Source organism: Pyrus communis, chromosome 8, assembly GCF_963583255.1.
Source record: "Pyrus communis chromosome 8, drPyrComm1.1, whole genome shotgun sequence".
Taxonomy (NCBI): domain Eukaryota; kingdom Viridiplantae; phylum Streptophyta; class Magnoliopsida; order Rosales; family Rosaceae; genus Pyrus; species Pyrus communis.
This window is the reverse complement of record NC_084810.1, coordinates 24,393,403-24,661,730: the sequence shown is the minus strand read 5'-3', so window position 1 is coordinate 24,661,730 and position 268,328 is coordinate 24,393,403. Positions and strand designations below refer to the sequence as shown.

Sequence of the window (268,328 nt, the reverse complement as noted above, 5' to 3'; positions counted from 1 at the left end):
AAACCTGGTGGCTTCCAACAACCATACCCTCACGTCATGGCTAGCTTGAAAGCATGATCGATTAAACGCCTTATTATTAGAGCTAGGTCAGGCAAGCGAGTTGTATTTATTGTATTCATATTATATTTATTATTTTAAGAAATTATGTCCGATTAAACGCCTTATTATTAGAGCTAGGTCAGGCAAGCGAGTTGTATTTATTGTATTCATATTGTTTTCATATTATATTTATTATTTTAAGAAATTATGTCGTGTCAAACTTGTTATTTTAATTAATTCTTAACAGATGATCAAAAAATGACTCAAATAGTTAACGATTTGTGTCATTTCATGTCCGATTAATAGGTTATACAAGAATATTGTTATGCTTAATATTTAAGTCTGACAAACAATATTTTATCAGATTTTTAATAGATGATTCAATAACTACCCAACTCATTAATAGATTACTCAATAACAATCTGACTCATTACCTTCATGTCATTTGTGCCAAGTCCTAACAACCACACCCTCATGTCATAGGTTAAAAGCAAGATCGATTTTACCCATGACTTTTAGCGCCTTATTATTGGCGAACCCCCCACCACATGACAATCGTGGTAGCTTCTAACAACCATACTCTCACGTATACGCACCATTGCTAAAAGAAAATTGAATTAGGTAGTTGTCGTTTATCTTAATAGAATCCACGATATCATCGTCCAATGGCTGACAAATCTTACACTAATTTTTTTAGGATAAACTGTCATTTTAGTTATTAAATTATCACTTGAATGAAAATTAATTCTTTGAACTATCTTTTCAGAAAAATTTGTCATTGGATGATGATATCGTAGGGTCTATTAAGAACAACGACAACTACATAATAATTCAATGACCTAATTTTTACTAAAATGATAGTTCCAGAACTAAATCGACACTTCATACATTTTTTTATTCAGAGTTCACAATATACTTTTCAACCTATATATACCAACTTAGAATTCTTTTTTCAATTACACAAAATTGAACTGACTTGACTAAACTCAAATCTACATTTTAGCATTCTTGTTAGGACAATCATAATTTGTTTTTAAGGTTGTAGGCTTGCAATTCAAGTAATTAAGAGTGATGTGATATTACTAATCCATTTGTTATAATAAACAGAAAAACAAAATTCATATTTTACAATAAAATGATGACACTACAATACATGTGGTGTGACAATCTTACATAAAAACCCCATGGATAATAGCTATTCAAATGAAGAGAGGGGCATTTATACCTTTTGTGTGGAAGCTTGGATCTCGACATACTCCTACAAACACAAACCAAGGTGTAGAACCTCCTTGTTGGCATGTCTTCCTCATCTCAAAACCAAATAAAATGATTGAATTATGGAATCTAATGTTCAATGCTTACTAATTCATTGTATTAACAAGAGGTGACTTAATTTGTCTTATTAGATGTTCTAGCTCCTTGTATTAAACTTCGTATTAATTTTGTACAAAGTTATGAAAAAGTGAGTTATATTTTAATCAAACAGATAATGTTTTGAACATTTAGAGTTTGTTTGGATGTATTTTTAAAATGATTGAAAACGCTTTTAGAGAAGATGTTTTTGGGTTCCGAAAACATTTTAAGTAATTTATATGAGAAGCACCAGTTATGTGCTTCTTCTAGGAAGCACTTTAAGTGTTTTTTCAAGATTTATTAGCATTTTACTAATGATTGTTTCCAAAAATGTCTTCATCTATAACGCTTTCAGTCATTTTAAAAGTATATCCAAACGAGTTCTTAATCAACCCAAATTCAACTTATCTGCATTTAAATAAGACCTGACATGATGAGCGTAATTTGTATGGACTTGTAACACCAAGTGGTCGTACACATTACTTTATAAACCCTAGATAAAGAGTAAGAAATGGTTTAATGACATCAGAGTTGCGATTGCCTTATCCACACACACGCACGGGTAACCCCAGACAAAGAGTAAGACCATCTCCAACCAAAGGCTGGTCAGAGGGCTCGTTTTAGCCCTCTAGCCCACCAAGATTCTCCAATATATTAATATTTTAATGAACAGTACAGGGCTATATTTGCCTCCATCTCCAACCTAGAGCCAAAGGGCCATAAGGCCAAACATAATTTATTATTTAAATTTAAAAACTACAACAACTTAAATTCAAATCCAACAACTTAAATTTAAAAACTACAACGATAACTGGCCCAAAAAAACCAAAAAAATTAGAACTTAAATTTAATGAATGATTTAGGTATTTATAGGAAAAAAAAAATTGGCCCAAAAAACCAAAAAAAAAAAAAAAAAAATTGAATACAACGGCTAGCTGACTAGCCGTTGTATTCAAATTTTTTTTTAAGCAATCATGTCAATTATAAACGATAGGAATGCTATATTTTTTGGCCAGCCCCAAGCTGCAGCCAGCCCTCCAGCCCTCTAGCCTTCTTCGATTCTGTGGGGCCCTCTCAGATTCCACAACCCTCTGGCCTAGCCTTGGTTGGAGATAGTTTTCGGGCTATTTTCGGCCTTCTGGCCCTCTGGACCCTTCGGTTGGAGATGGTCTTAGCCCTCTGGCCCTCCAAGATATTAATATTTTAATGAACAGTACATGACCATATTTGCCTTCATCTCCAACCGATGGCCATAGGGCTCGTTTTAGCCATGTCACAAAAAATTATCTCCAACTGAGGGCTAAAGAGCCAAACATAATTTATTATTTAAATTTAAAAACTACGACTTAAATTTAAAAACTACAACTTATATTTAAAAACTACAACTTAAATTTAAAAACGACAAATTAAATTTAAAAACTACAAATTAAATTTAAAAACAACATTAACTTAAATTTAAAAACTACAACAACTTAAATTTAATATCCATAATCAACATCATCTTCATCATCTACCATTGTAGGAGAGTATAGTCAGAGGTAAACAACTATGGCCGGGTCATAATTAGAATTTAGTCAATGGTGAATGAATGGTTTAGGTATTTATAGGAAAAAAAATTAGAATTTTCAAGAATTTAAAATAAAAAAAAAATGAATCCAACGGTAACTGGCTTCAGCTAGCCGTTGGATTCAAAAATTTGTTTGAGCATTCCTGTCAGATATAGTTGACAAGATTAATAACAATGCTGTCGGTTATATTCGACAAGAATGCTCATATTTCTAGCTAGCCCAGGGCTGGCTAGATTGGGCCAGCCCTTTGGCCTTTTTTAATTCCATGGGGCCCACGAGTCATCTGGTCTAGCCCTCGGCTGGAAATGTTTTCCGAACTATTTTCGGCACTCTAACCCTTTAAATCCTTCAGTTAGAGATGGCCTAAGAAATGGTTTAATGTCATCAATACTTACCATCGCATGATTTGATGTCCAAAATACAAAAGCTAAGAGACCAATACCTACTGGTCAAAGTCATCATGTGGAAATTCACATTGCTTTAGCCATTCACACTACTTTTGCAGTGAGCATTCAGACTGCTTTTACAAGATGTGTGAGTTTTCAATTTATGAAATTTGCTTTAAAAATTTATCGACTGTACAGTGGTTGTTAAACTTTGGATTTGAAGTTGACGTAGAAATTCCAGTTGCACAGAACTGTGACTTGACAACCTTAAAATGAATTGGCCATTCTTGATTACCGTATATAACGATATGTAAGGCTAACTAGTCAAATTGCATCAATGGAGCTCCTCCAATTTGATTCAAAACTGTTGACGTCCCTTGTGTTGCTAGGGTTTATAGGATTGTTGGCACGATTCTACAATGGGCTTGTGGCGAAGCCGAAGAGGCTTCGTTCCTTGCTAACCAAGCAAGGAATCAATGGACCTCCACAAACTCTTCTGGTGGGAAATATTTTGGAGATAAAGAAGGCTCGAGGCTCCAGCAATTCTACCATTGAACCCCCGATCTCTCACAATTGTGCTGCTCTTCTCTTTCCATTTTTTGAGAAGTGGAGGAAACTATACGGTATACATAATATGCATATAATTATCCATTTAGTACTATGTTTATGATCATGATCCTCTCCTCATCACATACGAGGACAACTTTCATGGAAGGGGTCGGATATATATGTCTGTCATAGATAGCATATCAGTTTTTCCTTTATACTTTACTTAGCTCTGTTTTTATGCTATTAGCTACTCTGTTGATTCTTCTCCAAACAGGAACCACTGATTTACAAATATTATTGACCACAGAATTTAGTGAGCGGCGCTAAATCTTTCTATGGATTGCTTCTTTCACCTCTTTCGCCGTCAAAGTACCTATGGTACCGGTTCTTATTTGGTTACCCGAAGCTCATGTAGAGGCACCTACGGCAGGATCCATCATCTTGGCAGGAATTCCTTTAAAATTGGGAACCTACGGGTTTTTAAGATTTTCAATACCCATGCGGATACGAAACAGAGAGAGGAGGAGGGGGTGGGTGGGTATTTAGTACTACGTTTATGATCATGATCCTCACCTCATCGCATACGAGGACAACTTTCATGAAAGGGATCGGATACGAAACCCCGCCCCGGAAACTAAAGTTTATGCATATATAATCATATTCAAATTTTATGGCCATTAGAAAATTAAGTTGATTCTTTCTCAATGATATGAAATTCTGTCTACTGATTAACGGCTAGTGGGAAATATTTTGTACAGGTGAAGTATTTGTGTTTGCACTTGGAAACACACAAATATTATACGTGAACCAACCTGATGCAGTGAGGGAGATTACAACATGCACATCCTTGGACTTGGGGAAACCAACGTATCAATTTAAAGAACGCGGTCCTTTGCTCGGTCAAGGTATTTTAACCTCAAATGGTGCCTCATGGGTGCATCAGCGCAAAATCATTGCTCCTGAACTATACATGGACAAAGTTAAGGTATATATACTCTTAAGCAGTCGTTATTAAACGATCAAGGGTGTAGTAATCTTAGTAGTAGCGGTCCTTGGTGTAGTATTAGAAATAGAAAGATGGTTGAAAAAAAATCTCTAGGCCACCTTTGTTTTGATTGTAATTATATATGGTCACCCCACAGGGAATGATTAACTTAATCGCGGAGTCTACGGTTACACTGATAAATTCATGGAACAGTAGAATTGAGGCAGAGGGAGGAATTTCTGACATAAAAATAGACAGCTACATGGGAAGCTTCTCTGGCGATGCTATCTCAAGAGCTTGCTTTGGAAGCAACTATTCCAAAGGGGAGGAGATATTTCAGAAACTAAAGAAACTCCAGGAGGCTATGGGCAGGAAAGCTTTTCTGGCCGGAATTCCTGGAATGAGGTACTCACCATTGAGAAAACGTATATACATCTAGGATGCCGTTGTGGTGGTATCCCAAGCCAATCATGCACTACCACAGGTTTCAACATTTCCACATAACAACAGTTGATTGGCTTGAGATATCGTCATGGCATCCTTGTTGCAGAGTTCTTCTTCTCCACTATTAGGTCTTCCTTATATAAATCCATAACCAACTATACAAATTTGGCCAAATCTATGTTTGTCACATATATAAATATATATGCGGTAACATCTTTTGTAGGTATACAGGTACTCTCACATAATTGATTAATTTGGTCTGCTGATGTTGTACATTTAACACTATTCTAGAAATCAATACTTGTTTACCCATAAACTTATTAATTAATCGTAATCCTGTTGCAGACACCTTCCCACAAAGAGCAATACGGAAGTTTGGACCTTAGAAAAGGAGGCTAGCACTTTGATACAGCAGGTAGTGAAGGAAAGGCAGGCAGCAGTATATGAGAAAGACATATTGCAAATTATTCTTGAGGGTGCTAAAAACAGTAACCTTAGCCAGGAGGCAACAGACCGCTTCATTGTTGATAACTGCAAGAACATATACTTGGCCGGGTATGAAACCACAGCAGTTGCAGCCACATGGTGCCTCATGCTGTTGGCTTCGAACCAAGAATGGCAAGAACGTGTCAGAGCCGAGGCTCATCAAGTTTGCCAGGGCCGCATTCCAGATGCTGAAATGGTTCGTAACATGAAACAGGTATTTGATCTTACATGACTATGATATATATTTTATCATTATACTCCCTTATTAAGATGTATGTTTACATGATCAACGTTTGGAATTCTTCCATGTTTGAAAGATATATAGTTGAGATAATGCTATGAAATTAAAGTCTTGCATAGTAGTATACTGTATACGACGCCTTGAGATCCCTAATCTCAGCGCCCTTTAGAATTTTGGGTTTCATGCATCAGTTACCATAAACTTGACCTTTTGAATTATGTGTGCAGCTAACAATGGTGATTCATGAATCGTTGCGTCTATATCCCCCAGTTAGTGTGGTGTCAAGGGAGGCATTGAAGGACATGAAGTTCGGGGACATTCACGTCCCAAAAGGTGTTAATGTTTGGACCATGGTGGTGACACTGCACACTGATCCGGAAGTATGGGGACCAGATTCGTACGCGTTTAAACCCGATAGGTTTGTGAATGGGATCACAGGCTCTTGCAAGCTTCCGCACTTGTACATGCCATTCGGAGTTGGTCCTCGAATCTGTCTAGGACAGTACTTTGCCATGGTTGAGCTCAAGGTACTGATAGCTCTCATAGTATCCAACTTCTCCTTCTCACTTTCTCCCAAGTACCGCCATGCACCTACTCTTAGATTAGTTGTGGAGCCGGAACATGGTGTTGATCTCTTGGTGAAAAAGATATGACAAGAAGCAGTTAGATTATCATTGTGCTGAAAAATAAGAGAGGTTAGTTAGGTTCCCTGCTCTCCAGAGTTTAGTTTGTTCACTTGATGTTGCTGGTTTCAATTAGGCTTGTTTATTTGTACTGCGCTTGTAACTACATACTGAAAGTTCATAATAACGAGTTCGTTGTTCTTCTATCCCCCGTCAATTTAAGATCTATATTGGTCTTCTATTCCCATCAATTTAAAAGATGTATTGGACATCTCCCATTTCTTGTCCATCCACTAATGCACAACTAGTGATATTCCTCTTTTCTTGTAAGTGAAATGTTTTATGTTCGACTTTCATAAAAATGACGAGTTTATTACTACATTACTATGACAAGCACATTTTTAATGTAAAATATTGTCGTATAGCAAAAGGCAACTCATATGTTGCAAACACATGGACATGTCCAATTGCAATAAATAATTTAAAAAGAGGAGAACAAGCAGTATCTATAGTAGTCTACATTATTATTAGAAAAGTGAACAAGCAACACAAGCTAAAACAAGTGAACAACTAAAATGCACAGCAGGTAACTCAACTCTGTGTTTTCTTTTTCCATGAAAGGAAAATGATGAGTCATTATTCTCTTTACTATCATTCAATCCAAAAGAGAAGCTTTAAAGCTTCCTGACCAAAAGACGAACTCCATGTTCTGCCTCTATAAGCAATCTCAGAGAAGGTTTGTGTATGTAATTTGGAGAAAGCGAGAAGGAAAACTTGGACAATATGAGAGATATGAGAACCTTGAGTTCAGCCATAGCAAAGTTCTGTCTAATGCATACCCGTGGTCTGACCCCGAACGGTATGTACAACTGAGGAAGCTTGCAAGCACCTATAATTCCATTCGCAAATCTCTCCGGGTTGAATGTATACGAATCTGGTCCCCAAATTTCTGGATCTGTATGCACTGTCACCAGCACAGTCCAAACGATGACACCCTTTGGAACAATAATGTCCCCAAATTTCATGTCCGCGAAAACCTCCCTTGATACCACAGGAGTCGGGGGATAAAGGCGCATCGATTCATGAATCACCATTGTTAGCTGAACATTGCAAAAATTAGGCTAATGATTTAGACAGGATGAGCTGGTGAAAAGAACAACAATACTCACGGGGAAACCGTACTATTGCTCCCTTACTAATGGCAGACAAAAGTACCGTGCCTAATGTCGTTTCAACTGACTTTTTGACTGTTAGGCACGGTTTCCCGTCACTAATATCCAGTCACCGAAAAAATAGTAACAGTTTACTGTGGCTATTGCTGGGTTTTTTCCATAGTGGCTACAAAACTTCATATAATTGAAATGACATGATATGTTTAGAATTACAAGTAATAATTAGTTAATAAAAATATCTACCTGTTTCATCTTAAGAAGCATATCAGCATCCGGTGTGCGACCCTGGCAAACCTCAAGGACCTCTGCTCGAACACGTTCTTGCCATTGTAGATTTGAAGCCAACAACATGAGAGTCCATGTGGCGGAAATTGCTGTGGTCTCATAGCCCGGCCAAGTAGATGTTTTTGCGGTTAACAGAAATGAATTGGTCTGTCTTCTCGACCAAGCCCACTATTTTTTGCACCCTCAAGAATCATTTGCATTAGGTCTTTTTCGTGTCCAGCTGCTTGTCTCCCCTTTACAGTCTTCAGTATCAAATTGGCAATCTCCTTTTCTATTGCCCAAGCTTTTCTATTGCTGTTTGTAGGAAGGTAGCTACAGTAAATAAGATGGCAATTAACATTGTATATAGCTAGTAATATGTACTATATATATATTTATATTTATATAGTCATGTAATATGCAACACATTTATTGACGACGTCTTTACATATCAATCTTAAATATTGACGCGATACAAATATTTTTATGAGAAATTATAAGGGAACTCTCTCACAAGTGGGATTATTTGTCACTTCACAGTTTAACGTCAATTCATGTGTCAACATTATAAAACATTATACCAAAAACATAAGGTGACAAAGAATCCATAAAGAATCCCTTTTGAGAGAGTTCCCTTAGTGTTTTTCTATTTTTATTCACATTGTCCTTATATTTTGGTAACATGCAACACATTTACTTAATACAATATGCATAAATGTGACGTAAATAGTTTTATTTAGATTTAAAGCTCGTTTAGAAGTGCCTTTAAAATAGCTGAAAATGTTTTTAGTGAAAATGTTTTTGGACCTAATTCTTAGTAAAAATGCAAGTAAATTCTAGAAAAGCACTTAAAGTGCTTCCTGGAAGAAGAACATAATTGGTGCTTATTACAGAAAACACTTAAAGTTCTTTTGGAACTCAAAACATTTTCTCTAAAAGCACTTTCAATCATTTTAAAAGCACTTCCAAACGAGCTCATATTTTGGAAGCTCTGGTAAGTAGAAAATACCTCATTCCAGGAATTCTAGTAAAAAAAACTTTCTTGGACATAGCATGCTGGAGCTTGTCTAGTTTTTGAAATATTTGTTCTCCTTTGGCATAATTGCTCCCGAAACAAGCTCTTGATAGAGCATCACCAGAGAATCTTCTGATATAGTTGTCAATTTTTATGTCTGCAGTTCCTACTCCTTCCTCAATTCTACTATTCCGCGAGTTTAGCTGAATAACTGAACACTCTGTAATTGAGTTAAACATTCCCTACAAGGATTACAAACCTTGGCATTGCTTGATGGCATATATAGTTGACAATTTGACATATATTCCCCTTAAATAAATCCCCCTGCCCCTTCCATCCACTGCGCTATATGTATTTGAGTATCGTATGATTATCAATATAAAAGCATGTGAATTATTTTACACATTAAACTAAAAATTCATTGCTACGAAATTACAAATTTTATCTTTCCATGCTTATCCTAATAAAAATGAAAATAAAACAAAAATGGCAGAGCCACACCAACCCATCTCCTCTCTCACGCTTCTACAACTTCCTCCGTCTTACTGGATCTTCTCCAACCTCTTCGACTTCCTCCTAATCGTGTAGGGAAAATAGCAGAATTGGGTGGCTTTCGGGTCGCCGTATATGCCAACCACGCAGGGCTTTTCGTCATCATTATAATCGATTGAGCCACCATGAGTTTTGTTTAGTGACCGAGAAAACAGAGAATTCAAACTAGTTGGTGAATAGTATTTCATCTTCAAAAAAAGAAAAAGACAAAGACCAGTCAAATTCACTATTTTGTCGTGATATATTGTTGACCCTAAAAATTACTAAGCCTATATGGCGCGCAGACCGAGTAACTAATAAGCTAACTACGTCCTTCGGTTGAATGCAGGGCGTGCCAACTAGTCGGCTGAGCTCGGTCGAGGAGTAAAATTTGTTGATGTTGCGTTGAGCGCGTTGCTGACTTCTTTATCTTGTGACTGCGGCCGAGGAAGGAACAAATCTCGGCCTTTGGATTCTCGAGCCTGAAGACAAGGCTGCTAGTTCTGCGAAGTTCACAAATCGTCGGCGTCGGATTCGGTCACAGTGATTATATTCGTAAGAGTATAAACACGTTGAATCAACACCAGACTGTACAGACACAAGTATTCAAAGGTGATGTGTGTCTTGATGGTGAATGTGGTTCGATCGTCAGAATGCCGAACTCTGAAACTCACTTGTGAGTATCCAATCATAAAATCACTCGGCGTCTAGTACGCCGAATATCGTAACTTGTAACACCTTACTTTGCCGAGAAGGCTAATAAGATGACCTCTGCCGATAAGGATTCGAAAACCCTTGTCGACCGAGACTTGGATAGGTAACCAGTCGGCTTCGACGCAGTGCTGTTTATCCAAATTGAAGGTGTTCCTCGGTCGGCTGATTCTACGGTAACAATGCTGTTTATCCAAACTGAAGGTGTTCGCCGATTGCGTTCACAGTGCTATTTATCCAAACTGAAGATATGTCGGAGAGAAAAAGAAAATAAAAAATCTCAAGAGGTTTGAGAGGTTTTGCACAAGGCAATTGTGTGTTGAATTGAAGGTCCCGAATTGTTGCATGATGTCTTGTATTTATAACACCACCTCCTTCTTGAGATCGAATTAAACTCATATATGAATTGGAAGTTCTTGTTTCGTTCCAACTTTGCTTCGAACAACCCTACTCCCATTAGGAATTTGAACTCACCCCTTTTTGAGGCTTTATTCATTGTTGGTCGAGAATTCTCATTGCACTAGGACTTCCTTGACCCCTTTTCTTATCTGAACTACTCCTTTTTGCAATAGGACTTGACCATCCCTGCTGAATGGCCCAGAATCACCAGACAGCCCATAGTATTTTTGACACGGCTTTGGACCGAGCACAAACCTACACTCGGCCCAATAATATTATTTTGGGCCCAAACATTGCCCCTCGCTTTTGAGGTCATCAACTGCCAACCTTTGGTCGGATCTCGACCTTGAAGAAGTGAAAGCATCTTTTGCCTTTAGACTTAATTGTTCTCGATAACCATTACCATGTGCATTTATGGAATATGATTGCACGATCTTCGTTACTCCCGACGTCCTGCCACATGTTGATTCCCCGATAAACCTAACAACTCTTAATCATGGCCCTCGAAAACGTGTGCCCGTTGAAATGTCTCTTCCTCATCAATGCATTAAAACCGCCGCCGCACGCAATCGTGCATCCCAAATCCCTTAAAACCTCGATCCTACCCTTGATGATTCCCCAGATATCCGAAATGATTGGCCATTTCCCGGTTGATTTTCCCTCAAATTCAAAAATCTAGCGCTTCCGAATACCAAACATTTGATCTTCATTCTAAAATGCCTATAAATACCTGAATTTCTCTCATTCGCATCTCACGCCTTTAGAAACTTTGAAACTTCCCTTCGCCATTCTTGCTTTCTCAAACCATAAGATCTCAAGCTCATCTCTCACAAACCCCTTTTAAACCCACACGAACCTTTGAATCCTTACCAATGGCTTCCTTCATCTCAAAGCTCTCCGACGAGTGCAACAAATGCAAAGTTTTCATCGACCAGAGTGCTATCAAAACGCTACCCTTCGAGAGTGACCTAAACACCACTCATCAAATTCTGGGGCTACTTTTTAAAGATGCAGTGTCATCATTCATCACCAATCTCCTCAAGGAAAAGTGCCTAACACTCTTGTTGCAAGGGTTTGACTGGTTGAAATGGTGTTTGGCACGGCCCCAAGGAGCTTGGCCCTCAACCACCGCAGCCTGGGTCGAACGAATGGAAACATTCTTCGGCAAAGAATGGGAAATTCTTGACATTTACGACGTCATTAAGCTTTCGGCCATGGAGATCATCATAGATAAAGAGCTGCTCATGGCGGCTCTGAGTTTGTGGTGTTCGACCACCAACATCATGATCCTTCCTTTCGACCCTCTCAGCCCCACTATCTTTGATATTTCAGCTATCCTTGGGATTTCTCTATCTGGTATCCTAATAGATGCTACCCTTTTTGGGTGCCCGTCGAACCTCGACCTAAAAACACTGTTCGACGATCGGGCCGTCGAGACACTCAGCCGAAGAGGTCAGGAACCCTCGAAAGAAGAAGTTCAAAAATTGCATAAGAACTTTTTCAACTACAACACCCTCATCCTCCACTTTGCCTGCCGTAGGGATGCGAGCTTGAAGAAAAGCGAGCATGAAGCCTTCCTGTTCTACTGGTACAACAAGTTTATCTGTTGTACCAAGTCGAATAAGTGCTTGGTCGAGAACATGCTGGTAGCTCAAGCCTTGGCTAGCGGTCACTCCTTGGCGCTCAGTCCAGCCATCCTTGCCAATCTTCTCCGTTGTTTCGCCGAAACAACTATTAACAAAATCGACCCGCACCAGAACGGACCCCTCTGGGTATTCCAAATCTGGCTGCAGGTTTATTTTTCCACACTTCAGCCTGAAGTCCCCGTTTTTCAACCTACTGCAACGTTTGGTCCTCAATTGGCCTCTCGACTAGCGCCTCTTCATCGGGCCGATGAAGTCCTTAAGCACTTCTTCAGCTTGGACGTCCTTTCTGACGACGAGTTCTTAGTATGTTGACGTCAGGAATACCCTGCCTCGATCAGGCTTCCGAAGACAGCATGGGATGAGACTGAAGATGCTGATCTTTGTCAACACTAAGGGTTGTTCGTATTGACACGTGACCTTCCCCTCGGTTACGATGCTCGCCAAGCCAGTTGAGAGGTCTATCATCCCCATTTCGTTGCCCGACAGCTCGACTACCTCCAAGGTTGCCCAGTACCTCTGCTTGCTTTTCGCTTCCTCTTAAGTCGAGGACGCCTTTCTGGTTCCTCCGAGAGGGAGTGTAAAACGACGGAACAAGAGTTTCAGGATAAGTGTAAAAAATTTCGACTCCGACCGACATTTCCTGAATCTCTGGATACTGACACCTCTGGGGACTGGTAGGAAGAGTACACCCGTGACTTCTTTAGCGTCTCGGCTAAAATGTGGTCAATAAAATCTTCCCACATCTTCGGCAACCGACCCAAACAAGCTTCTACAGCCCAATCCAAAGAAACGACCTAAGGTATATTATCGTTCCTCATTTTGTACTTCAATTATTTGCTCAATGTTACTAACTTGACTTCACTCTCTCAAGTGGTCGTGTGTTGAAACGAGCAGATGTGGTTGCCGCGGCGATGGCCAAGAAAAAATTGGTCCCCTATTTGAAGAAGATTACAATTACCGGGCGAACTCCGCCGACCAAGCGACCCCATCAGGACGCCAAGACGGGAGATGACGCTCATCGACCTTCGAAACGCGTCAAGAAATTGGCGAAAAAGGGGAACGAAAAATTCACGTCATCTCTAGCCAGACCACGGGATCGACCGCTCCTATCGTCTCTCCTCCCGTCCTGGTTGTCCAGGCCTTGACGAACCTACTGCCATCACCATCTCATCACCCAGCCGTACCGACAACTGGGGTTATGGCCGAACCGACTGCTGCTCCAGCTGTGGCTTCGGAGCCGGTCGTTGCTCCTACTTTGGAGGAGACGGCCTTACCCGTTGAGGCATCCCCCATCTAACGACCGACGATCATTTTGGAAGAGGTATGATTCCATTGCTAATGATCTTCGTTTATCCGATTTTCAAGTCGTAAACGCTTTTTATTTCAGGATGATGAGAGCGATGAGGGTGATGAAATTCCGTTGGAGCGTCACCCTCGACCAGCCAACCTTTCTTCTGTCAATCTTCCTCCTATCGTCGAGGCGGCCGTCCAACCGGATCCTCCTTCGACCGATCGTAAGAAGGACCCCTAGTTGAGCCTGAGGCGACGGCCAAAACTCCGCTCCATCCACAAGATGAAGACCTCAACATTCCTCCACAAGAAGTTACCTCGGCTTTTGTAAGGCCCCCTCTCATTTCTTTATTAATTTTATTATGACGCGTCTGAACCCAGGAAAATATTAAATGTCAGGTGCTCGAATGTTCATTTCACCGACGATTTTATGTGCCGAAGGGTGTTGTCTATATTTCCTGGCCACCTCAGTGGCTATCAAATGTAGATAACCTTCATCGGCCGCGTGAATTGAGAAGCGGTCTTAGGTACTGGGCTCAGCCATTAAGTTCTCTCGGTTCGAGCAATGAACTAGAGGACATGTCCGAAGTTTCCTCCCGGCAGGTTTAGAAACACATCCCTTCTGTTATGCATTCCATATAACTTTCCTTCTGCTAACATTTTTCCTTTCTGTGCAGCCTTTATGGGAGGTTGAGCTCGACACCTTGATTGCGACTACTTCGGGGGCGGCTGGCTCTTCAGTGACCGCAACAAAAACTTTCGCGTCAACGATCGAACCAAATGCCCTCATCAAGCCGCAAGAATTGCTATCTCTTTCGGCATTACAAATCCTTGAGTGCTAGGGCCTTGACTCCGTAGGGACTTATCTCAAAGATCTTACGGTTGATGGTCAATTAAGCAACGAAGCCCTTACTCGAGCTTCTTCTGCTCTGGAACGAACTCGAGAGTATTTTGGTATTTTCGAGATAGTTCTCCGGGCCGAAGATGACTTGAAAGTTACGATGGTCGTTCAAGAAGCTTTGCGTCCACGGGTCGATATGCTGAAGATGAAAAAAGCAGCACTGGTCGACCTTGACCGTCAAATTGCGAAACTTCAAAACTGAAGGTCGACAGTAGCTTCCGAGCTAGCAAGAGATTTCGAGTCGAGCGGTAAATCCTGCCTGACCGAATATGCGGCTAATGTGCGGCATATCGAGCAGTTGAAGATAAATAAAAGGAATCGACAGGCCGAGGTCACGATGGGTGAAGTGAGGTGGTTAGAATTGAAGGCTGTTCTCGAAACTCTCATTCCCTCTTCACCTTAAGGGTATCTAGCTATAAATAAGTCAACCATATGTACTTGTAGACTCGTTTTTACGAGCTTATTAATGAAATAGACTACTCTTGCATTTCCCATGTGACCGGATAATACTTTTTTAAGAACTTCCCATTGATTGGTAATTCATGAATTAACCCGGTCCGGTCTTTGAGATGATATGCCCCCTTGCCGAGAACCTTGTGGACGATGAATAGTCCCTCCCAATTCGATGACCATTTGCCGAACCTGGGGTCTTTAATTCCTACAGGTAACACAGTTTGCCAACCAACTCTCTTTCGCCGAATGTTTTTTGTTTGACGCGTTGATTATAAGCTCGCTCGGCAATTTTCTTCCGTGCTATTAATAAATTACACGCGTTGATCCGAATTTCTTCTAAGTCTTCTAACTCTTGTCGCATAGCTTGACTATATTCGACACTAAACAAACTGCTATGCTCGATCATTCGTAATGAGTTTGTACTTAGCTCGACTGGTAACATAGCGTCGTGTCCATAAGTTAACGTGTAGGGAGTTATTCCGGTGGCGGACCGGGGTGAAGTTCGGTAGGCCCATAATGCTTCATTTAACTTTAAATGCCACATCCCAGACTTCTCTTTTACCATTTTTTCAAGAATGCCGATTAATACCTTATTGCTTGCTTCGGCCTGCCTGTTCGCTTGTGGATAATACGGTGTAGACTGCTCAAGTCGGATATTCAGACTCGTCGTGTATTCCCTAAACCTGTCGGTTGTGAAGATTGTGCCACTGTCGGTTATGATTGTTTCTGGCACGCCGAATCTGGTCACAATATTTTCCTCTACAAAACTGCAAACTTCTTTGGCTGTTAATTCGACATACGATTTTGCCTTGACCCATTTAGTGAAGTAATCGGTTGCTACTATTATCCATGTGTGTTTTGCTACTCCAGAAGATGGTGTGATTTTGCCGATTACGTCCATTGCCTATCCCCTGAACGGCCATGGTTTAGTAACTGAGTGGAGTAATTCGACCGGGGCTCTCTGCACTGGTCCATGAATCTGGCACAGTATGCATCCCCGTGCGTATTCGATGCAATCTTTTAATATACTTGGCCAGAAGTAGTTGTGTCGTCGGAGCAACCAGCGCATTTTGCATCCTGATTGGTGAGCTCCACAAATTCCTTTATGTACTTCGGCCATTGCTTGGACAGCCTCATGTGGGCCTAGGCACAGTAATAGTAACCCATCCTCACCCTTTCGGTATAACTCATTTTGGTATGATACGTAATTCGTGGCGTGGACCCTCGTTCTCCGGTCGTGGTTCCCGTTGGGGTTATCGAGATACCGTAAAATCGTCTGGTAGTGTCTCGACAGCACATACTTCTACGGGGTCTCCCCGCTCTAGTAATGATGGTAACGACATTACCCTCATGCATATCACGTGATTGTGTTGGATAATTTGCTGATTGACTAAGGCTAGGTATGATCGTAGGACTGTGGGTGTTACCCGGCCTAGCTTGCCCCCGTAAGTTGTGCTCCGGAGGCGATTTGGGCGAGTTCGTCGGCGTCAGTGTTCCGAATACGTGAAATGTACTTAAATGTAATCCGTTCAAACGACTCGGCCAAATAGGTGGCGACCATATGATAGGGTGTCAGAGTACAACTCATGCAACGAAAAACGCCGTTGAGTTGGTTAATCACCAATTCATAATCACCCAGGACGAGAACACAGGTTGCTCTTAAATCGTGCAGGACGTGGAGGCCGATGATAAGAGCTTCATACTCGGCTTGATTATTCGTACAGCCGAAATCTAACTTGAGAGAAAAATACTACCGGTAGTGGTCGGGCGATTGAATGGCAATACCAATACCAGCCGAGGTTGAGGTGCTAGAACCATCAAAATGCATCGTGAAGTGGGTGTCACGTGTTGTGATTAAGCCGATGTCGACGTCGTTGCCCCCAAAGCCATAAGGAGAAGGGTGTTAGGCCAAAAAATCGGCGAGAGCTTGGCCTTTGACGGCCTTTTGGGGTACGTACTGCAAACTTAACTTTGGTAAAGCCATTGTGCATTTCTCAATTCGGCCTTTGACGATAGGTCGAGTAAGCATGTAACGAATAACATATGTTTGGGCAATGACCTGCATAACTGATGGGAGCATATAGTGCCGAAGTTTTAATGCGGCAAAAAACAGAGCTAAGCAAAGTTTTTCGACGGGTAAATAATTGAGATCCGGTGAATTCAGATTGCGACTGAGATAAAAGATAACTTGTTCACGCCCAACATCGTTATCTTGCGCGATGAGACAACCGATGGATTCGACGGCTGCCAAAATGTACAGTTTGAGAGGTTTACCGTGATGAGGTGGAACTAGTACTGGTGGTGTGGTAAATGACACCTTGATTTGCATAAAAGCCGTTTTGTATTCTTCGCACCACTCAAACTTGTCGGAGTCCTTAAGTTTAAGGAGCGTAGAGAATGCTTTCATTTTGCCCACCAAATTAGCAATGAAACGGTGGAGAAAATTTATTTCCCGAGCAATGACTGGAGTTGCTTCTTGGTCATCGGGGGTGGAGAGCTAATGATTGCGCAAGCTTTATTTTCGTCGACCTCAATGCCACGATGGTGTACCAAAAAACCCAAAAAATTACCGACCAATACACCGAAGGCGCATTTGGCCGGGTTCATTTTGAGGTTATGCTGTCGCATGCGGAGGAATGCTTGCCGAAGATTATCCAGGTGTGTTCGGCGACTTTTCGATTTCACCACCACATCATCGATATAAACTTCTACGACTGTACCGATCAAGTCATGGAATATCTTATTCATGGCTCGCCGGTCTTATGGACGTCAGCCTCAACAATAAAGATATGGTTGTAACTGGCATGGCCGTCCGTGAAGAACATCATTTCATGATTGGCTGCGACATCAATTAGTAAATCTAAGATTGGCATTGTGTATTCATCCTTGGGAGTGGCCAGATTTAAGTTACAAAAATCGATGCAAATGCGAAGGGCTCCAATTTTCTTCAACACATGGACGATATTGGCCAACCATTCGACGTACCGAGCGATCTGAATAAACCCGGCTTTCAGAAGCCGAACTAGTTCGTCTTTTATGCCTAGTTGTACTTCTGTCGAGAACCGGTGTGGAGGTTGTCGGAAAGGCTTACACCCTTCTTTGATGCGTAACTCATGTTCGACGAGGTTTCAGTCGAGGCCTGGCATCTTATGATAATTCCATGCGAAACAATCTTTAAATTCATGAAGCAATTTACAAAGCTCGACCTTTATAGAGGGTGGTAATAACGCACTGATAAACAATGGTCGAGGCTCATCGGCTGTGCTAACGTTGATTTCTTCCAATAGGTTCTTAACCTGGGGCCGAATATCTTTGAGTTCGGCCAATGCAGCCTGAACTTTGTCGAACGATAGATCGGGGCAGTTATCCACTTCGGCCAAAAATTCGATTAAGTTTATGCCTGAATGTGGTTGCTTTGCAATGGCATACCAATGGGCCAGTAGATGTTCCATGGTCGACGAAACCGTGGCCCGACGCCTTTCTTATATGGTGGCGTCAATCATTGGCATTGGTAATGAGATATGCCAAGCCGAGTCTCGCCGAATCCTGTTGTATGGTCTCGGCGCCTACCTCAATAGCTTTCTAAACCGAAATTCTGGTCGGCCATCCATCCTCGTTAAAACCCTGAAGGGTGATGTAGCCGACGTGATCGTCATAATAGCGAGCTTGGATCATGTTGGTTTCAAACAGCTAATTATCGGCTAGGTGCACTATGACCGATTTGTCATCTCAAAAGATGAGAACTTGGTATAGTGATGAAGGAATGCAACTTGTTTGATGGATTCAATCGCGGCCGAGTAATGCATTATAGTCAGTCTTTGAATCAATTATAAAGAATGTCGTCATGTGGTTACGACCGGCAATGCTGACTTCTAATGGGAGCACTCATTTGGTTTGAGACTTGTCGTCGATGAAGCTGTTCATTGTTATCCCTGATGGGATAAGCTCATCAGTGGAATGGCGTAATGCCTTCATGACGGAAATCGACATGATGTTGACTGTGGCTCCACAGTCGACAAACACCTTGGAAATGAGATATCTTTCAATATGAGCCGTGACGTATAACGGCTTTAGATGTTGGAGATTAACAGATGAGGAGCAGGGAAATAATTCGGTCAGGGCTGCCTTAAGGTTGTCGCCTTTACTGACTTCCCCATCTTCGTTAGTAGCGACGAAATCCACTTGTGTTGCTTTTTCGGCAACCACGTCCCCATCCAAAAAATTTGATTGATGGGTACTTGGTTGAAACTCAGCTGGTAAGACATGAACCATATTGATCTCCATATGCTTGAGGACCGAGGGACCCATCGGGTCTTGGTCGTCGTCTTCTAGAGTAGTGGATGTAGTATCATTCGTTGGAATGTCTTCACTTGGTCTATTTAGCGCTTCGGTATAAACCTGCTCCTGAAACGTATGGACTAAATCTATTTTATTCTTGTTACCTACCTCGAGTGTGTTTACTATCAAAGATTGGTTTCGTTTTTGTAGTACTTTACGGGTTTGTTTTTCGTAGGCGATCCGGGCATTCCTTGTGTCCAGGTATGCGTCTAAACGTGCCACACGATTTTTCTCATCGGTCGTAAGGTCGAAAAGGGGTACGACCGAGAAAACTTCGAAATGATATTGCAAATGCTGAAGGTCTTCGAGTGAAAAGGGTAACTTGGCGGTGTCTATATCTGTGTATGGGTTGACCTCAAAGTCGAGAACCCGAACCTCACGTATATGCTGGAACCTAGCCTTCATTGCTGGATCGAAAGTTTTTTGGATAATTTGCTCAGTAGCAGGGTAAGTCAGTGATAGGTCGAGAGCTTCCTGACATGCCTTGGGTAGTCCGTATAAGTCATTGACGGAATGTTTCTTATGAAATTCTCGCATGTATTCCAAGGATTCATCGAGGAATAAAGGGTGCAGATTGTGCCGTACTTTGACTAACGATTCCTACGGTGGTAACGAAAGAAGTTTTCTTTCAGCCTCCTGTCTAAAATGCTTGAGACGGGCCCTTATCTCCCCAGGCCGAAGAAGGAGCTTGATGCGTTTCTCAGACTCTTTAATGGTGGTTTCAATGTTGCGAGCAACTGCCTTTTTCCCTTCAAGTAATTCGGTCATGATAGTCGGGGTAGGCCGATCGTCACCACTTTCTACTGCCTCTTTTGGCTGCCACCGAGTAGTCGAATTGGCCTGCGCATCTTGTCGTCGAGCCATGCAATCTATCCGTTGGTGACAACGTTTTTGAGACTTAGATAACGCCGTATACAGGCCAGTTGGGGAATTATAACTGTACCAACGTTGGTCTCTTGGCCTAGGCGATTTGAAGGTTTTGCGATCGACGGACGAACTCGAACTGCTTGAGTTGCACGAGTAATAATCCTTATTATAGAATGGTGCGTCAAAGTCAAGACGCCGTCTGACTGGGGCTGGGTCTTTTGCTTGTACCTGTGGACCGAGTCTCTCAAACACTTGGCGTCGTGGGCCAGCACCGAGTTTCTTTGGCAATTTTGTAGCGGTTGTGGATGGTAGGCCTGAAGTTGGTGCCGAATATGCCCTTTTTTTAGGTTCAACTCGTGTTTTACAATGTTCGCATAAAACCATTGATTCATGAGTTTCTTCGGAATTAGAACCTGACATGGGTTCATCGATGGCTGGCCCTGAAGGCTCCGTGGGTGGTACATTTGAAAATAAATCAATCTTCAGTCTTGGTTGACCATTTTGTTTATGGACATGCTGCACCGGGACGAATTTGGCATTTCCTTTGTTTTTAGGGAGGTGAACATCCACCATACCAATTATTGTTGAGGGGAAGGGATTGACGTCGACCGCTATCTGTTTCTCCGGGAATTTTAGCTTACCCTTCTCGATCCAATTTTGGATCGCGTCACGGAACACAACACAATTATTGGTAGCATGCTTGTTTGAATTATGGTACTTGCAATATGTCTTGCCTTTCAATTCTTCGGCCTTAGGGATGTTATGTCCTGGCCTAAGTTTGATGATCTTTGCTACCAACAACTGGTCAAAAATTGCATCGGCTTTGGTGATATCGAAAGTGTAAACTTTAATGTTTTACTCATCTCCTCGGTGGCCGAGCGGGTCTTGGCGTCTTTAGGACTTACTTGAGCTAATACCTTACAAACGTATGGTTTATCTATCACTATCTCAGCCGCGTCGACACTGGCATACTAGGGGTCCTCACCTTCGACCAATGCGTAGCTGACCATGGGATTCTTGTATAGTGTTCCCCGGGATGAGGACTTCGATATTTTTTTCCTCTCGGAGTAAATAATCATATTGCTCAACATGTTAAGCAAGTTCGTATATATCTCGAATATTTGCCCCCCAGGAATTTCTTTTTGTATTCCACGTCCAGGCCGTTTAGGGCAATTCTGACAAATTCAACTTCAGGAAGAGGTACTTGGCACCAATTCCTGGCCGACTTGAACCTTGTTAAGTATTCCATCGATGACTCGTTCGAAGCTTGAGCCATCCTAGCCAACGATGAAACGGACATTTCCATCTCTGGTCGATAAAATTGTTCATGGAATTTACCAATTCTTCCCAACTCTGGACGGAGTTTGGTGGAAGATTAATGTACCAAGCAAAAGCTGACCCTATCAGTGAAAAGTTAAATATTCGTAGTTTATGGAAGTCACTATTGACGTCCCCACATTGCGCCGTGAACCGAGCTACATGTTCTAACGAAGATAAGGACGACTATTCAACGAACAGACTGAAGTCAGGGATCTTGAAGCCTCTAGGGTATTCGAACCTTTCCACACAAGTCGGGTACGGGTGGATGAATTTTGGGAACTTCGGCCCTTTTTTTAGGGCCGAGTCAATCATTATTTGGACCTCGGTCATATTAACGGATGCTGCTTCTACTCCTTGGTCAGGTCCGTCAGATCTATTGCTTGATCCGCCTCTTTTTTCTAAGTCAATTGGTTGTAGACGAGCAGATCATTTCTAGGCTTGTAATGAGACATTCGCAAAAGAAGGTTGTCGGGGTTGGCCGACGTGGCCATCTCCGAAGGCTTTACTGACCAATAGTTCAAGCATCCTGGTTTGTGTATCACTGTTGCTTCATATTGCTTCTAGTAAATCATTCATTTACTGGCCAATTGACTGCTCGACCTGTTGATATTGTTCATCAAGTGGTCTTCAAAGAAACGACCTAGTTGGCGGATCAGAACCCTCCCCACCATCTTCGTCATAATCTTCCACTATTCCTTCAGCGAAAATACCAGCCGTTTGGTTGGGAATATCTGGATTGCAAGGCTGTCCGCTGTTACAAATTTCCTTATCTCGGCGTGTCGTACTTGTAGCCTCGGGTGATGCAATAATGATTAGATTTTGTGCCTGAGACAAATCTTGCCCAGGGCCTTGCACTGGTAAGTCAGTTGTTGACTTTCCCATGATTGTTTTCTTCTTTACAGACCATGTCTCAATGGTCATGAACTCCAAAGGTCTAGTACAATGTCCCACCGGGCGTGCCAAAATGTTGACCCTAAAAATTACGAAGCCTACGTCGCGCGCAGGTCGAGTAGCTAATAAGCTAACTACATTCTTCGGTTGAATGCGGAACGTGCCAACTCGTCGGCCGAGCTTGACCGAGGAGCAAAATTTGTTGATGTTGCATTGAGTGCGTTGCTGACTTCTTTATCTTGCGACTGCGGCTGATGAAGGAACAAATCTCGGCCTTTGGATTCTCGAGCCTGAAAACAAGGCTGTTAGTTCTGCGAAGTTCACAAATCGTCAGTGTCGAATTCGGTCACAGTGATTATATTTGTAAGAGTATAAGCACGTCGAATCGACATCAGACTGTACGGATACAAGTATTCAAAGGTGATGTATGTCTTGATGGTGAATGTGGTTCGGTCGTCAGAATGCCGAACTCTGAAACTCACTTGTGAGTATCCAATCATGAAATCACTCGGCGTTTAGTACGCCAAATGTCGTAACTCGTAACACCTTACTTCGTCGAAAAGGCTAATAAGATAACCTCTGCCGATAAGGATTCGAAAACCCTTGTCGACCGAGACTTGGATAGGTAACCAGTCGGCCTCAACACAGTGTTGTTTATCCAACCTGAAGGTGCTCCTCGGTCGGCTGATTCTACGGCAACAGTGCTGTTTATCCAAACTGAAGGTGTTCGCCGGTTGCCTTCACAGTGCTGTTTATCCAAACTGAAGATATGTCGGCGAGAAAAAGAAAATAAAAAATCTCAAGATGTTTGAGAGGTTTTGCGCAGGGCAATTGTGTGTTGAATTGAAGGTCCCGAATTGTTGCATGATGTCTTGTATTTATAGCACCACCTCCTTCTTGAGATCGAATTAAACTCATATCTGAATTGGAAGTTCTTGTTTCGTTCCAACTTTGCTTCGAATAACCCTACTCCCATTAGGACTTTGAACTCACCCCTTTTTGGGGCTTTATTCATTGTTGGTCGAGAATCCTCATTGCACTAGGATTTCCTCGACCCCTTTTCTTATCTGAACTACTTCTTCTTGCAATAGGACTCGAGCATCCCTGTTGAATGGCCCAGAATCACCAGACAGCCCATGACACGACTTTGAGCCGAGCACAAACCTACACTCGGCCCAACAATAGTATTTTGGGCCGAAACAATAACATAAGCACTATATATAGTCAACTAAACCTAATTCTAATAGGCAAGAAATCAGTACTCTAATTCCAATGCGCTTAACCTAAAATTCAAACAACAGAATAAAACTAAATACTATTCTTTTCCAACACAGGTTTCACTTCGCTGTACGGAATTGGGCAGTGCACCGTGCACGCAGGACCTGTCCTCTGGAGATTGCAATTGGTGTCTTCTGGGAGCTGCAACACAAATTCCTAAAAGAAATTTTGGGGGACGAGTTCTATATCTCAGCAAACGGTGAGATTAATTTATCATGAAATAAGAAGCAAAATGATAGCTGCACACTACTCCCCTACATGTACACATATTTTTGTTTACTTTATTCAATTATATGAGTGTGCGTAGTTATCATTGGTTCACTACGTTTATCTAGTCTTTTACAAATATTTTGACACTTACTTTCTTAGGTAGGGATGATACGAAAACTGCTGTGTTCTTGCAATTCGACTTGGGAACTATTTTGAATCTTGGTTCAATTTGTACAATTCTAAACATATATAAGATGCATATATGACAATCCAATTGATTGGATAAAATGCCTTGTGTGTCAGGGAACAGTTGCTAATGAACAAGAAATAGCAGTGAAGGGGTTGTCAACAAGAAATCTTGTTAGGCTTCTGGGATTTTGTTTGGAAGGAAAGGAAACCCTACTTGTTTATGAATATGTGCCAAGCAAAAGTCTTGATTTTTTATTTTTGGTAAGGGTACATTAGTCTGAATTTTTTTTAGCAATTTTGAACTTAAATACAATATTATTGTCTATATCTAATGAATTGACGTGAGTATATAGAATCCAAAAATCGTAAATAGCTAGATTGGTCAAGCCGTTGCATGATAATAGGAGGAATCGCCCAAGGAATTTTTTATCTTCATGAAGAGTCAAGGCTTAGAGTTATACATAGCGATTTAAAAGCAAACAATATCGTGTTAGATGGCAATATGAGTCCTATAATACCATATTTTGGCATGAATGTTTGGGGTTGATGATCAAATTCAAGGGAACACCATAGCAATTGTTGGCACCTAGTAAGTTTTCTTTATTATATGCATCCCTCTTATCTATGTAGTAGTTATATATTTTCACTTTTTAAACTCTTATGTCAATCATTTTGTGGTTACATGACTCTAAAGTATGCTATGGAGATATTGTATCAACTAAATCTGATGTATTTACTTCAAAGTATTGTTGCTTGAGATCGTAAGGGGGAGGAAGAACCTTTTAGACTTTCATCCGACAGATTGTGCATCGACTCTTATACTACGTAAGGTCTTTACTAGGGTTGCATTATAAAATTTTCTGTCGAACAAATTAATGTAGCTATATTGACCAAAAGAAAATTAGTGTGCTATCAAAAAATTAATGTGCTATCAAAACTGGGAGTACTTACATCAATGATCGATTCCAGGCTTGGCACTTGGAATGAAACAAAAGAGTTGGAGTTGATGGATTCGTTGATATAAGATTCGTGCAGTCCAAATGAATTTTTAAGGTATATCCACATTAATTGGATTATTGTGTGTTCAAGCAGATGCAAATAAGAGGCCGACCATGTCATCGATTGTTCATATGTTTAAAAAGTGAAACTATTTGTCTTTCCAGACCTGAGAAACCAGGCTTCTTTACAGGAAGATATATTGATCACAGATCAAGTGCAGGCCCTGAAAATTTGGGGGTTTTAGATGAGCTTTTGAAGTGGGGTCTTAAAGTTTTCTAATGCTCGATTTTTGTACATCGATATGTATAAAAAAGAATTCGCTAAATACATAAAAAAATTCATTTTCTATATCAAATATCTTAAAAATTAATATAAAAAAAGATAGATATATAAGTTATTTACTTTACTCTTTATTTTGTCCTTATCGTTAAAACTCAAAGTTTTCAAGCTATTTTCATTAGTTTTCCTATTATTTTTTCCTACATTGCAATTTTTATTTTTCACCGATATGAATTTGGCAAATAATATGTATGTTTATTTTAAAGTACAAACATGCAATGACATACTAATATGGAGTTATTGGCTGCTTATGATTCTAACAGCTTTAAAATATATATGTATATTTGACTGTATACTTTTATTTAATCCTTACAAACACTAAATTATAACTTTCTCCTACTAGTTTTGTTTGCATTTATCATCTATCTCTTCTTGTATGCGACTCTATGGTGCAAATCAAGTGCTTGATGAAATGTCTCAGTTGACAAGCCTTGACAATCTTCAACATTACTCGATAGCTTCCTACAGCTACCCTCGACAAGCTCTTTTGACTCATAGTAGTTGTCAACATACATTCGCATGAGCTTTTGGCTAATGTTGGTAGGAATCGACAAATGGTTATTAGGTGCTCGATAAAATGGTCCATTAAAGTTATTTTTTTCATTGAAATTAAGATTCTATTATTTGAAAATTCTAACTCCTCTTTGCAAATACATATATAATACAAACATCTAGAAATAACTTATTAATGAGGATCCTCTACATATCCTTTTTGTGAAGATTCTAGTGATCCTTAAATCGTGTATGTTCATCGTATATCGTCCCGTCAGTTTTCGTCAGGTATAGTTCACGATTTATTTTAAATAAAAATATTTAAAATAATTTATGATTACATGATATACGATAAACATATACAATTTGAGAATTCCTGAAATTTCACAAATAGGTGAATGTTCATTCATAACTTATCACTTATTAGACGTTGATGGCACTGTCTAAGACCCGGTTGTATGAGAGGAGGTCAACAATCAAAGCTGAAAAGTCTTGTTACCACTCCTGCATTGCCCTTGTTAATACTCGGTACAAAAGCATATGATGTTATGATAAATCACCAAAAACTGAAAAGCATGACTACCCTTCTTTTGATTTTCTCCATTTTTACTCTGCCCAGCTTTCTGACCAGTACGGAAGCAGAATATCTCTCCCACGCCTGCTCAAACACCACCACCTTCACCCCAAACTCCACCTTCCAGTCCAACCTCAACCGCCTCTTTTCCACCCTCTCCTCCAACGCCAACCGCTCCACCGGCTTCTACAACGCCACCGTCAAAACCCCAAACAACGCCGTCTACGGTCTCTTCCTCTGCAGCGGTAATGTCTTGGGCACCGACGCTTGCGAAACCTGCGTTGCCACTGCAACCGGCGAGATTCCCCGGCGATGCCCCATCGATAAGGAGGTTGTGATCTGGTACGACGACTGTATGCTGCGCTACTCGTACGTGTCATTCTTTTCCACCTCAGCCGAGAACCCTGCCGTGTTCCTGTTGAACTCGCAGGACGTAACGGAACCGACTCGGTTCAACCAGGTGCTGACGGCGAGTATGAACGAGGTGGCTACCGAGGCTGCCAACGACGCCGACAAGTTCGCCACAAAAAAAATGAAATTCAGTGATCTGATTACTCTGTACACCCTCGGGCAGTGCACGCAGGACCTGTCCGCGGCTACTTGCCACAAGTGCCTTAAGATTATCATAGCGCAATTGCCGTCTTGTTGTAGCAGAAAGCAAGGGGGACGAGTTCTGTTTCCGAGTTGTAACGTTAGGTATGAAATTTACCCCTTCTACCCCCAAGACGGCACAGCACCAGAGCCTGCACCAGGGGCTTCTCCTCCTCCGCCTAAAGGTAAAGTGCACAAACATAAACTTTTTAGAAGCCCCAATCAAGTCATTTCTGGTATTATCAGATTATTTTATTGGGTATTTTATTGGAACAAGGGAATATGGTGTTGTCCTGTGGCTGTTGATCTTACCAATTTCTCAATATTTTTTGTTTATTTTACAGGAAAAAGCAAAATCCCAACTCTTACAGTTGTTGCCATTGTTGTACCAATATCTGTATCTGTGCTACTTTTAGTTGTTGCTTACTGCTGCATAACTAGGAGAGCAAGAAAGAAGTACAATCAAGCAGCAGCAGACGAACCAAGCGGTGGACAAATATATTCTTCTGCAATTCTCCTCTTGTTTATTCTCGTTGATTCTCCTTTCATTTATTCCTCGTCTGTAAACATTATGCTTCCATGGTTTGGTTGGTTGTGCAGGTGAGAATGACATTACTTCCGTCAAGTCTTTGCAATTTGATTTTGCTGCCATCCAAGCAGCCACGAGCAATTTCTCCGATGATCACAAGTTAGGCGAAGGTGGTTTCGGTCAAGTTTACAAGGTATGTTAATCAATATATCATATGAGTTCTCCTTCAGGTCTAAAAGCTCCAATTTTTATGCATGCAAAATCTGAATAATTTTGGAGCCTCAAAAGCTTGCCCATGAATGCCATGAGTGGACATTCCATTGTTTGATCAAAGTTTTCTCGCAGGCTATACTTTCAAACGGTCAAGAAGTAGCTGTGAAGAGGCTATCAAGGAATTCTGGCCAAGGCACGGAAGAGTTTAAGAACGAGATGGTATTGGTAGCCAAGCTTCAACACCGAAATCTGGTTAGGCTATTGGGATCCTGCTTGGAAGGCCAAGAAAAGATTCTTATTTATGAATTTGTGCCCAACAAAAGCCTCGACTGTTTCCTATTTGGTTTGTACACTCGGACATCTGATAGTCTTTCCCTATTGCAATAGCAGTTTGTCGATGATAACTTGATTTTGATGATTTGCAGACCCTGAGAAACAAGGGCAATTGGATTGGTCAAGACGTTTCAAGATTATTTCAGGAATTGCCCGAGGAATCATGTACCTACATGAAGATTCCCGACTTAGAATTATACATCGTGATCTCAAAGCCAGCAATATATTGTTAGATGGGCAGATGCATCCAAAAATATCTGATTTTGGCATGGCCAAGATATTTGGGGTTGATCAAACTCAAGCAAACACAAATAGAATTGTCGGTACATTGTAAGTTACCTATTTCATTCTTTTCTCACGACCACTTCTGTTTTGCAATTTTCAAATTGAATCTGAAATGTTTTCTCGTTACATCTTTGTCATAATTTCTATGTTGATGGTTATGCTCCTTGTAGTGGTTATATGTCTCCCGAATATGCAATGCACGGACATTTTTCTGTCAAGTCCGATCTGTATAGTTTCGGTATTTTAGTGCTAGAAATCATTAGTGGCAAGAAGAACAGTAACTTCTTTCAGAGCAATGTAGCTAAGGACCTCATGAGCCATGTAAGCTTAAAATGAAAAGTGTAGTGTTCTGTTCTCCTGCCTTGACATAGCATCATGAATTAAACTTTTGAATTTTATGCAGGCTTGGAAGTTATGGAGAGATGGGGCACCTTTGGAATTGTTGGATCCGTGTCTAAGAGACTCTTATTCGAGGACCGAAGTAATTAGATGCATCCACATCGGCTTACTTTGTGTTCAGGAAGATCCAGCTGACAGGCCAACAATGCAATCAGTAGTTCTCATGCTCAATAGCTACTCTCTTACACTGCCATCACCTCAACAACAGGCATTTTCCCTCCAAAGTAGAGCAATGGGAAACATGTCAAAGGCAACACTGGACTCCGCTCAATCTATTAGCAAGTCATCTCTATCTGTTTACGAAGGATCTATCACTGAAATATACCCTAGATAGTGTGAATATATAAGTTGTTACTACTACGTATTGTAATATATGCTTATATATACAATCATCTCTAGACAATAACAAAATTTACCGACATGGTATCATCCGTCCTTAGAAAGATGAACGTTCTGCACATACAAGTTTTAGGCACAATTTTTGTTTGTTTATATGATAAAATTATGCTAGTGCTCGGACTCTAAATTTGTTTATATTTATTTGTTAGAAAACATGAAACTTGAATTTGGTTTCCAACGATGATCGACCACTGTTAAGATTGAAAACATCAAAGATGCAAATGTAATATGTATTCTGAGTTTCTTCAATATCTTGATTTTTCACATAACGTGATTGGCATGGTTTAGTGAGTCCTTTAATCGGTAATAACCCAATTAAACATTTTGATACTCACTATCGTAACGATCATTTTCCAACATCTTCCTCAAATTGTACGTTCTATTTTTTTTTCCATGTATTATTTACCAAGTATAGACGTACATAGAGCAGAAAACGAAGATTGTGTTCTTTTCTGCAAATCCATAATTATTTTTAGGGTGAATTACTAATTTAGTTCTTGAATTATCACCTGAGTGAAATTTAAGTCCCTAAGCTTTTTTTTTTTTTTTTATTTTTTATTCAGATAAATCAGTCATTGAATTATAAAAATTTGCCAATTACATCCCTAATATTATATTCGAAAACTACTATTTTCAATTTTTCATCAATTTAAGTCATATTACTTGCATGTGATACACATTGGAGGGTTGATTGGTAATTTTTCATAAAGAAATAGTGTATGGAGTTAACTTTTAAGGATAAATTATACGTTAGATTTGTAACCTATATGAAATGTTAAGGGCTTATGGGCGAAAAAATGATGGTATTACAATTCAAAGTGTCTCAAGTGACTTAAATTGACGAAAATTTGGATAAAATAACTTTAAATATAATAGTAGGGATGAAATTAGCAATTTTTAATGAATTTAACTGAGGACTTATTTTACTGAAAAAATAATTCAGAAACCTAATTTTCATAAAGGTGATAGTTCAGGGACTAAGTAGGCATTTCACCTTTGTTATTCTTAAGCTACTCTATCTGTCTGCCATTTTATATATATATATATATATATATATATATATATATGTGTGTGTGTGTGTGTGTGTGTGTGAGAGCAGCATCGAATTCAGGATTCATAATCAATGGGTTGGTAAAAAATTTTTTTTTTTTTTTTTTAACCTCAATATTCAATTTCATAAACCATAAATTTGGGCTTATAATTTAAAAGTTACTTGAAATTTGAGGGACGAAAATATGAGAGAGGAAAGAGTAGTGGCTCGGTGGCAAAATGGCCGCATGTGGTGGCGGGTTTGGGTGGCTGCTGTCCAATTTGGGAGATGATATGACAGTAATTTAGAATTTTTTTTTTTTGGAAGGTTTAATGAAACACTCCTGGTACTGTTTATTTTTAACGAAAAACTATATTTTTATTTTTTTCTGGTACTATTCATTACACCTTTATTTATCATTTTTTTATTAAAACTAAAGGTTTTTTTTTAGACCTTTCATTTTTTTTTGGTTTTTTTTTGGGGCGAGGGGGGGGGTGTGGATGTAAGGAGGTTTATTGTTATTTTTTTTTTCTTTTAAAACATTTGTGAAAAAAAAATTGAGAACTAAAGACCAGGTTCAAAACTATATTGTTTTAAAAGGAAAGCTCCAGTATGCAAAAACATCAACTTCAGGCAATTCATTCAGTCATTTCGTCAAAAGATGGTGGGCACCAAAGCTATCAACTAGACAATCAAAGGGGTCACTGGAGTTGATCCTAAACCCCTTTTTTTAGACTTCACGGGGTCAACTGACTACCTTTAAGTTTAACCCTTGGTGGACTCGCCACATGATATGAAGAATACCAAAGAAGCTTTTTCCCACATAACATGATTGACAAGGTTCAAGTTTTCACGCCTATGATCGGAAAAAGGTTCTTTTCTCTTTGTCAAAAAAAAATCAATGAGTTTCTCTTTCGTTGTCTGTTGAATCTTCCTCAGTGTGTTATTACCTAACATTGCACGTTCGGGTTGTGCTTTGCACTTTCTTTTCTTTTTCTCTCAGCTATGCATTTTTTATTGCTACTTTATTTATTTTATAAATTAAATGAATGAACAAATGAGCTTAGCTTTTCTTGTCATTGTATGAGAGCAAATTTTACGATATGAGTACATTGTTATTGTACCTTTTGTGCCAATTGTTAAATGCTATATGAAAATCAGTTTATACATATTAATGTTTTATTTAGTACGGTATATTCATATATGTAAATCTTTCTCAATTTACTTGCACAATTTGAAGTCAACAATTAATCAAATTTGATCCTATGGCTACTAAAATATAGACGCCAACCATTAAGCTAGTTAATGACACCAACCAAGTCTGAAGTGTTCTGCTCTCTCCCTTTTCCAACACAGGTTTCACTTCGCTGTACGGATCTGGGCAGTGCACGCAGGACCTGTCCTCTGGAGATTGCAATTGGTGTCTTCTGGGAGCTGCTACACAAATTCCTAAAAGAAATTCTGGGGGACAACACGTACGCTTATTTTTGTTTAATTTTTTCAATGTAGTTATCATTTGTTCATTACGTTTTTCTAGTCCTTTACATGTAATATTTTGAAACTTACTTTCTTAGGTAGGGATGATATGAAGACTGTTGTGTCCTTGCAATTCGACTTGGGAACTATTTTGAATATTGGTTCAATTTGTACAATTCTAAACATATAAAAGCTGCATATATGACAATGAAATTGATTGGATAAAATGCCTTGTATGTCAGGGAACACTCGCTAATGAACAAGAAATAGCAGTGAAGGGGTTGTCAACAAGAAATCTTGCTAGGCTTCTGTAATTTTGTTTGGAAGGAGAGGAAACCCTATTTGTTTATGAATATGTGCCAAACAAGTCTTGATTATTTTCTTTTTGGTAAGACTACATCTTTCTGAATTTTTTTTTTAGTAATTTCGAACATAAATACAATATTATTTTATATTTAAGAATTGACGTGAATATCTAGAATACATAAAACGTGAACAGATGGATTGGTCAAGCCGTTGCATGATAATAGGAGGAATCGCTCAAGAAATTTTATATCTTCATGAAGATTCAAGTCTTAGAGTTATACATAGTGATTTAAAAGCGAGCAATATCCTGTTAGATGGCAATACGAATCGTAAAATATCATATTTTGGCGTGACTATTTGGGTTGATAATCAGATTAGGAATTGTTATGTTTGGATGAGGGAAATAAATTTGGAATTTGGATAAAAGTCAGAATTTATAAATTGACATGTACCAATTCTCTTGTTTGAATTCATAAACATAGAAATTAGAATTTCCGCGTGGAAAAAAAAAACTTAGAATTTGGGACCTCCAATTCCCAAGTTTAAAATCCATGTAAATAGGTGTCATTTTCTAATTTCTATGATTGAGAGTTTAAAAATAAAATCATGTTATTTCAATTTCCGTCATTTTAAAATTTCTTAGTAATTTTAAATTTCTTCATTCAAACATAGTGTAAATTTTCTTTATTATATGCATCCATCTTATCTAATTTCTGTAATTAGTTATATATTTTCACCTTTTAAACTCTTATGTTAATTATTTTGTGCTTACAATTTAGTGGTTACGTAAGGTCTTTACTTGGTTTGCATTATAGAATTTTTGTCCAAACAAATTAATGCAGCTATATTGACCAAAAGAAAATTAACGTGCTATCAAAACTGGAGAAATTACATCCGTGATCGATTGCAAAACCTGTGTCGACAAAAGATTCGTGCAGTCCAAATGAATTTTTAAGGTATATCCACATTGGATTCTTGTTTTGTTCAAGAAGATGCAAACAATAGGCTGACTATATCATCGATTGCAAAACCAGCCTTCTTTACAGGAAGATATGTTGATCACCATGATCAAGTGCGTGCTCAAGATTGCTCGGCCAATGGTTTTGAAGAAAGGAAATGATCTTTATTATCAACAGACTTGAATGAATTACAATATGATTCATCACTCAGTTATATAGAGTACAAAGCTTAGCTCCAAAGCTAACAGATATAACCAACATAACAGAAATAACCAACTCTATCGATCTAACAACCTTTCAACAAACTCTTGATGACAATGCACTCTGATGTGGATATTGCCAACAGTTTTGACTTGGTCAAAACGTATGGCCAATCACTGGGTTGTTCATTGAGGGGTTTAAAATGGACATTTCAAAAATACTGTAATGAAAGGAACATAGGAGTTTGTCGCTAGGTATTTGACCAAATAGGATCGTGAAGGGTTTTCCATGAGATGGGAAATGAAAACTATTGGCCCCACAAGAGGTTTGTGAATAAGTGATTGTCTGATAATGAGCAAGGAATATCCGTCTTTCTGTTAAACAGAATGTATTGAACTCATAATTCATTAGATACTTTTTATAATCACAGATGCTTCCACCAAAGATACTCTTGCTCCACATAATGTAACTAAGCTAAAGAAGACTTTAGAAGTAAGGGAATTGCAAAATCTAGCCAATAAGTAATAAAAACGGTTTATGGATAGATTTAACGACTTTTGGATTGCTAAGGTGTTTTTTGTGTAAACTAAGGCATTTAGAGATGGTATATCTCTGGTGGAACATCTTGACTAGTACAAGTAAATCCCTTAGTGGTCAGGCAAGGAATCGGTCATGTTTTTAGACTTAGTTAAAAAGAAGATGGTCATTATCTACATTGGTAACAGTCAATTCTCCTAAGAAAAAAAGTCAGTAAAGATTGAATTTAAATGCAAAATATTAACAAAAGAAACCTAATAAATTTTGAATTTTTGATACATACCATTGAATTGACTGGAGTTTAGGGTAGAGGGCAGCCAAGGATGAATTGAAAATGGCAAATCAATGTAAGAATTTGTACGTTAATTGAATTCAGACCTTAATTTTCTTCTTGAAAAATGTTAACCTACAAAAGGAAATTAGATTTATGATTAAGAAGAAATGAATGTCGAGCAACTCAATACAATGTAGAAAAAAACTGATTTGATTCAGGCATAATTTTTGACGAAGTAGCATTTTGACCGTTTTCAATACAACTGATTCACATAGAAATGCATCAGTTTTAGACGAAGCAGCATTTTGACCATTTTCAATATAACTAATTCTACACACTTTTCTTAAGCACTTACTGTATTCATCATCGCTATCGTTTTCGTTTTCGTTCACAACATCTTTTTTCAATGTGTTTTTAGATCTTTTAGACATAATGGAAAATAACTATTATAACCAATTTAAAAACAAAGAGCTGCAGAGAAGAAGGAAAAAAATAACTGAAAAGAAGTGAAAAAAAAATTAATAAACATGTCAAAACAACATAATAAACACTCAACATAAGCAAACCAATCAAATCAACATTTCAATCCAAACAGAATTAAAGAAAAAGGTAATGTTAAAATCCATTCTATTCTTAAAAAACACAATCAAAATAGGCACATAAAATTTTAAGCTGACAATCTAAAAATTTTAAATCACTTTGGCACAAAAAATCTTGGAAGACAAAGCAGAACGTTTTCAAACCCTGTAAAAAACAAAACCATCGCTTAATATCAACTTAAAATTGTAATCCAATCTAATAAACAGAATCCCAAAACTCAGATACCTGAAGAAAAATTATATTAATCCTGTGATACACACACCAAAAGCAACAAGAACCATAAACAAAACATACTTAATCTCCACATAAACATTAATCTCCGATCAGCTGACTCAATCGTTCAATGTTCTTTAACACAACTATGTGTCAATCCAACACTAATTTTTTTTATTTATCATATTTACAGGAAGGAGCAAACATATACACATAACAGATGGTTAAGTTTTAGCTGATAATGGAGCAATGGTAACAAAACACTGCAGCTGTAACTCAAAGGTTAAACTGGTCTTGCAGTGTATGAAAAAATCTTTATTCGAGTGTGAGTTTGTCAATAATTGTTAACTTTGTGCATTGATAGTTAAAGACAAAAGAAGACTGAAGCCAATTAATATTCAAATGAAAATTTTATTTTTTTTTTATTTTTTATGAAAGTGGACGGAAGACAATGTGAGAACAGCATACCTTATAATGAACGATAATCAGACACAATGTTGTATGCGAAAATTCATTAGTCTGTTAAGTGAAGAGTAAATGTGTGAAAAAGCATGTTGCAAAAGAAGAGTAAATAAAGTATAAGTTAAAATATAGACTCAGAGTCGCAGTAAAAAATTTGGGAAATAAATGAGTAAGAATAAACTGAAAAAGTATGCTACAAAAGATCAACCACTATGAATCTTCTTGTACAACAGAAAAGCAAATTTTTTTTTTCCAAAAACATACAAACTCAGCTCATCTTTTGCATAGCAAAGATGGACACAAAGGGATAGAAAAAAGAAAAACACACAACGAAAAAAATAAAATAAAATAAAATAAAAACTCTAGAAAACAACATACTCTCAAAATGACCACCTCACAATTTAATTTTTTACTTTGACTTTTGCATCAACCAAACAAAGCTTATTTCATTTTCTTTCACTTTCCCATAAAACATATAGACTGGAGATTGCTCAAACATAAAACCAAAAAAAAAAAAAATTCGAATTCAGAACAAAGCATTAACAAATGCAATATACAATTGAAACATTGAAAAACCATAACTGATTAAAACAATGGGATTCCAAAAAAAGAGAACCCCAAAGGAGACACACTTCTGTTTCTGCCCGCCACAGAACTTAATCTCTGTCAACACTACACATACCCCTCAGTGAAGAAAAACCCTAAATCCAACTAATCAAAATTGAAAAACCATAACTGATTTAAACATTGGGATTCCAAAAAAGACAACCTTGAAGGAGACACACTTTAGTTTCTGCCCACCACAGAGCTTGATCTCTGTCCACACACTATCAGTACCCTTACTGAATCAAAACCCCTAAATCGAACTGATCACAAAACTGGATTACTGCTCTTACTCTCTTAGACATACCCACACTTATCAATTTACACAAAAATTTCAATCCGGAATCATTTGGGTTTCCAAAAAATTCAACAGAAATGCAAAAGTAGACAAATAAACTGAAACAAAGTTATATGCACTGGGGAATCAAGACTCACCCAAAATTGCTATCAGGGTCCGTTGCATGCAATGCCCTACAATTGAGAACACGTTTACAAAGCCCTTCAAAGGCTCATATCCAACTTTCAAATATGCAAAGACTCTAAGCTCCAATTGTTCTTTCTCAACTCTAGGTACTTCAGCTGCATAACAGAAAAAAAAAAATTAATTTAACTATAATTAACTAATTTGATTTAAGATTAATAAAAAAAGTTGGAAATTTCAGCTTTAAAATTACATCTTAGGCTGGAAGTCGAATCTAAAGCGTAGAATATCAAAACTCCTCACCTTAAACACAGAGGCCTTCCCAGGGTGCAAAGAAATGTCATAAACCCCATCTCCTGAAACCAAAAACAAAACCAAATTAAATCTGAAGCCAAATTTCCCAAAATCACAACCAAAAATTTAAATGAAAAACCCATTTATAAATCCAAATTTACCCTCCCAAGCACATAACATTCAAAGCAGAGAATTACCCACACCAAATTGGCAGCAGGAAACGCGATCCGCTCCAAATTTTCTGCAAATCGAGACTAACTATGTTCATCACATACATACATTTGTGATAACATCTTTTGAAGGTGTTGATCCTAAAAATTACAAAAACCTACGTGGCGCGCAGGCCGAGTAACTAATAAGCTAACTACGTCCTTCGGTCGAATGCGGGGCGTGCCAACTCGTCGGCCGAGCCTGGCCGAGGAGTAAAATCTGTTGATGTAGCTTTGAGCGCGTTGCTGACTTCTTTAATCTTGCGATTGCGACCAAGGAAGGAACACTCTCGGTCTCTGGGTTCTACAGCCTGAAGACAAGGCTGCTACTTCTGCGGAGTTCACAAATCGTCCGAGCCCGATTCGGTCACTGTGATTATATTCGTGAGAGTATAAGCACGTCGAATCGAGACCAAGGTGTATGGGCACAGGTACTCGAACGTGATATATGTCTTGATGGTAAACGTAGTTCGGCCGTCGGAATGCCGAACCCTGAAACTCACCTGTGAGTATCCAATCATAAAACCACTCGGCAACCAGTACGCCGAGCAATGTAATTTGTAACACCTAACTATGCCGAGAAAGCTTAGTAAGGTGACCTCTGCCAACAAAGGTTCGAAAACCTTCCTCGACCGAGACTTGGATAGATAATCGGTCGGCCTCGACGCAGTGCTGTTTATCCAAACTGAAGATGCTTCTTGGTCGGCTGATTCTGCGGCAGCAGTGCTGTTTATCCAAACTGAAGGTGCTCGCCGGTTGCTTCCACAGTGCTGTTTATCCAAACTGAAGGTGTGTCGGCAGGAAAAAGAAAAGGAAAAATCTCAAGGTGATTGAGAGGTTTTGCGCAGGGCAATTGTATGCTGAGTTGAAGGTCCCCTGAATGTTGCATGATCTCGTGTATTTATAGTACCCCATTCCTTGAAACCTCCTCTGATTTGGATTGGGAGTCCTTGTCCCATTTCGATTCTGGTTCGAACAAACCTACTCCCACTGGGATTCTGAATCTTCCTCCCTTTGAGGCTTTATTTCTTGCTGGTCGAGAATCCTGGTCGCACCAGGATTTCCTCAATCCTTCCTATTTATCTGGACCTCTTGAGATAGGATTCGGCTGACCCTGCCAGCTGGCCCGGGTTTTATTATCCGGCCCATAGCATCTGTTATTACCTTGGGCCGAACACATATGACTGCTCGGCCTGCCCAAGATATTTTGGGCCCAAACATTGCCCCCTCGCTTCTGAGGTCGCCGACTGTCACCTCTTAGTCGGGCCTCGACCTTGAAGAAGCGAAGACATTTATTGCTTTTTTAACTTTACTCCCTTAATGATCATTATTCCTGCATATTTATGAGACATGATTGCATTTTCCTCGTCGCCCCCAACGCGTGGCCACGTGTCGATTCTCCGCCGTTCTTAAAAGCTTCACTCATGGGCCTCGAAACCGTGAACTAATTGAACCGTCTCATCCTTATTAAATGCATTGAACCTGTCGCCACACGCCATCGTGCGTCCTGGATTTTCGACTCCTCGATCCCATTTTCGCAGGTTCCCAAAATATCCGAAATGATTGCAGACTTTCCCGGTTACATTTCCCCCCAATCTGAACCAGCGCTTTTGAATTCCAGACGTTTGATATTCATTCTGAAAAGCCTATAAATACCCACATTTCTGCCATTCGCCTCTTACGCCCTCAGAAACTCCAGAATCTCTAATTTCTCATCTTTGTTTGCTCAAATCAAACCTTCCAGACCTTCTGCAATTTTTTAGTTCTTCCTTCTGCAAATGGCCTCCTTTATTTCGAAGCTTTCCGATGAGATCAATAAGTGCAAGTCATTCATCGATCGCAGTGCCGTCAAGACGCTGCGATTTCAAGAGGATAAGAGTGGGTTCAAAAAACCGAAAACCGAAAAAAATCGAAAACCGAACCGGACCGAGACCGAAAAAAACCGAACCGAAAAAAAAACCGAACCGAAATTGTCAAACCGAACCGAACCGAATCTGACCGGTTCGGTTTCGGTTTTTGAGGCTCGGAAACCGAACCAAACCGAACCGAACCGATATATATATATATATATAATTTTTTTGAATATTTATAAATAGTTTAGTCATACAATCATAACAAAACAGAACCTGTTGCCAAGTTGGTTTCAGTGAAACTTTACAAGCATGGAGGCATGGGTTCGAACCCTCATGCCTCCAGGATTTGTGAGATTTTTTTTAATTTTTTAATCTTTTTAACAAAACAACCCTAACCCTCCTCCTTATTTTTCATTCCGCCTAGCCTATTAATATGAATGTGAACTTTTATATTTCCTTTTTTTTTTTTAATAATTTTGGAGGGAGAAAGAAAAAAAAAAAAAAAAAAAAAAAAAAAAACCGAAAAAAACCGAAACCGAACCGAAAAAAACCGAACCGAAAAAAAAACCGAACCGAAAAAAACCGAAAAAAATTTGAACCGAACCGAACCGAACCGAAAAAAACCGAACCCAGCCCTAGATATGGCCACCACCCACCAGATTCTGGGTCCCCTCTTCAAAGACGCAGTGTCGTCGTCTGTCACCAACTTGCTCAAGGAGCAATGTCTAACCCCCCTTCTTCAAGGGTTTGACTGGTCGAAATGGTGCTTGGCTCGTCCTCAAGGAGCTTGGCCCTCGACCACCACGGCCTGGGCCGCCTGGGTCGACCGAATGAGCTCCTTTTTCTCCAAGGAGTGGAAGGCTCTCGGCATCTACGATGCCATTATTCTGTCAACCATGGAGATTGCCATGGATAAGGAGCTGCTCATGGCGGCCCTGAGTTTATGGTGTTCGGCCACCAACACCATGGTCCTGCCTTTCGGCCCTCTCGGCCCCACCATCCTCGACGTCTCGGCCATCCTTGGGACTTCCTCGATCGGCCTTCCTATTGACGCCGCCCTTTCCGGATACCCTTCTCCTCTCGACCTGAAGGCACTATTCGACGAAAGGGCTGTCGAGACGCTAAGCCGGGGTGATCGGGAGCCCTCAAGGGAAGAAGTTCAAAAGCTCCACAAGAACTTCTTCAACTATAACACTCTCATTCTTCATTTCGCCGGCCGAGGCGAGGAAAGCCTTAGGAAGGGAGAGCACGAGGCCTTCCTCTTCTACTGGTACAACAAATTCATTTGTTGTACTCGGTCGAACAAATGCCTGGTGGAGAACATGCCGGTGGCCCAGGCACTGGCTAATGGTCGCTTGCTGGCGCTCAGTCCAGCCATACTCGCCAATCTCTACCGTTGCCTGGCCGAGGCGACCATTGGCAAGATCGACCCGCATCAGAACGGACCCCTCTGGGTGTTCCAACTCTGGTTGCAGGTTTACTTCTCTACTCTTCGACCGGAGGTCCCTGCCTTCCAGCGAACGGCCGCCCTCGGTCTTCAACTGGCATCTCGATCGGCACCACCTCACCGGGCCGACGAGGTTTTCAAACACTTCCTCGGCCTAGATGTCCTCTCGGATGACGAGTTCCTGGTGTGCCGGCGCCAGGAGTACCCTTCCTCGCTCAAGCTTCCTACGGCCGTGTGGGCCGCGTCCGAGGATGCGGACATTCGTCAGCGCTGGGGGTCGTTTGTTTTGGCTCGCGACCTTCCACTGGGTTGCGATGCCCGCCGAGCTGGCTGGGAGGTCTACCACCCCCATTTTGTCGCCCGGCAGCTCGGCTATATTCAAGGCAGCCCCGTCCCCCTGCTCGCTTCTCGGTCACTCCTAAGTCGGGGGCGTCTTACCGGTTCCTCTGAGAGGGAGTGCAAGACGTCCGACCAGGAGTTCCAAGAGAAGTGCAGGAAATTCAGGATTCGGCCGGCGGTCCCTGAATCTCTGGGAACTGATACCTTCGGGGACTGGTGGGAGGAGTACACCGGCAACTTCTTCGGCGCCCCGGCCGAAGAGCTGGCGATAAAGATCTTCGGCGACCGCCCTAGGTCAACATCTTCGACACAGCCTAAGGAGTCGACCCAAGGTAGTCTTTTCGTTCTTCTTTCCTCCTTTGTTTTACAACTTGATCCTCGTTGCTAATTACTTCTTTTCAGGGGTTCGCGTGCCGAGGACGGTGGAGGTGGTCGCCGCGGTGGCAAAGGCGAAGAAAGCGCCTATGAAGAGGACCCTTGTCACCGAGCGGTCGATCCCTGCCAAACGCCCCCACCAAGGGGCCGAGCCGGCGGAAGAGGCCCCTCGTCCTTCTAAGCGCGTCAAGAAATTGGCGAAGAAAGGCGACCGGGAGATTCATGTCGTCCCCAGTGACACTACTGGGACGCCCGCTCCTGCCGGCTCTCCATCTGTGCCGGCTGCCCAGGCACCTCCAACCTCGAATCCTCCAGCCGTCTCTCAGGCCGACCCAATCGTCGCACCCGCATCTGCTCATACTTCAGAGCCGGTCGTGGCGCCCAAAATGGGGAAATCGGCTGCTCCTGCCGAAACACCCCCGACTCCAACGGTCGTTTTGGAGGTATAATTCTGCTTCTACTCTTGTTCCTTCAGGTTTCTTGGTCGTAAAATAATCTCTTTTTGTCCAGGATGTCGAGAGCGAGAGCGAAGAGGTCCCCCTGGAACGCCGTCGCCGACCAGTCAGTTCTCCTCCCGTCTGTCCTTCTCCGGTTGTGGAGGCGGCCACTCGACCGACTCCTCTAGTGGCGGATCGTGGCAAGAGACCCATGGTCGACCCTGAGGCCACGGCCGAGTCGCCGATTCATCCGCAGGATGCAGATCTCCCCATTCCTCCGCAGGAAGTCTCTTCGGCCTTTGTAAGTCTTTCTTCTTTTGTGTTGATTCTCTTTTGATACATGTTTTTAAGACCATTACATGTCAGGTGCCCGAACATTCATTTCACCAGCAATTTTATGCGCCGAGGGGCGTTGTTTATATTTCCTGGCCGCCATCGTGGCCATCAAATGTAGATGACCTCCATCGGCCGCGTGAATTGCGTAGCGGTCTGAGGCACTGGGCTCGGCCATTAAGTTCCCTGGGTTCGAGCAATGACCCAGAGGGCATGGCCGAAGTCTCTTCTCGGCAGGTCTCAAACATTCTCCTTTTTCCTTTATGCACTACATCACGTCTTTACTGTTCTTCACCAAATTTTCCTCTTATGTGCAGCCGTCCTGGGAAATGGAGCTTGACGCTCTACTCCAGAGCACGACCGGTGAGGCCGGCTCTTCTGCTGCTCCGGCCGAATCGGTGGGAGCCACGCCCGCCGAAGTCTTCGTGAAGCTGCACGAAGTCTTGTCTCTGACTGCTTCTCAAGCTCTCCGGTGCAAAGGCCTCGACTCTGTTGGAGAGTGTCTCAATGACCTCGCCAGCGGTGGTCATCTGAGCCCGGAGGGTATCTCTTTCCTTACCGACCTCTTGGAGCGAACTCGGCAACACTTTCTTGTCTTCGAGCGAGCCTTGCAGGCCGAGGACGACTTGAAGGTGGCCAAGGTCGCGCATGAGGCCGGCCGAGTGGAGATGGAGGCACTCAAGGTGAAGAAAGCCAAGCTGTCCGAGTTCGATCGCCAGATCTCTGACCTCCAACGTCAGATTTCTGACCTTCAACGGCAAAGGTCGGCCGCTGCCTCTGAGCTTGAGAAGGACTTTGAGGCTAACAAGACTCGGCTAACGGCCTTCGCTGCCGGTGCACGGCGTATCCAGCAACTGCAATGCAACAAGAAGACCCGGCAGGCTGAGATAATTTTGAGCGAAGCCAAGTGGCTGGAGCTAAAAGCTGCCCTCGAGACCTTCCTCCCTTCGACCCCTTAGGAATTTAATCATTGTATTTGTTCTCTTGTAATGAATCTTTTGTTATCAATACAATGGTTATTTTGCCATTAATACAATGGTCGTTTTGCTGTCAGTATAATGGACTTACTCTTGCATTTCCCATGTAATTGGGTAGTACTTCTTTAAAAACTTTCCATTAATCGGCAATTTGTGAACTGAACCCGTCCGATCTCGTAAATGATATGCCCCCTTGCCGAGGACTTTGTGAACGATGAATGGCCCTTCCCAATTTGGCGACCACTTACCAAACCTGGGGTCTTTGATTCCAATAGGCAACACAGTTTGCCAAACCAATTCTCCTTCGCCGAACGTTTTTTGTCTTACACGCTGGTTATATGCTCGTTCGGCAATTTTCTTTTGCGCAATCAACAAGTTACCTGCGTCGATTCGACTTTCTTCTAAGTCTTCCAACTCTTGTCGCATCGCTTGACTGTATTCAATACTGCACAAATCATTCTGCTTGATTACTCGCAACGAGCTTATACTCAACTCGACCGGTAACATAGCATCGTGTCCATAAGTTAACGCATAAGGAGTGGTTCCAGTGGCCGACCGGGGTGAAGTTCGGTATGCCCATAATGCTTCATATAACTTTAAATGCCACAAACCAGGTTTCTCTTTTACCATTTTTTCAAGGATGCCGATCAACACTTTGTTGCTTGCCTCGGCCTGTCCGTTTGCCTGTGGGTAGTACGGCGTAGATTGCTCGAGTCGGATATTCAAACTTGCCGCGTATTCCCTAAATCTATCGGCCGTGAATATAGTGCCATTATCAGTTATGATTGTTTCTGGCACGCCGAATCTGGTCACAATATTCTCCTCTACGAAGTTGCATACCTCTTTAGCAGTTAATTCGGCGTATAACCTTGCCTCGACCCACTTAGTGAAATAGTCGGTTGCTACAATTATCCATGCGTGCTTCGCTGCCCCTGATGACGGCGTGATTTTGCCAATTACATCCATTGCCCAACCCCTGAACGGCCATGGTTTAGTAACCGAGTGTAGCAATACGGCCGGGGCTCTTTGCACGGGTCCATGAATTTGGCATGATACGCATCTCCGTGCATATTCGATGCAATCCTTTAATACATTGGGCCAAAAATAACCGTGTCGTCGGAGCAACCAGCGCATCTTTCGTCCAGATTGGTGTGCTCCGCAAATTCCTTCATGTACCTCGGCCATTACTTGGGCAGCCTCGTGTGGGCCGAGGCACAATAGTAGTAAACCATCCTCGCCCTTGCGATATAATTCATTTTGATACGACACATAATTCGTGGCGAGCACCTTCGTTCTTCGTTCGTGTTTCCCATTGGGGTTATCGAGGTACCGTAACATCGTCTTTCTCCAATCATCTGGTTCTACTTCGACGGCACATACTTCCATGGGATCTCCTCGTTCTAGTAGGGATGGGAGCGACATTACCCTTGTACGTATTACGTGCGCGCGTTGGAGAGTTTGCTGATTGATCAAGGCGGGGTACGATCGTTGACCCGTGGTCGCAATTCCCACAATTCGACCTAGTTTGCCCCCATGAGTTGTGCTCCGGAGGCGATCTGGGCGAGTTCGTCGGCGTCAGTATTGTGAATACGTGAAATGTGTTCAAATGTGATTCGTTCGAATGACTCGGCCAGGTAGGTGGCGACCATGTGATAGGGAGCTAAAGTACAACTCATGCAGCGAAACACGCCGTTCAGCTGGTTAATCACAAGTTCAGAATCACCAAGGACGAGAATGCGGGGGGCCCGCAGATCGTGTAAAACATGGAGGCCGATAATGAGGGCTTCATACTCGGCCTGATTATTGGTGCAGCTGAAATCTAACTTGAGAGAAAAATACCATCGGCAGTGGTCCGGCGACTGAATTGCGATACCGACCCCGGCCGAGGTCGAAGTACTGGAACCATCAAAATGCATAGTCCAATGGTTATCGCGTGTGGTGACGAAACCGATGTCGACGTCGCCCCCCTCAAAACCATAAGGGGATGGGTGTTGTGCCAGGAAGTCGGCGAGGGCTTGTCCCTTGACGGCCTTTTGTGGTACATACTGAAGGCTGAACTCGGATAAGGCGAGTGTCCATTTCCCGATTCGGCCTTTGACCATAGGCCGAGTCAGCATGTAACGAATTACGTCGGTTTGGGCGATGACCTGCGTAACTGTGGGGAGCATGTAATGCCGAAGTTTGGATGCGGCAAAAAACAGCGCTAAGCAAAGTTTTTCGACAGGTGCATAATTAATCTCTGGGGAATTCAGGTTTCGGCTAAGGTAAAAGATAGCTTGTTCACGCCCGACATTATTATCTTGCGCGAGGAGGCAACCAATGGATTCGTCGGCTGCCGAAATGTATAACTTAAGGGGTTTGTTGCGACAAGGTGGAACGAGCACTGGTGGAGTGGAAAGGGCCACCTTGATCTGCGTAAACGCAGTTTGATGCTCTTCGCGCCATTCAAATCGGTCGGTCTCCTTCAGTTTAAGGAGCGTAGAGAATGCCTTCATTTTACCGGCCGAATTGGCGATGAAACGCCGGAGGAAATTTATCTGCCCGAGTAACGACTGGAGCTGTTTCTTTGTCGTCGGAGGTGGGGCGCTGATGATGGCGCGGGCTTTATTTTCATCGACCTCGATGCCACGATGGTGTACCAAGAATCCTAGGAAATTACCGGCCGAAACACCGAAAGCACACTTGGCCGGGTTCATCTTGAGGTTGTTTTTGCGCATGCGAAGGAACGCTTGCCTTAGGTCGTCCAGGTGTGTTTGACGACGTTTGGATTTTACGACCACATCATCGATATAAACTTCGATGATTGTACCGATTAAGTCGTGGAAGATCATATTCATGGCTCGTTGGTATGTGGCGCCGGCATTCTTGAGGCCGAAAGGCATGACTACCCATTCGTAAGTACCAAGTGCCCCCGGGCAACGGAAAGCCGTCTTGTGGACGTCAGCTTCGGCGATGAAAATCTGGTTGTAACCCGCATGACCGTCCATAAAAGATAGCAGTTCATGATTAGCTGCGGCATCAATTAATAAATCTGAAATCGGCATCGTATATTCATCCTTGGGAGTAGCCAGATTTAGATTACGGAAATCGATGCAAATGCGAAGGGCACCGTTTTTCTTTAAAACGGGGACGATATTGGCCAACCATTCGACATACCGAGCGGTCCTAATAAACCCGGCTTTCAGAAGCCGAACTAATTCTTCCTTAATGCCGAGTTGTACTTCGTTTGAAAATCGGCGAGGAGGTTGTCGAAAAGGCTTACACCCTTCCTTGATGCGTAGCTCATGTTCTACAAGGTTTCGGTCGAGGCCAGGCATTTCATGATAACTCCACGCAAAGCAATCTTTAAACTCATGGAGTAGCTTACGGAGTTCGACCTTCATGGACGGTGGGAGTAACGCACTAATAAATAATGTTCGAGGATCCTCGGCCGTGCCTACGTTAACTTCCTCTAACGGGTCCTTGACTTGAGGTCGATGGTCTTCGAGTTCGGCCGGCGCAGCCTGAACTTTATCGAACGATAGAACGGGGCCGTTATCTGCTTCGGCCAGAAATTCGATCAAATTGATGCCAGAATGTGGTTGCTTGGTAATGGCGTACCAATGGGCCAGCAGACGTTCCATTGTAGACGAAACCGCGGCCTGACGCCGTTCTTGCGTGGTGTGCTCAATCATCGGCACTGATGACCAAGTTCGCCAAGCCAAGTCTCGCCGAATCCTGTTGGACAGTCTCGGCGCCGACCTCAATCACTTTTTGTACCGAAATTCTCGTCGGCCGCCCATCCTCGTTAAGGCCTTGGAGGGTGATGTAGCCGACGTGATCATCATAATAGCGAGCCTGAATCATGTTGGTTTCAAATGGTTGGTTATCGGCTGGGTGGACTACGACCGATTTGCCATCCCAAAAGATGAGGACTTGGTATAGTGAGGAAGGAATGCAACTGGTTTGGTGGATCCAGTCGCGGCCAAGTAATGCGTTATAATCGGTCTTGAAATCAATGATAAAGAATGCCGTCATGTGTTGACGGCCGGCAATGCTAACTTCCAACGGGAGCACCCCTTTGGTCTGAGATTTGTCACCAACAAAGCTGCTCATAGTGATTCCTGATGGAATGAGTTCATTATCAGAACGACGTAAGGCCTTCATGACGGATATCGGCATAATGTTGACTGTGGCTCCACAGTCGACAAACACTTTAGAAATGGGAAATCCTTCGATGTGAGCCGTGACGTACAACGGCTTCAGGTGTTGGAGATTAACCGAGGGGGAGCGGGGAAATAGCTCGGCCAAAACGGCTTTAAGGTTGTCCCCGCTCTGGTTTTCTCTATCGTCGTCGTTTGCGACGAAGTCTACTTGTGTTGCTTCCTCGGCAACTACGTCCCCGTCCAAGAAACTTGAATGGTGGGTACTCGGTTGGAATTCAGCCGGTAGGACGTGGACCATACTGATCTCCATATGTTCGAGGACCGAAGGGCCCATGGGGTCATGGTCGTCGTCTTCCGGAGAACTATCCTCTGTAGCAGTCGTCGGAAAATCTTCGATCAAACTTTTGAGTTCCTCGGTAAAAGCCGGTATCCGAGACGTGGGAACCAAATCGAGTGCGGGTGAGCCATTTTCTTCGGCGATGTGTACTGCCGAAGATTTTCGTTGGTCCTTTGTTACACGGGCTCGTTCTTCATATGCAATACGGGCGTTTCTTGTGTCTAAATAGGTATCCAATCGTGCTATCCGTTTTTCCTCGTCGGCCGTGAGGCCGAAGAGCGATACAGCCGAGAAGACTTCGAAATGATATCGTAAGTGCTGAAGGTCTTCGAGCGAAAAGGGTAATTCGGCGGCGTCGATATCTGTATAAGGATCGACCTCAAAACCAAGGACCCGAGCCTCCCGGATATGTTGAAACCTAGCTTTAATGGCTGGATCAGAAGTTTTCTGGATAATTTGCTCGGCATCAGGGCAAGTTAGCGCCAAGTCGAGGGCTTCCTGACATGCCTTGGGGAGTCCGTACAAGTCATTTGCGGAGTACTTCTTATGAAATTCTCGCATGTATTCCATGGATGCACCGAGGAACGGAGGGTGTAAGTTGCGCCGTATTTTGATCAGCGGCTCGCGCGGTGGTAACGGAGAAAGTTTCCTTTCGGCCTCTTTTGTAAAGTACTCTAGACGAGCTCTCGTTTCCCCAGGCCGGAGAAGGATCTTAATACGTTTCTCAGCCTCCTCAATGGTGGTTTCGAAATCAGCCTCCGCTACTTTCTTCCCTTCGGCTAACTCGGTCATGATAGTCGGGGTTGGCCGTTCGCTACTATCTTCCACGGCCTGTTTTGGTTGCCATTGATTGGCCGGGCTGGCCTGCGCTCCTCGTCGCCGAGCCATGCAATCTATCCGTTGACGACGACGTTTTTGGGATTTGGACAGTGCCGTATACAAACCAGTCGGAGAATTGTAACTGTACCAGCGTTGATCCGATGTCCTTGGTGGTTTGAAAGTTTTGCGATTGGCCGGTGAGGCCGAACTATTAGCATTGCGCGAGTAATAATCCTCATTGTAGAAAGGTGCGTCGAAATCCAGACGCCGCCTGACCGAGGTCTGGTCTTTCGGCCGTACTTGTGGGCCGAGTCGATCAAACACTTGATGCCGTGGACTTAACCCTGTCGACGATGTTGTAGGGGCCGCAGGTGGTGTTGAAGATATCTTCCTTCCAGGCTCCACTGGTGTTTTACAATGGTCACATAACACCTTCGATCCACAAGTTCCGTCGGATTTTGACCTTGTCATCGGCTCATCGGCGGGTTGCGCCGATTGTTCCGTTGGTGGTGCATTTGAAAAGATATCAAGCTTTAGTCTTGTTTGACCATTTGGTCGACGGATATGCTGCACCGGGACATATTCGGCCTTCCCTTTGTTTTTGGGGAGGTGAGCATCCACCATACCAATCGTTGTTGAAGGGAAAGGATTAACGTCGACCGCCATCTTTTCCGGAAATTTCAACTTTCCTTTTTCAATCCAGCTTTGAATTGTGTCCCGGAACACAACACAATTATTGGTTGCATGCTTATTAGAATTATGATATTTGCAGTATATCTTTCCTTTTAATTCATCGGCCTTAGGGATAGTATGCCCCGGCCGAAGCTTGATGATTTTTGCTGCCAATAATTGATCGAAAATTGCGTCAGCTTTGGTGATATCAAAAGTGTATACTTTTGATGACTTAGCCGTTTCCTCGGCGGTCAAACGTGTTTTGGCGTCTTTGGTATTTACTTGTGCCAAAGCCTTGCAAACATAGGGTTTGTCTATTATTATCTCGGCTGCATCCACGCTAGCGTACTGAGGGTCTTCACTTTCGGCCGATGCATAGCTCACCGTGGGGTTCTTATACAACGTCCCCCGGGATGGTGACTTTGATATCTTCTCTTCTCGGAGCAGATACTCATATTGTTCGACGTGTTGAGCAAGTTCGTACATATCTCGAATATTTGCCCCCAGAAACTTCTTTTTGTATTCCACGTTTAATCCGTTGAGGGCGATCCTGACGAATTCTACTTCGGGGAGTGGCACTCGGCACCAATTCCTGGCCGATTTAAACCTTGTTAGGTATTCCATTGGAGATTCATCAGATGCTTGAGCCATCCTGGCCAAGGAGGATACGGACATCTCCATCCCTGGCCGATAAAATTGTTCATGGAACTTTTCGACCAACTCTTCCCAACTCTGCACGGAGTTGGGTGGAAGATTAATGTACCAGGCGAAAGCTGAGCCTGTCAGTGAAAAGTTAAACAGTCGTAGTTTGTAAAAATCACTATTGACGTCCCCACACTGCGCTGTGAACCGAGCCACATGTTCTAGTGAGGATAATGATGATTCCCCGGCGAAGAGGCTGAAATCGGGGATCTTAAATCCTCGTGGGTATTCAAACCTTTCCACATAAGCCGGGTACGGGTGAATGAATTTTGGAAACTTCGGCCCTTTTTTTAGGGCCGAATCAATCATTCTCTGGACTTCGGTCACGTTTATGGAGGCGACTTCTTCTCCCTGGCTTGGTCCCTCGGCTCTATTCCCTGGTCCTCTTCTTTCTAAGGGGACTGGTTGTGGCCGAGCGGACCCTCTCTCGGCTGGTATGGGCACATTCGTCGGGAGCTGCCGCGGTTGGCCGACCTGGCCATCTTCGAAAGCTTTACTGACTAGTAGTTCAAGCATTCTGGTCTGTGTATCACTATTACTACGTATTGCGTCTAGCAAATCATTCATCTTCTGACCAATCGACTGCTCGACCTGACGATATTGTTCATCCAGTCGTCTCCGAAGGAATGTCCTAGTTGGTGGATCGGAACCTTCTCCACCATCGTCATCACAATCTTCTACAATCCCTTCCATGAACATTCCAGCTGTTTGATTCGGGACTGTGGGGTTGTAAGGTTGTCCGCCGAGACAGACTTCACTCTCCCGGCGTGTTATACTAGTGGCCTCGGGCGGCGCAATTATGATCGGATTTTTTGTAGAATGCAAATCCTGCCCAAGGCCTTGCACTGGCAAGTCAGTTGTTGACTTTCCCATGGTTGTTTTCTGCTTCGTAGACCGTGTCTCAATGGTCATGAACTCCGAAGGTTTAGCACAATGGTCCCACTGGGCGTGCCAAAATGTTGATCCTAAAAATTACAAAAACCTACGTGGCGCGCAGGCCGAGTAACTAATAAGCTAACTACGTCCTTCGGTCGAATGCGGGGCGTGCCAACTCGTCGGCCGAGCCTGGCCGAGGAGTAAAATCTGTTGATGTAGCTTTGAGCGCGTTGCTGACTTCTTTAATCTTGCGATTGCGACCAAGGAAGGAACACTCTCGGTCTCTGGGTTCTACAGCCTGAAGACAAGGCTGCTACTTCTGCGGAGTTCACAAATCGTCCGAGCCCGATTCGGTCACTGTGATTATATTCGTGAGAGTATAAGCACGTCGAATCGAGACCAAGGTGTATGGGCACAGGTACTCGAACGTGATATATGTCTTGATGGTAAACGTAGTTCGGCCGTCGGAATGCCGAACCCTGAAACTCACCTGTGAGTATCCAATCATAAAACCACTCGGCAACCAGTACGCCGAGCAATGTAATTCGTAACACCTAACTATGCCGAGAAAGCTTAGTAAGGTGACCTCTGCCAACAAAGGTTCGAAAACCTTCCTCGACCGAGACTTGGATAGATAATCGGTCGGCCTCGACGCAGTGCTGTTTATCCAAACTGAAGATGCTTCTTGGTCGGCTGATTCTGCGGCAGCAGTGCTGTTTATCCAAACTGAAGGTGCTCGCCGGTTGCTTCCACAGTGCTGTTTATCCAAACTGAAGGTGTGTCGGCAGGAAAAAGAAAAGGAAAAATCTCAAGGTGATTGAGAGGTTTTGCGCAGGGCAATTGTATGCTGAGTTGAAGGTCCCCTGAATGTTGCATGATCTCGTGTATTTATAGTACCCCATTCCTTGAAACCTCCTCTGATTTGGATTGGGAGTCCTTGTCCCATTTCGATTCTGGTTCGAACAAACCTACTCCCACTGGGATTCTGAATCTTCCTCCCTTTGAGGCTTTATTTCTTGCTGGTCGAGAATCCTGGTCGCACCAGGATTTCCTCAATCCTTCCTATTTATCTGGACCTCTTGAGATAGGATTCGGCTGACCCTGCCAGCTGGCCCGGGTTTTATTATCCGGCCCATAGCATCTGTTATTACCTTGGGCCGAACACATATGACTGCTCGGCCTGCCCAAGATATTTTGGGCCCAAACAGAAGGTTATACAGGTACTCTCACATAAGTGATTATCATGGTCCGCAGACGTTGTACATATAATACAATACTATTCTAATTCTATAAATCAACTATGTTCACTTGGTGGTTCCAATTAGGCTTGTTTATTTGTACAGCGCGTGTAACTATATACTGAAATTTCATGAGGAGTTCGTTTTTCTTCTATCCCCCATCAGTTTAAAATAGCTCTGGTCTTCTATTCCATCAATTCAAAAGATGTTTTGGACATCTCCGATTTCTTTTCCACACACAACTCTGACTCTAGACCAGATTCGGTGATACGCACATGCTTAAAAGGGGCATCCGTGTAGGCTTTTTATTTTGACAGAAATTCTTATAAGTAATTGGGCTAGTACGCATATTGCTATTAACTTTATGATCAAACCCCAACTTTTTTCATGTAATCGTGTTTCTAACCCTAATCAAATCAGTTTTCGGGGGACAATTTAAAATGAATAGCTGGAAACTAACTCGAAAAAAGGGCCCTAAATTATACCGAGGTTGATATAATTCTCACAAATTAATGATATAAGATTCATCATTAAATCAAAAGAACTTTAACAAAAAGGTCCGGGTATTGTTCACTTTAATGAAAAACCATATTTTTACACTAAAAAATCAATTATGGTACTATTCATTTTACCCTTTAATTTGTCCTTATCGATAAAACTCAAAGTTTTCAAGTCTTTTTATTAGTTTTCCTTTAAATCAATTGTCTTATAAAATGTGTTGCAGTTAATTAGCCTCAAATCAATTGCTTAATTAAGCACAATTGAAAATGTTGACGTTTGAATCATCCTATGGAGAAATTTTTCATTGTGACGGGAATACGGGTAGTACACCACATGTTTTTACGTAAGTGGTGGGAAATCTTATTTTTAAAATTATTAATTTTTTAACACACATATCCCACCATTTATATAGTGACACATAGTGTACCATTCCGTATGCCGGTCACGCTGAAATCTCTCCAGCATATGCATGAATCCATCCAAGTGTGCCTAGATAAGCATGTTTAGTAATTTATGACTTTATAAATACATAACTTGTGACAATTGGTGCCTACTCCGCTTATATAAGGGAGTACGACAGATAAAAACAGAAGCGTATACTTCTGTTCTCAGAGATTTTCAAAGAAAATGGAGGACCTTAATATCTCTTCTATAGTTCATCTCAATATCGGAGGAAATGAATGTTGTACTACGGTTGGCACTCTAACTCGGCATGAGCCTAGTTCAATGCTGCTTGTAATGTTTGGTGAACGCCATGTTGTGCATCAAGACCCTGAAAAGGGATATGTTTTCACTGATGGGATGGCACACATTTTCGGCACATCCTGAATTGGTTGAGGGATGGAGTTCTTCCCTCATTTGATGATGATTCCAAATATTGAGAGCTTCTAAGAGAGGCAGATTACTATCAGTTACTTGGTTTAAGAGATGGAATACATGCATTTCTAGACAAGAGGAAGGAGGACGATCTACACACTGAAAAGTTGGATGCAGAATTAATGCGTACTGATATCATCATCAAATCATGTATACAATCAAGTGAAAAAATTGGGCTTCAAGGTGTTAACTTCTCCGGCCTTAACCTTTCTAGATTGAACTTCACAAACGCTGACTTCAGTTATGCGTGTTTGACAAATGTCCGTTTCTTGGGCTGTGATCTCCGAGGTGCATATTTCAATTACGTGGGTGCTGAGGGAGCCGTCTTTGAAAACGCTAGTTTGCAAAATTCTTCATTTATCGGGGCAAATCTCCTCAATGCATTATTTGTTGACGTGCCAACCTTGATCTTGCAAAGTTAAAAGATGCATGTTTGATAAATTGTGGCTTTTACAAACCTTGAAGCGGCTAGCATGGTCTCTGCACAACTGGCTGATGCAAATCTCCGCGACGCTTTCCTCGTTTAATAAATTGTAGATTTTACAAAGCTAGCATGAACCATTAAAATCAACACCAGCTCATTAAGATCAGTCGGTATAAAGAAACTAGATTATTCTAGTTCAAACATGTAAGAAATTATTTTAGAAGATTCTATAATAGGATTTTGCTAGAAGACTCTATCAATGGTCGGTGCATGCATATTAAGCTAGAATGTTCTAGCAGCAAGTAATAAAGTCGGCTACTAAGGAGGTTTTGTAAGTCGGTGGGAGTGTGTGTATGATCATGCACTGGAAAGTTCTAGGAGTAACATAAGTCGGCAAACATGCCTATGAATATGTATGTATGTGTGCTGTTAAGCTTGGAAGAAACCAAGTAATCAAGCAAGTAGGTAACCAAGTGAGTGAGAAGCGAGAGTCGTCTTGTAAGAGTGTGAGTGGTTTAGAGTTTGTCTTTAGAAAATGAGTGAGTGTCATTGCTTCTAAAGAGTGTCCTTGAGAGTTCGTGTGATGTAATATTTTGTGTGTGTAATACCAATAATCTGTTTACTTGTGCTATCTCTTCAAAATTTGTGTTAGAATTGTGTACTCTAATATTTCCTCAACATGAACCCTGCACGTCTTTATGATGTTGATTTGACAGACAAATCTAGAAGCGGCTAGCTTGATCTTAGCACAACAGCATGATTTCGATCTTAAAAATGCAAATTTGAAGGCGGCTGATCTTCGAAGAGCAAACTTGAAGAATATTAAGACGATGTCTAGTACTGATTTTAAGCATGCAGTTCTTCTAAATGCTTATGTAGAATAATTGAGTAATTGGCAACATTTGGAGGGTGCGGAAGTTTTCTGGTAGGACTTATGCCGGTGCCGGTAGGGGGCATGTATTATCTAGCTCCTCTATACATTCCTGGGTTTAAGTTTTTTGCTGTGTGAGAAAAAAGTTGAGGAAAAAGCCAGTTTTTGTTTAATCGAATAAACTTATATGCATACCGATCATGTACTTATGCTACTTATATCTACACCTCTTCCACCACACTCCCACTTCCACTCTCTTGAACTACACAAATACACAAAAAGAAAACGAGTAGGATTCTCCCACCTTCTAATCTTCCTCATCTTTCCTCCTTTCTTATTTAAATGATTGTGATTAAACCACGACAATAACTTGTTTTGAACTTTTTATATAGAGAAAAAAAAAACAAAAAGAAAAGTGTGAGAAAGGAGGAAGGAGATGATAATAGAAAGGGAGAGAATACTACTCTAAAAAGAAAAACAGACCAAACTATTTTGTTTTGGGTTTTCTCTATTAATTTGAGTCAGTCAGCTCCAAAATTTAACTCCTCCCCTTCAATTCTTTTTAACTCTCCTTTTTACAGTTGGATAATATTTGTATTCTCTCTTTGTAAATAACGTATCTTATCGCATAAATTTCATAATCGGACTTGCTCAAATTTTCTTATTTTTTATTTGAATATCACTCCTACAAAAACCATTTCAATCGGAAATCGTTTAGTCATTCAAATTTATAAAACAAATCCACGGAGTTGATATCAATCGTGCAAACAAGGGCCCATCCATGAGTGACAGTCTTGACATTCCAGAATCTGTTGGTCTATCTGCCGAGTTGCCTACTCGTCCGTCATCAAGGCTAGTTGATTTAGACACGGGAAGAAACGAGGGAAGAGGATAATTTAGGTTCTGACTCGTACAGTTCGAAGCATCCTCTATTTTCCCTTTTTGGAAAAAAATGAGAGACAGATAACTAAGAGGACAATGAAGTTGAGCACTTTCAATTCTACGTATAGTGTATTGTGAAGTAGGTTAACTCCAGCAAGAACTTGTATCGTATTATTGTTAGCATTGGTACGAGCGATGCTGTATATTTTTTGTCAAATATATCGTAATTACGCAATCTTACCATACATGTACATGATTCGTTGATCCTTGGGAAACATAATTGTTCATCATCAGAGCAATGCAACACAGATGCTTGTTTGGTTCATGTCATGCAGTAGACTGATGACATGGGAATCGAAATAGTCTGTTGGATGAAAGCGGATTGATTACAATGTTTCGATGAAACAATTATGTACACTTTGACATGTGATCGGGAAAAATGCAGCACCGCTAAACAACGGAAATAGTGAAAACTTTAGCGTACTTGTTCCATGAATATTGAATAAACAAAGCGCAGCACTGCCAAACAACGGAAAGTGCAGGATGAGGGCGACTTGAATTCATCGTTTATCGTTGCTATTATTCTCATACCTCATTAGTAGCTAGTCCTGAAATTTCTTTGAGTGGCTTCCACACAAATTTCCTCCTGCCAATATATCGATTTTTTGACATAATCATAAGAATGATCTATGCTATGAAAGTACGCATGAACACCTAAAATTGCATGAAAAAAATAAATTTGGCATTACCAGTTTCCGCACTCCGCGATTACCCTGACTTTGGGACGGAGGGTGGGAAGTAGAGCAAGAAACTGCAATTCCGCCTTCGACAGAACCTGAAATACACGGGACAACATTAATGTGATTGAGTTCCTATGTTGCTACGGAAAATGATTTTCGCACTCGGCTTTTGTCTACAAGAGTAAATACCTTGGCTTCAATGATCCAGACTACAAGGCCTTTGGCCTTTGGAGGCAGAGCGGCGAGCCTGTAATCGACCTCCGGTGGAAAGTACCATCTTGATATGGGCTGCTTCCCTAGATGAGGCTACTTTCCAAAAATAACCATTTGAGTAAGAAGAATACAAGAAAATGGCCTCTACACTTTGACATGAACACGACGAGTAACAATCTGATAACATAACATACCGGACAAACAGGGTGGACCTTCGTGAGGGTGGTCTCAGGATCACCAAGGCCTCGCGCACTAAGGTCCAGAAAATAGTAGCCCTGGTACGTGAGGCGGTTAAGATACCGCCCCTCGTAACCTCCTTCATGGGGAGAGTAGACAGCAAGGGCCTTGTGTTCTTCAACGTCAGAAAGCCAACGGCCAAGGTCAAATCTCACCAAGTCTCCTCCTATGAAGTCCTCTATCCCTCTCCCACACCTTATCATTCCAGCCCTTTTGGATGCCTTACCACTTCCATGTCCCCCACACAATCCCACCATTAGCACCATGCTTCTGTTTCCCTTCAGCTCATTGTTTCCGATGAAGCTGCTTCGACGCGGTGGCTGCTTGTGCCGGAGATTCGCGGAGACGGGAAGTATCGTTCCATGCTTGAAGCAGTTTGCAGCCGCCATATTCTAACTGGAAAGGAAGATAGTGATGGTGTGGGAGAAAATGCCATTAGCGGGAAGGAAATGGAAATTAGATAAAAGGTTGTGAAAGAAACAATGCCAAGACAATGCGTTTGTATGGTGGGCGATGAAGATAAGAAATCACAACTCTCTCCTTTACTAAAATGTATGGTGCTTGTGTTTGTGGGGAAAATGATAAACTCATGGTTAGTTTCAAAGTACTTTTAAAATGATTAAAGGAAGAAGCATAGTTATGTGCTGTTTTTAAGAAACACTTGATGGTTTTCACGATTCACTTACGTTTTTACTAATGACTGATTCAAAAACATTTTCATCAAAATCGCTTTTAGTCATTTTAAAAGTATTTCCAATCGAGCCCTTAAACTTTTTAAAATATATTTTGGAATTATATTAAGGATATGTTGAGTAAAACTTTAATTTTTTAATTATAGAAAGTAAAAGTTATGTTAAGGATAGTCATGCATGGATATGAGACGTAATTACTATACATTGTCAATTTGGTGAATCTCATGTTGCATACACCTTCTATCAACATTAAAAGTTAAACATTGTAAAATGTATTGTGAAATTCTAAAGATATCTTGAGTACAACTTATATTTTTTTCATTCTAGAACGTAAGAGCTACGTTAAGGACAATCGTTTATGCTCTTTGGGTGCAAGCTACCATAAACTATCTGCAAGCACCATAAACTATCGAGTTGGTGAATCTCACAATACATATCGATTCCACCAAGTTAAAAGTTGAACGTTTTGGAATGTATTTTGAAATTATGTTAGGAATGTTGAGTAGAACTTTCATCTTTAAATTATTAAAAAGTAGGAGCTACATCAGGATGTTCAGGCGCGCTTGACATAACATACGCTAAATTCTTGGTTTCATGGACTTCACAATGGAGATCCATTCCATCCACGTTTCACTTTAAAATTATTAATTTGTTGAATCTCAATGTCTCATACTGTGAACCATTTCATCGACGTTCTCACGGTCAACTAGGGTAACATTATACGGTGAAGTTCAGATTCTACCATAAATTTACAATACCGAAAATAGCATATCATTATAATCACATGCAAAATACTCTTAATGAATGACAAATATTATGATTATGGTGAAATAAATCATAAAGATTTGACGTGAAAAACAAAATGTCAATTGTCGACTACATGATATACACTCCTTTTCCTTTTATTTGAACTTGAGACCAATAGTGTAAAATAAATTTAGACCACGTAACATGTTGAATCAACAATTAAATACAAATTCAATTATACAGAGTGATTATCAAACGATTCTAATTTGCTGACGCTTTATAACACGTGGACTCCCCCTAGCCATGGGGCTGATGCCCCTCTCCTTGGCCCAGCAACCTTACCATACGCTGAAAGAACCCAATATTCTCCTACAAAGGGAAAGCTTTGAACTTTGGAAGACCAACAATGGTTATGCTCTGAAAATCATCAAAGAATCAACCTTGACTTTCTCCCGCCTTCGCTTCTTCTCTGTCCTGATTCATCCTTCCCTCCCTCCATAAAGCCTTCCCAATTTAGGGTTTTCAGATTTTCCCTTTGAGCTAAGCTTGCTGGCTGGGTCCAAGCAACAGCCAACAACTAGAAGATGCTGGGTCCCACCGCGTCGAAGTGGCACAGAGCCGGCGGGAATCTCCTCCACCTGAAACCCCACCGGAGCTTCCAATCAAACGCCTTCACCACCAGAACCGCCTTCCACGGCAGGCCCATTCGTCTCCCAAAGCCTTTGACTTCGAACACCGTCCGTACAGCATCAATACTCCCTTTCCGCGTTAACGCCTTCATCGCCGATGGCTCGTCCGCCCCTTCTCAGCCGGACGGGCGGTCGTTGTTCTCCACATCCCCGGACAAGAACAACCCAACTCCTACAGTGTCTAAGGGGAATTCCGTCGAACAGATTACGGACGTGCAGATTTTCCGAACTCTCGCCAGTTACTTGTGGATGAAAGATAACTATGAATTCCGCATCAGGGTCATTGCTGCTTTGGGGTTCTTGGTTGGCGCGAAGGTACTCAATGTGCAGGTGCCTTTCCTCTTCAAGCTTGCCGTTGATTGGTTGAGCTCGGCCACTGGCAATGCCACTGCTCTGGCTTCTTTCACCGCCGCCAATTCGACCCAGTTGGCTCTTTTTGTAACCCCGGCTTCGGTTTTGATTGGATATGGGATTGCACGTACTTGCGCTTCTGCTTTCAACGGTACTACTACGCATAAAGTAATTGCTTTGCTCATACCATTGTCTTTGGATATTCATGCTTAACTGACTTGTTTATATGGAACTGGGGTTGTTGTTTATATCTAAAATTTTGCATAATTATATGGTTGTAGAATTGCGGACTGCCGTGTTTTCTAAGGTAGCGCTGCGAACAATCCGATCAGTATCTAGGAAGGTATGAGAGTAGCATTCCCCAACATGTTTCCTTTATTGGTTACATATATAGCATGCTTGGATTACTCTAAGAAATTAGATTCTTTATATCCTAAAGTTTTCCGTGCCAAATGCAATTTCAACATTTTGCAGGTCTTCTCTCATTTGCACGACCTTGATCTTCAATATCATCTTAGGTATCTATATCTCTATTACTCTCCATGTTTGTTTAGAATGTATCCATAAGTTGTAGAGGAAGGCTGAGAATTTAGTTGTCCTTAGGGGAGATATCGTGCTTTAGTTTGTAATAACAGCCTTTTCAATAAAGTTGATATTTTGAGCTATTAGTTGCATGCTGACAATTGTGTTATCCCTTGTCTACTTAATTTCAGTCGAGAAACCGGTGGACTAAATAGAATAATTGACCGTGGTAGCCGTGCAATAAATTTTATTCTCTCGTCTATGGTGTTCAATGTTGTACCCACCATCTTAGAGGTATGATCTGTACCTTTGGTTATTGTCAAGCTTGTTGACATGTATACACTGGACTTAGTAACGTTGTGCTGTTATTTGTACGAAGGTTGATGTTCCATCTCACTTCGTATAAATAACAGAACTACATTACTAAGTTTCTAAACAAATTCAACTGATTTGACATGTACCTTTCGGTCCTTTCCAGATATCTATGGTTTCAGGTATACTGGCTTACACATTTGGAGCACCTTTTGCGTGGATAACTTCACTATCAGTTGCTGCATATATCGCGTTTACATTGACTGTCACACAGGTATTGTGTCTCTTGTCAATTGTTTGCTTACAGTTTGTGGAATGAATTGTGCACTTTTTTCCTGTTTGTTAGAGCATCTGCAAGGGACTAGCTAATGAAAGTGCCACAGCTAAAATGTAGAGAAATTTCAAAAAAGATGCCCACATCATACTACTAGCTATTTTGTCCCTAAAAGTTACTCAACCTCTACGAGCTCATACATATGAGGGAGAGAAAGTGATTCCTAGTGACTTACTATCTAATATTTTAATATAATTAGCGAGCAAACTTCTTCATTTTGAATATTCTTGAGAGAGAGAAAAAAATTTAGAGATATTCATGACTACTTAAAGTAGGCAGCAGGGTTGGAGTAACATTCAAAAGTGGCTAGCGAAAATGAATTTTTTGTAATTTTAACTGAATATGAAGAGTCCCCTTGGGGATGCTCTAATTTCTATTCCTTGTAGGTGACACCTTTTTTCTTTTATTAGTGATCTGTATTGGCATGTACTTTTTTCTTCATACATGCATATTATGCTGTATTGAGATATGTCTAGAAATATCTTGAACCATTTCATCATCTTATCCTGTCTATTAATATGCTGATAGCTTTTGGTTTATGAACTTTTCGTTAATGATTTTCTTGCCTTTACAGTGGAGGACTAGGTTTAGGAAGGCCATGAATAAGGCTGATAATGATGCTAGTACAAGGGCAATCGATTCACTTATAAATTATGAGGTAACGTGAAGTACTTTGTATGGCTTCTACTCACTTTATGCACAAGATGCCTTCAAGTCTCTTATCTTTTCAAGTTATTTTTCTGTTATTTCATCATCTGATGCTATTTTCTTTCAACAGACTGTGAAATATTTCAATAACGAAACTTATGAAGCCACTAAATATGATGAGTACTTAAAGAGTAAGTTTTTTTCTTTTTTATATTATCACAGTTTGTAGTATGTTGCATGGTTATCAATCCTGAATTAGCATTGGTCTGGAAACTAATATGAATTATACCCACTAGTTCATGGTACACAAAATGTAAAAGCTGCTGTTAGTCTTTCTGATAAACTTAAAGTCATAAAATGTCAAATTATTTTGAAGTTATGCATAAACATGTATTTATTGCGACATATGCACTGCTTGCTTACTGGTCAAGAAAATTCTTTCATGAACCAACTTTGATGCTTCCTTCTGTTTCATGCATTTATGGGTTTGCATGGTAATCTCAGGTGGCATTCTACCAAGCCGACTCTTATTTTACTTTATTGAGTGTTCTTTGTGGGTTATTTCTTCCCACAGTATTGGACTTGTTGTTCCACCCTGAAATATTTTGCTTTCACTAATAATAGTAGTTTCCTTAGTTTTAAATTGAGCACTTATGTACCCCAAAATGTAATTTTCATGGTTTCTTAATGCTTCTTCTGTTGCTTTTCGTTATTCTATCTTTCAGGGTATGAGGATGCTGCTTTAAAAACACAACGCAGTCTTGCTTTTTTGAACTTCGGCCAAAATATTATATTTAGCACGGCACTGTCAACTGCTATGGTGTTGTGTTCAAATGGTATTATGAGTGGCAATATGACAGTTGGTGATTTGGTAATTTTCCTTTAGATACTGACTTAGTTTTTGAATTTTTATGTATTTCGAAGAGATTCTCTAATGGTCATTCAAATTATGGGTGAATCAATACACAGGTCATGGTGAATGGACTTCTATTCCAGCTCTCGCTTCCACTCAATTTTCTTGGTAGTGTTTATCGTGAGACTATACAGAGTCTGGTTGACATGAAATCTATGTTTCAGTTACTGGAGGTAAATGAAGGAACTTCACAGTTTACTTGCAAGTTGGCTTTCAGTTGATGTATAGAGTGTTTCTCTTGATCTTTATTTTTTATTCACTTGTTCACTATAAAAAAATCTATCTTATAATGGACAAAACCTATGCTCTTTCTATTTTCAAGCCTTGTTGATCAAGAAACAAGAAGGAAATATATATAACACTCTTATTCTTTTACTTGTGAGTTTGTACTTTGTACTTATAACTTTTATATGGATGAGATAGATTTTGTTTGCCATTCAAGTTATTTCAATATTTGTTATCCTGTACATTGGTGAGTTGGCAATTTTTCACTTTCTAATACGCTTTTCTTGTTTCAACTTGTACTTGTGTTTTCATTACTACCGTAGGTAAAGGCTGAAATTGGTGACAAAGCTGATGCAAAGCCTCTGGAGTTACGCGGGGGGAGCGTTCAGTTTGACAATGTACACTTCAGGTGGTGTATGCTTCTCTTTCTATCCTTCTATTATTAATGGAGCATTTCAAGATCATTGATTTTTAATATTTAAAGGCTGAGAGTTCAAGGACTTTGTTTCTTTTATAATTTTGGGTGTTTAAAAGAACTGGATCTCAGAAGAAGGCTTAAATTGGGTGCAAGTGAAGGCTTTGCTTGCCTTCCCTCTGAGCCGGCATTTCTCAACATCGTTAGCAACTTAGAATGATGATGTAAAGGGTTTCTTGGACGATAGACTTGATCTTTATGTCCCAGATTTGCATGTGATATTATTATAAGTGTATTGTTTGTATGATCCATTGCTGATGCACTATATTTTCCTATTTTCCATCTATGCAGTTACCTGACAGAAAGAAAGATTCTTGATGGGATATCATTTGTTGTACCTGCTGGAAAGAGTGTGGCTATCGTTGGAACCAGCGGAAGTGGTAAGGGGACCGTCTCTTGATGCAATGTTCCTTTCCTCATCGATATAATTTAATGTTCGACATGAAATACTATACGTTTATGGTTTGTGTGCTTCCTTTGGTGAAATGGTTCTACCATAGTTCTGCTCACATTGCTTGATGTAAGCCCGGCGGTTATTAGGATAAGCAAGTGATGCCCATGCATATTTATTTCTTTTATTTTTTGTATTATTGCATGATATAGCGTATGTTTATTTTCTCAATATGCATGGATTTATGAATGTATTGAATTTGCATTTTGCCTGCAGGCAAGTCCACCATTCTCAGATTGCTCTTCAGGTTCTTTGACACCCATTCTGGAAGGGTAAGCGAACTAATTCTGTATTCTGTTATTGTTTCCTATTGGTACAATATGGGCCTTATTTACAAAGCATGCAGTGTTATCTTAGTGTTCGAGTCTGATCCTGATGGTTCAAGTCGTGAGTGGTCGTCACTTGTTAGGTTTTGCCTTGCTTATTGTCATTGCTGAAAGTTTTTATGCTGTTTGCAATTTCTAATCATTTAGACAAAGTTTTATGATGATAATAGTACTTTAAGAACTTGTCATCAATCTTCTCATCAGCTCGAAACATATTTTAAGCTGTTTTAAATTTTTAATCTGCTAGGTAACAGGAAACAGCTTGGTTATCACCACCTAGGGATGATTAAAGATTGAATTATTAAAAGGAAGAACAAAAATATTCCCTGAAAATAACAAGCTTTGTAACTAAACAAGGAATTGGATTGAATTATGACTTGAATTAGGGATGACCAAACAAGGGTTGAGTTAAGAGGTTTTAATAAATTGTATTTCAAATTTTCACGTCAAATGGACAGTCTTCCCATTCTCATAAAAAGTTTTTCATTGACAGATAAAGATAGATGGTCAAGATATTCGGGATGTGACACTTGAGAGTTTACGGAAGTCTATTGGTGTTGTGCCCCAAGATACAGTAAGTCCAAATAAGCAACTTCAATTTTGTTTTGTTTCTGGTTTTAGTTGGTACTACGGCAAACTCTGAGGTGGCTGTGCAAGATCTTGCTGGTCTTAAGTAGTAACAGCCTAATAAGGAAATATCTTGTGGTTCATTGGCAGGTACTTTTCAATGATACGATATTTCACAACATTCATTATGGTAATCTTTCAGCAACAAAAGAAGAGGTATAAGATGGATGAGTATCTCTTTTAGTTTTATTCTTTCAAAAGCTTCTTGTGCATTATTTAATCTACTGTGCTATTTTCTTGGCCTAAATAAATATTTTTGATAAGGTGTATGATGCCGCTCGACGCGCAGCAATACATGACACTATCATGAAGTTCCCTGACAGGTACTCTACTGTTGTAGGGGAACGAGGGCTTAAGGTGAGAGTACTGATACTGTCTACCAATTAATTTGTTTGCTGTAGTCATGGTGTAAACATCCCCCTCTGAGGGCTAGGTTGGGTTAGGGTACTACATGAGTTTAATGTAATCTTTTTAATGTTGACTGTTTGTTAATCCTTCGTGGAACTATTGAATTCTGAAAAAATTGATAATAATTCTGTGCAGTTAAGTGGTGGTGAGAAACAGCGTGTGGCACTGGCTCGTACATTCTTGAAAGCGCCTCCAATTCTGTAACCATTCTCTTCTTTTTCCATAATTTTTTTCTTTTTATTCATGCTTTAATCTCCTTTAAGGAGAAAGTAATTATTTTATGATGTTCTTTTTATTTGATATCCACAGCTTATGTGATGAAGCTACAAGTGCACTAGATAGTACCACAGAAGCAGAAATATTAACTGCATTGAAGTCCTTGGCAACTAATCAAACATCAATTTTCATTGCCCATAGGCTAACCACTGCAATGCAGTGCGATGAGGTAAGCATTCTTCCACCTGTGTGTGGATTCTCCTGCATGTTTAAATCTTTTTCACCTTAACATCTAAGACTTTGTAATTCTTAAGTTGGGTTCGTGGGCATGAAAGAGTGTGAGTTGCAGTTTTGTCATACCTTTTAAACTATTGAACTCCTTCTTGTTTGATGGCTGCACTTGGCTTGCATTGGATAACTCGCTAGTTCAATGAATGTTGAATGAAAAAGTAGATATTCAGTTGAATAGTTTGTCCAAGTGTAGGTAGAAGATGGATTTGGAGGGATAAGTTTTCTTCACAATTAATCCATCTCATGCTTTCCACTTCATTCAACATGCATTGAATCTAGTGAGTTACCCAATCCCAGACACCAAATGAGGCATAAATGTTTTGTTATCAAAACCTTTGTTGGACTACCCTCTGTCCTACAATTCCTTTAACTTTTCATATTCCTTTTATCTTATTCCTCTCTTTTCGAATCAAATCTCAGATAATAGTTCTGGAAAACGGGAAAGTAGTAGAGCAGGGACCCCATGATGTTCTCTTGTCCAAGGCAGGAAGATATGCACAGCTCTGGGGACAGCAAAATAACACAATTGATGCGCTTGATTCCACCGTTAAATTGGGGGCTTGACCTTGTTCCTATTCCTCCACCCCTCTCCCTCCCAAAATAAGAAAGAGTGGCTTAAGAAGCTGTTTTTCTGTCGGTCTTGCTGTACTTTATTAGCTGCCTTGGATAATCAACTTATAGATATATTGAATTGGTATACATGAGGATGCACTTGGGTTTAAGCAATGCTCTCGCGTGCGCTTGAAAGATTGATAAATGGCATGTGGATTTCTCCATACAATTCTTCTATGATCTTCACTTGACTAAGTTTCAAGCCCATGCTTCTATGATAAGGTAGGTAGTGCTGCTTGGTTCCTTCTGATAAATTGTACAGAAGCCAGTTTAGCTTGGAGAAGCATGCACTGTGTTACCAGGGCAGCCTATGAACATCGGAAGAAATTTTGTGTAAATTATCTAACTGATACCTGAGGTAGCTTCTTAACTATATCCTTGCTGCTTAGGATTGAATTCAGTTCACTTTTATACATCATTTTAGGAAGGACTGTAGAATTTTGTGGCTTAGTGCTTTTAGTTCTATCCATCCATGCACAAGATGTAAATCAGTGTGAAATTTTGTCAATTTGTGTTTACACATGTATCTTCTTTTACGCGCAAATTGCGCCTAGCATTTTGTGAATTTATGGATCTTTATTGTGTTTGTGGAGTGAAAGGTAAATTTGCTTACGTTATTCTTTTGTCGTATAGATAGCAACATTGTGTAACGTATTAGCGTTATGCCAAATCTGGCGTAACAATTGCATGTTGAACAGATTAGGAAGTTACTGGCACTTGTAGAAGTCGAGTTTGTTCATCGCACAGTTGTCAAAATAATCGTTGCATGTAACACTTACTTGGCCACCTACCCCGAGCATGGACAAAAGTGCCCGGTGTATAAACTTATCTCTAGAGAAGTCCTTGATCACTTGAGTCTGAGAGTGTGACTTAAATGCATGTTATGTGATGAGAATTTGCCAGTTTTGAAAGAGTTATAGGGTTGTGACTGTTCATTTGGTAATTTTACCTGCACTTTCCCATTTGCTTTTACCTCAACTGCTGCATTGGCTCTCTCATAAGGTTTGTTCTCTTCTCTTTGCTCCAATCTACCTTTCCTTCTATGTAGAATCTGTACATAGCTGCATTTTTACAGGGTTTTTTTGTAACATCTTTGTTTCAAGCTTCTAAGGTCCGGTTGGCGGGGTTTTCCCGTCCCGTGTTATTTTTCTTATTTGGTTTACAGTAATTTTTCATTTGCCTGTATCCTTTATAACCATCCTTGCTTCAAATTTTGAAAGTACAAAAATTTACTTGTGCTGCAAAAGGAAAAAGAGGGGAGGAAGACTACCATTTGGGCTATGTAGCATTCTTTCCTATTCTCCTCTCCTTTTGCATGTACATATTAACACTGGATCCTCAATGTGGGAATTTGAAATTGAGTATTGAATTGAGGAAATCAAAATAGGATGTGGGAAAAGCCAGCAGGAATGCTTCTTCAGGAAGCACTTATGCAAACAAGCGTTTTTGCTATTCAAATTTGAATTAAAGTCTTAAATGTTCTTTTGAAAGTGCTTTTAATAAACTAGAAACACTGTTTATTTTTTCTGTCAAAAGTTGCCAAAGACGTTTTTTTGGCTATTTCACGGCGTTTTTAGTCTTTTTGAAAGCACTTCTAGACAGATACCTTTAGAAAACAAGAGTTGCGGTTATTTCAATAAATTATCGGGGTAAAAATTTCATGTTCTACTTTTTATGATAAGGAAATATGTTTCAGGCCGTTACTGTTGACAGAAAAGAAAAGAAAAAAAAAAATTTACCTTGCAAACCTTATCTCTTTGTTGAGGTGGTGCTTCAAAAATCACTTTTATATCTAAGCACTTTTGCTAGGAGTACGTTGAAATTTAGTTAAAATCTAGAAAGTACTTGTAACATGCTTGTGTAATCTAAATGAACGTCAAACAGGGACAAAAATGCTTTTTGTCAATAAATCATCTCGGTAAAAAGTTCTAGTTCTACTTTTCATCAGAAGGAAATTTGTTTCAAACCATTGTTGTTTGAAAAAAGTAGAAATATTTTCACCTTGCCAAAACCTTCTCTTTGTGGTAAAACTAGCAAAGAAAGTGACGTCATCAGTGATGAGCTGTAAAATATTTTGGTGATGATGCTGACGTGGTGCATCCAAAGAAAGTGACGTCATCAGTGATGAGCTGTAAAATATTTTGGTGATGATGCTGACGTGGTGCATCCGTTACAAATGAATTGGTATTTTGCATTTACCGAATTACCAAACTATTCATTTGTTGTTTTCCTTCCCTTTTAGCAGTTAACAATTTAACCTATTAACACTATTATTTATAAATAAAATAAAAAAATGTTTTCATGTTCTTGAATTTCTTATAAAAGTTGATATCTAAATAGTACAGAAAATTAGAAGCGAATTACATACAAAAACTAATTACAAACTTTTAATAAAAAATGCAACTCGAGAACACTAAATCATGGTTTATGTCCGACATTATTATAGGTTTAGTATGCCTCTGGTTCTAGTTTTGACTAAAAGTTTGTAATCGGCTTTTTGTGCGCATTTTCTACATTACAAACATGGATTGAAATTAAAATGTATATGGCACAATCCAGCTATGGAAATATGGGAGGGAAGTGAACTAGTTGAAGGGAGAAGGAAGAGTGCCCGAATATCGGCATTGAAGGAGGCTAAGAAGAACAAAGAAATCCCCAAATCCAAAACTAATGTCGGTAGCGAGAACGGTAAGACACCTGTTGCAGCAAAAGCAGCAGCTTCTGGTTCCAAGAGGGGCCGAAAGCGCAAAAAACTTGAAGATGTAGTTCTATCTTCTCAACAGGTCGTTCTGTCCCTGCCTTACTCTTACATTATGTATTGACATAAATTCTCTGTAGTGTATCAGTAACACATCGGTACTTATTGACAATGATATCGACACCTTAACGATACAATATGGATAGTTTGTTCTCTAATAAAGAAACAATGTTCGCTTAAGTGAAGAACTGACTTATATATGTGCATGCATAAATTGGAACTCTAGTTTATCTTGGATACTTATTTCAGCTGCAGGGTCCTTTCCAAAAGTTGCGGCTCAGCAATCCTTCCCTTCTCATTTGCCGTTGCATGCAAGTTTTTGAAGACCGAATACATGATGTCGACGCGAGCAAGATCAGTGAGACTCTTATTTGTAACATAGATTTTGTTTAGTTCAAGATTTCCGAATGCAGTAATGTAGTTATTGTTCATGTTGCAGATCAACTGTTATCTACGCCAGTGGCGGTGAAACAAGTATGCGAGTACATCCTTAATACGTTACAAAGGTGTGTGCACATTGTTTTCTTTCTTCTGGAATGCTTGAATTACTAGTTGGAAAATTACTCAAGGACGTGGATTGTTTAAGTACGTATGGTATGGTTTTTTAACCTAATGTGTCTGCTTTACATAGGAGGGATACACTTGATGTATTTGCTCAGCCTGTTGACCCTAAAAAGGTTAGCTCTATACGTGTTGCCAAATTTTTCTCACATTTGTTTCATCTTTCAAATCAGATAACAGTGATATGTTTCTTGGTTTCCAAGGTAATAACCTATTACACAACCATAAAAAAGCCAATGGATTTTGGCACCCTTAGAGATAAACTTCATGCAGAAATGTATGCAACCCTGCAACAATTCAAGGTTTGCGCCGAAACAAACGCTCTTCCTCCTGTCCCTATTCTTTCTTCTTCTTCTTCTTCTTTCTTGCAATCTTCTACTCTCCTTTGTATCCGGTGTCCATCAGAAACCGGAAAAAATTACCGCATCATTTTATATTTTGAATTGCACCGAGTGGCATGTGTAATTGACGAAATTATGAACTTTTTTTTCTTTGAATTAACAGCGTGATGTGCTGCTGATACCCAAAAATGCAATTCACTTCAACGGAAAAGCCACCATATATTACCAAGAGGTAGGCTAATTTATATAATTTTCCTTTTCATGGTTTTTGTTTTTATATATATAAACTACCATGAAAATCTTAGTTTTCTTACCAGGCTCAAGGTATAAAAGATCTTGCCAACGAACTTTTCAGAACTCTGAGATATGATCGAAGGCGTTTTCTGTTAAAATATTACTTCCATGACATACTCTGCCCTGATGGGAATGGTGGAGATATACACTCAAAGTTTCTTGAACCAACTGGGAAGCCAAAGTTTTTTGAACCAACTGGCAAACCACAGCGCTTGTGTGGCTCATCTCTCAGAAGAGAAAAACAAGCTGATCCAAATCCTGGTAATTATTGCAATGGCTTAGAGACTGTTGATTAGAAGATAACTAAAATAGGCGGAATTCGAAGAATTTTTCTACCTTCATGCATTTTTATGGATGGAAAAGGAAGCTAACCTGGTTTGCCTTTCCCTTGCTTTGAACAGGACTGAGAAATGGTAGGGGCTCAAATTTAGCCGAAGTGCAGAGCCGTTGTAGTTATTGTACGCCTTCCAATGAGAATGAATCTTTAATCTCAGCTGTCTACAACGCCCCCAGCAAATTACTTGCCCATGTAAGTTACTATGATATAACCTCACCTCCATAAGGAAGCACAGCATGTTAGTTTTTTATACACAAGATTTTTCGTAACGTCTGCACCGATATGTTATCATATGAAAAGAGAAAAGGACTTACTTGGCTTGCAATTTGTTCCAAGACCGGAGACTGCGATACCCTGCCTGTTTCATATGGTGCTCATAGAACTTTATGGAAGTGTTTGAAAAATGTTTTAACTTTGAGATTATTTACTGGTTTCGGCAAACTTGTTGTATAAGTATAAATAATTAAATATATAACTTCGTTGCTTCTTCATGACAATGTAGATTGATGCTGGTTTCGGATACAAAGAAAGTCTCATACGGTTCATTAAAAATTTGGGGCCAACAGCTCAAATGGTTGCTAAGAAGAAATTAGAAAGTCTACTTGCAGCTCAGCATTGCCAGCCCCAGGCAACCCCTCCAATTCAGAACCAAAATTATCCGGCTTTCGCCCTATCTGCATCACCAGCACTTGGTCATCCTATTGGTGTTAATAGTTCTCAAATGGCTCATATGCAACATAATTCCCTGGATAACTTGCCAAGGGATGTGAATGCTTCTTATTTCCATGGCGATGCTTCTGCACAAGGATATGCCCCGGTTAGAGCCAGTGTATGCATCAATGAGGGTGCTTACAAGGGAAAGATGAATGCAGCCGACACATCCAGATTAGGCATGGAGGGTAATGTCATTGACCCGAAAGGGAAAGCACCCGAGGAACAAGATACTTCTGACAAAACTTTCCCGAAACGGATGGCTATTGACATAAACAAAACCATGGACTTCACCAGTCTTCCCAATGGCATAAGACTTCACGGGAGCAACATTGAAGGCAGGCCTCATCAATATCAGAACGGAAACGTTCAGTTGGGGTCGCACATTTGCGTTGTTAGAGATTTGGGTGGTCCTGGGACAAACAGCATAAAGTTTAGGACTGTGGATATGCTAGCAGAACGTAACAATGTAGGAAACCTGCTGCAGCAGCTTCCGCAAGCTCCGATGTCTAGGACTGCAAGGCTGCAAGAGATCACGTCGAAAACTAACACCTATCTGAGGCCTTCACCCGCTCCTGAGCTGTCGAGTTTGATCCAGGCAACAACTTGCTTCAATGGTTCCGACACGCAACTCAATAGAAACTATGCAGCTAACTCTTTTCGTGCAGGTCAGCTTCCTCAAATGAATAACTATATAGCTAACCCTGCACAGGCAGGTCAGCTCAAGCCTCATCCCAATGCGGCGCAAGGTGTGCAAGAAATGAGTAGCTTTCCGAGCATGAAACTGAAGCTTGGTGACGATCATAGTGCAATGGCAAAGGGTGGAATGTATATGAGGAGAGAACAAGGGGAGGTGTCGCTGGCGGCTCGGGGAATGATGAAGCCTCCTCCCTTGTACAATGCATTTGGTAGCCATGAAAGAGCTTCTACTCAATGGTACCAAAAGGAGCCTACTCCTGAATCTTTTCTGCCCTGGCAGGTGGACTCTCAGCAGCCTAACTTGGCTTTTCAGCTGTGAGTTGAGTGAGCTAAGGGAGGGGCTCCTTTGAACTTTCATCCCATGCATGTTGATCAAATGGACTTGTTTTGTATTTCTCTTTTCAATGTCCTTTGCCTTGTCCTAAAAGTTCGCAGACGGTTTTATGTTTTATGTTCTAATGTGTAATGTCTCCTTTGAGTTGTTCATCTATGTCGTCCCTAAACTGCTTTGGTAGGCACCTCAGACTATGTTTTATGTTCGAATGTGTAATGTCTTCATTTGTGTTCATCAGTGTCCATCCCTTATTAACTGTTTGGTAGCATATCTGACTTCCCTTTAGGCTTCAATTTTTTTTATTAATTATTGTGATATTTTAATCTAATTTAAACTATAAGAAAGGGGATTCGAATTTGCATACAGAGAAAAGAACACTAATCTAACCAACTTGACTAAGCTAGATCTGCTAAGACTTCAAATTTCTTTTAAACGTCCGAACTCCAAATTGAATTTTTCCTTCACTTACAAGTGAAGTACAAGAGGCCAAAAGATGAATGTCGAAATCACTAACACTGATGAATTCTCACAATGCGGCATCAAAAGACTCGTAAGTTGTCAAAGAGGGCAAGTGAAAGGCAGACAAAAAGCACTCATTCCTAGTGAAACCCACTTCACTTGATGGGCTGGCTCCTTCCTTCAATCCTTTATAGTATGTATATTTTAATTAGGCTCGTGTGTACCATTCTAAACAGATACTTAACCTCCAATAACAAATAACTAAGTGAAAATTAATCATTAAACAACACATGCAGATATGTTAAGTTATTTAAATTTATGATCAACTTATCAACATGTCAACATATGATACGATGTTGGGAGGGTCATAACCACCTCTAACTATTTTAGTCTTTAGCTCTCAGGGAGGGGGGACCATTACTGTACGTATCGTTTTCACTGACTAGGGTTTACAAGAGAGGACCACCTCACATGTCACAATGACTCAATATTATGATAGGCTGAAGCAGTTTAAAAAGTTGTGAATGATTATTTTATGACCCCTAGGGTTTGAGGAGATCTTTTTGGTTCTTGATCCATCTTTTGTGGAGAGCTTTGATAAGTAGTTGTGGTAGGGTGAAAGCACAATGCATGAAGGTTTCTAATTGGATCGTTCGGTTCGGATACATTTTTAACTCACGCCCTAAACAGTTTAAGCTGCAGAAGTCTAGTTGATGCATTGTTTCAGTTCTCGCAGAGATAGTCTTACCCAAAGAAAACTCATTCAACCGATCTCCACAATCATATAGAAGCTGCAAGCTTACAAGAGCAGTTTCTCTTAGCATTTAGGAGTGTGAACTATTTTGCTTTTTCTTTTTAAATTTGGTAAGGTGGCCTATTCTTTCCTTGCCTATCTTGGTAACCAAAAAGGTAGAACCAGGCATTTAAGTTTCCAAGTTGTCTAGTAATTCACTTCATGCACTATTGCATTGTGGCTGATTTTCTAACAGTTAAAGCTTTTGCAGTCCAACAATTGTTCATGCATCGTTTCAATTCGAGTATAAATATGACCTTTACCTGATAAAACCCGTCACGCCATGAGAGTTTCAAGCATAAATTGAGGAAGCAAACACAAGAAGTGGGATGAGGCAACAATTCCCACTCTCATTATATATGAATACAGGGTTCACCCACATCCAACCTCACTTCTTTCAAACCTAGCCGTGGAGATCGATCAGTTGTTGTGAGAAAGACACTGTATACGAGTCATATGAGAGCGTTCTCATTGGATTGAGAGATAGATGCCTTGTGTATGCAAGTAATGTCCTTCCTTGCCCATATTGGTAATGAAATTGGTCGAACTAGGCACTTAGGCTTCCAAGAAAGAAGCCTCGAGAAAGCATAAATATCCGTTGTCGTCTGGTAGATTACTTCATGCACTAGGCATTACGCAACGGCTATGGTAAGAAGATCAAAATTTTATACTAAATTATACATCACCAATAAAAAATATATATATCAATCAATACTTAAATAATAATCCAACCATTAATTACCACATCATTTGATTTACAAATTTAATTTAAAATTTTAATCTCTTTAACATTACCTGGTACAGATTTCTTAGAATGAGATCAACAACATAATAAAATAGGGCAACTGACAATGTGGAAACACACCCCCATATGGAAAGGATATTAATTTTACTACAACATATGCACATTACTCCATGAATACAATTAAAAATCTACTTCACTTGTACTTTCAATTTCTTTTTTTGTGTACTTCCATTATCGACAACCAATGAACTGGTTATTTTAATTCATTTCAGATCTTCATACACACACGTACAAATGATATACACGCACCACCTTAAAAAGGGTTTCAGCTACAAACAAACTAGAAAAACCCTACTCACAACTAAACTTCATAAGACTGCTTGACTCGTTACCTCTAAGAATCCATTGTATTCTGACACTCACAACTTGACACATGCACCTAAACAACTCACAACTTGACACATGCCCGTAAATAACTCATTAAAATCACACCAAAAATAAAAAACTTTTACATGCCAAATTGTAATTTATCAATTTGGGATGAATGAAAATGACCTAGAGAAAGCCATGAATTTTTCCCTCTTGATTTTTGCCCAAGGGAAGTCAAATTTGTGCAAGATAATGTTCAAGAAACAAACTTTCTGCTGATAATTAAAGACTAAAAAGAGATTGTAGGGTATATGTATATACAATAAAATATAGACCTCACGAATGCCGATGAAGCATGAAGTGCAGTAGTAGCATATAGCTCCAAGTTCCAACCTCTGCAATTCTGAGAGACTGCGTTTTAGCCCCACCAGACGTAGACATGAGGCGGGATTTAAGATGCCAAAACGCATGCCATAAAAACCTACTTTCTAATTATTATGCGTTGCCAAACATTGCCAAAACAAAAAAGACAACCAACCACAGCCTCCATATTTCCCCAGCATAAACATGGACATGTAAATTGTAAGCATCAAATGGAAAGCCCTCTCTCCTGGCGAGGGTTCAGGTTCACTTGCTAAAGTAGACACTGCTGGACTTGTACGTTCTGTATAGTAACATGTTTCTAGCTCTTTAGGTTTTACTAGAAACAACAATCTCTAAGTACCTCCCGTAGGAGAGAAAACTTACAGATTTAGCGGGGATTTATCTACATACCCTCTCTCTAGTAGTATGTCTTTGACTCTTTACCTCTACCTCCGGGAGAGAAACTTCAATGCTGCGGGATATACGTCACCTCGCTCTAGCAACTTCTCCTTTTTTTTTTACTAAAAATAACAATCTCTAGTCAAGTGATGAGTAAGAAAGAGAGGCAAAATATGGTCGGGACAGGAAAGTTCTTTCTTCCCTCCACAACCCACAATCATTTTGTTCAATTCAATGGAAATGTTTTGAAGGGGAGGAGGTTGTTCACTCTCCCTTAAAGTTCCATGTCACTAATTTCACGAGTTGATCAGCCCCTTGCTCTTATTTCTTACTAGCCGCAGCCAAAATATAGGTAAACAACAAAAAACGTACCCAAATTTGTTACTGAATTTCAACGGTGTGACAGAGTTTTACAGCATCCATTGTAATAGACATAGCACCCTTGACCAATTAAGTTTAACTCGAGCACGTCCAAAATGCATAAACATAAATTTTGGTGTAGAAAATTATGGAAATTAACGGAGAGAATTGTAAGTATAGTATCAGTAGAGAAATCGGCATAACTTATTTCACCTGAGGAATGTAACAAAAAAAGTGCGGAGATAACCACAGCTCTGATCGCTAAATACATCATCAAAAAAATGGCAAGGTAAACAATATATACAACAAAGAAGACAGTAAAAGGGAGCTCCCTTCAGTCCAAGCACAGAGAAGAAAAGAATGAAGTTATCTCCCGCATCATTCACACATTCACAGTAGAAATATCCACTCCATTTCTACTGAGTTTGAATGAATGAGTCGGCAGCTAATTCAAACCCTTTGCCCTTCCATGAGTGGACTGAAGAAAGCTCACTTAAACTATCTCTAAGATCACATAATACACATGATTCCAATAATGTTTACTGCTCCATGAAAACTATTATTCAAAGGGATCGAAAAATGGAAACAAACATTGTGGTACGTATATGCTAATTCAGAAGAGGGGAAACAAGAAAGACCACCAAGAAGAATCAATTTTCACATTTTCACTAATGACTAGCTAATTGAACAAAATATTATTATGATGTGGATGTAATTCCAAGTACATTTTTTGCTATGATGCAACCATAGAAAATTTTATACGATTTCCCTTAATCATTTTGACGTCTAATTAATAAATTGAAAACAAGCAAATGACAAGTTAAATAGTGATCACAGTATTGATTAGGTCTTCCTTTTGGATGGAATTTGTGTATGAAGATGATTAGCATCCAAATTTCATGTTCAAGTATATTCCATTAATAGTTATTGCTGAAATGTTATAGAAATCCTGAAAGCAATAATATGAATTCTTACTGAAAACTTAATTATAGAAATCCTGCAAGCAGAACTAATATTTATATTATTGAAATCTTACAGAAGTTCTGAAAGAAGAAATGTTCAAATCTAACCTAATTAGTAACTGCTTAAAATCCTATCACTTTAATGTTACAGAGCTCTTAAACCCAATTAACATATCTGTATTTTTTGGGGCTAATTCTTGTATATATTCTCATATAGGTGTAGAACTTTTACAAATTATCAGAAAATAGTGTCTAATTCCTGACTTTCCATGACTTGTACTGTAAGTCCAAGACGCGCTTTCTCTCCATTTCTTCTGTTTCCATGACACATAATTAGGACCAGATAATTTAAGTGGGGTGTAATCCTTTTTTATTCATTTCTCCTCTTTTTTGGCCAAAATAGCATAGATCTCAAAGATAGTATTTCTTGCATAAACCCTAACCCTAAGTAAATTAAGTCCGAATATTATGAACCAGAGATTCACAACCACCAAAAACATCAGACCATATGTGCATTGCCACAGATGCCTATGAATTACCCTTAGCAAAATATATATAGTAAACAGAGATGGTATAATAGCTTTCACCACCACAATTTAGAAAAATTAAAGATTAAATTAGTAAAGATGGTGTAATAATTTTCTTCTACGAAAAAGAATCTCATGGTAAAATTGAGGACCATTTGAGCCAAATAAATAAAATTAAGGACCTTTTTTGGAGGTTAGGTGGGAACAAATAGATATAACGGGACGTGATAAAGGACCAACTTGTCAAAAATGAAGCAAACATATAAATGATAGACTCAAGGACTTTCAGACTTACTAATAAAGAAGCTCTACAGAAACGTCCTTACAACTTCACCAAAAAGTAAATCCTTGCAATTCAACCTCCATCAGCAGCCGCACTGTGAATAAGTCTGTGATGATATATTCAGAAGAACTGAAGAAAAATAGACAAAACCCATGAAAAATCAAATAACTGAATAATTAAATTTTAAATTGAGGAGAAGAAAAAAAGATAATTAATCAAAAAGAGTGATGCAAAAATCAAGGAGGGAGAGGGAGGAGGGAGAAAGATTTTTGGGCGGGGGGAGATGAGGTGTCGCTGTCTTTCATCAGAATCAGAGAAGGGAAAGCGATATATTGGAGATCTCTCTATCTACCTGATCTCTCAACACAAATCTGGCAAAAGCACTGATGTTTGTGTGTTACTATATACTAAAAGAAACAATAAGTAAAGAAATAAAATATAAAAAGTGGTATTTCCCTTTCTTTTCCGGGAGACCTATTGATACTTATGACCATATACTATCTAGTATTTACTCATTCAACATTGATACACTAGCATATAAGGGGCTCTCTCTGCATCTCCACATATATAACCAGAGACTCAAAGAGATGATTATACTACTGATGTATACAGCTCACCCTCTCCACTACTGTGCGGAGAAGAAAGAGGTGGTGGGGTTTCTTTGACCATAGTTTTGCTTGCCTCTCTCTCTCTCTCTCTCTACTGTTTACTACCGTGTGTTGCACTAGTATCTAGGTCTCAATCTTCTCTCAGTGTTTGTAGGGCAGAAGTACGCTATATATAGGGTTTGAGGTCACAGATGAGTCTGGCGGAGAAAGTCAGGGTCTCATACTCGTTGTGTCATTCTGATTACGGAAATGACTTACCTACCCCTCACCCTTCTCCCCGCATGTAGGGTCCAAACTAAATCCCATGATGACTGATATTGCATTGACGGAAAATGATCATCTCCAGATCCATTTTGTGCAGATCTTAAGGCATCTCCAATTGAACGGTTCAAAGAGTCAGTGGGATAAAAATAGTTTGAAAATCGTCTCCAACCGAGAGCTAGATCAATGGGCTTGTGAGTATCTCCAGCCAGCCCTTTTTTTTTTTTTTTTGTTCTTTTCCTTTTGCCTGGCCCACCTTTCTTTTTTTTTAATTTCTAATTTTTTCCTACACTATTTTTCACATATTTTTTCATCATTCCATACTATCTTATCTCATTTTATTTTAATTCTTCACATTTCATACTATAGCCCATTGGCCTTCGGTTGAAAATAGTTTTTTATCACAAGGTTATGTTTGGCCTATGACCTTTTAGTCCCTCGGTTGAAGATGGTAAGAAATATGGGTCTGCAATGTTCATTAAAATATTAATTTCTTTGAGGGCCATAGGGCTAAAACGAGCCATCTAGCCCACCTTCGGTTGGAGATGGCCTTAGGGATCCCCACATCCTAGCCGTTTATCGTACATCGTATAGTCAGTTTTCGTCAGATACTATTTGTGTTTAATTTTAAATAATAAAAGTCCAATGATTTCTGACTGCACTAAGATGTGTGGATCCTTATGATCCCCACAAAGTGGATCTGGATGGGATCTAATTCCGCATTTGACTACATATACAATACTCCTCATCTGAGAGTAACTTATAGTAATGCTAGGAAGATTAAATTTGTAGGAAAAATTTATAAATTAAATGACATAAAAGTTGATGATTAGATTATTACTTAAACGTTGATAAATGTGTTCATTCCTATTGGTGACACATCATTTAGTTTGTAAATTTTGTCTACAAATTTAGTCTCCCTAGTATTACTCGGTAACTTATATGAAATGAGTTTATCTTTATTTGGCATCTCAATTAAATAATACAATTTTGGGTATTTAAAAACTTACATGTGTCATTATTATTAGAACAGAACGCCACAATGACAATAAACATGTTCTATATAATTCATGGGAATTGTTATTCGTACTCCAAAAATCTCATTTTGCACTCAGAACTTTCTATAATTAGAAAGAAAATTACACTTATGAGGAGTGTAAAATAAGATTTTTGGAGTGCTAATAACAGTTCCCTAATTCATTCTCTTTTTCTATAGCCAAAACTCAATTCAAGTCTCACTTATTTTTTTTGAAATTCAAATGTTGTCACTTGACTCCTTAAAACTTAATATGTGTCTCATTTTGCCTCCTATTGTCAAAGTTTGTTAACAAATCTGTTAAAATTATTTATGTGACACAAACAAAACTCATTGTTGCTAGGGTTGTAAACCAACTCGAAATAGCTCAAGCTTGTACCAGGAATCAACTCTTTTTTGGTTCATGGAAGCTTAGTTTTTGAAAGAAACAAGCCAAGTGTATCGTACTATAGTTTGACTCGTAAAGCTTATAAGCAACTTATTTAAAATTCACGAGACAATTCGAACTAGATTCTACTTCACTATAATTTGCTTTGATGAAAGATCATGTTCGAGCTTTTGCTTTTGGATAACTATATATGTTTACTTTCTTTCTAACTTTAAATTGATTATATTGTTCATCAAAATACAAAAAAAAAAAAAAAAAAAACTTTCAATTGATTATCTTCACTTTTAATTTTCTTTAAGACGAAGATCGATATTATGTTCCCTTCTCTTATTTTGTTTTCAAGGAGAACACAAGTGTGAAAAAAGAAAAATACTACTTTAAAGCATTAGCTTTTAAAATTATATGTCATACTGTTTATATATATATATAATTGTTGTTGTCACAATTTAATTTTTGGAGTTTCAAAAAAAAATATATATATATATATATATATATTATTAAATTGTGTAGGCAAGCAGCGAAGTTCTCTTACAAAAGCATACCATTTTATTGTTTTAAATAGCTCAAATCAGTTTGAGCTCCTTATCGAACTTCAAGTTTTTAAGCTTACTCGAGCTCGGCTCCGATACAAAGCTAGCCAAGTCTAGCTTGAGCTCTAAAAATGAAACAAGTCAAGCTTAGTCAAAGTGATATTTAGTTTGACTCAGCTCGTTACCTTAATTAACTGTTGAAATGTGTGTCACATATCTCTAAAAAGATAAGATGACAAAGAATTATGAAAAGTTTCATTTGTAAAAAAATCTTCTTAGTATTTTTGAATAAATATTACACCAGAGGCATAAATCTTCAGCTTATTAATTATGATCTTTTCATCTTTTGGCAAAAAAAATTATATTCTTTTCACCTCTGGGATCGATCACTGTTTCTTAATTATTTCAATAAATTGTGGGTGGTTGAAATGTTTTTTTCAAGCTTACTATTTGTGCATCATGCAATCATAATTAATATAGAAAAAAAGGATGATAGAACGTATTACTATTGTAAACGAATCAAAGTGTTCACAAGGAAGTCTTGCTTTAGATAAAAGTTAAGTAAGAAAAAGTCCCAATGTTTTGGGCTCATTGATTTTACATGTAAGTGGAGTGTAAAATTTCGCTTTTTCGAGAGAAATGGAGGATACAGACAAAAGCGATGAAATAAAAGAGATCTGAGTGATTAGAAAGTTAAAAACAAGATCAATTCCACCTTAAATAAACATGGCGTAAACTCAATCCCGTTATTTTAGATTTTTTTTGTTTTTTTTTTTTTTTTTTTGGATTGACCTTAACAAGAGTACAATTTGTTTGTATTTAACTGTTGCACCAAATTCAGTTTTCCCTTCAAACTTTTTAGGTTACTTAGAGCATCTCCAAAGGAGATGTCAAATTTTAAACATCAAAATGATAGTTGATAGCTTATGTGGCAATTTGACATTTTGTACAATATTTTGCTCCACCCTGATATGTTAAATAATAATGTTATTTAATAAACTTTTTATCTTTTTGTGGAGTCCAATAATTAAGCCAACCAATCAAATATTTCAAAAACATAACAACATTTATTATATATTATATTAATCTATTAAAAAATCATTTAATGAATTTGATATCTGCTGTCAAATTTGACTTTAAAAGGCTTTACCTTCAAATGACTCAACACCACATAAGAAATTGAAGGCTCGGTTGGAGAGAGTTTGCTGCCATTTTTTACTGTTGTATGCCTACGTGACAATTTTAACATCTCCTTTGGAGATGCTCTTATTGGTTATAATATTGACTGAAATTTATAAAAAAAAAAAAAGAAAAGAAAAAGGATAGGTGAATAAAAATTAGTAAAAAAAAAGAAAATTAAAAGCAATACAAGTATATTTATACAAATAAAACTGAAGCAGATGACACTTTTATCACAATGACTGCAGGCAATCATGTTTATGCATGTTTATGCATCTTTATGCAAGTTCGATTTTCACTAATCTCCCTCCTCTTAACAACTAACAATAAATCTACTTACACTACCTTTTGTAAAAAAGATATAAATAAAACTGACATACTTACTCTTACACTCTTATATATAGAGCTCACATAAGTATATAGTTGAAGATAGATTGGGTCCATTGGGAGACCTTGTCCAGGATTCCCTGAGAGAATATGGGTGTCCGATCCATGTCCTCATCTCCTCGCAAAAGGACTCTCTATATGATGATTCCTTTATAGCTCAGGCAAACAAGTAAGTACGATCACGTGTGGTTATGTCTTCATGTGCATGTGTACACCAGCACAATGTTGCAAAGTTGAAACGATCAACAACTCTTTAATTAATTTTCTTATAATTTGACACCAAAATAATGGAGTTTGCCACCGCCGTCAGAGCCACCCCATGTTTGTTTTGTCTGGGAAAAGGGTAGCCACTGGCCATGCCACCCTCTCTTTACCTACCATTTTCATATTTCATTCACACCACCACCACCATATTCTAACAACCAACATCAGAAAGCCGTGCGTACATTCAAAGTACTTATAATTATAGCACGTTCCCTTCATTTCAATTTGTAAATAATATAAGGAAGACTTTAGATGCGGTCCTTAGCTATGAATATTCTTTGATTGAAACGTTGTTAGTTTTTAATTTTTGGTCGAGGTCCCTGAAATCAATGTGATCATTTATTTATGTGTACGTTACTATATTTTTTAAATTAAAAATTTTATTTGTTTATATAAATGAGATTTTAAATAAAAAACCATAATTTGTGGGATTAAAAATATTAAAATATAAATATACTACTGTGTGTGTGTATATAAACATGGTACATTCATCAAAATTAACCAAAAAAATTATTGTATCAAAACATGGGTACATTCTTCAAAATCACCAAAAAAAAAAGAAGATGGTAGGCTTAATAACATTAGTAAATTTCTTCGATTAAACTTGACATGGATACATTTTAAAATCAAAGAAAAAAGAATGTACCCATATAAGTTTAAAAATGGATTTAAAAAAATAGAATAGATTTTATATATATATATAAAAAAAAGGTACATTTTACATATAACAAATTGGTATATTTAAGAATGAGTACATTTTAAGATTAAAAAGTTTTACATGAATACCCATATAATTAGCATGGGTACATTTAGCAAAAATAAATAAAAATAAATAAATAAATAAATAAATAAATATATATATATATATATATAATGGGTTCAAATACAAATAAACTTTAAAAAATATGGGTACAAATTAAAACTGAAAAGAAAATTGGTACAAATTAAAAAAGAATTAAAAATAAAAAATGGGTACAAACTAAAACTAAAAATATATGATAAAATTTAGTCATAAATATAAATATACTAATTGTGACATCCCATATCGTACAGGGGAGTGATCCTTATATGTATATTCTCATCCCTACCTAGCACAAGGCCTTTTGGGAACTCACTGGATTCAGGTTCCATAGGAACTCCGAAGTTAAGCGAGAAAGGGGCTAGAGCAATCCCATGATGGGTGACCCACTGGGAAGTTGCTCGTGAGTTCCCAAAAACAAAACCGTGAGGGAATGGTAAGCCCAAAGCGGACAATATCGTGCTACGGTGGTGGAGCGGGCCTGAGAAGTGATCCACCACGAGCGGGGATGTGACAATTGGTATCAGAGCCTAACCCTGGCCGTGGTGTGCCGACGAGGACGTCGGGTCCCTAAGGGGGGTGGATTGTGACATCCACATCGCCCAGGGAAGTGATCCTTATATGTATATTTCCATCCCTACCTAGCACAAGGCCTTTTGGGAACTCACTGGCTTCGGGTTCCATAGGAACTCCGAAGTTAAGCGAGAAGTGGGCTAGAGCAATCTCATGATGGATGACCCACTGGGAAGTTGCTCGTGAGTTCCCAAAAACAAAACCGTGAGGGAATGGTAAGCCCAAAGCGAACAATATCGTGCTACGGTGGTGGAGCGGGCCCAGGAAGTGATCCGCCCCGGACCGGGATGTGACACTAATTGTAACATTTTTAACATTAAATGAATATATGTAGAAATAAAAAAATATTTTATTATTAAAATAATTAATGATATTATTAATACCCAAGGACCTTGATCAAAAATTAAAAAGGAATAGGTTGTTGGTTTTTAATTTTTGATCGAGGTCCCTTAAATCAATAGGATCATTTATTTCTATGTACGTTACTACATTTTTTAAATTAGAAATTGTAGTTGTTTATATAAATGAGATTTTAAATAAAAAACCATAATTTGTGGGATTAAAAATATTAAAATATAAATATACTATTGTGTGTGTGTGTGTATATAAACATGGTACATTCATCAAAATTAACCAAAAAAATATTGTATCAAAACATGGGTACATTCTTCAAAATCACAAAAAATAAAAATAAAAAAGATATTAGGCTTAATAACATTAGTAAATTTCTTAGATTAAACTTGACATGGATACATTTTAAAATCAAAGAAAAAAGAATGTACCCATATAATATAAGTTTAAAAATGGATTTTAAAAAATTGAATAGATTTTATATATAAAAAAAAAGGGTACATTTTACATATAACAAATTGGTATATTTAAGAATGAGTACATTTTAAGATTAAAAAGTTTTACATGAATGGGTACATATAATTAGCATGGGTACATTTAGCAAAAATAAAAAATAAAAAATAATATATATATATGGGTTCAAATACAAATAAACTTTAAAAAATATGAGCACAAAAAGAAATTAATATATGGGTACAAATTAAAACTGAAAAGAAAATTGGTACAAAATAAAAAAGAATTATAAATTTAAAATGGGTACAAACAAAAACTAAAAATATATGATAAAAAATTTAGTCATAAATATAAATATACTAATTGTAACATTTTTAACATTAAATGAATATATTTAGAAATAAAAAAAATATTATTAAAATAATTAATGATATTATTAATACCCAAGGACCTTGATCAAAAATTAAAAAGGAATATGATTTTAATCAATGAAATAGCAAAATGAAGGATGAGAACCTAATTTCTCCGTAATATAAAGACAAGGTCTCGCTTGGTGACTCAGGCGTGACAGAATAAGAGTAATTAAAATGGACATGAACACGTACAAAATTCATTTTAGGACCTAGCAACTATTTTCAAATTTGATATTTTTATGTCTTGTACTGTATACAAGATATTTCGCATGGACGTAATGGTTTTCGATTTGATTGGTTTTGTATGGTTTTAATTGTTTCCTCAATTCTCAATCCAAGATCCCATCTATAGCATTCTCTTTAAGTCAAGTGTACAAAGACAATTGTCGCACACCCCTTTTCATTTTTCATACACCTTTGTTAATTTTTGTCCATTGATCTTCTTCAATTCATTTAATTCGATAGTTGAAAATTGAGAGTGATGTGTGAGAAGTAAAAATACGTGTGCATATAAGACTACCCTTATTTTTAACTTGAACTATTAATGAGTTGGTAAGACTTTTGTTATGCAAGCAGCAACTGTGACTTGTCCATGTCTGCTATTATATAGTGTGTTATTGATAAGAGCAAGCAACCCAACTAAGGAGTCATTGTTCTTTTGTTGCGTATATAACAAATTGATTTGAATACCAAAAAGAATGGCAAAGAAAAAACTGGACTTAAAAACAATGAACATGACCAATAAGCTCGTAGTGATGCCCCTTTTTTTCAATATTTAAAATGCGTTCAAAATTTAAATTAGTTTTCCATCCAAAAACAGAAGAAAAAAACTTGTTATATGTTGATCGAGTGTAAGCGTATATTTCGTATTGGCATTTTAAGTTTCAAGTATGTAGTGTCAAACATGTAGATTGAACGTAGAGCACGAATTTTAGAGTGTCCTTTGACTTTTGGACATGGCTAGGACATGATTAAACAATTGTCATGACATGTTTGGCGTCAGTTTGTCATTATATTTAAAATTTCAGGACTCAAATTGAAAATTTTAAAAACTATACGATCAAACTATAAAATTTGAGAATTCTTTTAAAGACCCAACCCTATCTCCCTATTCACACTTAATCTATTTGGAATAAGACATTAATATTAGGGTTTTTTATATGCAACGCAACTTTATACTAAAAGGGCGAGAGATTTGTTTTATTGGTTAAGAGTATTTACTCTTGTTCTTGAGCCCCTTGTTCGATTCCTCCTTTCCTTAAGATTGCCTGTATCAAGAAACAAGGAGCAATTTAAGCACAATTAATCAACATAACAAGTTAATATTGAACTTGCCATTCACTGAAGCCGAACCAAATATACCTCTTACTACAAGTGAAACTACAATTGTCAATTGTATTTAGAGTTCGGCTTACATACTGTTGAATTTGGAAAAGAAAATGGGTCCCTTTTGTGACTATGTCTTGTGTACAAGAAAAAGGCCCATCTCCGAAACCCTGGGCCGATCAAAGCACTAGGCTCAAATCAAAAGAACAGTAACTCTGTTTCAAAGGAAAGTAGGAGGGGCGTTGACGAACGCAACACAGACAGACAGGTGAGTTTCGGAAGAAAGAGAGCCGATTCATTCGGCTGAAGGCGGAGGAAGGAGATCTTCTTCTCTGTGACTGTACTAGGGTTTCCAAAAACTAGGGCTTTCTTCATCCGCCCTCTTCAGTTTCCAATCCGTGCAGTCGCAGGGAGACTCTGTTTTTCCGGAAGCAAAACGCAGGAAAAAGAGAGCAAAAGCTCGGGTTTTGAATGAGAGGCGAGTGTCATAGGCTCAGAAATTGATTTGGGAATTACGGTTTTGAAATTCGATTGCGTGGAGGAAAGAGGGTAGTCGGAAATGGCTTACAGAAGAAGGCAGCAGGTTTCGTCGTCGTCATCGACATCAAGCACGAGCTTTCGATTTGAAGAAGAGGAAGATAAATCTCTGTACCCGCTACCTTTGCTGCAGTCCGACGATTCGCTTGCGGCCAAAGCTATTCGAGCCTCGTCGGCGCATCGCGACTCCTCTCTCTCCTCCGCTTACGCTGCTCGCGGTGCCCAGGCTCCTGTCAACTCCTCCTCCCCAACGTCCTCATTCCCTTCCCGATATTCCAACCCCTCCACTACTGCATCCTCTTCTCCGTCCTCCAAGGTCTTTGGATTCATAGGCTTTTGTGCTTTTTCATCCGTGAATTGTGTGTTTTGTTGCATCCGGTTGCGGTTTTTATTCTGCCAATTACTTAAATTTTGTTGCTTTTTGTGGGATTTTCAGTCGCATGAGTATACTTCATTCAAGAATGTGAATGAATCCAAACATGGGTTTTGGGGTGTTCTTGCTAGAAAAGCCAAAGCCATTCTCGACGACGACGATAATGGGGCTCATGATTATGATTCACCCCGAACAACAAGGGTGGACATGCCATCTACACCTACAAGGGGTAAGGTGAGATACAGTCTTCATCGTGCCTTTATAGTAGCTTGGCATTTTCAAAAGACTTATAGTTGCTGCTGCATTGTTTAATGATTGTGTATTTTTAGACTAATAGCATTTAATACTCTAATTTGTGTATCTACTAACTATTTGCAGTATCCTGAACCAAACCAATTTGTTGAGAGCCGCGGAAAGACAGAGAATCCCCCATTACAGAAGGGATTGGGTGCATTTACATCATCACTTAGTTACATTAGTGGCACCATTGGGAATGCTTTGGAGGTAGGCAATGTGAATTTATGTTAAATTGACCTTTGAGTTTAAACATTTTTCTCATGCTTCCAAAAGTAATTCCAATATTTCACCCGCTGTTTCACTTTTTTCTTGAAACGTAGTATAGGTATCCTGGTGTGTTTATAAATAATGCTAATAAGAATGGAACATTGACTCTATGCGTGTGTTTTTGCATCTGGACAAAGTCATTGCATTATGCATATTTATGCAATTTTATCTTTGACTGTCTCTATACTCTGGAGTTGGTCCAATAATTGGTACTTGTGTGTATTTGATCATATATGCACCGTCTACCGTTCACTCTTTGACAGGAGGGTCGTACGATTGTTGAGAAGGGGACTGCAGACATTATTCAAGAGACTCGTAAGCATATCAGGAAAAAGCCTAGTGATTCTGCGCAAAAATCACAATCTCAGACGCAAGCTGACCTCGAACTCCAATTGAAGGCATCTCGCGACGTAAGGTGGCAACTTTTGTGTCACTGGTTGATATAATAGATGTTTCTTGGTGTGGGTTGAGCTTTTCAAATTTGTTATTATAGTGGGATATGAACAATGTTGGAATCTTGGAATAGTTTAATAGGATGTAACTAGTTTTCTTCTATCATGTATGAAAATCAATTGAATCTGATGTGCCCCAACACTTAATGGAATGAAAAGTCTCGAATGACTTCAATGCTTCATCCATAAGCTTTGCAATTGGGCTCATGCGTAGCATCTTTTGAACCATAGGCTTAGTGCCGCCCACTCTATCTTATTTATAAGAGCAGGAAAAAGGAGGAATTTTAAGATGGCCGAGTTTTATACAAAATGCCTTCTATCATAGTTGTTTGATGTTTTTATGTTACTTGTAATAGTAAGATGCATGATTTGCCCTTTTGTTTTTGCACTACAGGTTGCAATGGCAATGGCTGCCAAAGCAAAACTTCTTCTTCGGGAGTTGAAGACTGTCAAAGCAGATTTTGCTTTTGCGAAGGAGCGATGTGCTCAGCTGGAGGAAGAAAACAAAATCCTTCGGGAGAATCGTGAAAGGGGAGACAACCCTGAAGATGATGATATGGTATCCATTTTTTTCCATTTCTTCACTTCTAGTGTTTTTTGGTTCATTCTGTCACATTGCCACTTTCCTTTCTTAATTTCTGTTGAGACTTGTGAAAGTTACGATATTCCGGTACAGTAATCTCCTTGTTTACATTGCAATGTTTGTGCATCATATCTCTTTCTATATCCATAATGGCATTGGGTTGCAATGTGTTTGATAATAATATTTCTGTTCAGATAAGACTGCAATTGGAAACCCTGTTGGCAGAAAAGGCTAGATTGGCACACGAAAATTCAGTATATGCACGTGAAAACCGTTTCTTAAGGGAGGTTGTCGAATATCACCAACTCACTATGCAGGATGTTGTATACTTGGATGAGGGAAATGAAGAAGTCACCGAAGTTTATCCCATCAAGGTACCTTCTAGTTTCCAGTCTTTCCTAGTCCCTGTTTCCCCCACTGCCTTCTTGACCGACTTTGACGTAACTTTTCATCAACTCAGGTCATCCCTCCTTATCCTTCACAGCCATCAGAAGTCCAGGGAGCTTCCCAAAATACTTCCCAATGATGGAAAATGGCACCGAATAACGCTGAATCTTTTCCTCTTTGATTGGCAAAGGGATATGTACTTTCAACAAAGGCTTGAATTTGTAGCAATATTATCTGTTGTTTGTAATATACTTTTTGCCATGTATAATCGGTCCTCCCAATCGCTTGGCCTGTATGTGATGTAGTTCATGTGTTGTGAGTTTTAAGCTTTCAAGCTTGTGATTCCACAACGTTAATTTATTAGTGCTTGGGAGTTGAATTATCTCTTTGCATATTTATACCAACAGCCACAAATTTGAATGGACGAGAGAAATTTACATGCAAGTGGGATGATAAGCTGGTGGTATCCGAAGCCTATCATAATGTCATATGTTTTAGTTTCTCACATAATATTGCGTTTTTGGTTTGTGATACCGCAAGTTTGGGGTCCTAGTTGCGTGTAATTTATCCTCGATATCAATGTGCAACAGAGTAGATGTATTAAATATAATTGAACAGATGGTCTCATCCCCCTCACAAGCTTATTTTTAAAAATTGAATGCTCTATAAACTTGGGGTATGAACTTTGGTCACATGAAATGAAAGGTTTTGGACCAACAAATCAAATGCGGTGTATAAATAGTATTCCACCTGCCCATGTGACATTTTACTAAAGCATTAAAAATCATGAAATTCTGAAGCATATGCCAACTACACAAGGTCGCCATTGATTATTTGTTCATATTTGGCGACTACTGAATAGTTTGGAAAAATCAACAGTTTAGATTTTACATATAAGGATTTAGTGGATCTTGCAATGATTAAGTCTTGCATAAAACGTTCATCACTGAGTGGAATGTAGCATTTTAACTGAACATACTTCGATGTCAAAGCCTTCAAACAAGAAAGCAACTTTAACTAAACAGTTATACCGCTACTCTATAAACATGTGTTTATACATGACATTATATTATTGACATGAAATACCGCAATAACGATATACAATATGCCATGAAATGAGTCATCTTTATATAGAGTCATGGGTACTAGTGGGCTCATTTTCGTACAACTAGATGGACTAATGATTCAGAATCGGACTGACTACTTTTCTTTATTTCTTTTGAGGAATCAAAGAGATGGATAGATAGCATGACGGTTAGTTTAAAACAAGGAATATTTGCCTAATATAGTTTTAACTACTTTCCTATGTGCCAGTTGAGCAAACAACTTCAAGACAGATGTAATGTCCAAAGGTTGTGGACAGCTCCTTGCTTACCTTTTTTTTCTTTAAGAATTCATTTCATTCGGCGCCCTACTTATGCATCAAATCTTTAAATATATGAACATAATTATATTGGAATGCTACTCTGAACTTTTCAATCAAACTTTCTCGTTTTATCTGTACGGTTGTCTGTATCATTCTATAACGTTGTATTACGGTTGGAATCGTTTATTTTTTAAATTAAGCTTTAAAGATAAACTTTAACAGAAGAAAATCAACCAAATCAGAAATTGTTTTTGTTTTATTAACGTTGGTGAAATTTTAGTATCTAACTAAATAACAAGGTTCATTAGTTACTGACTGTCCATAAGATGACTAAACGATTTTAAATTTAGTTGATTATTGACGGAACTGATTAAAAAATGAATTAAAAAACAAGCGATTTGAATCTTCGTGCATATTCTAAGATGATAGGGTAAAACGAGAAGATTTATAAAAATAGGTTGCTAGCATATATTACTCTAATTTTAGTTTACAAAAACAGAGTGATTAAACTACCTTGTTTGTTCGTTTTTTTTTTTTTTTTTAAATTGTTTTTTGTTTTACTTTTCTCTTAAGACATGGTTGGAAATGAAGCATAGCTGCATAGGATTCCTCTAATAGGCAAAGCACGTTGCGCCGGAGACAACAATGCAGGTAGGGATCAAAACAGTCCCATGTCGCCTTTGGGAACCTCCCAAAATTATTAAAATCATGCACATCTTGCAAAACCCTAATGACATTGTTTTTGTGTATTCATTTAGTTATACCAAACACAACTTACCACCATTATATTAAAAGGGGGTGACCCCAAGTCAGTAAGGCTCTCCGTTTTGTGTGGGGGTCATGAGTGGGGAGAGGAGGGAAAAATGTCTATCCTACGTAGTCGTACTCCTGTTTTGCAAAGAAACTGTTTTCACGACTCGAACCCATAATTTTTAGGTCACAAAGGAGCAACATTTCCGTTGTGCTAAGACTCGCCCCCACAACATTACATAGGATGAGGCAAAAATAAACTAAATCAAAATACTTTTGAGATGCATTGAGGCTAGATTTTGGTGTTCGAGCGTTGTTGTATCCCTCTTTACCAGTAATTATAATGTGTTAAGTTCAATTTTCATTAATGATGAATCTGATGCCAAATAAAAAAGTAGGGAAACTCCATGAACCAAAAGTACAATTATATTTAAAATTATATACGCCAACAATACATGTACAATTGTATTTAGTATTCATCGTTGATACGTGGTTACGTAAATGAATAAAGAAGTTTCTCATTGTGTAGAGCGTTGGTCAAACTAGCTGCCATCAAAATCATATCCTATGACCTCAAGTTTCCAAGAATACCAAGTTGTGGTTCATAGAGCAACCGACTTCAACTAACCAAACTCTTTATATTCAAAGAACAAGAAGACAACTTGACACTCCCATCCTTGCATTAAGACCATTATTGCACTGTTTTTGTAAATTCATAATTTTTTTTATAAAGGGAATCAATTCGTGTTTTGGTCACGGTAGTTCATTTTTTTTAGGACAAGTAAGACCAGAGATATTTCAGCTTTTCCTAGCCACCATCATGATACCAAAGCCAAGAATTGAACCCAAGATGTATCGTGTGGAACACAGACCTAAAATTTGTCCCCAATCACAGGACCACTTCGTGGTGGATAATTTGTACTAAACGTAATTAAAAAACAGACCATGCTTTAATAATCCTCTTCTACATGTGAACAATCATCAGATATAAATAAGGGAATTGTTATTGGCACTCCAAAAATCTCATTTTACACTCCAAACTTTCTATATTTGGAAAGAAAAATACACTTGTAAGGAGTGTAGAATAAAATTTTTGTAGTGATAATAATAATTTTCATAAATAAATACAATAGAAATACGTAACTACTTGTGTACAATAATCAATATAAATCGTAATCATAACCTATTAATAGACCGCTACTAGTTCTTAAATATATTAACAGTTGACAATTACTTACGTGATTATTAATATTAGTCTCATCTCTAATTGTATATTTTTAAACAAAAATTGCATAGTGTAGGAGGTGTAGACTAACGATGCGAATATTCAAGGGAGTGAAGGAGGAACGCGAGCCCCACCTGAGAAAGGAGAGTGGTTTTCATTTGCACTACTCACAAGCTGGATCCGGCCCCACCCCGCGGCCCCTGGTCCCACATCCGGTGACCTTTCCACAGCAGCCGATTGGATCCACGATTTCACCCGCTGCGAAAGCGCGTGGTTTCACTCGCTATCCTCCTCCTGTCAGTGTCGGCGTGAGGTGTCGATCGTAAAATCTTACAGCAACGACAGAGAAGGAAGGAGCTAGAGAGGAGAGAGAGTGTCTGAAAATCTGAAAGATATGGAGTCCGCATCGCCTCTCTCTCCTCTCTATTTCTCTCTCTAGCTAAAGCAGGCAAGCAAAAGACGCCATTAAAACCCTCTCAATTCTAAACCCCACCACTCTGCCCACCATTACTTTCACTTCTACCCAACAAACTCAGCGGACCAGCACAGTACAAGTCTCTCACCATTTCACTCAATTCTGAATTCTGTACCCTTCTTAGCTCTTTTCCTCCATTGGGATTTCAATGTCGGGTTCATACGCTCAGAATTTCTCACCGGCGAGAGCGCTTTCTCCGCACCTGAGAACGCTGCCCGATGTGGACAGCCAGTACTTGACGGAGCTGTTGGCGGAGCACCAAAAGCTCGGGCCTTTCGCTCAGGTCGTCCCCATATGCGGCCGCCTCTTGAATCAAGGTTTCTACCAAAACCATCTTTTTACTATCGGATTAAGTTCTTATTTTCTGTGTTCTGATTCGGATTTGGAATTGTTTTGGGTGTTTTTGAGCTTTTGTTTGTGAACCCAATTGAGATTGTGCAATGGAAAAGCTCTATGCTGTTCTCTCTCTGTGTGTTTTGTTTAATAGCTTTTCTGGATGTTGTTTGTGCTGAAACCGGAGTCCTTCATCTTTTTCCCGTGACCCAATTGTGATTATGCCATGAAAAAGCTATACCTGCTGTTCCTTTCTGTATTTCGGAATTGGGTAATTGATGAACTATGAAATGATTGAGGAAAAAGGATCTGAACTTGTTGACAAGGAGAGTATAATGTCAAATTTCTGCATATAGGAAGGGCATGAAGATTTAACTCTTTGGGGTAAAATGGAACACTTCTTTTTTCCCCCCGTGTTGGAGTTGACTTGTATGTTTGTTTACGTTATGTGTTCCATCATTTCGTGTAATCACTAATCACTCCTACTCATGAGTTTTCTATTCGTAATATTGACGAGCTGAACTCAGACAGGAAACTGATTCCATGCTCTATATTCTTGTTTTCATTGTGTTCTATGTTGAGGAAGGAAATTGCTAACTTGGGTACTCTTCTGTATTGATAGAGATAATTCGCGTCTCTGGAATGATGCCCAACCAAGGGTTTGGTGACTTTGACAGACTGCAACGTGGAAGTCCTAGCCCTATTGGTTCAGACATAATGCCAAAATATAGAGGGTCAGGCCTCGGTGGCTGGAACGGACGGCCTCATGATGTAAGTGTTGGCAATTATATACTCCCTAATGCAACACCATTATTTTGCACATCCGCACTTTCATTTTATTTTATATATAACACAGTAGTTTATTGATTATCTTTCTTGCTGCCCCCTGCCTGATTTAATTAATATGCATATGCCTAAATGAGTTTCCTGCTAGATTTGTATGTTTGTCTGTGCATACCTCCGTAACTGGTATGAAAAGAATGTCAGTCTGAAAAACTAGTTATAAAACTCGTAAATAGTAGTGTGGCATTCAGCAAGAAGAAAGCATATTCAGGTCCTGAGAGATAGCCAGTAGTATTCCACTCGGAAGACTTGGATCTTGCCAAGTGGGATTAGAATGTGCAATGCAGTATGGGGAATATGGAAGTTAATTATGGTGGTCTTCTATCCACAGGTTGAGACACAGTGTTGCTTACTCTTTTTGTGGACTTGAGGACTGCCAAAACATTCTTATGTATCAGCCTACGGCATTGTTTCTTCCTGGGTCAGTTATCCACTGACTTTTTCTGAATTCATGTGTTTGCATTAGGCGGCTTTCTCAATTGTGAATTCATTTTGATCCAGGATATAGTCAAAGTGTGGTTAAGGCAGGAGTTTCAGTAAATGCACTGGCTTCATATACCACTAAATCCATTATTATATGGTAAATAGTGGAAGTTTCAGCTTTATAATACGGTTAAAGTTTAATTGATTTTATTTACTCTCTTGCCATTTTATGTTGCTTGACAAGTTTGGATTACCACTACGTTGACTGTATTATAATACTCTTTTCACATTTATTTTATATGGAATGCGCTACAGGTTCCCATCTTCCCTCTTTTTCTCAGTTTTATCTTTTTATCAGTACCGCAACATTACATCTGTTCATCTTTTTTGCGTCTAGTTTCAATAGTTTGGCTTTGGTTGTCTAATGTAACAGAGATTAGGTGGTCCACAAGGGATGAATATGGAGTGGCAAGTTGCACCATCAAGCCCAAGTTCCTACATTGTGAAGAGGATTTTGCGCTTGGATATTCCAGTAGACAGCTTTCCAAATGTAAGCCACTCATATAACTTGACAGTGCGTTAAGAAACGTTGCTAAATTGCAATCTTAAATTCAAGGTAGTTGGTTTAATGCTAACAAAAACATGTTACTGGGAGGTGTTTGCATGCGCAAGCACACACACACACACAAAGTTATTATTTAATAAGGTTCTTAAAATAAGTACATGTTTCTCAAAGCATCTCAGAATTCTCAGCCGCACATGATTTAATGATCGACTGAGAAAAAAAGTTCTTATTTAAGGACCTTATCTCAGAATTCTCTTGTTTGTGGTACTGAAACTTGTATTTTGTAGTTCAATTTTGTTGGCCGGCTTCTGGGTCCTAGAGGCAATTCACTAAAGCGGGTGGAAGCTTCTACAGGTTGTCGTGTGTACATAAGAGGAAAATGTTCAATAAGAGATATTGACAAGGTAGAATTATTCCCTGTTTTGTCATTTATTAAGAAAAGAAATTTTCATTATTTCAAATCAAGTTCATTTTTTTCTTCTTCTTGTGTTCCATTTTATGCTATCTATTTTGTTTATGTATTTTGACACGTGTTTCTTGCCTTGTTATTCTCAAGGAGGAATCGTTGAGGGGAAGACCGGGTTATGAGCATCTGAATGATCCACTGCACATTATAATTGAGGCTGAATTGCCTGCTAATATTGTTGATATGCGGTTGAGACAGGCAAAACAAATCATAGAAGAACTTCTCAAACCTATGGTATCGTTTCTGACTCGTCCCTTCGGCTTTCCAATACAAATACTTGTTTTGCTTTTACGCTATCAGGTATCTTTTTTCTCAAATACGTATTGCAACAAATCATGAAACTGATTTCTCCTTCCCTCAATGGACAATACGTAGATGTTCTTCATTCATATAAAAGTGCTTCTTGGTCTTTAATCGCATTTTTTCACACAAACTGTGAGCTATAACTCTCGGTTTTTAATCACATTTTTTCACAAAAATCATGGATATTAAATTGTCATTTTTCATTTCAGGATGAGTCACAAGACCACTACAAGAGGGAACAATTGAGAGAACTAGCTATGCTGAAATCCAATTTACGAGAAGAGAGCCCTCAACCATATGGTAGTGTCTCTCCTTTCACTTCAAGCGGGATGAAGCGTGCCAAAACTGGTCTGTAATGGTTCACTTAACTCTTCTATTGGTTCGTCCTCCCGAACGACTCTTGAGCTTGCTTGCCAACGTATGCTTCTCGGTGTAATTCAATTCTGTGTGCAAACTGTTAAGGGACGACGCGTTGGTGAGCATCAATGCAGGGGTTTTCTTCCATGACATTAAGATATACGGATGAACCGAGATATTCTTTTGTTATAGCTTTCGTGTTTGTAGTCGATTGTGATTGTAGAAGTAGAACAATTATGTCGTATAAGTTATTCTTTGTTGTGCTGATCATGTATCTGTTACTAATTCAACGTTGTCTAAACTCGAAAGTGGAATATGCATCGATTGTTTATTTTACTTTTAAGTGGGATGCCGTAAGCTCGACTATGGGCTCCTTTAGATGGTGAATTCATTGCCAATTTAAGTCCGACTCATTAGCTTACCCCTAATTCTCACCCCAAATATTGTTGCTTGAAAGAAAAAAAAAAAGATGACTTGGTTGTGTGAAAAACAAAGGAGCTACTTATATATAACAGATTCACTGCCATGTGGTATTTCTGTTTAATAATGCAACGTCATGCCCAAGAAAACTTACACATTATATTGTATTATTAGACTGAAACGTTACAGTGATGGTGAACATGTTCCATATAAGTCGTTTTTGATACAGGGTTGGAGACCGGGCTAAAAGTGAATGGGCTTGAAAATGTTATCTCCCCAATTTTTGTTTTATGGGCCTAACAACGGGCTTTGATTGATACAATAAGAAATAAAGTTGCGTAAATCGTAAGGCAGAACATGAATTTCACATCAAAGAGGACGACGGGTGCTTTTAGAAAGAATGAGAAAGTTTAAAGCAATTTAGCAAAGGGTAAGATTAACTGTGCATATAGAGTGCTACTCGTATCTTTTATAGGGGTTCAAAATTGTTGATTGATATTAACTGTGTATATGGGGTGTTATTCTCTAACGCACGCATGATTTCTTGTTTATGATTATTTGGTGAAAAAGAGCTAAAGCGTTACGTCAACATCGATGACACATAAGGGCCAGTACGTACAGTGAAGGCATCAAGAAACGGAGTTAGAACTTGAAAGCAATTTAGCAAAGGGTAAGATTCTCGGAAGCAATGAGGAAGGAAAGAACAAGTGAATGAGAAAGTTCTCATAAGTTAGAAGGCAAAAGTATTGCCCTACTAGAGAGAAAATTCAGAAACACGATAAGAATCTAGACAAGGAGGTACAGCCAAGTAAAAGGAGGAGGAGGTACACTCAAGGCACCAACAAGGACGTATTCAATTCAAAACGTAAGATACTTGAAAGAACTATGGAAGGAAGAAACTAGACGTGTCTAAAGCAAAGGATCAACAAGGACGAATTAAATTCAAAATGTAAGATACTTGGAAGCACCAATGAAGGAAGGAACTAAACTAGTCTAAGCAAAGGATCGAATACATCCTCCAATTCTTGTTTATGATTATTGGTGAAAAAGAGCTAAAACGTTACGTCGACATCGATGAGACATAAGGGTCAGTACGTATAGTGAAGACATCAAGAAACGGAGTTAGAACTTAGAAGCAATTTAGCAAAGGGTAAGATTCTCGGAAGCATTGAGGAAGGAAAGAACAGGTGAATGAGAAAGTTCTCATAAGTTAGAAGGCAAAAGTATTGCCCTACTAGAGACTAGAGAGAAAATTCAGAAACACGATAAGAATCTAGACAAGGAGGTACACCCAAGGAAAAGGAGGAGGAGGTACACTCAAGGCACCAACAAGGACGAATTCAATTCAAAACGTAAGATACTTGAAAGAACTAAGGAAGGAAGAAACTAGACGTGTCTAAAGCAAAGGATCAACAAGGACGAATTAAATTCAAAATGTAAGATACTTGGAAGCACCACGGAAGGAAGGAACTAAACTAGTCTAAGCAAAGGATCGAATACATCCTCCAATTCTTGGATGCACCACAACTAAACTTGTCTAAGCAAAGGATCGAATACATCCTCCAATTCTTGGATGCACCGCCTTTTTCACGTTATAAAAAGTTAAACCGACCGACATTTGTTGTCTACCATATTATCCTCCATTGCCCTTGTACTGTAATTTGTACCCGAGAGAGAAATTAAACACTGTGATTAGCTGAGTTGCAGGGAATTGAAGGAATGGCAGCTGAAGTTGTGCTTACTTTTGCTGCGGAGGGAATACTGAAGAAGGTGCTTTCACTTGCTCAGAAAGAATTCAAATTTGCATGGGGTTTCAAAGCTGAACTCGAAAAGCTTAAAGAGTCATTCACTAAAATTGAACTTTTGTTGAATAATGTTACCGACAAACCACAAGGTATTTAACTTGTATTCATTCTCTAAGCCCGCACACACATGCTACATTGACAAGGTATTTAACTTGTATTCATTCTCTAACAGATCCGCCAATGGAGGCATGGGTGGAGAAACTCAAAGACGTGGCTCATGATGCTGAGGATGTCTTGGATGAACTCGAGTACGAAGGTTATCGGCGTAAAGTCGAAATCCAAAACCATATGAAGAAAAAGGTTCTGAACTTCTTTTCACTCTCCAATCCACTTGCATTTCGTCTTCAAATGGCGCCTAAATTTCAGAAGATCAATGCATCCTTGGTGGATCTCAAGAGTGAAGCATCTCTTCTTGGACTAGTTTCCAAGAATAAAGATGCAACCTCTCGGGGGATTAGATGGGACAGACAAACCAACGCATTCTTTGGCAAAGATGAAATACCCGTTGGAAGGAAAGCTGATGTGTCAAAAATAGTCACAACCTTGACCGACTCCAAATACAATCAAGAAAATCTTGCGGTCATGGCGATTGTGGGTATGGGAGGCCTCGGAAAGACAACGTTGGCCAAGTCAGTTTACAATGAGGATTCGATACACAAGTTTTTTGAAAAAAAAATTTGGATTTGTGTATCTGACACTTTTGACGTCAATATCATCCTACTTCAGATCTTAGAATCTCTTAACTCGGCAAAAGCCCCTTCAAAAGATAACCAGAATGCAATTCTTACAAACCTGCAAGTAGAGTTGAAAGATAAAAGATACTTACTCGTACTTGATGACGTTTGGAACGAAGATAAAGGAAAATGGGAGCATTTGGTGGACTGTTTGTCAAAGCTCAATTCTTCTGGGGGATCCAAAATTATTGTCACTACTCGCAGTGGCAACGTCGCATCAATCGCAGAAAAGCTACTTCCAAGACATGAGCTGGGAAAACTATCAGTGGATGAGTGTTGGTCCATCATGAAAGATAGAGCTTTCCCCAATAGCAGTGCTCATATAGCTCCTGAGTTCCAGAAAATAGGAAGGGAGATTGCTCGAAATTGTGGTGGTGTTCCGTTGGTTGCAAAGGTGAGTCCTATTATTACGTATCATATATAACATGATATTTGCACATATTCTTTACAAATATTTTCATTTATATTATTTGCAAGATGATTGAATTGAGTTCAAATTTTGAGAGTACAATTTGCATAGATTGGTTTTCGAAAGGGAGTAAAAACTTTCATGCACACATTACTTACTCATTAGATGATATACAAAAATGTGGTCTCTCTAAAAGTTTCTTATTGAAAACCAAAATTAGCAACTTATTGATTTGAACTAGGCAGAAAGTGAAAAAAAATTAATGCATTACCCCCAACAAATCAAGAATAAAACGTGTTTTAACTAGTGGGTATTTTGGCAATTTCGTCAAAAGCCATAATTAATGGAAGCTAATATCATTTTGCACATGGCTTAGATTTTGGTTTTTAGGCAAGGGGATTCAAAATTAAGTAAGCAAAAACTTCTTATTTTATACAAGTCCCTGTTTTCTACATTGTTTTAGGATACCTATGAAACACCCTAATCCAATCAACAGATTTTGGGAGACTTCTTGCACAAATAAAAAGTATTGAAGAATGGTAATCATTAAAAACAGTTTCGTAATAATCATATAAAGATCATCTCTATAAAAATTCATTCGTTCGGAGTTCCTTTAATTCTATATGTGCATTGAAGATAACCATAGGTCATGTATTTGACTTCAACTTTTTCATGTGCGTTGAAGATGACCATAGGTCATGTATTTTTTAAATTGTTTTAGGACAACTTGGAAAGTTTGAAACTAGCTAGAAACTGTTTCCTTTCTTTCTTTTAATTTTTTTTTGTCCTGTCTTTTTCTCTTCTTTTTTTTTTTTTTTTTTTTTTTTTAATTAAGCCAACAACATTATTATTAGATGAAATATTTAGTTATGACTAAAGTTATTTCTGCATTGTCTTGGAGACCTTTGAATTTAAATAGAACTATTCCCTCTTTTTCTTTTTTTCATCAACTTTAGTTAACTACGATAACTATAGATCATTATGTGATAGAAACTCTCTAATCCAATCAACAGATTTTGGGAGGCATTTTGCACACTAAAAAAAGCATTGAAGAATGGACGTTGTTTAAAAACAGTAGAATATGGAACAACTTACCGAAAGGAGAAGATGGAATTATGCCCGTCTTGAAGTTGAGTTTTGACAATTTAGAATCACCATCATTGAAGCAATGTTTTGCATATTGCTCAATGTTTGAGAAAGACTTTGAAATTCAAAGAGATAACTTGATTCAACTTTGGATGGCTCAAGGATTACTCCACCCTTCGTCTGGCGAAAGTAAAGATATGGAGGAAATAGGCAATGAATATTTTGATATTCTATTGCAGAGCTCCTTATTTCAAGATGCTAGAATGGATTATCAAGGCATTATTAGCACATGCAAGATGCACGATCGTGTACACGATCTGGCAGAACTTGTGTCCAAATCTGAAAGCTTGATGGGAGACTTATGTGGCAGAGATAATACACTTGAGATTCGACATGTTGCTCGGGTTTCTACTTCTACACTGGAAGATATTCTAGCAAGAAGTCCTTGGAAATTGCGGTCACTGTTTGCCGACAACGGTGAAGTTCCTGCTAACATTCTTCCACGGTTCAAAGCTTTACGCGTCTTGAATTTATGGAATGCTAATATTGAAGAACTTCCAATTTCAGTTGGTAGGCTGAAACACTTAAGGTATCTTGACATTTCTAAAACAAGATTCAAAGCACTCCCCAAATCTGTAGGCAAGCTCTATAACCTTCAGACATTAAGAGCAGTGAATTGTGCCCTTGAAGAGTTTCCGAAAGAACTGCAAAACTTGATCAACCTGAGACATATTTATTTTGATGAGGTTATCAAATTCCCACAGGGGATAGGGCGGCTGACTTGCCTTCAAACATTACGTTACTTTCCGGTGGGTAATGAGATTGGTCGTCGAATTGAAGAGTTGGCTGGCTTGAAACAATTGAAAGGTCAATTAATTGTTTGTAATCTGGAGCACGTAAAGAATGGAGAAGAAGCAAAGAAAGCTAAGTTAGAGGATAAGACGAAAATACGCCATTTAATCTTCCATTGGACAAAAGATAGGTCAACAACTGACAACAACGAGGAGGAAGATGTCCTAGAAGGCCTTCGACCACATCTTGGGTTGGAGAGCTTAACTATTATAAACTTCATGGGCGATAAGTTACCAACGTGGATGATGATGATGAGTGGGTTGAAGAAGATTGAGTTACTTGGATGCGACAAATGTGAAGGAGTCCCACCGCTCGGTCATCTACCCAATCTTACGGAGCTTAATATTAGAGGAATGGCTAACTTGAAATGTGTTGGAGCTGAGTTCTATGGTTATGATCTTGTCCACAATGCAGCCACGACAAGTGAGGAGATAATTACTTTATTTCCAGCGCTAAAAGGATTATATGTTTCTGAATGTGCTAATCTAAATGAATGGATGCAAGCATCGACAACGTCAAGAAAAAAAGTTGTGGTTTTTCCTTGTCTCGAGATGTTGACCGTCAAAAATTGTTCCAAATTGAGAAATGCTCCGAGTCATTTTCCATTTCTCCAAAAGTTGGAGATATCTTCCTGTGATAGCAGAACGCCAATAGAAGAAATAAGCAATGGATTAACAACTCTCACTTCTCTCAAAATAAGTGGTATTAAGGAGCTTACTTGTTTGCCGCCTGGGATTTTGAAGAAGAATAATAATCTCTCATCCTCTGATATAAGTGGTTGCAATGATTTAACTTGTATTACCCAAGATGTAGTCGGTTCTTGCGGTTCTCTTGAAAGATTGTGTATTTGGAGTTGCAAAAAGCTGAGGCATTTGGCGTATGGGCTAGACACTCTCCCTCTCCTTGAGGAACTGACTATCAAGGGATGTCCTAGTCTAGAGTTGATTCAAATTGAACAGGGCATGGCATCTTTACAGAAATTAGAGATTGAAGATTGTGGACGATTGTCACACCTACCAAGTGGGTTAAAGAACTGCACCTCTCTTCAGGAATTGAGTATAAAGGAATGCGATGGATTATTAGGCCCATTGAGTTTATGGGTCTCTCTCGTGGAAGTGAGTATACGGAATTGCAATGGAATATCAGGCCCATTGAGTGTATGGGCCTCTCTCATGGAATTGCAAATTACGAATTGCAACAGTCTGACATCAATTGAAATGAAAGGTAGCGTGTCCCTCACCGCCTCTCTTCAGAAATTGACAATCAGGGATTGCAGTGAATTAGCAAGCTTACCTGCTCTTCCACAACAGTGTCCCTCTCTTCAGGAATTGGAGATATGGGAATGCCCAAAGCTATCATGGTTTGGTGTCAAAAGTGGGAGAGTTGAGGAGGAGGATTGCAATAGTCTTGGACAACTGTGGATATGGAGTTGCCCAAAGATAGCGTCCTTTTGTGCCCAAAGTAGCAGAATTGACGAGGAGGAGTGCATTAGTCTACAATCTACTTCAGACTTGCGCACCATGACCTCCCTTCGACGACTAGAGATTAGAGGATGTGAAAGATTAGAAAGTTGGGTGAGCAGCCTACAATTCCCACTCTCTCTTAAGACTCTGTCAATAGAGGATATGCCTAATTTACACATTCTTCCAAGTTTAGACCACCTCCATTCTCTCCGTACTTTGTCGATTAGAAATTGTGAAAGATTAGGAAGTTGGGTGAGCAGCCTACAATTCCCACTCTCTCTTGAGGATCTGTCAATACGTGGTATGCCTAATTTACACATTCTTCCAAGTTTAGACCACCTCCATTCTCTCCATCATTTGTGGATTGTAAATTGGCGAAACCTAAAATATCTGCCAACGGGGCTACAGTGGCCCACTGGCTTGGAGACATTGATTATCGGTGGGTTTTGGGAGGAGCTCGATTCCTTCCCTGATTTTGAAGTTGGATCATTAATGCATCTTAGAGTGTTAACGTTGTATGGTTGGCCTAAGCTCAAGTCTCTGCCTCAACAAATTCAACACCTCACTTCTCTAACAGAATTGGAGATACGGGGTTTTGAGGGAGTGGAGACTTTGCCAGAATGGTTGGGTAGCCTTACATCCCTTACATGGCTGCGGATTGATGATTGCAAGAATCTGAAGAATTTACCAAGTGTCCAAGCTATGCAACGCCTCACCAAATTACAAAATCTATTAATTTTTGGATGTCATCCCCTTTTAGAGGAAAGATGCAGGAGGGACAGCGGCACAGATTGGCCTAAGATTTCTCACATTCCAAATATCTACAGTAAGTTTTTTAAATTATTGAAATCAAATTATAGAGCTAACGTTTCTACAATAGTACTACACTCAAATTTAAACTAGTATAACATAATTTGTTTATCCTTCTCCCTCTTCTTTTAAATGATCAGTATTGTGAGACAAGAGTTGGATTGAAGCTATGCAACGCCTTGCGATACTACAACAAATGTGTATTGGGAAAACCAAATTTCATGGTGTGCAAGGCCACACTTCTCCGTGATTACTTGTATTCCAATTTTATGTACAAACGACTCCAAATGGCTCAAACTCTCGCATTGAAATTAAGTCATGTAAGATTTTCAAACCCATACCTCCTCTTCTCTTCTACTTCTAATTCATCAACACCTTCTACTGTTGACTTCTGACTTACTATATATGTTGTGTGTTTCCCAGTGCCATCTATATTTCTTTTGGTATGCTGTGGCGTTTTTCATGATGCTCGATAGCTGTAAACTGACTCCAGGTACTGATGCACACGATATTAATTCTCTCGCTCTACCTTCATTTCTCAATAATATACCTCTTTTTATAGGCCTTGGGCATTCTCCTTTACATGTTATCTTTCTTAATTCCGGCAACATCAATCAGTATTTTAACTTTCTTTAGTTCACCTGTGTGAGTACTGAACCACTAGCTTGATCACCCATCACGATATTGAATCTTGTTTAATCACACACTGCCAGCACCCAACTAGTGTTAGATGAGTAATGCCAATAATTGTCATCGTGTAAAACCATGTTCATATAATATTTAGAACTACTGCAATTACCTTCTGTTTGTTATTGTTATCCTTATGAAGATTTTGGACTGATATTTTTATGGTTACTTGTGATTTATGAACAGATTTTCGAATCGTATAAACAGTGATTTGAATTTGGTTGATTTATTTATCTCTATTTCATATCCCTTGACTAACTTGATGAAATGTCAAATACCCCATTATTGCAAAAATTAGGTAAAAGAATCTTCAATTACTCAATAATTTTCAAGCCTGCAATTCCCACTCTCTCTTGAGACGCTGACAATAAGAGACATCGCGAATTTAGAGAGTCTTCCAAGTTTAGACAGCCTCCATTCTCTCCGTTATTTGGAAATCGGTGGGTTCTGGGAGGAGCTCAAGTCTCTGCCTCAACAAATTCAACACCTCACTTCTCCTTTTTAAATCATACAGCAGTTGAATCGATGGTAGGCTGTACCTTACCAAATTTCATGGTGCGCAAGGCCACAGTTCTCCAAGCTTATTTCTATTCCAGTTGTATGTACAAACGACTCCACAGGGCTCCAACTTCTGCATTGAAATTAATCCATGTAAGCTTTTCAAATGCGTACCTTCTCTTCTCTTCTAAATGCTTAGTAGTGTTGACTTCTGACTTACTATATATTTTATGTGTTTCCCAGTGGCATCTATATTTCTTTTGGCATGCTGTGGTGTTTTTCAGGATGCTTCATTGGTGCAAACTGAGTCCAGGTACTGATGCACAAAATATTAATTTTCTCGATCTACCTTCCTTTCTCAATGATATACCTTTAAGTTACAGTCCATATCAAGCTAGCAAGCCTCTTCTAGTGGTACCATGTGGGCATTCTCTTTTACATGTTATCTTTCTTAGTTTCGGCAACATAAGTTCGGTATATGTTTACGTTATTTAGTTCATCTGTATGAGTGCTGAACTGCAAGCTTGAATATCCATCATAGTATTGAATCTTGTTTAATCACACAGTGCCAGCGCCCAAGTAGTGTTAGATGAGTAATGCCAAGATTTGTAGTCATGTAAAACCATGTTCATATAATATATAGAATTACTGCAATTGCTTTTTGTTTGTTGTTATCCTTATGTAGATTTTGGGCTGATATAATTTATGGTTACTTGTGATTTATGAACAATGATTTGAATACCTGCATTTTTGCAGAAATTAGGTAAAAGAATCTTCAGTTGCTATGCTATATGATATTTCCAAGCATTGTACTATCAGTTGAAAAGTTTAAATCTGCTAGAAGGTCTGCAATAATGCAAGAAATTGAAAAAAAAAAAGAAAAAAAAAGGCCATTGGCAGGTTCTGGGAGGAGCTCAATTTCTATCCTGATGTTCAAGTTGGATCACTGGAACTTGAATCGTTACATTTGAACAGGTGGCCATTGCTCAAGTCTCTGCCTCATCAAATTCAACACTTCACTTCTTTAACTGCTTTATGTATCGACTATTTGAGGGAGTGAAGGCTTTACCAAAGTGGTTGGGTCAAAGCCATGCGACACCTCGCCAATTTACTTCGCACTGAACTAAGCAACGTAAGTTTTTCAGACTCCCACCCCCTTTTCTCTTCTAGTAATTAAGTTAACTTAATATACATATGCTGTGCTTTCCAATGGCATATATAATTCTGTTGGCATACTATGGTGTTTTTTCAGGACGCTCTTACTCGAATGTGCAGTAGGTGCAAGCAGAGTCTAGGTACGGATGCACAAGATATGTTTTCCCAGCAATGTGGTGTTTGTTGTTTTACTTGGAGATATTAGTTCATACTTTCATCCATTGCAAGCTAATGATTTTTTATCCTGATCACAATGGTAGTGGTAGATTTATCACATTTGTTGCTTGCTTCCATCTCCTGCAGTTTGCTTATTCTATTGGTGCCTGCACCATGAGGAAAATTGTTTATAATATCCCGAGACTTGTTTTTAGGTTAACGATGTTAATATAATTATAGAACGGCTGTAATTGCTTTCTTATGAAGATTTTAGACTGAGAATTTTGGGGCTACTTGTAATTTATGAATCATATGCACAATGATTTGAATTCTGTTGATTTTGTGTCTGTAATTGATATCGCTTGAGTAACTTGATGACTGTTGAGTACCAATTTTATTGCTGAAATTATCAAGAGTGATATTATTATGAGAGTAGCCATATGAAATGTTCATTTTGCAGCAAGCTCATTGAACTTTGATATGACTCATTCCAGTCTTCAAGGGCTTTTTTCGTTCATGGAACTCACCATGCCTCAATGGTGGCAGGGTATGCTGTTGAGGATGTAAATTTCTACCGGATAGGAAACGAAAATGCTAGAGGAGAGGTATTCATGCTGCCAAAATTGCAACTTACACAGTATGCAAGCTTTTCTACTGCGGTCATATCAGGCTCTCTGTTTTACTGTACAGAATTAGTTTGAAAGTTAATACTTATAATAAATTTTTTTTCCCTGCAGCTTCTACTTGCTGTTGGCACTAAGTTGGATCATGTAATTTCTCAAATGTCTCGTGGGGATGCTGAGAAATATACGATGCCAACGAATTTGGACTTAATTGTTCATCCTTCAGCGGATTATCCTTCGTTCCACAGGCCCAGACTTGTTTCCCTTTGTGATTTTAATTCAGCAACTCTTCTCAACTGGCATTTTCTTCGTTAGCTTGGATTGACAATCGAGAGTTACAACTTCCGACGAACCAGAGGACCTGTGGAGTTTCTCGATTAGTGGCATTGTGAATCTGAAAGTGTTGAACCATTTTCAATTTTTTTGTTTCTCACCAATTTCTTTTCAACTGGATTGTTTTTTCAATATGTTAGAAGGATTGAAATTTGTTGTCTATAATTTTCTTAAGTTGTTTTGGTATAATATTTGTAAGGAGAGCATTGGGATTCCGATCAAAACACTTGCATGGATTCTCCCAACGTATAATCACGATAGAAATTTTATAATCCCGATTGTTCAATTTTTGTATCATATTAATGATAAACCGTCCATTTATGTCATCTGACATTGGAGAGTGAGGATAGTTGCAAGATGCGAGCAGTCGATATTGGTGCAATAAAGCTAACATCTTCTGTAAATAGTGAAGAATTTAACAGAGATGGAGATTATATCATCGTAACAAAATCAAAGAGAGGCAAGGATGCAATATAGATCTCTCAAGACAAATAGTTCAAAGAACAGAGTTCTTGTGATATTGAATATAACTGAAAGACGTTACGCAAAATATGAAATACAACTCCAATAGAAGTTTGCCCAAAATTATAACATCTTAAACACAAAATCCAGTAAACGGAAATCATAACAAAAACGGAGTTTGGATTACACGAATACAATTCCTAGCGGAAGTTCGATTACATGAAATCAGTTCACAGCAGCATCAATGAATGCTCCACCAGGACGACGCAACGCCAAAGATCCATGGCATCCCAAGAGCTGCAAACACAACAAATGGATCACTAATTCGTACAAAGAAATAGAGGAGAAAACCAAACTTAATTCCAGCAATTAACTGTAAAACAAAACATGCTAAATCGGAAGAAATGAACTAACCTTGGCATTGACACCATCAGGTACAATTCGTCCCTCAGACTTCAACCTCACATAGTCAGCTCTGCTGAATTTGGTGAATCCCCTGACAAGTTACAAAGTTGCAACATAAGGTTCAATTCTAAACATTTCATCAACATAAACGACCCGAAATCAACGACCGAAGCCATGGAAGCATTCCAGTTTGAATTCATAATCACTAGTAGATATCAAACTACTCGAATTCGAAACACATTATCTACAATGCCATGAATCAAACCACACCAACTTGAAGCATAATAAGGTCAAATTCTACAGAACCCATGATACAAAACAATCAAAAACATAATTTGCGTTCTGGGTTTTGAGTTTTAGAGTTCACAATCCAAAATTAAACGATTACAGTCATAAATTTCAACAAAAACATGATAAATGTCAATATTACAACATAATACGGTTTATCTGTACCCTACTTACGACAAGAGAAAGTTTCAATTCTACACAACTCAAGAGAAATTACAACATACAAATAAAAAATTAAATCTTGGGTTTAAGTTTATAAGCTCAAAAAAAAAAAACCAGAGGTGATAATTCATACCATTTCCTGCTCTCAATGATCTTTTGGCGGCCCGGAAACTTGAACTTGGCACGGCGGAGGGCCTCAGCAGCGTGGCTTTTGTTGCTTTCCTTGCAACGAACAGAGAGCAGCACCTGCCCAATAGCAACCCTAGCGCAGGTCCCGAGCGGCTTCCCGAAAGCTCCGCGCATACCAGTCTGAAGCCTATCGGCTCCGGCGCACGAAAGCATCTTGTTGATTCGGAGGACATGGAAGGGGTGAACCCTAACCCTCAGGTGGAACGTATCTTTTCCGGCGAACTTGGTCATGTACTTGTTGCAGGCGATTCGCGCCGCCTCGAGAGCCTCGCTCGAAACGTTTTCCTTCTCCCAGGAGACGAGGTGAATGCAGAAGGGGAACTCGTCGACGCCCTTCTTCTTCATGCCGACATCGTAGATTCGGATCTTGGGGTCGGGCACACCGCGGCAGAAGCGGGATTTCGGGTAGGGTTTGTTCTTAATCTGGCGGTAGCATCTGGCGGGTCTTCTCCCCATGGCAGCAGCAGCGGCTGGTTTTCAAAACCCTAGATTTTCTGGACGGGGAAGAAAGAAGGAGCAGGTAGAAGATGAAATGCGGGTTTGGCGTTTGTATATATAGTCTCTGAAATCGGATGCCCTAAGGCGATGGTGGAGCATGTGCGTATGGGCTTGCGTCATGGGAACCTTGGGTCTGCTGGTCGGTGGATTTAGCCCAAATCAATGTTTTGGGTTGCTTGTTGGACCTGACTCATGTTCTTCAGGCTTTGAATCTATCACGCGTTTTAACTTTCAACCACGCGTTCGTTATCAACAAGCAAAGAAGCCTATGAAGAGACGTAATGTCTATCAGGTCTACAGCTCGGCTAAAGTGTTTTCTAACCACTTTTAGTCGAGTGGTGCCCTCAGTACATGTCGATCCGTGCACTTCCTGTCGATCCATGCAACAAAACCATGCAAGTAGCTGTGATCGAATGTCACTTCCTCTGCACATGTCGATTAGACAGTGGAGAAGTGGCTTTTATGTCATGCTTAAGTGTTAGGCCCTTTAAATGATAGGACAGTGGGAGATTTAAGAGCCCTTGATTTTTGGGGCTCACTAAGACCTCTATAAAGCAAATCGAGTCCACCAGAATAAAACTACACACTATTGTAGACATCTCTTATAATTCACATTAAAGATATATCAGACCACTACAACCAAGCTCACCAAGGATCAGATTATCGGTAACGTAATTCTCTTCCCAATGTTGAAAGATATCTCAAATTCGAATAGTTTTTCACGTTTAATTAAAACAAATAGATATGTCAATTGAAAACTTTGTAATATGATAATTAACTTTTCAACTCATTAATAATTTAATTAGTCTATTGTAATTTGTCTGTCTATTGTTCATTTGAGGATAGGTTTACTGTTTGTGCAGGACCCTTTTTTCCGCAGACCAGGTTGAAGGCCCCGGTAAGGTTTTTATCGAGGCTCATTGAGCACACTATCCTCAGTTTGTACATATTCTATGTTGCTTAATGAATATCGTACATTCTTCAAAAAAAAAAAAATAATAACTTTTCAATTCATTAATGATTTAATTAGTATTCGTACAGTCAACTTTGAATGAACAAAAAAATCAACAAAAACCTTCAAAACAGGCATCTGATCAACAAAAACACTATTTTACAGCCAAGATCCTAAAAAAAAAAATTTCCTTCTAGTAAAACATGATCTTTAGGAGGGCCAAATCCTCTGCTAACGGAAGTAACCTGTCCCGGACACCGTGAGCATTTTTGTTAGGAGGCACATATTTGCCATGTCCAGACGTAGGACGTTTATGATCGGTAGAATTCCCACACGACGAGCCCTGATATGATTTAATTTTTAGTTGCCAGAGAGGCCGTTCGCTTGGCTACCGACATTGGAAATTAGTTAAGATCGCTTGGTGCTTTGTGTGCTTGTCAAGTCCGGGGAATTTCCAATACAGTGACACATAGATTGACCAGGTTAGCCTTGTATTTTTATACCGACTTTTTTGAAGATTGAAATCTCTCTCAGTTCTCTTAATAAAATCGGTATTATTTCTCTTGAAAAATCTTCTTATAACTGTTCATTGTAACTGGGCGCCAACCACCGCCTCCTCACCGGCTGCCTCCCCTAGCGCCGCCCTTCCCTCTCTGTTTCTCCTCTTCCCTCGTTCCCTTGCAAACTCAACGATAATCATATCCGCATTTTGCATACTCAACTTCAACAACTGTTTTGACTGCTAAAGTATACTGGTTTTACAACAAAAGGATCAAAATATGTACTCATCTACCTCTCAACCCTTACAAAACCAACTGCAATAAGAAAGGATGCGGCTATGGTTCTCTCTACGGTTGCTATCTTGGCGTAATTGTAGGTACGACTCCGCTAACAAGGTCGCTGCCGGAGACATCTGAAGAGACGTAAGGATGCCTCGCTGCATTGGATGAGGATGGTGGAGTCACTACCTTTCCACCGCTACCATCGGTCACTGATTCCGTTGTTTTGCTGTCAGACTCCGGCACCATAAACCATATGTTTTCGAGTTCCCGAACTACCTCTGCCATTGAGGGCCTCGCGTCTGTATCATCTTCGCAGCACCTGAGAGCCAAACTCAAGAACTTTTCCACACACTCGGAAGGATAAGACCCCATTCTTCCATCAATTACTGAGAAGATCATACCGGATTGGAATGCAATGTTTACCTGAAGTGCATGAAAACTTGTAAATAACACTAAAACCGGTGCAGCTAGTCGGTCACAGGGACTAAATAGCATTAACAATACGCGATCTTAGCTTGACAAAGAAGTTATATTCTTACATGCAAAGCATAGAAGACGGTTTATATATATAGTTATCCAAAACGGTCTGTAATTAGGTTCGAGTAGTTACCTCTCGAACAATGTTTTTGCCATGTGAGATTGGCTGCATCCCTGTCAAGAGCTCCAAAAACACGACACCGAGGCTATAAACATCGCTCTTATCCGTTAGCTTATGAGTTAAGAAATACTCTGGATCAAGGTAACCCTGAAAAATAAATTCAAATAATAAGAGAGTTTTCAATTTGTATTGCTGTTAATTAATAATTTGGTAAGAACAATGCTTATGGGTCTTACCGGTGTCCCCTTCACTACTGTGGATACATGAGCAGGCACAGTCCCTTCGAAATCTGGAACTGGGGCAAGTCGGGAAAGTCCAAAATCAGCAACCTTTGCAATAAACTTGGAGTCCAATAATATATTGCTGGCCTTGATATCCCGATGAAATATCGGAGGGTTGGCTTCTGTATGGAGGTATAGGATGCCCTTGGCTGATCCTAGGGCAATTCTTAATCTCATCTCAAAACCCAGCGGTTCTTTAGACCTAGCTGCTAAGACACGTCACAATCATATGTTAAAGCTTGTCGAATGGCATGTTAATCGAAGTCCCTATTGTAAATTCTTAGTCAAACATTTACGAGGAGTAAATTACTCTGCCAAAATTCAGAGAGAAATGAAGTAAGAACCAAAGACAGTAAAAACTAGAATGTTAGGTTTACCCGAAAGGTGATCCCTTAGAGTTCCGTTGGACATGAACTCATAAACCAACATCTGCGCGCACAAAAATAACATCAAGTTTGTCCCAAATAAATTTGTTGGTTCCAACATAAAGAAAAGAGAGCAAGAAGAGGAGATAAAGTGGCAATAAGTGCCTCTGCCTCGTACGTTCTGGTTTTGATTTCTTTCATTCGTTTTCCATTACTAAATGATATATATAATTTGATATTATGGATTTCGTTTCCCTAGCTCTTCTAGAGTTAGCATTCATTTCCAATTTCTAAGTAGATGAAAAGTATTTCCTGATGCAGTTTATATTGACCACATTACAGACGGAATTTGATAGACAAACATGGAGATGACTACACCTTTTTCGTTTGGAATGAATAAATCGTCTGAAGAAAATGTAGCAGAAATACATTCAGAAAGGATAAGCAAAAGTACCTGTTCCCCTTCTTCATCACAATACCCGACTAAGGACACGAGATTCCTATGATGTAAGGGTGACAATAATTCTATTTCTGTTAGAAACTCCTTCTCGCCCTGTAATGATCCCTCTTGTGCACGTTTTATGGCCACAACTGTTCCGTCAGCAAGGGTGCCTTTATAAACCTTTCCATAACCTCCTTGTCCAATTTGAGCAGAGCTGTTAAACTTGTCTGTAGCAGTGGACATTTCTCCATAAGTAAAAGCCTTGACACCTTCAATTTTAACGGAGCTCTTGGATGCTGCGGATAAACAAAGGCACAATGTTAAAAACGAAATTGTTTAGTCCAAGACGTGATGCGCCTGCCCAATCTTATTAGATTCAATTGAGTGTAGGGCTTCTCAGGATTCATAAGCCCTATGGAATTTATCATTTATGCTAATAACCTTTCGCCTTATGATAGTAAGATACTCACTGTGACGTCTTCTTGAAATTGCATGGCGGTCCTTCAAATGTTTTCTGAATATAAGAAGAGAAACAATTGCAGATAATGCGACGGCACCAGCAATAGTCCCTAATATTATGCCCGCCAGAGCGCCCTTGCCTAGACCGGAATTTGAAGAGAGGGCAACCACTGTGACATCAATAAGAACCATGAGATCAACAGATTGAAATCAGCAAACAGTTTCACATCATAGATACATGAATGAACAGATGAATGTATTAACTAATGCATATTTGATAAATGAACCCGTTCACTACAGAATGTATTCAATTCTATTATCCTATAATTTTAAAATGCACAGCATCGGAATTAAATGTAATTTCAACAGGAAGGCAACAAAAGAAAAAGTAGTTAGGTCTGATTAAACCGGACACCCGGCACAAGCTACTGAACTGTGATAAGAATAGTCAAGCTAAGCAAACATAAGCCCCCCACTATTCCGAATTATCCCACTTCTCCGACAAATTCATGTAGAAAATGAAACATATAAAAAATAAGGTTCTTGAGACAAACCATCCTTGTAAGGCCCCAGTAGAATGAAGCCGAGAAGTTCATAGGGTCCAAATACATCACTGTCAGGAATTTTCCATGCTGTGAACATGGTCATGATTCTTTTAACTTCACTTTTATTGAAAGTATGGGAATTATTGGCCTTATCAACATATACAGGAAAAAGCTTCAGAGAAATTCTCAGTCGAGGTCCCTTTTCCCATACAAATGAAGTAATGTCCAGCTGATCGAGATCTAATTTGAGACCAGAAGTAAGATACCACTCAAATGTACTTTTGTATGGGCGAAAATCTGTGAATCCGGGACTTTTCAACCGATACTCAACAAGTAGAGGAACAGCACAAAAACAAGCTACAGGAAGATATTCGAAAGGGGGTGGGCATGCTTGACTCAAACAGTTGGCAGTGGAGTTAATCGAAATCTGACTGTCATTTTCGTCACCACTTTCGGTCCCACAGAATTTATCAAGGCTGGCATCTGAGCAGAGCGGATTTCCCCGAAGCCTGAACAACAGTAATCAGAAGAGAAAGATTAATGAAGTTTTTCATTACAGTGCTAAATATTTGTTATATTGTTAACTTGCACTTAGAGATATGTTAACATAGAACAAAGTCCAGAAGCAAACCCGACAGTGACATTTTGCGGAACTTCTGTACTGCCGTTTACACTTGTAAGGTCATTGTTCTGCAACTCCCTGCAACATCAGAAGCCACATTACACTTGTTAACCAAATTTATAAACAGCGGCATCCTAACACCAGAAAGTGTAAATTCACACACACACACAACCCACTGGGCCACTCTCTCTTCACCAACAGAAGTAACAATTTTCTCACTCCAGTTCTTACAAGATTAGTCTTTCTGTCGCGTTGAGTTTCCTGTTTTGCCAAAGCGCTGCTGGAACGGAGCCACTCAATGAATTGTTTGCTATAGACCTGCCATGAGAAACAAATTTTCTCACTTTACTTCATAACATAGTTTTTATTATTGGCAATGCTAAAACATTTGATAACATCTTAAAGAAAATAACTTCAAACTCTTCCTATTTACAAAGTAAGATAGACGGAAGCTCGAATTTGAGCTAAACAAAGATTGATCAACAATATCACTAAATAATCCAAAACATCAAAAGAGCAGTTTGAAGTGGCTCACAATCTCTGAAGATTACGAAGATTTGAAAAGTTGCCAGGAATTCTTCCGGTCAGAGTGTTGTTAGATAAATTGCTGCACACAAAGTTCATACTTTGAATATTAAAAATCCATGTAATCCTTTTACAATTAATTATATGATCTCTAAAGCGTAACACTGCTTTTTAGAGAACATTTAACAAGAAAATCCTGCTAAACGTTAAATATAATACATATGGGCATATCATTTGCAAGGTAAATAGCGTCTTACATCGTCGTGATTTGATCAGAGAGTTTACCCAGAGGCAAGGATCCATTTAGCTGATTTGAGCTTAGATCTCTGAAAATTGGTATGAATAAATAACGAATTACTTAAGATACTGTTGAAACATAATGTACATTATATTCCAAGAATTTAGAAAAGCCAGAAAATCACTAAAAATAATAGGGTATGAAGTGACACTTCTTGAATGAACTTACACATAACCGAGGTTTGGAATCCTACTCAAATCAGGAATAGGCCCTTGTAAGTTGCAGTTCCTCAAACTCCTGAAAGAAACAACAAAAACACAAAGACATTCAATCTTGACATGATTCATTGTGTTAAATGTTAAGAGCTACTTCTCGATTGTCATTCCAAACCAGCACCATCACCTAATGTGATATAACATCAGATAGAAACGGGAGATGTTCCCCGCACAGTGGTTGGAAATATGTTTTTCCCAACAAAAACTATAATTCCCTCTATTTGTTGCTATGATTAATTACAAATCTTTTAGATTTTCATCTCCGTAGTTGGGGCTTTAAATCCGATGTATGAATAAACAGAGATTCTAGTCCTTAGATCACACACTTTTACCTTTAAACTTACTAAAAGACAGAGAATCAGAAGAAGAACTTACAACTTCAACAGTTTAGACATGTTGCTATACGTATCTGGAATTGTAGTCCCATCAAAGTTGTTGTTGTCAACTTGACTGCAAAACAAATAAGATTATAGGGCTAAGAAGCTTGATACGGGATTGCATCCCTCAAATTATGTCATAGAAAAAGGAAAGTCCAGAGAATTGTTCCCAACAGTACGAAAATTCAAGAAGGGAAAGGATGAAAACATAATTAAGGCACAAATTATGTCCCGAAAAATAAGAAAACATACAGTATTAATAAGTTTGGCAACTCCGAGAACTCTGGCGGAAGATACCCAGATAAGTTGTTGTTGTCAAGAAGACTGCAAAAAGTCCGATACATTTATTCAACTCAAGATGGCCGTACAGAGAAATGAAGAGGGCAAAATGAAACTAATGAACCAAGTTGAAGATTCTGAATGTTTCCAGCGTACTACTTACAAGTGGACAAGACTTGGTAATTTGGAAAGCTCAGGTGGAATTTGCCCGCTAATCGAATTGTTGTTCATGTGACTGCCCAAAACGGAAAAGATGTGAAACATAAGAAAGACAGAACTATAACAAACACAAGATAATATTACACTTTTTAAACTAAAGCAGCATTTGAAAAAACCCTTACAAATGCTTTGTCTTGTTCAAATTTGCAAATGATTTTGGTAATGGTCCTGATATTTGGTTCTGGTCGATTTGTATTCTGTCCAATTTTGGAAAATAACCGAGCTCTTCGGGCAAGGGACCTGATAATTTGTTTCCATTGAGGAGCCTGTAAACGCAGAATATTTGATGTATAATGAAAGTTATGAAATTTAGCAACGATAAGTTATCATAAATTGAGGTATACTTTGAATAATTGATTCAAATATTGGGAGTATCTCATAAACAATAAAACCTACATATGTGTTCTTGCTTTCTAATGCTGTCAACATAAAACATTACCATGTGATGAAAATGTACGTTCGGCGATTCAGTCTAACCAAATTTTGCCAAAAAGTCAAAACAGCTTAACTTACAAAAGTTCCAAGGTTGTTATGTTGCCAATCTCCTTCGGTATACTTCCACTCATGTTGTTCCACATAAAATCCCTATCAGAAGAATAGATGGAGGAATATGGATCAGAAGAGAAAATCATACCCATCATATTAAGGAGAATAACAAATTTCCCAGAACACTGAGAAGAGATTGTCCAAGAATTTAAAGCTTCTTTCAAGGTATGTGGTGCCGTACAATATTTTCATATAAGATAAGCTGCCAAGCTCTGGCGATAAACTTCCTGACAGATTCATATTTAGTAGTTGCCTGCATTAAAGAAGGAAAACTTGTCATCATAGCCAAAGTCTACTTGAAGTTTAAAAGTTCAACATGTTTTTGACGGTAACAAAATATAATTTTCATGTCACACAAGACATTCAAACATTACTTGATTCTGTAAACCCTAGATGACTACTGATTGATCTTAGGAACAGGGTCGACTTGGCAGATTTTCTTATTTCGTTTAGATATTTCTACGAAGTTCATAATTGAATCACCTACAAGCAGGGAGTTTTTTTCATTGAAACCGCTCAGAACCAGAAAAATGAAAATGAAATCTTTCCATGAATGGAGGAAAGAATGAAACAAGAACAGGCAAAGGTGAAAGGGGATACTCCGTTTAGTCACCAATCATGCAAAGTATAAATGAGAATCAGAAAGATTAAAATATACAATTCTTGAACATGATGATAGCCATCATCTAATGCTGTGTTGTAGCAAAGCACTCCTGTCCAGTTTGCTGTACATGGGTCTCCTCGATTCCAGTTGCTCAGATTCTTGTTGGGATCAACCAAACTTCTCTTGATGGCCTGCAGCGCCGTCACTGCAATCCAACACAAATGATGATCCTTACTGATTAACACAGCCAAACTAAATTTTTCTAAAAAGACCAAGTATGAGGATATCCAAATCAAAAAACAAGGCACTTTCATAATCATGCTATACATCAGAAATGAGTCCAAAAATCACAAATGTTATTATTGGAGTGCATGAATCTGCTGGAAGTGGACATAAACATCAATCCCTAGAAGACAGTAAACGTGAAACAGGTCACTTATTTGTCAAATGAAGTTACAAATTCCTGAAGAACTTCTAAATCGATTTCACATCATAACAACTGTACTCAAGCATTCCCTATACTAGAAAAAAAGCCGAGCTTCAAAAACATAAGCAAAATCACCTTCTGCAGGGTGGGTGATACCAAGATCTTGTGCTCCAGCTCGTAGCGAAGACCAGCACAAGAACATGCAGAAAACCCATGCATATGTCCAAACTGTTGATGGATACATCCCGAGATCGCAAGAATCACTACAATTCCAACCTACCCTTTACAACACAATAGCAGAATTTTATGCAGAGCTGGAATAGTCCCCCTGATATCAAACACCAAGCACAAAAAAGATTGCAAATTGAATTAGAAAGCAACCGAATATGCTGAAATAGTGTGCCTAACAACTGAACTGAATCCTCAAGTCCTCAAGCAATTTAACACTAAAACCAATGAGCTCCAACCACTTCAAAACAAAACATATAAGAATCTAAAGTGAAAACTCATACGGCAGACAGCTGGGAGACGAAATAAAGAAAACCCAATTGCCAGAAACTCACAGAAGCATAGAAAAATGTAGATATTGATAGCTTTGAAATTTATAAAGAAGTGATGCAAAAAGAGAGAAGCTTTTGGTTTTGGATTGAATTTGATTTGAATATACTACCAACTACGAGAAGATTCAAATAATAGCATGAAAATAATACATAAATGGCACCTGGGAGTTGGTTTGGTATTTTTCTGACCAGGTCTCCATAACTAATGCTGGATAGATGATCGAAGTCGGTGATGACGATGATACAGCCCATCGTTTTCTTTTGCTTTTTTTTATTGGAAAAAAATAACAATTTGGTGAAATATTTTGTATACAAAAATGAAAAAATGAAAAGGGAGTTAGGGTGTTGATGGGAGTTTGAAATTTTATGCAGCCAATTGGTGGTGGTGGGGTGGGGGGGTGACAAGAAACTAACGTCTGAGAAAACGGCCAACTACCTAATGAGCGCCGGGAACAGACTTTTTTGTGACCGTTCTACGTCGGCGCCCGATATTGTTTCTCACCACATGAATTCAATTTTGGATGGTGAAAACTTTAACAATGTATCTAGAGCATGTTTACCAGCTTCAAACGTGAATAAGAAGAGATTAAAACGAACATCAATTGGAGTTACAAAGAGATCAAAGTTTTCGTTGAAGCGTTTACTAATTATCTATCGCGAATTAATTAGTTCAAGAGATTCAAACCTAAGACATTTTACTTACAAAATAATAATAATAAAAATTATCATTAAACTGTAATACTAAACGATTAATGATCTCACCAACTTGATTAGCTGATATGTAATTTTCGATAAAGCGTTTACTATAAATTATCACGAATCAATTGTATGGAACTCGTAATTCGAGTTATTTGAACCTTAAACTTTTCACCTCACAAATAAAAATGAATATTATTATACTGTATTACTAATAGATGATTGCTGTTACTGACTTGATTAGCTGATAAGTAAAAGATATTTGTAAAACACTAAGCCATTAATTATTAATATTGCAAGAATAATCATCATAACTATTGCAGGAATAATCAATATGGAGTAATATTATATTTTTTATACCACGTCATTAATAGACGTTGGATCCACCAATATTAAATAGATAAAGATGTTAACCTAGTAGCAAGTGAGAACACATATAATTCCGTCAACCAGCACGTTTTTACATGACATCTGTGTTGTCTATTTAGTCCGAACCTTAAAAATATTTTCATGAATAAATAAATAAAAAATGTGCTCTTCACACTAATCAGTGGAAAAAAAAAATCCTGCTGCTTGTCTGCAATTCAATCACACGCAACAATATTTCCAAAATATTATTTAAAGAAAAAAAATACCCAAACGGCAGTGGTGAAAGCGAGGGCATGGAACATGAAGTCAAATTTAGATAGGATTTTAGGGTAAAGTAAGTTGGAGTAGTGGATGAGTTTAGACTTTAGACACATCATTTTACCATCAAAGTTGGATTTGGTGCAAATATCAAATTCTGGCCCAATATCATCATCAACATTTTGAATAATTACATTAACGTGTTTTAAATTGAAAGATATATTTTATTGGAATTTGCGAGAACACCGAGCGAGAAAAGTAATATGTTAAGATTATGATAAAATATTGTAGACGTGATCGAAGTCGCAGTTGTGTCATTTCCCTTCCCTTACGTAAAATCTACAAGTTGTATGCAATTTTTTTAAAATTCTTCGTATTGGCCTTCTTGGGAAGCAAAGCCTTGTTCCACCAAAAATACATAGTAAATTCTTAAAATTTGCTCAAGCGGCAAAGGAAAGTGAAGTGATATGTTTGAATTATGATACATGTAGGCACGGACGAAGCTGCAAAGGCACGTGTGCATGAAGCAGCTGCATCATTCCCCCCCCCCCCTCTTTCTCCTCTCCCATCACCACTACCGCCGCCGCCGCCATTTTAGCGACTTTATTGAAGTGTCGGCAAACTCTACAAAGTTATATGGATTTTTTTATAAAAAAAAATTCTTAGCATCGACCTTCACAGGTGGCAGAGTTTCGCTCCGACACTAAATTAGGGTTCAATTTTCTTCAGTGTGATAAAAAGTTGCAAAAAATCATCCAATTTCCTTAAATTAGGTAAACCTTAATTAATGCATGTGGACCTTCAAGCTTTTAATCATGCATAATTACAAGGAGATAGAGTTAAATGGAACCCTCCCACCTTTAAAGAAGGAATATGAACATCTGCCTACCTCATCACATTTTGACTCTTGCACAAGTTATTCGCTGCAAAACGAGCCAAAGAGGCAACCAAATATTTCCACACTACCTTTTGTTTGGAAAGTAATGTTATGAAAGGTAGTTTGCTCGCTTGACCAAAGAGAAAGATTGAAATAGTCAAGAACAAAGAAAACCTTTTAAGTAGACAAAAACTCTTTAAATCTAGATAATTTAACCAAATATCCAATCCTTCAATGGCGGGGGATAGCAACCAAAGGAGCCACTTGCAAAGGGTTGAAAGGGGACATATGCCATCAAATCGGATGTGATATGCCATCGAGTCGGATGTGAACAAATTCCTTAAATCCGCTCTTAGAGTTCAAGAAAAAAAAACAGATATATATCTTTCTTAAACATCTTATACTTTTGTTTTTTATTTTTACATTTTAGCTTGCATCATACAGAAATTTCAAAATCATGTGATCATGTAGCTATCAAATTATTAATTTGAAAGGATGCGTGGCCGTCTAATTGGAACTCGTACCATTCACCAATCTCATTCTATAAGCTTGACGACCCCCCAAAAAAAAAAAAAAAAAAAAGGAAAGAAGAAACTCCCATGTATTGGGCCTTGGGACCAATGGGCTAATCCAATATTTTGAATGGACTAGGCCAATCCTTATGCATGATGAGTAAGACTGGTCTTTTTTATCGATTGAATATCTGCTTGAGACTGTTTTATATGAAGTACTTACGCTTATAAGCACTTTTACTGGGGAAAAAAAACTTTTAATAGAAGAAAAATGTTAGAAAGATCACATTTGATAACACACATGTGAACCGCTTCTCTAAAAACTTTTAACCATCATCCGCCTAACGTTGGGAAGCTGGCTAATTTTCCTTTTAGGATCAAGCATGAAACAAGAAGGACCTACCTTTCTAAAAAATACACTTCACGACTCATGCCATTTTGTTTTCTCAAACAAAACTAGAAAAGTAGGTTTGATTTCAGTCCCCAAATTCGTTACACATCAACATTCATCGCCAACGGAGAAGGGGACCAACCTCTTTGCTTTCCCACAAGAAGTTGCAACTAATTAGCAAATCCCACGACAGATGTTGCCCCCACATGCAAAAGCCATCAACTTCGAGTAATCACTTCAGATTTGAACGCCCTTCCATATGCATTTGTTCACCATTAACCCAGGCAGCTTTCGCCTTGTAAAGCTCATTTGTAGCTCTCAATTTAATGTCATATGCATGCATGTAGTTGTAAATTAGACGCAAACCACTCGTAATAAGTAAATTTAAACAAGTTACATGTAAATGTTTGAATGCATTTGGATTTACAACTTATTTCGCTCGTAGCTCACAATTGTTTTGTTGAGCTACATGTCAATTGCTCGAGAATTGACATTATGGTTACTGAACAAGGTAGCTGCTAGTATTATGCATTTGCATGCATTATTACGAGCACTTGTTGATAAACTCACTCGACATATATTGACATGTTCGCTCAAGAGTTATTGACACATATTTGCTAAAAAATTATTGATCTCTATTGACTGACGTGTAACATAACTTGGTAAACAACTTCAGGCCCACCAATGCTGGATGAAATGTCCAAAAATTTCAGCAAATAATGTAGGTAGACATATGTATCTTTCAAAAAGGGTGGAAATGCGACGCGTGCACACATCATTGGCTATTTGGATTCAAAGTAGCTCCTGTGGGAACCCACCTCGTTATCCTGCATGTGCTGTTCACAGCCAACATGTCAGCCGCCCGACGTGTAGGGCCGCCGGAGTTTACAAATTAGAACGTATGATGACGTGGCCCTAAGGAGGCCAGTTGTTTGGTGAAGTCGACGCTGGCGCGAGTCCTAGTCACTTGTGTTTTGCGTGGCGGAGATATGCAGTGAGACCGGACCATTAAGCCCTAATTTGGTAAACATTCAGTTTCAGCTTTTTTTTTACAATGTTGAGTGAAAAAAAGCCAAAAACACAAAGCTGCAAAACCCAGCTTTGAAAAACCAGTTTTTTTCACATCTGTTTTACATAAAAATTTATCAAACACTATAATACTACTTTTTTTTTTTTCAAAAGCACTTTTACAAAAAAGTTTACCAAACACTCTACTGTTTTATTTCACAGTTGCTTATTCTCACAGTACAGCAGAAGCAGATTTTTTTCAAAGCACATCAATATCAAACCAGCTCTAAGCCAGATCCCAAGATTCAGTAACACGTCCCATCCACCATAATTCCTCTAAAACGACGTCGAATGCTGATTTTATGCACTACATTATTCCTAAACATTCAAGGATGTTAAGCCTGCATTTTTGAGTCTTACCTAGCTAGCATAGATGAACAGTTTAAACTTGATGATGTGGAGTACATGTGGTTTTTAAATGTCATGTGTGATCAACTTAGAATATATACAGAGGACGTTAAGCGTCACATGTGGTCAAGCCAGCTATAAAGAAAGCTAAAAGTTCTACTCCAGACTGATCAATTAGCAATTGTTGAATAACTCAACTTCTTATACGTGCTTGCAAAGTTTTTTAACGGTCTAATGTGAGACATTCTTTGCAAACTCACAATTAATGTGCGATGATAAAGCATATCGCAAAGGGTTCGAAATATCTAATACCGAAGGATAAATGTCCAGCAAAATAACTTAAAATCTTTGACATTTTCCACCTATTGAGAACTAGTTTTGCGTTCGATATCCACTCCAATGCGATATCACAACAGATCATCTATGAGGTAAACTCTACAGCTCCACATGATCTCACACGTCACCCAATATGATTTGTCCACATAAAAACGCCATACGTGAGAGGTGTGTTAAGCATATCCCACATTGAAATATAGATGTATAAGCTAAGAGCAAATTGAAATCCAAAATCCATTCCAAAGCCAAAGAGATTAAAGGATTAAAAGGCTACGAAATAGGGAAAACCAACAACTTTTCACGGGAAATGACCAAATAATACGTGATATGCTTATGCTCAGCTCTAATCTGTCAAGTAGTGACAATTTGAATTAGGACAAGCAACGTAGAAAAAGAAAATTATAGCTTAAAATGGAATACTTGTCAAGCTAATCGTTGTATAACTAAAGATAAGATCAATGGCAGATTTATGATTCGAACCTCGGGAGTTTTATTGTTAGAAGTTTAAGGTTTTTTAGACAGAAATGGAAAGTGAAGCGTGTAAAAAAATTTCAATTTATTCACTGAGGTATTTCGTCGAACACTTGGTAAACTTGTTGTTGTTGGTCAAAAATCAAGTCACGAATATGTCAACGATATCAACATATGCCGAAACAATCTGATGAATGATATTAAGAGAATTTGTCTAGACTATCGACGTAACCTGTCGAGATATGTCTAGCAAACATTACATCAAACACTTCGTGGGCACAAAAAAAACTCATACCAAATATTCAAAGAATCCTCCCAAAACCTTCGTATATATATTTTCTGAACTCCAAATAGTTCTAGGACCACCTTGGTCCCAATGTACATTCGTCCTAGATAAGACTTATACGCATGATTCAATAATTTCTAGCTAGTATCCAAGAAAACATGGTAAATAAAAGCTCTTTATGTAACCCGCCATTGTGACCCCATTTATTCAGAGACCATATAATCTCTCTGTTCTCTCTCTGCACAGCAGCTCCAAGCTCCTCCCACCTCACATGGCTTCCACTCTCAATGGCAGCAACAGGCTCTCCCTTGCCATGGAGCGCACTGGCCAATGGTACTACAACTATCAAACCCTCTCTTGCATGTTGCCAGGAAACCGGATTCGGCACGGCGGTGGTCCGGTCACTCAAATCATCGCCGGCCGGACATATATCCATCCATACAGCATGCACGCCGACTAATTTCTTTGTTTAAAACCTAATTAACAAGCTTCTGCTCATCTTTATGTGTGTTTGTAGGATTTTCTCTCAAGATATCCCGTCAGATGTTGTGGTTCAAGTTGGTGAAGCCAATTTCTCTCTACACAAGGTATTAAATTCACTAGATCGAGTTCCAATCTCGTTCAAATTTACACGTTTTTTAACGTGCTTATGTTCTATTGAGTTCGTATTTTGTTCGAAGGTATATATTTTACGTGTTGATATCGTGCTTATGTTCGAGATTTCGAGCTTGAAACCATTGTTTCACGTGTTGATATTGTGCTTATGTCGCGATTTCGTTTCAATTTCGAGTGCATGCATGCTTAACTAACGTGATTAACAAATTAACTACACGAAATTACCAACTTAATTATTCTATTTGCAGTTCATGCTTGTGGCGAAAAGCAACCGCATAAGGAAACTGATAATGGAGTCAAAACAACCGGACCTAACGAGAATCGACCTCTCCGACGTTCCCGGAGGCCCGGAGACGTTCGAGAAGGCGGCCAAGTTCTGCTACGGCGTCAACTTCGAGATCACAGTCCACAACGTCGCCGCCCTCCGCTGCGCGGCGGAGTATTTGGAAATGACCAATAAGTACTGCGACAACAACCTCATCGGCCGCACTGAAGATTTCTTATCTCAAGTCGCTCTCATGAGCCTCTCCGGCGCCATTGTCGTGCTCAAGTCCTGCGAAGACCTCCTTCCCATGGCGGAGGACCTCAAAATCGTACAGAAATGCGTCGATGTCGCCACTTCCAAGGTACTTAACTGTAATTAACTTCTAATCACGCAGTATTACAGTCTAACGATATTCTTTTGATCATAATTATGTGATTAATTGTTGATTACAGGTCTCAATCGAAGCAAAATTTCCGAGTCGATCGCCGACGAATTGGTGGACAGAGGAATTGTCGATTTTGGACATTGAGTTCTTCGGCAGAGTTATCTCCGCGATGAAGCTGCGCGGGGGGAAATCATTGACCGTTTCCAGCGCTATCATAACTTACGCTGAGAAATGGCTCCGAGATATCGTCCGAGACCGCTCTGGACCCGCCGCGAAATTGGCCGCTTCGGACGACTCCGAACTGAGACTCCAACAACGGGAGCTTCTAGAATCGATCGTCGCGATCTTACCAACTGAGAAAGCTGCTATGCCGATCAACTTCCTCTGCTGCCTTCTCAGATCTGCGACCTTCGTCAAGGCGTCCAGCACGTGCAAGACCGAGCTCGAGAGGCGGATCTCGTCGGTCCTGGAGCACGTGACAGTCGACGACCTCCTGGTGCTGTCGTTCACCTACGACGGCGAGAGGCTCTTCGATCTCGAGAGCGTGAGGAGGATTATCTCCGGGTTCGTGGAGAAGGAGAAGAGCGTCGCGGTCTTCAACGCCGGTGATTTCAGGGAGGTTTGCTCGGCGGAGATGATCAGAGTCGCGAAGACTGTCGACGCGTATCTTGGTGAGATCGCCACGTGTGTTGAGCTCAGTATCTCGAAGTTCAACGGCATTGCCAACCTCATCCCCAAAGGCGCGCGTAAAGTCGACGACGATCTCTATCGTGCCATTGATATTTACTTGAAGGTAGGTAATTTACTAATTACGAATTGATTAATTATTTTTACACATGCACCATTATTTTATATTAAATCGCACATTACATTTCTATTGACAGGAATCGAAATCTAAAATATTTATTTACGAGTAAAAAGACCACAAGACCATCATGTTATTAACTCGAATTTCTTTAATTGATTTTGGATCATAGCTGAGAATTTGCTTGAACTCGTGAATTTAAATAATTGTTGAATTTGATTTTCAAACCAGAAATTTAATAGATGCAAACTTAGTAAGTTTTCAAAATTTGACTTGCGCTTTCACGTTTTAGAATAAAATCGGAAAGTAGACCAAACAAGAGTTCAATTTTTTCATTGAAATAGGTTATCAAACAGCTCCTTAGAGTTACAATTTCCAAAGCTCAAGTTCAGTATTAGAAAACTCGTAAGACAATCTTTCAATCTTGCTAACAAAACTTATATCAAAACCACTCAGGGTATGTTGTCTTGAATTCAAAATCTGAATTTGATTAACTTTAGTTATCACAATTTCAAATAGAGTAATACTACACTGACCACATATTTGTACCATCATTTATATAATCTCTTTAATAGAGATATGGCTCGCCAACGCATGCGAGTTCATCTCTATTCGAAATATGATGCAAATTATGATATAAATATGTGATACGAGTAGAAGTTTTGTTTCAAATATATCTTTCAGTAAACATTTTGTAATTTAGTTGATCAATAACATTAACTTTGCGTCCAAAGTTTGTAGATAAAATTGCACTTTATTGTTAATTAATCGTAAATTATGTGTTGTGATTAATTACTATCATGCAGGCTCATCCGAACCTTGATGAGATAGAGAGGGAGAAGGTGTGCAGCGTAATGGATGCATTGAAGTTGTCATACGAAGCGAGAGTCCACGCTTCGCAAAACAAACGACTCCCAGTTCAAATCGTACTGCACGCGTTGTATTACGACCAGCTAAAGCTGAGGAGCAGGGTGGACGAAAACGATGTGCAAGACGCAGTAACGACGAGGAGTCAGGTGCAACACGACGTGTCGTTGGCGAGGGAGAACGAGGAGTTGAGAACGGAGTTGTTGAAGATGAAGATGTACATTACGGACCTGCAGAAGACTGGTTCTGCAGGGATTGCAACGACGTCATCTGGTAAAGGAGGTGGCGGGCCCAAAAAGGCCACATTTTTCTCGTCTGTGTCGAAGAAATTGGGGAAGTTGAATCCCTTCAAGCAAGGGTCGAAGGACACATCGAATATCATGGATGAGGGTGTGGATATAACCAAGCCTAGAAGGAGAAGGTTTTCTATTTCTTAATTAATCAAGTCTTCGAGGGAGTTTTGGCGCAATGGAAATGTTGCTTTGTTATGATGGAAAGGTCACAAGTTCAAGTCGTGGAAACTGCCTCTTTGTAAAACAAGATAATGCTGCGTACAATAGGAGTTTTCTTGACTCTTAAAAAGTAGTGATCTTGTTGGTTTGGACTCACTATTTTAGTTAATCTAAGTCTTTGCTTTTTGTGTTGGTGTTAATTCTTTTTTTTTTTTTTATTTTACTAAATCTTTTTAATTTGTTGTTTTGTTGAGATTTATTTGTCTTAACTTTGGACTATTTGGTCCAATTGTGCAGCTACAAATGTTCATATGTAGAATATATAATATGATTGGCAACATATGAATTTTAAAAAGGGCATGTCTTGAGTTTTTTAAGTCTCGGAAGCCAAAATAAGTGCTCTAACATAACTTAAAAAAAAAAAAATTATTTGTTTGATTGTTTTGTTCTTATAAAACGTAACAAATAGCCTTTAATAACGTTACATTTAGAGAACACTTCTAATACAATACTTCAAAAAGACGAGAAAATCAGTTTACTTTGTAATGGGAGAAGGGCACCCAAAAAATTCAGTTTACAAGTTGATAGATGATTGTCCTCAATTTGAGCTCTTTAAGTCTTTTTGTATAAAACTTATAACCAAACTGGAAATTGTAAATTAGGGAAAAAAAACATAGATTGTACAATTTGAACCCAAGACGCCTTATTCAAGGGTGTTAATGAAAATCAGTGCAAGTAGTGCCACTTCTTTAGTATAATTATATTATGAATGAATACCAAATATTTTGTGTGCCCTCCATTTTTTGATGCCTGGGGCGGTCGCTGGCTCACCTTGGGTTAGGGTTGGCCCTGTTTTAAAATCAACGAGTATAGGGTACTTGGCATAGTGTATTGCCTCAGTGGTTGAGCCCTTGTAAAAACACTCACTACTCATGGTTTCAAAACTCTCTCCCCATCCTATTGTTAAAAAAGAAAAAGAAAAACAGTGAGAGTATGTGTCTGTTTTTCATATGTGCATCATCATTTAACGACCAAAATGAAAGATATGAAACAAAAGTCTAACATTACAACAAATTCTAACATCAAGTGTTCTCCTGTTATGCTAATCTGGCTGCTTTTCGAGCAAAGTGTTACATGGAGGGTGAATCTTTGGATAGAGGTTCTACAACTAGGAATGGCGATGTGCACGGGCACTTCCCAAGATTCTGAAGAACCTAAAAAATGTGATCACCACTAACCCCCCACCTTGTTAATCATCTTCCATTGTGAATTTAGGCCTAATCGAAGACCACCTTAGTGCTAATAGTAAAACATAGGTTATGTTTAGATACATTTAAAATAATTAAAAGCGTTTTAATAAAATGCTTCTCGAAGTTAAAAATACTTTCACTAAAATATAAGATGATCATAGGTGGTTTTAGCCATTTTGGGCCAGGTTATAGGGTAATCCAAAACCTGTTTGGGCTCGTTTAAGAGCCCAAGCTAACGGCGTTCTTCAACACAGTTAAACGACGTCGTCCTCTACACTATCAGCTATGCTATTGAAAGAATTCAGAGTCGGAGCTGTGTTTTCGTTAGGCACACTCTATCTCTCCCGCCTCTCCTCTCTCTCGTCTCTCTCTCTCGTCGCTTCTCCTCTCCATAGCGAACCAGAAGAATCGAAGCACCAAACCTAAACCCTCCCAGAGCGCAACAATGGCACGGTCAGACATGGTGTTGGATCCTAAGCCCTTGCCGGAGCCACCGGCATCGATCCCCTCCATAAGATCCGACCTCCAGGGCTACACCGAGCAGAGCCAGGCCTCCGACGAGGATGATCTCTACAGCCGCCTCAAGACCTACCAGAGGCAGCTCGAGTTCATCGACATCCAGGAGGAGTACGTCAAGGATGAGCTGAAGAATTTGAAGCGCGAGCTCCTCCGCGCCCAGGAGGAGGTCAAGAGGATCCAATCGGTGCCGCTCGTCATCGGGCAGTTCATGGAGATGGTCGATCAGAATAACGGGATCGTGGGTTCCACCACTGGGTCCAATTACTACGTTAGGATTCTCAGCACCATCAATCGGGAGCTCCTAAAGCCTTCCGCTTCCGTCGCCTTGCACCGCCACTCCAATGCCCTCGTCGATGTTCTGCCTCCGGAGGCCGACTCGAGTATTTCCCTCCTCAGCCAGTCTGAGAAGCCCGACGTCACGTACTCTGTAAGTTATACCCAATCGATGTGATTAGTGTTATGACTGAATTTAGGGTTTTTTCATGTTTTTTTACTATCTTCTATGAATTTTTTGCATTAAATGCTTAATTGGTTTAATAGATTACTACAAGGGTTTTGGGTTTGTGGAATTTAACGATATTCAGGTGCCACTTTTGAGGAGAACTGTGGCTATAAAGTTAGCTGTTCTGAAAACCTCACCCTATATTGGTGTCATCTCACTGCGTCTGAGAGTTGAAAAACTAACCATATATCGGTTTCATTTGACTGCGTCGAGAGTTGATTCTCTATGCTCAAGTGTCTTTATGTTAGGAGGATTTGAGTGGAGCCCAAAAGTTTAACCGTTGTTCAAGTTCTATGAGTCTAAGATTGGAAACTAATCATTTGTCTATGCATAACATTGTCAAGCTTTAGGCTTGATAGAGTCTTTTCAAGCAAGAGATGGACTGCCTTTTATTATTCGGTGATTGTTGTTTAAACTAGGAAACTCATTAATCTTTCTCTAATTTGTACCTTACTTGAAAGAACTGGTTGGTACATTGCCGGAATGTTGTTTTAGTTTGTTATGAGAATTAACTCTTGTTTTAAAATGTCGAATTGTTGAGTACATTGCCTGTTACTAATATTTTCTTAAATTCACCATCAAGCATCCAATAATGGAATCGATATTGGAATTTTACTAAGTACAACTTTAATATAAGAGATTGAAGAGCCCTTGTTTAAAAGAATATTGAAAAAAAATTAAATGAAATTCATAACTTAATATGATTAAGTAGTAGACTAGTACTATGTTTCAGTTCAGTTCCCTTTTTTAAGAACCGAACTTAACCAATCTAAGTTGTTTCCATGTAATAAAAGCAATTTGCTATGTGTTTGCATCTTCCTTCCTCTTAGCTAAATACTCCATAGACATGTTGGCATTATCATAATATAATAATGATAATCCCTTGTCCTTTTTATTTTTATGGTGTATCAGGATATTGGAGGATGTGACATTCAGAAGCAAGAAATTCGGGAAGCAGTAGAACTGCCACTTACTCATCACGAGTTATACAAACAGATTGGAATAGATCCCCCACGTGGTGTATTACTCTATGGTCCACCTGGAACTGGTAAAACCATGTTAGCAAAGGCTGTTGCTAATCATACTACTGCTGCCTTCATCAGAGTTGTTGGTTCAGAATTTGTTCAGAAGTATTTGGGGGAGGTAAGCTTTTATATAAGATCACTTATCTAGTTTTTGTGTGTTATCTTGTTTCTTACGTTCCACATATCCTTTTGATTGTTGGAATAGCAAATATTGTGGTCAAGTGTTGTGAGGGCACTATGATATTCTCTTGTTACCTCACTATTTGTGGATTTATGTTTATTTACTAAATGAGAAACATTGTGAGCACTTATTTATTTATTTATTTGTCAAGGGTCCACGCATGGTTCGTGATGTTTTCCGTCTTGCCAAGGAGAATGCTCCTGCCATCATCTTTATTGATGAGGTGGATGCTATTGCTACTGCAAGGTTTGATGCTCAAACTGGAGCTGACAGAGAAGTTCAGCGAATCCTCATGGAGCTCCTTAATCAGGTAGGTCAGGAGGTTTTGATTTGAAAGAACAAGTAATCCGAACGAACTAAAACTTTAAATCAACCAGAACTTGGATGTTCAACGCATTGCTATGGGGTTGGAGAAAATATTTGAACAAATGACAAACGAAAGTTTAACCCTGAAACATTCTTTATTCTGCCTTCTCTTCTCAAAGTTGATTTGGGCTTGATATCTTTTGCAGATGGATGGGTTTGACCAGACAGTGAATGTTAAGGTTATTATGGCTACTAACCGAGCAGACACCTTGGATCCTGCACTTCTACGTCCTGGAAGGCTTGATCGAAAGATTGAGTTTCCTTTGCCCGATAGGAGGCAGAAAAGACTTGTTTTCCAGGTAAAATAACATGTTTAAGTATCTTTCAACGAAAGAATTATTACTCGTAGAATGTTGTTTGTAAGCTGTGAGGTATTCCTTTTTCTCATTAGCATAAGATTTGTAGCTTCTGCGATGTCCATGCTGTGGCATCCATATCAGTTGACCAGTTACTTCCCTTTATATCTTAATTTTGGACTGAACAGGAGTTGGGCAGCTCAAAACACACCTGCACCCAATGTCTACATGAGATTATCCCATTTAATCCTGTGTCAACCTTACGTCTTACCATAGTTATGAAACTTGGCATCAGATTTCTATATACCTTTCCGTCTATATTTTCTCTTGCAATCGTGATGTCTTACTCTTGTTTTCTTCTATATTTTCTCCTGCAATTGTGGTGTCTTGCTCATGTGGATTTTTCGCAAGCTGTTGCAAACAATATAATGTTAATGTACCTGCTTGTCCTGCAGGTTTGCACTGCTAAAATGAACTTGAGTGATGAGGTAGACTTGGAAGATTATGTCTCTCGGCCAGACAAAATCAGTGCTGCTGAGGTGAGACATTAATTTCTTTTGGGAGAGAATATGCTTATAGTTTTAATTCTTCTACCAACGTTAAATCCTGTTACTGTTATGCTGTTGGGATTGTGCTATTATCTTGAAATACTAATATTTGCTTAAAGCTCTTGGTTACAACAATTATGGCGATAGAAATATACATGCTCTTTTTAACAGTCAAGGTGTTAGACAGATAGTTGTTTAGAAGAATTATGGTGTTAAGATTCTTAAGAATATACATGTTTTATATGGGACGGATCTGTATATGTTCCTAGCTTTGGAGACTTTACCATCGTCAAATGGGGTTGGATTTAGCCTTTTAATGGTTGATAACAAAGACCTCAATACGAATGGCCATAAATTTGAATATGAGTTCTCTTATTTGACTTCACCTGCAGTATTCTGTGTCCGAGCGTAAAGATATTGATGCTTTATGGTGGTCTCAGATCTTTAGTCTTTCCTTAAAAAAATTGAGTCTTTAGTAACTGTTGTAAATGGTTCGATTTGTACAGATTTCTGCTATATGTCAAGAAGCAGGAATGCATGCAGTCCGGAAGAACCGGTATGTCATACTCCCAAAGGACTTTGAGAAGGGTTACCAAACCAACGTGAAGAAGCCCGACACTGACTTTGAATTCTACAAATGATCGGTGCTGGAAGCTCATATAGTAGTTCTGTTGCTCTGGTTGATTAAAAAATGTTCTGTTATGTTTAATTTGGTCACAATCACCACGCAAGCCGCATCGGGACGTATTGGTTCCTTTGAACAATTGCAGCTCAATGTAGGGATGCCTTTTACGACATTCCGAATTATTGCGGTGATGATGTATGATATCGAGCCATGGAATTGTTTTATTTTCTTTGTCTTTCGGATAATGTGGGTGATTTTTAGTTGGAGAATTGTTTAGGGAAAACTGTAACAAAGTATACTGAAATTTACGTTCCATTCTTACTGTTTGTAGAGATGGCACAGTTTGCAGCACTTTGCTATTCATATTTTCGGCATAGATGTTGTGGTATTATCCCTACCCAATTAAGCATTGCGATGTGTTTATTACTAGTCCGCATGGTAGTGCTCGATTTATTTGAGATATCGACATAATGACATCTTAATTACAGGAAAGTTTCTCTCAACTCAATGGCAGTGGGGATGTGTTAACCAGACATTATTAGTCTTCAAGCCTTAAGCCAAAGTATTGCAGTATGGATTTAAATTTACCTTTGATTATAGGAGAGCAAACTTACATAGAATGGAATGAGATTCTCGCACACGTGGTATCTCATTTAATAATGTAGTAGCATGTGTAAGTTTTTTTCATTGGATACATAGGATATTATCTACATTAAAAGCATTTCCACCCATCGGGCAAGGGCAGCCCAATGACAGTTATCATTTATTTTGAATAGTAATTGTCTTTGTCAACTTCACCTATTTTACCATTGCCAGCACGATTACTCTTCACAAATATATAAATATGTATCTATATATATATATATATAAATTTTTTTTTTCTTTTTTAAATTCACAATTGCCAATTTATCAAGCAAGGATGTAGAAACTGCTGAAAATGAAGGCGAACTGAATAAAGACGAGAAGTTTTTTAGTGTATCACAATTCAAATTGATAACAAAAAAAAAGGCTAAAAAATGCGTACTACTATACTTTTATTATGAGGAATTGAATTGAGAAGAAATTAAATTGAAGAGAAGTTAGAATGAGAAGAAGTCAGAATTAGATTCCTTTTGAAACTGTTTACTTAAATATTCTGGAATCGGAATAGAATTTCTTTACTAATTTAGCAGAATTGAAATATAAACTAGTATGTTTACTGAAAGCTGTTTATTAATCCAACACAATCGAGTCACTGAACGAGGCGGAGCCACCTCTAACGTAAGTTTGTCCTCAATGACTTTTTATTACAGGAAACGACCCCTCCATTATTGATTTGAACAAGAAAAAAAGTGTTGTGCGATCCAACTGTCCTACAGAGAAAGAAAGGGTGAGAATTTAAATTTAAAAAATGGGGGTATAGATTGAAAAAGGAGTACTAGGGATTAAATTTATAACGCATTTATGTAACGGTAATGAAAATATGAGAAATTGAATTGAGGAGGAATTGAATTGAAGAGGAGTTAGAATGAGGAGAAATCAGAATCGGATTCCTGTTGAAACTGTTTATTTAAATGTTCTGGAATTGGAATAGAATTCTATAAAGCTGTTTACTAATTCAGCAGAATTGGAATATAAAAATTGATTGCACGATACACAATAAACAGCTGAAAGATGAAAATCTCTAAATTCTCAGGTAATGAATCCAGAGAGAATCCTTTTTAGGAATGGATTTGGATCCTCTCCTGAGCTAATGAAGAGGATCCTCATTATCAATCATCTTGAGCCGTTGAATTTTATCCAACAGCTATAATCATTATAACTTTAAAAGAAATCCTTGTTTATAACTGTTGGATAAAAATCTAACGGTTCAGAATGATTGATGATGATGATCCTCTCCATTAGCTCAGGAGAGGATCCAAATCCTTTAGGAGTGTACCCCTCAATTATTGCATGCAGCGCCCTCTTTTTGACGTTAAATTTTTCGCACAACCGAACAAGTGAACAAGGAGGAGCCACGTCTAAAGTAATTCTATCCTCAATTATTTGTTTCTGATAGGAATAATATCTCATTCAATTATTATCTATCATCAATTATTTGGACGATGCACTACTTTTTCACGTTATACAAAGTTAAACCTACCGGCATCTGTTGTCTATCATATCATTTTCCATTGCTCTTGAATTGTAATTGTAATTTGTATTGAAGAGAGAAGATAAACACTGTGATTAGCTGAGCTGAGTGGAGTAGGGGAATTGTAGGAATGGCAGCTGAAGCTGTGCTTACTTTTGCTGCGGAGGGAATACTGAAGAGGGTGCTTTCACTTGCTGAGAAAGAACTCAGTCTTGCATGGGGTTTCAAAGCTGAACTTCGAAAGCTTGGAGAGTCATTCACTACTATTGAACTTTTATTGAATGATGCTGCCCACAAACCACAAGGTAGTATATATTTTTGAATTCTCTTATAATCTCTCGCACACATGCTACAATGACAAGGTATTTTAACTTGTTTTCATTCTCTAACAGCTCCGGCAATAGAGAAATGGGTGAAGGAACTCAAAGGCGTAGCTGAAGATGCTGAGGATGTCTTGGATGAATTCAAGTACGAAGTTGATCGGCGTAAAGTCGAAATCCAAAACCATATGAAGAGAAAGGTTCTGAACTTCTTTTCACTCTCCAATCCACTTGCATTTCGTCTTCAAATGGCGCATAAAATTCAGAAGATCAATGCATCCTTGGTGGATCTCGAGAGGAAAGCATCTCCTCTTGGACTAGTTTCCAGGAATACAGATGCAACCTCTCAGGGGATTAGATGGGATAGACAAACCAACGCATTCTTTGGCAAAGATGAAATACCCGTTGGAAGGAAAGCTGATGTGTCAAAAATAGTCACAACCTTGACCGACTCCAAATACAATCAAGAAAATCTTGCGGTCATGGCGATTGTGGGTATGGGAGGCCTCGGAAAAACAACATTGGCCAAGTCAGTTTACAATGAGGATTCGATACACAAGTTTTTTGAAAAAAAAATTTGGATTTGTGTATCCGACGCTTTTGACGTCAATTTCATCCTACATCAAATGTCAGAACAGCTTAATCGGGAAAAAGCCCCTTCTAAAGATAATCAGCATACTCTGCTTTTGTCCCTTGACGAAGAGTTGAAAGATAAAAAATACTTACTCGTACTCAATGACGTTTGGAACGAAGACTCCAAACTATGGGAGAGTTTCATGGAATGTTTGTCAAAGCTTAGTTCTGCTAAAGGATCCAAAATTATTGTCACCACTCGCAAAGATAAAGTCGCATCAATCTCAGAAAAGCTACTTCTGCGACATGAATTGGGAAAACTTTCTGTGGATGAATGTTGGTCCATCATGAAAAATAGAGCTTTCACCAATAACAGTGATCCTGAGTTTGATATAATTGGAAGGGAGATTGCTGAAAATTGCGGTGGTGTTCCATTGATGGCAAAGGTGCGTACTATTATATATAACATGAGATTTGCACTTATTTTATATTATTTGAAAAATGGTTGAATTGAATTTGAATTTTTAAAGCACAATTACGTAGAATGACCTTTTAGATGGTGTGGGAATTTCACTAAAATTATTAATTGGCATAGCACATACACATCACTTATATGTTATATAGTATACAAAATGTGGTGTCTCTAACCTCTTTTTTTTTTTACCAAAACCAACAATAGCAACTTATTGATTTGAACGAAGCAGAAACTAGATAAAATTGGGTGATTTGGTATAAAATCAATAAAAAGTTACAATATTAACAATATATCAATCATATTTTTGTTAATTATAAATACATCAATCATGTATTGTGATACTTAAATACATTTAAGATAAAAAAAATTACAAAATGTGCTATTACAGCTGGCATCCACTTTAAATGACAAATCATTTTCTCATATTTTCATATTTTGGAATAAGTCAATACGGATTTAGATACTGCAATGAAGTGTCTATTTTCTGATTCTGGTTTTATTGGATTCAGGCATTGCGTTACAGTGTTAGTTTTCTGGTTTTGTTTTGTTTTTTTTTATTTTTTTGATCACACACACCTCTTATTTTTCACACCTCACGCAACTCCTAATTTTTACATTTGGATTTAGACACTACGTTCGTTTCCTGCTCTGTTTTTTATATTATTTTTACATTTAGACTCAAACACTACAATGCAATGTTCGTTTCCTGGTTCTGTTTTTTATATTTTTATTCAGACACTGTAATGCAGTGTTTATTTCCTGATTTTTTTTTTCCTTCTTTTCTTTTTACGTTGTGATTTAGACACTATGTTGCAGTGTTTGTTTTCTGGTTGTTTTTTTTCATTTCCTATGCTTCGCACTTGTGCAACCTTTTATATTTAAATTTAAACACACGACGTGTCTGTTTCTTGATTTTGAATTGCAAACTGCAAAACTCTTTGCAAACGCACCTTTAATTCAAGAGGATTTTGATGGACACTACCCTTAAGACAATCTCCATGTCCAAAGCCTTTGAAGATTTGCTGGATACCTATTACATCTCTTTTTTTTTTTTTTTTTTTTTTTTTTTTTTTTTTTTTTTGCTGCCGATTGTTGCACTTTTTTTGGAATTTCATTTTTTTCTCTCGCCATTGTGATTGTGTTTGGCAATGGGGAAGTTTCAGAGCACGGGGATTAATCGAACTATTTGTTCAGGTTTGATGGAAGAGAAAGAAAGATAGAGAGGCATGGATAGGAGAGATAAACATGAGAGAGTGAAGAGAAAGAAGGGGAGATAGAGACATGATAGAAAATTGGGAGAAAATGAAGTAAATAAGGAGAGTGAAATAGATAAGGAATGGAATAAAGTGAAGAGAGAAGGATATAATAGTCATTTTATAACTAGCTTAAACTTACGTGGCATGCTCTATTGACCTATGCATAATTACTATAAATATTTCATTAATTATGTCCAAAAATAAAATTATCCATTGATATATGGCTAATTAGTAAAGTTTTTATTGACCATTGGCCAAATATCCTATAAAATTAATTCGTTATCCCAACAAATCAAGAATAAAACATGTTTTTAAGTTTTAACTACTTAATGGGTACTTTGGGAAATACGTCAAACACCAAAAATAATGGAAGCTAATATATAATTTTGCACATGGCTTAGATTTTGTCCTTTTAGGCAAGGGGATTCATAATTAAGGAAGCCAAAACTTCCAAATTTTGTACAAGTCCCGATTTTCTACATTGTTTTAGGACACCTTTGAAACTCACTAATCCAATTAGCATGTTTTAGGAGGCATTTTGCACACCAAAAAAAGTATTGAAGAATGATTGTCGTTTGAAAAACAGTATAATATGGAACCGTTCATTTTCATGGTTGTCGTTTAAATTCATTTGTTTGGTAGTAAACAAACAGGTCTAAGCCCCTTGAATTTTAGTTATATTATTTGCAAAATGATGAATTGTGTTCGAATTTGAAGATTCAATTTACATTGGTCTTCCAAGAGGGATAAAAACTTTAGAAAAAGGAACAAGTCTAGTAAAAATCAGTTAAATTACTTGAAGCGGTTTAAAGCATTTGCATTGTTATTGGATGAATTAGTTTGTTATGACTTAAATTGGTATTTTGTTAGGGCATCTCCAATCTAATAGTTTAAAGTTTAAAGTCAATTTTAGATCTAAACTACTCCCAGTTTTTCTTGAAATTAAATGAAACTATTCCTTGTTTTTCTTTTTCTTTTCCATCAACTTCAGTTGAACTACTGTACCCCGTAGATAATTATGTGATAGAAACTCTCTAATCCAATTAACAGGTTTTGGGAGGCATGTTGCGCACTAAAAAAAGCATTGAAGAATGGTCGTTGTTTAAAAACAGTAGAATATGGAACAACTTACCGAAAGGAGAAGATGGAATTATGCCAGTCCTGAGGTTGAGTTTTGACAATTTAGAATCACCATCATTGAAGCAATGTTTTGCATATTGCTCAATGTTCGAGAAAGACTTTGAAATTGAAAGAGACAACTTGATTCAACTTTGGATGGCTCAAGGACTACTCCGAGCTTCGCATGATGAAAGTAAAGATATGGAGGACACAGGCAATGAGTATTTTGATATTCTATTGCAGAGCTCCTTGTTTCAAGATGCTACGATGGGTGACAATGGCATTGTTACTGAATGCAAGATGCATGATCTTGTGCACGATTTGGCAGAACTTGTGTCCAAATCTGAAAGCTTGATGGGAGACTTATGTGGCAGAGATAATACACTTGAGTTTCGACATGTTGCTCGGGTTTCTACTTCTACACTGGAAAATATCGCAACAAGAAGTGCTAGGAAATTGCGGTCACTGTTTTCGGACAACGGTGAAGTTCCTGCTAACATTCTTCCACGGTTCAAAGCTTTACGTGTCTTGAATTTAAGTGACCCTAATATTGAAGAATTTCCAGTTTCAGTTGGAAGGTTGAAACACTTGAGGTATCTTGACATTTCTTGGACAAGATTCAAAGCACTCCCCAAATCTATAGGCAAGCTCTATAACCTTCAGACATTAAGAGCAGTGAATTGTGCCCTTGAAGAGTTTCCAAAAGAACTGCAAAACTTGATCAACCTGAGACATATTTATTTTGATGAGGATATCAAATTCCCACAAGGGATAGGACAGTTGACTTGCCTTCGAACATTACCTTACTTTTCGGTGGGTAATGAGATTGGTCGTCGAATTGAAGAGTTGGCTGGCTTGAAACAATTGAAGGGTGAATTAATTGTTTGTAATTTGGAGCACGTAAAGAATGGAGAAGAAGCAAAGAAAGCTAAGTTAGAGGATAAAACGAAAGTACACCATTTGAGCTTCAATTGGACTGCAGATAGGTCAACAACTGACAACAACGTGGAGGAAGATGTCCTAGAAGGCCTCCGACCACATCTTGAGTTGGAAAGCTTAAGTATTGAAAACTTCATGGGCGATAAGTTTCCAACGTGGATGATGAGTGGGTTGCTCAACAACTTGAAGAAGATTAACTTAAGTGAATGCAACAAATGTGAAGTAGTCCCACCGCTCGGTCATCTACCCAATCTTACGGAGCTTATTATTAGAGGAATGGCGAACTTGAAATGTGTTGGAGCTGAGTTCTATGGTTATGATCTTGTCCACAATGCAGCCACGACAAGTGAGGAAATAACTACTTTATTTCCAGCGCTAAAAGGATTATATATTTCTGAATGTGCTGATCTAAATGAATGGATGCAAGCATCAACAACGTCAAGAAAAAAAGTTGTGGTTTTTCCTTGTCTCGAGATGTTGACCATCGAAAATTGTTGCAAATTGAGAAATGCTCCGAGTCATTTTCCATTTCTCCAAAAGTTGGAGATGTCTTCTTGTGATAGCAGAACGCCAATAGAAGAAATGAGCAATGGATTAACAACTCTCACTTCTCTCGAAATAAGTGGTATTAAGGAGCTTACTTGTTTGCCGCCAGGAATTTTGAAGAAGAATAATAATCTCCATTCTTTGTTTATAACGAATTGCGATGATTTAACTTGTATTACGCCAGATGTAGTTGGTTCTTGTGGTTCTCTTAAAGGATTAGTTATTTCGAATTATAAAAACCTGAGGCATTTGGCGTATGGGCTAGACACCCTCCCTCTCCTTGAGGAACTGTATATCGAGGGATGTCCTAGTCTAGAGTTGATTCAAATTGAAAAGGGCATGGCATCTTTACAGAAATTAGAGATTGAAGATTGTGGACGATTGTCACGCCTGCCGAGTGGGTTAAAGAACTGCACCTCTCTTCAGGAATTGAGTATACAGGAATGCGATGGATTATCAGGCCCATTGAGTTTATGGGCCTCTCTCGTGGAAGTGAGTATAGGGAATTGCAATAATCTGACATCAATTGAAATTGGCAGTGTGTCCCTCACCGACTCTCTTCAGAAATTGACAATCTTTGGGTGCCGTGAATTATCAAGCATACCTGCTCTTCCACAACAATGTCCCTCTCTTCAGAAATTGGTGATAATTGATTGCCCAAAGCTATCATGGGTTGGTGTCAAAAGTAGCAGAGCTGAGAAGGAGGAGGAGTGCATTAGCCTACAATCTACTTCAGACTTGCGCACCATGACCTCCCTTCGAGGACTGAGCATTTACAGATGTGAAAGATTAGAAAGTTGGGTGAGCAGCCTACAATTCCCACTCTCTCTTGAGAATCTGTCAATAGATGGTATGCCTAATTTACACATTCTTCCAAGTTTAGACCACCTCCATTCTCTCCGTACTTTGTCGATTTACAATTGTGAAAGATTAGAAAGTTGGGTGAGCAGCCTACAATTCCCACTCTCTCTTGAGACTCTGTCAATAGATAATATGCCTAATTTACACATTCTTCCAAGTTTAGACCACCTCCATTCTCTCCGTACTTTGTGGATTGTAAATTGGCGAAACCTAAAATATCTGCCAACGGGGCTACAGTGGCCCACTGGCTTGGAGAGATTGACTATCGGTGGGTTCTGGGAGGAGCTCGATTCCTTCCCTGATTTTGAAGTTGGATCATTAATGCATCTTACGTGGTTAAAGTTGTATGGTTGGCCTAAGCTCAAGTCTCTGCCTCAACAAATTCAACACCTCACTTCTCTAACAGAATTGTGGATATATCAAATTGAGGGAGTGGAGACTTTGCCAGAATGGTTGGGTAGCCTTACATCCCTTACATTGCTGGTGATTAGAGATTGCAAGAATTTGAAGAATTTACCTAGTGTCCAAGCTATGCAACGCCTCACCAAATTACAAACCTTGAGGATTTTGGGATGTCATCCCCTTCTAGAGGAAAGATGCAGGAGGGACAGCGGCACAGATTGGCCTAAGATTTCTCACATTCCAGATATCTACAGTAAGTTTTAAATTATTGAAATCAAATTATAGAGCTAACGTTTCTTCTTTTATTTCGTGTCTCCAATAGTACTACACTCAAATTTAAACTAGTATAACATAATTTGTTTATCCTTCTCCCTCTTCTTTTAAATGATCAGTATTCTGAGACGAGTTGGATTGAAGCTATGCAACGCCTTGCGATACTACAACAAATGTGTATTGGGAAAACCAAATTTCATGGTATTGAATCTTGTTTAATCACACACTGCCAGCACCCAAGCAGCGTTAGACGAGTAATCATCATGTAAAACCATGTTCATATAATATTTAGAACTACTGCAATTACTTTCTGTTTGTTATTGTTATCCTTATGAAGATTTTGGACTGATATTTTTATGGTTACTTGTGATTTATGAACAGATTTTCTAATGGTATAAACAGTTATTTGAATTTGGACAACTGTGGATATGGAGTTGCCTAAAGCTAGCATCCTTTTGTGCCCAAAGTAGCAGAGTTGACGAGGAGGAGTGCATTAGTCTACAATCTACTTCAGATTTGCGCACCATGACCTCCCTTCGACAACTGAGTATTGAAAAGCGTTAAAGATTAGAAAGTTGGGTGAGCAGCCTGCAATTCCCACTCTCTCTTGAGACTCTGTCAGTACATGGTATCTCTAATTTAGAGATTCTTCCAAGTTTAGACAGCCTCAATTCTCTCCATCATTTGGAAATCGGTGGGTTCTGGGAGGAGCTCAATTCCTTCCCCTTCCCTGATTTTCAAGTCGGATCATCAATGCATCTTACAAGGTTAGAGTTGTGTGGTTGGCCTAAGCTCAAGTCTCTGCCTCAACAAATTCAACATCTTTGATAATCTCTCCATATTTCCGGATGTCATCCCCTTTTAGAGCAAAGATGTACCAAGGACAGCAGCATAAATTGGCCTAAGATTTCTCACATTCCAAATATCGACAGTAAGTTTTTAGATTATTGAAATCAAATTACAGAGCTGATGTTATATGTTTATCACTTTTCTTATTTTATTCTGTGTCTCCACTAGTACTACACTCAAATTTAAACTAGTATAACATAATTTGTTTATCCTTCTCCCTTTTCTTTTAAATGATCAGTTGAGGTCTGTGACAATACTCGGATTGAAACTACGCAACTGGAATGATGTAGTGCAGTAGGTGCAAACAGAGTCCAGGTACTGATGCATAAGATATTGTTTTTTTTTTCTTTCCAGAAATGTGGTGTTTGTTGTTTAAGATATTGTTTCATCCTTTCATCCATTGCATGCTAATGACTTTTTATCCTGATCACAATGGTAGTGGTAGATTTACCACATTTGTTGCTTCAATCTCTTACAGTTTGCTTATTCCATTGATTCCTGCACAATGAGGAAATTTGTCTATAACTCTATATTATCTCAAGACTTGTTTTCAGGATAACGATGTTGATATAATAAATAGAACTGCTGTAATTGCTCTCTTATGAAGATTTTGGACTGATAGTTTTGGGGCTACTTGTAATATCTGAATTGTATGCAGAGTGATTTGAATACTATTGATTTTGTGTCTCTAGTTGATATTGCTCGAGTAACTTGATGAACTGTTGAGTACCCAAATTATTTAGAGCAATATTATTGTTGATTTTTGTGTCTTTCCTTGCAGAACATTCAAGATCTTGAGATTTTTTGGGATTCTGTGAGAGAGTTAGTTGAATTGCAAGTATCGAGAGTTATTGTTGGTGTGTTCCAAATTAAAATCATGGATTAATGACTTTTTATCCCGATGAAAATTGTAGCACTTCCCCTAGTCATTTGATTCTTGGATAATGAGGAAAGTGGAGCAAATGTTATTCCAAGATTTGTTAGCTGGTAAAACCATGTTCATATATTATGTAAAATTGCTGTAATTGCTTTCTCTTTGAATCTTTGTTATTTTTATGATCACTTGTATCTTTTGAACGGATATTTAAATTGTATGCAGAGGGATTTGGATTCAGTTGACTTTTGTCTCTGTGAACTTGATGAACAAAATGTACCCATACTATTGCAGACATTAGGTAAATGAATCTTCAGGTCCAAGCTTTTTACTATCAGTTGTAAAGTTGAAATTTGTTGTTTATATTTTTATTAAGTTGTTTTGGTGTGTTATCTTTGTACAGGCAGAATTGGAATCCAATCAAAACTCGTGCATGGATCAATATCATTCTTCAACTTCAATCATGTTTCCTTATCATCAAACCTTAATTTGGATACAAATTGGTAATCTTTTATCTTGTCAATTACAACTGGATCAATATTCTTTGTTTGATACTCTTCGCCAAATCGAAATGCATCCTTATGTGTTTGCACAGAGATTTGAATTCAGTTGATTTTTTGTGTTGTGTGGATCTTTAGAAGCTTGGGCTTCCTAGCGTCCTTTGTGCCCTGCATTGATGTGAACGTCTGTAAAATCAGCTCCAGTATATAAGGTGTTCTTTTCTCCTTTTATTTTACATCGAACAATCTAAGCACACATTTTTTTTTCTTCCCATTTTAAGGTTTTCTCCATTTCATATTCACCATGTACTTATTAGTCATTATGCCATGATGATAACGATGTCGGTGTAGGTCCATATTGGGTACTTTGGGTCACTCGTCCTGTTACCATTGTCTCAACACCACAGTATTTTACAGATTCTTCGGGTTGTGAAGGTAATACTGTCTCCCTTGAGCCACTTTCTTATGCCATTATAAAGGATTAACATTTTTATCATTGAGAATTAATCGTGTTTATAATAAATTGTGCATTGCGGATGTGAAGGAAGTAGCCTCTGTTATTTTAAGCAGAAAATTCAAGCTGCGACAAGTTACTTCTACAAACACATGTGCATTCTCTACCCCAACTTTCTAGGATAAAAAACAATGTCTTTCATTTTTCTGCAGTTGTGTTGTGGCCGAGGACATCAGCATAGGCCTTGCAGCAGACAGTTGATGGAATGAAGTGTATCATAACCAAAAGTGGGTAACTTACTTTCCTATATGAACGAAAGAAGAGTGCTTCCATATATGCCACCTTCCTGATATCTCAGATTATACTTCAAATTTGATAAACATGTTCACTTCATCTCTTCAAACTCCGGTTTCAGGTACACAGCTGAAGAAGACTTCCATAATGCAGATTTAGTCTTTGACTTCATTGGAGATCTCCCGGAGGAGCGAAATTTCATTCAGTGCCGGTCCTCCATCTACAATACCTCTTGATGGTGATTAGGGTTTCAGCTAAGATAATAGACAAATGACAGTCTGCGTTCGATAGTAATCCTGCTGTAGATATTGCTGTTGAAGTAGTATTTCGATTGTATACAAGTTTTTCTCGTTATTCATGATTGTATATAGAGTCAAAGCATTATATGCAACTTTTTTCTTTCTTTTGAAAATGATGACTCAATGTTGTTTATTCCTCCTCCTTACAAACATAAACAAGGCAAAAAGGTCCTACACTACCTAATTTATGGATCATGTCCTTGATTACTAGAAAGATGGTGTGAAGTGCAAACAAAGAGCCTTGATTTTTATTTAACTAAAAGGACCCCTCCATGTGTTAGCTCTTGCAAAGTAGAGAGTTTACAAAGAAATTAGACCAAATTGTCATTACAAACTTCAGTCTGTAATACATCATTCTTCTTAGATTTCGTGGTTCCTTGCACATCTTCAATGAGGTCAACCTACCACATGTTTAGGAGGACAGTCGAGTACATTATTATCGTGATTTTTCATATCAATGATATAAAATTACGTGTATGTTTATGTATAATGTTGTACAATCCGCATGAGATATCAAGGTGATAGGGAACATAATGCTATGAAAGTTGCTCTTCACATATATATTATTTTGGCTCAAACTTTTGGATGTGACTTTAATGCTACGTATCATTCAATACTAAAGGTATTTTAACTTACCTTTTACAGCTGTTTAAATCTTCTATTTTTAATTTCTTTCAATGATACGTAGTAGCGAAGAAATTTCCAAACTTATTCTTTGTATTTTTGAAATGTTTTAGTTGGGTACTTGCCTTGTAAGGGTGGATATTCTGTGTAAAATGTTTGGGGCCACAGCTGGCATTTGGCACAGCTCACTCATCAGTAAGCAATCTTTCACTCTCAGTCCTGGGCCTTCTGGGACTGAGCTTGTACATTTTATTGCATGCATTCAACTCTCTCCTCTCCCTCTCTGCCTCTTCACGCATTGCATGCTCCATTGTGAACACTCTACTTACTTGAATCGAGAACGTCATGAATTAAAATGGTGCATTATTGTTTAGGTATAGTGGATTTGAAAATTGAACTAATACTTAATTTTTTTATTCTTTATATGTTAGTAAACGTTTGAAAATTCAACAATTGAAATGGTATTAATTTCTTGAGTACTCATTCATAGTAAGTCAACGTGTCATAAGTTAAGAGGCAAATTTATTAGGAGAAATCATGAATCAGGATGATACCTTGTTGTTTATGTATAATTGATCTCAAACCTGAATTGAATTTGATGGATGTACCCCACCTAGGATTTTTTTTATAATTATTTGTGTATTAGCAAACACGAGAAGTTAGAAGTCAGAATGATACCAATTGCTTAATATTCTTTCGTAACAAGTGAACACATAAAGATGAAACATTTTCCTTAGTTGAAATTAATTGTACATGATTAGCTGCGAGATGATGATTAAAATGGATTGTCTGCCAAGCTGGGAGAATGAGAGACTAAATAATACAAGTGGAAACTTTAAAACAAAGTTTAATTTTATGACCAAAACAATTAAACTAAAATTCATGTGCTATTGTCTATTCTATTGTGTTTTTAGTACATTATAATACACCTTTGAATATTCCATGTAACATAATAAATACAAAACAATTAGGTTAACAATATTTTAGGAGACTGATCTAGAAAATTCTTCTTTCACACCCAAACTAGGCAGAAATGTTTACCTATAGGGTATACATTTTGTGCGTATTTCACCCATAATGCGTTATTTCAACTCTTACGTGTTAAGTCACTTAAGGAGTGAGATAGACACGAAAATGATACATGTCATCAAAGGTATATAAGTCCCTCTCCAACTCACGAGGTATGTAAGATTATGTATGTTTTATCATGAAACCTTTGAAAAGTGCTGCTACTGAGACATCATGAGAGTGAGGAGGGTTAACACTTCTTATTCGTGCATGAATTTCTTTTGGCATTATCTAGTTGTTGCAGAGTTAGCTTGTTTTAGATGTTTTAAACCATGCATGTACAATTTCACCATGACCGAGCTTGTATGTAACGAGAGATGTATCTCTATTTCTCTATCTTTCTTATCACGAGAAAGATACCAAAAAGAGAAATATATTCCGGCCGCCGGTTGTATGACAAAATTTCTCCTCTAAATTTTCCAAGTTTTTAGGTCACAAATTCTTACCTAGTCTTACTTAATTGGTGAGAAGGTAAAATATCTTCTTTCATGTGATGAGCTAAGAATTTATTTTTGGAATTTTTGCACTTGGCATGGGGTGTTGATGAGCATGCAGAAGATGGAGTACCTAAAATGTAATAATGGTAGGTTGAGGTGGTTGGCAATAAAATGGAAAAGGTGGGGGTAGTGGTTGAATCAAGGTTTCCCTCCCTCCAGTCCACGACTCTTCCATCAAAGATCCCATGTCTCATTAGCTTCAACCTTCAATTAAATTGGTAACTTCTTTGTCTTAATTTAAGTCATAATATCATCATCATCATAACTTTAACATATAACCCCAATGGGTTAGATGGGTGGAAAACTTGGGAGTGTTGTCATAGCAGCTGCTCAAGTTCGATTTTCAATCAACTCAAACGTGGTTAGTTTTTAAGATAGATATTTGTCTCGATTTAACTATTGCACAAGTCGTGAGGCCAGTTCTTGAAACCTGGGTTTTGCTTTTGTTTCTCTCTCGTGTATACCAACTTCGTAGTTGCTCGAGAATACTTAAGTAACCTTTGAGAGCAAACATAATGATACATACATTACATATGAAATTCATAGGAAGCTAGCAATTTTTGTGACCTATTTAGAGTCACTATTGCTTATTTATACCCACATTCTCTATCAGAGATCTGACTATATGCAATGGGAAATGGTATTATTGATGAAGCTTGACATTATAACTTTTCACATGTATGTGTTTATGCGGGTTCAAAATTTTGAAAACCCTCTTGCAGTCCTCTGCAGCATGAAACCTCATTGACCAAAAAAGCGCCCGTTCCCACTGGGCAATGATGAACCGAAGGAAGCTGACGGAGCTAATGTCGCTGCTGGTTTAGCCTACCAATATGGGAATTTGAAAATTGAATGTTGAAATGGAGAGGTTCTTCTTTGTACTCAGAACACCGTCTAAGGTTATCAGGTCACTATAATTATGACACATGCAATTATTTATTATTTATATATAAATTTGAAGTTGAAAATATTAAACATATCACTCATCTATATTATAATAAGCAAAGTATTACACAACGTAACGTTTCAAAAACACAGGTAAACATTTTTTGTTGAAATGAAACAATAGCTACTTTTTCGGCCACAATAAATCATATTGGAACAATTAAATGTTTGTTAGCCAGAGCATGCATGCAATTGCATCTACTTAATTTCCCCTACCTAGTTGACCCAAAAAGTTCCCCTGCCGAGTCGATATGAGTAGCGTGAAGAAGATTTCTGGACGTACAAACAAAAACTGACGTGTATTACCTCAACAATTTCTCAAAAGAGTGAAGGAGAAAACAATCAAGAGCAGTATAATGGTAACGGCTAGGAAGACTACGAGTAATGTCTTAATTCTTTGAATTGAAAAGCAAATCGGTTCAAAATTTTACCATATACCATGATACTATTTAAGAGCAATGCCAAGGAGATTCTTAAATTGGGTTACACTCGTCATCTCACAACTTAACGTTAATTTTTATGTTAATATTATAAAACATTGTGCTAAAAATATGATGTGGCAGAGAGTTTATAAAGAATCCAATTTTTTTCGAGAGTCTCCTTAACATTTCTCGTGTGGAGATGTAGGTTAAATGTAACATCCCACATCGCCTAGGGGAGTGATCTTAAATGTATATTCTCATCCCTACCTAGCACGAGGCCTTTTGGGAGCTCACTGGCTTCGGGTTCCGTAGGAACTCCGAAGTTAAGCGAGAAGAGGGCTAGAGCAATCCCATGATGGGTGACCCACTGGGAAGTTGCTCGTGAGTTCCCAAAAACAAAACCGTGAGGGAATGGTAAGCCCAAAGCGGACAATATCATGCTACGGTGGTGGAGCGGGCCCGGGAAGTGATCCGCCCCGGGCCGGGATGTGACATTAAATCAACTAACTAAATGTTTAAAACACAATAGCCATTCTTTTATATCCGTGTTTAAATATCTCTTTTCACAAATTAAAGTAATTTAAGAAAAAGATGTTTTAATTCTCTTGTACTCGAGTTTGAATTTTATATTTGTAAATTACAAAAGTTTAAATTGTTGTTTTACAACAAAAAATAATAATATTAAAAATAACGTGTTAAGCCAAAAAAAAAAACAGTGGTACTTTTGAGTGGAAAAGGATCCCTAGGATCCCCAGGATATGGAGGAGATCCTTTTTTTTCTTTTGAGCTAGGCTTTGTCTCTCTAAGTAGACTCATAGATCATTTTTAAAGGAGATGTTAAAAGATAAATGTTAATGTTAATTTGATGGCTGACAATGTTTCATTTTTTCCAAACGATATGTTATTTTTGTTACAAATGATATTTGAAAGATCTATTTTAAAAAGATATCAATTAAAATAAATTTTCAAGATCTATGATTGAAGCATTAATGAGACTCACATAATAAATAATTAAAAATTATTAGACATAACATTTTCTCATATCAGTTAAGCTTGTTTCTACCTTCAAATATAATTACATGATATTTCACTTAAGATTTGTCATGATGGTCTTGAAATGGGCACACAGCTCACACACACACAAAGGGCAGTGTAGTGCTCTCAATCTCCCCTTTCTTTTTTCCCTCTAATTTACTCATTCCTTAATCCTCTTTCCCCTTCCCTTCTCATTTCTCCCCTTCCACTTTTTCAATTCAAACACTAAATTTTCCTATTATCAATCTCAAAAACCAAGCTTTGAACTTTCCCTTTTGCTCAATTGTCTGGTAAGAAAATTGGAAGCACTTTTTCCTGCTTAAAATCCCACCAAATTCTCGAAAGTCTCGGACTTTTGTGCTTTTTTTGCACCCACATTTCTGCTGAGTGAGTGGTTATCTCAGAAGAAACCTGTAATGCCGGATTGGATCTGAAGCTTTTTACTTCAAGGAAGGAGCTTTACCCTATGCTATTCAGCTCAGGCAGCTCCTCAGCTCTCACTGCACTCTCTGCTGCAAACTGCAGGTAAAAAAAAAAAGTGCTTATAGATCTGAACTTGCTATGCCTGCCAGTGTGAAAAGTGCTTTTCTTGTGTTATCTCCTTGCATGAATGCCTTACTGCTAGTTTTTCCACTTAACTTCTGCTCAACCCATCAATGATTTTCTCAGTTTCATTCATTTTACTATAATTAAAATGTTGAATTTAGTCAATGTGGTTGCTTTGGACTAACCCCACTTTTCTTGTGACCGTTGGATTAGGTTTTAATTTGGTCAAATTACTTAATGTAAATGCTTTGTATTATTGTCTACCTAATCTTCATTTTTTCGTTTTCCTGCTGACCCAGGAGACCGTAAGCCCTGCAGAGGTTGCATTTTGGTTTTTCTCTTGTCACTTTCGTAGACTTTGGTCTTAACAGCTCCCCATGAAGTCCTGTCCTTTTTTAGTTATTCACTTCCTTTTTGGCATTGCCATTCTTCTTCCCCTGGTTTTCTCTGACCTGACTTCCGATAGGCAAGCACTTCTTGACTTCGCTGACGCTGTTCCCCATCGTCGAAAGCTTAGTTGGAACCCTGCTACCCCTGTCTGCACATCCTGGGTTGGCATCACTTGCACTCCAAATGGCACCCGGGTTATTTCCCTCCGACTTCCTGGAGTTGGACTGTTGGGCTCTGTCCCACCAAACACCCTTGGTAGGCTAGATGCCCTCCGGATTCTTAGCCTTCGGTCTAATCTCCTCCGCGGTGTCCTTCCTTCTGATATTACCACCCTTCCTGCACTCCAGCACTTATACCTGCAACGTAACAACTTCTCTGGTGACATTCCTACCTCCTTTTCACCTCAACTCAATGTATTGGATTTATCATTTAATTCCTTCACAGGCAACATTCCAGAAACAATGCGTAATTTGACACAACTCACAGGATTGAGCCTCCAGAACAACAACCTTTCCGGACCTATACCTCATCTCGACCTACCTAAGCTCAAGCGTCTAAATTTAAGTTACAACCGTCTTAATGGCTCTATACCATCATCCCTTCAAAGGTTCCCCAAGTCATCCTTTGTGGGAAATTCACTTTTATGTGGAGGGCCTCTTAAGCCTTGCTCCCTCGTCCTTCCTCCGCCACCTCCTACTTCCAATCGACCACCACCAGTAGCTCCTCATAAAAAGAGCTCCAAGAAAAAGCTCAGGTTGGGATACATCATTGCTATTGCAGCTGGAGGGTCTGTTCTGCTGTTGCTGTTAGGCCTAATTGTAGTTCTCTGCTGTTTAAAGAAGAAAGACAACGGAGGAACTAGTGTATTGAAAGGGAAGTCTTCTACCGGCGGAAGGAGTGAGAAGCCCAAGGAGGAGTTTGGGAGTGGGGTGCAAGAACCCGAGAAGAACAAACTAGTTTTCTTTGAAGGTTGTTCTTACAATTTTGATCTGGATGATTTGTTGAGGGCTTCTGCTGAAGTGTTAGGAAAGGGAAGTTATGGTACTGCATACAAGGCGGTCTTAGAGGAGGCAACAACAGTGGTAGTTAAAAGGTTGAAGGAAGTGGTCGTTGGGAAGAGGGATTTTGAACAGCAAATGGAGATTGTGGGAAGAGTTGGACAGCACGCAAATGTGGTTCCACTCCGTGCTTATTATTACTCAAAGGACGAGAAGCTTCTAGTTTATGATTACATCTCAAATGGGACCTTATCTGCGCTTTTACATGGTATGCATGTCACTACTCCATTTCTTTCTTTTATATCGCTTTCATAAAAATAAACACACCATTTGTAAGTGAGAACTTGTGTGCATATCTAATAGACAATGCAGGTAATTACAGTGAAGAGTGTGTAGTTTCTGTAGAATACTTGTAGAGAAACATCAATTTTAAATTAAGGAGTTTTCATCAACGTAGTCGAGCAGCATATTCGATAATGATGGTGTTATGTTGGGATTTCAGAGTTCTAATTACGTGCTTTGCAACTCGGATGCATTTCATCTGCATGCATCCCACGAGTATGTGAATTTTGGTTTGACCTCCGTATGCCTAATGGTTCTCTAGTCCTCATAGGAGGAGGCATTGTGATACCCCATTCTTCAACCATTGTTACTGACACTGAAAGTCACCTATTACTTTTCCTAACTATTTCTGTTTCCTTTTTGCTTGATGGTAAAACATGCTCATCTGTTATGCGTAATAAAAGATCAGGTTACCGTTCTACTTTCTATCCCCATAACCAATACGAAAGATACTACAAATTTCCGAGTTCAGCAACTTGCTGAAGTGTGCAAAGCAGCTTGCTACCTTCAATTTTTCTTCTCTGTATTGGCAATCACTTTTAGTTCTTCTTTCGAAGTCTGTAATGGATCTATTCAGGACAGGCTATTTAGATCACCTTTTTAGAAAATTCAGCTGTATGTTGAAGTCACAGTCCTGTGCACCACACTCAATTTTTATTGAATCTTATGGCAGGAAACCGAGGAGGCGGAAGAACTGCATTAGACTGGGACTCGAGGGTAAAGATTTCCCTTGGCACCGCGAGGGGAATTGCTCATATCCATTCTGTGGGTGGTCCAAAATTCACTCATGGAAATATCAAGTCCACAAATGTCCTTCTCAGCCAAGACCTCAATGGGTGCATCTCTGATGTTGGCCTGACTCCTCTCATGAATGTTTCTGCCACTGCTCGGAGTGCAGGCTATCGCGCTCCAGAGGTGATTGAAACCCGCAGGCACTCTCATAAATCAGATGTGTACAGCTTTGGTGTCGTCCTCCTTGAGATGCTGACTGGAAAAGCTCCCCTCCAGTCACCGGGGCGTGATGATATGGTTGATCTTCCTCGGTGGGTCCAGTCCGTGGTCAGGGAGGAGTGGACTGCAGAGGTGTTTGACGTTGAACTGATGAGGTACCAAAACATTGAAGAAGAAATGGTTCAAATGTTGCAAATTGCAATGGCGTGCGTGGCCAAGGTTCCGGATATGCGACCGAGCATGGAAGAAGTTGTTAGAATGATTGAAGAAATCCGGCAATCAGACTCAGAGAACCGGCCATCTTCCGAAGAGAATAAATCAAAGCACTCAACTGTGCAGACTCCTTGACCGCTCAAACTTGTTTTATTAGGATCTGAGAAATTCAAGATAGAACTGTACATTTTTTGTACATGCCTCTTAAGGTTTTCCCAAGCATTATTCAATTACATGCATGGCTTTGTAGAGTGGCAATTTATGGTCAGTCCAATTGTGAGATTTTTCTAAGTAGTTTAGGTGGGGTATTTTCTTTTCTTGATTTGTTGTAATATTGAATTTTAACATAATGAATTACTCGACGATCTTTGATAATTCAATAGTCTTGTCTGATTTTTGTTTTAGGGAAATGATTTCCGCACATTCATGTTTATTTCTGACATTTGGATTGAATAAATCAAATAGAGAATCAAGTGACAAAAATAAGCATTGACGTACGGAAATCGTTTCCATTATTATTTTCTATTCCTATAATCACATTTTAATCACTATAAAATTGACGTTGAAAGTACACATCATCACATTATGAGACAGCGAATGTGGTTAGAAATGTTGGTCACTTGGTCTAAAGCTACTCTTACGGAGATGCACGTTATAGGCCCTTGAAAATAGGGGGGTATATATATGTATTTAGGGGTTACATTTCCGTTGTAGGTCAGTTTCTCTCCAAGTCTGGCGATTCCAATTTCCTTTGCATGCCAACTCCGATTTTCCGTATATAGATCGTGGTCCTCAGTTTCCAGCCAAGAAATGTACTATGTTTCGCTAAACACATGAAGGATCGTTCAAAAACTCGTCACCTTTATCGTCGATTGCTATCCTCCGTGATCTGGCGAGGAGGTGCTAGCTAGAGTTCCAACAATGGCAGACGGTTCATCCTTGCCACCACCTCCTGGCCGCAACCAATCAAAGGCCAGCAGTGCACGGCATGTTGCCTTCTCTGAAACTGCCTCAGCTCCCAGCAAGGTCCGTGAACAGCCCTATCCGGTTCCTGACCTTGACCATGAGCGCCCCAAGCGTATTCGTCCAGGCTGCTACGCTTGCTGCGCATGGTGCTGCCTGGTCTTCTTCGCCATTGTGATTCTCGCTCTCATTATTGGTTTCATTTGCGTGGCCATCTTCCATTCGTATCTCCCAACAATCTACATCCGAAGATTCAACGCCACCAGCCTCAACTTTACTAAAAACCACAATAACATCGTCTTGAAGGGAAAGGTAGATTTTCTTGTGGAGTTCTTTAACAAGAACGACAAAACTGAGCTCAAGTATGGCGCCTTCAAGATCAAAGTTACGTCTGCGCACATCCCGCTAGGTATCACCCAGTTTTCTCAGTTTACTCAGGGCCACAAGAACACCAAGTCCTTGAATGGAACTGTTAGGGTTAATAAATCCAAGATTGACAAAGACGACGCAGACCAACTCAAGATCGACATGAAAAATAGGGACATGACACTGAATTTAGCCATGACCGGAAGCGTTAGCTTCCCCATTGGAGGAATTCCGTTTAACGACATTCCCATCATTTCAAACTGCGATGCCAAGCAAAGGGAAATCGATTTCGGAAACAAGGCTAAATGTGATTATAAGATTATCCCCATATAACAAAATCCTCGATGATCTCCATCCGCGTTCTCTATGTTACGGATAATAGTTTAGATCCCGCGTTTTTCCTCAACTCTCTGACATGATCGTGGGATTACTTTAGACGAGACCAGAGAGACTCAAAGTGGTGCAGCAAAAACGGCTACCAATAGTGATGAGGGAAGAATGGTTTGAGCCATCATATATCATACGTCGATTGGATATGTAAGGTTTGATTGTTTTGTTATGTATTAGCCTATCAGGTCTAATCTTAAAAGCTTTTCCTTCTTTTTGTGGTGCTGGATCTTTCATTAATTAGTGTTGAGAAACTTGTTTAGGATCATTAAACATGTTTAAGGTTTTAAATACTAGTCTTATATGGTGATCAAATGTATTACATTTTGTGTAAGGGGGTGCAATCTGCAGATGAATGTCTGTATTTTGCTTTTGTTTTGATTTCTTTCCTCATCACCTTATGAGTTATGGCCTAAATACGCAGAAGAATTATATGTTGACTAATCGATAAAAGCCGTTTGAAACACAATCACACACGATATTGTCGTTCCGTTCCGTTCAATCTGCAAACCCGTCTCAGCAAACACACAAATCGATACCCAACGCAATTATAAGCCTACTTGAATCTTACAAAATCCCAATTATTTGTAATTAAATCCGAATTCCCAATTACATAGCAATCAAAATAAATTGCATCGAACAAGGTAAAGTGAAAGACACGAGAACAAAGAGAGGAACCACAAAGCCAAAAACCCAATTGAATAAAGCAAAGAGTTCGGAGAAGCCTACACATAAAGTGACAAATTCAATTGAAACAAGCAATCTTGGGTTCACTTGAACATACCTACGCTTCAATATTTTAGGCAATAATGTGAAAAATTCGAAAGGTTGTGCCTGATCTGAAACAAAACAAAACGTGAGGGATGATTTTGCAATGAGTACATTTTTGCTCATCACTCTCAAATGATGATAATGCTTGTCAACTTGCTTATAATTATTGGATGAAGTTTAAATTTTAATATTTGTATTCATTTATTATAAAAATCTTAAAATTTAAACTCATAAAACAATAATAATGCGGTGATGAGCATCAAAATCAATCGGTGAAGAAAAATATCTTCTTTTGTAATTAGCTTTAAGTGGAGGGTATGAAGGATGTTGCAAATGAAGGATGTTGTAACACGGAGGAGGACATGGATCCCCTCCCACGCCAAGTTGGAATATAAATATAGAAAATTCTAGAAAGGTCTTTTTTCTTTCTTATCTTTTTCTATATATGTGATACAAAAATACATTTCCCCAATTTTTGACCTTCTCATTTTCTTTCAAACTCGGATTCTGTCAAATCCCAATCGCACAATCTCCTGGTATTCTTCCCCATCTCATCCAATTCTCAACTACTCTGACATTTTTGTTTTTGCTTTTAATTTATATGAAATAAAGGTATCCGCTTTTGTCTGTGATTGTGTAGGAAATTAGGGTTTGTTTGGGCTCGCGATCTGGTTTTGATTAGGTTTTTTTTTTTTTTTTTGGGTTTTTCAGGTTGTGTTTTGTGTGATTGTGTGTGTTTGTAGGTGTTGTCATGGCATCTAAACGTATCTTGAAGGAGCTCAAGGATTTGCAGAAGGACCCCCCTACCTCATGCAGTGCTGGTATTTGCTCCTTTTCCTTGAACAAATCCCTTGTCTTTTTGTTAAATTTGGATCCCATATATAAAATTGTCTTAGATTTGTAGATGGTTGTCCCAATTGCAGCGAATTAGCGGGGTTTTTTTTCGATGATTTCAACTGTTTCCAGCTCCCATTTTTATCAAAATATTGGCCCCCCCTTTCATCAATTGGACAGAAAAGAAAAAAAACTGAAATTTTAACCCTTTGCTTTATCGATTGGGAAATAAAGATGTAGCAAATTTGTGGATGGTCCATTTGGGAGCGAAACCATCCTCCTTTAATGGTTTAGCTGATGTAAAAAAGTGATGGTAGGATATTCTCGCATTGTGGCGGGTTTTGTATAGGTCTAGTATGCTGGCTCATGCATCTTATGTTTCTCGGTTGTATTCATATTTTGATCACTTTGCTGAACTTGGCATACATTCTTCTTGTGGGTTTCTCTTTCATGGATTATAGGTCCTGTGGCCGAGGACATGTTCCATTGGCAGGCGACAATTATGGGACCTGGTGATAGCCCATACACGGGTGGTGTTTTTCTAGTTTCAATTCATTTCCCTCCAGATTATCCATTCAAGCCTCCAAAGGTACAAATAGAAAAACCGGGTCCTCATGTTTCTATATGTTGTTGTGGTCATGTTCCTCCGTACAGTATCATTATTGAAACATGAGCTTTTGTGAGTCGTATAATGGGTGATATGGATACCTGCACATAGTCTTTAGTTATCTACTCATACATGCAGGTGATCCATTAAAATGTTCTCTGCAGTTTATGTGAGGGATTTTCATGTGTATCATATGTCGAATTGTATTTTAACCATAAGTTGCAGGTGCATTTATTGGACACGGTTCATTTTTAAGTAGTTGTTATTCATGATGTACCAGGCCCCATTATAATTATATTTAAGCTTTTTTCTTCTCCCGTATTTTGTTTTGGAGGGGGTTGGGAGAGATGTGTGTGTGCGAGAGAGAGATTGCATTTTGAAGTAGGGTTGGTTACTGATATCGCATTTCGATTTTATGTCTGTTTGTGGGACTGTTATATAATACCAAGTTAGAAACTGTCTACAAACTGATTACTCCTTTAGGGGCTTTAGGTTCGTCTGCCATCAACATTCAGTAGCCAAAATATCCTGTATATCAGCTGTGGCCTTTTGTTTTGAATCTTTGTTTAAAGTAATTCTTCTTTTTATTTGATTTTAATGTTAAAATGTTATTTTTATTCACAATTGATATTCCGGATATTCAGGGATATGTGTTTCCGAAGTCAATAAAGTGGCAAGGTGTTTCTCTGTTCCCTCAGTTTTTCATGAATCATGTTTATCTGAGAATACTTTTAAAATTGTACGACAAAAGCTTATTATTGTAAAATCATCTTATCTATAGCAGGTGTTCATTTTATGTTTTTGGCTTCTTAGTTATCTCTGGTAGAATTTTAGAGGCGAACTCAAGTTGCGTGCGTAGTCTAATGCTTTTGGTCTACCTGTGTTTGTTTCAGAATTCGTCTCTTGATAGTCTAGAATGTAGAGTCTAACTCAAGTTCCATTTCAGGTTGCATTTAGGACCAAGGTATTCCACCCAAACATTAATAGCAATGGAAGCATATGTCTTGATATTCTCAAAGAACAATGGAGCCCGGCACTAACCATTTCCAAGGTTTGTGTAATTATTTTCTTCTTGTCGGAGTTCGTCTTGTGAGTGGGACTACAAGAGCTGTGGCTTATGTCCCCTTATCAGATTAAAAGGAGATGTCCTGTGGCTGCATCCTAATGATCCTACATCTCATTCCAAGCCCTGTTGCATCATGTGACTTGCAACTGGTGCTGTGAGACGTACTCATCATTCGTGATCCTACTTTTCACTCCATGTCCTGTTGTATCACTCGAGATGGAATGAGTGATACAGCTCAAGCATGTGGCTGTGCCTAAAAAGGATGAGATGTAATCATTTTACAGAGCAAGTAACATGGTATGCTCAACATAGGATGAGATGTCGTCATTTTTTGGGATGGATTTAAAGTTGATTCCTTTTAATGTGATAAAGGCACTAAATCCAGTTCCGTAACTTCTTTTGATATGGGTTGTAATGTCTATCAAATGAACTTGTGTTTCAGGTGCTGCTGTCCATATGCTCTTTGCTGACGGACCCCAACCCCGACGATCCGCTTGTCCCCGAAATTGCACACATGTACAAGACGGACAGGGCAAAATATGAAGCCACTGCTCGCAGTTGGACTCAGAAGTACGCGATGGGGTAAAACCAAAGGTTCCGGCATTTGTTAAAGGCTTGCAAATGCATGAACTCCATCTCCTTTTAAGTGAACATTGGAAATATTGAAAAGTTATCTATTTGTGAGACTTAAAGTTGATCAAGGAACAAGTTCGCATTTGTGAATATTCATTTGAAGGCATTCGAGATGGAAGGACAAAACAAGTGTAATGTATCGTTGCTATGATATTTAAGTGAATGGTTTGTTTGTTGAAGAAATAATGCTTTTTAAGTGCACGATTGCTTTAGAGTGCCTAGTTAAACACCATCCAAATGAAAGCCATTTTTGTGTTCAGGTCAAAGAACCCGTTCGGAAGTGATCCTTGGAGGGACCAAATCACTTTTTGGAAGAAGCACATGAGAGGCGCTTCTCCGTAGAACTACCGCCCCTCGTGCTTTCAGAAGAGTGGCACTTATGTCCGTCTTAGAATCACTTCCAAACATGAAACGATGTGTTGCACTGAATCCATTTGTATGTGTTACTAGACGTGGGTTAGGCCAAGTGGCCATAAAATATCCTGCTTTCTTGCTCCCAAGTTCGAGTCCCTTTCCCGAGTTTAGAGCAACTAGAACTATTCCTTTCGTGCGTATATTGTGATGCTTCTTAAGCTCTTTTATGATGAAGGGAACGTCGTATATATCTGCGATATAGAATATTGTCTTCATATTTCTTTTGTTTTGTTTTTTATGATCGGAAAAATCTGTCCAACTTACATGGGGTCGCGATCATTGGTAGCTATAAAGCGCAGAACTTGTGAATTGGATGCGAACGAGTCACAGCGATGGGCACTTGTGGTTGTGGTGGTGCAAGGTTTGGCACCGAATGATGTGCTCCGTTTGCATTTTTATGTCTAGAAGCCACGTGGCATCATGGGTTCTTCTCTTTCCAAGTTCCAATATCAATCTTCTAGATTTACTTTTATTAGGTGAAAAGTTTTCTAGATTAACTTTAATACATCCGATGCTAAGTGAGAGATTTAAAACACGATATCTTAGGTGCATGAAAAAAGTTACAGGTCGGTTAGAGTAAAGAGGTAGCCGAAGCACACACCCCTTTCTTTCACCACCCCCACCCCATCCTTAGCTCCCGTAATTCGCCCATTGCCATTTCTCGACCCTTTCTGAAGAATTGTCAAAAATTTTGCTCCCATGATAGTTAAACTTAAGGGCGAGTAAGGGCAATAACCTTCGTTTGACGTTACGTGTATCCATCCCTTAATATGTGAGTCATAGATTCTCGATACCTAGGTAACATGGACAGTCCTAAATTCTTAAACTAATAATACAAGGAGGAGTTAGGTCATGCATGATTTAAAAAAAACGTCATCGAAAACTGCCGGAAATTAACCCGATTTTAGTTCCCCATTAAATTTAAGTGTGCACTTTGAGGGGCCAAATTAAGATATCTTTGATTAACTTATCGCTTGGCTGACAAGCAACGAACCTCCATCACCAGTCTCTTTGTCCCAACCTTAATAATGCATGATTGCTCACTTTTCTCACGTGCTGGCTGATGGATTCGGGGTCTATCGTTGCCTTTGCTTCCTCCCGAAGCATAAACCAACCCTATCAACTTTTCGACGTTTTAAAGTGGTTTTAATTTAATTTAATTTAGAACCTATCTCTATGTATGTAATGCCGCCACAAGGTGTGATAGGTTGAAGAGAAAAGTAGGATTACATATATAATTATTAATAGGTTTTGACAAATTCCCTTCCTCTACGGTCTACATATGTTATTTTGACTCAATCCAACTCTTGATTAAAATAATCCAATGGTGTCTTCTTTTCGTGAACGCAGCTCGACCTCTTGTATATAACGAGCCGCTTATTTTTAAGTAAAATCATAATTTGACATTGTACAATAAAATAAAGAGAATCTGAAGTAATGGAGTCACGTGATTATACTTGTGTGACCGTCCAATGACAAGCAATTAAATGTTACGACTAGTATCAGTGTGCGGCTGGATGAAGAAAAACAGAAAAGTATTATAAGTGTAAAACAAAGTATGATCAAACAGAACCGGCTGTCCTACTGAATATTTTCAACCCGCGAATAATAAATGAGAATGAATAAGGCTTTTTTTCGGTAAAGGGATTAGGTTTGATGGGGTCAAAGAAAATTAAAATTGGGTCCATAAGCTGATATTTGTATACGATGATCATGATAAATATGGCCTGGCATGCACCTATCAGTCCATCACCCATGCGTTGAAGAAGAAAAAAGACACCGTCTGAGTCTCAATTTTTAGCACACAAACTCAACAGTTTCATATACGCTGCAGAGGCTGTGGACAGTAAAAAGTTAAAGCCACTGCTTCCCGATTCCTGGGTGGAAAAAAGAGTCTTAAGGAGCAGCATGCTTTTGGAGACGCACCACCAACATACCATACGGAAAGGGATATTCCTTGAATCCATTCTATCAAATCCATCAAATTTATCAATTCGGATCTTTAAAATTTGATTTAACGGTTAAAGTTATTAAAACTTTTAAAGGAGACTCATATTTTAAACTGTTTTATCAAATTTTAAGGGCTTGGAAAAGAGCTGCATGCTAACTAGAGAAAAAGAGTTGTCTAATGTTTTTAATTGTTTGATCAAATTTTAAAGGAGACTCATGTTTTTTAACTGTTTGCCAAACACAGTAAAAGGCAGAGAAAAAGAGCTACATGCTAACTAGAGAAACCGCGTGGTCGGTTTCAAACATGTAAAACGTGAATTAGCATTGTGTCTCCAATCGTATATCTCTTTGTATTCATCACTCTCGTTATGTGTACATCAGACGCAATACAAGTTACTTTCTCTCATTTAGCAAAACTTACTGTGCTATCTTAAGCAGAATACAAGTACATCCTCTCATTTAGTAAGACACATATAGGTCTCATATGACAACACATTACTAGAGCATAACTATCATTTACGATGCACGTGTAAACTATTTACACTTAACATTATTGTATATAGACACCACCTGAGTTCAGAAAATAGACATACAAGGTGTTTTGAGAACCTTCCGAATGTTTTGCACGGGTCCCTTTCTATCAACCAAGTGTTTGATATAATACCTGTTAAGCATTATCTCGACATATTGCGTGGACAACACTGATCAACAAATTCTCTTGATATCACTCATCAAATGTTCGACGAAGTACCTAAGTGAATAAACTAAATTTTTATTTATTTATTTACTCTGATTCTATCTAAAAAACTTGAACCTTTAATATGGGAAGACCCAAGATTCGAATCTTGTATTTGCCACTGTACACAATATAAAAAAGGGAACTTTAACGAAAAACTCTCAGTATTGTTCACTTTAACGAAAAACCATATTTTTACACTAAAAGTCAATCATGATACAATTCACTTTACCCTTTATTTTGTCCTTATCGTTAAAACTCAAAATTTGCAAGCAATTTTCATTAATTTTTCTTATAAAAACAGTTTGTTGTTCAGGATTTTTTTAGAGAAAAGTTATGCATCCACCGACACTATATATACACAGATGTGTTGGCTGAGGAAACTCTACTTTGCTGTAGAATTTCAATATTAAATTGGAGAAGGAAAAAATCAAAGAGGGAAGGACTAATTGGAGGAAAAGTTAGGCAATTTGTGAGCGTGAGTAGTGGGGGGTTGTTTTTGTTTGTGGAAAGAAAACGAGAGGTTGGAAATGGCCTAAGAGGAACTGAGGAAGAGGGCAACTGACACGTCAACAGAGCCAGCTGGAAGCAGGTTTGTTTTCCCGCTTAACACTCCAGACCATGACCCGTGACCCATGACCCGCTCACATACATAATCCCCCTCACTCTCACGAGAATAATTTACACCCATTCCCTGAGTCAAAGTAAATATAAATTAAATTAAACAAAAGAAAACACCAGAAATATAAAACATAACAAACAGGTGTCACAGCGGGTAATTTGAACTTCGGTGAAAGAAAGCAGAACATTTTTGTATACGACTTAGTTTTATTGATTTTGAATATAGTTTGTAGCTTAATTAATTAAGTGTATTCACTTATGCACTCGAAGTTCTGAGTACAACTTTTCACTTGTAGAAAAATAGAATTGGTATTCACACTTTACATTCATTCTCTGTGCACCACTATTTATTTTGAGAGTTGTTATTGACATTAAAAAGATTATTCTTCTTCCTAAACATGTAAAAACAAAACAAAAGAGAACACGTATTTTGAAAAGTATGAGTAAAAACTTTTAATTAAAAATAAAGTCGGACGACGCTAAACAAAAAATAAGTGGTAGATAAATTAATTTTCACTAAAGTTTATGTAGGCGTTGTATATTTTCTTAAGAATAATGCTGAGAAGGGAATTGGATCTTTTCCGAGGTAAATCTTTGGGATCCTCCTGATCCAATAACATGGACCGTTAGATTTTGATCTAACGGTTATAAAAAGAGAGCTCCTAAAAGTTATAATAATTGTACATTTTGGATCAAAATTCAAAAGCCAATTTTAGTGGATCAAAAGATTCCCGTGGATTTGCCTCGGAGAGGATCCAATTCCGCTGAGAATAACAACTAAATTTGGAAACCAAACCATTTCCACTTATGTGTATCCTATCCGTGACTTCCATGCACTATAAATATACTTTACCCTTCCCATTTTTCTCCGTTTTCCTTCTCTCCCAAACCTGCAAAGGGGTTTTATCAGTAGCTCACTCTCTGCCAAAAGCCTCCATACAGCTCCCCTTTGCCGTTCCTCCCTCTTCTCTTTTGCTCTTTCTTCTTCCTTCCACTCCAAAAAGCTTCTCACTTTTACCCCCTCTCTCTGTCTCTCTGTCTCAACCTTCTACAAATTCAAAACCTCACTCACTTCAGCTCAGTAGTACAAACTTTTCTACATGCTTTCGCCGTCGATTCTTGATGTTGCTGCTTCCGACCAAACCCGCATCTCCAATTTCATTTCCTCCGCCTCCAAATCCATGACAACCTTCCAACCCACCTCGTCCGCACACTCTGCGGTCAAATTTTCAGAGCAAATCACCACCGTGACAAAACCCATGATCCAGGAACCCGATAACCCGAACCCAGTCCCGCCAAAGCTCGTCCGGATCATACTCACGGACGCCGACGCCACCGACTCCTCCAGCGACGACGAAGACAGCGGCGTACGCAGAGTCAAACGACATGTCAGACAGATCAGCCTCGAGCTCTCCTCGCCTTCCTCTTCCTCTCCTTCGTCTTCGTCGTCGTTTTCTTCGGGTCAGTCGAAGAGGGTCAGGAAAGACCCGAAACCCGTGAAGCGAACCGGGTCGAAGTCGCCGGCAATGGATGCATCGCGCCAGAAGAAGTTCAGAGGCGTACGCCGGCGGCCTTGGGGTCGATGGGCTGCGGAGATCCGAGATCCGAATCGTAGAAAACGGGTCTGGCTCGGAACCTTCGACACAGCGGAGGAAGCCGCCAGTGTTTACGACAGAGCTGCCATCCTTCTCAAGGGTCCAGACGCCGTCACCAACTTTTCTAACGCCGTTACAACGGAAGAGAAAGTCGTTGCCGATGTGGTGGTCCCAGCTGCGGGGGAGGGATGCGGGTGCGTATCACCGCCGTCCAGCGAGGCTCTCTCGTCGCCCACCTCGGTCCTCCGTTACGAGGAGCAAACGCCGTTTGATGGTTTTATTTACGGAGACGTTGACGACTTCGTGTTTGATATCGACTTGCCGTTAAGCTTTCCAGATATTATGTTGTCGAGTAACAACTTTGTGCGTGACGAGTTCGGCGAGTTTGACGTAGACGATTTCTTAGCTGACGTCGTAAGTTGAACCCAGTACGATACACGTGTCAACTTCAGGTGGGCAGGATTATTTTGTAATTTCACTTGGGACTGTGTGCTGCAATTTAAGTGAAGTGAGTTTTGTAAAGTGGCACAAGCAGTGCATGGAATACCGAAAATACTGAGTGTGATATACAATGACTACGAATATAGCCGATTATCAATAATATATACGGCGGTTTTGTGAGAACTCGTTTTTGTAGTTTTATTTTATTTTAAATTATTTGTGTTTAATTGTAATTAAAGACGGATTATTATAAATTTTTATTGATATTTGTCAATTGAGAATAGAAGTTTGGAGACTATTGGAGTGTGGAAAGGAATAAAATTAAAAATCATAAATGAAATGGTGCTTTTAATTTCTTGGACATCCGTGGTTGAAAAATATATTCTTCTCTATGTTAAATATTACATTTCACTTATTTTAAAAAGAAATATATTAACCTATATTTACAAAGCTTTGAATTTTAATTGCGTTATAGTGATTTGTAGAGAGTCATTCACTCATTTGTTTGACATTGGGCTCGTTTGGAAGTCTATATGAAATGATTGAAAATTTTTTAGGTGAAATTTTTTTTAGAAATCGTCCTTAGTAAAAATTTAAGAGCATTCTAAAAAACTTTAAATGTTTTTTGCAAAAAATACATATCTGATGCTTCTTCCAATGTACTTTTGAAACTCAAAATCAATTCACATAATACATTTTCAGTAATTTTAAAAACATTTTCACATGAGTCCATTAATACTAACAACAAAATTGTAATACCACAACACTAGTCCATTATAAATACGTATTACTATTAACATCTACATGAATCAAACATTTTGTTTATACATACATGAATCGAACCTAAAACTTTCATAATTAAATATCGAAAACTTTTACTGAATTAAATATTATGATTGGTCCTATAATATTCAATTGAACCGAAATCTTAAATAAAATACTATTGTTAGTGGCACACTTGGAAGCCTCAACAGTCAAGACACGTGTTTTTCATACTTTTTTTTTCATGTCAATTGCTTTCGGAATTGAGACAGAGAAAATATTAGTCTTTTTCTTAGAGTTTGGCTTTTGTCGGATATTCTTGATGGGCTACATCAAATTATTAGAAATATCAAAATTAAACGACAAAATCTAATTGCTTTTTCTTTTAGTTTTCTTTTCAAGTAATCTAGTTGCTTTGTTTTTGTTGATTTTAGTGAGTAAAAGTAGAAGTTTGGTGAGTAATTCGTAGGAGAATAAAAACATCAAGTAGTATCAATTTTGGCTGTAATAATTCTCGAATTCAGGTTCTTGGAACTAAATATGCGCATCGTTATGGGTGGTGGAGATGTCCAATCTCGTTTACCTGTAAAAGAACATACAACTGTGAGTAAGCTAAGGACTGGGATGTGACAGTCTAAAGTTATATGACGATCAAGTTAGTAAGTAATATTAAGAATGGGCAAGAGAATGAGTATGCAAAGATTATGTTATCATAGATGAACTCTAAAAGAGTATATTTATACTGGTCGAAGAGATAATCTTTTAGGATAGTAGATATTGCATCATTTTAGGATTTAAGAGCGAGATTCTTTGCGGGCACACCAATCCTTAAATGGTAAGAACTCCAAGATCATAGAAAATCTACTTATTTCTTGCAGAACAAGCATGATCAATCTTAACGAAGTCGTTAGACTTAGCTCACTGATTCCAGAATAGGATGATGGTGACATCATTTGCCCGTTTAGTTAGTTCCACATTGGAGATTGTTGAGCCTATGACTGAACTTCTGAGATATGAGTATTCAATCTTCTTTACTCCGACCCTGGAAAATTATGACCCCACACAAGTTAACTACTGCTAACTTTTGAAAGAAGTCGCGTTCTCATCATTTACCAAACACTTTAGACGTTAAAACAAGTTGAGTATCATTAGCCCTAATCAATTCATTCTTTGTTGTTTGAGATTTGCATCATTGCATGTATAAACATTTTAGAAGAGTGATTTTCCGCACAATCATTTTCTTCTTCTTCACGTCCACAGAAAAAAAGGGTGTGAAAATTATTCCCCATATCCTGACTTGTAGAACGACTAAAACAAAGAGAAATAAGAGCCAAGTAGGCTAGTGTGTGGGCCATAGGGTCCACATTGAATGGGTCGCTAGTCACTAGTGGCAAAATAATAGCCTATTGGCTATTGCCTTGGGGTCACACTAATGCATGATGGGATCTCAAATGGACTGGTACCATTCCAATACATGAATAAAGCTGGCTACCGGCGGCTACAACGTTGGAATGGTAATGGATATTTTGCTTAGGGACTGTTTGGGGAGAGGCAAATAAAGTTGGTTTTTTGCGTGCTTTAAAAGGCACCATAAGCAGTGAACTAGTCTCATGAGCAGGAATTTGGTGGGTCCTACTGGTTGGTGACCAAACAGATACGAAAATAACAAAAGCCCAAATCTGGCCCATCCATCCACAGCCGCCCCCCCACTAATAGCGATTAATTAAAAATTTTAATTCAATCTTAATCCCAAATTATATGAGATGTAGTTGCCTTATTGCCAACAGATTTTGGTCTTAATTGTTCGGTTTTTTCCTCTGATGTGCGGTAAGTCCACTCCACATGCTATTTATAAAAATGTTTGACGTAATATTGTACTAGTTCTAGAAAAGTTAATTTCTGCAGATCTTTGTCATAATTCGTCACTATTTGCTTCCTAATTACTCTTCTCTCTCTAATGAATTTTCTATGTGCCCAAACCCCAGCACAGTATACACAGCATAACCATGGATACTAAGTTCCGATTTTCCAGTGGTTCAAATTTGTACCAAGGTGTAGCGTGGTTATAATTGTTAACTCGACTACATTTTAACAATTAGATTGACGATTTATTATCCTCTATTTATATAGGTTGGTCACAATTTCGCTAATCTCTCTTCACCCATGAAGTCATTGAAGAAAGTTGAGGTTCCGCCATAAAACTAATTGACAATATGGAGAATAGCCCAACTTTTTATAAATTCTTGCATGATTTGTTCCTCCGTCGATGTGAAACTTTGTCCTTACATTCTCACACACCCCTCACGTGTGGCGAATTTTCAAGGCAAACACGTGGGCAACATGAATTGGAGGACTTGGAGCACTTGTGTTAGTTGGGCTTCACACTTGAATCAACATGCTCCGTTACCATCAAGAAATTTGAGGTTTCACCATAAAACCAATTATGAAGAGTAGTCAAATTACTTATAATGTGGAATAAATACTCTCAATAGATAACTTCACGTGTGGCGAATTTTCAAGCATAGCGCAATAACAGCACAAATAAAGTGACATAGATCACGTGTGGTCGTTGAACTTCACATGGGATAACTTACTTTGATATCATGATGAAAATTGAGGTTCCACTGTAAAATCAATTGACAATATGAAGAGTATTAGAAACCCTTGCATTATTTGATACCTCACTGATATGAGACTTTGTTCTCACATAATCCCACAATCATAAGTTATCCATATTATATTCAAATCGGATAGAGGATTGTATTTACCAATTTACCATTAAGTACGAGTTTGTGCTAAGATCCACCCCTCGTAATCATATTCGTAGATAAATCATTTGCTCGCTTAGAAAGACATCTGGTTGTATAGATATGGAGATCAAGATTTGTCGGCAGGATTATATATATGTTTTCTTCTAATCAAACAATTGAGGTGGAACGCACGAGACCACTCTCTAATTATGTATGCTATAGTACCTTTGTTTTGGTCAATGACGGAGTGAGAATTTTATGTGTGGGAGGGCTTTTGACATATATAAGTAATTTGAATTCAAAATATGAGAGATTGAAGTAATTTGTATAGAACTTAAAAGACCCTAAATTCAATAGAGAGAAATATAAACATTACAAAAACCCAAAACCCAAATATCAGGTAAAGAGTAAACAAGATTTTTTTTTTATAAAAAATATAAGTTTATTAACACCAAAGAAAAGTTGACAGAATAAGGAGGAGAAGTGAAGACTATATTGTAATAAGAGGGATGGAGAGAAAAATGAGACTGGCCTGGAATAGAGAAGAGTTTGGATTGAGAACACACTTAAATTTAAAGAGTATTAGACTGATATGCAATAATAACATCAATATTATAATAACAAGAGGAAAAAGTGGCAGAATAGCACAGAGACCATTCTGGTCGCTTAGTGGCTCTGCCGCTTATATAAAATTATTACATATACTTTTCACTGCCCCTAAAGATTTACATATGCAAAAAAAAAAAAAAAAAAGGGAAAAAACTTGCATATATCAGGGTGCACATTGTGTAATTTTTCTCTAAATCTCTTTTCACACAAAAAATGAAGAAAACAATAAGTTCAAATTCAAAGGTTAATAGTGTATTTTTGCTCACCACACTAAAGTTCTTATTAAATACTATTAGATTACTTCAAATTTCTAAATTTGCGTAGTATATAGATTAAACCAACTCTTTGTATTGTTTCATGATTCAGCTTACCTATGTAGTATTTGTATATGTTAACCTTGCATTAATTAACCCGTGAAAAAAAAAAATGACTCTTGGAGTGAACTCTTGGAATGTTATCAGAAACCCTAAATTGAGATCTCGACATTTATGCAGTCTACAAAAAAGTGTGACAAGAGACAGTATTGGACCGAGTCTTGAGTGTCATGCATAAACATAAAAGCAGCCACAATATTCAAAATTTTAAGATATTTAGGCCGATTTCCGTGAAGACCCACCTGCAAAATATAGATAAGAACAAGGACATAAAATATATATTGTATATTGTTTATTGTATATTGTATATATTGCATGATGTTCCTGGAGTGGAGGGTAGTGCTGGTGTGGGGTACTTCAGTACTATAAATGTTTTGATTTTTCAAAATTTATGGCTCCAATTGTTTTTGGTACGCAGGCATGCAGCTCGTGATGACAGTGTTGAAGGAGCTACGAATATACTAATTTAAATATATAGAGTAATTTATATTAAATCGAATAGTATATTTTAGAGCTGACTATTGCAGACCTTCTTACGTACCGGAGTTGGTAGTTTAATTAGGGTTAGGGTTTTCTGAGTTAGTAGCTGACTTGTTCAAGAAGCAATGCCTCAGCAAAAACCTAGTTGTAACGGGTTTCATAAATTCATACCATATCACCTCGACATTTCTATCAAGCCAGTATGAAATCCGTACAATACATAAGTCGCTAAAATATAGAAAGATAGTGTATTAAAGTCATTACATTTAAGCTTTTTTCCCGCACATTATATTGCCATACATATTTTGTAACCTAGTGCCCTATATATTGCCATGTATGAAAGAAATTTTAGAATTCGGCTAACAGATCACGTGTCTAAATAAACGCAAACACAAAAAATCCTCCTTAACCCACTTCTTCTAATTTGTCATGCTAACTCTGACTCACTTTTAGTCTCACTCCCTATCACACAAACCCCAATCCAAGTGATGTACCCAAGAACCTTTCTACATGAATTCCCCATGTATGGTACTTGCATAGTACTTTAGTGTATATTCAGTTACAATATTTTTGGGTTATCTTGGTTTACTAGTTGGACCGTTCTAGGGTTCCAAAATTCCATGGAATTTCGATTCTTTCAACTCCGAACCATATATGTAATAATTTTTGCTTGGAAATCGAAGACAACGAAAAAAGAGGTGGAAGGTTCGTCGAAGTTGAAGGCATGTCGTAAATTTGCTATTGACTTTTCCAAGCTACTGATTTTTGGTGAAAACAAAAGCTCTTCTCCCCACCACTAAAACACTGTTGGACTAAACAAAGACCGACCATTGATCAAGTCGTTCACGTTTAAACAAAATAATTGAAGGAAGGTCGGCGAGAAATTTCCAACGAGTGCTGGAGGAAAAGGCCAAATTGGAAGGTGAAAATGCTGTTGGAAAAAGCAGAAAAACGAAGGAGGAAACAAGCAGCTTTGACCTCGAATCGATTGACAGAAAGTTGGATGTTCAAGGTTCTTAGAACTTTCCCAGTCGATTTTGCATCGTAATAATCGACGCAGCAAGCTCCACAGTGTTGGTGTTGTCCTTTTACCAAGTTTTCGGTCGTATAAACATATCTATTGATGGGAAAAATTTTGATTTATTCAGATTTTTCAACCTTCAAACTTCAACGGTAAAAGAAGGGTCACTGGGTAACTAAACTATGTTGTCATCGATTGCAGTATTTCACCTCATACATGTGAGATTGTAGAAGTTCTACAAAATTTTGACACATCGCGGTTAAATCTGGATTTAGGGGAAAATGGAGTAATCAAGCCGAATCTCCAAAAAAAACACAAAATATTGGGAAAGAGAAAAAAGGTGAATTTGAAAATAAACACTTACGGGTTAGAAAAAACACATTTTATGTGTTTCTCCATCGTCGAAAAAACATACAGTTAGAAGATTATATCGATGATGAGTTGACGGTTGCTCCCTATAATAACCTTGCCAGTGTTTGTCTTGATGATGTGAACTATGGCGGAATATAAGCACATATGGATTGTACTGATCGAAGACGTGCTTTATTTTCCTTAGAACTGGTCTCATATATATAAATCTATAAAAACCTTGGTCTGCTTCCTGTAGTAGATAAAAGGGTCCAATTTGGTGGTAGATTGAACCCGGTGCTCTAAATGTGTATGCTCCATTTCTAGCATTTGCAAAATTTTCATTAACATTCATGGCCATTGATGCAAAAGAAATGACATGATTCTAGGCTCGAACATACTGTCTGAAATGCCTTTCTTGTGACGTTTCATCTGAAAATAATTGAGGTGATGGTGGTTTTTGGGTTTTTTTTTTTTTTTTTTGGGGGGGCGGTGTGGTGGGTGGGGGGCAACTTAGTCTTCCCGTTCAAGCAACATGAGTTCTTAGATTCGAGATGAAAGAAATTGGTTTTATGATAGAACCTCTCAATCAAGTTCTGATCAGATGATATTTTCAAGCTTGAACTTGATTTCCCTTAGCTTATTCGTGGACCGACCTTGAGCTAATGGTTGGCTCGATTCAACTCATTATTTTTAAGATGTGCACTCATGAGAGAATTGCAATCAATTTGAAGATTTTCAGTAAGAACGCTAACCTTTACGTACAAATCTAGCTTTAATGAACTAGTCAAGTTTAAACCAAACTCACAAAAAGAAATGAGTTGCCCGCGAACTTCAAACCAAAACTTAAGCTCGACCCATTTTTCTAGCAAACCTAATGTTTGTTGTTTAACTCGTTCCTTTACAAACAGAGCTTAACAAGCGAATACAAAGAGGACTCCATCGAGCTGGACTAGGCTTACAAAATGGTGGGTCTATGTGACACCAGCCCAAACCTTCTTCTTCGAGCAAAGAAGTCTTCCAATTCGGGCTTACAGGAGGCGACAATGGAGAGGCCAGATTGCCACAACACTCTTCTTATTTTTTTTTTTTTAAATTTACTTAAGGGATTTGTTTATATGTGCTTTTAAAATAACCGAAAATATTTTTGATGAAATTGTTTTTGGGCCTCCAAAAGCACTTAAAATGATTTATGCAAGAATCACCAGTTATGTATTTTTGTAGAAAGCACTTTAAGTGCTTTTTCATTATTCACTTATATTTTTATTAAGAGTTAACTTCAAAAACATTTTCATTAAACTTATTTTCAGTCATTTTAAAAACACGAGCCCTTACATTAACGAGAGCAGTAAAGAATACAAATAGAGGAAGTAAGAAATGAGAATCGGATCGACTCATCTCCCTCGGTATATCTCAATCCTGATTTTCAACTAGATTCCATACGTATTAAGTAAACACAAGAAAGAAGGCCAAAAATTGCTTGGAATCTTTGAATGCAGAAGGATTAAAGAAGTAGTTTTTGGGTGGCGGCCAAGTTTGAGCGTGGCGGCCAAGTCCCAATCACCGAAGGGGCCGAGCAACAAACAATTGAAAATGGAAACAAAGAATAGTAAACCCAGAGCCCAAGGCTCAATGGGCCTTTAGCTTTCTAGGTATAAATACCATTTCCATCTCGCCATCGAACAGGAAAACACTCAGTCGCAGCCACACCCGCAGCGGAACAGGGAAACCAGCTCTCCGTTACATGTCAGTAGTTCCTCTCTTCAGTCGCCGCCGTCTTTACTTGTTCTAGGGTTTCAAAAATCCCCAATTTTTCTTCGTTTTTTCTCTTGGAATCGCACGGGGATTTCAATTTGGGATGTCTGATAGGGTTTTTCTGATTTCTGAGGTTTTTCTTTCTTCTTGAAATTGTTGGGTTCGGGATTGATTTTGATTTTGATTTTTTTTTTTTTACCAGCAAACATTATGGCGGACGACAATCAGAATGAGGTGAAGGACGAGGTGGTAGCAGATGTATGTTCAGATTCTTGCAATAATAAATGAATTTCCACTGCCTGCCCTGATTATGCAATACATGTTAAATTTCTTTTGCAATATTTGTCTTTTCGGTGTTCTTTCCAATAGCATTATTGTATATATTTTAAATGGTGCTTTACCGCAGTGGCGGAAAACAATAATGCATGTGCACCCCCTAACATTTAACAATTTAACCCACTAACGCTATCATTTGTCCCCCAAAAAAAAAAAAAAATTGATTCCCTACCTGTTGTGCATTACATTTGTTTTGGAATTTGAGATAGATATGGTATTGTTGTGGTTTTTGTTCAAGACTTGCTGAATGGTTAATCTGAGTATTCTTATAATAAATTCGGCTTCAATGCCTTATTATTGAATATTGTATATAAGTTTTTCGCAATACGAAAGTTGGAATAGATTTTGCCCTTTTCTTTAAAAGGTTTACCTGAGAATTATATCTAAGTTTTCCTTTGGTAGCAACTAATTGTAGTACAATACCAATCTTATCTATTTCCTTAGTATGGTAATAGTTGAAAAGCAGGTTGGAGTTTATTGCAATAAATTTAACAGAAGTCGAAAATGTATTGATGTAATAAAGATTATGCTGTGGTAGCGGCTCCATGAAGTGTGCCTTTAGTATAAAAATCCAATGGAATAAAATGGTGCTGATTCATCTTAGACTTAGAGAGGAAAAAGTTATCCACATTGTTTTGCATTCTTTAAAGGTTGCTGCGATTCCCCGTCTAGAAGTTTGTGGTTCTGAGTGGTAGAGCTAACTGTTGTGATCTTCATCCTCTTGTGCAGATTGCTCCCTTTGATCCTACTAAAAAGAAGAAAAAGAAGAAGGTTGTTATTCAGGATACTACTGATGATTCTGTGGACAAGTTGGCCGAGAAAACGGAAACCTTGACAGGTGGTTCAATTGAACAACCATTTTTTATTTGTGCTGTATTGTTTTACAAGTACATTCGTTGAGACTTGGTACTTTTTGTCATTGCAGTTTCTGAGGGGCAGGAGAGTACGTTTACTGGTTTGAAAAAGAAGAAGAAGAAGCCAGTAAGTTACCAAGATTTTCCACTGTTTACAATCTGAATATTTTTTCTGAATATTGATTTTTGGCGGTTGCTGTGATTATAGGTTGAGACCAGTATCTTGAATGAAGAGAGTGGTGACCCAGTGGAAGATTTGAATGGTAAGACTTTAATAAGTTTTTTAGGCTTATGAAATGCCTGCAACCTTTGTGTCTCCAAAAAAATTGATTGAGATTTTATATGTTTGGCCTTTTAGAGCGCACTGGTGAGGATGAGGAAGGAGAAGGGATTGTTCTAGAGACTCCATCATATCCTTGGGAAGGGAGTGATCGTGATTACACTTATGAAGAAGTGTGTAAATTACAACTCTCTCATAGTACAGTGATGGTTCCTTGACCTCTACACATGTATGCTTTATTAATTTTACCCATGTAATGCATGCAGCTTCTTGATAGGGTGTTTAACATTCTTCGCGAAAATAACCCTGATCTGGCTGGAGACAGGCGTAGGACAGTGATGAGGCCTCCACAAGTTCTTCGTGAGGGCACAAAGAAAACGGTTTTTGTGAATTTCATGGATCTGTGCAAGACGTAGGTTTCAGTTCCCTGAACCAAAACCATTGTTTATATCTCATTTGCTTTGATCTGTTTTGTTCTTCTTATTTAAGTTATTGTCCATTAATCTCTTTCTATTGTTTCTTTGCTTTTCTTTTTATGTACTAATCCGAGGGAAGGTCTCCGAAACAATTTCGTGGCAAAGAACAATTGTGTATACAACTGCTTCTTGTTTTCATAATCAAATGTGCTTACTGTTTGACATATGTGAAGGCGTTTATATAGACTGCACATTGTTAGCCGATGAGCCTAATGTTAGAATCATGAAAATATTACTTATCATATTACCAAATTATTTCCTAAAGCTGTGGTTGATTTCATCTGTTTAGTTAAAAGGAGTAAACCCTTCTATCTTGAAATTTCAGGATGCATAGGCAACCAGATCACGTCATGGCTTTCTTGCTTGCCGAACTGGGAACTAGTGGATCACTTGATGGACAGCAGAGGTTGGTTGTTAAGGGAAGATTTGCCCCAAAAAATTTCGAAGGAATACTGCGGCGATATGTCAGTAAGTACCTTGTTCTGTGGTTTGATTTATTTATTTTTATTGCAATTGTTAATCTGGAGTGGTTCGATGGGAGAGTGTTCTGCATATGCCTTACTTATTATGCATGCTTAGCTGTTATGTCTATCTTTTTGTATGTGCTCAGTCTGTTCGCACATTTAATTATTCTTTCATTTTTACTCATGCAACTTCCTTTCTTCCAGATGAATATGTCATTTGCCTTGGGTGCAAAAGTCCAGACACTATACTTTCAAAGGAGAATCGTCTCTTCTTTCTCAGATGCGAGAAGGTAACAATCATATTGCTATAGCCTTTTCTAATGTTGATTGGCCATTGGTTTTCTAATGTTGGTGGTTACGACTATCTGGCATCCCCCTTGGGTTCTAATTTATACAAAGTTGTTCGTGCACAACATAAAAGAAAATAAAGAAGGTTTTCTGTGTTTTTACGCTGCTGCATAATATATTGTTATAGAGGCCTATGATGATCTAAAGAATTGCCTACATTGTCAGATTATTTCTCATGATAGAGTAACCTAAATTATTTCTGAGGCCTCGCGGGAAAGTATTATGTTTATAAAGGGGTGGTGGGACTAAACCCTTGGGGTTTCGGGTGAAGTATTATTTTTCTTCTTCAGGGGGTTTTCGTTACTCTTAAAATATATAGCTATGGCGTTTAAGTTCATCTGCCCGTAATTTCAACGTTAATAATTCTTGATTTGGAGATATTTTGCCTTGCTTTCATTTGATAATTTATTTGACAATTCTTTCTGTTGCAGTGTGGTTCTGGACGATCAGTTGCTCCGATTAAAGCTGGTTTTATGGCTCGGGTTGGGCGAAGGAACGCCGGGACATAAATTTAGCCTGTTGTCGACTCGTTGTTTACTAGCTGTTATTGAGTTTTCGAGTTGCATATTTGCTATCTACAACACTAACAATTTTCCTGTGACATTCGGATGTTGAGAATTTTCTTGCACTGTTTCATATTTATATCTTTTCTTAGTGCTTAGTGACCTTTCTAAACGTAGCTTCTGCTGATGGTGCTCAATTGTTTGCTGTTTAGCAATCACTTCGATGTATCATCTTCTCCAATCCTCATTGTTCTTCCTTCTTCATCTCTCTCGAAATTTAGTCGGTCACTCCCATGTCGAAATTAAGATGGGGACGGGGAGTTGGATTGCGAGACGAGTGCTCGAAGGGCTCTTGGCATTCTTATTTGGGGAGCACAATGGAAAATTGGTTCTCCATTCTGGAAACATGAGTTCATGTTTGGTCAGGTTCGTCTGCCAATTCGGTAGCAGTCGAGCGTCGAAGTCAATTTTGTTCTGTAAATTACGAAAAACCGGCAGAAAAATGAACGTCCCGATACTACTTTGCGGCAGATTCGTGAATTTCTTCAACGTGGACGATAGTTTAATTCGAAGGATCACTTCCGAAGGAGGGGATGGCGGCATCCCACTATAAGCGGAAAGCGATCCAGTTCGCAAGAAATTGTTGATCCGATTAAGAGCCAGTCACTAGGATGTCACGTGTTAAATTTGAATCGGTTATCCTTAATCCATATTTACATTTATTTATAATTGGATCACTTACTTGGATCATCAGATTTAACTTGTCGATTCATATTCGATAAGCATGAAATCACATCGAATTGGATCATTAATATGATTGAAGACATAAAAATATAATCTAAGACATGAAAAAGGTTAAATATATTTAGTAACTTCATCTTTTATTATATTCACCTATTTTAAATTTGAGCTTTTCATATTTTATTACCAAAAAAAAACGTGTGAATTTCGAATGCATAACAAACTTAATTTAATACTATGCATAAGTATATTCTTATAAAAATTCATTTAAAATCAAATTTATTGAATTCATATCGTAATTAAAATCCTCAATCCACACTCTATTATTTCCATCAGATTCAAATTAAAATCCGATTCATTGACGTGTCCTTTTTTTTCTTCTTTTTTCTTTTTTCTTTTTTGTTGTCACAATCCACTGGCAGGTCTAAGGATGTCCATATTGTTGAAGTTGGGTGCCTCTTTTGTATCTCACCAAGTGATAAATCTGCATAGCCTACCTAACAAATGGTATGTACATCTTCTGATACACCTTTTTTCCACGGCTTTTGTAATCCAGTGTCGAAATAGCTGCATTTTCCAACACTTCCCAGTTAATGTTATAAAAAATCCAAGCCATTTACCGCTTTGTATTGTTTGATTGTCAACTTGAACTACACATTTTGTAGCAAAAGTTAACTGGATTCATAGTTTTTTCCGGATTTACGGTTTGACAAGAGAACGGACATTTCACTACTCTCACAATATATCTTGACGATGTTGATCGCTTCGCTAGATACCTGTTGAAATATTACTGTAACTTCCACCAATGATGGTGTTGCTGAGGAGATACACAGTGGCTTTGTTAGCAAACCAGAAGCCCGATTTGCAGAGGTAGATGCAACCGAAGCACTTCCAAGGCGTGTCTTTGTGCACCCTGAGTTGCAGTATCCACTGTTCCTTCCATAGTTGGCCCTTTGCCAAAGCAAATGAGCAGGTGCCTAATTAATAATTAAAGAGTAATGTTACACTTACCATCTATTTATACTATATTTTTAAATGAGGTAGTCTCCACCAACGCATGTGGGTCTCATCTCTATTAAAGATATGGTACAACTGGGTGGTAAAAGTAGCATTTTTGATAATTAAAACATGCACCCATCAAATGGTTATAATTTTTTTGCTTTCGATTAAATAGTTGTAATTTGTGAGCTTTATTGAAAATGGTCTGGGCTAAATTTATTTTAACTAAAGTAATCATATAACTTTGTTTAATGAAAATAGCTTAAATTTTAATATAAAAAAACTTAAATTTTAATGAAATGGATAGAAGTTGTATATAATAAAAAAATAAAATAGAAAATTGTAATAAAAGCTGACACGGGGACTAGCACATCCATCAACACATTATTTCTGAAACTGAACGGTACTATATTATTTCTGAAATTGAACACTATTTATGAAACTGAACACTAATTATTTCTAAAACTAAACATGAGTACTACATTATTTCTGAAATTAAACACGCATGCTACACTATTTTTGAAACTAAACACATGCAATATTTCTTAAACTGAATATGAATATGGTATCTCTCCAAAAAGTCAAACGACTATTCATCTCTCTTATCTTCTTGAATTTCCTCAGCACTTTCTCACTTTCCAGTTTCCAGACACCTTTTCTTCTAATTTTCTTCGATTCTCATCAAATTTTCTCTGAATCTCTTAATTTTCTTAGCCTTCTTCAACTTAAGTTGCCTCCTTTGGTTTCAACGTTTTAATGTTCCATCGTCTTTTATGTATTTTTGTTAATTCAATTGATTATATATATAATTTTTATAAATATCTTTCTCTGCTACTACAACTTGCTGCAACTGTATTTTCCGTATGTTGTTTAGTGCGATTATCCCATCGTTCTGCATGTTCGTCTTCCTTCATTTTATGAAGAACTAAAAGGGGTCTCCTTGAGAAATTGAAGATATTTCAGTTGAAGGATTATATTGTGCGCATCTTCAAGATTTGATCCGGCGGCCTGCTCACACCAATGAAAGGATTTTTTACTTCAGGATCAATTCTTCGGCAGTGTTGTTATATTAGATTAGAGTGATCGACTTGAGTTTAGTTTTCAATTAAAGGGATCAACGTCAGGGTTGGTCCAGAGATTTTTGAGGTCCGGGACAACGTAAAAAATTATGCCCTAACTTCATATAAGAAAATTATTTATTTTCATACGTAAGACATCGATAAAATTATAATTAGAAAAGCAGTTCAAACTCAATAATATAGAAACACAGAAAGACTAATATATTTTGTATCCAGAGAAGGAAACCAAAAAACTCCGAGCTTACATGTAGATAAACGATAATTTTGTTTTCCATCTGAACTTTTAAAGTGTTTTTGTATAAATCGTGATGTGTTTTTTCTTATTTACTAACTTTGTCAATATGAGACTAAAAAAATAATGATGTTTTTGAGTCTTTAATTAATATGTTTAAGTAATGAATGGGCACTAAATTAAACCTTTTGATGACACGTCATATGATTTGCAAATTTGGTCTACTTATTACTCTTTGTAGAAGATTAAACTTGAATTCAAACGAATAGCAACCCACATAGCTATTAGTTAGTAACTAAAAATAAATTAACAACCAAACAAATTTTTCGTAAAGATTAAAAAGAATAAATACGTATATAGCATTTCGAACTTAGGAAATCTTGTTGATTTTAAACAACCTCTTCATTATTTTCAAATGACAAAACCGTCACTTCTAGTTAAATTTCTTTGTCATCAAACCAAATTCTATAAATTTATACTTTAATGAAAACATATAAATATACTGCCCAAATTTTTTTGGGCCCTAGACGGTCACTCTGCCAACATTGTGCCTGGACCAGGCCTGATCAACGTTTGCAGTTGTTGCAATGCACAAGTTCATTCTCTGCTAGGTTGGGTGGCTTTCCACACGCTTCATTAGAGGGTTTTTTTCTTCTCCTTATCATTAAATAGAGTTATAAGTTTTTTTTTTATTTATTAAAATTTAAAGTTTTGAAGTCGTTTTCATTAGTTTTTCTTTATAATTTCTTCCTTTTGGTAATAAGTTAATAAAATTAAACCACCCAAAGGGTTAAAAATGTACATCACTCTTCTAAACTATCGAAAGGGAAAATGATAAACTTGGATTTTGTAAATATGATTTGAGAGTATGCTTGTATTTTCTACGTAGAATGTTCTACTAAATATGCATTTTGCTCAATGGTGGAGCCATGAATTATTTGGCAGTGGGCTAAGCTAAACTTATAACTATGAAATCAATTTTTTTTTTTTTTTTTGTTGCCTACATAAAGTTATATAATAGTGAACCTAAAAGTCATAATTTGAAGCAAGAAATTTATAATCTGTTTTTTAGGCTTTTAACCTCGGAACTTTCAATTGAATAAAATAAAGAATCATGTGTGGTATGGAAATTTTAATTTATTACTATTAAATTTTGGTATTACTTAAAGTGATGAGTTTATTTAACATTTACTAACTCGTATTTTACCTAAAAAACAGCTCTAAGATTCAAAATTTTCATTTGTAGGTATGGTATGACAATTAAAAATCATAAATAGCTCAATAATTAATATTTTAAAGCTTAAAGAACTTCTCCCTATGCTATAGTCCTCCGGAACCTTATACTTGGCTCCGCCGATGACTTTGCATATTCTCAAAATAAAAAATAAAAAAATATTTTTGCTGAGGAGGCCTATGAAGATTTACGTCGACATCGGCTGAGATTTGTCTTGTGTATGAAAGAGTAATACCTATCTGAGGCTTCCTCGTTAGATTTATTTATTTTTCTTTCTCTTGTTCTTATTATTAAATAAAGTTATTAGATGATTTTTAGTTAAAATTCAAAGTTTTGAAACCATTTTCATTAGTTTTCCTTTATAATTTCTTCCTTTCATAATAAGTTAACAAAATCAAAACACCCAATAGGATAAACTTGGCTTTTCCAAATATGATTTAGGAGTAGACTTGTATTTTCTACATAGCATGTTCTACTAAATATGTATTTTACTCAATGGCGGAGCCGCTAATTATTCAATGGGTAGGTTAAGCTAAAATTATTATTATGAAATAAATTCTCAATTTGTTTTATTGTCTACATAAAGTTATATAATAGTAAACCTAAAAGTTATAATTTGAAGCAAGAAATATATAGTCTATTTTAGGCTTCTACTTTCAAATGAATAAAATGAAGAAACATTTGTGCTATTTTAGTATTAGTTAAAGTGATGAGTTTATTTAATATTTATTAACTCTTATTTTCCTGAAAACAGCTCTAAGATTCAAAATTTTCATTTGTTAGGTAGGCTATGAAAATTGAAAATCATAAAATAGCCCAAATAATTACTACTTTTAAGCTTAAAGAACTAAAACTCTCCCTATGCTATAGCCCGCCGGAATCTTGTACTTGCCTCCGCCGGTGATTTTGCTGGTTCTCAAAATAAAAAATAAAAAAAGTATTTTTGCTGAGGAGGCCTATGAAGATTTATGCCGACATCGGCAAAGATTTTGTCTTGTCTATGAAAGAGTAATACCTATCTGAGGCATCCTCGATGATCGATATAAATGATCACCAATAAATTAAATTTTGAACCGTTATAGCTTAGTTGACACACCCCGTCCCGAAGGAGGGTATGCTGGCCGTCACGTGAGAGTGACGTAACCATTTGCACAGTTCGGAAGCTTTAAAATATACAACTTCTAAAATGAAACACCCGAAGGTGAGTCCTTATTTGGTCCATTCTGTCAGAACACCGTTGAATTTCCTCGTAGTCACAACACCTTTGCAATTCTTGAACCTGGAGGGGCGCAAAACCAAAATTGAGTGGGTCAGTAAAACAATTCTTTTCCAATTCCAAACACTTCTCAAAACTTTGTAACCCCTCTCCGTAAAACCTGTATACTTTCTCAGAAAATAAACATATATACGTATGTATAGATATGCCAGTCATGCTCAAGGGTATATCATTCATGCTCAAGAATATGCCATGTCGGAAACTCATAATGGAATGTAAGTGCTCAAGCATAATTCACATCAATAACATATAATCTGGCAGCCGGGAGTCACCTAACGTGACCTGTACGGCTGCATATAGAGCTCAAATCTCAAACTCAATAACTGAATCTGCACACGAGTCGGAACCACCTAACGTGGTCTGTACGACAGGCTGGGTGTAATATATATATGTATGCTCTAGTGCTACGATCACGTGAAGCTGTGCGATAAATCGCGGGTCACCTACAAGTCGGAACCACCTAATGTGGTCTGTACGACAGGCTTGCACCTAACTTGGATCCAAGGCGAGCATGCGGTGCTGGTGAACATACACGTGAAGGCTGTGCCCTGGCCTCGGGCGGGAGCACTAACACCGGGGGTGCAGATTATGAGCTCTCTAAGCATCTCAAACTACTACTGCATACAAACATGAATACCACTTACCTGGCACTTACCTGTGCGTCCACAGCACCAATACACATATATAAATGTATGCCACTACTAATGCATGTGATGATAGTATTTCAATCGTATTCCAAATGTATTTCGTACGTATATCAAATGTATTTCGTACGTATATCAAATGTATTTGAAAGGTAGCTTACCTGGGCCTCCTCAGCACCATGCAACAGTATGCATAATTATGGTAATGCACATATTAAAATATGATGCATATATGACAGGATATTTAATTCGTATTTCTTTTAAAATACGTCAAGCATACGTATATATATATATACTGAAAAATAACTGCCCACTCACTGATCACATCGACGTCTCATAGGTCCCTGAACCTCCCCTAGCTTGGTTACATTCTTCCTCTGTATAATTTTCACCTATACAAAAAGTAACCAAATTGACGTTATTTAACGCACATACACCAAACATTCGTCCATAACTTTCTCATACGTTGCTCAATTTGGGTGTATGAATATACCACGGTGATCTACACGACGTCACGAACGCGTGACAATTTTCAGAACTCAATTTGGAGCTCTCACGCGCCCCCACGCGCCCTGTTCACGCGCTGCCCACGCGCGCGTCTTCTTCCTCGCGTCGCCGGACTGGTTTCGCCGGCGGTGGGTGTTTTGCCGGAATTTCTGGGTAAACTTCAAATTGTCATAACTTCTTCATTTCTTAACCATTTTCGACGTATTATATATCAAAATGAAGGTATTGACGAGACGAACGCATCCATACCTGCCTCGACCCCTAACTCGCCTTGGATTCGCCGGAAAAACCCTCGAAAGCTCCGGCCAAACTTTGAACTTGTCGTTCTCCGTGTTCCTACGTCCATTTTTCACGTAATTTATACCAAAATGAAGCCCTAATCATAATCTACCACGTTGGACTAGTTTTAGGGCCTAAAAACAACGGAATTAAACTTTTCCAAAAATACGAAAATTCGGCCGAACTTACAGTTCGTGATCCCGACGTCCAAATCCTTCAAACGAAGCACTCCGAGCTTCCTTAGGACCTCACCAAGCTTCCTACAAGCTTCAAAATCCCAGAAAACATCAAGTTTTACGTGTGCATGAACAGTGCACACGCATAGTAAAATTGAAATCCATGTTTTCCGAAGTGAAACTCACCTGAAATTAGTACCATCGTGTTCGTGTGGTCTTCAGGAGTACGATGGTGGTCTTAGATCCTTCGTTGGTATAGTTTTAGGGTGGTTTTGTGGGTGGTCTGTGTGAGTTCGAAGGAGAGAGAGAGAACTGAGAGAGAATGAGAGATTTGTGAGGGAGGAGAGAGAGAGGGACAAGGTACGGGAATGGGGGAGAGATTTGAGGGATGTGGGGTTCCTACCCAATCCCCAAATCATCAAGTTATAACATATAAACCTAGTTCTAAGTCTTAAATTTAAGTCCCTAAAACTAATGAATATTCCAATTAACATTAGTTTAGGAACTTCGGGTACAACTTTACGCCCCTTAGTCCCGCATTTTCGTAATTTCACATCCTCGGAATTAAAAATTCCGGGACGGGTTGTGACAATCTTCCCTCCTTATAGAATTTCGTCCCCGAAATTCCAACAACCAACTAAATCATCTATACTCATACAATAGCTTCGGGTAAATCTCTCTCATCCGATTCTCCTTCTCCCACGTAATTTCTTCCACTGACTGCTTTCTTCACAAATTCTTTACCAATTACACTGTCTTAATTCTCAATGCATTCTTTTTCCAATCCAAAGTCGTCCTTGGTTCCTCAACCAGCCTAATCCGGATTAATTCTCAATAGTTGCACCGGAACTCCATGTGACGAATCTGCCACCTAGTGACAACGCATCGAAATATAATACATTATGCACCTAAGCCAATTCTGAAGACATCACCACTTGTATGCAACTTCATCGATTCCTTTAGTGGTCAAAAACGGTCTGATGTGTTTAAGACTTATTTTGTCTCCTTTCCAAGTCTCACTATTTCTTTTCGTGATGAAATTTCTAAAAATGTTGAATCATGAAACACATCATGCTCTTACAATAACTCTGGAAGTAATTCAAGCAACTTCACTTACTCTTCGATGATCACATAAAGTCCGATGTACTTAGGACTTAATTTGCTTTCCTTTCCCAGCCGAATCATACTTTTCTAAAGTGAAAACTTCAAAATTATAAGATCATCTACGTTAAACACTCGATTAGTGACATGTTCAACTATTAATCTCTTTTGCCATTCCTGGCTACTCTCAGGTTAAACTTAATCACCTGAATACTTTGAGAAGACTCATCCATAGTTTCAGGGCCTACCAAAACTCTTTCGTGATCAAATCTTCTCTATCCAGAAGCATTTCTTCCACAAATCAGCAAAAATCGACACATTTCATGGTCCTTATGGCGTTACATCAGAAACTGCGCAACTAACATACTTAAGAAACTCAGCAGTTCCGTAACCCAAATCTCTTCTCCATAAAACATATAAGTACTGTTGCACTGTGGTTGTTACTCAACACTGGAGTAAATGTACTAACTTGGTACATTGATCAACTATCACTTCAAGTTCAATCATAACCATCCTATTCTCGAACTTAGCAATCTTTCTTTTTCCCTTCTTTCTTTGCCTTGGTTAATTCTTAATTTTCTTCGTTAACCATTTGAGTCTTGAGTACGACCTTACTAAAAAGACTTAACTTGAAAATTAACAATTACAACTTCTTCTCAATCTTCCATTCTCAACTTTACTTCAGTTGATTTCCAATCCACAAGAAGACAATCTTGGCAAGCGTGCCAGACATTAATTCTTACCGCAGTCTTCTCACCAAGTGCATCAGCTAGAACAATTTTACGATCACCCTGGTCGTACAATCATGTTCATTAAACAATTCAATCCACCTTCGCTGCCTCATATCAAAATCCTTCCAAGTAATGGATATTGGAGACTTTTTGGATTCGTAAAAATCTTGCATTCTTACCAAATATAATGTTTTCATAACTTCACAGCAAGAATGGTAATCATGACTTCCAAATCACCAGTAGGGTAATTCATTTCATGAGGTTCCTTTTGTCGTGAAACGTATGTAATCACCCTAACATTTGCATCAACATGCATCCAATACCATTCAAGAAACATCACTAAAAATTTATGATTACCACTATTCTCTGGGAATACTAAATTACGTGCATGAGTGAGGAAATGCTTCAGTTGTTGAATCCTTTGCTCACAATTTCCTTCCCACTCATACGTAACCTCTTTTCTCAACAATCTCGTCAATGACAAAGCAATGACTGAAAAATCTTTCACAACCATCCGAGATAGTCTGGTAAGCTAAGAAATTCTGAATCTCAATTACGGCTCGTGGTTATTCCAATTTCTCAATTCCTGCTGCCTTTTAAGGATTCACTTGAATACCTTCAGCAGATATAGCAAATCTTAGAATGCCACTTGATTCATTTAACTTTAGCATTTGCTAAACTTAGCATACACCCAACGTTCTAACAATCTTTACTTCACCGACTTAATATGTTTACATGCTCTGCTCTGGCTCAGAATGTACCAGAATATCGTCTATGAAAATGATAACAATTTATCAAGGCATTCCTGGAATACTTCATCCATCAACTTATGAAACAGCATGAGTATCCGCATAGCATCACCAAAATTTATAAAGACTATAACAAGTCCAGAAAACAATCTTAGGATCAACGTCGCTCAAAATCTTCAATTGGTAATGGACAGACCTCAATTCGATCTTTGAAATTACACAAATACCTCTGAGTTGATTCATTAAACATCAGTACACCATCATGGATAACGGTTCTCAATCGTTACCCGATTCCATGGTCTATAATCAATGGATAGTCTTTAAAGTCCATTTTCTTTTTCACCAACGAACTGGGCTCCTCAAAAGTGTGGTATTAGGTTGAATGAAACTTTTATCAACCAATTCTTTCAACTAAATTTCCAATTCTCTTAACTCATCATGAACTAATCTCTAACATAAAATTTTATACCTGGAAACAAATCGATATTGATCTTCACATTTCTGCCTGAAGGCAATCCAGGTAAACTTTCAGGGAAAACATTGAAAAAGTGTCCAATCCCTTTTACATTTTTCATATTAGTAGGAGCAACATTATGTAGTACCGCATAAGATGAGTACCCTTGTAACTTTCTGATAACAATCTCTTTGCTCTCACAGCAATGTTAACGGCCTAACTCAATCCACTTTGCCTGCCCACCAAAGTAATCTCTGATCAATCAAATCGATGGAAAGTAACTAAGTTCCCGTAGTAATCCATCTTGTCATGATTTAACGCCATTAAACTGTGCCTAAAATCACTTTCAGTTCCTCGATATCCCACAAAATAAAACTCACTGGTATAACTTTAACTTTCACCTTTATTGAACACCTTGAATAACACCAACTCATGTAGGTAACCTACTTGTTTACTTGCTTAACAGATCCAACCAATAAGTTATAAATATTACGGTCTGCAACCCGCAATACTGATAAATCATTGTTGTCTCGATAAGTAAGCAACAATTCCTGAAGGTGTTACATTTCCATCTTACTCCACACAGGGATAATTACATATAAACACCTCAATCATGCTCCATCATCACTTTCTTTGGCAACATCATCCATAATACGAAATACATCAGCCAGAGTCAACTAGAATGACTGGTACAGCTGATTCTCTAGCTCAACTAGTTATGCTAGCATATTAGCCGGAGTTACCTATAGTAACCTGTACGACTTACTCATCAATTCCTCATGTGTCAGCCGAATCCACCTCTCGTGGTCTGTTCGGCTGAACATTCAACTTATCAAACATCTTGACACCCACAGTTCATATAACCCAAACTAATGATCCAAACACCTGCTGGACTGATATTGGTGGTATCAAGGAAACTGTCGGGTAATAACTAATTCTAGGGACAATTCATAACTCTATATCCCTTCTGTCTATACAAACACATTCACTGATTCCACACTTTCCAAAGTGTTTAGTCTTGTACCTGCTGCACAAGGTACATTTCCCTTACTCGAGTCACCTTGACTCTGAATCTGGAATTTCCAGTAAATCTATCACTTTGACTTTGACCAGTGGCATTAAAACCTCAGTTGGAAGAATTAGCTCTAGCTTCACTTCTCTTGAAGCTCTGAATCTTTCTATATTCTTGATATGACGAATCATTAACTTTATCGTCCTCTTTTGATTCCCATTCTTTTATCATTCTTCTTTACTCTCGTTGATCATGTTCTCAGAGTCCTCAAGGCTCAACAACATCTTGTATACTCCTGGTGAGAATTACAATGGATAGTGGTCACCCAAAATACCACTGCCTTATGCCACCCAGCCTAAAACAATACAACACTTCAATCAAAATAACAGCAATATTCGAATGGGACGAGGCAAGTCTGAGAACTTTCTATAATACTCATTGATCGTCAGCTTTCCTTGTCTCACATTTGCAAACTCTTGCTTTCTACCATCATAAGATGCCGAAGGAATAATTCTTTTCTTTAAACAAGTCCTTAAACAATTCTCAATCGGCTGTTTCCTCCGGTGACAACGAATTATACTCCTGTTTCCACCAGGATACAAGTTCATAACTCAAACCAGGTAATCGTCTCAACCCTTCTGTCAAAAGGAAGATTCCTTTGACTTGCATAATCCAAAATGTCTTTTCCAAATGATTAAGCCATCGCTTTGCTCCCTTAGGTCCATCATTTTTCCATAAGGTGATTCAAATTCAACTCATAACCCATCTTAAAATGTCCCTTTTTGATAATATACTGAATCACCAAAATAATAGTTTCCCCTAACAGCTAAATCAGGGAGACTAAATTCCTCTAACTACGTGGTTTGCTACGAGGCGGTGTAGTTCTGACAGAATTCACTAGAACTTCTCAAGATGTCCAAGATTGAAACCTAGGCTCTGATACCAACTGACACACCCCGTCCCGAAGGAGGGTATGCTGGCCGTCACGTGAGAGTGACGTAACCATTTGCACAGTTCGGAAGCTTTAAAATATACAACTTCTAAAATGAAACACCCGAAGGTGAGTCCTTATTTGGTCCATTCTGTCAGAACACCGTTGAATTTCCTCGTAGTCACAACACCTTTGCAATTCTTGAACCTGGAGGGGCGCAAAACCAAAATTGAGTGGGTCAGTAAAACAATTCTTTTCCAATTCCAAACACTTCTCAAAACTTTGTAACCCCTCTCCGTAAAACCTGTATACTTTCTCAGAAAATAAACATATATACGTATGTATAGATATGCCAGTCATGCTCAAGGGTATATCATTCATGCTCAAGAATATGCCATGTCGGAAACTCATAATGGAATGTAAGTGCTCAAGCATAATTCACATCAATAACATATAATCTGGCAGCCGGGAGTCACCTAACGTGACCTGTACGGCTGCATATAGAGCTCAAATCTCAAACTCAATAACTGAATCTGCACACGAGTCGGAACCACCTAACGTGGTCTGTACGACAGGCTGGGTGTAATATATATATGTATGCTCTAGTGCTACGATCACGTGAAGCTGTGCGATAAATCGCGGGTCACCTACAAGTCGGAACCACCTAATGTGGTCTGTATGACAGGCTTGCACCTAACTTGGATCCAAGGCGAGCATGCGGTGCTGGTGAACATACACGTGAAGGCTGTGCCCTGGCCTCGGGCGGGAGCACTAACACCGGGGGTGCAGATTATGAGCTCTCTAAGCATCTCAAACTACTACTGCATACAAACATGAATACCACTTACCTGGCACTTACCTGTGCGTCCACAGCACCAATACACATATATAAATGTATGCCACTACTAATGCATGTGATGATAGTATTTCAATCGTATTCCAAATGTATTTCGTACGTATATCAAATGTATTTCGTACGTATATCAAATGTATTTGAAAGGTAGCTTACCTGGGCCTCCTCAGCACCATGCAACAGTATGCATAATTATGGTAATGCACATATTAAAATATGATGCATATATGACAGGATATTTAATTCGTATTTCTTTTAAAATACGTCAAGCATACGTATATATATATATACTGAAAAATAACTGCCCACTCACTGATCACATCGACGTCTCATAGGTCCCTGAACCTCCCCTAGCTTGGTTACATTCTTCCTCTGTATAATTTTCACCTATACAAAAAGTAACCAAATTGACGTTATTTAACGCACATACACCAAACATTCGTCCATAACTTTCTCATACGTTGCTCAATTTGGGTGTATGAATATACCACGGTGATCTACACGACGTCACGAACGCATGATAATTTTCAGAACTCAATTTGGAGCTCTCACGCGCCTCCACGCGCCCTGTTCACGCGCTGCCCACGCGCGCGTCTTCTTCCTCGCGTCGCCGGACTGGTTTCGCCGGCGGTGGGTGTTTTGCCGGAATTTCTGGGTAAACTTCAAATTGTCATAACTTCTTCATTTCTTAACCATTTTCGACGTATTATATATCAAAATGAAGGTATTGACGAGACGAACGCATCCATACCTGCCTCGACCCCTAACTCGCCTTGGATTCGCCGGAAAAACCCTCGAAAGCTCCGGCCAAACTTTGAACTTGTCGTTCTCCGTGTTCCTACGTCCATTTTTCACGTAATTTATACCAAAATGAAGCCCTAATCATAATCTACCACGTTGGACTAGTTTTAGGGCCTAAAAACAACGGAATTAAACTTTTCCAAAAATACGAAAATTCGGCCGAACTTACAGTTCGTGATCCCGACGTCCAAATCCTTCAAACGAAGCACTCCGAGCTTCCTTAGGACCTCACCAAGCTTCCTACAAGCTTCAAAATCCCAGAAAACATCAAGTTTTACGTGTGCATGAACAGTGCACACGCATAGTAAAATTGAAATCCATGTTTTCCGAAGTGAAACTCACCTGAAATTAGTACCATCGTGTTCGTGTGGTCTTCAGGAGTACGATGGTGGTCTTAGATCCTTCGTTGGTATAGTTTTAGGGTGGTTTTGTGGGTGGTCTGTGTGAGTTCGAAGGAGAGAGAGAGAACTGAGAGAGAATGAGAGATTTGTGAGGGAGGAGAGAGAGAGGGACAAGGTACGGGAATGGGGGAGAGATTTGAGGGATGTGGGGTTCCTACCCAATCCCCAAATCATCAAGTTATAACATATAAACCTAGTTCTAAGTCTTAAATTTAAGTCCCTAAAACTAATGAATATTCCAATTAACATTAGTTTAGGAACTTCGGGTACAACTTTACGCCCCTTAGTCCCGCATTTTCGTAATTTCACATCCTCGGAATTAAAAATTCCGGGACGGGTTGTGACATTAGTGGCACACATTATAGTTCTTACCAAATTACACACATGGCATGTGACTCGTCAAAACTGGATTAGTTAACAACAGTAACACCTGTCAGCATTTGAAACTTCCGTAAAACAAATCAAATTAAGAGCAAAAGGGGACAAGTTACCCTAATATAGTCAAAGTATATCAATTAGGGTTTAATTCCCTAATTCAATGATTATGATTTAATTAAGAGCTAAATTAAATCATTAGCTCAAAGTAAATCAAATTAGAAAGTCAATCACATAAATTACGGAATTCAAATCGGGAATTCTAAACTAATATTTAATCTCTCTAACCAAGACAAACACCAAAATAATCACATTCGTGTTCTTCATCAAGCTTATGGGGAATCAACAAGCACATCAAACATACTGTGATGATTTGTCCACCACTGAAGCTGTAAATAATCCACCACGTGACACTACTTGTGGTCCAGTTTCATTCAAAATTAAGTCTTGACTGTCCTTGAAGGGAGAAATTTTTAATTGTGATGGGAATACGAATGGTATATCACATGTTTTTATGTAAGTAGTGAGAAATTTTATTTTTTAAGTTACTAACTTTTTTAACACACATATTCCATTATTTATATAGTGACACGTGGTGTACCATCCCATGTGACGGTCATACCGAAAAATCTTTCCCTTGAAGGAACCTCAGCCCTGATTCAAGATTGGATCAAATCTGTAGGTTGAAGATTGAATCAAATTAAGGAATATTCTTGTAAAGAATAAACCACTTAAATTATAACCTAAACAGTAATCAATACAAATTACTGTATACAAATATTTTTCAGTTATTCGTTGTAAGAATTTCTGTGTTTATAACCTCTTCATTGGTTTCTTTTCTTGAGATGGACAAGTCATTTATATATATCTGGAAGTACAAGTCCAGATACCATACCTTCAAAGCAAAATGTTCTCTTTCTTCTTGGGTTTTTTTTTTTTCATATCAATTGGGAGGAGGAGCTTTAAACTTTGAATTTCGAAACGAAGTAACACTCAACTAAAAGCAGCTGGTTGGTGAAATGTTTCTAATATGTTGAACTTCTCTGCCTATTCTGTATCTCATCAAGTGATATGTGTGTGTGTGTGTGTGTGTGTGTGTGTAATTTGAATGTCACACAGAGTAAACTTTTATGGGTTTATTGATCTTTAATCGCGATTATATTACAAGAATTAAAATAAGTAGAAACAAAAAAAGTCTCTGAGACATTTGCAGAAGTAATTAAGTGTTTGTTGATCCTTATTGAGATGGCCGTGCCTCTGTCTCCATGTCCATGCATGCAAGGAAAAGCTCTTCACATGATGTTGGACGTCGCTATGAAGGCCAAGGTTGAGAGTGATGCAACAAATGGTACGTACATCTTTTGGAACACCTTCATGCCACCGCTTTTGTAATCCGCTGTCGAAATAGCTGCATTTTCAACAGTTCCCAATTATAATATTCTCTTTACGGTACTATATTGTCAAACTATAAATCGAAACTACACATTTAATTAAGACAACATTAATTTGATTAATGGTTCAAATTCACATTCGGGTAAGAGAATGTTTCTGTCTTTCTTGATATATCGTGTAAGTTGATATATGGCTAGAAAAAGAATACCTGAATTATTTTTATCACATCCCTCAATGATGGTTGTCATGAGGACATGCACAGTGGCATTGTTATGAAACCAGAAGTCCCTTTTGCAGAGGTAGATACAGTTAAGAACCTCCAAGGCGTGTGCTGAGCAACCTGAGGTGCAGTATTCTCTGGACTCATTTGCCGCCACGTCCACTATTCCTGAGAATGTCAGCTGCCCCTTTGCCGAACATTGAGAAGGTACCTAATTAAAACACACACCAAACAGGTCAAATTTTATGTTCTAGGTTGCTTCATTTAGGTGAAAAGAGTATAAGGTTCTCAACCCTCCAAATCCCCTTCCCTCTCCCCCTCCTCTTTCACTTTCCTCTCTGTCTTTTCAAAGAAGACAACACAAGATGCTCTCTTGGTCACTAGTTGATCACAGAAACTACGGTCACCAGAAGTAGATGTGCTTTTATTGTTTAAATTTCTACCATTGCTATCACATTTAAGGATGACTGACCATAAATTTTTGTTGACCAAATAACCAATAAATAGAACTTCGTATGTGTGTGTGTATATGTATACATGCATGTTAATAAAACTTAGTAGATGTAATACATGCATGTCTATGTGTACGTGAGCTTACTGTTCTGTTCATGCAATAGTAAGCACTTTTCCAAGCATAGAATGGACTTAGATTTACATTGTCTGTAGGGTCTGTTTTATCTGAAAATTAAACCAAACATTTCATCAGTACAAATAATTCAGAGTTTGCGTTTTGCATGCATGCTACTTAGTTACACTCCAAATATAAATTATAAATATATAACTCTTTTTTCACAATTTTATATTTCAGATCATTTGCAAAATAACGATGAAATAGAAGAGAATTAATACATACTGAAGGCCTGAGCATTTTGAAATAGAAGGAAAATCCCCAGAGAAAACCAAACCAACCCAATTTTCCCACCAATCTCCATCACTTAGCAAACTGCGTGCTTCTTCTTCTTCTTCCAAATAATTATTTGGGTTGAGTCTAAGAGAATTTCTGAACTACCGCAACATTTATAAGATCAACGAGCCCTCGGTTTATGTATTAGAATTGGAGCTAAAAATGAAGTTTTGGCCACAGGATCAAGACAATGATGTGATATGATCATTTCGCTTTCAGGATATGCTGAGTATATATGTAGCAACATTGATTAGTTTGATTTAACCAAGGATAATAAAACAGAGTGTAAATTTCAGAAGACAAAATAAGACAACTAGCTACTTTGGCACTTTATGTCCGAGATGATAATAACAAGTGATCTAATAGTTGGGCTTAGAAGGATGGATAATATTCTCCTTTTAATTCGTGTTCATGTATTTTGTCAAGATTTCAGAAGGAAAGATTAGTGTCTCACTACTAATCACACTAATATTATATCCCAAATTGCACGTACAACACAAATAAGGTGGAAGTTTTATAACAAAAGGCATCAATGTAATTAGAAGTGAAATCATTCGTTATATATTGTATTTTATTTTATCCATTTTCCATTTTCCATGGATTCTTGTATTCTCCAACAAACTTGAAATTTTTTGTTTTTGTTTTCATCAATCCCTAAGATTACAAATACTATCCAATCCATGTCTCTTTCAATTGTCTCATTCTAATTGAAAGTTCATGAACTTCCTCATTTGATTAAGGCCAGTGGTTTAACAAATGTGAAAAAAATTAAGCGAGAACTTGCAATTCAAAATTTTAAGCACATTTGATGGAAGCCAATGCTTTAACCAACAAACCAAAGAGCAAAATGGGGGTGGAGTAAAAGGGGCTATGATCGCTATGGAGAACAAAGACTTGGGACGGTGGCCATCTCTTGATCATGGCATCTTCCAGCTCAGGCTTTAGAACATGCATGGTCATCCATGTTCTTGATGTATACTCTCGGCACACGTTCAGCAGTCCTCTTTTCCTTCGAATCGAGCTTCTTTCAACGACATAACAGGTGCTGGCCTCAGCAGCATTGAAGCTGAAGTTGAGTCCTGAAACATAATTCAATGCCAAAGAATATTAAAATATATGAATGCATCGTTTTTACAAACGATATAAAATCTTTTATGAATCCATATAAATTACAGAGATGATGATTCGAAATGGAATATGAATACATTAGCTTGCTATATTGTGTTTTTGTTTGCCTTAAAATAACAGAAAAATAAGAGAACAGTCTTAGCCGTGTGAGACCATCAAACATTATATTGCTTATCTTTTGTCGTGTCAACTTTTAGTGGTTGATGAGCGTGGGTTTAACGGTGTGACTCGCTCTCATTAACAGCCGACTCAAGTGAGTAACAGTTGTCTCTAGCAAAACTCATGCATACACAATACGCACCATTTCATTTCCCGGACAAGAAATCAGTGAGAGGCTGGTTATAGTCTTGGAAAGTGAGGATGGTTGATGAATACCAGCACCTTTGAGGTCAAGACATGTGAGTTTGTGGCCTGAAGCTTCCATTAGACACCGGATCTTGTATCAGCACCAAGCTCCATGCCCTGTGCCATGGATTAGAACCAAGTGATGATGATGATGATGGTGATGATGAGGGTAGTTTAGTATTATTCCACTCTTTGTCCTCTCCTTCTCTACCATTGATCTTCCTCCTGACATATTAGCTTCAAATTTTGTTTTTGCTTCCCTCTGGCCTTATCTCTTTCAAGTTTCAATGCTTTGTGCATGTAAAAATATCTGATCTTTTTATTTTCTTTCAAACTTTTTAGTCAAAGTAGTTTTTGAAATGGGTATAACTTCTCACTTTGATTTCTACGATTTAAAATCGATATAAATGATCTCCAAAATTATTCACCGTCAATCATTTTGGTTATTTCTTGAATAATTTCCGTTTAATTGAGGGTATTTTTGTCAAATCAACCCATCTCCTTGAACTGGTAATTTCTTCAATTTAACGGAGATTTTTCACAAAATGATTAAAATGAAGGTGACAAACTCAGAGACAGCTCTTATCGATTTTAAATCTTAAAAACCAAAGTAATAAATTATGACAATCTCATAAATCATTTTGCATGTGATTAACTTAAGCAGGAACCAGAAGACCAAGTGGGTTGTGTTACGTAGGTAGCTATGGAACAAAAATTCCTATAATTGAGAGTTAGACTGACTTATGGATAATGTTTCTTAACACAATTGTTGTCCATTGTTTGGTCAGTGATCATATCATGTCTCTTTTCTTTTTTTTTTTTTTCCTGATTTCCAATAGAAACAAAATCTGATGGCTCAAGCAAAGCTTATCCTTTTTCCCCTTTGCATGCTACATTTAATCGATGAGGATAGAGTAATGCTAAGGATATCATGTGGTGCTCAAATATGACACAAAAATGTGATATTTTATGTGATTTAGTACTACAGTTTAGTGATATACTTCTGCACTTGTAAGTGAAAGGTTTTAGGTTTAATTTTCTCCAAAAACAAATTTGAACCACATTAAATTTGACTCTAGTGAAGAACAAATTCGACATTAAATTATTATGCAGATTATTAATCCCACGATGCCTTGAGTAAAGATGGGGATGGAAAATGAGTCCACATCAATTGGACCAAAAACTTAATTCTTGATGTAAATTTGGAAGAAATCAAAATTTTGGGCGGTGAGGTCAAGTGGAAGAATTCAATAAAGATAGGAGGCATATATAATTTTGATAATTCTATGTCAACTAGAAAATAATAACCAGCCAAAATAAAACAAAAATTGAAACTATTGACCAAAAGAATTAAAAAGAATGGATCCTATCCACATACTTTATTTTACTTTTCACATATTTTTTCTTAATTTTGTCACACACTTGCTGTTAATCTTGTTATTTATTCTTTCTTATTTATTCAATCTGAAGTCTATAATTAAAGAATGTGCAACAAGAAAAAATAAAAAAGTGTCAATAGGAATATCCTTAAAAAAAATGTAAAATTTGAAACGGACGGCAGATATAGGGCAACGATGCAGGACGTTGAGAAGGGTCACGTGTCACATGTTAGTGCCTTGCCTCTTCGAACTTTGTCAATTGACAAAGTGATTGGACACCATAATTGTTTATTTGATTTTCTTGTCCAAAAATACCAAAATATTCAAATAAAAAAATAAGTGATTTTGACTTTGTTGAATCATTCTATTTTCCATACAACTTTTCCTAATCTCAGCTCCATTTGAGAGAGCTGGGAGAAGAAGCAAACAAGATCAAAAGGGAACAAAAAAGTTGTCTCTCTTTCCCATTTGAAACTTTTGCGGAGTGGAGCCTCAAACCCAAATTTTCACATTTCCCAAACACTCTCCTCTCTCTCTCTCTCTCTCTCTCTCTCTCTCTCTTCCTTCAAGCACTGGGATCTGTTCTCTTCAGTCTGCAAGAACAAAGCTCAAAGGTGAGAACTTTAATGAATTTTCCATCTCGGTATTTGATTTTAGTCATAAAGATGGCTGCTTTATGTGATTCTGCTGGTTTTATTAGCTTGTTAGCTTAAATCAGAATTTACAATTTCTCGGGTTTCTTGAAGTTCTTATACATGCAGTTAGTTTAAATCAGAATTTACAAGTTCTCGGGTTTCTTGAAGTCTACAATTTCTCGGGTTTCTTGAAGTTCTTATACATGCATGTATACTCACAATCAAACTATACAATTTCCAGCCACTTCTGATTTGGATTACAAGTTCAGGATCAATAATAATTGCTGAATTTTTATCTTTTATTTATAATTTCTTGTTTCTTTGGTGGTAAATTAAGATATTTATATATAATATATAATTGAGTAATTATTAACTCTCCATCTACCAAATTTACCCCTGTTGGAATGGAAGGTGAGGGATGTGGGGCAATTAGCTAGAGCCTGGACTGTCTTTGTTTCCGACATATGCATTCCTTTCCCGCGGATTCAGATTCAGATTTTTTATTTATTTCTTTTTTTCCTTTTCATTCCCCACCAAACCCCTATAGATTCAGATTTTTTCTTTTCTTTTACTTTATTCCTTTTCTTGTTTTATTAGGACAGCTTATGGACCCATAAAACAGTGTGTCGGCCCACTTTCCAGTTCTGTAGGCCCAACTGAACTTGGCTTGTTTTTGCCCTCTTTGGAGTCCAGCTTTTGCTGGCATTGTTTTCATGAAGTGTGTAAATGACATCTACAATAGCATACATGAGTAGGCCAGTTGACATTGTCAGATGTAAAGGTAAAAGAGTCTTACGTTAGTGAAAAGAGAAACCTTGCAAGGGCTTACAAGAGGTTGGGTTACTCTCCTACGTATAGCCAATTGGTTTTACAGTGGAACGTTACCTTTCTCCAGACATTTGCCTACCTTTACCAACTCAAGTTCGAATTCCCCTTCCCATAGATTAGAGCGGTTTAGAATATCTTTGAGTAAGAAAAAAGACATCTATGGTAATTTATCTATACTATTATCCTAGTATGAGAGCTCCTTCTGTCAATTTAGGTGAAGTGTGTAACTTCTGATTCGATTTTTTGACATTAGATGTAAATACTGATGTTGTGAACTAATTTGTATGTGGGCTTGGGACACAGGTTATTGTAGCGAAAGTATCAACTCGAAGTTTCAACAACATTAGCAAATGGCCAACTCCTTGGTAAGAACTGAAATTCAGAATTCCAGCAAACACCAGCTTTGCTAATTCTGCAGTTTCTGATATGTTGTTGTAGTTAGAGAACTGAACGATTCATATGCGTATGCCATGATCACATTGTCCAGATGAATTTGAGTTAAATTTGATCGTGTCAAACTAAGTCGGAATGACAGATCAGCCCTGCTGCAGCATTATGTTATGGATAGAAAGAGTGTTGTCAACTTAAACATGGTTGGTGGGATAGTGGTACATGCCAATAAAAATGAATATGTTAAAATTGCAGTAGGAAAGCTTACTATTAGCGGTGAATGTCATTTTGGTGACTTTTAACTAATATGATATATGCAAAACCTAGATCAGAGCACAAATTGTTAGCATCACGAAGGTTTAGTGTTGAATGAAACATTTGCATCGTAGAGTCAAGCGTCTAAATAGCAGATGGTCTTTCACGGATCAGGCATAAGATATCTTGTTTTTTATATTTCAGGTTGAGTCCAATAAGACTATGAAGAGATTAGAATCAAGAAAGTCTCATTCGTGGTGGTGGGATAGTCACATCGGTCCCAAGAACTCTAAGTGGCTTGCAGATAATCTCGAGGGTGAGCAACAAACACCTCTTTTGGTCTAATTTGTAACTTTGTAAGTGTATTTATTTATTTTTAAGATGTCACATGCAATGCCACAAAGGCATAGGAAAGAGATGTCTAATGATGAATTTCCTCAGTATTATGCTTCATATCTAGTTTCTCATAGAAAATGAAAGATATTACTCCTAGGTTAAATTTAAAAAATAGTGATCCGTTTATAAAATTTCATTCAGCTTGACCTAGCTAAATTCGAGCATCGGTATTATATTTGGTTTTGACTTATTTACGAGGAATTCTAGGTTAAGTCAGATTCGTTTTACTATTTTGAGCTAATGCTTTCTTCTTCTTATACGTTATCAAAGATTTCTTGTTGCACATTCTAAATGAAGGCAAGGTTAAAATGGGTAAATCGGACTACGGTTGTATAATTTTAGTGTTACTTCTCCTGGTCTAATGGTATAGGGGTTATTCAACCCCAACTACCCAAACCAGTGGAGGAAGTTGGTTTTCCAAATTATGCATGTTTAAATATCTAAAGAGTCGATTTTTTTTGTCAAAGTTCTAAAGTGGTGATTGCTATAATCGATTTTTCACCAAAATGCCTCTCATGAAAATGACCAAACGATCTTTCTCCTCAGAGATGGATCGGAGCATCAAACGGATGTTGAAGCTGGTTGAAGAGGATGGGGATACATTTGCAAAAAAGGCAGAAATGTATTATCAAAAGAGGCCTGAATTGATTGCTCATGTTGAAGAGTTTTATCGCTTGTACCGGTCCCTGGCCGAACGTTATGATCATGTGACAGGAGAATTGCGGAAGAATGCACCCTCAGATCTCCAATCCCAGAGTTCATGCCTTTCTGACATTGGTTCAGAACTCCCATCTGCATTGCCATCTCCTGATGTCCAACCTGGAAGACTAGGTCGTCGGAAATCTGGCCCTCGTGCTGCTGGCTTTGATTTCTTCCTTGGCCCTGGTGGAAACGGCTCAGATAATTACCAGAAAGAGGGAGACGAATCATCTTCATTAACCGATTCCGAGCCAGAATCTGATGATTCTTCAGTCAACAATTATTCAACTCCCTTGTCAAATGGTCTTGATCATGGGCAGACGAGAAAGATAATTGAAATGGAAATTGAGCTTCGTGAAGTGAAGGAGAAGCTCCGGATGCTGCAGGAAGAAAGTGTAGACAGTTCATTCACGGGTACAAAACCTGATCATTCCGATGAATTTCCTGCAAAAATTGCAGAATATGAGCAGGAGCTGACAACCACAAATGAAAAATTGCGGGAATCGGAAGAAGAGATTGCCAGGTTGAACATCAAGCTCAAAAGGTACGAGTCTCCGCAGCATAATAATGGTATTAAGGTTGCACTTGAACCAGAGTCTGCACAACATAATAATGGTCTTAAGCTTGCACTTGAACCAGAGTCTCCGCAACATAATAATGGTCTTAAGCTTGCACTTGAATTATCAAAACCGAAAGAGGCCAAGATACATGAGGGTGAGCTAGACAGGGAGATAAATGAATTGTCAGAGATTCATAAAAGGGTTGGTGGGTCGGGAGAAGTTCAAGACCCAGGTAGCAAGATTGAGGCATTGATGAAAGAGCTTAGAGCCACAAAAGATAGACTTCAACATTCAGAAAAAGAGATTGCAAGTTTGAGACAGCAACTTGAGAGTAATAAAGCCTCTGAGGAAATCCGACGGTTGCAGGGTCAACTTGTATCCGCTAACAAGGATATTTCTTCGTGGAAAACAAAGTTCAACACAGAGAAACGAGAGGTGTCCAAACTGCAGGAACGAATTTCAAGGTTGAAAAATAGTTTAACAGACAGGGACAATGAAGTCATGGATTTGAAAATAGCAGTGTCTGATGCCGAGGAGAAGATTTTCCCCGAGAAAGCACAGGTTAAGGCTGAAATATCTCGATTGCAATTAGAACGGACACGTTTAGAGGAGCAAATTAAAGACTGGGAATCTCGTGCTCGGTTGTTGGAAGACGAAATCAGACAGATGAAGTCTGGAAAAGCAGAAATGGAGGAGAGACTGAATGGCGAGATCGCACAGTTGAACGCAGACATCCTTGAGAGAAGCAACCAAATGGAGAATTTAAACAAGGCCCTTGATGCAATGAAAACAGAAAGATATGAGCTCAGCACCAAAGCCACAACGCTACAGGCAGAGGTGAGTTCAAGAGACGATCAGATCAATGAGATAAACAAGACCTTGCAGCATATGCAGACGGAACATCAAGAACTGCTCAACGGGGCTGAAGGGGAGCGTAAACAGGTGGAGGAGCTGACAGAAAGAGCAAAGGAACTCGAAGAGGAGATTCAGAGGCAAAGAGTTGTGATCATGGAAGGAGCAGAAGAAAAAAGAGAAGCTATAAGGCAGCTATGCTTCTCGCTCGAACATTACAGGAACGGATACCATAGGCTTAGACAGGCGTGCATGGGAAACAAGAGAGTTCCAGTTTTGGCAACTTAAGCTAAACACAAAACATGCTGTCATCGTTTGTATAATACATAATTTTTTGAGTGCCTTTTTTTGTATCGGCTTGGAAATGGCCAGCCGAGTGATCATGCTCTCTCATGGTTGAATGAATGTGAGGTTTGTGTAGTGTAGTATACATATAGATGCAGAGGGGTCCTGTCTTAAGGACCCATTTGAGTCACTAATTTGCCCTGAAAAATGGTGGAGAGGGCAGAAATTTGCGTGATAATTCTGGTTTGGTGTTTGGTGTTTGGTTTTGGGGTTGAAATTGGCACAATTGAAAGTGTGCAAACTTGAGACACATGACTGCATATTCATTTGCTATTTAAAATTTAGGGAAAAAAAGGCCTATGGACTTTTGGATCTTATCATTTTACCCTCCGAACTTTTTATTTGGTTTTGTGCCTCCTAGGCTTTCAATATGTGTCATATCTTTCTCAATTTTATTAATTTCATTACGTGTAATGCAAATGACCTTTTTTATGAGCGTATACGCCAACCAAATGTTTTATCAACAGAAAAAATTACCGAGTGATCTTAATATATTGTCAAAAACAAGATTTAATATTTAGCTAATTAAATTAAATTTTGAACTGTTGAATTTCTTTAGCTAACACTTTGCAAATTGACCTCAAAAAAAATAGAAAAGAAAAGGAAATAAGATTCGCGCCAGGAAGGGGTCGAACCTTCGACTTTCTGCTTAGGAAACAGACGCTCTATCCACTGAGCTACAGGCGCTTGTTGTTGACAATAATCCTTCATTAATTCTTATAAACGTCTGACATGGTTCTTAGACCCAAAACCTTCGGAAGACCCCATGAGGAAGACTATGTGGTAAGTTGTTATCAAGTCAATTCTCTTACATTTTTTTTTTTCTCGTACGCAAGAGAAATTCTTAGATAAAGAGTGCGACATCCAACTACCTTTCACGTAGGAGAAAGTATTGGAAACGGCTGCCACATAGTGGCGTGCTCAAAACGAGTGAAACTCTATGGACTCGCATGCAAACCCGTTAGGAGAGGCACAGGCAACCCCAACCAAGAATTTATGCTCATGTTGGTCGCTCTCGATTTTCTACTAGCTCAACACGCGAAACTCACCATAAAACGAAAAAAAAATTAACCTTAGGATTTCTAGCACTAATATTATGATAAAATTTGTTTTAACCTCAGCGTCTTATTTAGCTATGCATACAAGACGTTAGTCATGCTTGTTTAAGATTATTTCTAAAATGACTAAAAGCGTACCTTTGATTATGCCTAGAAAAAAAAAAAACTCAAAAGAACTTTTGGGTCTTAAAAGCTGTTCTTCAATGAGCATCACCAAGTGCTTTTTTCACTAAGCACTTAGAAGTTTTTGTAAGAATTTCGACATGTCACAAGAAAAGCACTTTTAGCAAAAACATTTAGGATAAGTGCTTCGTATATAAACTGTCCCAAACGATTATAACATCCACCACCACCAAATTTTAGCTCACTAAATGAGATCGGTTATATGAATCGTGAAATGCTACTGCGCTCGATTTTCTATGTTTCACTATATTCTAGCTCAATTAAACAATATGCAGAATGTAGAATAATATGACGTCAAAAATTGGAAACTCATATGCAAGAGATAGCAAAAACCACAACCAAATCTTAAAGAGAATATTCAATTAAAAAAAAAATAGTCCCTTGGAAATTCTAAAACAAGCAAATTATTGAAACAGATGGGAAATTAGAATCTCTCCTCTGATTGGTTGGCTCATTGAAACTTGAAAACGACGATGAAAATTGCGTTACGACGGATCCAGATCCAGCAACATCGTGAAATTTATTGGCCTTCAGTCTCAGCAGGCTTCTCGAAAAATGTCTTCTTTATCCAATCAAACGGCTGTTAATTTTTTGCAAATTAAAATAAATAAAAAGAAAAACCATTAGAATCATAATGTTTCTGAAGTTTTCTAATCTGTTGCTCAATCTACGGATTTACTGGGAAAAAGAATAAATAAATATGCGATTTTTGATAAATAAATAAATTGGGGATGAGAGGAAGTGAAGTGGGAAGCGAGAGAGAGAGAGAGAGAGGGGTTAGACCTGGACGAACCAAAGAGCGCCGGTGCCGGCGGCGACGCCCCACATGGCGGCGGCCTTTACATCGGAGGATTGGGGAATCGAGAGCTTCGAGAAACGTGCTGCGAGTCCACCTGCCATTTTTTGGATCTGAATTCACAACAAACGCAAACAGAGGAGCAACGATGACGCGCAGCAAAGAAAAGCGACTTTGAACAGGCCGCTGCGTTTGAAGTCGCAGACAATATTTATAAAATAGTCTAATTACACGTCCCATCCAAGTATTTTTTAAATTGACAAAAGAACCCCTAAAGTTACTAAATATTATATATTGGCCTCTCAATCAATCTAACTATTGAGTTAACTACTATTTCTTAACTTGTTAATCAATGACGATGAGATTTCTTTTCCGGCATGTTTATTTGGAAGAAATGAGATGAGTAAGCAATCGGAGAACTTAGAATTAGGGAAAGTAAGTACCGATTTGCTACTGAGGTGTTTTTATAAAAAGTGAATATAAAAAAAAACTGAGCTAAAAAGTGTTTGGTAAACACTTAAAAACAGTTTATTTTCACAGTTTTAGGTGAAAAACAGCTGAAATCATGAAGCATAAAAAATAAGCTTATTCTCACATCACAGCTGAAGCAGTTTTTTTTCAAAGCACAGCAATACCAAACCAAAGAAAGGGAAATCGAATAAACTAGCCCCTTGGTTAATCTGATTTCTAACTTTGAGGTATTTAATTACAAATTTTAAGGAGAAACTCGCGGTCTTCTGATTTCATGTGTTAGTGAAACGATTCTTAAACCCATATTTTCGTGTATGGGACCGAAACCGTGAGATTGTATATGCCTCTAGTGAAGCCATAATCAATTCAAATATTGCATTCCAATACAAACATCTCAAGAAAACTTCATTTTTAAGATATACAACGGAAGACCTATGAGCCAACCTTACAGTCTCTAAATCCGTTAAATCATTCATCCTTAGTACAGATTCTGGGTACACTAACAATGTAAACGACAGACCTGAAACGCGGACAACGCACAAGGAACTAATCGTGTTCAGCACCTTTGTAGTCCAAGCCTCAAGTCAGAAGCAACACGCCTCTATCACTTTACCGAGGTTGCAAGACAAGCATGCATAAAGCAGCACAGGCACGTTTACAGCTGACAGAGGCCATGAGGTATGGATGGGCAAAGAGGGAAGACCGAGGGAACGAGGGAGGGGGGAGAGAGTCCGGGCACTTCTATTCTAGCTTCCACACAAACTACTTACCAACGTCAATCTTGAAGCCCCACGAGTGAATCTTTGCTTGTATTTAAAAACCCACTGAAGGTAGACTTCATCAATCGTCCCAAGCACTATCTGCTGCACCTTCTTTTTTATTGTTCGAATCAGCAAACATGAACCGATACTTATCCTCAATGTTTACTGATGCTGGTCCCGCTGTTGAGCTATTGGATAAGGCAACCCTAGCTTGCTTTTGAGCAGCTGCTGCTTCTTTCTCTTTCCTTCTTGCAGTCTGATAGTCAATAGCAAAAATTGCCAAGCTTATAAACACATGAAACAAAAATTTTCTTTTCTTTCTACCCAGATTATTTATAAATGAGAAAGAAATTCTGTGCACTAGAACGATGCAAAAGCAATGTCTGTTGATAGCATATCACAGAATTAGTACCTTCCCAGTTGCAAAAGCCACAGCATTCCCAGATCCAGCATCTGATATTGCTTTCTTTATATTTGCCACGAGGAACTACAGTGTGCCATCAATAATCGAGAATGAAGAGTTATATTCTGCTAATGGAAGAGAAATAGTGAGAAGAAGCAATAAGAAAAGGTGGAGAGCAAGGTACCATGTCACGATCAGTGTAAAAGGAAGTAGATTGTCCCATTGATCCTGCTCTTCCTGTTCTTCCAATCCGGTGCACATAATCTTCCATGCTCTATATTGAGGTAGCCATAACTGAAGCTTCAGGTTTGCTATTTCACAACAAATTTAATAGCAACTGAAAAGACCAGGCTATTGAGATGCTATCACATGATAGCAAACAGACTTATGATCACAAGTTGACGCTATTCATATACCAAAGGTCACCACCTATTTGTTAAGGACAATGGCGGAAATGAAACTCTGATAAGAGCTGCCTAAATTATAGCCAATTTTCAGATAAGCTTCTAAGTTGGGTTAGTGGATTCCAGATATAAATGAACCAAGAGGCAGGCCTTCCATCGCAACCAGCTATACCTTTGGAAGATCCAAATTGATAACATGTGCAACTCCTGAGACATCCAAACCGCGAGATGCAACATCAGTGGCGACCTACACACATGGTCTCAATCAGACACTTGATAATTGGTGATGTTAAAGCTGCCTTATATTCAAGCAGAATCAGACAAAGATGAACAGATATAAAGAAAATGTGAAATTAATAGACCACAAGGCAGTGCATGTACCAAAATACTGGTAGTGCCTTTTCTAAAATCACGTAGAGCAGCCTCTCGTTCAGTTTGAGTACGACCACCGTGAAGAGCAACTGCATGCAACCCTTGTGCTACCAAAGCTTCAGCAACTTCGTCACATCTCGTCTACATGCACACCCAAATTCAATGTCAAATTTCATGAATGAGCCATACAAATGTAAAATGCAGAGCCTCACAAAAAGAGTTAGTAACGAGAGAACATTAAGTCACACCAGATTATTAATTTTTCCGTCTAGCAAGCAAGGCATAGCATCTTGCACAAAGAACAGGAAATACTTCAAATTGAATTTGCACAAACTTTTCACTAATACAAATTTCACGATAATGACCTTTAAACCAAATCATAAATGAGTTTGCCGTCACAATATAGAGGTTTGGAAGACATGCAAGCAATGCAGGAACTTGTCCATCAATTATTTATACCCATCACCATTAATTATAAGCTTGAAATGATGCTAGTCATAATCAAGTAACAATAGAGTATAAAGCATAATGTACCTTCCTTTCAACAAATACAATAGTTAAGGGAAAGGGATGGCCAGTTCCTTCAACCCGAGATGCCTCCTCTACGAGCAAAGCCAAAAGCCGATCAGTCTATACAGACAAAGCACAATTGTCAAGTTAAAACGAGGCCAAGAACTGTCCCAGTAAAAGATCTGTGAAATATGCTAGCCAAAGATGATAAGATCATCATCAAGCACAGAAATACGCAGGGAGTGGCAAATATACATAGAACAACTCTCCACACCATAGGTCTAGCACTAAATTCCTAGAAACCTCATCCCCACCCCAAAGGAAAGAAAAAGAAAAGATAATATCAGACTGCGGAATTTAAAAAAAAATGCAGAGAAGCCAATATTGCTTATTCTGGGTGAACCAACCTTCTCACTCTCAGGAACCTTCTCCAAAGTCTGAGTTACGTTTGCTGTAGGGCTACTCACTTTTCCTACCTTCACTTGCACAGGTTTAGTTAAGTATTCCTGAAGACAATAAAAGCTAGAATAAGTTTTCACTGAAATTGAGCATGAAAGTCTTAACTAAACCAGAGAGCAAGCTAGCATAATGATCTTAAAGGTATTCCAATACCAGTTTTGGTATATTAGAAAATAACAAACTACAAATTCATTTCAAACTTGGTGTAAAACTACGTTGCACTAAAGGTATAATGCATTAGTTTCTATTCATACAATCAAGATTGTCTAGTTAGTAATATGTCCATCTGGTAAGCAAAGCGATAAATAGGTCTGTATACCAATCTGCCTGTTGCAGAGCAAGAAAATAACATTATGTTACCACTAAAACAAGAGCTAATGGCTTATATGTCACAGGAAAGTGAGAAGGTTCTCAGACCCAACATACAAGAAAAATAAGCCATAGAAACATAAGATTGTAAAATGAGAAGGTTGATTCTATGAAAGAACCACAGTGACGCCTTTCCCTTATTTAGTTACACAAACTATGAATAGAATTACTTCATTACATTAACTATGATAATGTTCACAAAAGCTCGTACAAGAAAGTAATCAAGTGGAAACCTTACCTGAGCTAATTCTTCTATCTCTTCAGGCATAGTTGCACTGAACAGCAAAGTTTGATGCTTTTCAGAAAGGTTCCGCATCACCTAAAATGGCATCAAAATATGTGACATATCATTTCAGAATTAAACAGGGAATCAGATAGTTGTTCCATTTTTAAGGAAAAAGAAATAGAAAGTAAAAGGCACATTCACGTCAAAAGTTGAGACAATATACCTCTCTTATCTGCGGTTCAAATCCCATGTCAAGCATTCTATCAGCTTCATCTAGAACAACAAAAGAAATTCTAGTGAGAGAAGTGTTCCTTTGTTGTAAATGATCTATAAATCTTCCAGGAGTGGCAACCACTACATCAACTCCTGCTCGTAGCTCAGACCTCTGTCAATCCATCCAGTAGAAATACACAACAAAACAAGTATTAGCAAAGACTAATAAGATATATATTCCGTAAAATGACATAAAATTGAAAAAAACATTGCACTAAAGGCATGTCTCAGTCTTACTGCATGAGAAATCAAGGGAGGTATGAGGTTAAGTGTTTTCTTTTCATACCACAGGTCAGAGGGGAGGAGGGCGGAGGGGGGGCATTAGGGAGAAACATACGTTCCTAAGAATCTATAACACTAGAAGCATTGATTCAAACCCTAGCCCACACCTAGGCATTATCAAAACTAACAGAGAACGACAAGCACTAACGAATTTCCAGAGTCACAACACCTACAAGATCAAGAACAATTATTGAAATAAAATGTACAGTTATTCCCCCAAATCAATTACCTGCTCAGAAATGTTGGTTCCACCGACCACAATTGCAGTTCTGAAGGACTCGAGAGATGCACTAAAAGCTTTGACCTGCAAAACCACAATATAACTTAGCACTTAGAAATAAATTCCAGACTAACAATCATATACTGATAAATTCATTGTGATCTTTTGCAGCTTAGATCACCTCTTTTTCAATTTGTTGGGCAAGCTCTCTAGTCGGAGCCAATACCAGAGCTAGTGGTCCATCACCACGCTGAACAGGAGGTTGAGCCAAGCAATGCTGTACATCGAAAATGACAATTAAAACATGCCTTAAACCAAAAACTACTTAGCATGCACATATAGTCCAGACTACATAAGAATACTAAATAACGGGACCACGGACCTGTATCATGGGAATGGCAAATGCAGCAGTTTTCCCACTGCCAGTTTCAGCACAGCCTAATAGGTCCCTCCCACTGAGGGCAACTGGCATAGCTTGAGCCTGAATGGATGTTGGTGTAGTGTATCCATGATTGTCGATATCCTTCATGATGCTAGGGTGCAAACACTGAGAGTAGAGGAACGACACGTCCGTTAATCCATATGGATATACAAACTAGGCTAATTCAAAAATAGAAGTCAAAAATCTGATTGATAAAACACAAAGACGACTCACCATATCTGTGAAAGACTCAATCGGTGCCGGAGCAGAAGCAGAGTCGGGACTAACAGAAACATCCAAATTAAGCCGCAAACAAACCTCTTCAATCTACAGGCATGTAATTCCGTAAATTTCAGTTAATGATGGCGATATAAACAGACTGATAAAGTCAACAAACAGAAATTTGACTGACATTGTGAAATTAGCTGTAGCAAGAACCCTAAGCAAATGCAAATTGCAAAAAATTCAGAAAATGCAAGGAAATAACTGGATGAGCGTCGAACCATTTCAGGCTTCATGCCAAGGACGCGGTCGGAGGGCTTCCACTGAGGGACGACGGAGTCAGGGCGAGCTCTGCTGGCCTGGGAGAGAGCGCCGGAGCTCCAGCGGGAGGAGGCATTGGAGTGCGAGAAGCTGGAGAAGGAAGCAGCACCGGACGACTTATCGTTGTTGATGTGAGAGTTTGAGGAGGAGAGCTTGCTCTGATCGTCTAGGGTTCGGGACGAGGGTTTGGCGGTGGTGGTGGTGGTGGTGGTTGTGGTGGTTGTGGTGGTTCGTGAGCTCGACCTCAGGTGCGGAGGCACGTACGACATTGTTTTGCGGAGAGTTTTCTCGGAAATCGGAGAGAGTGTTTGATTTTACGGCGACGACGTCGACGACTGTTGGTGGAGTGAGTGAGTATATGAAAAACGAGAGGTGCGTGTTCGGCCAATCTTTCTCAATCGAAAGGATCATACCACGAAAATGTTTTCACTCTCGCTAGCATGGGCCTCTGTGGGTTGTGGGCCCTTTTGGGTCATTGCGGGCTTAGATTTCAGTCCATATTTCTGGGCCAGAATAACAGCGTCGTTTGGGTCCTCTTATGATTTTGGGCCGGACTCAACCCACATTTGAATTAGGTTTCTTTCTCCTCTTCTAGTATTTGGAACCAAATTTGGATTTTGACTCCAAAGGGAGCCACCTCATTGTACGACTTTTGAGGTGATATTACCCTTAAAGGCCATTACTAGGTACTTGTGGCCCTGGAGTATGAAGTTACAGGAGAATCAAGGTCTCCCATTTTCTCACTTGACTCTTTGGTTTTAAGACTGTTTGGTCACGAGAATAAGTAATTGTCCTTCTTTGATTTTCATCACCCAACCTACAAGCCGACAACCAATCAGTCCACTTGATTTATTGAATTTGATTTTATCGTCGGTTTGCAACCCCTAGAGGCCAACAATCTATTTTTGCACTACTTACCTATGAGTACATCCATAAGTAAGTAGCATGAGAGCTCTCAGCCACATCAATAGCTCATGTGCTCACTAGAATCTGTCTCTATGAGGTTGAAATGTGAATCACATGAAGCACATTACGTCTTCCACATTAGGATAAGGAATTTGTGGCCCTTGATGATCAAGCTATAGAAGAATCAAGGTCTCCCATTTTCTCACTTGACTCTTTGGTTTGAAGACTGTTTGGTCACGAGAATAAGTGATTGCCCTTCTTTGATTTTCAACACCCAACCTACAAGCAGACAACCAATCAGTCCACTTGATTTATTGAATTTGATTTTATCGTCAATTTGCAAACCCTAAAGGTCAACGACCCATTTTTGCACAACTTACTTATAAGCACATCTATAAATAAGTAGTGTGAGAGCTCTCAGCCACATCAATAGCTCATGTGCTCACTAGCATCTGTCTCTATGAGGTTGAATGCGAATCACATCAAGCACATTACGTCTTCCACTATATTAGGATAAGGAATTGAGTTTGATTCCAATTTCACATATGTCGGTCCTATGAATTGAGTCTGATAGAGAGAAACGAAAATAACCAATACAAAAATGGAATTAGATGAATCTCACAATTAATAGATAGAACTTAACTCGCTCAAACCGACAATGGTGTAAAAATTGTGTTATATTTTAATTCCTACATATACATAAATCAAACTCACATAAACCACTGCAGATGCCATCACTAGAAGCCAAACTTGTATTCAGGCTCACATGGCATGTCACGATGTGAGACAAACCTAATTAGTTTTGCTGCTCCCACAGTATTTATGAGAGAAGCCACCTCGTTGTAATCGTTCTTATTTCTGTGGGCTCCTATTCCTTTATATTTAACATGTGATTGTAATCCGTGAAACTGTCTATGGATAATATATAAAAAAAAAGAAGAAAGTAATATTACGCTGATCACATTTGTATCATCAAGTGAGTTTCGTCTCTATTAGAAAAATGAGACAAAAAATAATAATTTTATAATAAAATAAGTGTATTTTTACTCACCACCATAAACTATGTTATATGTTCGTCATACACCTCCTCATATGTTGGTCACTATTCTATTTTACTTTTTAATATTGAAAAAGAGACTATCTGAAAGCGAGACTCTCGATGGACTATCTGCCACCTCACACATCACTGTTATTTTCATGCAAATATTATAAAATAGGATAATGTTAGGGAGACATAAAATTTAAAGTAAATTTGTAAACCAACAGATGTGTCCCCAATAGAAAATAAGCACGTTTCAATCGATACTTAATTAATAATTCAATCATCAATAACCACATTATTTGGTTTAAATAATAATTTTTGTTTAAAAATTTGTTATCCCTAACATTACCCAATAAAATATTGTGCAAAAAACATGAAGTTGAGTCCATGAGTACACGGATAATCATACATCTAAAAGAGTCTTCTTAACATTTCTTATAAAATAATAAAAATAATAACTAGTAATGTAGCAACTGACATAAAGATGACGTGGATGATTTTGGTGATTGAAAAAAAAAAGGGAGAATGGTTGGGGAGAAGGTAGCTTGAGAAAGTGCGTGCCATTGGTTGTACTGAACATCCTTTTCAATGGTGGTAGGTGAGATGGGGTGAAAGCCCTGGAACTTGTCCTCACCACCAATCCACAAATTTGTATCTATCTTCTTCTTCCTTCTAACCTCATTTGATTAGTGATGTTTAGTTTCGATGATTAAAATTAATTATTAATTTATGTCCTCATAAGGTGCATCTTTATATTTTGGAGGTGGGAGGTGGATTGTCTGTCTTCCTATTTTCATACTTTCTGTTGATGTGTGGTCACGGTTAAGTTACGTTAATATTTTATATTAATTTTTTATATAAATAATAAAACAAAACGTAATAGGAATATAAAATGTTGACGTAATTTAACCGTGACTACACAAACAGAAAAATATGGAATGAGTATGGAAATGAGAGGGTATACAATCCACCTCCTTGGGGTGGTATCCCACTACAGTTAAGCACTAGGCCTCCTTGACAAGTCCTTGTATTTGTCTTTAAGCAAAATTATAGACTCAAACGGTCGCATAACTTTTATTTTCTTACGAGTTTTTTTTTTTTTTTTTTTAATGTCCTTTGTATATCTTATTAAAGTCGAAATGAGAATATTCCAATTACATATTAAATTTTGATTTGCTGATGAGAAGGATCGATCGAAATAAAGAAATACAAGAACTCCATTGAAGCAAGTTTTTCCTTGATCTTGTCTACCTGTCTTTACCAAGTGTTGCTCGCATTAGAAAGTGTTTTACGAGAAAGTGTGTGTTTACGTTTTAATTCTAAAGAAAATTAATGAAAATGGTTCGAAAATTTTGAGTTTTAACGATAAGAACAAAATAAAGGGTAAAGTGAATAGTACCAGGATTGACTTTTTAATGTAAAAATGTAATTTTTCATTAAAGTGAACAGTACCGTAAGTTTTTCGTTAAAACTCTATTTATTCTACTCCACTTTTATAAAGAGTATGTCTCTTTGTTTAATAGTTTCGTTATGAAAAGTGCTAGAGTACAAATCAATTGTCCTCGCATACGCTCATCCTACTTAAGACTGTTTTATGAAAGAGCAAGTCTCCATTTTTCACGTTACTCGTAAAACGTATAATAAAGTCATTATTATGCTACATTACCCTAATGGTTTAATTAGAGCTGGTTTAGGGTTGCTTAAATATTTTTAAAAGTAGCTTCTTATAAAACCTGAGGCCTTAATTTTGTGTTTGGTAGATGACAAAAAAAACAAAAAAAAATCACAATCATGGGTCCAAAACAACATAGAGCAAAAGCAACTCTACATATTTTTCTCAAAAAAAAAGCATTTCTTTCATTGGAAGCAGGTAAACAATACTAATAAATAAAACTTACATATTGATAATCCTACTACCTTTTTTTTTTTTTTTTTTTTTTTTTGCTAAAAGCACTTTTGGCACTATCTTTTACCAAACAATTACCTTTTTTTTCACAACTATTTATTTTCACACCACAACAAAAACAATTTTGAAAAAAAAAAAAAAAAAAACACACAGCAACCCGAAAACTAGCCCAAACTAGCCCTCTGCGCTCCTGCAACTAAGTAAGGACCAAAATATTATGATTTATTGCTCATACAAGTTGTTCTTGTGTGTGCGCGCGTATAAAATCACAAATATAGGTAGAAATGGAGAGATTTTTCAGTGTAATCGACACACGAGATGGTACATCATGTGTTATTATTTAAATGATGAGATATATATGTTTAAAAGTTAATAACTTAAAAAATAAAATTTCTCACTATTTTCATAAAAACATGTGGTGTACCACTTATATTTTCATCACAATTAAAAATTTCTCGTAGAAATGTTGAAGAGTCTTAGATGCAAGGTGAGAGAGCAATACATATGCACAACGCGTAAGGAATTGGATAGTATGGTGTGGTAGGCAGCGCATGTAATTAGGGAAGGTAATATGATTAGCATAAGGTACGACCACGCCCCGTCAAATCTAATTTAACGGCAACCTAATACGACGCCGTCTAAATATTCTAGGAATGCTAGAAGATCTGAAAGTGCATTGACATTTATTTATTTTGTCTCTCCCAATAAGTTATATCATCTGTTTTCGTATGGTAAACTTTCATTTGAAGTCGTAGGTTGTGCCTTGTGCGTGTTTGAGTGCCATAAGACTTTTCGTGTCGAGAAGTTAGCACTAGTCTTCCATTTGCGTATGATTTTCCGGCCATGCTGACGTAAACGGGCAGGCTCCGTTTGACCTAGCTGAGAAAGTTCGAAATATTTTTCGATTGAGGCTTCATTTTAAAACTAACCGAGAATGAAGAAGTGACTCAATTCTTTATAAGCAAGTGTTTGAAATTTCTTCAATACGATTGATATTTTTGTGAAAATATCGAAAAAAAATCAAAGAAAGATATGGAAATGGAAAGTGAAGTTTAAAGTTCACTCCATATCAGATAAACTCTTAAATTTTGACTAATATCGACAGATTTTGTTGATATTTTAAACATATCAGTTGAATATCAAAGAAAATTTTATATTTCGTTAAAACCAATATTTGACATTCCTTAATATATTTTTTTTAATTTCCACGTTTTTTAGCAAATTTCTGTTATTTCTATAAAAATCAACCAATATCGATATTTCTATAAATTTGCATATTGATCAATATTTCCAACGATATTAATATTTTAAACACTACTTATAAGTCCATGCGAAGTTTCTTAAATCTGCAATTTATGATTTATAATCCTAACAAGCCTCTCTTACATATAGTCATTTAATTCTCATGATAAACAACAACATATTGAACGAAGTAGAACCGCATGGGCCGTTGAGCCCTGCAATTGAGAAAAAAGAAACATTTCTCCTAAAGTTGATCAGGGGTTGTCTAAGGATGGTGGAGAAAGAGATTATTTAAAAAATAATAATTAAATAATAGAAGTTGATATTTGAGAATTTGAGATAGATTTATGGACAAAGTCCAACGTCATTTGAGTAAGCAATACGACCTTGTTTTTATAAAGAAAAAAAGATAACTACATATCTAAGCAATCAATTGCCCCTTCAAATTCTTTAGGGCCATCACATCATCGGTGATGACTCTATTTTTTATTTCATTGAGGTGTATCATATGATTCACATGAAATTGTTATTGACATTTGAAAAAAAAAAAAATCGTTTTCCACTTCTCAAAGGACAGTTTTTCACTAATGTTGTTTGAGAGATAACTAGCATGACGAATTTCTTAGAGTGTCTTCTCAAAGTGTAGTTTATTTTTCGTGCAATTTTTTCTTTTTGAGGGACGAATACAAGATGATGAGATGCTGGGTAGAAACCCAATATTGTAGTGGATAAGTACGTATGGTCGAATATTAGTGGATAAAATGTTGGGTTTTCATCTATGCGTCTGGGGTTCGAAAATTCTTATATCCTAAATTATTGTAATACTTTCGAACCCTTCCCCCTCCCTTAATAATAATAATTTTTTAAACAACATTTTAGTTAAAAATTGTCACTGAGATTTGAAATCGATAGAAGTGGTCCATGAGTTTATCAACCATCAATCATTTTAATCATTATGTGAAAAATATTTGTTAAATAAGAAACAAAATAACAAAAATACCCTTATTTTACTAAACAATAGGCGAAAATGATTCAACAAAAATTGAGAGTATTTTTTGTCATTTTTTTCAATTATTTAATGAAGATTTTTTACGGAAGAACCAAAATAATTAATGATGGGCAAATTCAGTGACATGTTCTATCAATTTTAAATCTCAATGACTAAAGTGAGGAGTTATGCGAATCTTATGAACTATTTTGACTAAAAAGGCAAAAAAAAAAAAAAATTATAAAGTGTAAATATCAATTTCCATATATTGTTGCAAACCAACTTAATATACTATATATGCTATTATTTTTTTCTTAGTTAAACCAGATTTCCTTTGTGCATTGAATTGTGGAGAAAAATGCATGGTAAGCATTTTCTTTGTTTGGAATGGATTTGATAAGACTAATTGCCGTAATAATGCCTCTTATTTCTAAGGGCAGAACACGCTTTGCACCTGTATGGTTTAGGGCATGTATCAATTTAATTTCACACGTATTAAAATTTGGCAAAAAAAGCGTTTAAAAGCATCTCCAAAGGAGATGCGAAAACATCCATGTAGGTATATAACAGTAAAAAATGACAGCAAATTTTCTCCAACCGAGCCTTCAATTTCCTACGTGGCGCTGAGTCAATTGAAGGCAAAGCCTTTTGTTGTCAAATTTGACAGCATATGTCAAATTTATTAAAGAATTTTTTAATAAATTAATATAATATATAATAAATGTTGTGTTTTTCAAGTTTTTGATTGGTTGTGTCAATCATTGAACCCCACAAAAAAATTAAAAAATTTAATAAGTAACATTATTATTTGACATATCGGGTGGAGCAAAATATTACATAAAATGTCAAATTGCCACATAAGCTATTAAATATCATTTTGATGTTTAAAATTTGACACATTATTTGGAGATGCTCTAAGTGACAAGTTGTTACGTGTTTGACTCTCCATTTACGAAGCTATCAAGTTAACCGCAATGTGAATAAGGAAAATGTCACTTTAGGCATGCTTGTTGTACAACTGCTCATTATTTGTTTGGAATAACTTTCAAATGCATGTCGGTATGTTTTTAAGAGAAGTGATAGCGATTTTTCATTAGTAACAAAAACAATTATAAGGGTTGTCACATGAGTTTTCATCGATCTAGTGATATTTGCACAAACAATCATAAAGATTAATTCCTTAGTAGGCTACCCGCAAACAGCAACAACATTGATGATAGCACAAGCACCAACATAGATTCACCACAGATACGGAACTATGAACTTAAACCGGAGCAACGTAATGCCATTGCCAACAAACGAAACAACGTCAAACCATCGCTTAAGATCTAATTATGTGTCTTAAAAGTGACGCTTGGATATTGGGATTTTTTGGTCATTATCTTTAACTTTAGTGTACCATTCATACATCCAAGATTCTAAAAAGGTAAGAACCAACATAGAATTTGGTGGACTGAGACTTCATCGAGAAGGATGTGCAAAATTCAACATTGGACGAAGCACAACTCATACAACTGACCTAATTGCTTCTCAGACTATTTAGAAATCAAGAGAAGAGATCTCCTCCGAATCTCTTCCACCAAGTCCTAGGGATCTAGACATTTGAAATTTGATTAAACGGTTATAATTATTATAATTTTTAGAGGGACCCTTTATTTGTAGCCGTTGGATCAAATTTCAATGATCGGATCTCCAAATCCCTAAGATTTGATGAGAGAGGTCTGAAGAGGATATCTTTCCAGAAATCAAGATTATGGTGGGACCCACTCCCAACTTTAGCCAAATATTATCACTAAACTTTTATTTTTTGTTGTTTATGTTCCCATAAATACTATAAATCCTTTTCGGGGTAACATTTCCATATATATATATATATATATATATATATATATATATTTGAGCGTACAGAAAAGGAAATTTAATCACAAATAATAGTTTAGGAAAAAATGAACCAAAATTAATTCTGGTGGTCGCAGCAGCGTTACTATATGATGCTAAAGCAACCACGACAACAGAAACATACACGGAGACGGACCCATTTCAATTGATTACAACCAATCCGATAGGATATTTTTTAACGTGTCGAAAACACGATTCAGTACATCAATTTCTTAATATGCCAGATCGTATTTTCGATACACTGAAAAATTTCTCCAATCCTACTGATAGCTCTGTGGGCTCCACAAATAATGTTATAAGCAGACACAGACACCTTATTTTTTACATGCGTTAAAAAAATAGCTCCATATGTGATACTAATGAAATATTTAAGTATATGTGTCAAGTTGCAAGGCTAATTTTGGAGAGAGACTTCCCTAAAGATCTTAGTACTCATAACAATAACGTAATGATAGGTGAAAACGCTAAAATATACGAAACTCCTTCTTTACTCTTCTAGGATGCACCAGAGCTTACCAGAGAGCTCAATTAAGTCCTTCTAACTTAACTTCGTTATACTTTTCCCAAAATTAACACGCATACATGTCACACTCATAAGAATAAATTAGTTTTTAAAAACATAAATTTACTCGTGCCTCTCAAATCTCAACTATTAATCTCATACTCATAAATTTAAATCGCAACAAGTGAAACTTTTTATTTTTTGAACAAACAATATTATCTACAATAAGAGGAACTATGTGAGCTTAACCTCACAATAGATTAGCAATAATATGGTTCAAACTCGCCATTGGTGAAAATCGAATCTAAAATTTTTCACTTATAAATAAACAATATCATCATTAAACCGTAATACTAAGTAACCGTAATAAGTCAAACTTAGAGGTGAAGAACATCAAAGTTTTTATTTGGTTGAAAAAGGACGAACGTCATACTATTAGCCGAACAAACATTTGAACGTCTCCCATCTCCCTCCACCTACCCGCTCGTTTACCTACTCCCCACACGCCCACACACTTTTCTCCAACCCTATCTCCGTCAAATCTAACGCCGTTACACTCCGCATTCACGCCTTTACGTCTTCCACCCACCCCCCTCTGACACATGACCACGCAACCCACCTAACGTCCGCGAAACCGTCTCCCTCTATAAAACGCAAACCCGAAACCCCCAAAACGCCAGTTCACTCTCCCACACAACTCTCTGCATTTCTGCTCAGCCCACCCACCATATCACTCGACACACCCACAGAGGCAATGGACCTCCTCCTCCTGGAAAAGACCCTTCTGGGTCTCTTCGTCGCCGTCATCGTCGCCATCGCCATTTCAAAACTCCGCGGCAAGAAATTTAGGCTCCCGCCGGGTCCCATCCCCGTACCCGTATTCGGAAACTGGCTCCAGGTCGGTGACGACCTCAACCACCGCAATCTCACCGACATGGCCAAGAAATTCGGCGACTGCTTCCTCCTCCGCATGGGGCAGCGCAACCTCGTCGTCGTCTCCTCGCCGGAGCTGGCCAAGGAGGTCCTCCACACTCAGGGAGTCGAATTCGGGTCGAGGACCCGAAACGTCGTCTTTGATATTTTCACCGGTGAGGGCCAGGACATGGTGTTCACCGTCTACGGCGAGCACTGGCGGAAAATGCGGCGTATCATGACCGTCCCCTTCTTCACCAACAAGGTCGTCCAGCAGTACCGCTACGGATGGGAGTCGGAGGCGGCGGCGGTCGTCGGGGATGTGAAAAAGCACCCCGAGGCGGCGACCAGCGGAATGGTGCTGCGGAGGCGGCTGCAGCTGATGATGTACAACAACATGTACAGAATCATGTTCGACCGGCGATTCGAGAGCGAGGAGGATCCCCTGTTCGTGAAGCTCAAGGCGCTAAATGGGGAGAGGAGCCGATTGGCGCAGAGCTTCGACTACAACTACGGCGATTTTATCCCGATCTTAAGGCCCTTTTTGAGAGGGTATTTGAAGATCTGCAAGGAAGTGAAGGAGAAGAGGATCCAGCTGTTTAAGGACTATTTCGTGGACGAGAGGAAGTAAGTTAATTCATTTTATTTATTAGTTTTAATTACTTTTACTTTTTTTTTGTCAAGTAAACGTTATTAGAGTGCAATTTTCAACTCTCCTCTTTCAACCTCAAAAAGAATAAATAACTGTTATTTGAGAAATTTTTAATTGCGACAGAAACATAAATGGTATATTATGTGTTTTAGTTGAAATGGAGGAAATTTTTATTTTTTAAGTTATTAACTTTTTAGCACATATGTTCTACTATTTGTATAGTAATACTTGATATATCATCATGTGTATCGGTCACACTGAAACATCTCCTATATTATTTACCACCCGTTATTGGCCTCTAAAAAAAAGAGGTCTCTTCAAAAGATAAAAAGAATGTTAGATACACGAAATTGCCTTTATCGTTGACACTCGACATATTTTTTAATAATATAAGTCGGTCTCACGCATATCTCTAGGGCTTGTCGGACTTCTAGAGAGCTTGACAAAAGTTAAAAAGAATTTTTATTCACGCTTTCCGGCTGTCATTATGTGTTAAAGACTTAAGCGGGTGAAAATGATAGATCGAGAATGAATACCACCATTAATAGTATGTCACGCTCGAGTTAGTCTTTTATACTTTTGTGTGATTTCAATGCGAAATGATACGACGATTAAAATGAGCGTGTGAAAATTATTGACTTGTTTTTTTTTTTCTCGGTATTTTTGAGCAGGAAACTTTCGAGCACAAAGCCTACAACAAACGAAGGGTTGAAATGCGCCATCGACCACATCCTCGACGCGCAGCAGAAAGGAGAAATCAACGAGGACAACGTTCTCTACATCGTCGAGAACATCAACGTTGCTGGTGAGTAGACCCACTCCTTATAATATTAACTCTTAACATGACAACATAGTAAATCTATTTGGAAGTGGATTCTCTCCGGATCTACTTTGTGAGAATCCTAGGGATTCACATATCTTAGTGTTTATTGTACATGGTGCGATCGATTTTCGTCAGTTATTATTTATGTTTAATTTTATATTAAAAAAATTAAATAATTTATGATCGCACGATATACAATAAATGATTAAGATGTGAGAATCTTTAGGATCCCACAAAATGAATCCGGATGGGATTCAATTCGAATCCATTTTTACTTATATAACATGAATTAAAAATGATTGTTAGGATTATTATAATTCATCACTTTGAATTCTGATATTTAAATTTAATAAAAATTAGTCCTAAGATTAGCCACTGACAGCCTATTTTATTGTATTTCTCATAATATTAATTTAACTTTGAGCAAAAATGAAAGATCCTATAAATAATTATTTTTCGTAATTGGAGGCCGGCAAATTAGATAAGGTTCTGAGATTCATATCTATGGAAGTGCATTACTTTGCAAACCAACTTTTCATCCCCACCCTATATATCTTTTTATAACATGGTGGTAATTAAATATTTATTTTCTTGATGGAGTCACTAAAATATGAAAAATAATTATATGGTTTTTTAGCTCCCCCGTATGCCACAAAGATTATCTACCCTCCAACTTCTCGTGCCTTTCTGTTTTGTGTGATCACAGTTAAGTCGCGTTAATATTTTATAGAGATAATAAGATAAAAATAAATAGTAATATAAAATATTAACATGGCTTAATCGTGATCACATAAACAAAAAAACAGGGAAGGACATACAATCCTTGTCTGTATGCCAGTGCTTGACATGTGGTGGAAGGCCTACAGGCCCCAATGATGTTTCGTAAAATTGTTTTTAGCTTACGTAAATATTGCAAGAGCCACAAAGTTTCTATTGGATACGTCGCCGTCTTTGGTTGTCCCGTTTTGATCCAGTTGGCATGCTTGTTTAGGCCTAATACTTGTGTCACCGACATATCACGATGTGAGTATGTTCTTGTGTGTGGAATTGGATCCTCTATGAGGCAAAGACTCATTAACACAGACCGTTGAATTTTGATTCAACAATTACAATTATTATAACTTTTAAAGAGACCTCTTGTTTGTAGTTGTTGGATCAAAATCTAACGGTCTGTGTTATTGGGTCAGGAGGATCCCGAGACTTTGCCTCGGAGAGGATCCAATTCCCTTGTGTCATGTAATGTACCACCTATCCCACTATTTATAACACACATATCTCACTATTTATAAAGTGTCATGTAATGTATCACCTAGTATTCTGATCACACTAAAAAAATCTCTCCAAATCTAGGTTAGGTGTGTTGGTGAACAAATATGTTGCTTTTGATCTAAATTTGCTAAACCACTTGATTGCGCCTAAACATTGGTTGTTCGTATCCTTTTATAACTTCGTTTTATATACAACCCACTTCTTTTTACCAACCTCATGACATTGACATGCAAACATGATCGCAATAGTTCTAATACAATACGATGACGTGGTATTATATTAGGTTGTAATACGTGATTGTATTTGAATATTCACAATATTTCTTTGCAATGAGCTTTGTGCAAATTCAGTTAAGGTTGTTTAATTTTAAGGAAGACTAACAAAAAGAGTTTAAAAGCTTTCAATTTTAATGATAAAGATAAAATAAAGGGTAAAATGAATAGTATCATGATTGACTTTTTAATGTAAAAATATGATTTTTTGTTGAAATGAACAGTATCATGGATTTTTCATTAAAACTCTCTTAATTTTAGGCCACTAACGTTGCATTTCTATTGAACAGCTATTGAAACCACATTGTGGTCGATCGAGTGGGGAATTGCCGAGCTGGTGAACCATCCCGAAATCCAGAAGAAGCTGAGGAATGAACTCGACACAGTCCTTGGCCGCGGAGTTCAGATCACAGAGCCCGACGTTCATAAACTTCCCTACCTGCAAGCCGTGGTCAAGGAGACTCTCCGACTTCGCATGGCAATCCCACTCCTTGTCCCCCACATGAACCTCCAGGATGCCAAGCTCGGTGGGTTTGATATTCCGGCGGAGAGCAAGATACTGGTGAATGCTTGGTGGTTGGCAAACAACCCTGCCCTGTGGAAGAAGCCAGAAGAGTTTAGGCCCGAGAGGTTTTTGGAGGAGGAGTCGAAGGTGGAGGCTAACGGGAACGACTTCAGGTATCTCCCGTTTGGTGTTGGGAGGAGAAGTTGTCCTGGGATTATTTTGGCCCTGCCAATCCTGGGCATTACAATTGGACGTTTAGTCCAGAACTTCGAGCTTCTGCCTCCGCCAGGACAATCCAAGCTCGACACCTCGGAGAAAGGTGGACAGTTCAGCCTGCACATCCTGAAGCACTCCACCATTGTGATGAAGCCGAGGGCGTAGATTGATGCTTGGGGAGGAAGATTTTGATTCTATGAAATATGATATTTGGGTTGTGAAAATGTAAATTTATCGACTTCTTTCTTTCTTCTTCTTTGTTTACTTAGATTTATGAACTTTGAATTAATGGAAGGTTCAAGTAATAAACTTTTTTTTATTAATAAGTATTTATATCTTAGTTTTGATGAGTTTGTTTTTTGTTGATAGTATTGTACTTGATGTTCGAAGTAATGAGCTTTACCCCCCAAGAATATGTGCGTGTGCGTGTAATTTGGGGGTTTGAAGTTAGGCACTTGTCATTCAATTCCAACTCTTTACCTAACACACATATCGATACAAGTGATTCAGATGTTTGAAATTTAATCTAACGGTAACTTTAAAGGAAGTTTCTGTTTTTAACCATTAGATAAAATTTTAATGTTTTGGATTACTTGATCAGGTAATCTTAGTGAAAGAGATCTGAAAAATATATTTTTCCCTCGCCACCAACCCCTCTAAATGGTTTCACTTTTTTATTCTCTTTTCATGGTTGCGAAAATTTGTTTGGTCTATTTTCACTAGCAACCTTTTCCCGTGCTTGAATTTAATCCATAGACCATGTGGTTTGCTCAACCTAAATTTCTTGACTTAAAACACACTTAACCTAATTTTATCATGATTGGTGCTGTCTATTGAGTAGACATGTGATGGTTTAGGGGGATTTTCCACTAAATTCTTAATGCCTGACATATTTACAAAAGTGATTTGAGTCCATCAGTGGATTAAGAGTCCCTTAGAGCATTCCCACCGTAGGGAATTGCTTGGGGGATTGGGTCCAAAACAATGGCCCGAGGGCCGGTGGGAGGCCTCCAGGGTTGGGTAGCCGGATGGAAGGGGGAGGCCCGAGCAAAGGGCCCGTGAGGGATTGCCAGGCCTTGAGCCCGAGGTGGGGGTGACGCAAGGCTGACGCCAGGGTGGCGTCAGCGCATTATTTTTTTTTTTTTGTGTCAGGCGCGTGCACCCCACCCGCGAGTGGGGGCACGTCCCGACACAAAAATCAGAAGAAAAAAAAAAAAAAAAAAGTGTCAGTTACCGTTGGGAAGCCACGTGGCTTCCCACGGTGCGTTGGATCTTAACGGTCACTTAATGTGGACCGTTAGATCTCAACGGTAAAAAAAAAAAAAAAAGAAGTCAGATTTAATATCCACCGTTCGATCTCAGATCGAACGGTGGATATTAAAATGCTTTATAAATTAAAAAATAAATGAAAAAATAGTTTTAAAAATCTGAAAAGTTACCGTTGTGACACGTGGCACAATCTGAAGTGTTGGAATTCAAATTTTTTTATATCCAACGGTAGAGATTAATTAATTGAATAAAAATTCAAAAAAATATCTGAAAAATCTGAAAAAAATTGTAAAAAAAATTGTTTTTACTTTTCTATAAATACCTTCTCATTATCATCTACCTTACACAACAATTTCATATTTTCTCAACTAGTTTCAATCACATTCCTTTCTTTGTCTCAAAGTTTGAATCCATTTTTTTTTCAACAAAATGACCACTGGTGCAGGTACGAATTGGTCGCTTATTGAAGATGTTGCGTTGTGTACTAGCTGGGTTGAAGTTACTCATAGTTCGCTTACGGGTAATGAGATGCAATTGCGAGAAATGTGGAGTCTTATTCATACCAATTTTCTTGAGAAAATTGGTGGGAAAAGAACCAAAGAATCGATGTCCAGTCGTTGGAAATTACTTAGCCAATCGTTTAGTACGTGGAGAGACGCTTTGGCACAAGCTAGTAGTAATATTCGAAGTGGGGAAAATTACTCGGATTAGGTAACAATATATTATTTATTTGATACCCAAATTTACATTATAATTATTTGTTTGTATTATTTATTTGTTATCTACATAATTTATTATTTATTGTTTGTATTATTTATTTGTTACGTACAAAATTTATTATTTTATTGTTACTTATTTGTTACATTATAATTATGTTGTTTGTATTATTTATTTATTTGTTTGTTTGTATTATTTATTTACTAAACTTGGAACTCTAGCCCCATGTTATGATTAACATGACATGTATATATATATATATATATTTGCTAGTTACTTATTTTCATTAATATTATTTATTTGTTACTTATTTTCATTATTTACTAAACTTGAAGCCTTCTTACTTATTTTCATTATATTTGTTACTTATATATATGTATATATTTGCTAGTTACTTATTTTCATTATAATTATTTATTTGTATTATTTATTTGTTACTTATTTTTATTGTGTAGGAACTTCAAGCACAAGCTTGGTACGCTGCCAAAACCAAAAGCAAAAATAAATCATTCAACCGGTGGGAATGTTGGAATATTGTCAAAGATTGTCCTAAATTTAGAGTTGTGCCAGTCGGTCCAGAAGTGCACATGAACAACACCCCTCTACACTCTACACCCGATCATGTTCATGAAGATTATGCAGAACAAGTGCCCGAAACGCCCCTCCCTGAACAAGCGTCGGGTTCGACGCTCCTCATCCTCTTCCCTCTCATTTCTTACCCCCTGGTGATTGAACATTGCTTCTGATTCGTTAAACAATTCTTCCTCTTCCTGATTGAATTCCCACATCATCCTTGAGGAAGAAGAAGAAGACATTGAAAGAAATAAACAAAAACTATGAATAATGATACAGATTTTTGTGAATAAGGAAGCAGAAACTATGAATAATGATAGAGATCTTGAGAATTTTGGTGTGAGATTTGTGAGGATGGATGGTGAATTATATAGAGGATTCAGAAAGGATTAGGTTGTGCATAATGTCACGTGGCATGCCGTCATTCGTTACAAATCTGATGGAAATCTATCCTCAAAGATTGTGAACGGATTATGACACGTGGCATGCCGTCATTCGTTAAAAATCTGATGGAAATCTATCCTCAAAGATTGTGAACGGATTATGACACGTGGCGTGACGTGATTGGTTAATAATCTTATCAGAAATCCATCACCAATAATTGTATTATTTTGTATTATTTAATAATACTTCGGATAATGACACGTGGCGCAACGAGAACGATTAAAAATCTTATTCGATATTACAATTAAAATTATTTTGTATTATTTTATAAATAAAAAAAAATACTAATATTTTATTGCCTATTGCCAGGGCTATTGAAGTGTAATGGTGGAGATGCAAATTCTATTGCCAGGGCTACTTACTGTTCATTAAGGACAATTACTGTTCATTAGGTGGATTGAATAGTGGATTGCCAGGGGGGAGGGCTCCTACGCTGGAATTGCTCTTATGTGATTTTAAAATGACTAAAAGTATTTTTTGAAAATTGTTTTTGGGTTCTAAAAGCACATTAAGTGATTTTTTTTTTCTTCAGGATTTATTAGCATTTTTACTAAAGATTGTTTCCAAAAAAAGTTTCACCAAAATCGCTTTTATTCATTTTAAAAGCACATCCAAAGAAGCTCTAATTTAGGTAACATCATAGACATTATCCAACTACCCTTGTTACGTATTTCAGAAGGAAACACTGTTACTTGGATTCACGTCTCTCCTTAGATGGTAGTCATAGTCTTATTTGAGTACTTACACATACTTATCGACAGAGGGATTCAAACGGTGCAATATACGTCGACACTAAGTGCACGAGACACTACGATGACAATAAACTCATTTTATCTTCTCCTCAGTCTTACCATTACAACAAAAAATTAACAAAAATGTACGAAAATGAGTCAAATTCTTGGGGGTGCCAGAATTTTCCGTGCAAAATCTATTAAAATTCGTATTTAAACACTTGTAATCAACGATTTAAAACTTAAATTTAAAGATATGTGACTTTTTTTTGTTAATTTTTCTTTTATCTAAATCTAAACTATTTGTTAATAGAACCCTCTTTCTCAACCAAAAGAGGGTGAAAGACTATTTAACAAAACTAAATGTTGCTATTTTTTGTTTAAGCCTTACTTATGGGTGATTTTTTTTTTTTTTTTTGGTGAAGAAGCTATAGAATCTACACTAAGGGGATGTGGTGAGTGGTGTGTTAAGCCTTACAAGGAGCTTACCATGATAATATGGTTCAACTTTGCATTTGTCGAGAATCGAACCTAAGATCTCTCACTTACAAGTGAAAAAGAATATCACCAGCGTAATATTAAGTGGCACCTACATGTTATTTTTACCATTTCTGATTTAAAAAAAATACACACACACACACACAGAATATAATTTTAACATCTCTATATTTTTCATTTATTTTTTTTACATTTCGGCTTAATATTCTACTAAATATACACTTGTTGCACAATAAATTGTAAATTTGTTTCCAAATGCATTATAAAGATTTACTTAATTCTTGCAGAAAATATTTCGAGAAAATAAAAAAATTTCATTTTTTTATAAAAAAACTTCATTTTTTTATAAAAAAACTTGGATCAACACTCACGATTTTTAGTCGATTTTACCAATTTATACATAAATCACTGATCAATCTATTTATTTTCACACGTGACTTTTTGGCATTCATAATAATTTTTATCATTTTATTTATTTATTTATTTTTATTTCTCTTACAGTCCTCACAGACCCAATTAGAGATAAACTAAGTTTTCATATTATTCCATGTCATGTAAGGATAAGCTGACTTAACTGTGAAAGTGACATTTGATATGAGGCACCAAATGCACTTATTCTCTACCAGTCTCGTCCTCCAAAACTATCAAATCAAGTGATTAAAGTCTTTGAAATTTGATTAAATGATTAAAAATTATTATAACATTCAAATTTTTTTTACTAACTTCTTTATTTTTAATCGTTGAATTAAATTTTAAAGATCCGAATAATTTGATTCGATGGTTTTGAAGAAATGATCTCTTTCCCTCCACCAACACTTCCCCAATTTCTCAATTTCCACCGGCTGCAACTGGCTCTTGGCCAAGAAGAAGAACAGTAGCTTTTTCCCATGCCCCCATGATCCATCTGCCACCGACTTGTCAAACCGATAATTTAATCACACAATCATTCTCCCCGTTCTCCAACGTCAAACCCCTCCTAACAAAATTTGTATTATTATTAATTTTAAAAAAATATATTATCTACATTAAGACATAAATAAGTAAGCTAAGCCTCACAATTGACTAATAATAATGTAATTTAATTTCGTCTTTGCCGATAATCGAACCTAAGATCTCTCATTTACAAATGAAGAAAAATACCATTAGATTGTATTACTATGTAGCTGCATTATTAGAGTATGTATGATGAATATGTCAAATTATAAAAGTCAAATTATAATTGATTGATGATGTGACATTCTAAAGTTAAGTTCTGAGTTTGAAATCTTCAAGTCTCAGTTCCTCCCTTCCAAATATTGAATGTATAAAATATATAAAATAAAATAGAAATTGCTTTCTTTTCTTTTTCTTTTGTTAAACAATAAATTTGTTAGAGTAGATATTAAATTAGGAAACCGATGAAGTTTTGAATCCACACTGCAGTACAAGGACAATACTTCTCTCTACCAATGTGGTAGAGGACAACTTCATATGGGTTAATTATTAAAAACAGTCTTCAATTTTTTGCAAAAAAAAAAAAAAAAAAAATAAAGAAAAGTCTTCATTCGTCTAGTCCTCTTCCTGCTCGTTCTTTTCATTTGGGCCAAAGGGAAAAGTTCTCGTTCCTCTATTTCTCACTTAGCAACTACCCAACTAATTGTGAACTGAACACGTTTTATTCAAAATTGCCCAATCACTTGGCAGTGGGTACTAAATTGTTGACCCGACCAAATCGGCTGATTCAAATAGTAACGGTTAGTTTAGTTAGAATTTTCGATTTTTAGTACCAAAAAAAATCGGCGTCGTGCTTCCGCGGAGTGGGCGTTGGCTAGAGTCAGCGTCGTAGCCTCCTCGGAATTAGTTATTGGAAAACTTCAAAACCACATAGTTGGTGACGACTACTACGACGTTGCCGATAACTAGTTCCAGGGAGCCCACGACGCTGACTCCGGCCAATGCCCACTCTGAGAAAGCATGACACTGACTCTGGAGGCCAAAAAAGTGTAGAGAAAGAAGAGGAAGGATGAGGATCCGGAGGTTTTGGTGGAACCGGCTCAGGAGAGGATCCTCTCCCCCCGCGAGCAGACCAAGTATTAAACTGATTATGATTTGATTTGATCATGGTTTTGAATTTTTGTATCCCATACCAAAATTTAATCATTAACGGCATGTTATGTAATTTATTAAATATAATTTAAAAAAAAAATTCATTTAGCATGATTCAGTTAGTAAGAGGTACAATTCTAATTCCGATTTCAAAAAAAAGTTTAATAAACAATTTCAACATAAATATAATTTTGACTCTAATTCATTCAAACTTCTCAACAATCCAATTTGTTATCAATTCAATTCTACTCATTCTAATTACGAATTAGTTAACGCGAAAGTAGTTACTATGTTTCAATGTTCAACAAAAAATACAACAAATAAATTAACACTTTGGATATTATACATGCTAGGTACAATCAAAAGCATTTTTCGATAATGTTTGAACAAAAAAAAAAAAAAAAAAAAAAATTGCTTCACGAAACACGTCCCCGTACAGTTTTTTAATTAAATTTTTTTGACATTGTTTCTAAATTTTTTATACAAGTGCTTTCCATAGAAGCACTTTTTAAACAAGGACCCGATTCAAGGGCTAAAAAAAGCAGAAAAATTCGAGATTGGTGACAACTAACAAGGAAAAAGAGAAGAAAAGACGAAGGCGGAGGAAGAAAAAATGTAGGTCGTAACCAGGCCCTCAAATCAGAGAGAGTCAGAGAGAGCAGACATGCGGACCCTTTGCAATTCAATTTCCGTGCACATAACCATGATTCCTTCATTCCTTTTTACTCCAGAGCATCGGCTTATTGTGCACGGATTCCATAAACTATTAACCACGGATCTGTAACCCTAAGACCCAACAAACCGAAACAAAATCACGATTTGATGTATTGTACAATTGAAACCGAAGGATTCAAATGATAACAATTAATATTCAAAGGATACGAATGATGAAAACTAAAATCTATAGGATTCGAATGCAAAAAACCGACACAAAAGGGTCGGAAAAAAATACGGAAGAAAGCTTTCGGAGCCGCGCTCGGCTGTTATGGAGTGCTTCTCTGGTTCTCGTATTTATAGGGTTGGGTTGGGATCTGTTTTGTTAGGATTTATGCGATGTTGATGGTGTGTCAAATTACGATGGGGCCACGGTTGTTTCTGTTAATTAACGGGACTACCCTTGGGTTTGGTGTGTTCTGGCCTCTGTGGAGATTTTGGGGTTGGGGCCCAAGCTCAGTAATGTATGAACAATTTTGTTGGGCTTAGTATTGGGGTAGTAGTTGAACTTTATGGAAGTTTGAAGTCAATAATTAAATTTTTGCAGATAGCGTTTTACTGTATTGGCAGAAAGTAATTACGTCTGTGTATTCTGGTGCGGGTTCAATTTCCATCATTCTACTCTAAAACAAAACATTATTCACTTTTATTTTTTTATTTTTAATAGGTAATATGCATAAACAAAACATTGTTTTAATTATTTAATTAAAAATAGAATTATCACTAATCTCACGCCCTAGTGAGTTTGATGCCGAACTCACGGCCTAGCGAGTTTGATGCCGAATTATTATTGGCTAATTGTGTAGCTTATTTCATTCTCCTAGGTCAACATGGTTGCCCAACATAGAGGCTTTCTTATCTAGTACAAAGTTAATCTTAATTCTTCTATGGACTCAAATTTTGAAGCCTACAAGTATATCAAAGTCCTACAAGTATTTTGGAGCCAATATTTTTTTTTTTTGCTAGAGCGATAACGTTAGTGGGTAAAATAATTGTTATTAGGATGAAAGGAAATTGGTTATAATTGATCCGTAGTAAAGTGCATATGCATGATTCTTTCAAGTTGGGAGTAGCAACATAAACACCAAAAAATAATATAGACAGGAGAAATCAAGTTGGGCTTAAGTTAGCCCAACTCGTGCTGAGCCCAACCCGGATGAGATTGGATCCACAACCCAACTTGAAGTCGTGACCGTACATATTTCATATTTTCATTGATAAACACGCGCCAAAAATAACCGAAACAAAGTTTTCAGTTGGCTCCGATTGCTTTCTATCACAATCGTCGATTCATCGTCACCAAACCACCTTCGTTTTCTTTCAATTTCAAAAAAGCATTTAAAGCCTCCAAATTGGCAGAGCCACCTCCAAATTACTGAATCGGTGCTCGCTCACTCAGCAAGCAGCAATCCCGAGTTTTCAGGTGAATCGGTGCATCTCTCTCTCTCTCTCTCTCTCTCTCTTAGGGTTTAAGTTTGATTAACTAGGAAGTGCTTCTTCGGAATTCAACCATAGTCTGTGATCGTATTGAGATTCTGTTTGCGATTTCGAGATTTCAATGTTTATTTCTGTGTAATTTGATCGTTTCATAGAAAATTTGTGCATTTTGATCGTTGTTCGGCTCAATTTTCAGGGTTTTTGTTTTCCATTTCCATTTTTCTGTAAGTGTTGGGACATTTGTGTATCTTCCTCAAATAATGCTTCACATACTAATTACTGTTCCATTTTTAACCCTTGGGAGTGAAATTTTCAGATTGATTTTTTAAATATGTTGCAATGGATGGGAGGATCGAGGCGGAAAGTAACGGCTGTAAGTGTGATATAAAATTATTTCGGATTCATGTTCTAACTTTAAATCTTTCGCGGCATATCCTGGATTCCGAAAATGGGAGGTTGAAATTTTGTTCTGACATGTTAGCATTTGTTTCATGCATGTTACCTCTTTGGTTGAATCGGGGAAACTTCAGTCAAGGAAGTCTACACAGCAGAGGTACAAAAGACTTGTTTTTATCAGCAACAAAAGTTCACATATTGCATCGATTTCGTAGCACCTATGTAACATTAGTAATTGAAATGTAAAATTAAATGGTTATTATACAAAACGTTTTGCTATCGAACTGTATATAAATTTTGGTGCATTTTTTCCAGAAGAATAATGCTGTTGAGCATATGGTTTTAACTTTTAAGACTTTAAGTTTATATTCTGTTAGATGCAGCATATCGATATGTTCTGAGTCATTATGAACATCCTTTTGATTGTCAAGGCAAAAGCAATACTTTGAACAAAGAAGAAGACAACAACAGCGTCAGGGGCAAGCAACTGGGTTAGAGAGTTACGCAGATGGCCTAAACATATCTGAACAGCATCACAAAGAACATCGATCATTGGATATTCTCAGTTTGCTGAACTTATCAACAACTGCTCAAGAACACAAATCTTCTTACCCATATCGTAAGTTCCTAATATCTTAAAAATTCGGTAAGTCCCTAGGAGCATTTTTCATTTCTCCCAGATTTTATATAGTTGGTGATATGACCCTGCAATTAAAACTAATTGAACTTACTCTTTAGCTTTGGTATTATGACTATTTTCAATAAGTAAACTATTTTCTCTCTTTCCCTTTGTTTGTCACTTTTGCACCCATATAAGGAAGGGAAGATCTTGAAGTCAATGCTTTAAGACCAAAGTGTGATATCACAAAGGATTCACCAAAAATACCTTCAAAGATGGTTGCTCCTCTCACCTCTGTTGAAGTTAACAAAGCAAGTATGCTTTCTACTTTATTTTCTTTAACTTTTAGGGCCCCTTCTTCCCCATCCTGTTTTTCCATCTAAACGTTTCTCTGTCTGTACTTAAGTGGATACACCATGTTTTAATGGATTATTTTTATATGATGATACAGGAGCTGAATCAGGCTTTCAAGTGGAGATTGCATCTCCGAAAAAGTGAGTGATATGTGTGTGTGCACATGTGTACTTTTTGTGGAATATCATCACACCCATACATAGCTATATCTCACCAAACTCATTTCAAAGCCTTATTTTTACTTGTAACTGAATAAATAAATCCAAGCTACTTTGGTTTCAAGTGGTTACAGTTCACTATAAACAGTCAGTTGACTTTGTACATATAGATTGTGGTCTTGTTGCTGGTAAATTGATAATAGTAATCACAATTGTGTGCATACTTGCTTCCATGTGTGATTGTTTTGCTAGAGTACATCTTTGTCCAGTGGAGAATTGATATATTATTTTGCATCACAGGGTTAAGCTTAGTGATTCGCTTAATCATAACAAGTCCTGCAATGAAAACTGGAGAGAAGGCACCGAGCAGCGTAAGTATAAAAGCATTGAATACAGTTTTGAACTTTCTTACTTTCTAACTTTTGGTATCTGTCCTTACAGATTTAGCTTGCGAAAACAGTTTAGAAGTTGGTTGTCAATAGAACTTTGCCATAGTTCCTTGAAAGCCACTTCCTTGTCATTTCAGGTTTTTAGATACACCTCTGAGTATTGAAGCTTTTTTTCATAAATTGCTCCTTTCTGTTTCAGAGTGTTCTGTACTTGATTTTCTTGGTGATGATGGGTTGAATGACTATGTAAAAGAAAGCCCAGTATATGAAGATCATGTTGCATTTTCAGTTGAAGGTATAATTCTGTTAATTCAGATCCTTAAGTAATATCTTCTATTTTGTATTCCTCTATACAACACGAACTACTGTCCACCATTGTGTTGCTCAAATTTTGCGGTCTCCTTTATACTTATGACTAAAAGCTCAATTTTAATTGGAAGAGTTGCTTCATAAGGTTATTCCCAACTCTCTGGAAGTAAGATGCAGGTGTTATAGGTTGTAGTGCTTCTTTACTTGAAAAACAATAAAAAATATACTAAAATAATTGTTTGTCGAACAATTGACATCGTGTAATTCCCATCCCTTCTTAATGAAGCTGTTGAGTCCATGAGAAACAGTGCCTGCTATTTTTTTTTCCTGATGTTGGTTGATATGTGTTTTCACTGCACATCCTTACTTATCAGGTTTGGGTAAAATGGGAATGGAAACACCAGTCCATTCACCAAGACAGCCTGGAAGGTAACGATTCCCAACTGTTGTTCGGTCAGCTAAGGTTGTTGCTAACTAGGATGCTACACTTGTCAAATATTTCTTATTTTCCATGAATGGCTTTCACCAATTTCATGGAAATCTTATATTTAAATACCAAAAGACATGTAATAGCGGAGCTTATACATTTTTGGTCAAAAGTGGGGACTCCAAATTTAAAAGAAGATTCTAACTTTGTCTGCACATGGCTTAAATTTCTGTGATTGTAGAACATTCTCCTATGATTGCTCCTCACCCTTGAATGCTGCGAGGGGACAAAAATCATTCAACAGTCATAAGCATCTGGATGACTTTGAAATTGAAATGGTGAGAGGCATTATTGATTGAATTCTTATCGTGTAATCTTAACTTTTCCATGCACTTTAACTCTTAAGTGACTTATTTGTGCAGTCCCTTTTATCTCTCTGATATATGAACCCTTGTTTAGTATCTTTATCCTGTACGATCCATTAAAATTTTCATTTGGAAGAGCTAGATTATGCTCTCTTCTTTGGGTATAAATTAGTTTCTTCTGATGCAGGATGCAATGATGCAAGATATCAATATTCCCCCATATAGCAGTGCTTTAGAGTTTTCTCCTGATCCAATGGATTCATTCAGTAGTTCAAAGCAAACGCTATCAAAGGATGATGGTCACAGTGGTAGATTAGATAGTTATTATGGGTGCAGAAGAATCTTTGACGATGCTGAAAATTTCAGAAAAGATAAATGGGATGGTAAATACTTCTGCCTTGAGTTATACTGTGCCCTTTATTACAGTTGACACTTTGCAAGAGAATGTAATATATAACATTTCATCATTTCTGTTAGCCTGATATGCATTATTGACCCATTCCCTATGGGTTATCTGACATTGCTGCATGTAATTATTTATTCTAGATCTCTAGGTTCAATTTTCATGAAAATCTAGTGAAATTTTACTTTGGAAATATGACCTTTGATTTTTTTATTTCTAATGAGTCATGAGAACACAGTATATATTATATTCAACATGATATGAACTTTACTAGTAGCATGCAACTGGAACAAAAAAAATACTAGTAATTTTTTCTGAGATATGCTTGTTTTCATTTCCGTAGCAAGTAAATGAGTCCATGAAACAGAAATGTAATCAGTTATTTTGTGATCTTTCTGTTATTTACATTATGATGGTTAACTATACTAGTACTCTTCATTCTGCTCGACCAATGGCCTTCTGATAGGGTTCAAATATAGGATGATATGATTTATTAATTGTCTACCAGGTCGGCCATGTTTCCCAGAGGAATACACTTTTAATGAATGGGAACATGATTTATCATGGAAGAACTGGCAAAGTCAAATGAACTGTGCTTCTGATGATAATTTGATGCACGAAAAATACCAGACGTCAGATTTTGCTTTTGAAGGATCCTTTTCACCGATAAGGTGCTTACTTAATTTCTACTTCTTCAGTTATCTTGTTTTGAGAAATTATATCTTCTTGATAGAGTCGTGGCATCTGTACAGGTCTGCTACGGGCATCACAGACAAGTTCGACATCTTAGGTGCTCTCTGTCTGAAACTCCTAATTGAACTATGCGTGTAGAATCCTTTAACTGGCCTATGTTTAGCTGTGTGCATATATAAAAATACAAATTGTTTGGGTTCAAGAAGCCATTACCTATATATTATATACTAGAACTTTTGCATCCTGAAATTGTTTTTGATTGGTCCATCATCTGCATTGCATAGTAGGATTAAGTTGTGAGTTGTGTCCATTTCTTATACCATGTTATGAAAGACCTTACATGGAAACGTTGTGCTAAAAATATGATATATTAGCTTTATATGAAATGGAATTGCTTGCCTTCATCTATGGATTTTTGTCTGATGCTTTGCTCACTTCTCTCTTATCAGAGGAACCTTCATATTTCAAGCACCAAAAATCAGAAAAGTATCATGATTTTATGGTTCCCAATGGAGCAAGGTACGCCTTCGGACTGAGCTAAATTTCTTTCAGTAATGTAGACATAAACTCAAGGGTGTCTGCTTGTGATGTTAGACAGACGCCACGCAGTAGGAAGGAATTTTGATTTTGGTGGTGTAACCAGGCAACCAGATTGGTCTAGCTTTATGAATGAAAATGAAAGGGACAATTTGAGTTTGCTCAGGTAATTAGCGACATTCTTTTGCTTAACGTTGATTTTCTTCCCCCACCCCTTACTCTGACTCATACAGTCATATGTTTCATTACCTTCTGTGTCTTTCAACAGTGAAGAGTCTTGCTCATCAAGTGCAGGTATATATATTAATTGAAAATATGTGGTGAGTCAGAGTTAAATTTCTGCTATTGCCAATATGATAACCTTTACTCATAATAAATTTGTTCTTTTTTCCATTTTTTAACGTCAGTGAGGGACAATGCGATTGATAGTTCACTGTCAAAGCCAACCAGGATTTGGAGCAAGAGAAGACATGACAATGCATACGCTGACCCAGTATATCATTTGAATATAACTTCTACAGGAAAGACACAGATCAAAAGCAGGCATGTTGTTCAACCAGAGGATATTGCACATGGGTCAGGAACATGCACGAAGATGCCAGATTCGTCGAAGTTCAAACCATTCCACCGCTCAAACTCTCCTCTCCAGGAAAAGTTTACCCCAAACTGCAATTGGTTCCCTGAGGAAGGATATCTGTCGGTTGACAATAATTCAGGTTGCAGTTCTTTCCATCAAAAGTCAGAGACAAACTGCCCATCTGCAGGCTCTAAAATTTTGTTTGGAGATCCTTTCAGTGCAAGTCCTGTCCCAGAATTACATCTCAATCCTAGATCTCATTTTAAACCCTGCGAACCTGTTGCAAGTTCACCTTCCGGCAGTTTGATTTCTGGGAACTTCGAATTTCATGACTCTCCTATGACCCCTAAGATTGGTTTTGGACCAAGAAAACAAGAGTCCCATTACTCTCATGGCGAGACACCATCTCCGGATTTATCAGCGCAGGAAAGTGTCAGCAAAGATGAGGGAAGAAAAGCTGAATCGCAGCGATGCCAAAAATCTAAGCTGGAGGAAGAACATTGTATTCTGAACAATCTGTACACAGAAAATCAACAATGGAACAAGAACGGTGAATTTGAGGAAGTAAAAGATGCAGCTTCGGGACTAACAGCAAGCGTAAAACCAACCTTGCTTGAGCGGGTTGAGAAGACATCGTCATCTATGAACTCTCCAGCGAAATATGGAAGCATAATACAAAAGAAAGAGTATGTGACACAAACATTGAAGTATTTTCTCTCCCTCGAGTTTATATGTTTGGTTCGCCAACTCTTGGAGTCATAAAACCTATTCTATATTTGTACTAAGAGGTTTTTGTTGTTGACAGGGATTACTGTGGTTACGAAATTCCTATCCCATGTCCAAATCACAACGGAGGTACGTGTTTCTTCTTAACTGTCTTGAACTTCCCTTTAGTTTCTTGCCAACAAAGGTTCAGCAAATGTTTGTTTCTCAATTTTGTCGCAGGCTAATGTGCTTCATTCGCTTGTTTTTTACAGAAATGGAAGAGGCTGAGCCTCAGGAAACGAAGAAAGAAAGTAAACAGCAAAGTGATTTTGTTGACTCGTCCTGTCGGGTGATGATGCTTCAGAGCTATGTTCAATTTCTTTGTGTGCAGAAGGTATTGGAGGAGGCAGCTGCACACAACGACCTAAAGAAGATATAACACGTTTGCGACATGGCAGCCACGGCTGACTTCTCTTTGACGCGAGGATTCTGTTGAATCAAACTGCACGGTACATTTTCGTTGTAAACATCATTTTCGGATGTGTAATGCATATCATACCGGTCTTGTAGATTTACGTTTTACAGTAGCAAAACGGAGCAGAAGGCAAAAAATCCCAGATCGTAATATGATTCAAAGAAATTAACAACGGTTACATTGTATCTCAGTGTTTGACGAATCAAACAAGACTGAAGTGTTGATGGATATAAATGTTAGGCCCTTTGGGATTCTGTTCTTGGATATTAAATGCCCTTATAGAGGTCATCTTCCCCTTCATTGCTAGGGTTTCCGAATTCCTTTAAACGGCATTGCAATTTTATGACGTCCGATTGCCGGAGAGGCTTCAGAAAGAACTCTTCGGCTCCTTCCTCGAGGCACCTATTCAGGTCAGGAAAATTGAGGGATCAATAAACTGCTGTATATTTCCCAAAAAATTAGAAGATAAATAAATTGAGATTTCTAGGTGAAGATTTTTACTTCTCGATTCGGGTAGGTATGTCCTCAGATGATATAACTACTACTGGTATCTCCTTCACGGTTGGCGATTCCTGTTTAAAGAGGGAGATTGGCAGGGTTAGATAAATGTTCTAGTTACAGCCATAATTAAAAAGTAGATGTGCTCCTGCTTAGGCTTTGACAATTTTTTGCATGACTCATTAACCCAATGTGAAACGACAAAAAAATAACAGGTTTTGGCTTGACCTGTTAACAAGTTGGGTTGTTATTGGGTTATCGGTTAGAAACTTGACAAGCATGACCTGTCTACTAGGTCTTATGCACTCGAGTTTGAATAGATAATGGATTTGACACGATAGAACCCGTTAAGATAACGGATATGACACGAATACGACAAGAATGACCTGTTTACCAGGTCTTATACAATCGAGTTTGAATTTTCCTTCCAATTTAATTTAGTTTAAAAGTAAAATATCGTTTGTGTAATTAAAAAAAAATCATGATTGAAATGGCCCTTCAATTATGCACTATACATTAAAGCATAAAATAGTCACATAATTATTTACCTTAATTTTTTTCAGAAGCTCATAACCTGTCATTCCTGGCATAGAGTAATCAGTGATGATCATGTTTACATTCGAAACCTGCAAAGACACGTGCATTGAATCTCAGAGTCAAATCGAAAAAACAAGAGGTACTTAGGTCGTCCTCTCGAGTTCTCTCTCGGTAGATTAGAGTAATTTAGAATATCGCTTTGTATAATGCGATTCAAGAACTAAACCACTTACAGTGTTGCCGAAGTTTTGTTGTCCATCTGCAAGCCCCAACAGCTCCAATGCACCATGTGCGTTTTCTGCAGTAGTCACTGCCATATAGAAAAGAAGAACCAAATATTATTACCTCCCAAAACTACTTATTCAACTTAATGAACAAATAAATCTTCTGAAAAACTATATGCCAAATAGTAATAACAAATCATAGAGTTCTTAGTTGATCTTAAAATACCAATAATGAGTCAAGATTTAGATAGATTAGGGGTTCCTCCATTTTAGCAAAAAAAAAAAAAAAAGCTTATATAACTAAAACTATATTGCAAGGAACTTGTAACTTAAGTAGTTAAGAGTATTTAGCGATACTAATTTGGTTGCGTAAAGCCTTTTTTTCTTATTTTCCTTAACAAAAACAAAACTATGACTCATTAACCAATCACGTAATGGAGAAGAACTTATATGAAACCGATTTACCATTATCTAAATGTTTCGGTTTAATAATACAATGACAAAAGAGAGAAACTTACACATAACATTATTGAATCAAGATACCAAAAAAATGGTAGACCCAATCCACGTAATTTCTTCTCCTTCTAATGACCACCGTGACCCAACAACAACGACCAAGTAACCTTTAAAGTAGCAGTACCTTTGCATGCAGAGTTGGTGAGCAATTTTTCAGTGATTTTGCGGTCCACCAAACTATCATCGACAGCCAAAACATGTGGCTTTTCATCATCTTTCCACCCCAACCCCATTGATGCTGCGGCACAAGAAGAAGGCATATAAAATCATGAAAAAATCATATTGGTCACAGATATCTCGTCATCTTTTTAGGTGTTTGTGATATATATGATCATATATGAACATGTATGATTTGATATTATTGGGTACTAGCTGGGAACATTCCTCTGATCTCAAAAGTTTTGATTCTAATATTATTTGATCCTCTTCTTTATTTAAATTTTTCTTTGATATGTTAAGTCTAATCTTTTGAGATCAGCTCTTAGAGATTGATGATAATCCAGTCCAGCTCATCAAGATTTTTTGGTTTGTCTAATTAATCCTAGTTATACAGAATAAGTTTATGCGATATAAAAGGATACCGAAAGATATATAGCACCATAATTAATGGAAGAATGCCCTCATGCATGTACCAATTAAGTAATTAACAACGTGGATAACCAACGGCCCATTTGAATTTGAGCCATTGGTTAACCAAAAGAGCTGTTGGTCTCTGTTTTCTTGGCTGACGTGGGTGGCACACCTACATGCGTGGGGTTGCACTTTGCAGCAGTGATGGTGGGTTGTAGCGCGATCCTCATGTGGCGTGCGTGAATTTGAGCGCTTATCGTCCAACTTCCTCTCTTACACTCGCACAAGTGGGCTTTCCCACTAACCCAAAGTCAAAAGTTGGCCGAAATTTGACCCATTTTTAAGTTTTAACCCAAAACTGAAAATTGGCCTAAGTGTTAGAATGAAATTGGCGGGGGGAATAGGAGCTTAAATTTGAGACTTCCTCCAAGAATTGGAGTTGGTCTAAATGTCAAATTTTGTTTTTAAAATAAAACAATATATATAATTATACAATGCGCAAATTATAATAGATTGATATTAAACTTATTATTTACGAAAATTAAACATAATACATCTTGCTTACAAGTAAAAAAATATCACTAAATTAAAGTAGTCAAAATTACGGACACTTACATAGTCGAGGACTAAAATTGAAAATAAAAGTAAAACACAAAGACCAAAAATATAATTTTTTTGAAAAGCCTATTACATATAGGCAGATAATAGTCCTTCCCTTTTCTTGGTCCAGAAAAAAAAAGGAAATTTTAACGAAAAGCTTTCGGTACTATTTACTTTAGCGAAAAATCATATTTTTACACTAAAAAATCAATCCTAGTACTATTCACTTTAGCCTTCATTTTATCCTTATCGTTAAAATTTATAATTTTCAAACTTTTTTCTTTAGTTTCATTTAAAAAAAAAACCAAGAAATCCAATTGACAGGTGAGAGCTCACCCAAACCAAAAAAACCCATAACGAAACCATCGGGTCATCGTATCACATCACTGTCCTAATAGGAATACTCTCACTCCTCCCTTTCTCTCTCTAAATACAAATTTCAATACATGGCGTAAAAAAGGGAGACGACTTGTGTTAAGCGGCGTGTCTTCAAGTGTCGTGCATGCATTTTATGCATCTGTTGCTTTGCATGCACTCTCTCTCTCTCCTCCCTCCCTCTCTCTCTCTCTCTAAATGCACGTTTTCTCTCCTGGTCTTACCCACACAGACCCCCAAAAACCCCACTCCCCACTAATTACGTTCGTGAACGGTAAAACCCAGCTGACTGAGTTTTGACTCGTTTCTTCTTCATCAGCTCACTGTATCGAGCGCGCCGCCGCAGCCGCCGCCGTGGCCGGTTGGTTTCCAGAGTGGGTTTCTGCTCTGTTCTTGGATGACTAGTCGTTTTCGAGATTTGGGTTTCGATTTGGGTAAAACAAGGTTTGTTCTTTGCTAATTTTTTTTTAATTACGTATTTGTTTAATAATTGCCCAAATCTCAAATGTTGTGTATGATTGTGTTTAGTGCTGGGGTTTCTGTTTAAATTTCTAGCTTTTGATCAAAAGAGCTTTAGCGATTTGGGTTTGATTGCTCTGTTTTGTTTGATTTAAGGGTTTGGAGAGCTTGAATTTGGGGGGATGGAGTCCAAGATTTGCATGAATCCTTCGTGTAGGATGGCCAATACGCACGAATGGAAGAAAGGTTGGCCTTTGCGAACCGGTGGATTTGCCCATCTCTGCTACAAGTGCGGGTAAATTTTTTCCCTCTTTTTAATTTTTGCTGACCAAAGTTTTGATCTTTCAGCTGTTCAGTTGTTGATACGGTGTTGGGAGGACATTGTGGAAATATGGGTTGTGGTTCTTGACGTGGGATTTGATGTGTATTGTGGGTTAGGACTAGTTGCATTGTTCATGAACTGTTTCTATTTTTATCGTCGGCCATGGAGGAATGAGCGGAATTATCGATGATCAACATATAATCAGGGTAAAATTAAAATCCTTATTTGAAATACTAAAAAGCTAGTATCTTTTAATTTATTTGATGTAAAGGAGAAATCGCAAGAACAAGAAAATTGTTTACCTTTTTGTTGCCTTAAAGAGTATCTTTGATAGTATGATGAGTTTTTGCTATCCTTGTGGTCCGGCTAATTTATTTATGAATAAGAAAATTGTGAAATTATTTATTCCCAAGTAATTGGAGCCGAAATTATATCAGCTAACCTTTGTAGAACCTAACTTTAGCCATATTCATCTTGATGTAATAGGCTTGAGTGCTTATGTTTTCCTATCAGTTGCTGTTGTTTCAGATGTTCCAATATTTTGCATTTTATATTACTTGCAATTGTATTTTATTGTTTTTATGCGGATTGAAAGCTTAACGGGAACAGATGACTTCACTCTCTTTTGAACTGGATATTAGTCTTTCAGAAGTCACTTGATATCAGATGTTAGTATCGTGGAAAGAATTATCATCTTTTGATTTGTTTGTTTGCTCCCACACTAATATCTGAGACTTTATGTTGTAAACATGCCATATCATTAGGGTTGGTTTTTTTTTGTATGCTCATAAATACTTACATATTTCCCATGTTGGTTTAAAAATATTTCCGTTGCTGATCATGGCATTGCTTGTACTCCAGAGTTGAGTATGAGAATTCAGTTTACTGCAATACATTCCATTCTGGGGAAACTGGTTGGAGGGACTGCAATTTGTGCCACAAGGTTAGCTTGCAGTTTGTTCATGTAAAAAAATAGTATTCAAGCTCTCTTCACACCACTCTGTTACTCTCTCTGACTTTACCTTAGAAAATTATTCAATTTTGTGCAGCCTCTCCACTGTGGATGCATAGTCTCAGAGATATTGTATGAGTGCCTGGATTTTGGAGGTATAGGGTGCATTGGCTGTGCTTCTCAACCTCGCATGGTACGAACAATTTCAGTTTTTGGTTATTATATACCCATTATAAGTCATAGGGTGCATTGGCTGTGCTTCTCAACCTCGCATGGTATGAACAACTTCAGTTTTTGGTTATTATATACCCATTATAAGTCACTATCTTTGTCCCCACCGTATCATTTGTTTGCATTAAACTCTCCCATCTGCTTCCATGGTTGATAGTTAACTTCATTCTTTAGAACATAGATTATATATGTACATATATGTGTCTTATTTTGTACTTACGTATATTCATAACATTGATTCATCTGTTTTCACTTGCTCAACGGCAAACCTATTCAAGTAGATGGAAAAATATTATGGTTGACATACTGTGAAATGTTCACAGGTTCCCAATAGTATTTTTAGATATCCTCTATCGGTAATCAATGTATATGTAAGCAATTGGTCTTTATCTGTCACAGTGTACCTGTCTGCATCTCTCACTCTTGTTCACATACACACAAAGATGACCTATAGGAATTTCATGGATTCTTATTTTCTTAAATGCAGATTCAGGACGGTGATGTTTTAAATGGATTTGGTGGATTGAAAATAAGTGATTCCGGTGATCAGCAATCAACTGTTCCTCAGAATGGAGCATTAAGTGATACTGCTAATGAGGGAAAACTTTTGCAATTGTGTCAAGTCATGGAGGCTAATGAATCCAACCTTTCATCTCAATCTCAGAGAGGTGAAATAAATGTATCTCCTGTGCAAACCAAACGTGAAGAAGTTACTTATCCAAGGGGGGAAGTTGGCCCTGGATTTTCAAGTATCAGCAGGCCATCTTTTGGATCATTAACATTTGCCAAACCAGACAATGGTAGAATAATGATAGAGGTCAAAGATATGAATAAGCCATCCTCTGACCCGTCTTTGAGTATGACTTTGGGAGGCCCATCTGCAACTCCAAACTTTGCTCAACCCTTTACTGGGGGAATTTTGGAGAGAAGAGATCAGATTAAGACGTCTTCTTCCTTCCAACAGGGGCAAAAAATTCAGCCTATTTTTCCCAGACCCTTGAGACCTCCCCCTCCTGTTCATCATGTGCGTGTTGCAAGGCCACCGGCTGAAGGGCGAGGGAAGAGTCAGTTACTTCCTCGATACTGGCCAAGGATTACTGACCAAGAGCTGCAGAAATTAGCTGGAGAGTATCCTTAATCGCTTTTATATTTCTATTTGGTGCAGAACACTTCTTACTTAGTAAATATATGCTTTTGATTATCTGTCAATTTGAATGTAGTATTTTCCTTAAATGTTTTTCAGTTTGAATTCTACTATTGTGCCACTGTTCGAGAAGGTACTGAGTGCCAGCGATGCAGGTCGAATTGGTCGTCTGGTTCTCCCAAAAGCATGTGCTGAGGTAAAAATTAACAAGTTAATTTCTTTGAAGGCATTTTATGAATTCGAGATTATGTTATTCATTAGTTTCGGGAGTTTAGGTGGGGATTAATTTTTTTTCGTTTCCTTGCCTTACATTTTTGCCATGTTTGTGTATGTGTTATTTCCCCTTTGCCACATTTGTTTGAACTGGAAGTGAATGCAGGCATACTTTCCTCCTATTTCTCAATCAGAAGGCCTTCCTATAAGGATTCAAGATGTCAAGGGTAATGAATGGACGTTTCAGTTCAGATTTTGGCCAAATAATAATAGCAGGATGTATGTTTTAGAAGGAGTAACGCCTTGCATACAGTCTATGCAACTTCAAGCTGGTGATACTGGTATGCTTAACTATATTCTGGCTTAGAGGATTAAGATAAAAAGTCCACATATTTTCATCTTTCCAGTAATTTCATTAGCTTCTCATTCCTTTCGCCATAGAAAAAGACCTCCCAGCTGAAGTCTAGATTTGGATCTGATTCTTTTTGTTGCAGTGACATTCAGTCGGATAGATCCCGGAGGCAGACTTGTAATTGGGTTTCGTAAGGCATCAAGGTGTTTAGATGTGCAGGTCAAGTGTCATAATTTCATATCTCTTGAAATTCTTCACCCTCGTACTTTCATACTGTGTTTCTGTTCCTTTGTTCTGATGGAATCTGACATTTCCACACAAATGTTAAATAATTAGGAATCCCAAACATCTTTCCTTCCCAATGGAACTCCTGGGGAAACTTCCTGTCCTAGCGTTGTTGAGAATCTGGTAACAGGAAGTGGTCACTCTAGTATTTATCAAACGAGTACAGGAAGCAAAGACCCTTACCTAAATGCTCTATCAGGACATTTGCATTTGGCTGATGGGGATACAAGTTTGCATGATAATGAGAACCATAGTCACTTTACAAGTGAGGATCTGCAGCAGAAGCCTGTGTCGAATTCTGACAAGAAGAGGGCCCGAAATATTGGGCCTAAAAGTAAGAGGTTGCTCTTGCATAGTGAAGATGTTCTGGAGCTGAGACTGACATGGGAAGAAGCACAGGACTTGCTTCGTCCACCCCCGAGTGTCAAACCAAGCATTGTCACTATAGAAGATCATGAATTCGAAGAGTACGATGTAAGTATGTCATAGTCAGTGTCCCTCTTGCTATATGAAGTCATGTGTGTTATGATTCTTTGACAGATTCAATCCGTTAAAATTACAAACTCCATTGCGTTCTTTGGTGAGTTGACTGATCAATGTTCATTTTTTCCAGGAGCCCCCAGTTTTTGGGAAGAGATCTCTATTCATCGCCGAATCTGAGTAAGTACTTCTGAGATATAATGTGTTATGTTACCTTTATCATATCAAGAAAGAGGGCTGTATTTAATTTATACCTAGCCACATGAAAGAGCATCTTCAAGTTTCTTGGAAAAAAAAAAAAACCACTATTAAAATGTAGTGATCGAAGCTATTTGGCACATGAGTGTGCGCCTCATAAGTAGGCCCTCTACTGTAAACTGAGGACTAACTTTGTCCTTGCATTGTGAAATCTGGAACTTATATCCAGGAGACAGGAACAATGGGCTCAGTGTGATGATTGCTCTAAGTGGCGGAGGTTGCCTGTTGACGTTCTTCTTCCTCCAAAGTGGACGTGCTCTGAAAATTCTTGGGATATAAACAGGTGCAACTTAAATCTTTAATCTTCTTCCATGAGATCACTGAGATGCAAGATTGATTGTGTTTATTTTTAATCTTCGCAGGTGCTCATGTTCTGCACCAGAGGAGATGAGCCAAAAGGAATTGGATAATCTTCTAAGACCAAGCAAAGGTATAACTTGAACCTTGTGTCCCTTCTCTTTTATATAATACATTTATCAAACACGCATGCACCTATCATTCCCAACCACATCCGTCAAATTAGGCATTGATAGATTTTTGTTTTTCTGTTTTTCACTCAGATTTAAAGAAGCGAAGAATCGTAGTGAACCATAATGAAGCCCAGGAACATGAACCTTCTGGCTTGGATGCCCTGGCTAGTGCCAGTGCTGCCATTCTGGGAGATAGTGTGGATTACGCTGATGAACAATCAGTTGGAGCCACAACCAGACATCCGCGTCATCGCCCAGGTTGCACATGCATAGTATGTATTCAACCCCCAAGCGGGAAGGGCAAGCACAAGCCAACATGCACATGCAACGTGTGCATGACAGTAAAACGGCGCTTCAAAACCCTGATGATGAACAAGAGGAAACGCAAATCAGAACGTGAAATGGAGAATGCCCACAGGGATAATAATGACCACAAGGATGAATCAGAAATGAATGGTACGTCAACAGAGATTGAGTTGCATATGAATCACTTATCGGAGAATGGAAGCAGCTGCGAGAAGAGAATTCAAGCTGACGTGGCAGAAAGTTCATGCGCTGGACAAATTGATCTGAATTGTGAGCCCAAACACAATTATGTGCAGGTTTCAGGATTGAACTTGTTGAGACTCGCTGATGCTGTTGCTCAACAACCAGTAAAGAACAGCACAAAGGAAAGTGGCCTTGCAAACAGAATGTGCGAGCCACAGGCCGGTCTTGGTTCATCTTTACGTACACAAGATCCTGCGGAGACTGATAAACTCTTGTGTAATGAAGGCAGCCTTTCATCCGTGGCAGCGGCGTGGGACTTGGAGGGTAGAGGTGATGGGGACTGAAACAATCCGGCCGTGCCCCTTCTTTTTTTGTCGGAAATATATCTTTATTTGGCTTTATTTATAGAGGGCAGTCCTATACATCTTTACGAGTCTTCACAGCCAGTGAATGTAATTTTGTTTCTTTGTTCGTCTGCTATGTTCGTGTGGACAAATTTTACCTTTGTCTCTAAAGTTGAAACAGACGAATCGATGAAGGTTGAAAATTGCATTATGCGACAGTTGGTGAACACTTCCCTGTTGCGGGAATCGGATTCGTACGAGATTACTTAAAGAAATCAAACCTATGGAAAAAAAATTCCATCAACAACACATTCTCAGAGAACATGTTATCTCCCCACGAATTCGTCTATTTCATAACCTCTTCCGACACTTTGTATTCTCTGGCATACTCGATTCATCCGTCTAAACTTGAGGCCTAAATCTTCTTCATCACTCTCACTCTCCAATGCGCTCTCACTGGACTTTTGATTTTATGTCTACGCCGCCTCGATTCACTTAGATTTAATGGTTTGGTAACCTGCAACATCTTTGGTTCGGCTAGCTTTCATCTTTTTTTTTATATTAACTGTTAACGTCGGGTGCAATTACAACTGGGTTTAAAAGTTTTCTTTTGTTCTTCGGTGCTTCGTTTACGTGCAACTCAGATCTAAATGATTTGCTGGGAACATATGTCAAAGAAAAGAACGAAGCAAACAAGAAAATCCGAGCTAGGTGGTCATGACAAAGTATGTTTTATGTTCCGTGCTAGGAAGCATTACTCTTCCCCTTTCATTCCAAATTTAACAATATGGCCGATACGGTTAACCTGTTTGTGTGCCTCTCCTACTTTTTGCATTCCATTCCCCCGGTTTCTCGGATACGTTTTGATCCTCCTACGCCAAATCTCAATTTGTGAAAAAGAAAATAATTTATGTGCACTATTTCTCACTTTTTGAACATCCTTACGTCTTTTTAGTTATTGGATTAATTAATCAAACGAAAATCAAGAGCCAAGATTAAAAAAGGATGTGCTTAAGGTGAAAAAATGTGGCTGCCGAGCGCAATCACTCCCTTTTGTGGAAGTGCCCCCTGTCAAATTTTTTCTTTTCCTAAACTCTTACGTTAATCTTGATAAATATTACAAATTTTCAGTGAAATTCACAAGTGCTTCTCTTCTTTTTTTCGCTCATTCATACTCATGTTTAATTTTCTCTTTTAAAATGCTGCTCCATCTTTGAATCCAAACAGATACAAAATGCAAGAAATCATAGTTTATTTGTCCATCGGCAATATTAATCGGCCATTTTTGGTTCATCAACTAGGCGTTAAAATTCACCAAGCAAAGAGTGAAGGCTTACAATTGGCATGGAGAATACGAATTGATAAATTATTGGTGGAATCAAACTCTACAGTCACAGTTCATTTGGTGTTGCAAGGTCCCCTTGTTTTGGTCTGTCGAGAATTGTTTTCAAGATCTTGGCAATGCAAACTTCAGCATGTCTACAGACAGAAGAACTTTGTGGCGGATAGTTTATCGACCTATAGTCTTGATTTAAATTTAGGTAATTTTTATTTTGATACTCTTCTTTCTTGTTTAGTTAGTTTTATTCATGAGGATTAACTTGAGATGTCCCGGTCTAGATTTATTATTGAGTAAGTTTGTTTGGACTCTTGCTTTTAGCCCCGTTTTTCAAACAAAAAAGAGAGTGAAGACCAATGTTTTGATACCAGCACACATTTTATTACTGGCTGTAGTAGGTGAAAAACAAAAACAATATTGGCCGGCCACGGATTAGTTATTTTTTCTTGGCCGGGTTGATCATATCCGTCATCCACGTTGATTTATTTTTATTGTTTATTTATTTAGTTTTTTTTTTCAAATAATATAAACATGGGATGCAGTTCATAAACTAAAGGTTTAAGAATCAAATTTAAACCTAATTTATTCACGATGTATCAGATTTTCTTTGATTCAAACACAAAAGAAGTCTTTATTTAAAATTGAGGAAGAAACCATCGCACTACGAGGGTCAATATTGGTTTGTTTTTATTAGCTAAGTCATGAAATGACAATAAGTTTTTGCCTGCTAATTTGCTTTGTTTTTAATCTCAACCTTATACAAAATAGGGAACTTTCATGAAAAGCTCTAGGTATTATTCATTTTAACGAAAAATTGCATTTTTACACTAAAAAGTAAATACTGTTACTATTTATTTTACCCTTTATTTTATCCTTATAGTTAAAACTCAAAATTTTCAAACCTCTTTCATTAGTTTTCCTTACAAAATAACCATTCATTTTGCGACATTCATAGGCTTTTTTAGACAAAGATTATATACGTATACACACATTCTAAACTACTCTAATTTATGGGAATGATTTGCACTTAAATGCAACCGGACGAACGCGCTTTCTCTTGCCAACTGATCTAATCCAGGCCTGCTTAACATTCAAACCAGTTAAATAGCGTACCATGGGGAATAATTAGTAATTTATATGCGTCAAAGTTGAGGGCCAATTCAACCCATTTTTATGGGGGGTTTTGTAATACACATCACAATCCTTAATACCTACCTTGTTTCAGTATGGGAGAAATTTTTTTTGCTCAATGTCCACGGCCGGCCCTCCAGCTTGTCCTTTTATTACCGTCTTCGTTCTCATTGGAACCTATTAAACCAACTTAATATCCCATCTTAATTCCAACCACTAATTCACTCTTAAACATTTGGAACCTAAACATCTCTCTCTCTCTCTCTCTCTCTCTCTCTAAAAAACTGTAGAGATGGGGGACAAGGCAACATTGAGCAAGGCAAGAATGGAGCTTGAAGACATGTACCAAGGCATCCCAGATGAGTCAGTGAACCTAACTTTCCAGGACTTTGCAGAGCTCAAACTACACCAAGTTACATCAGAAAAGAAAAAAAAACCTACTCCATTATTATTGAATCCTATCTCTCAACTCAAATCCACCGCACAAGCATCCTCCCCCTCTCCTTTGACCAAACTCCCCAGCCTTGACTTCAACCGTGCCTTGCAAGCATCCAGAGATAACCACCACCGCAACCGCCACCACAACAACGAAGACAATGTCCCTGTCGGTCCATATGACATTGGTAGTAACAATGATTATAATCATCGGCATATTGATCATCATATGAATAGTCATCATGGTCATCAACGTGAAGTCAACCATGACATGCAGCATGGCCATGGAGGTCACGGTCAATATATGGGCGGTGGCGACCATCATCATAACCATCAGATGCATCGTGGGATGCATCATGGTCATGATGGCCATGCAGTTAATAATGGTCATCATATGAGTCTGAATAGTCCTGGTCCCACGTGTAATTCAGGTATGAAGCATGGATTGGAGACTAGCATGGGGGCTTTTGATCATGATGTGAGTGGTGTGAGCGGTGTGAGCATGGCTTCCATGTACCAGAAAGAGAGAGGAGGAATAAGAAGGCCTGGGATTCCCCACTCTAATATCTGCACCCTTTGCAGTACCTACATCTATATTTTCCGCCACCGTTGCCTGGTACGTGTTATTTGTACAAATTTACAATATGTAATGCTTGATTTATCTGATAAAATATTGAACACATGTATGGAAATGGCGATGGATCAGATATTAGTAATTTAATTTTGTGTACAGGTATGTGGTAGAGTGTATTGTAGACAATGCGTGATTCTAGGGATGGGAGAAATGACAGAAGGTAGAAAATGCGTCGAGTGTTTAGGGAGGAGATTCAGCCAAAGGTATGGTCAAGTTAAACTATGATTAAGTTTTTTTCTACTTAGTTGAATTCCTATCACATACAATTACTAGATATTTAGATTCAAGTCATGAGCTCAACACGATTATTACCGATGAGTAACTTTAGAATGATTAAATTTTAGGAAAACTAATAAAAATGGCTTGAAAACTTTGAGTTTTAATGATAATGACAAAATAAAGGGTAAAGTGAATAGTACAAGGATTGACTTTTTAGTGTAAAAATGTGGTTTTTCGTTAAAGTGAATAGTATCGTGGGCTTTTCGTTAAAACTCCTTTAAATTTTCTTATTTTAACCATTATTCGCATTCTATGAAGATAATTTAGTTATTTTGTAAAGAAATAGATTAGCGAAACTGTACTTTAAGTAATGTATGATGATTATAAAGTATCAATAACAGTTCTCTTTTAAGTCTTTGGCATGTGGGAAGTTTTTATAGCAAAATCATCAACCATATAATTAGGTTTGTGGTGAAAATGTTGTTAATTAATTATGTAAATAACATTCCGAGACCGAGCTCTTTAAGTGCTTAAACACTGCCCTAAATTTACCAATTATTATGTAGTTAGTGGTACTTTCTCTTTCAATGTTGAAATGCGTCTCAATTAATCCGAGTCCTCTATCTCGCTTCCATTAATAAAAAAAAAATATCCCAAAGAATAATATATTGTAACATCCCACATCGACCAACAGAGAGGGGGTGACGTGCCTTATATGTACATACTTCCCTCCCTATAGCACGAGGCCTTTTGAGAACTCACTGGTTTCAGGTTCCATTAGAACTCTGAAATTAAGCGAGTTCAGGCGAGAGCATTCCTACGATGGGTCACCCACTGAGAAATTTTCGTCTGAGTTCCTAGAAACAAAACCGTGAGGGCGTGACCAGGTCCCAAAGTGGACAATATCGTGCTGCTGCAGAGTCGAGCTGGGTTGGGATGGGAGATATACCATTTTCATGGATTGGTTTCCACTCCTAAACCATAGATTGGACGATATGGTGTCAAACACTAGAAAAAATGGTAATAGACTAATATATGCTCAAGAAAAACGATGAAAACCATTATAATGTTGAATTTTTGAACACATCAACTATCATACATGTAACGATAAATTACAAGCAAGCTACACAAGCTAAAAAAAAACAAGAAAACTGAAAAAAAAACAAAGTCCGGCAATGAGGTTGTTCTAACCGACGAAGCCGATAGTAACATTAAATTACAAAATATAAAAAGGAAAACTAATGAAAATACCGTGGATTTTTTGTTAAAACTCCTAATATAAAATGTATTATAGCGTTGCCGTCCTTGGTTCTTCATACTTGGCACTTCACAAACTGACAGTGGCCTAATACAAGAAGAAAGAAACTCCACAACATGATGTTCGGATAAAATAATATTTTTGTCTCATTGTTTATTTTATGACACAAGTAAATTGGCTTATAGGTACATACAAAGAGCAGGGAAGTTTGGGTGTTGGTCAAGGTACCCTTCCAGGGTGAAGCAAGCAGAGCTCAAGTGGGCTGAGAAAGGGCCGAGAAGAAGTGCCGGCAACGGAGGCTACGGCCAGAGCTCAATGACATCGCCAATATCAAAAAGCCCAGTGACGCCGATGACTCCGAGGACCCCAAACAGAGGCCATGCTAGTAGCCCAAATTCTTTCGTCATGAATAGTTCATCATATTCCCCGTATTCACCAAGTCATCGCCACCACCTTCCTTTGTAGAGAGTTTGGAGACCACAATTTATCCAACATTCTCAGTTCTTATGGTCACTGAGTTATTTCCCAAACATTATTCTTCCAGTGGTTGGATTTTTCTTAATTAATTCATCATTATATATATATATATATATATATATATATGTATGTATCTTCATTTTGTATTAACATTTTATAGATATCATATATTACATAAAGAGGTGACAAATCAACCTATTGAGTTGTTAATGGGTACCTGTTAAGATCCTTTTAATTTGAAATCACCATTATATACAGGAAAAATTGGTAGTGGTGATGATGGTTTAAGGTAAAATCAAACTAAATGGTTCTTAATGAGTATCCATTAACAATCTGAAGGATTGATTTTTCACCTCTAATTCCATAGCCTAGACTTTGCTAGGCTGGGAAATATGGCCTTTAAAATCCCTAGAGGCAGACAACTTGAAGAAACGAAAGCTTGTAATTTATGAGGCCATGAGATATGCTATGAGATTGACAATCAAAAGATAAAATGAAAGCCCTGGGTTAGCACATCTGTAGGTAATCAACAGATTAAGAGATGTTTGGAGTTCAATTCTCTCAAACGCATAACTAAAAAATATTTACGGATAAATCATTACAAAAAGAAGGATGAAATGAATAGAAATTAAAATTAAAATTATTCAAATAAAAAAATACGTTGCTGGTAACACTTCTTTTTTTTTTGCCAAACGACAGAAGAATTGCGGTGGAAGGAAATTTGAACATGACCTTAGATGCAGAGGTAAATGTTCTTACCATTTGGACTATAAGTCCACATTACAAACCCTAATCCGGATGTGAACAAGATTGAGCAAATAAGGCTATAGTAATCCGTAAAAATTGAGGTAATAAAGTAAGATATATCAAGGAAAAGAGTTAGGTTAACCCAACTTTATTTTATAATGCATCAATAATTTCATGAATTCATACAAGATTTTCTTTTGAAGGACAAACGAATATTATCAAACACAAAGCATGAGGCATAAACAAGCGTTGTACTAATTAAGGCTTTCTTGGTTTGATCTTGATTGGGAGACCCATGGATGGATATGGCGCTGGGTTAGGTTACGATTTATCGGTTCCTCAAGGTGCACCTTTGACCACTCAAAACATTTTCACCAAGTTGTGGATGGTAACGAGTCACTATAAAAAAAAAAAAAATAGTCTTTCAATCATAACGAAAGTTGTGATCAATAGTACAAAACGTTGTGACTAAAATATTTAGTCACGAAAAAGCTCTGTAATTGGACTGTGACTAAAAACCTCGTGACTAGTTGATTTAGCCACAAAAAATAAACATTGACCGACTAAAGTCACAACATAATTTGTTAATAGAAAATTAAACCAAATCCTGACTTTTAGTCACAACCACTCTTCATGACTAAAAGATTTAGTTACAATGCCCTTATGACTAATAAGTATATAGTGATCACAACCAATTTTCATGACGGAAAATCTTAGTAAAGCCATGAGATGCAGATACAAATTATCAATTCTTTGCAAGGCATATAAACAAAGCCTTGTGTTGTAATTAAGGCTTCCTTGGTTTGATCTTGATTGGGAGACCCATGGATGGATATGGCATTGGTTGCCTGGTGATAGCTTCATCGGGGTACACCGGAGACCACTCATACATTGTCACCAAGTTGTGGATGATAGTGAGCACTTCTACTCTTGCAAACTCATTCCCTATGCAAGTGTGGATGCCTCCTCCAAATGGAATATAAGCATAGGGAGGGATTGGTTTTGATGGGTTCTCAAACCTTGATGGATCAAACTCTGTAGGCTTGTCAAATGTCTCTTTGTTCATATGAGTTCCATGGGCCACCCAAAACACCTGCAAAACCAAATTCACATGTTAATTCTCATTCTCGAAAGTTGAACTTGATCTCCTTTAAAAGTGCTAGTCCGGAAATTAGGCACAAACTTAGGAGTGGCTTGGGGGCGCTCTAGGAGAGACAAACTATCTTGAAACTAATATATTATCCCGGTGCACATAACTAGTGACATAGATGATTGTCATGTACATCATCTGTCATCTATTAGATAGTTGCCAATTGGTGTCGCTAATTACAAGATAGAATCTCTCGTGCACTAGACATCCCAAGTAAAAAAAGTCCTAACAAATAGTTTAGTTCTAGCTTGTTGATATAATATTTGAAGATGATGATATAAAATGCTGTTACCTGCCATCCCTTAGGGATATCATAGCCACCATATTCAATGTCCTTAAGTGCTTTTCTAAAGCTGCCAAACACAGGAGGGATAATCCTCATCAGCTCTTGTGCAACTCTCCATGTGTATTTCATCTTTTGTATCTCAGCCCAAGTCAGCCAATTTTCTGCTCCCTCCTCCCTCTTCCCTATAATGTCCATTTGTTCTACAAGCAAATAAAATACAGGCATATAAATTTAGTGAGAAATTTGGGAAGATAAAAAAGGAGATACCTAATGAAATATTATACCCTCTAAAACTTTGTTGTATATCTCAGAGTCTCTGGACAGCTTCCATATCATCAGGCTCAGAAGAATGGCTGAAGTGTCGTGACTAGCTACCATCAATGTGACATAATTATCCACGATCAAATCATCTGAAACAGGTTCTTCATTTTCATCTCTTAATGCTAGTAATGATGAGAAAACATCGCTTGTAGGGCTTAATTTTCCTTTTGAAAACGCCTCCTTTCTTTGCTCAAGTATTGGCAAAATCTGGTTAGCAATCCTTGACCGGGCTCTTAGGCCTTTCCAGTAAACAGTGCCAGGGAAGTTAACAGGAAGAGACCAAACTGCTTTGAATGCTAAAGAAAAATCATCAAACAAAACCTCCCTAGTGCGCTCATCCTCGATGCCGAAAAGGATGCTGGATGCTATGGTGAATGTAAATTTCTTCATGGTGACCACAACTTTTATGGTGTCTTTGTTTTCGGTTTCTTTTAGTAACATGGTCTTGATCAGTCCATCCATTCGTTTACTATAGTTCTGTAGACTTTCTGGCTTTAAGAAGCTCACCATTGCTCCCTTTACCAATCTGTACCTGCAATACGCACGATATTAATCATTTGTCATCCTATTGGACCAAATTCGTGACATGCATGTGTTATCAGACTATAAACCTTAAAATATGAAGTGTTTGACTTTTAGATAAGAGAAAAATTTCCCGAAAACATAAGATGAGGGCTTATTAAGTACCTTGAGCCTGTAAGTTCAAATATATTTTGCTTTCCAGAAATGGCTACCAGGGTGACAGGTTGCTTGGCGGCAAGGACATCATCCTCAGCACCAAGGACGAACTTGTTACCCGCTTGACCAACAACCACCACAGTTGGGGAACCCATCAAGGAGGTTTTGAACACTGGTCCATGCTTTGATGTTCTCTCTTCGAGCCATTCGGGTCCTTGATCTTGTTTCTGTGCTCGAAGAAAGCTGAACGTCTCTCCGATTAAGGGAAAGCCTAAAGACCCTCCTGGCAGGTTTTTGGTCTGATCCTTAAACAGAAATTTTGAAAGGAAAAAAGCGATGAACAAAGTTACTACAATTACTGCAATGAAAGCTTCCATGTTTGTGGAAGAATGCTATGATCTGAGAGATTGAACTAAATGAATATATGCTCAACCATGGCCGGCTGCTACAAAAAAACCAATTGAAAGTGATGGAAATATTATAATGGATTATTAACTAAATTGAGTAAACGGCAACATGCACAAAAGCATGTCTGCATATTCTTCTTCCTTCATTTTGAATCTAAGGGCCTTCAAAACTCTGACCTGATATGAGAGCAGTCATCTCTTTAACTTTTCAACAAACTTGGATGTGTTTACGAAGAAAGTTGGGTTACACCGTAAAATTGATTGGTAATATGAGTAGTAGTCCAACATCTTATAAGCAATCAACATGCTCTGATAGCATATAGAAAGTTGGGGTTCCGCCATAAAACCAACTGGCAAGCCTTTGCAAAGTTTCTCATTTCACTGATGTGGGACTCTTTTACCTTCTCATTCTCACAGTTTTAAAACTTTTATCATGACATAAAAAAGTCTTTGCGCTTTTTTGTTAAAAAAAAAAATGAAGATGAGAACCTCAACCAATAATAAATTAACGTTTTAAATTTTACGCTCGAAATTTTGTGTTTGATTCTCACACTTCAACACACCGTTTTACATCCTAAACTTCTAGTCATTTTCAAAATTAATTCTCTCATAAAATGAGTGAACATTGTTCGAACCTTTTTAATTAACTACCAAATACAGTTAGATTGTGATTAGTTTATAATTAAGAAAGGATTATTATACATATAATTGAGCCATATGGTTTGGGATAACAAAAGTAAACGATGAACACAAGACCCTTTCATTTTCAGCATCGATCGTCACCATGGTTTTTTTTATTAATTAACGTATCTAATTAAGCAATTAATGGACTCTTTCCACAGCTGACGGATATGTAAACAAACATGATGGAGACATGCATGTTATTGGCACTTAAAATGTTATTGTGTATTTCTTCATGTACATTTTCTAATAGGGGTATTCCTTGTGTCTCTTGTGATTTCATAATGAGTTCTTTGTGCTAATTTTCTTAATCCTCGTGTAGCATTTGTTCCCTTAGAGCAACTCCAGCGTTGGAGCCCTCCCCCCAGGCAATGCACTATTCAATCCACCTAATGAACAGTAACTGTCCTTAATGAACAGTAAATAGCCCTGGCAATAGCATTTGCATCTCCACCGTTATACTTCAATAGCCCTGGCAATAGGCAATAAAATATTATTATTTTTTTTATTTATAAAATAGTACAAAATAATTTTAATTGTAATATCGGATAAGATTTTTAATCGTTCTCGTTGCGCTACGTGTTATTATCCGAAGTATTATTAAATAATACAAAATAATTTTATTTGTAATTTCGGATAAGATTTTTAATTGTTGTTGTTACGCCACTTGTCATAAAATCCGAAAAGACAATTAGTGGGGATGGATTTCCGATAAATTTTTTAATCGTATTCGTTATGTCACGTGCCATTATCCGAAAATACAATTATTGGTGATGGATTTCTGATAAGATTATTAACCAATTACGTCGCGCCACGTGTCATAATCTGTTCAAAATCTTTGAGGATAGATTTCCATCAGATTTTTAATGAATGACGGCATGCCACGTGTCATAATCTGTTCACAATCTTTGAGGATAGATTTCCATCAGATTTTTAACGAATGACAGCATGCCACGTGGCATTATGTACAACCTAATCCTTTCTGAATCTTCTATATAATCCACCATCCATCCTCACAAATCTCACACCAATTTTCTCAATATCTCTATCATTATTCATAGTTTCCGCTTCCTTCTTCACAAAAATCTGTATCAAGATTCTGCTTCTTTCTTACAATGTCTTCTTCTTCCTCAAGGATGATGTGGGAATTCGATCAGGAAGAGGAAGAATTGTTTAACCAATCAGAAGCAATGTTTAATCAACAGGGGGCAAAAAATGAGAGGGAAGAGGATGAGGAGCGTAAAAGGAGAGATGACGAAGTAAGAATGGGCAGAACCTCACATTCCCGTCGAGTCATCCAAGCTGCGGCTCTGATCTGCAGGCCCAGCCGTTCCGGAAACCTTGATAGAAGCATGCAACAACGAGGTATGGAACTCTTGGATGATTATTTTGTTCCTAATAGTGCATTCCCTGATACGTACTTTAGACGTCGTTTTAGAATGGAACGACATTTGTTCAACAAAATCATGATTGCTGTTTGCAACCATGATTCTTATTTTGTGCAAAAGAAAGATGTTTTTAGTGCTATGGGTCTATTGCCTGAGCAAAAAATTACTGCTGCCTTGCGGATGCTTGCATATGGAGCATCTGCAGACCAAGTGGATGAGATAACGAGGATGGGGAAATCAACCATTCTTGAGTCCCTAATGAGGTTTTGCGGAGCAATCGAATCTTTCTACACCGCTGAGTACCTCCGCAAACCTACACACATGGACTTGGAGCGGCTGTTGAAGAAGGCGGAGATGCGTGGCTTTCCTGGGATGATTGGAAGCATTGATTGTATGCATTGGACGTGGAAAAACTGTCCAAGTGCATGGCAAGGTTTTTACGGGGACATAAAAGGAGCAAAAAGTATCATTCTGGAGGCGGTGACATCTTTTGATACATGGATTTGGCACGCCTTTTTCGGGGTCCCGGGAGCTCAAAATGACATCAATGTCCTTGCCCAATCCCCAGTGTTCAACTTAGTCCTGCAAGGAAAGGCACCAAAAGTTACGTATGAGGTCAACAGACGTACGTACGACGGGGCATACTACCTAGCTAACGGCATTTACCCGCGATGGTCAACATTTGTCAAAATAGTGCCACGTCCGCGGAGTGCAAAGAAAAAACACTTTGCAAGCTGTCAAGAGGGGTGCAGGAAGGATGTGGAGCGTTGTTTCGGTATCCTCCAAGCTCGCTGGGCGATCGTCAGGGGTGCTGCCAGATTGTTTGATGTAGAGTCGCTTCGATCCATCATGATGACGTGCATCATTCTTCACAACATGATTGTGGAAGATGAGTACGATTATGAAGCCGTTGATGAATATGAGCCAGATCCGATGAACAATTCAAGAACACGTATATATTGTGCTCATGACGCCACCGATGAGCCCGTGCAACATGAGCCATTACAAAGGGATGAACATTACAATGAAAGGCTCATTAACGATATACTGCATTTCAAATGCCAGACATGCACAATGCCCGACAAATTGACTTGATAGAACACCAGTGGGCATTGAAACAAGCTGAAGATAATTAAGTTCATTTAGTGTGTTTTTTTGAATTTGGTATGTTTATGTTATTTTATTTGGTGTGTTTTATTATTTGGTATGTTTATGTAATTTTTTTTAGTAAGTTTTTAATTATTCCGTATGCTTATGTAATTTTATTTGGTGTGTTTTTGTCATTTCAATAAATATTCTCTTAATTAGTATAAATAACTTACCAAATTAATTTGAATAAATATTCAATAAATTGGAAACAACATAAATAATACAAACAATAAATAATAAATTACAACCCAAAGTGATTGGAAAATTATGGGCTCTGATTACAAAAAGTACTCTATTCATCATCACTTAACCAATTTGTGGTGCTAGGATGATCTTCTCTTGCAGTGCTAGAACCACCTTGGCTTGCTATCGCTTCTCTTGCACGCCTCCTTCGCACCACGTCCGCTTTCTCTGACTTCCAAAAAAATTTAGAATTTGGAGACTTCCCTTCTAAAGACATGTTCATAATCTCACGATCTTGTTGAGCCCGTCTTTCTTCTCTAACATGTTCCCTTTCTTGCCTAAGTAGCTCTTTTTCTCTCTCATTAGCATGAAATTCTCTCTCAACAGCTGCTGCTTTTGCGTCCTCTCTAGCCTTATCAGCCTCATATTTCGCCAATTCCCTCGCCAAATTTAGGACAATCTTTGACAATATTCCAACATTCCCACCGGTTGAATGATTTATTTTTACTTTTGGTTTTGGCAGCGTACCAAGCTTGTGCTTGAAGTTCCTACATAATAAAAATAAGTAACAAATAAATAATACAAATAAATAATTATAATGAAAATAAGTAACAAATAAATAATACAAATAAATAATAAGTAACAAATAAATAATTATAATGAAAATAAGTAACAAATAAATAATACAAACAACATAATTATAATGTAAGTAGGTAACAAATAAATAATACAAACAATAAATAATAAATTATGACGGTAACAAATAAATAATACAAACAATAAATAATAAATTATGTAGGTAACAAATAAATAATACAAACAAATAATTATAATGTAAATTTGGGTATCAAATAAATAATATATTGTTACCTGATCCGAGTAATTTTCCCCATTTCGAATATTACTACTAGCTTGTGCCAAGGCGTCTCTCCACGTACTAAATGATTGGCTAAGTAATTTCCAACGACTGGACATCTATTCTTTGGTTCTTTTCCCACCAATTTTCTCAAGAAAATTGGTATGAATAAGACTCCACATCTCTCGCAACTGCATCTCATTACCCGTAAGCGAACTATGAGTAACTTCAACCCAGCTAATACACAACGCAACATCTTCAATAAGCGACCAATTCGTACCTGCACCAGTGATCATTTTGTTGAAAAAAAATGGATTCAAACTTTGAGACAAAGAAAGGAATGTGATTGAAAGTAGTTGAGAAAATATGAAATTGTTGTGTAAGATAGATGATAATGAGAAGGTATTTATAGAAAAGTAAAAACAATTTTTTTTAAATTTTTTTTCAGATTTTTCAGATTTTTTTTTGAATTTTTTTGAATTTTTTACAATTTTTTTAAAACTTTTTTTCAATTAATTAATCTCTGCCGTTGGATATAAAAAAAATTTGAATTCCAACACTCCAGATTGTGCCACGTGTCACAACAGTAACTTTTCTTAATTTTAAAACTATTTTTTCTTTTATTTTTTTATTTATAAAGCATATTTAATATCCACCGTTGATCTCAGATCGAACGGTGGATATTAAATAAGACTTTTTTATTTTTTTTGACCGTTGAGATCGAACGGTCCAAATTAAATAACCGTTGAGATCTAACGGACCTTGAGAAGCCACGTGGCTTCCCAACGGTAACTGACAAAGGTTTTTTTTTCTTCTGATTTTGTGTCAGCGACGCGTCCCCACGCGCGAGTGGGGTGCACGCGCCTGACACAAAAAAAATTTAATATTGCCTGACGCCAGGCTAACGTCAGCGCTGACGTCACATGGCCTTAGGCTCTCGGGCTGGCAATCCCCCACGGGCCCGGAGCTCGAGCCTCCACCTTCGGTCAGGCTAGCCCACGCTGGAGCTGATCCCCTGGCCCTCGGGCCCTTGTTCTGTCCACCTTCCCCCGAGCAAAAAGCCACGCTGGGCTTGCTATAATGGTGGAGCCACCCATAAGGCTTAGATAGGTTGTAGTCAGGAGGTTTTTTTGTAAATTCATGCTTTAATTGCTTATGTTAATGCATGTAGTCTATATATTTCATTCAATTTTAATACATATTAATATTTAATGTATACTTATGTATTATAGGTAATAATTAATACTTTTTATGCTAAAAATAAAATGAGTTCTCTCTCTATTCCCCATCATTTTATAGTGGTGGAGAAGAGTGTTGCCTTTGCACCACAGTGTGCTGTCTAATTTAACATCTAATCTAACAAATCTATCGTTTGACAAAAAAATAAAAGACTATTTAACCAATGCAATCTAACCATTGTGCTTCTTACTCAAAAAAAGAAAAAGATTTTGTTTTAATCAACCATTAAAGCCCTAGCTCTGCAATTTCCTTACTTTCCATGGAGATTTTCCAATGAATATCATATTTGGTACGTTCTTAATCTCTTTATTTACTATTCTTGATTTAATTATAGGTTTATTATTTATATGGTCCTTGAATTTGTAGATTAGATTACAATTTTGAGAAAAGTTTATATTTCATTGTTGTTGTTTCATGTTGATTATTATATAATTTTATATAGGTAAAAAAATGAACATATAATTTTGTGGTACTGCTTTCAGCTAGCCCACTCAAGAAAAAAATTCTAGCTCCGCCCTTGAGAATTGCAACATGCTAATATGGTCAGACTTTTAAACATGTGTTGCAGTTCTAAAAAAGGGGTAATGTCACGCAAGAATTAAGATTGAGCAAAAACGATTCTTTCATAAATGAGAAGTATGACATTCATGAAGTGCCAATATAAAACCTAAGCTAAAACATCCAATTTACTATATGTGTGCGCACTCGCAGGGAATGATAAACACACACCTTTTGTTCCATGCACACCCCATTTTAGTCATGCCCTTTAATTTTGTTTAATTTATTCAATCTGATTACATAATTAAAGAGAAATACATGAGAAATTAAAATGGCCGTGTAAATATCACCTCCCTTTATTATTCGTATAGAAAATAGAAATGGTCATTGTTGATCTGTATCCCCTAGCCCCTAGGCAACAATCATACATCTCATAGCTTTTTTCAACATCTTATAAGCTTTATCCCACTTGGAAAGGTACGTGACGACAATTAGAAATTGACTTCCCACTTCATTTAAAAATATTGCTCGACTCCTTAATTATATTTTTTTTATGAGAGGAACTCCTTAATTATATTTAAACACATGTCATCTAACACAAATTAAACTACAAGTTGATGAGATATGTCATCGAACTATATTATAACAAGTGGTGGATTAATAACACATAAAAAAATGTATGCTCGTATTAATTGTAATTTATTTGTAATGAAGAATGACCACAATAACAGTCTATGCAATGTGGCAAAGTAAATTGAGATCATATTCTCAGATCTCTGTGTCTTAAGCCAATAAACTTAGATATTCATTAGTTCATCTCACTGATCTGCCACACACAATTAAGAGTTTGAGTCTTTCTTTTCCTCGCGTAAGTAGCTCAAATCTCTGATTCCGTTGATTCCACACGTCGAGATCCTGAGAGACTCTCGATTCGTGGCAAAGTATTTTCCCTTCATTTGATGTCATCCTCTTTAGTGGTAGCCAATGGACCCAATGAGCAGAAACTGAAACGTGTGTGGCCCCTACACATGGACAATGGTTCGTCCACTCAAGTTCCATCCATGCATAGCCAGCTTGCATTTTTTTATTTGAATCTTGTTCTTGTCGACTCCGGTAACTAGGCGGAGCTTACTAAGTAAGGGGGCAAGGCTTATTCTATTTCTGAATTTCATTCAATTTTTTGGTAAAAATATGGACTATTTGTGGAACTCATTATGACATGCTCCAACCCCGATGTCTCCACATACCAGGGTAGGCACGTACTGGCCGACACCCGAGGGTGACGAAGTCATTTTAAAAACATGCATACTGATAAAATATGTAATTAGAAAGATATAAACCAATGCAGAATTATGTTATGAGCATACAACTAAGCAAGAATAATGTGAAAGAATTTTCAGGAAAATATACGAACAAAGGAATGATACCTATACTGAGAAGACTCGAGAATACCTATGCAGAAGTGTCCTGACACTGAGATCATGTGTCTCAATCCTAACTCTAGAGGAGGCGCCAAAATAGAAAAGGTAAGTGGATCAAAGTTTATAATAATAATAATAATAATACTAATAATACGAAAACATTTTATTTATGAACATATTAACCCCCTGTTTTGAAAACATATATAATACTACATATAGGTTTTATAAAAACCCTAGCATACCATGCAAAACCTTTGTAAAACATGCTAAATAATGCTGAAAACGTTGCCTGAAGGAAAATCTGTAAATCTCATCAGTGAAATACTCATCTAAGGGTATCATAGTTGCCTGAAGGTAGTACCTATCCATCACCCGAAGGTGAAGCTGTATAAAATAGCATACATCCACACCGACACTGCTTTCAGTAGTGAAGCTGGGGTATATAATATATCACATCTCACTCCTCCATCATTTGTGTCCTATGGCCATAGACATCTATACCCGTGGTGTGCGGATGTACCGTATGATAACCCTCTAGGTAAGTACCAAAAACATAACTCAAAATCTTGTATCAAACATCGAAGCTCACTAGCTCAAAGTCTCATCTCATAAATCCAAGATAAATCGTATTCATGTTTGTAAAACCGTAATATAAGTCATATTCGAGATCAATAGAAATCCATATACGCAAATCCAATAATTCGTAAACGTAATTTCGATAAAATTATGAATATTTCGTAAACCGTAATTATGGAAGTTCGTAAAGCATAATATAAAACATACTCAAATCATGAAATACGAAATGCATGCTAGGCTATTATTTTATGAAAATATATAAGTTAGGAAGAGATCCACTCACATATTTTATATCCGGATCTCTGTGTCCTGAGCTGGTTAACTTAGATATCCATTAGTCCATCTCACTAGTCCGCCACACAAAGAGTTCGAGTCTTTCTTTCCCTTGCATAAGTAATTTGAATCTCTAATTCCATTGACTCCGAACATCGAGATCTAAAGAGAATCTCAATTCGTGGCGAAGTATTTTCCTTTCATTTGATGTCATCCTCTTTAGTGGTAGCCAATGGACCCAATGAGCAGAAACTGAACCGTGTGTGGCCCCTACACATGGACAATGGTTCGTCCACTCAAGCTCCATCCATGCATTAGCCAGCTTGCATTTTTTTATTTGAATCTTGTTCTTGTCGACTCCGGTAACTAGGCGGAGCTTACTAAGTAAGGTGGCAAAGCTTATTCTATTTCTGAATTTCCTTCAAGTAATTTTTTTCTTTCTTATAATATCGTTACGTGATATTATTATTTTACATAAATTATTAATAACTTTAATGATATCATAATGTAACAAAGCCTTTAGTTAGAGAGGTTCTCATTTTTTAGTAAAAATATGGACCACTCATCATACGTCGAATTTTAATTATTCAAACCGTCTATGTTTAATTCTTCATTCCAAAAAAAATCAATATTTCTTAAAACATAATGTTTGTCAATTTTTTTGAACTTAATTGGATGTCTCAAACATTTTCGGTTTGACTAATATTATGCAAAGATGATGTATAAATTGCAACTTGAAAAAAAAAAAAAACAATTCAGATCGTTAAAATTCAATATAAAATGAACCCCACCACTAGTTTTTATTTTTACTAGAAAAATAAAAATCCATTTGAATAAACACCAGTGTCCACCATTGGGTAAGTTGACAATGACAATGTGATTGACACATTCCGCCAATCAAGGCTTCAAGATCGGTCTGATATTGGCCTGTTTGATCGCCGGTCTACTTTGCAGTTGTGTTATCGTCAATCAGTCATGCATGGTACGTGACAAAAAGTATATCAAGAGGTGACTTGATAAAAAATATCGATCTCTCTAACATTGTTCTTTCTCATTTCTCTTGGACAAATGGAGAAATTTTTAGTTATGACAGGAATACGGATGATGCATCATATGTTTTTACGTAAGTGATGAAAAATTTTACTTTTTAAGTTATTAACTTTTTAACATACATATCCTACCATTTATATAACAAGACGTGATATACCACCTTATATGACGGTCATACTGAAAAACATCTTCAACAAAAAATGACTTAAATTTTACATTGTGTTTCTTGCGAACGAGGGAAGAAAGAAAGAAAACAAAACAAGAGAAATAAAAAAAACAAAAACAGAAACCGAACAGAAGACACAAAGTGGAGCGAAACACATGGGAGGGAGGGACAAACAAACCCACAATGTCCACAGAAACCACCACCCCGCCAATGCACCAAGATCAACACCTCCTCCAACAATCCAACCCTAACTCTAATTTCTTCACCTTCAATTCCAATCCCAATCCCAATCCCAAATCCAATCCTATCCCACGGCTCCCCAGAAGCGTTGGCATTAGTGGCAATGCCAATGCTTCGGGACTAGCAGCGGCCGCCACGTCGTCGTCTTCAACCTCGTCCACCACGTCCACATCCCTGAGCTTGGCGACAATGTTGGGCAATTCCGCCTCCCCCTTCATCCGGGAAGACGCGGACGGGTCCCACCTCCACCATGATTACGGCGGGAGCCACAGGAGGGCCCACTCGGAGGTGAGCTTTCGGCTGTCGGAGGACATGGTGGATAAGTCCGCGGCGGCGGCGGATCCGTTTAACGGCGGATCGTCGACGGCGAGTCTCGAGGAGATGGGATCGGAGGAGGACCTGTTCTCCACGTACATTGACCTCGACAAGCTTGGCGGGTCCAATAATTCGTCGGATCAGAATAGCGGCGGCAATGATGGGCCCGATGGTGGGCCTAATGGTGGGCCCAATGGGAATGGCGGTGGCGGTGATGGAGGAGGAGAGAAGAAGCTGTCCAGGCACCGGTATAGCAGCTCGGTGGATGGGTCGTCGACGTCGACCGGCGTGTTTGGGGAGGTCATGGATGCCAAAAAAGCTATGCCTCCTGATAAGCTCGCTGAGCTCTGGACCCTTGATCCCAAGCGTGCCAAAAGGTCTGCAAAATGCTCTGTTTTCTTCCTTTTTTCTTTCTGGGTTGCTTTATTTTGTTGCATTCTGTTTGGATGCTGAGAAAATGTGAAATGTGAGAAGGAATCCTAATTGGGTTTTGGGTATATGGAAAACGCGAACGTATAAATGCTGAATTTAATGAACTGAATTCTAGAAACTGCAAATTAAAAACTGTTTATGTGGTTATTAATTACAATTAGCATAAAAACATAGTAGTAACTGATGTTGCCACAAACCAGCTATTTTTCTGATCAAAGGCTTTGCCTTCGCTAGAATTCACTACGAGAGGTAGGTTGTTTCTTGGTTTTCAAGACTTTCCCTTTCGACTGAGATCGAGTGTTAATTAGAATTGAACTGCATGAAGGTTCTATTTGGAGAATAATATTGCATAAAATTTGGAAAAGTATGAATGTGTTCAACGGAAGATTCATCGTCCTCCTATTTGAGATTCATTCATATGCATCATAGTTTTCCTTTTCCTCAATAACCGTATTTTGTGAGAATGTATCAATGGAGTACTTTCTCTCACCCAAGCAAACCATTTAGATTATTGCTCTACGAGTGTTTTGTACATTCAAAAACTCATGGTGGCATGCAAGACTTGTGTGCCTAGTTGCCTACAAACTTCTTGAACTCTATTTGTTTCCGGTTAAGGGATTTTTGGGAGCCTTACATTTTGGTTGTCATATATAGGATACTGGCGAATCGGCAGTCTGCTGCTCGCTCAAAAGAACGGAAGGCACGCTATATGCAAGAACTTGAACGCAAAGTTCAGACCCTTCAAACAGAAGCAACCACTCTTTCTGCTCAACTTACGTTATTCCAGGTTTGTGTCGGTGTATTTTTGCAGCTTTCGTTAAATGTACTGCATGTGCACATCTTTACTGACAACACTGCCTTAAAATCAAACATGAAATCTCTGTTCAGCCATTTTTGTGATCCAACATTGCTAATCGCTCTATGTTATGTATTTTTAAATTGATAGATGACACGTAGTATGGAAGGAAAAAAGAGGTATTTGTCAATCAAAACAAAGGATACTTGGAACAAGTATTTTAATAGAACTTCATCAATTCATCCTTTGTTGCAATGTTCTGTTAATATTTAGCCTTCATTTGGTTCTGGACTGTGTTGTTCTGCTCACTTCTTACGTATATACACAAATGTTTGTTAATTGGTTAAAGGTTATGACTTTTTTTGTTTTTTGTCACTTACAGAGGGACACAACAGGTCTGAGTACTGAAAACACAGAACTTAAGCGTCGGTTACAATCTATGGAACAACAAGCTCAGTTACGCGATGGTGAGCAACATGCCAACTTTTATCATATTTGATACTCGAAACTTTTCTTTTTTCTTAATTATATCAGAAGAGAATGGTCCATTTAATCCAACTGGTACTTATTTTGTTTGAAATATTTCGTGCAGCATTAAACGAAGCACTGAAGAAGGAGGTTGAGAGGCTCAAGATTGCCACAGGGGAGATGATGAGTGCTTCTGATTCATTCAACTTGGGAATGCACCAGATGCCATACAACCATCCATCAGCTTATTTTCCGCTTCAACAACAACCAGGACCGGCTAGTCACCAGACCATGCATTTGCCACAATTCAATCATTCCCAGTCTAGTATGCCACCCCAACACCTGCATCAGTCAAATTCTCGTACTCATCTTTCAGATATGTTGCAGAACGGTCCTGTTGGTCAGTTACAGGGACTCGACATTGGTAGCAAAGGAGCACCTCTCGTGAAGTCTGAAGACCCCTCGCTTTCTGCTAGTGAAAGTAGTTCTACTTTTTGACACAAACTGGCTGTCGACCTGCTTGCCTGCTGACTTGTCCTTTGCACACGCTGTCTGGTAGATTTGTTCATAGATTGATATCCGATCATTTAGAGAGGCTACTCCATATTTATTGAATTTGTGTCAAGAATTTATTCTTAATTGTTTATTCTTAGGGCTGTTCCCCAAAAGTGGGAGGCACCCTTTTCATCTGTCTGTTCGAGGTCCATTTTTTGTGCATGGGGGTGCTATAAATTCTGGGAATGGAAGGTCATTCCTATGGGCGTGGAGATGCTGTCAATTCATGGCAGAATTCTCATCCTTTGTATCTTGTTTGTTATGTAATACCTTGTAACTCTGTGTACTACTGCCACATTTTTCTTTTTCCTTTCTGATGTATTTATGCTTTTCTGAAAATCCTATTCATAAAATTTACTCATCTAGTTTTTCATTTTATTTTATTTTTTATTTAACTTATTGAAGTTCGGTAGACGTCTGCCTTCCGACCCTTGCAAAATGGGGAGTCTTGTTGGCGGGGTCACCTGTTACTTATTGAAACTTGGTACACTGTGGTAGCCGTAAACCGGATGTATTTACTTATCAGATTTGAATTAAGACTCACGAACAATATCATCTAGAGAATACCTGACAAAAAATTAACTGAAGTATTGTTGTCTCAAAAATGAAAATAAAAATGTCATAGATAAATTGTTCATACATACAGACAATGCATATATTTTGTATATAAAAGGGGATCATTTTATTATTAATAGATGGTAATGGATTACATTGCCATCCTTATACAGGACGATCCGACCCTTATAAATTATTAAGTTCCACAAAAGCATTGTGATTTAAACAACTAAGAGGTCTGTCAAGCTATATGGCTTCGAGGAATTGTCTTCTCGGAAGCTTTATTCTCCATTCTCCAATCCTCCTATGGATTCAGATTACCCTGAAAAAAATTGCACCCAAATATACAATTAGTATGCTATTGCCTTTGTTTATTAATTATCCAATGCTTCCTAAACTACCACAATAATATCACTTTATTCTTTGTTTTTTTTCTCCTGAACCTTTATTTTGCATTTCACGTTGCCCTATTTCAATTTTCATTAAGTGAATCATTACCTTTTTCTTATGTGGACTTCGGCGAAATATGACCTTAGGGATTAGTCCACGTAGGCACCATGTAAGAAAAAGTTAAAAATTCACTATAATAAATTCAACTAAATATAGTAATTTGAGATGCAACATGAGTGTTCATGAGAGCAAAGTGATATAGTCGCCAAAGTACGGTAAACTTTAGCAATAGTTCAAGGGGCATTTTGATAATTAAGCCATACTTTGGTGGTGTGTTTACAAAAAGTTAAAAACATAGAGGAGGCTGAGGCTTACGCAGAGCAATTAGTAGAGGGGTAAACTTTGTAAGGACAAGGAGAGCCACAGACATCACCAAGAGTGTTAATCCGGTCATAATTAATCCCGGGGATTGCTGCAGCTCCGTCCTGAATGCAACTGCAAGCAATTCTACGGTCGATCGTCGTGTTTTGTGCAGCATTCAGCTCTTTTATGCCTTTACAGCAATCTGGAGGCACTGTGCCTCCAAACACTCCAAAGGGTATGCATGGAGTGAGCCAAGCTACCACTTGATCACAAGTTATGGTGGCGTAACTGACAGAAGAAGCTGTCACAAATAAGAACACTATTGCCACGATGACCGAAAACCTGGCCATGGTTAGCTGCTTTTGTTTGGGTTTGGGCAGGAGTACTACACATGTTTATGGGGCTATATATAGAGTGTGATGTTATGAACAGAACAGCTCGTGCGTTTGTGCCATGTCATATGTGATTATATCGGAAAATAGTCAAGTCATAATCTCATCATGTATCAAATGACTTGAACACTAACTCACTTGTTTATAAAACTCGTTGATCTAGTAGCATTCCTCATAAAATCCATGACATGTCCTGATCCACACTGACTAATTAGAACAAAGCTGACCTAACTAAGCACGTACAAACTAGACAAATTAATTAACTAGCTAATTAATGATATGTGTCTGATGATGTAAGCTAATATGATCTTCGTGTTGATGTCAAGGAACGGCTAATTCACCCAAACCACATTCTAATTTTGTGATGGGTTTAAGTAGGCGTTCCCTTTCGTGCCAAAATTGTCACCCTTCAAAGTTAAGCATATCAAACTATATGTTGACAGGGGTGGCCAGGGAACAAGATAGGGTTTGACTGTCTGTCGTTACCTATGGAGGTCATGTGCTAGAAAATTCAATCTTCCTTGTACAGATGGCTCAAGAAAAATATTGGAAGGAAAATTCAAAGGGTCTTGAACCTTCTTGTGGAAAAGGGTTCCGTGAGGGACACAAAGTTGTAGAAATGCCAGAAGAGTGGAAGATCAGATTTATGATAAGCATGCGTGGCCAATCAATTCTTATTACTTGGATAGGGCTCAATAATATCAACGACTAAGATTCTTAGTGTGACCGGAGATATATCCTTCTCTTTCTATCTCTCCATCACATAACTGTATGCTAAATCCCCCGTTAATTATGAATGTTTCAACTAGGTTTTGAATTTTCCATGCCAAATTTAATCCAAGATTCAAGGCGTCAACAATGCAAGGTTCCAACTTTAGCACAGTATACCGGATTGACTGTTTGTTCTTTCTTTTTCTACTTGTTTGATTGAATTCTGTTCTAACTTCTAAAGTATTTCTTGTTGAAATTCTTAATGTTGGAATTGGACCTATGACGTAAGGTTGAGATACTTTCTTTATGATGTGCT

The 268,328-nt window shown here is 38.0% G+C and overlaps 25 protein-coding genes, 3 long non-coding RNA genes, 3 other non-coding genes and 2 pseudogenes across 46 annotated transcripts; 22 read left to right on the top strand and 11 right to left on the bottom strand.

The window, feature by feature from the left end:
• The first annotated feature begins 3,533 nt into the window (after positions 1–3,533).
• LOC137742753 (cytochrome P450 714C2-like) lies at positions 3,534–6,880 on the top strand. Its single transcript, XM_068482696.1, has 5 exons — positions 3,534–3,969; positions 4,654–4,880; positions 5,038–5,285; positions 5,670–6,024; positions 6,279–6,880. Exons 1-5 carry the CDS (start codon positions 3,684–3,686, stop codon positions 6,702–6,704), a joined length of 1,542 nt encoding a protein of 513 aa, XP_068338797.1. The 5' UTR covers positions 3,534–3,683; the 3' UTR covers positions 6,705–6,880.
• Positions 6,881–7,168: 288 nt separating this feature from the next.
• LOC137741530 (cytochrome P450 714C2-like) lies at positions 7,169–9,364 on the bottom strand (annotated as a pseudogene).
• A 17,114-nt stretch (positions 9,365–26,478) lies between these two features.
• LOC137742317 (cysteine-rich receptor-like protein kinase 10) lies at positions 26,479–29,429 on the top strand. 2 transcript variants are annotated; one of them, XM_068482157.1, is made up of 7 exons: positions 26,512–27,329; positions 27,489–27,632; positions 27,745–27,866; positions 28,019–28,229; positions 28,312–28,549; positions 28,675–28,825; positions 28,908–29,429. In XM_068482157.1, the coding sequence occupies exons 1-7, from the start codon at positions 26,528–26,530 to the stop codon at positions 29,235–29,237; spliced, it is 1,998 nt and encodes a 665-aa protein (XP_068338258.1). In that variant the 5' UTR covers positions 26,512–26,527; the 3' UTR covers positions 29,238–29,429. The 2 variants fall into 2 exon arrangements, with proteins under 2 accessions (XP_068338259.1, XP_068338258.1); XM_068482158.1 differs by lacking the exon at positions 28,675–28,825 and having other exon boundaries at positions 26,479–27,329; positions 28,908–29,107.
• Positions 29,430–52,565: 23,136 nt separating this feature from the next.
• On the top strand, positions 52,566–54,122 carry LOC137743207 (FH protein interacting protein FIP2-like; annotated as a pseudogene).
• Positions 54,123–55,282: 1,160 nt separating this feature from the next.
• Positions 55,283–56,635, bottom strand: LOC137741314 (NAD(P)H-quinone oxidoreductase subunit N, chloroplastic-like). The gene is made up of 4 exons (XM_068481034.1): positions 56,139–56,635; positions 55,921–56,037; positions 55,741–55,826; positions 55,283–55,637 (listed from the first exon to the last, which is right to left on the bottom strand). The coding sequence occupies exons 1-4, from the start codon at positions 56,568–56,570 to the stop codon at positions 55,577–55,579; spliced, it is 696 nt and encodes a 231-aa protein (XP_068337135.1). The 5' UTR covers positions 56,571–56,635; the 3' UTR covers positions 55,283–55,576.
• A 1,315-nt stretch (positions 56,636–57,950) lies between these two features.
• Positions 57,951–65,637, top strand: LOC137742170 (ABC transporter B family member 25, mitochondrial-like). Its single transcript, XM_068481957.1, has 18 exons — positions 57,951–58,811; positions 58,942–59,003; positions 59,135–59,178; positions 59,374–59,476; positions 59,661–59,768; positions 60,403–60,486; positions 60,607–60,667; positions 61,202–61,347; positions 61,446–61,562; positions 61,938–62,023; positions 62,381–62,469; positions 62,757–62,812; positions 63,360–63,440; positions 63,584–63,649; positions 63,758–63,850; positions 64,037–64,101; positions 64,211–64,346; positions 64,829–65,637. Exons 1-18 carry the CDS (start codon positions 58,205–58,207, stop codon positions 64,970–64,972), a joined length of 2,148 nt encoding a protein of 715 aa, XP_068338058.1. The 5' UTR covers positions 57,951–58,204; the 3' UTR covers positions 64,973–65,637.
• A 19,486-nt stretch (positions 65,638–85,123) lies between these two features.
• On the top strand, positions 85,124–88,060 carry LOC137742680 (uncharacterized). Its single transcript, XM_068482607.1, has 7 exons — positions 85,124–85,736; positions 85,857–86,027; positions 86,172–86,297; positions 86,621–86,767; positions 87,204–87,368; positions 87,587–87,766; positions 87,853–88,060. The coding sequence occupies exons 1-7, from the start codon at positions 85,443–85,445 to the stop codon at positions 87,916–87,918; spliced, it is 1,149 nt and encodes a 382-aa protein (XP_068338708.1). The 5' UTR covers positions 85,124–85,442; the 3' UTR covers positions 87,919–88,060.
• A 3,383-nt stretch (positions 88,061–91,443) lies between these two features.
• Positions 91,444–95,221, top strand: LOC137742325 (KH domain-containing protein At3g08620-like). Its single transcript, XM_068482167.1, has 6 exons — positions 91,444–91,912; positions 92,551–92,699; positions 93,628–93,744; positions 94,047–94,163; positions 94,316–94,459; positions 94,738–95,221. Exons 1-6 carry the CDS (start codon positions 91,744–91,746, stop codon positions 94,882–94,884), a joined length of 843 nt encoding a protein of 280 aa, XP_068338268.1. The 5' UTR covers positions 91,444–91,743; the 3' UTR covers positions 94,885–95,221.
• A 2,073-nt stretch (positions 95,222–97,294) lies between these two features.
• LOC137743669 (putative disease resistance protein RGA3) lies at positions 97,295–106,244 on the top strand. The gene is made up of 10 exons (XM_068483601.1): positions 97,295–98,238; positions 99,267–102,480; positions 102,605–102,784; positions 102,888–102,957; positions 103,450–103,802; positions 103,893–103,962; positions 104,406–104,781; positions 104,902–104,944; positions 105,507–105,597; positions 105,698–106,244. The coding sequence occupies exons 1-3, from the start codon at positions 97,399–97,401 to the stop codon at positions 102,610–102,612; spliced, it is 4,062 nt and encodes a 1,353-aa protein (XP_068339702.1). The 5' UTR covers positions 97,295–97,398; the 3' UTR covers positions 102,613–102,784; positions 102,888–102,957; positions 103,450–103,802; positions 103,893–103,962; positions 104,406–104,781; positions 104,902–104,944; positions 105,507–105,597; positions 105,698–106,244.
• Positions 106,245–106,381: 137 nt separating this feature from the next.
• LOC137743670 (large ribosomal subunit protein uL16-like) lies at positions 106,382–107,961 on the bottom strand. The gene is made up of 3 exons (XM_068483602.1): positions 107,367–107,961; positions 106,793–106,874; positions 106,382–106,675 (listed from the first exon to the last, which is right to left on the bottom strand). The coding sequence occupies exons 1-3, from the start codon at positions 107,876–107,878 to the stop codon at positions 106,604–106,606; spliced, it is 666 nt and encodes a 221-aa protein (XP_068339703.1). The 5' UTR covers positions 107,879–107,961; the 3' UTR covers positions 106,382–106,603.
• A 953-nt stretch (positions 107,962–108,914) lies between these two features.
• Positions 108,915–117,356, bottom strand: LOC137742001 (probable LRR receptor-like serine/threonine-protein kinase At1g06840). 4 transcript variants are annotated; one of them, XM_068481727.1, is made up of 21 exons: positions 117,178–117,356; positions 116,592–116,784; positions 116,084–116,234; positions 115,607–115,678; positions 115,393–115,464; positions 115,002–115,145; positions 114,824–114,895; positions 114,634–114,705; positions 114,380–114,454; positions 113,958–114,026; positions 113,749–113,817; positions 113,502–113,573; positions 113,198–113,284; positions 112,976–113,044; positions 112,354–112,853; positions 111,811–111,969; positions 111,353–111,636; positions 110,911–110,962; positions 110,489–110,742; positions 110,265–110,399; positions 108,915–110,077 (listed from the first exon to the last, which is right to left on the bottom strand). In XM_068481727.1, exons 2-21 carry the CDS (start codon positions 116,698–116,700, stop codon positions 109,730–109,732), a joined length of 2,865 nt encoding a protein of 954 aa, XP_068337828.1. In that variant the 5' UTR covers positions 116,701–116,784; positions 117,178–117,356; the 3' UTR covers positions 108,915–109,729. The 4 variants fall into 4 exon arrangements, with proteins under 4 accessions (XP_068337828.1, XP_068337831.1, XP_068337829.1 ...); XM_068481730.1 differs by having other exon boundaries at positions 110,489–110,739; positions 117,178–117,355; XM_068481728.1 differs by lacking the exon at positions 117,178–117,356 and adding an exon at positions 117,020–117,171.
• A 5,437-nt stretch (positions 117,357–122,793) lies between these two features.
• LOC137741959 (root phototropism protein 2) lies at positions 122,794–126,357 on the top strand. Its single transcript, XM_068481665.1, has 5 exons — positions 122,794–122,961; positions 123,146–123,215; positions 123,492–123,869; positions 123,961–124,686; positions 125,505–126,357. The coding sequence occupies exons 1-5, from the start codon at positions 122,900–122,902 to the stop codon at positions 126,000–126,002; spliced, it is 1,734 nt and encodes a 577-aa protein (XP_068337766.1). The 5' UTR covers positions 122,794–122,899; the 3' UTR covers positions 126,003–126,357.
• A 1,211-nt stretch (positions 126,358–127,568) lies between these two features.
• On the top strand, positions 127,569–131,680 carry LOC137742413 (26S proteasome regulatory subunit 6B homolog). The gene is made up of 6 exons (XM_068482273.1): positions 127,569–128,213; positions 129,201–129,431; positions 129,646–129,804; positions 130,007–130,159; positions 130,612–130,695; positions 131,211–131,680. The coding sequence occupies exons 1-6, from the start codon at positions 127,713–127,715 to the stop codon at positions 131,343–131,345; spliced, it is 1,263 nt and encodes a 420-aa protein (XP_068338374.1). The 5' UTR covers positions 127,569–127,712; the 3' UTR covers positions 131,346–131,680.
• Positions 131,681–133,387: 1,707 nt separating this feature from the next.
• On the top strand, positions 133,388–143,609 carry LOC137743666 (putative disease resistance protein RGA3). Of its 6 annotated transcripts, XM_068483599.1 has the most exons (13): positions 133,388–133,747; positions 133,835–134,781; positions 137,117–140,407; positions 140,588–140,973; positions 141,072–141,137; positions 141,294–141,370; positions 141,837–142,042; positions 142,155–142,230; positions 142,333–142,432; positions 142,568–142,641; positions 142,781–142,864; positions 143,096–143,170; positions 143,299–143,609. In XM_068483599.1, exons 1-3 carry the CDS (start codon positions 133,573–133,575, stop codon positions 140,195–140,197), a joined length of 4,203 nt encoding a protein of 1,400 aa, XP_068339700.1. In that variant the 5' UTR covers positions 133,388–133,572; the 3' UTR covers positions 140,198–140,407; positions 140,588–140,973; positions 141,072–141,137; positions 141,294–141,370; positions 141,837–142,042; positions 142,155–142,230; positions 142,333–142,432; positions 142,568–142,641; positions 142,781–142,864; positions 143,096–143,170; positions 143,299–143,609. The 6 variants fall into 6 exon arrangements, with proteins under 6 accessions (XP_068339700.1, XP_068339698.1, XP_068339696.1 ...); XM_068483597.1 differs by having other exon boundaries at positions 140,588–141,137; positions 141,970–142,042; XM_068483595.1 differs by having other exon boundaries at positions 140,588–141,137.
• Positions 143,610–148,234: 4,625 nt separating this feature from the next.
• LOC137741720 (probable inactive receptor kinase At5g58300) lies at positions 148,235–151,844 on the top strand. The gene is made up of 3 exons (XM_068481428.1): positions 148,235–148,592; positions 148,913–150,269; positions 151,017–151,844. Exons 2-3 carry the CDS (start codon positions 148,991–148,993, stop codon positions 151,640–151,642), a joined length of 1,905 nt encoding a protein of 634 aa, XP_068337529.1. The 5' UTR covers positions 148,235–148,592; positions 148,913–148,990; the 3' UTR covers positions 151,643–151,844.
• A 584-nt stretch (positions 151,845–152,428) lies between these two features.
• On the top strand, positions 152,429–153,169 carry LOC137743206 (NDR1/HIN1-like protein 2). Its single transcript, XM_068483090.1, has one exon. It carries the CDS (start codon positions 152,429–152,431, stop codon positions 153,167–153,169), a length of 741 nt encoding a protein of 246 aa, XP_068339191.1.
• A 1,198-nt stretch (positions 153,170–154,367) lies between these two features.
• LOC137741721 (ubiquitin-conjugating enzyme E2 28-like) lies at positions 154,368–157,335 on the top strand. Of its 6 annotated transcripts, none has more exons than XM_068481434.1 (5): positions 154,368–154,409; positions 154,738–154,815; positions 155,290–155,417; positions 156,382–156,486; positions 156,944–157,335. In XM_068481434.1, exons 2-5 carry the CDS (start codon positions 154,746–154,748, stop codon positions 157,085–157,087), a joined length of 447 nt encoding a protein of 148 aa, XP_068337535.1. In that variant the 5' UTR covers positions 154,368–154,409; positions 154,738–154,745; the 3' UTR covers positions 157,088–157,335. The 6 variants fall into 6 exon arrangements, with proteins under 6 accessions (XP_068337535.1, XP_068337533.1, XP_068337530.1 ...); XM_068481432.1 differs by having other exon boundaries at positions 154,372–154,409; positions 154,706–154,815; XM_068481429.1 differs by having other exon boundaries at positions 154,394–154,530; positions 154,706–154,815.
• Positions 157,336–161,562: 4,227 nt separating this feature from the next.
• LOC137742794 (pathogenesis-related genes transcriptional activator PTI6-like) lies at positions 161,563–163,074 on the top strand. Its single transcript, XM_068482746.1, has one exon. The coding sequence runs from the start codon at positions 161,956–161,958 to the stop codon at positions 162,871–162,873; it is 918 nt and encodes a 305-aa protein (XP_068338847.1). The 5' UTR covers positions 161,563–161,955; the 3' UTR covers positions 162,874–163,074.
• A 7,819-nt stretch (positions 163,075–170,893) lies between these two features.
• On the top strand, positions 170,894–174,409 carry LOC137741888 (eukaryotic translation initiation factor 2 subunit beta-like). Its single transcript, XM_068481588.1, has 10 exons — positions 170,894–170,981; positions 171,193–171,248; positions 172,056–172,164; positions 172,252–172,307; positions 172,389–172,443; positions 172,539–172,633; positions 172,727–172,872; positions 173,262–173,404; positions 173,605–173,690; positions 174,180–174,409. Exons 2-10 carry the CDS (start codon positions 171,201–171,203, stop codon positions 174,255–174,257), a joined length of 816 nt encoding a protein of 271 aa, XP_068337689.1. The 5' UTR covers positions 170,894–170,981; positions 171,193–171,200; the 3' UTR covers positions 174,258–174,409.
• On the top strand, positions 173,874–173,958 carry LOC137743957 (small nucleolar RNA SNORD34). The gene has a single exon (XR_011069563.1). It is a non-coding gene; the product is annotated as a small nucleolar RNA SNORD34 (small nucleolar RNA).
• Positions 174,410–194,523: 20,114 nt separating the features above from the next.
• On the top strand, positions 194,524–199,152 carry LOC137742288 (protein NETWORKED 4A). Of its 2 annotated transcripts, XM_068482116.1 has the most exons (4): positions 194,525–194,808; positions 195,961–196,022; positions 196,507–196,618; positions 197,245–199,152. In XM_068482116.1, the coding sequence occupies exons 2-4, from the start codon at positions 196,008–196,010 to the stop codon at positions 199,095–199,097; spliced, it is 1,980 nt and encodes a 659-aa protein (XP_068338217.1). In that variant the 5' UTR covers positions 194,525–194,808; positions 195,961–196,007; the 3' UTR covers positions 199,098–199,152. The 2 variants fall into 2 exon arrangements, with proteins under 2 accessions (XP_068338218.1, XP_068338217.1); XM_068482117.1 differs by lacking the exon at positions 195,961–196,022 and having other exon boundaries at positions 194,524–194,808.
• Positions 199,153–199,768: 616 nt separating this feature from the next.
• Positions 199,769–199,841, bottom strand: TRNAR-CCU (transfer RNA arginine (anticodon CCU)). Its single transcript has one exon. It is a non-coding gene; the product is annotated as a tRNA-Arg (tRNA).
• Positions 199,842–200,722: 881 nt separating this feature from the next.
• Positions 200,723–201,354, bottom strand: LOC137743625 (uncharacterized). Its single transcript, XR_011069508.1, has 2 exons — positions 201,179–201,354; positions 200,723–200,975 (listed from the first exon to the last, which is right to left on the bottom strand). It is a non-coding gene; the product is annotated as an uncharacterized lncRNA (long non-coding RNA).
• Positions 201,355–201,958: 604 nt separating this feature from the next.
• On the bottom strand, positions 201,959–207,292 carry LOC137742067 (DEAD-box ATP-dependent RNA helicase 20-like). The gene is made up of 14 exons (XM_068481813.1): positions 206,866–207,292; positions 206,597–206,689; positions 206,324–206,488; positions 206,123–206,218; positions 205,951–206,025; positions 205,390–205,551; positions 205,179–205,259; positions 204,520–204,618; positions 204,137–204,232; positions 203,612–203,743; positions 203,403–203,477; positions 203,011–203,100; positions 202,836–202,910; positions 201,959–202,679 (listed from the first exon to the last, which is right to left on the bottom strand). The coding sequence occupies exons 1-14, from the start codon at positions 207,172–207,174 to the stop codon at positions 202,503–202,505; spliced, it is 1,725 nt and encodes a 574-aa protein (XP_068337914.1). The 5' UTR covers positions 207,175–207,292; the 3' UTR covers positions 201,959–202,502.
• Positions 207,293–216,058: 8,766 nt separating this feature from the next.
• LOC137743784 (trans-cinnamate 4-monooxygenase) lies at positions 216,059–220,389 on the top strand. Its single transcript, XM_068483723.1, has 3 exons — positions 216,059–216,929; positions 217,626–217,759; positions 219,609–220,389. The coding sequence occupies exons 1-3, from the start codon at positions 216,145–216,147 to the stop codon at positions 220,202–220,204; spliced, it is 1,515 nt and encodes a 504-aa protein (XP_068339824.1). The 5' UTR covers positions 216,059–216,144; the 3' UTR covers positions 220,205–220,389.
• A 6,578-nt stretch (positions 220,390–226,967) lies between these two features.
• On the bottom strand, positions 226,968–227,074 carry LOC137743966 (small nucleolar RNA snoR100). The gene has a single exon (XR_011069571.1). It is a non-coding gene; the product is annotated as a small nucleolar RNA snoR100 (small nucleolar RNA).
• Positions 227,075–228,822: 1,748 nt separating this feature from the next.
• On the top strand, positions 228,823–229,511 carry LOC137741756 (uncharacterized). Its single transcript, XR_011069334.1, has 3 exons — positions 228,823–228,880; positions 229,038–229,060; positions 229,335–229,511. It is a non-coding gene; the product is annotated as an uncharacterized lncRNA (long non-coding RNA).
• A 3,172-nt stretch (positions 229,512–232,683) lies between these two features.
• Positions 232,684–235,045, top strand: LOC137741353 (uncharacterized). Its single transcript, XM_068481076.1, has 7 exons — positions 232,684–232,717; positions 233,070–233,139; positions 233,219–233,323; positions 233,426–233,451; positions 233,565–234,420; positions 234,540–234,589; positions 234,712–235,045. The coding sequence occupies exons 2-7, from the start codon at positions 233,120–233,122 to the stop codon at positions 234,876–234,878; spliced, it is 1,224 nt and encodes a 407-aa protein (XP_068337177.1). The 5' UTR covers positions 232,684–232,717; positions 233,070–233,119; the 3' UTR covers positions 234,879–235,045.
• Positions 235,046–235,180: 135 nt separating this feature from the next.
• Positions 235,181–236,922, bottom strand: LOC137743205 (two-component response regulator ARR17-like). The gene is made up of 5 exons (XM_068483088.1): positions 236,814–236,922; positions 236,183–236,259; positions 235,961–236,038; positions 235,416–235,486; positions 235,181–235,316 (listed from the first exon to the last, which is right to left on the bottom strand). Exons 1-5 carry the CDS (start codon positions 236,920–236,922, stop codon positions 235,181–235,183), a joined length of 471 nt encoding a protein of 156 aa, XP_068339189.1.
• A 1,421-nt stretch (positions 236,923–238,343) lies between these two features.
• On the top strand, positions 238,344–244,410 carry LOC137743353 (B3 domain-containing transcription repressor VAL1). Its single transcript, XM_068483234.1, has 13 exons — positions 238,344–238,678; positions 238,850–238,988; positions 239,877–239,958; positions 240,065–240,160; positions 240,686–241,326; positions 241,442–241,538; positions 241,722–241,896; positions 242,050–242,126; positions 242,244–242,666; positions 242,806–242,852; positions 243,100–243,213; positions 243,293–243,360; positions 243,491–244,410. Exons 2-13 carry the CDS (start codon positions 238,876–238,878, stop codon positions 244,231–244,233), a joined length of 2,676 nt encoding a protein of 891 aa, XP_068339335.1. The 5' UTR covers positions 238,344–238,678; positions 238,850–238,875; the 3' UTR covers positions 244,234–244,410.
• A 6,686-nt stretch (positions 244,411–251,096) lies between these two features.
• Positions 251,097–253,496, bottom strand: LOC137743811 (taxadiene 5-alpha hydroxylase-like). Its single transcript, XM_068483748.1, has 4 exons — positions 252,918–253,496; positions 252,194–252,762; positions 251,916–252,109; positions 251,097–251,566 (listed from the first exon to the last, which is right to left on the bottom strand). Exons 1-4 carry the CDS (start codon positions 253,283–253,285, stop codon positions 251,261–251,263), a joined length of 1,437 nt encoding a protein of 478 aa, XP_068339849.1. The 5' UTR covers positions 253,286–253,496; the 3' UTR covers positions 251,097–251,260.
• A 9,394-nt stretch (positions 253,497–262,890) lies between these two features.
• On the top strand, positions 262,891–265,910 carry LOC137741998 (transcription factor RF2b-like). Its single transcript, XM_068481723.1, has 4 exons — positions 262,891–263,727; positions 264,437–264,569; positions 264,961–265,045; positions 265,171–265,910. Exons 1-4 carry the CDS (start codon positions 262,979–262,981, stop codon positions 265,542–265,544), a joined length of 1,341 nt encoding a protein of 446 aa, XP_068337824.1. The 5' UTR covers positions 262,891–262,978; the 3' UTR covers positions 265,545–265,910.
• Positions 265,911–266,191: 281 nt separating this feature from the next.
• Positions 266,192–267,280, bottom strand: LOC137743623 (uncharacterized). Its single transcript, XR_011069507.1, has 2 exons — positions 266,922–267,280; positions 266,192–266,478 (listed from the first exon to the last, which is right to left on the bottom strand). It is a non-coding gene; the product is annotated as an uncharacterized lncRNA (long non-coding RNA).
• Positions 267,281–268,328: the final 1,048 nt, after the last annotated feature.

What these genes read in the sequence shown, in the direction of transcription:
- LOC137742794 (XM_068482746.1), top strand. Translation starts at nt 161,956, where the DNA reads ATGCTTTCGCCGTCGATTCTTGATGTTGCTGCTTCCGACCAAACCCGC.
- LOC137743670 (XM_068483602.1), bottom strand. Translation starts at nt 107,878, where the DNA reads ATGGGGAGAAGACCCGCCAGATGCTACCGCCAGATTAAGAACAAACCC. An exon ending in ATCATTGAGAGCAGGAAATG is followed by an intron (nt 106,875 to 107,366) that starts GTATGAATTATC and finishes GTAACTTGTCAG; the next exon opens with GGGATTCACCAAATTCAGCA. An exon ending in CTGATGGTGTCAATGCCAAG is followed by an intron (nt 106,676 to 106,792) that starts GTTAGTTCATTT and finishes TTGTGTTTGCAG; the next exon opens with CTCTTGGGATGCCATGGATC.
- LOC137742325 (XM_068482167.1), top strand. Translation starts at nt 91,744, where the DNA reads ATGTCGGGTTCATACGCTCAGAATTTCTCACCGGCGAGAGCGCTTTCT. An exon ending in CAGTAGACAGCTTTCCAAAT is followed by an intron (nt 93,745 to 94,046) that starts GTAAGCCACTCA and finishes TGTATTTTGTAG; the next exon opens with TTCAATTTTGTTGGCCGGCT. An exon ending in CAATAAGAGATATTGACAAG is followed by an intron (nt 94,164 to 94,315) that starts GTAGAATTATTC and finishes GTTATTCTCAAG; the next exon opens with GAGGAATCGTTGAGGGGAAG.
- LOC137742753 (XM_068482696.1), top strand. Translation starts at nt 3,684, where the DNA reads ATGGAGCTCCTCCAATTTGATTCAAAACTGTTGACGTCCCTTGTGTTG. An exon ending in GAAGTGGAGGAAACTATACG is followed by an intron (nt 3,970 to 4,653) that starts GTATACATAATA and finishes TATTTTGTACAG; the next exon opens with GTGAAGTATTTGTGTTTGCA. An exon ending in GCCGGAATTCCTGGAATGAG is followed by an intron (nt 5,286 to 5,669) that starts GTACTCACCATT and finishes ATCCTGTTGCAG; the next exon opens with ACACCTTCCCACAAAGAGCA.
- LOC137742067 (XM_068481813.1), bottom strand. Translation starts at nt 207,174, where the DNA reads ATGTCGTACGTGCCTCCGCACCTGAGGTCGAGCTCACGAACCACCACA. An exon ending in TTGCCATTCCCATGATACAG is followed by an intron (nt 206,219 to 206,323) that starts GTCCGTGGTCCC and finishes TTCGATGTACAG; the next exon opens with CATTGCTTGGCTCAACCTCC. An exon ending in TCAATTTGGATCTTCCAAAG is followed by an intron (nt 203,101 to 203,402) that starts GTATAGCTGGTT and finishes ACCTCAATATAG; the next exon opens with AGCATGGAAGATTATGTGCA.
- LOC137741314 (XM_068481034.1), bottom strand. Translation starts at nt 56,570, where the DNA reads ATGGCGGCTGCAAACTGCTTCAAGCATGGAACGATACTTCCCGTCTCC. An exon ending in AGGTCCACCCTGTTTGTCCG is followed by an intron (nt 56,038 to 56,138) that starts GTATGTTATGTT and finishes TTTGGAAAGTAG; the next exon opens with CCTCATCTAGGGAAGCAGCC. An exon ending in ATCGCGGAGTGCGGAAACTG is followed by an intron (nt 55,638 to 55,740) that starts GTAATGCCAAAT and finishes ATATATTGGCAG; the next exon opens with GAGGAAATTTGTGTGGAAGC.
- LOC137741353 (XM_068481076.1), top strand. Translation starts at nt 233,120, where the DNA reads ATGGTTCCCAATGGAGCAAG. An exon ending in GTCTTGCTCATCAAGTGCAG is followed by an intron (nt 233,452 to 233,564) that starts GTATATATATTA and finishes TTTTAACGTCAG; the next exon opens with TGAGGGACAATGCGATTGAT. An exon ending in ATGTCCAAATCACAACGGAG is followed by an intron (nt 234,590 to 234,711) that starts GTACGTGTTTCT and finishes TGTTTTTTACAG; the next exon opens with AAATGGAAGAGGCTGAGCCT.
- LOC137743811 (XM_068483748.1), bottom strand. Translation starts at nt 253,285, where the DNA reads ATGGAAGCTTTCATTGCAGTAATTGTAGTAACTTTGTTCATCGCTTTT. An exon ending in TTTGAACTTACAGGCTCAAG is followed by an intron (nt 252,763 to 252,917) that starts GTACTTAATAAG and finishes TGCGTATTGCAG; the next exon opens with GTACAGATTGGTAAAGGGAG. An exon ending in ATATCCCTAAGGGATGGCAG is followed by an intron (nt 251,567 to 251,915) that starts GTAACAGCATTT and finishes TTGGTTTTGCAG; the next exon opens with GTGTTTTGGGTGGCCCATGG.
- LOC137743666 (XM_068483599.1), top strand. Translation starts at nt 133,573, where the DNA reads ATGGCAGCTGAAGCTGTGCTTACTTTTGCTGCGGAGGGAATACTGAAG. An exon ending in TGCTGCCCACAAACCACAAG is followed by an intron (nt 133,748 to 133,834) that starts GTAGTATATATT and finishes ATTCTCTAACAG; the next exon opens with CTCCGGCAATAGAGAAATGG. An exon ending in GTGTTCCATTGATGGCAAAG is followed by an intron (nt 134,782 to 137,116) that starts GTGCGTACTATT and finishes TCCAATTAACAG; the next exon opens with GTTTTGGGAGGCATGTTGCG.
- LOC137741998 (XM_068481723.1), top strand. Translation starts at nt 262,979, where the DNA reads ATGTCCACAGAAACCACCACCCCGCCAATGCACCAAGATCAACACCTC. An exon ending in GATCCCAAGCGTGCCAAAAG is followed by an intron (nt 263,728 to 264,436) that starts GTCTGCAAAATG and finishes TGTCATATATAG; the next exon opens with GATACTGGCGAATCGGCAGT. An exon ending in CTCAACTTACGTTATTCCAG is followed by an intron (nt 264,570 to 264,960) that starts GTTTGTGTCGGT and finishes TGTCACTTACAG; the next exon opens with AGGGACACAACAGGTCTGAG.
- LOC137743784 (XM_068483723.1), top strand. Translation starts at nt 216,145, where the DNA reads ATGGACCTCCTCCTCCTGGAAAAGACCCTTCTGGGTCTCTTCGTCGCC. An exon ending in TATTTCGTGGACGAGAGGAA is followed by an intron (nt 216,930 to 217,625) that starts GTAAGTTAATTC and finishes ATTTTTGAGCAG; the next exon opens with GAAACTTTCGAGCACAAAGC. An exon ending in CGAGAACATCAACGTTGCTG is followed by an intron (nt 217,760 to 219,608) that starts GTGAGTAGACCC and finishes TCTATTGAACAG; the next exon opens with CTATTGAAACCACATTGTGG.
- LOC137743206 (XM_068483090.1), top strand. Translation starts at nt 152,429, where the DNA reads ATGGCAGACGGTTCATCCTTGCCACCACCTCCTGGCCGCAACCAATCA.
- LOC137742288 (XM_068482116.1), top strand. An exon ending in GCTTGCAGATAATCTCGAGG is followed by an intron (nt 196,619 to 197,244) that starts GTGAGCAACAAA and finishes CTTTCTCCTCAG; the next exon opens with AGATGGATCGGAGCATCAAA.
- LOC137741888 (XM_068481588.1), top strand. Translation starts at nt 171,201, where the DNA reads ATGGCGGACGACAATCAGAATGAGGTGAAGGACGAGGTGGTAGCAGAT. An exon ending in GTGATTACACTTATGAAGAA is followed by an intron (nt 172,634 to 172,726) that starts GTGTGTAAATTA and finishes TAATGCATGCAG; the next exon opens with CTTCTTGATAGGGTGTTTAA. An exon ending in TCTTTCTCAGATGCGAGAAG is followed by an intron (nt 173,691 to 174,179) that starts GTAACAATCATA and finishes TTTCTGTTGCAG; the next exon opens with TGTGGTTCTGGACGATCAGT.
- LOC137743669 (XM_068483601.1), top strand. Translation starts at nt 97,399, where the DNA reads ATGAAGAAAAAGGTTCTGAACTTCTTTTCACTCTCCAATCCACTTGCA. An exon ending in GTGTTCCGTTGGTTGCAAAG is followed by an intron (nt 98,239 to 99,266) that starts GTGAGTCCTATT and finishes TCCAATCAACAG; the next exon opens with ATTTTGGGAGGCATTTTGCA.
- LOC137743353 (XM_068483234.1), top strand. Translation starts at nt 238,876, where the DNA reads ATGGAGTCCAAGATTTGCATGAATCCTTCGTGTAGGATGGCCAATACG. An exon ending in CTATTCATCGCCGAATCTGA is followed by an intron (nt 242,853 to 243,099) that starts GTAAGTACTTCT and finishes ACTTATATCCAG; the next exon opens with GAGACAGGAACAATGGGCTC. An exon ending in AATTCTTGGGATATAAACAG is followed by an intron (nt 243,214 to 243,292) that starts GTGCAACTTAAA and finishes TAATCTTCGCAG; the next exon opens with GTGCTCATGTTCTGCACCAG.
- LOC137743205 (XM_068483088.1), bottom strand. Translation starts at nt 236,922, where the DNA reads ATGGGGTTGGGGTGGAAAGATGATGAAAAGCCACATGTTTTGGCTGTC. An exon ending in AACAAAACTTCGGCAACACT is followed by an intron (nt 236,039 to 236,182) that starts GTAAGTGGTTTA and finishes GTGTCTTTGCAG; the next exon opens with GTTTCGAATGTAAACATGAT. An exon ending in AGCTTCTGAAAAAAATTAAG is followed by an intron (nt 235,487 to 235,960) that starts GTAAATAATTAT and finishes CTCTTTAAACAG; the next exon opens with GAATCGCCAACCGTGAAGGA.
- LOC137742170 (XM_068481957.1), top strand. Translation starts at nt 58,205, where the DNA reads ATGCTGGGTCCCACCGCGTCGAAGTGGCACAGAGCCGGCGGGAATCTC. An exon ending in TTGCGCTTCTGCTTTCAACG is followed by an intron (nt 58,812 to 58,941) that starts GTACTACTACGC and finishes ATATGGTTGTAG; the next exon opens with AATTGCGGACTGCCGTGTTT. An exon ending in CTATGTTTCAGTTACTGGAG is followed by an intron (nt 61,563 to 61,937) that starts GTAAATGAAGGA and finishes TTACTACCGTAG; the next exon opens with GTAAAGGCTGAAATTGGTGA.
- LOC137741720 (XM_068481428.1), top strand. Translation starts at nt 148,991, where the DNA reads ATGAAGTCCTGTCCTTTTTTAGTTATTCACTTCCTTTTTGGCATTGCC. An exon ending in CTTATCTGCGCTTTTACATG is followed by an intron (nt 150,270 to 151,016) that starts GTATGCATGTCA and finishes ATCTTATGGCAG; the next exon opens with GAAACCGAGGAGGCGGAAGA.
- LOC137741959 (XM_068481665.1), top strand. Translation starts at nt 122,900, where the DNA reads ATGGCTTCCACTCTCAATGGCAGCAACAGGCTCTCCCTTGCCATGGAG. An exon ending in ATGGAGCGCACTGGCCAATG is followed by an intron (nt 122,962 to 123,145) that starts GTACTACAACTA and finishes GTGTGTTTGTAG; the next exon opens with GATTTTCTCTCAAGATATCC. An exon ending in CCAATTTCTCTCTACACAAG is followed by an intron (nt 123,216 to 123,491) that starts GTATTAAATTCA and finishes TTCTATTTGCAG; the next exon opens with TTCATGCTTGTGGCGAAAAG.
- LOC137742317 (XM_068482157.1), top strand. Translation starts at nt 26,528, where the DNA reads ATGATAAATCACCAAAAACTGAAAAGCATGACTACCCTTCTTTTGATT. An exon ending in AGCAGCAGACGAACCAAGCG is followed by an intron (nt 27,633 to 27,744) that starts GTGGACAAATAT and finishes TTGGTTGTGCAG; the next exon opens with GTGAGAATGACATTACTTCC. An exon ending in AATAGAATTGTCGGTACATT is followed by an intron (nt 28,550 to 28,674) that starts GTAAGTTACCTA and finishes TGCTCCTTGTAG; the next exon opens with TGGTTATATGTCTCCCGAAT.
- LOC137742001 (XM_068481727.1), bottom strand. Translation starts at nt 116,700, where the DNA reads ATGTATCCATCAACAGTTTGGACATATGCATGGGTTTTCTGCATGTTC. An exon ending in ATAACAACCTTGGAACTTTT is followed by an intron (nt 115,146 to 115,392) that starts GTAAGTTAAGCT and finishes CTGCGTTTACAG; the next exon opens with GCTCCTCAATGGAAACAAAT. An exon ending in AATTTCAAGAAGACGTCACA is followed by an intron (nt 111,637 to 111,810) that starts GTGAGTATCTTA and finishes GTTTATCCGCAG; the next exon opens with CATCCAAGAGCTCCGTTAAA.
- LOC137742413 (XM_068482273.1), top strand. Translation starts at nt 127,713, where the DNA reads ATGGCACGGTCAGACATGGTGTTGGATCCTAAGCCCTTGCCGGAGCCA. An exon ending in AGCCCGACGTCACGTACTCT is followed by an intron (nt 128,214 to 129,200) that starts GTAAGTTATACC and finishes ATGGTGTATCAG; the next exon opens with GATATTGGAGGATGTGACAT. An exon ending in TTCAGAAGTATTTGGGGGAG is followed by an intron (nt 129,432 to 129,645) that starts GTAAGCTTTTAT and finishes TTATTTGTCAAG; the next exon opens with GGTCCACGCATGGTTCGTGA.
- LOC137741721 (XM_068481434.1), top strand. Translation starts at nt 154,746, where the DNA reads ATGGCATCTAAACGTATCTTGAAGGAGCTCAAGGATTTGCAGAAGGAC. An exon ending in ATCCATTCAAGCCTCCAAAG is followed by an intron (nt 155,418 to 156,381) that starts GTACAAATAGAA and finishes GTTCCATTTCAG; the next exon opens with GTTGCATTTAGGACCAAGGT. An exon ending in CGGCACTAACCATTTCCAAG is followed by an intron (nt 156,487 to 156,943) that starts GTTTGTGTAATT and finishes CTTGTGTTTCAG; the next exon opens with GTGCTGCTGTCCATATGCTC.
- LOC137742680 (XM_068482607.1), top strand. Translation starts at nt 85,443, where the DNA reads ATGGCTTACAGAAGAAGGCAGCAGGTTTCGTCGTCGTCATCGACATCA. An exon ending in CTACACCTACAAGGGGTAAG is followed by an intron (nt 86,028 to 86,171) that starts GTGAGATACAGT and finishes AACTATTTGCAG; the next exon opens with TATCCTGAACCAAACCAATT. An exon ending in CCATTGGGAATGCTTTGGAG is followed by an intron (nt 86,298 to 86,620) that starts GTAGGCAATGTG and finishes ACTCTTTGACAG; the next exon opens with GAGGGTCGTACGATTGTTGA.